Source organism: Sinohyriopsis cumingii, unplaced genomic scaffold (genome assembly GCF_028554795.1).
Source record: "Sinohyriopsis cumingii isolate HCF-2022 unplaced genomic scaffold, ASM2855479v2 utg002126l, whole genome shotgun sequence".
Classification (NCBI taxonomy): Eukaryota; Metazoa; Mollusca; class Bivalvia; order Unionida; family Unionidae; genus Sinohyriopsis; species Sinohyriopsis cumingii.
The window spans coordinates 29,188-317,545 of record NW_028316134.1 but is presented as its reverse complement, the minus strand read 5'-3'; the positions used below and the strand labels follow the sequence as shown (position 1 = coordinate 317,545).

At 36.2% G+C, this 288,358-nt stretch overlaps 2 protein-coding genes and 24 non-coding genes across 36 annotated transcripts; 1 reads left to right on the top strand and 25 right to left on the bottom strand.

Moving 5' to 3' along the window:
* Window positions 1–1,659: 1,659 nt before the first annotated feature.
* Trnai-uau (transfer RNA isoleucine (anticodon UAU)) lies at window positions 1,660–1,749 on the bottom strand. The gene is given in 2 exon segments: window positions 1,660–1,695; window positions 1,712–1,749. It is a non-coding gene; the product is annotated as a tRNA-Ile (tRNA).
* A 4,391-nt stretch (window positions 1,750–6,140) lies between these two features.
* Trnai-uau (transfer RNA isoleucine (anticodon UAU)) lies at window positions 6,141–6,230 on the bottom strand. Its single transcript is given in 2 exon segments — window positions 6,141–6,176; window positions 6,193–6,230. It is a non-coding gene; the product is annotated as a tRNA-Ile (tRNA).
* A 4,357-nt stretch (window positions 6,231–10,587) lies between these two features.
* Window positions 10,588–10,677, bottom strand: Trnai-uau (transfer RNA isoleucine (anticodon UAU)). Its single transcript is given in 2 exon segments — window positions 10,588–10,623; window positions 10,640–10,677. It is a non-coding gene; the product is annotated as a tRNA-Ile (tRNA).
* A 4,340-nt stretch (window positions 10,678–15,017) lies between these two features.
* On the bottom strand, window positions 15,018–15,107 carry Trnai-uau (transfer RNA isoleucine (anticodon UAU)). Its single transcript is given in 2 exon segments — window positions 15,018–15,053; window positions 15,070–15,107. It is a non-coding gene; the product is annotated as a tRNA-Ile (tRNA).
* Window positions 15,108–20,438: 5,331 nt separating this feature from the next.
* On the bottom strand, window positions 20,439–20,528 carry Trnai-uau (transfer RNA isoleucine (anticodon UAU)). Its single transcript is given in 2 exon segments — window positions 20,439–20,474; window positions 20,491–20,528. It is a non-coding gene; the product is annotated as a tRNA-Ile (tRNA).
* A 4,441-nt stretch (window positions 20,529–24,969) lies between these two features.
* Window positions 24,970–25,059, bottom strand: Trnai-uau (transfer RNA isoleucine (anticodon UAU)). Its single transcript is given in 2 exon segments — window positions 24,970–25,005; window positions 25,022–25,059. It is a non-coding gene; the product is annotated as a tRNA-Ile (tRNA).
* Window positions 25,060–27,858: 2,799 nt separating this feature from the next.
* On the bottom strand, window positions 27,859–27,948 carry Trnai-uau (transfer RNA isoleucine (anticodon UAU)). Its single transcript is given in 2 exon segments — window positions 27,859–27,894; window positions 27,911–27,948. It is a non-coding gene; the product is annotated as a tRNA-Ile (tRNA).
* Window positions 27,949–32,405: 4,457 nt separating this feature from the next.
* Window positions 32,406–32,495, bottom strand: Trnai-uau (transfer RNA isoleucine (anticodon UAU)). The gene is given in 2 exon segments: window positions 32,406–32,441; window positions 32,458–32,495. It is a non-coding gene; the product is annotated as a tRNA-Ile (tRNA).
* A 4,419-nt stretch (window positions 32,496–36,914) lies between these two features.
* Trnai-uau (transfer RNA isoleucine (anticodon UAU)) lies at window positions 36,915–37,004 on the bottom strand. The gene is given in 2 exon segments: window positions 36,915–36,950; window positions 36,967–37,004. It is a non-coding gene; the product is annotated as a tRNA-Ile (tRNA).
* Window positions 37,005–41,409: 4,405 nt separating this feature from the next.
* On the bottom strand, window positions 41,410–41,499 carry Trnai-uau (transfer RNA isoleucine (anticodon UAU)). The gene is given in 2 exon segments: window positions 41,410–41,445; window positions 41,462–41,499. It is a non-coding gene; the product is annotated as a tRNA-Ile (tRNA).
* Window positions 41,500–45,936: 4,437 nt separating this feature from the next.
* On the bottom strand, window positions 45,937–46,026 carry Trnai-uau (transfer RNA isoleucine (anticodon UAU)). The gene is given in 2 exon segments: window positions 45,937–45,972; window positions 45,989–46,026. It is a non-coding gene; the product is annotated as a tRNA-Ile (tRNA).
* Window positions 46,027–50,446: 4,420 nt separating this feature from the next.
* On the bottom strand, window positions 50,447–50,536 carry Trnai-uau (transfer RNA isoleucine (anticodon UAU)). The gene is given in 2 exon segments: window positions 50,447–50,482; window positions 50,499–50,536. It is a non-coding gene; the product is annotated as a tRNA-Ile (tRNA).
* A 7,742-nt stretch (window positions 50,537–58,278) lies between these two features.
* Trnai-uau (transfer RNA isoleucine (anticodon UAU)) lies at window positions 58,279–58,368 on the bottom strand. The gene is given in 2 exon segments: window positions 58,279–58,314; window positions 58,331–58,368. It is a non-coding gene; the product is annotated as a tRNA-Ile (tRNA).
* Window positions 58,369–62,687: 4,319 nt separating this feature from the next.
* Trnai-uau (transfer RNA isoleucine (anticodon UAU)) lies at window positions 62,688–62,777 on the bottom strand. The gene is given in 2 exon segments: window positions 62,688–62,723; window positions 62,740–62,777. It is a non-coding gene; the product is annotated as a tRNA-Ile (tRNA).
* Window positions 62,778–68,104: 5,327 nt separating this feature from the next.
* Window positions 68,105–68,194, bottom strand: Trnai-uau (transfer RNA isoleucine (anticodon UAU)). The gene is given in 2 exon segments: window positions 68,105–68,140; window positions 68,157–68,194. It is a non-coding gene; the product is annotated as a tRNA-Ile (tRNA).
* A 4,309-nt stretch (window positions 68,195–72,503) lies between these two features.
* Window positions 72,504–72,593, bottom strand: Trnai-uau (transfer RNA isoleucine (anticodon UAU)). The gene is given in 2 exon segments: window positions 72,504–72,539; window positions 72,556–72,593. It is a non-coding gene; the product is annotated as a tRNA-Ile (tRNA).
* A 5,328-nt stretch (window positions 72,594–77,921) lies between these two features.
* Trnai-uau (transfer RNA isoleucine (anticodon UAU)) lies at window positions 77,922–78,011 on the bottom strand. The gene is given in 2 exon segments: window positions 77,922–77,957; window positions 77,974–78,011. It is a non-coding gene; the product is annotated as a tRNA-Ile (tRNA).
* A 4,363-nt stretch (window positions 78,012–82,374) lies between these two features.
* Trnai-uau (transfer RNA isoleucine (anticodon UAU)) lies at window positions 82,375–82,464 on the bottom strand. The gene is given in 2 exon segments: window positions 82,375–82,410; window positions 82,427–82,464. It is a non-coding gene; the product is annotated as a tRNA-Ile (tRNA).
* A 2,812-nt stretch (window positions 82,465–85,276) lies between these two features.
* Trnai-uau (transfer RNA isoleucine (anticodon UAU)) lies at window positions 85,277–85,366 on the bottom strand. Its single transcript is given in 2 exon segments — window positions 85,277–85,312; window positions 85,329–85,366. It is a non-coding gene; the product is annotated as a tRNA-Ile (tRNA).
* A 4,355-nt stretch (window positions 85,367–89,721) lies between these two features.
* On the bottom strand, window positions 89,722–89,811 carry Trnai-uau (transfer RNA isoleucine (anticodon UAU)). The gene is given in 2 exon segments: window positions 89,722–89,757; window positions 89,774–89,811. It is a non-coding gene; the product is annotated as a tRNA-Ile (tRNA).
* A 5,215-nt stretch (window positions 89,812–95,026) lies between these two features.
* On the bottom strand, window positions 95,027–95,116 carry Trnai-uau (transfer RNA isoleucine (anticodon UAU)). The gene is given in 2 exon segments: window positions 95,027–95,062; window positions 95,079–95,116. It is a non-coding gene; the product is annotated as a tRNA-Ile (tRNA).
* Window positions 95,117–99,499: 4,383 nt separating this feature from the next.
* On the bottom strand, window positions 99,500–99,589 carry Trnai-uau (transfer RNA isoleucine (anticodon UAU)). Its single transcript is given in 2 exon segments — window positions 99,500–99,535; window positions 99,552–99,589. It is a non-coding gene; the product is annotated as a tRNA-Ile (tRNA).
* A 4,368-nt stretch (window positions 99,590–103,957) lies between these two features.
* On the bottom strand, window positions 103,958–104,047 carry Trnai-uau (transfer RNA isoleucine (anticodon UAU)). Its single transcript is given in 2 exon segments — window positions 103,958–103,993; window positions 104,010–104,047. It is a non-coding gene; the product is annotated as a tRNA-Ile (tRNA).
* Window positions 104,048–108,366: 4,319 nt separating this feature from the next.
* On the bottom strand, window positions 108,367–108,456 carry Trnai-uau (transfer RNA isoleucine (anticodon UAU)). The gene is given in 2 exon segments: window positions 108,367–108,402; window positions 108,419–108,456. It is a non-coding gene; the product is annotated as a tRNA-Ile (tRNA).
* Window positions 108,457–110,469: 2,013 nt separating this feature from the next.
* On the top strand, window positions 110,470–124,845 carry LOC149771074 (NADH dehydrogenase [ubiquinone] 1 alpha subcomplex assembly factor 4-like). The gene is made up of 3 exons (XM_089948860.1): window positions 110,470–110,727; window positions 114,080–114,177; window positions 123,585–124,845. Exons 1-3 carry the CDS (start codon window positions 110,562–110,564, stop codon window positions 124,005–124,007), a joined length of 687 nt encoding a protein of 228 aa, XP_089804986.1. The 5' UTR covers window positions 110,470–110,561; the 3' UTR covers window positions 124,008–124,845.
* A 4,813-nt stretch (window positions 124,846–129,658) lies between these two features.
* Window positions 129,659–286,709, bottom strand: LOC149771073 (phosphatidylinositol-binding clathrin assembly protein LAP-like). 11 transcript variants are annotated; one of them, XM_089948848.1, is made up of 22 exons: window positions 286,439–286,709; window positions 265,198–265,340; window positions 260,685–260,760; window positions 255,964–256,066; window positions 251,965–252,004; window positions 250,348–250,404; window positions 246,869–246,980; window positions 244,951–245,057; window positions 231,867–231,908; window positions 218,268–218,291; window positions 204,683–204,768; window positions 202,395–202,515; window positions 196,282–196,305; window positions 188,703–188,964; window positions 184,848–184,910; window positions 181,041–181,100; window positions 173,376–173,447; window positions 153,210–153,354; window positions 149,973–150,084; window positions 146,350–146,397; window positions 139,458–139,659; window positions 129,659–137,463 (listed from the first exon to the last, which is right to left on the bottom strand). In XM_089948848.1, exons 1-21 carry the CDS (start codon window positions 286,566–286,568, stop codon window positions 139,480–139,482), a joined length of 2,007 nt encoding a protein of 668 aa, XP_089804974.1. In that variant the 5' UTR covers window positions 286,569–286,709; the 3' UTR covers window positions 129,659–137,463; window positions 139,458–139,479. The 11 variants fall into 11 exon arrangements, with proteins under 11 accessions (XP_089804974.1, XP_089804981.1, XP_089804978.1 ...); XM_089948855.1 differs by lacking the exon at window positions 173,376–173,447; XM_089948852.1 differs by lacking the exon at window positions 181,041–181,100.
* Window positions 286,710–288,358: the final 1,649 nt, after the last annotated feature.

Genomic DNA, 288,358 nt, shown 5'->3' with positions numbered 1-288,358 from the left:
ACAATGGGTTTGGTGCATGGGGTGATGGTGTTTTATATATATATATATATATATATATATATATATATATATATATATATATATATATATATATAAACCCATTATGAACAGCAAATAATATTGCTATTTACAAACAGTATGCAGTGCAAAGACCAGCAATATTTTGTCAACCAGAAAATCCCTTCTATGCTGAGCCCAATACCATGCCGATATAAGCTATAAACCTAAAATGGTTTAGAAAATCATTGTCTTAATTAACAAACTTGGATGCATGACGAGAGAAACAAAAATGAAAGAAAAAGAAAATTTGACAGAAGAAAAGAAATTGAAACAATGTAAATAGATACTGCATATTGTGAATAATTAGAATCAGTATTTTGATCAATTCGTATACTATTTAGTTTGGATTTTACTCCATATTAAGTCATATTGTTGTATTGCTTTTTTAATTCTTGCTTGAATGGAAATTTTAAAGATATCAAATAATATCTGGAATATGTAAACAGTCTTAGAGTTTTTCTTTCTTTGAAATTCAGCATTTAAACCTCAACCCCTTCATAGTAAATATCGTAATAACCCTATTCTACTTTTATGAGCAAACAAAGTATTGTTTGTTATCCAACTTGGGACACACGACAATTCCGACAGTAAGGAAATAAAGGTTGATGAACACAGTCGTGGCAAGCGCAATTAGATACACAAACGTCCGGAATGCAAAATTATGTTTCTTTAGAACATTCAATTTGTGTGGTAATGTGTGGGATCGTTTGCCATGAGCGGTTGCAAAACGAAGAATGAACTTTTCCATAGTTGGATATCTTAAATCGTGGTCACATGCAAGTCACGATAGGCAGAACACTTTGTTTTCTTCATCCACTTAAATAACAGATCGTGGATTTCCAACCTCGAAGGTGTTTGACAACAACAACGTCTAGTCAGTAGACTCATCTTGCTACATTTCTTTCCATGAGTTTGGCAGGAATATGGTATGAAATGGGCGCAGAGAGTAAGGAGGTAGATCCATAAGAAGCACAGTTTTGCACAGCATTAAATTAATCCTCCAAAGAAGACGATGCATGTTGTTCATCGTCAGTCGGGACTAAACGTGTGAGCACCTTTCTCTTCTACGACAGAAATGCCTTAAATGCTTCACTGATGCGGGCCACCAGTTTCTCTTCGTGGCATGTACTGTTAGAGAACTTGCAACCATCCATATTGGAAGTGTTCGACGTATCGGAAGGCATCTGACTCTTTGGGGTAGGCGAGTGGCCTCGAACCTCAGAGACCTCTCGTTCCTGGCAGAAGAGTAAGACTACATTAGATGTATGCAGTTTTCAATATCTTTGCGAGCGTCCCTGCGCCTTCATTGTGCGTGTGTATTCAGGTTTATGTTTGATGTCTGAAACAAGTGTCAAAATGTGCAGTAGCCAACCTCATTTAACACATAGGAGGAATAGTAGCAATTTAAAATGACTAACTCAAATTAAAGGTTCAAAATGACTAGGTGATGCAAGGAAATTAAATGGAAAACACTCCTAATTAACCGATGCCTGTTGCCTTTCCCGATTACCCATGCAATATGCGAAATATATCAGAATATGTAAATATAATATATTGGCGTAATGATAGGTAATGGATTTTTTCATTAAAAATGATCGTTGCCCCGGGTGAGGATCGAACTCACAACCTCCGCATCGCCTAGGATACTGTCTATAAGTACGGCGCGCTAACCGATTGCGCCACCGGGGCTGACTGAATGATATTGCTTAACAAAATGTTACAGGAATAAATAAACATTGAAAAACAGGATCATCTCATTTGGATAGCTTACTATAGATTTTAACAACAATAGTTTCCTACCCCATCGCATCTTAGTGACAGTTATCCTGTCGTATTAAGCATATAGATGCCTTAAAGTTAAATATTTTATATAATAATTTCACTTATTGCTACGGTATGACGGATCATGGCATATCTCATGTAAATTGGATTTATGCACACAAAGAAATGACCTATAATATCCCATGAAAAAAGTCACTCTCAAATGTGAAACGAGCCCCAAAGAAGAAAAAGAGAAACAGTGTCAAGACCAGGTCACAGCCCCCCAAAAAGAAAAGCCCACAGAAAAAGAAAAAGAAAAGTCCCAAGAAAAGACCACAGAAAACAGCTACTACCTACAAGAGAGGTGCTTCGAACAGGACGTATCCTTACATTCGCAAACCACGACCTGCAGCGACTGTGACCGAGTCTCCAGTAACCTTAGGTTCTTCCACTTCTCCGTTGTTGGTGATGCCTGCCAAACCCAATTTGACACCCGTTCTTCCTCAGTTGATGAAACAATGGAAACCCGAGTCTCCAAGAACTTCTCCAACGGTGACACCCTTCTCCTCTTTAGCTGCAGTAGCAGCTTTTGACAAAGTACCTGCCCCCAAAATCAAAGTCCAAGAGAGATTTGGCATGTTACAGAGTTTACTGGATTTGTCCAAGCAAAGACTGTCCTGATTTATTCCGTTGCGAATCCCTCCACGACGCGTGATGACTGTCATCAAGTTGACATGACATAAAGAAAATCAGTGGCTAAGCGTTCCAGTACAAAAAAGACCTGAGGCAAAGAATGGGAATCATTGTTTTTGTGATCCTGAAAACCCATAGATGTCACCCCAAGAAGCCATCCCTCTTCTATCACCAAAGGAAAGAAAAGGAAAGTACTGACACCTCGTTTAGTCAAACATGGGGACATGTTGTCCGTCCTGTCCAAAGCTTCTCCACTCATGCGAAAGGATCTCATTCAAACCGCCTCCAAAGATTTCATCGATACCGTGTGCGAATGTTGTTTGAACGTCTTGAAAGATACGATACCTGTGTCTAAACACCAGAAGAATGCTTAGCCAAACATCGTCACGTTTGTCTCCAATTGGTCCAAAGAAAATATAAATTTATCAAAAGATGAAGATGTTGGTACAACGCGGAAGAATTTTGTCCCTCTTGTTAGGACCCTTGCTGAAAGGAGTATTGGGAACAATGCTGGGGGGACTGATGGGAGCAAGATAAAAAGGAACCAAGAAGATAAAAGGGACCTCTGGAGTCCAAAGATCTCAGACGAGACCGTTGAAATCGAGTGGAGGGACGAAAACAAGCTTTAGTGCCTTACGAAACGATGGATGGAATGCCATCGTTGGCAATTACAACGGACCCCATATTTGCCTCCCAATCATCCGAATTTGACCAAGACGTCCAAGTTACAACAGGAATTGCAATCGTTGATGGATCGTAACGATTTGTCTGAAACAGAAAAATCACTAAAGTACGGTCAACTCTTGCAACGAATACAACTCTTTCACCAGAAATCTTTAGACGAAACAGCTCTACCCACTCTGAAAGATTTTAAGACCTTGATGAATAATCCATCACCATCACCACCACCCACCACCACCCCAGTGGTCAAGACAGACGCAGCCCCACGAATGCCTGATGAAGAACAGGTACGAGAAGTTTTCAAGCACCGTCAGCAGCTCCCATTCCTAGCAAGATTGCAGCGTCCTTGTTGCCGCTTTCCCCCACACACCCCAACGAGAAGAACTGAAAGCTTGCATTAAAAAGATGATGTCCACTCCTCATTCGACAGAAGTGAAAAAGAATGAGGAGAAACCAGAAGTGAAAATGAAAAGAAGACCAAAGCCATCTCATTAGCACCTCCACTGCCACCACTACTACTGACTTCTAGGGTGTTTGTATCTGCTGTCAGGCTGCGAACTGACACATATTAGGCTTAATTTCTGTTGAATTACGACATGACGATATCTGACGTAATGAGAGAGATCATGAGGTTCGATCCCAGAGGAAAAAACTGCCAAATATCTACTTTGTCTCTTACTTATTTTAAAAGCAAAATATTTCCATACACCGATACAGTGAGCAAAGGAAGGAGACGGCCAGATTATGCTTGATGATCCGATAGAAGGCTGGGAGAGAGAGAGAGAGAGAGAGAGAGAGAGAGAGAGAGAGAGAGAGAGAGAGAGAGAGAGAGAGTCTGAGACAGAGTGAGAGAGAGTGAGAGAGAAAGAAAGGGAGAGAGAGAATATCTTTCTACTCTAACCTGTGACCGACGTTGAATTTGGAAGGACCGGCAAGCAACCAAGTTATGCAGGCATGCTAGGCGAGAAGAGATTTCTATTATTGGTATGAACAGAATGGTTAATTATATTTTTAAAAACTTAGTAATTATTTCTAAGAAAGTGTATCATTCAAATGTCATGTTCCATTTCCTTTTGCTTTTATAATTGATTATATTCTTTTATTCTGCATTCTGAGGCTTGTTTTGTTTTATTCTATATCTCTGCTCAGGTCTCAATTTATTCTATTTCGTTTTTTATTTTATTATTTACTCGATCCGCGCAGTATCTCCGTGGTCTATCATCCTCTTGATAACAATAACCAAACCAACATGTAACAATGGGTTTGGTGCATGGGGTGATGGTGTTATATATATATATATATATATATATATATATATATATATATATATATATATATATATATATATATATATATATATATATATATATATATATATAAACCCATTATGAACAGCAAATAATATTGCTATTTACAAACAGTATGCAGTGCAAAGACCAGCAATATTTTGTCAACCAGAAAATCCCTTCTATGCTGAGCCCAATACCATGCCGATATAAGCTATAAACCTAAAATGGTTTAGAAAATCATTGTCTTAATTAACAAACTTGGATGCATGACGAGAGAAACAAAAATGAAAGAAAAAGAAAATTTGACAGAAGAAAAGAAATTGAAACAATGTAAATAGATACTGCATATTGTGAATAATTAGAATCAGTATTTTGATCAATTCGTATACTATTTAGTTTGGATTTTACTCCATATTAAGTCATATTGTTGTATTGCTTTTTTAATTCTTGCTTGAATGGAAATTTTAAAGATATCAAATAATATCTGGAATATGTAAACAGTCTTAGAGTTTTTCTTTCTTTGAAATTCAGCATTTAAACCTCAACCCCTTCATAGTAAATATCGTAATAACCCTATTCTACTTTTATGAGCAAACAAAGTATTGTTTGTTATCCAACTTGGGACACACGACAATTCCGACAGTAAGGAAATAAAGGTTGATGAACACAGTCGTGGCAAGCGCAATTAGATACACAAACGTCCGGAATGCAAAATTATGTTTCTTTAGAACATTCAATTTGTGTGGTAATGTGTGGGATCGTTTGCCATGAGCGGTTGCAAAACGAAGAATGAACTTTTCCATAGTTGGATATCTTAAATCGTGGTCACATGCAAGTCACGATAGGCAGAACACTTTGTTTTCTTCATCCACTTAAATAACAGATCGTGGATTTCCAACCTCGAAGGTGTTTGACAACAACAACGTCTAGTCAGTAGACTCATCTTGCTACATTTCTTTCCATGAGTTTGGCAGGAATATGGTATGAAATGGGCGCAGAGAGTAAGGAGGTAGATCCATAAGAAGCACAGTTTTGCACAGCATTAAATTAATCCTCCAAAGAAGACGATGCATGTTGTTCATCGTCAGTCGGGACTAAACGTGTGAGCACCTTTCTCTTCTACGACAGAAATGCCTTAAATGCTTCACTGATGCGGGCCACCAGTTTCTCTTCGTGGCATGTACTGTTAGAGAACTTGCAACCATCCATATTGGAAGTGTTCGACGTATCGGAAGGCATCTGACTCTTTGGGGTAGGAGAGTGGCCTCGAACCTCAGAGACCTCTCGTTCCTGGCAGAAGAGTAAGACTACATTAGATGTATGCAGTTTTCAATATCTTTGCGAGCGTCCCTGCGCCTTCATTGTGCGTGTGTATTCAGGTTTATGTTTGATGTCTGAAACAAGTGTCAAAATGTGCAGTAGCCAACCTCATTTAACACATAGGAGGAATAGTAGCAATTTAAAATGACTAACTCAAATTAAAGGTTCAAAATGACTAGGTGATGCAAGGAAATTAAATGGAAAACACTCCTAATTAACCGATGCCTGTTGCCTTTCCCGATTACCCATGCAATATGCGAAATATATCAGAATATGTAAAAAAAAAATATATTGGCGTAATGATAGGTAATGGATTTTTTCATTAAAAATGATCGTTGCCCCGGGTGAGGATCGAACTCACAACCTCCGCATCGCCTAGGATACTGTCTATAAGTACGGCGCGCTAACCGATTGCGCCACCGGGGCTGACTGAATGATATTGCTTAACAAAATGTTACAGGAATAAATAAACATTGAAAAACAGGATCATCTCATTTGGATAGCTTACTATAGATTTTAACAACAATAGTTTCCTACCCCATCGCATCTTAGTGACAGTTATCCTGTCGTATTAAGCATATAGATGCCTTAAAGTTAAATATTTTATATAATAATTTCACTTATTGCTACGGTATGACGGATCATGGCATATCTCATGTAAATTGGATTTATGCACACAAAGAAATGACCTATAATATCCCATGAAAAAAGTCACTCTCAAATGTGAAACGAGCCCCAAAGAAGAAAAAGAGAAACAGTGTCAAGACCAGGTCACAGCCCCCCAAAAAGAAAAGCCCACAGAAAAAGAAAAAGAAAAGTCCCAAGAAAAGACCACAGAAAACAGCTACTACCTACAAGAGAGGTGCTTCGAACAGGACGTATCCTTACATTCGCAAACCACGACCTGCAGCGACTGTGACCGAGTCTCCAGTAACCTTAGGTTCTTCCACTTCTCCGTTGTTGGTGATGCCTGCCAAACCCAATTTGACACCCGTTCTTCCTCAGTTGATGAAACAATGGAAACCCGAGTCTCCAAGAACTTCTCCAACGGTGACACCCTTCTCCTCTTTAGCTGCAGTAGCAGCTTTTGACAAAGTACCTGCCCCCAAAATCAAAGTCCAAGAGAGATTTGGCATGTTACAGAGTTTACTGGATTTGTCCAAGCAAAGACTGTCCTGATTTATTCCGTTGCGAATCCCTCCACGACGCGTGATGACTGTCATCAAGTTGACATGACATAAAGAAAATCAGTGGCTAAGCGTTCCAGTACAAAAAAGACCTGAGGCAAAGAATGGGAATCATTGTTTTTGTGATCCTGAAAACCCATAGATGTCACCCCAAGAAGCCATCCCTCTTCTATCACCAAAGGAAAGAAAAGGAAAGTACTGACACCTCGTTTAGTCAAACATGGGGACATGTTGTCCGTCCTGTCCAAAGCTTCTCCACTCATGCGAAAGGATCTCATTCAAACCGCCTCCAAAGATTTCATCGATACCGTGTGCGAATGTTGTTTGAACGTCTTGAAAGATACGATACCTGTGTCTAAACACCAGAAGAATGCTTAGCCAAACATCGTCACGTTTGTCTCCAATTGGTCCAAAGAAAATATAAATTTATCAAAAGATGAAGATGTTGGTACAACGCGGAAGAATTTTGTCCCTCTTGTTAGGACCCTTGCTGAAAGGAGTATTGGGAACAATGCTGGGGGGACTGATGGGAGCAAGATAAAAAGGAACCAAGAAGATAAAAGGGACCTCTGGAGTCCAAAGATCTCAGACGAGACCGTTGAAATCGAGTGGAGGGACGAAAACAAGCTTTAGTGCCTTACGAAACGATGGATGGAATGCCATCGTTGGCAATTACAACGGACCCCATATTTGCCTCCCAATCATCCGAATTTGACCAAGACGTCCAAGTTACAACAGGAATTGCAATCGTTGATGGATCGTAACGATTTGTCTGAAACAGAAAAATCACTAAAGTACGGTCAACTCTTGCAACGAATACAACTCTTTCACCAGAAATCTTTAGACGAAACAGCTCTACCCACTCTGAAAGATTTTAAGACCTTGATGAATAATCCATCACCATCACCACCACCCACCACCACCCCAGTGGTCAAGACAGACGCAGCCCCACGAATGCCTGATGAAGAACAGGTACGAGAAGTTTTCAAGCACCGTCAGCAGCTCCCATTCCTAGCAAGATTGCAGCGTCCTTGTTGCCGCTTTCCCCCACACACCCCAACGAGAAGAACTGAAAGCTTGCATTAAAAAGATGATGTCCACTCCTCATTCGACAGAAGTGAAAAAGAATGAGGAGAAACCAGAAGTGAAAATGAAAAGAAGACCAAAGCCATCTCATTAGCACCTCCACTGCCACCACTACTACTGACTTCTAGGGTGTTTGTATCTGCTGTCAGGCTGCGAACTGACACATATTAGGCTTAATTTCTGTTGAATTACGACATGACGATATCTGACGTAATGAGAGAGATCATGAGGTTCGATCCCAGAGGAAAAAACTGCCAAATATCTACTTTGTCTCTTACTTATTTTAAAAGCAAAATATTTCCATACACCGATACAGTGAGCAAAGGAAGGAGACGGCCAGATTATGCTTGATGATCCGATAGAAGGCTGGGAGAGAGAGAGAGAGAGAGAGAGAGAGAGAGAGAGAGAGAGAGAGAGAGAGAGTCTGAGACAGAGTGAGAGAGAGTGAGAGAGAAAGAAAGGGAGAGAGAGAATATCTTTCTACTCTAACCTGTGACCGACGTTGAATTTGGAAGGACCGGCAAGCAACCAAGTTATGCAGGCATGCTAGGCGAGAAGAGATTTCTATTATTGGTATGAACAGAATGGTTAATTATATTTTTAAAAACTTAGTAATTATTTCTAAGAAAGTGTATCATTCAAATGTCATGTTCCATTTCCTTTTGCTTTTATAATTGATTATATTCTTTTATTCTGCATTCTGAGGCTTGTTTTGTTTTATTCTATATCTCTGCTCAGGTCTCAATTTATTCTATTTCGTTTTTTATTTTATTATTTACTCGATCCGCGCAGTATCTCCGTGGTCTATCATCCTCTTGATAACAATAACCAAACCAACATGTAACAATGGGTTTGGTGCATGGGGTGATGGTGTTATATATATATATATATATATATATATATATATATATATATATATATATATATATATATATATATATATATAAACCCATTATGAACAGCAAATAATATTGCTATTTACAAACAGTATGCAGTGCAAAGACCAGCAATATTTTGTCAACCAGAAAATCCCTTCTATGCTGAGCCCAATACCATGCCGATATAAGCTATAAACCTAAAATGGTTTAGAAAATCATTGTCTTAATTAACAAACTTGGATGCATGACGAGAGAAACAAAAATGAAAGAAAAAGAAAATTTGACAGAAGAAAAGAAATTGAAACAATGTAAATAGATACTGCATATTGTGAATAATTAGAATCAGTATTTTGATCAATTCGTATACTATTTAGTTTGGATTTTACTCCATATTAAGTCATATTGTTGTATTGCTTTTTTAATTCTTGCTTGAATGGAAATTTTAAAGATATCAAATAATATCTGGAATATGTAAACAGTCTTAGAGTTTTTCTTTCTTTGAAATTCAGCATTTAAACCTCAACCCCTTCATAGTAAATATCGTAATAACCCTATTCTACTTTTATGAGCAAACAAAGTATTGTTTGTTATCCAACTTGGGACACACGACAATTCCGACAGTAAGGAAATAAAGGTTGATGAACACAGTCGTGGCAAGCGCAATTAGATACACAAACGTCCGGAATGCAAAATTATGTTTCTTTAGAACATTCAATTTGTGTGGTAATGTGTGGGATCGTTTGCCATGAGCGGTTGCAAAACGAAGAATGAACTTTTCCATAGTTGGATATCTTAAATCGTGGTCACATGCAAGTCACGATAGGCAGAACACTTTGTTTTCTTCATCCACTTAAATAACAGATCGTGGATTTCCAACCTCGAAGGTGTTTGACAACAACAACGTCTAGTCAGTAGACTCATCTTGCTACATTTCTTTCCATGAGTTTGGCAGGAATATGGTATGAAATGGGCGCAGAGAGTAAGGAGGTAGATCCATAAGAAGCACAGTTTTGCACAGCATTAAATTAATCCTCCAAAGAAGACGATGCATGTTGTTCATCGTCAGTCGGGACTAAACGTGTGAGCACCTTTCTCTTCTACGACAGAAATGCCTTAAATGCTTCACTGATGCGGGCCACCAGTTTCTCTTCGTGGCATGTACTGTTAGAGAACTTGCAACCATCCATATTGGAAGTGTTCGACGTATCAGAAGGCATCTGACTCTTTGGGGTAGGCGAGTGGCCTCGAACCTCAGAGACCTCTCGTTCCTGGCAGAAGAGTAAGACTACATTAGATGTATGCAGTTTTCAATATCTTTGCGAGCGTCCCTGCGCCTTCATTGTGCGTGTGTATTCAGGTTTATGTTTGATGTCTGAAACAAGTGTCAAAATGTGCAGTAGCCAACCTCATTTAACACATAGGAGGAATAGTAGCAATTTAAAATGACTAACTCAAATTAAAGGTTCAAAATGACTAGGTGATGCAAGGAAATTAAATGGAAAACACTCCTAATTAACCGATGCCTGTTGCCTTTCCCGATTACCCATACAATATGCGAAATATATCAGAATATGTAAATATAATATATTGGCGTAATGATAGGTAATGGATTTTTTCATTAAAAATGATCGTTGCCCCGGGTGAGGATCGAACTCACAACCTCCGCATCGCCTAGGATACTGTCTATAAGTACGGCGCGCTAACCGATTGCGCCACCGGGGCTGACTGATTGGTATTTCTTAACAAAATGTTACAGGAATAAATAAACATTGAAAAACAGGATCATCTCATTTGGATAGCTTACTATAGATTTTAACAACAATAGTTTCCTACCCCATCGCATCTTAGTGGCAGTTATCCTGTCGTATTAAGCATATAGATGCCTTACAGTTAAATATTTTATATAATAATTTCACTTATTGCTACGGTATGACGGATCATGGCATATCTCATGTAAATTGGATTTATGCACACAAAGAAATGACCTATAATATCCCATGAAAAAAGTCACTCTCAAATGTGAAGCGAGCCCCAAAGAAGAAAAAGAGAAACAGTGTCAAGACCAGGTCACAGCCCCCCAAAAAGAAAAGCCCACAGAAAAAGAAAAAGAAAAGTCCCAAGAAAAGACCACAGAAAACAGCTACTACCTACAAGAGAGGTGCTTCGAACAGGACGTATCCTTACATTCGCAAACCACGACCTGCAGCGACTGTGACCGAGTCTCCAGTAACCTTAGGTTCTTCCACTTCTCCGTTGTTGGTGATGCCTGCCAAACCCAATTTGACACCCGTTCTTCCTCAGTTGATGAAACAATGGAAACCCGAGTCTCCAAGAACTTCTCCAACGGTGACACCCTTCTCCTCTTTAGCTGCAGTAGCAGCTTTTGACAAAGTACCTGCCCCCAAAATCAAAGTCCAAGAGAGATTTGGCATGTTACAGAGTTTACTGGATTTGTCCAAGCAAAGACTGTCCTGATTTATTCCGTTGCGAATCCCTCCACGACGCGTGATGACTGTCATCAAGTTGACATGACATAAAGAAAATCAGTGGCTAAGCGTTCCAGTACAAAAAAGACCTGAGGCAAAGAATGGGAATCATTGTTTTTGTGATCCTGAAAACCCATAGATGTCACCCAAAGAAGCCATCCCTCTTCTATCCCCAAAGGAAAGAAAAGGAAAGAACTGACACCTCGTTTAGTCAAACATGGGGGCATGTTGTCCGTCCTGTCCAAAGCTTCTCCACTCATGCGAAAGGATCTCATTCAAACCGCCTCCAAAGATTTCATCGATACCGTGTGCGAATGTTGTTTGAACGTCTTGAAAGATACGATACCTTTGTCTAACCACCAGAAGAATGCTTAGCCAAACATCGTCACGTTTGTCTCCAATTGGTCCAAAGAAAATATAAATTTATCAAAAGATGAAGATGTTGGTACAACGCGGAAGAATTTTGTCCCTCTTGTTAGGACCCTTGCTGAAAGGAGTATTGGGAACAATGCTGGGGGGACTGATGGGAGCAAGATAAAAAGGAACCAAGAAGATAAAAGGGACCTCTGGAGTCCAAAGATCTCAGACGAGACCGTTGAAATCGAGTGGAGGGACGAAAACAAGCTTTAGTGCCTTACGAAACGATGGATGGAATGCCATCGTTGGCAAGTACAACGGACCCCATATGTGCCTCCCAATCATCCGAATTTGACCAAGACGTCCAAGTTGCAACAGGAATTGCAATCGTTGATGGATCGTAACGATTTGTCTGAAACAGAAAAATCACTAAAGTACGGTCAACTCTTGCAACGAATACAACTCTTTCACCAGAAATCTTTAGACGAAACAGCTCTACCCACTCTGAAAGATTTTAAGACCTTGATGAATAATCCATCACCATCACCACCACCCACCACCCCCCCCCAGTGGTCAAGACAGACGCAGCCCCACGAATGCCTGATGAAGAACAGGTACGAGAAGTTTTCAAGCACCGTCAGCAGCTCCCATTCCTAGCAAGATTGCAGCGTCCTTGTTGCCGCTTTCCCCCACATACCCCAACGAGAAGAACTGAAAGCTTGCATTAAAAAGATGATGTCCACTCCTCATTCGACAGAAGTGAAAAAGAATGAGGAGAAACCAGAAGTGAAAATGAAAAGAAGACCAAAGCCATCTCATTAGCACCTCCACTGCCACCACTACTACTGACTTCTAGGGTGTTTGTATCTGCTGTCAGGCTGCGAACTGACACATATTAGGCTTAATTTCTGTTGAATTACGACATGACGCTATCTGACGTAATGAGAGAGATCATGAGGTTCGATCCCAGAGGAGAAAACTGCCAAATATCTACTTTGTCTCTTACTTATTTTAAAAGCAAAATATTTCCATACACCGATACAGTGAGCAAAGGAAGGAGACGGCCAGATTATGCTTGATGATCTGATAGAAGGCTCGGAGAGAGAGAGAGAGAGAGAGAGAGAGAGAGGGAGAGAGAGACAGAGACAGAGTGAGAGAGAGTGAGAGAGAAAGAAAGGGAGAGAGAGAATATCTTTCTACTCTAACCTGTGACCGACGTTGAATTTGGAAGGACCGGCAAGCAACCAAGTTATGCAGGCATACTAGGCGAGAAGAGATTATTATTGGTATGAACAGAATGGTTAATTATATTTTTGAAAACTTAGTAATTATTTCTAAGAAAGTGTATCATTCAAATGTCATGTTCGATTTCCTTTTGCTTTTATAATTGATTATATTCTTTTATTCTGCATTCTGAGGCTTGTTTTGTTTTATTCTATATCTCTGCTCAGGTCTCAATTTATTCTATTTCGTTTTTCATTTTATTATTTACTCGATCCGCGCAGTATCTCCGTGGTCTATCATCCTCTTGATAACAATAACCAAACCAACATGTAACAATGGGGTTGGTGCATGGGGTGATGGTGTTTTATATATATGTAAACCCATTATGAACAAGAAATAATATTGCTATTTACAAACAGTATGCAGTGCAAAGACCAGCAATATTTTGTCAACCAGAAAATTCCCTCTCTGTTGAGCCCAATACCATGCCGATATAAGCTATAAACCTAAAATGGTTTAGAAAATCATTGTCTTAATTAACAAACTTGGATGCATGACGAGAGAAACAAAAATGAAAGAAAAAGAAAATTTGACAGAAGAAAAGAAATTGAAACAATGTAAATAGATACTGCATATTGTGAATAATTAGAATCAGTATTTTGATCAATGTAAATAGGTACTGCATATTGTGAATAATTAGAATCAGTATTTTGATCAATTCGTATACTATTTAGTTTGGATTTTACTCCATATTAAGTCATATTGTTGTATTGCTTTTTTAATTCTTGTTTGAATGGAAATTTTAAAGATATCAAATAATATCTGGAATATGTAAATAGTCTTAGAGTTTTTCTTTCTTTGAAATTCAGCATTTAAACCTCAACCCCTTCATAGTAAATATTGTAATAACTCTATTCTACTTTTATGAGCAAACAAAGTATTGTTTGTTATCCAACTTGGGACACACTACAATTCCGACAGTAAGGAAATAAAGGTTGATGAATACAGTCGTGGCAAGCGCAATTAGATACACAAACGTTCGGAATGCAAAATTATGTTTCTTTAGAACATTCAATTTGTGTGGTAATGTGTGGGATCGTTTGCCATGAGCGGTTGCAAAACGAAGAATGAACTTTTCCATAGTTGGATATTTTAAATCGTGGTCACATGCAAGTCACGATAGGCAGAACACTTTGTTTTCTTCATCCACTTAAATAACAGATCGTGGATTTCCAACCTCGAAGGTGTTTGACAAGAACAACGTCTAGTCAGTAGACTCATCTTGTTACATTTCTTTCCATGAGTTTGGCAGGAATATGGTATGAAATGGGCGCAGAGAGTAAGGAGGTAGATCCATAAGAAGCACAGTTTTGCTCAGCATTAAATAATTCCTCCAAAGAAGACGATGCATGTTCTTCCTCGTCAGTCGGGACTAAACGTGTGAGCACCTTTCTCTTCTACGACAGAAATGCCTTAAATGCTTCACTGATGCGGGCCACCAGCTTCTCTTCGTGGCATGTACTGTCAGAGAATTTGCAACCATCCATATTGGAAGTGTTCGATTTATCGGAAGGCATCTGACTCTTTGGGGTCGGCGAGTGGCCTCGAACCTCAGAGACCTCTCGTTCCTGGCAGAATAGTAAGACTACATTCGATGTATGCAGTTTTCAATATCTTTGCGAGCGTCCCTGCGCCTTCATTGTGTGTGATGTATTCAGGTTTATGTTTGATGTCTGAAACAAGTGTCAAAATGTGCAGTAGCCAACCTCATTTAACACATAGGAGGAATAGTAGCAATTTAAAATGACTAACTGAAATTAAAGGTTCAAACTGACTAGGTGATGCAAGGAAATTAAATGGAAAACACTCCTAATTAACCGATGCCTGTTGCCTTTCCCGATTACCCATGCAATATGCGAAATATATCAGAATATGTAAAAAAAAAATATATTGGCGTAATGATAGGTAATGGATTTTTTCATTAAAAATGATCGTTGCCCCGGGTGAGGATCGAACTCACAACCTCCGCATCGCCTAGGATACTGTCTATAAGTACGGCGCGCTAACCGATTGCGCCACCGGGGCTGACTGATTGGTATTTCTTAACAAAATGTTACAGGAATAAATAAACTTTGAAAAACAGGATCATCTCATTTGGAGTGGGACTCTTACTTTCTTCAACAGTCGACTTCTCATACAGGGGACCCACAACTAAATTGTTGGAGAATTATTGAAACTGGCACTGAGAGTCAGTAGGAAGAAATATGGACATTAAACAACATGAATGATCTGTAATTAGGGTGAAACGTGTTTAATTAACTCTTTTTCCTTCGCCCTTTAATGAGTCTGGCTGGAATCCACAGCTAGATAGATGAAAATGATGAATTCTTACTGCTCATGACATGGAACAAAGCAAGATCGATGTTTGCGTTACATTATTAAAACACTTTGAATGTAAAATGACAGCTGGGTCTTGTGATCATTTCATTTATTAAACGCAAAAGGAAAAAACATAATTAATAATAATAATCAAGTTTAAACGATATTAACGAGTTACTAACTTCTCTTTCGGGCGTTTATCACCCTCGTCGCATTGAACAGTTTATGGCCATCAGATTTATCTGCCCTTTAAAATGTATAACTCGCGTGAAATAATTACAGAGAAAGGACCAGGTTTTGGCACAAACCTGTAGGATAAAATTTAAAAAATAGTTACAGAGCGCAAACCAGAAAGCTACCTTTTTATTACTTCATGAAAACTGGTTTACAAAAAAGTTTTATTTGATGGAAAATAGACAAGCGTAAAGATGGAAACGACCTGTCAATTTTCACAGGTCTTTGAAAGGCAGAAACCAAGGAACCAGCCTTTTACATTGTCCATGAAAATTGGTTTATAAATACATTTTTGGATTGACTCGGGCTATGATTTTTGTTGTTGGTGTTGTTGTTTTTTTTAAAATTGGGCTTTGAATTTGGAGGGAATTTAGAACAGATCCAATATGTTTCCATATCACTCATGTACTTAAAATTGCTTTATCAAAGAGCATACATGACTCATGAGTTAGATACAGTTTGTGTTTGCATTCATTGATAAAGACAACTATTCTTTAATATTGTTCATGTTAGTGTGATTAATGTTAAAATCATCAAACATGAGTAATCTTTACATTTTCTACTGGAGTCAAGTCTTCTGAGATAGGATATCTAAAATACAATGATCCGGGTTGTAGATAACTTCTGGGTGAGCTTATGTATCGAATTCATTTGTTATAGTTCTAACTTCATGTCTTATTGCATGTTTAGTTACACCTAACTCCCTACCAAAGATTGTGTATAATTATACATTATACATATATGGAAAAAATTCTTGTATACTCATAAATTAAAATTAAAAGAGGATCAAGAAGAAGAATAAAGTAGAATAATCAAAGAGCTATACGATAATCCTTCAATCACTAAAATTGTCAAATTACATCTGACAAAACTTATTAAGAAATTTATGTTATTATTGCGTTTAGAAATTTAACAATCAGAAAAACTAGACTATACTAACAACACTATAAATAGATACTACATATTGTGAACAATGAGAATCAGTATTTTGATCAATTCGTATACAATTTAGTTTGGATTTTACTCCATATTAAGTCATATTGTTGTATTGCTTTTTCAATTCTTGTTTGAATGGAAATTTTAAAGATATCAAATAATATCTGGAATATGTAAACAGTCTTAGAGTTTTTCTTTCTTTGAAATTCAGCATTTAAACCTCAACCCCTTCATAGTAAATATTGTAATAACTCTGTTCTACTTTTATGAGCAAACAAAGTATTGTTTGCCATCCAACTTGGGACACACTACAATTCCGACAGTAAGGAAATAAAGGTTGATGAATATAGTCGTGGCAAGCGCAATTAGATACACAAACGTTCGGAATGGAAAATTATCTTTCTTTAGAACATTCAATTTGTGTGGTAATGTGTGGGATCGTTTGCCATGAGCGGTTGCAAAACGAAGAATGAACTTTTCCATTGTTGGATATTTTAAATCGTGGTCACATGCAAGTCACGATAGGCAGAACACTTTGTTTTCTTCATCCACTTAAATAACAGATCGTGGATTTCCAACCTCGAAGGTGTTTGACAACAACAACGTCTAGTCAGTAGACTCATCTTGCTACATTTCTTTCCATGAGTTTGGCAGGAATTTGGTATGAAATGGGCGCAGAGAGTAAGGAGGTAGATGCATAAGAAGCACAGTTTTGCTCAGCATTAAATTAATCCTCCAAAGAAGACGATGCATGTTGTTCATCGTCAGTCGGGACTAAACGTGTGAGCACCTTTCTCTTCTACGACAGAAATGCCTTAAAGGAGACCAGAAACCAATGGAAATATAGAATAATAATAAAAGTACTATAGCAGAAAACCTTGTTCTGAAGTATCATGTGCGACCGTAATGCCAATATTAAAATATTGGCCTATCTTCTAGAAGCTGAATTTCCGTGACCTCGTATGGAAAATTTCCGTGCCTGTTCGGTTACTTTCGGGATGTGACGTCATAGTGGCGACTCCAGCAGCCCAAGTGGGAGTTGCCAGAGTAAAAGACAATACCGTTTTGCGTTGCTTACGGGTGTAATAGAACATTAAGAAAAGCCTGTGGAGAACATTTTTTTTTTCCCGAAAGATAAAGGCATAATGAGAGAATGGATACATCATTACAAACGAGTCGATTTCCAAGCAACACCATACAGCACTCTGTGCTCGTTACATTTCTCAAAAGACTGTTATGAGAGGGATTCTGAAAAAATGGCAGCTCAAAGATACGCAAATGCTAGGCCTAGACTAAAAGTTGGCGCTGTTCCAGACATAACGTTGAATAATAAAAGTGTTAAACGTGCAAGTTACTAAAATAGGCAGAAGGCCGAGTAAGTGACCACAAAATGCAACAATCAATTCACAGATCTTTTATCTACACCAGCAGTGCTAAAAATAAATCTGATAGCCCGACACCCTGGGCCCCTCTGGTTTTAGTTTCGGCCCATCCTGTATTCAAAGTGAGGTGCCCGTCAGGCTTGTCGAAACAAAAATTGTTTGCCTGAGGAAACTTTGATCGCGCTGGTGAAATTAGTAAATGTATTTTCAAAATGTTGACATACATGCCTTAACACGGCACAATCTAAATCAAATCACTACTGTCCAAGGTGAAATTTAGATTTGATTTTAATCAAATGGAGGCTTTGCCAAAAATAATATTCTAAACCTGTCGTGTTTCGAGAAAACACAATTTTCAGTAATCTTATAAAAATTACAAATTTAAAAAAAAAGTCATTGTATACATGTAGTATGTATAAACGGTAATCTGAAATGATTGGAACTGATATAAAACTATTCCTTGGGCAGTTTAAATAGCAGCGATTAAAAGAAAAGAGGTCAAAGTTTCACATTAAATGGCTGACAATAGAAACTGGGGGGGGGGGGGAGACTATTGACCCAACCCCCAACCCAATGTGCGAGCGCCCATGGGACGTACCTTTTCTCCATGTGATACGCCTCATTATTACCCCCGGACAAGCCCATTTTGCATATTCTGGTCAGCTCTGGCTAAATTGCAAAATAGCAAAAGTTTTGATTTAAGTACGCAAACAATAAAGCCGGTGTGACTAATGAACGTAACTCCTTATCCTTGCATTGATCTTGTGAAAAGGACTGACCTTCGGACATACTTCAAAGAAACCAAGTTCGACAGTGTGTGTATGTTTAAGCACCAGCAATTGATTGCCAAAATAAACGATGCCTATTTTGTTGTTACTTACGATGCCATGGACTTCACGTTTAAGTCTTAATGCATGTAACACTGTTTGCTGAACAATATACTGCATGGTATATTTTGTTTTATTCCTTGTAATTTAATCATGGTAATTAAACTTTACGTATACGGTAGAGGAATGTCAGGTGTTAACTGGCCGAGTTTCTTTGGCGGAAATGGAGATGCGATTTTGTTTGCAGAGAAAATTTCACAGTGATCATTCATTTAAGCTAATTGGTGACAATTTTATTCTTTTAATTTTTTTATACTATAGTACTGTTGTAGTTGTTTAAAAACATCTGAAATTTATTTGAATAATGTTTAATTTTCACGTTCTATTTACTAAAGAAGAAAAAAAGAAAAAAACTGTTGTATGATATTAATTATTTTGTCCAGTACCGGATTTAGACGTGTGTGCGTGTGATTTGAATTTTTAACGTAGCTTTAACAATTTTTCAGGCATATCACTACGATGTCTGCAGTGTGGCAGTTTAGACTGTGGATTGCATACGTTATATCTATTTATAAATGGTTTGGGGGTGGGTTTTTTTTCTTCTGACAAATGAAAACTGACAGACATAATGTAATAATCGGGACTTCGCTGCGAAAAATTTAGAGATATTACGAGATCGGGATGTAGATGAGGAAATACCCCCAAAATCGGGAGGTTTTTCTCCCGGCTTGAGAGTTGACAGGTATGAACTGTCCGGGCTTGTGGAATTTCAGTCAGGGCTTGAGTTTATTTAAGTCACCAGCCCGGGGCCTGTGCCTAAAAAATTTCTTTTAGCACTGACAAGTACAGTACATAAACTATTATATCAGACTGCAGATTCAAGTTTTGAATGTGCAACCCAAATGTGGTCTCCTTCCGTTTATATTTGTATTCGAGGACTGGCTAGTATTGCGTCACGGTACCACGTGATCTGTCGTCTCATTAAAACTCGGAAAAACTCGGCAATTTACGGAATCGTGGTATCCTCCATGCAATAAAATCACTACCCGCTTACGATATTTAATTTATAAACATGGCAGTCGAATTAAAATCTGTAGAGAATTACATACGTAGAAGGAAAATTTTGATTTCTAGTCTCCTTTAAATGCTTCACTGATGCGGGCCACCAGTTTCTCTTCGTGGCATGTACTGTTAGAGAACTTGCAACCATCCATACTGGAAGTGTTCGATGTATCGGAAGGCATCTGACTCTTTGGGGTGGGCGAGTGGCCTCGAACCTCAGAGACCTCTCGTTCCTGGAAGAATAGTAAGACTACATTCGATGTATGCAGTTTTCAATATCTTTGCGAGCTTCCCTGCGCCTTCATTGTGCGTGACGTATTCAGGTTTATGTTTGATGTCTGATTCAAGTGTCAAAATATGCAGTAGCCAACCTCATTTAACACAGGAGGAATAGTAGCAATTTAAAATGACTAACTGAAATTAAAGGTTCAAAATGACTAGGTGATGCAAGGAAATTAAATGGAAAACACTCCTAATTAACCGATGCCTGTTGCCTTTCCCGATTACCCATGCAATATGCGAAATATATCATAATATGTAAAAAAAATATATTGGCGGAATGATAGGTAATGGATTTTTTCATTAAAAATGATCGTTGCCCCGGGTGAGGATCGAACTCACAACCTCCGCATCGCCTAGGATACTGTCTATAAGTACGGCGCGCTAACCGATTGCGCCACCGGGGCTGACTGAATGATATTGCTTAACAAAATGTTACAGGAATAAATAAACATTGAAAAACAGGATCATCTCATTTGGATAGCTTACTATAGATTTTAACAACAATAGTTTCCTACCCCATCGCATCTTAGTGGCAGTTATCCTGTCGTATTAAGCATATAGATGCCTTAAAGTTAAATATTTTATATAATAATTTCACTTATTGCTACGGTATGACGGATCATGGCATATCTCATGTAAATTGGATTTATGCACACAAAGAAATGACCTATAATATCCCATGAAAAAAGTCACTCTCAAATGTGAAACGAGCCCCAAAGAAGAAAAAGAGAAACAGTGTCAAGACCAGGTCACAGCCCCCCAAAAAGAAAAGCCCACAGAAAAAGAAAAAGAAAAGTCCCAAGAAAAGACCACAGAAAACAGCTACTACCTACAAGAGAGGTGCTTCGAACAGGACGTATCCTTACATTCGCAAACCACGACCTGCAGCGACTGTGACCGAGTCTCCAGTAACCTTAGGTTCTTCCACTTCTCCGTTGTTGGTGATGCCTGCCAAACCCAATTTGACACCCGTTCTTCCTCAGTTGATGAAACAATGGAAACCCGAGTCTCCAAGAACTTCTCCAACGGTGACACCCTTCTCCTCTTTAGCTGCAGTAGCAGCTTTTGACAAAGTACCTGCCCCCAAAATCAAAGTCCAAGAGAGATTTGGCATGTTACAGAGTTTACTGGATTTGTCCAAGCAAAGACTGTCCTGATTTATTCCGTTGCGAATCCCTCCACGACGCGTGATGACTGTCATCAAGTTGACATGACATAAAGAAAATCAGTGGCTAAGCGTTCCAGTACAAAAAAGACCTGAGGCAAAGAATGGGAATCATTGTTTTTGTGATCCTGAAAACCCATAGATGTCACCCCAAGAAGCCATCCCTCTTCTATCACCAAAGGAAAGAAAAGGAAAGTACTGACACCTCGTTTAGTCAAACATGGGGACATGTTGTCCGTCCTGTCCAAAGCTTCTCCACTCATGCGAAAGGATCTCATTCAAACTGCCTCCAAAGATTTCATCGATACCGTGTGCGAATGTTGTTTGAACGTCTTGAAAGATACGATACCTTTGTCTAAACACCAGAAGAATGCTTAGCCAAACATCGTCACGTTTGTCTCCAATTGGTCCAAAGAAAATATAAATTTATCAAAAGATGAAGATGTTGGTACAACGCGGAAGAATTTTGTCCCTCTTGTTAGGACCCTTGCTGAAAGGAGTATTGGGAACAATGCTGGGGGGACTGATGGGAGCAAGATAAAAAGGAACCAAGAAGATAAAAGGGACCTCTGGAGTCCAAAGATCTCAGACGAGACCGTTGAAATCGAGTGGAAGGACGAAAACAAGCTTTAGTGCCTTACGAAACGATGGATGAAATGCCATCGTTGGCAATTACAACGGACCCCATATTTGCCTCCCAATCATCCGAATTTGACCAAGACGTCCAAGTTACAACAGGAATTGCAATCGTTGATGGATCGTAACGATTTGTCTGAAACAGAAAAATCACTAAAGTACGGTCAACTCTTGCAACGAATACAACTCTTTCACCAGAAATCTTTAGACGAAACAGCTCTACCCACTCTGAAAGATTTTAAGACCTTGATGAATAATCCATCACCATCACCACCACCCACCACCACCCCAGTGGTCAAGACAGACGCAGCCCCACGAATGCCTGATGAAGAACAGGTACGAGAAGTTTTCAAGCATCGTCAGCAGCTCCCATTCCTAGCAAGATTGCAGCGTCCTTGTTGCCGCTTTCCCCCACACACCCCAACGAGAAGAACTGAAAGCTTGCATTAAAAAGATGATGTCCACTCCTCATTCGACAGAAGTGAAAAAGAATGAGGAGAAACCAGAAGTGAAAATGAAAAGAAGACCAAAGCCATCTCATTAGCACCTCCACTGCCACCACTACTACTGACTTCTAGGGTGTTTGTATCTGCTGTCAGGCTGCGAACTGACACATATTAGGCTTAATTTCTGTTGAATTACGACATGACGATATCTGACGTAATGAGAGAGATCATGAGGTTCGATCCCAGAGGAAAAAACTGCCAAATATCTACTTTGTCTCTTACTTATTTTAAAAGCAAAATATTTCCATACACCGATACAGTGAGCAAAGGAAGGAGACGGCCAGATTATGCTTGATGATCCGATAGAAGGCTGGGAGAGAGAGAGAGAGAGAGAGAGAGAGAGAGAGAGAGAGAGAGAGAGATTCTGAGACAGAGTGAGAGAGAGTGAGAGAGAAAGAAAGGGAGAGAGAGAATATCTTTCTACTCTAACCTGTGACCGACGTTGAATTTGGAAGGACCGGCAAGCAACCTAGTTATGCAGGCATGCTAGGCGAGAAGAGATTTCTATTATTGGTATGAACAGAATGGTTAATTATATTTTTAAAAACTTAGTAATTATTTCTAAGAAAGTGTATCATTCAAATGTCATGTTCCATTTCCTTTTGCTTTTATAATTGATTATATTCTTTTATTCTGCATTCTGAGGCTTGTTTTGTTTTATTCTATATCTCTGCTCAGGTCTCAATTTATTCTATTTCGTTTTTTATTTTATTATTTACTCGATCCGCGCAGTATCTCCGTGGTCTATCATCCTCTTGATAACAATAACCAAACCAACATGTAACAATGGGTTTGGTGCATGGGGTGATGGTGTTATATATATATATATATATATATATATATATATATATATATATATATATATATATATATATATATATATATATATATATATATATATATATATATATATATATATATATATATATATATATATATATATATATATATATATATATATATATATATATATAAACCCATTATGAACAGCAAATAATATTGCTATTTACAAACAGTATGCAGTGCAAAGACCAGCAATATTTTGTCAACCAGAAAATCCCTTCTATGCTGAGCCCAATACCATGCCGATATAAGCTATAAACCTAAAATGGTTTAGAAAATCATTGTCTTAATTAACAAACTTGGATGCATGACGAGAGAAACAAAAATGAAAGAAAAAGAAAATTTGACAGAAGAAAAGAAATTGAAACAATGTAAATAGATACTGCATATTGTGAATAATTAGAATCAGTATTTTGATCAATTCGTATACTATTTAGTTTGGATTTTACTCCATATTAAGTCATATTGTTGTATTGCTTTTTTAATTCTTGTTTGAATGGAAATTTTAAAGATATCAAATAATATCTGGAATATGTAAACAGTCTTAGAGTTTTTCTTTCTTTGAAATTCAGCATTTAAACCTCAACCCCTTCATAGTAAATATCGTAATAACCCTATTCTACTTTTATGAGCAAACAAAGTATTGTTTGCCATCCACCTTGGGACACACTACAATTAAGACAGTAAGGAAATAAAGGTTGATGAATATAGTCGTGGCAAGCGCAATTAGATACACAAACGTCCGGAATGCAAAATTATGTTTCTTTAGAACATTCAGTTTGTGTGGTAATGTGTGGGATCGTTTGCCATGAGCGGTTGCAAAACGAAGAATGAACTTTTCCATAGTTGGATATCTTAAATCGTGGTCACATGCAAGTCACGATAGGCAGAACACTTTGTTTTCTTCATCCACTTAAATAACAGATCGTGGATTTCCAACCTCGAAGGTGTTTGACAACAACAACGTCTAGTCAGTAGACTCATCTTGCTACATTTCTTTCCATGAGTTTGGCAGGAATATGGTATGAAATGGGCGCAGAGAGTAAGGAGGTAGATCCATAAGAAGCACAGTTTTGCACAGCATTAAATTAATCCTCCAAAGAAGACGATGCATGTTGTTCATCGTCAGCCGGGACTAAACGTGTGAGCACCTTTCTCTTCTACGACAGAAATGCCTTAAATGCTTCACTGATGCGGGCCACCAGTTTCTCTTCGTGGCATGTACTGTTAGAGAACTTGCAACCATCCATATTGGAAGTGTTCGACGTATCGGAAGGCATCTGACTCTTTGGGGTAGGCGAGTGGCCTCGAACCTCAGAGACCTCTCGTTCCTGGCAGAATAGTAAGACTACATTAGATGTATGCAGTTTTCAATATCTTTGCGAGCGTCCCTGCGCCTTCATTGTGCGTGTGTATTCAGGTTTATGTTTGATGTCTGAAACAAGTGTCAAAATATGCAGTAGCCAACCTCATTTAACACATAGGAGGAATAGTAGCAATTTAAAATGACTAACTCAAATTAAAGGTTCAAAATGACTAGGTGATGCAAGGAAATTAAATGGAAAACACTCCTAATTAACCGATGCCTGTTGCCTTTCCCGATTACCCATGCAATATGCGAAATATATCAGAATATGTAAATATAATATATTGGCGTAATGACAGGTAATGGATTTTTTCATTAAAAATGATCGTTGCCCCGGGTGAGGATCGAACTCACAACCTCCGCATCGCCTAGGATACTGTCTATAAGTACGGCGCGCTAACCGATTGCGCCACCGGGGCTGACTGATTGGTATTTCTTAACAAAATGTTACAGGAATAAATAAACTTTGAAAAACAGGATCATCTCATTTGGAGTGGGACTCTTACTTTCTTCAACAGTCGACTTCTCATACAGGGGACCCACAACTAAATTGTTGGAGAATTATTGAAACTGGCACTGAGAGTCAGTAGGAAGAAATATGGACATTAAACAACATGAATGATCTGTAATTAGGGTGAAACGTGTTTAATTAACTCTTTTTCCTTCGCCCTTTAATGAGTCTGGCTGGAATCCACAGCTAGATAGATGAAAATGATGAATTCTTACTGCTCATGACATGGAACAAAGCAAGATCGATGTTTGCGTTACATTATTAAAACACTTTGAATGTAAAATGACAGCTGGGTCTTGTGATCATTTCATTTATTAAACGCAAAAGGAAAAAACATAATTAATAATAATAATCAAGTTTAAACGATATTAACGAGTTACTAACTTCTCTTTCGGGCGTTTATCACCCTCGTCGCATTGAACAGTTTATGGCCATCAGATTTATCTGCCCTTTAAAATGTATAACTCGCGTGAAATAATTACAGAGAAAGGACCAGGTTTTGGCACAAACCTGTAGGATAAAATTTAAAAAATAGTTACAGAGCGCAAACCAGAAAGCTACCTTTTTATTACTTCATGAAAACTGGTTTACAAAAAAGTTTTATTTGATGGAAAATAGACAAGCGTAAAGATGGAAACGACCTGTCAATTTTCACAGGTCTTTGAAAGGCAGAAACCAAGGAACCAGCCTTTTACATTGTCCATGAAAATTGGTTTATAAATACATTTTTGGATTGACTCGGGCTATGATTTTTGTTGTTGGTGTTGTTGTTTTTTTTAAAATTGGGCTTTGAATTTGGAGGGAATTTAGAACAGATCCAATATGTTTCCATATCACTCCTGTACTTAAAATTGCTTTATCAAAGAGCATACATGACTCATGAGTTAGATACAGTTTGTGTTTGCATTCATTGATAAAGACAACTATTCTTTAATATTGTTCATGTTAGTGTGATTAATGTTAAAATCATCAAACATGAGTAATCTTTACATTTTCTACTGGAGTCAAGTCTTCTGAGATAGGATATCTAAAATACAATGATCCGGGTTGTAGATAACTTCTGGGTGAGCTTATGTATCGAATTCATTTGTTATAGTTCTAACTTCATGTCTTATTGCATGTTTAGTTACACCTAACTCCCTACCAAAGATTGTGTATAATTATACATTATACATATATGGAAAAAATTCTTGTATACTCATAAATTAAAATTAAAAGAGGATCAAGAAGAAGAATAAAGTAGAATAATCAAAGAGCTATACGATAATCCTTCAATCACTAAAATTGTCAAATTACATCTGACAAAACTTATTAAGAAATTTATGTTATTATTGCGTTTAGAAATTTAACAATCAGAAAAACTAGACTATACTAACAACACTATAAATAGATACTACATATTGTGAACAATGAGAATCAGTATTTTGATCAATTCGTATACAATTTAGTTTGGATTTTACTCCATATTAAGTCATATTGTTGCATTGCTTTTTCAATTCTTGTTTGAATGGAAATTTTAAAGATATCAAATAATATCTGGAATATGTAAACAGTCTTAGAGTTTTTCTTTCTTTGAAATTCAGCATTTAAACCTCAACCCCTTCATAGTAAATATTGTAATAACTCTGTTCTACTTTTATGAGCAAACAAAGTATTGTTTGCCATCCAACTTGGGACACACTACAATTCCGACAGTAAGGAAATAAAGGTTGATGAATATAGTCGTGGCAAGCGCAATTAGATACACAAACGTTCGGAATGCAAAATTATCTTTCTTTAGAACATTCAATTTGTGTGGTAATGTGTGGGATCGTTTGCCATGAGCGGTTGCAAAACGAAGAATGAACTTTTCCATTGTTGGATATTTTAAATCGTGGTCACATGCAAGTCACGATAGGCAGAACACTTTGTTTTCTTCATCCACTTAAATAACAGATCGTGGATTTCCAACCTCGAAGGTGTTTGACAACAACAACGTCTAGTCAGTAGACTCATCTTGCTACATTTCTTTCCATGAGTTTGGCAGGAATTTGGTATGAAATGGGCGCAGAGAGTAAGGAGGTAGATCCATAAGAAGCACAGTTTTGCTCAGCATTAAATTAATCCTCCAAAGAAGACGATGCATGTTGTTCATCGTCAGTCGGGACTAAACGTGTGAGCACCTTTCTCTTCTACGACAGAAATGCCTTAAATGCTTCACTGATGCGGGCCACCAGTTTCTCTTCGTGGCATGTACTGTTAGAGAACTTGCAACCATCCATACTGGAAGTGTTCGATGTATCGGAAGGCATCTGACTCTTTGGGGTAGGCGAGTGGCCTCGAACCTCAGAGACCTCTCGTTCCTGGCAGAATAGTAAGACTACATTCGATGTATGCAGTTTTCAATATCTTTGCGAGCGTCCCTGCGCCTTCATTGTGCGTGATGTATTCAGGTTTATGTTTGATGTCTGAAACAAGTGTCAAAATATGCAGTAGCCAACCTCATTTAACACATAGGAGGAATAGTAGCAATTTAAAATGACTAACTCAAATTAAAGGTTCAAAATGACTAGGTGATGCAAGGAAATTAAATGGAAAACACTCCTAATTAACCGATGCCTGTTGCCTTTATCGATTACCCATACAATATGCGAAATATATCATAATATGTAAAAAAAATATATTGGCGTAATGATAGGTAATGGATTTTTTCATTAAAAATGATCGTTGCCCCGGGTGAGGATCGAACTCACAACCTCCGCATCGCCTAGGATACTGTCTATAAGTACGGCGCGCTAACCGATTGCGCCACCGGGGCTGACTGAATGATATTGCTTAACAAAATGTTACAGGAATAAATAAACATTGAAAAACAGGATCATCTCATTTGGATAGCTTACTATAGATTTTAACAACAATAGTTTCCTACCCCATCGCATCTTAGTGACAGTTATCCTGTCGTATTAAGCATATAGATGCCTTAAAGTTAAATATTTTATATAATAATTTCACTTATTGCTACGGTATGACGGATCATGGCATATCTCATGTAAATTGGATTTATGCACACAAAGAAATGACCTATAATATCCCATGAAAAAAGTCACTCTCAAATGTGAAACGAGCCCCAAAGAAGAAAAAGAGAAACAATGTCAAGACCAGGTCACAGCCCCCCAAAAAGAAAAGCCCACAGAAAAAGAAAAAGAAAAGTCCCAAGAAAAGACCACAGAAAACAGCTACTACCTACAAGAGAGGTGCTTCGAACAGGACGTATCCTTACATTCGCAAACCACGACCTGCAGCGACTGTGACCGAGTCTCCAGTAACCTTAAGTTCTTCCACTTCTCCGTTGTTGGTGATGCCTGCCAAACCCAATTTGACACCCGTTCTTCCTCAGTTGATGAAACAATGGAAACCCGAGTCTCCAAGAACTTCTCCAACGGTGACACCCTTCTCCTCTTTAGCTGCAGTAGCAGCTTTTGACAAAGTACCTGCCCCCAAAATCAAAGTCCAAGAGAGATTTGGCATGTTACAGAGTTTACTGGATTTGTCCAAGCAAAGACTGTCCTGATTTATTCCGTTGCGAATCCCTCCACGACGCGTGATGACTGTCATCAAGTTGACATGACATAAAGAAAATCAGTGGCTAAGCGTTCCAGTACAAAAAAGACCTGAGGCAAAGAATGGGAATCATTGTTTTTGTGATCCTGAAAACCCATAGATGTCACCCCAAGAAGCCATCCCTCTTCTATCACCAAAGGAAAGAAAAGGAAAGTACTGACACCTCGTTTAGTCAAACATGGGGACATGTTGTCCGTCCTGTCCAAAGCTTCTCCACTCATGCGAAAGGATCTCATTCAAACTGCCTCCAAAGATTTCATCGATACCGTGTGCGAATGTTGTTTGAACGTCTTGAAAGATACGATACCTGTGTCTAAACACCAGAAGAATGCTTAGCCAAACATCGTCACGTTTGTCTCCAATTGGTCCAAAGAAAATATAAATTTATCAAAAGATGAAGATGTTGGTACAACGCGGAAGAATTTTGTCCCTCTTGTTAGGACCCTTGCTGAAAGGAGTATTGGGAACAATGCTGGGGGGACTGATGGGAGCAAGATAAAAAGGAACCAAGAAGATAAAAGGGACCTCTGGAGTCCAAAGATCTCAGACGAGACCGTTGAAATCGAGTGGAGGGACGAAAACAAGCTTTAGTGCCTTACGAAACGATGGATGGAATGCCATCGTTGGCAATTACAACGGACCCCATATTTGCCTCCCAATCATCCGAATTTGACCAAGACGTCCAAGTTACAACAGGAATTGCAATCGTTGATGGATCGTAACGATTTGTCTGAAACAGAAAAATCACTAAAGTACGGTCAACTCTTGCAACGAATACAACTCTTTCACCAGAAATCTTTAGACGAAACAGCTCTACCCACTCTGAAAGATTTTAAGACCTTGATGAATAATCCATCACCATCACCACCACCCACCACCACCCCAGTGGTCAAGACAGACGCAGCCCCACGAATGCCTGATGAAGAACAGGTACGAGAAGTTTTCAAGCACCGTCAGCAGCTCCCATTCCTAGCAAGATTGCAGCGTCCTTGTTGCCGCTTTCCCCCACACACCCCAACGAGAAGAACTGAAAGCTTGCATTAAAAAGATGATGTCCACTCCTCATTCGACAGAAGTGAAAAAGAATGAGGAGAAACCAGAAGTGAAAATGAAAAGAAGACCAAAGCCATCTCATTAGCACCTCCACTGCCACCACTACTACTGACTTCTAGGGTGTTTGTATCTGCTGTCAGGCTGCGAACTGACACATATTAGGCTTAATTTCTGTTGAATTACGACATGACGATATCTGACGTAATGAGAGAGATCATGAGGTTCGATCCCAGAGGAAAAAACTGCCAAATATCTACTTTGTCTCTTACTTATTTTAAAAGCAAAATATTTCCATACACCGATACAGTGAGCAAAGGAAGGAGACGGCCAGATTATGCTTGATGATCCGATAGAAGGCTGGGAGAGAGAGAGAGAGAGAGAGAGAGAGAGAGAGAGAGAGAGAGAGAGAGAGTCTGAGACAGAGTGAGAGAGAGTGAGAGAGAAAGAAAGGGAGAGAGAGAATATCTTTCTACTCTAACCTGTGACCGACGTTGAATTTGGAAGGACCGGCAAGCAACCAAGTTATGCAGGCATGCTAGGCGAGAAGAGATTTCTATTATTGGTATGAACAGAATGGTTAATTATATTTTTAAAAACTTAGTAATTATTTCTAAGAAAGTGTATCATTCAAATGTCATGTTCCATTTCCTTTTGCTTTTATAATTGATTATATTCTTTTATTCTGCATTCTGAGGCTTGTTTTGTTTTATTCTATATCTCTGCTCAGGTCTCAATTTATTCTATTTCGTTTTTTATTTTATTATTTACTCGATCCGCGCAGTATCTCCGTGGTCTATCATCCTCTTGATAACAATAACCAAACCAACATGTAACAATGGGTTTGGTGCATGGGGTGATGGTGTTATATATATATATATATATATATATATATATATATATATATATATATATATATATATATATATATATATATATATATATATATATATATATATATATATATATATATATATATATATATATATATATATATATATATATATATATATATATATATATATATATATATATATATAAACCCATTATGAACAGCAAATAATATTGCTATTTACAAACAGTATGCAGTGCAAAGACCAGCAATATTTTGTCAACCAGAAAATCCCTTCTATGCTGAGCCCAATACCATGCCGATATAAGCTATAAACCTAAAATGGTTTAGAAAATCATTGTCTTAATTAACAAACTTGGATGCATGACGAGAGAAACAAAAATGAAAGAAAAAGAAAATTTGACAGAAGAAAAGAAATTGAAACAATGTAAATAGATACTGCATATTGTGAATAATTAGAATCAGTATTTTGATCAATTCGTATACTATTTAGTTTGGATTTTACTCCATATTAAGTCATATTGTTGTATTGCTTTTTTAATTCTTGCTTGAATGGAAATTTTAAAGATATCAAATAATATCTGGAATATGTAAACAGTCTTAGAGTTTTTCTTTCTTTGAAATTCAGCATTTAAACCTCAACCCCTTCATAGTAAATATCGTAATAACCCTATTCTACTTTTATGAGCAAACAAAGTATTGTTTGTTATCCAACTTGGGACACACGACAATTCCGACAGTAAGGAAATAAAGGTTGATGAACACAGTCGTGGCAAGCGCAATTAGATACACAAACGTCCGGAATGCAAAATTATGTTTCTTTAGAACATTCAATTTGTGTGGTAATGTGTGGGATCGTTTGCCATGAGCGGTTGCAAAACGAAGAATGAACTTTTCCATAGTTGGATATCTTAAATCGTGGTCACATGCAAGTCACGATAGGCAGAACACTTTGTTTTCTTCATCCACTTAAATAACAGATCGTGGATTTCCAACCTCGAAGGTGTTTGACAACAACAACGTCTAGTCAGTAGACTCATCTTGCTACATTTCTTTCCATGAGTTTGGCAGGAATATGGTATGAAATGGGCGCAGAGAGTAAGGAGGTAGATCCATAAGAAGCACAGTTTTGCACAGCATTAAATTAATCCTCCAAAGAAGACGATGCATGTTGTTCATCGTCAGTCGGGACTAAACGTGTGAGCACCTTTCTCTTCTACGACAGAAATGCCTTAAATGCTTCACTGATGCGGGCCACCAGTTTCTCTTCGTGGCATGTACTGTTAGAGAACTTGCAACCATCCATATTGGAAGTGTTCGACGTATCGGAAGGCATCTGACTCTTTAGGGTAGGAGAGTGGCCTCGAACCTCAGAGACCTCTCGTTCCTGGCAGAAGAGTAAGACTACATTAGATGTATGCAGTTTTCAATATCTTTGCGAGCGTCCCTGCGCCTTCATTGTGCGTGTGTATTCAGGTTTATGTTTGATGTCTGAAACAAGTGTCAAAATGTGCAGTAGCCAACCTCATTTAACACATAGGAGGAATAGTAGCAATTTAAAATGACTAACTCAAATTAAAGGTTCAAAATGACTAGGTGATGCAAGGAAATTAAATGGAAAACACTCCTAATTAACCGATGCCTGTTGCCTTTCCCGATTACCCATGCAATATGCGAAATATATCAGAATATGTAAATATAATATATTGGCGTAATGATAGGTAATGGATTTTTTCATTAAAAATGATCGTTGCCCCGGGTGAGGATCGAACTCACAACCTCCGCATCGCCTAGGATACTGTCTATAAGTACGGCGCGCTAACCGATTGCGCCACCGGGGCTGACTGAATGATATTGCTTAACAAAATGTTACAGGAATAAATAAACATTGAAAAACAGGATCATCTCATTTGGATAGCTTACTATAGATTTTAACAACAATAGTTTCCTACCCCATCGCATCTTAGTGACAGTTATCCTGTCGTATTAAGCATATAGATGCCTTAAAGTTAAATATTTTATATAATAATTTCACTTATTGCTACGGTATGACGGATCATGGCATATCTCATGTAAATTGGATTTATGCACACAAAGAAATGACCTATAATATCCCATGAAAAAAGTCACTCTCAAATGTGAAACGAGCCCCAAAGAAGAAAAAGAGAAACAGTGTCAAGACCAGGTCACAGCCCCCCAAAAAGAAAAGCCCACAGAAAAAGAAAAAGAAAAGTCCCAAGAAAAGACCACAGAAAACAGCTACTACCTACAAGAGAGGTGCTTCGAACAGGACGTATCCTTACATTCGCAAACCACGACCTGCAGCGACTGTGACCGAGTCTCCAGTAACCTTAGGTTCTTCCACTTCTCCGTTGTTGGTGATGCCTGCCAAACCCAATTTGACACCCGTTCTTCCTCAGTTGATGAAACAATGGAAACCCGAGTCTCCAAGAACTTCTCCAACGGTGACACCCTTCTCCTCTTTAGCTGCAGTAGCAGCTTTTGACAAAGTACCTGCCCCCAAAATCAAAGTCCAAGAGAGATTTGGCATGTTACAGAGTTTACTGGATTTGTCCAAGCAAAGACTGTCCTGATTTATTCCGTTGCGAATCCCTCCACGACGCGTGATGACTGTCATCAAGTTGACATGACATAAAGAAAATCAGTGGCTAAGCGTTCCAGTACAAAAAAGACCTGAGGCAAAGAATGGGAATCATTGTTTTTGTGATCCTGAAAACCCATAGATGTCACCCCAAGAAGCCATCCCTCTTCTATCACCAAAGGAAAGAAAAGGAAAGTACTGACACCTCGTTTAGTCAAACATGGGGACATGTTGTCCGTCCTGTCCAAAGCTTCTCCACTCATGCGAAAGGATCTCATTCAAACCGCCTCCAAAGATTTCATCGATACCGTGTGCGAATGTTGTTTGAACGTCTTGAAAGATACGATACCTGTGTCTAAACACCAGAAGAATGCTTAGCCAAACATCGTCACGTTTGTCTCCAATTGGTCCAAAGAAAATATAAATTTATCAAAAGATGAAGATGTTGGTACAACGCGGAAGAATTTTGTCCCTCTTGTTAGGACCCTTGCTGAAAGGAGTATTGGGAACAATGCTGGGGGGACTGATGGGAGCAAGATAAAAAGGAACCAAGAAGATAAAAGGGACCTCTGGAGTCCAAAGATCTCAGACGAGACCGTTGAAATCGAGTGGAGGGACGAAAACAAGCTTTAGTGCCTTACGAAACGATGGATGGAATGCCATCGTTGGCAATTACAACGGACCCCATATTTGCCTCCCAATCATCCGAATTTGACCAAGACGTCCAAGTTACAACAGGAATTGCAATCGTTGATGGATCGTAACGATTTGTCTGAAACAGAAAAATCACTAAAGTACGGTCAACTCTTGCAACGAATACAACTCTTTCACCAGAAATCTTTAGACGAAACAGCTCTACCCACTCTGAAAGATTTTAAGACCTTGATGAATAATCCATCACCATCACCACCACCCACCACCACCCCAGTGGTCAAGACAGACGCAGCCCCACGAATGCCTGATGAAGAACAGGTACGAGAAGTTTTCAAGCACCGTCAGCAGCTCCCATTCCTAGCAAGATTGCAGCGTCCTTGTTGCCGCTTTCCCCCACACACCCCAACGAGAAGAACTGAAAGCTTGCATTAAAAAGATGATGTCCACTCCTCATTCGACAGAAGTGAAAAAGAATGAGGAGAAACCAGAAGTGAAAATGAAAAGAAGACCAAAGCCATCTCATTAGCACCTCCACTGCCACCACTACTACTGACTTCTAGGGTGTTTGTATCTGCTGTCAGGCTGCGAACTGACACATATTAGGCTTAATTTCTGTTGAATTACGACATGACGATATCTGACGTAATGAGAGAGATCATGAGGTTCGATCCCAGAGGAAAAAACTGCCAAATATCTACTTTGTCTCTTACTTATTTTAAAAGCAAAATATTTCCATACACCGATACAGTGAGCAAAGGAAGGAGACGGCCAGATTATGCTTGATGATCCGATAGAAGGCTGGGAGAGAGAGAGAGAGAGAGAGAGAGAGAGAGAGAGAGAGAGAGAGAGAGAGAGTCTGAGACAGAGTGAGAGAGAGTGAGAGAGAAAGAAAGGGAGAGAGAGAATATCTTTCTACTCTAACCTGTGACCGACGTTGAATTTGGAAGGACCGGCAAGCAACCAAGTTATGCAGGCATGCTAGGCGAGAAGAGATTTCTATTATTGGTATGAACAGAATGGTTAATTATATTTTTAAAAACTTAGTAATTATTTCTAAGAAAGTGTATCATTCAAATGTCATGTTCCATTTCCTTTTGCTTTTATAATTGATTATATTCTTTTATTCTGCATTCTGAGGCTTGTTTTGTTTTATTCTATATCTCTGCTCAGGTCTCAATTTATTCTATTTCGTTTTTTATTTTATTATTTACTCGATCCGCGCAGTATCTCCGTGGTCTATCATCCTCTTGATAACAATAACCAAACCAACATGTAACAATGGGTTTGGTGCATGGGGTGATGGTGTTATATATATATATATATATATATATATATATATATATATATATATATATATATATATATATATATATATATATATATATATATATATATATATATATATATATATATATATATATATATATATATATATATATAAACCCATTATGAACAGCAAATAATATTGCTATTTACAAACAGTATGCAGTGCAAAGACCAGCAATATTTTGTCAACCAGAAAATCCCTTCTATGCTGAGCCCAATACCATGCCGATATAAGCTATAAACCTAAAATGGTTTAGAAAATCATTGTCTTAATTAACAAACTTGGATGCATGACGAGAGAAACAAAAATGAAAGAAAAAGAAAATTTGACAGAAGAAAAGAAATTGAAACAATGTAAATAGATACTGCATATTGTGAATAATTAGAATCAGTATTTTGATCAATTCGTATACTATTTAGTTTGGATTTTACTCCATATTAAGTCATATTGTTGTATTGCTTTTTTAATTCTTGCTTGAATGGAAATTTTAAAGATATCAAATAATATCTGGAATATGTAAACAGTCTTAGAGTTTTTCTTTCTTTGAAATTCAGCATTTAAACCTCAACCCCTTCATAGTAAATATCGTAATAACCCTATTCTACTTTTATGAGCAAACAAAGTATTGTTTGTTATCCAACTTGGGACACACGACAATTCCGACAGTAAGGAAATAAAGGTTGATGAACACAGTCGTGGCAAGCGCAATTAGATACACAAACGTCCGGAATGCAAAATTATGTTTCTTTAGAACATTCAATTTGTGTGGTAATGTGTGGGATCGTTTGCCATGAGCGGTTGCAAAACGAAGAATGAACTTTTCCATAGTTGGATATCTTAAATCGTGGTCACATGCAAGTCACGATAGGCAGAACACTTTGTTTTCTTCATCCACTTAAATAACAGATCGTGGATTTCCAACCTCGAAGGTGTTTGACAACAACAACGTCTAGTCAGTAGACTCATCTTGCTACATTTCTTTCCATGAGTTTGGCAGGAATATGGTATGAAATGGGCGCAGAGAGTAAGGAGGTAGATCCATAAGAAGCACAGTTTTGCACAGCATTAAATTAATCCTCCAAAGAAGACGATGCATGTTGTTCATCGTCAGTCGGGACTAAACGTGTGAGCACCTTTCTCTTCTACGACAGAAATGCCTTAAATGCTTCACTGATGCGGGCCACCAGTTTCTCTTCGTGGCATGTACTGTTAGAGAACTTGCAACCATCCATATTGGAAGTGTTCGACGTATCGGAAGGCATCTGACTCTTTGGGGTAGGCGAGTGGCCTCGAACCTCAGAGACCTCTCGTTCCTGGCAGAAGAGTAAGACTACATTAGATGTATGCAGTTTTCAATATCTTTGCGAGCGTCCCTGCGCCTTCATTGTGCGTGTGTATTCAGGTTTATGTTTGATGTCTGAAACAAGTGTCAAAATGTGCAGTAGCCAACCTCATTTAACACATAGGAGGAATAGTAGCAATTTAAAATGACTAACTCAAATTAAAGGTTCAAAATGACTAGGTGATGCAAGGAAATTAAATGGAAAACACTCCTAATTAACCGATGCCTGTTGCCTTTCCCGATTACCCATGCAATATGCGAAATATATCAGAATATGTAAATATAATATATTGGCGTAATGATAGGTAATGGATTTTTTCATTAAAAATGATCGTTGCCCCGGGTGAGGATCGAACTCACAACCTCCGCATCGCCTAGGATACTGTCTATAAGTACGGCGCGCTAACCGATTGCGCCACCGGGGCTGACTGAATGATATTGCTTAACAAAATGTTACAGGAATAAATAAACATTGAAAAACAGGATCATCTCATTTGGATAGCTTACTATAGATTTTAACAACAATAGTTTCCTACCCCATCGCATCTTAGTGACAGTTATCCTGTCGTATTAAGCATATAGATGCCTTAAAGTTAAATATTTTATATAATAATTTCACTTATTGCTACGGTATGACGGATCATGGCATATCTCATGTAAATTGGATTTATGCACACAAAGAAATGACCTATAATATCCCATGAAAAAAGTCACTCTCAAATGTGAAACGAGCCCCAAAGAAGAAAAAGAGAAACAGTGTCAAGACCAGGTCACAGCCCCCCAAAAAGAAAAGCCCACAGAAAAAGAAAAAGAAAAGTCCCAAGAAAAGACCACAGAAAACAGCTACTACCTACAAGAGAGGTGCTTCGAACAGGACGTATCCTTACATTCGCAAACCACGACCTGCAGCGACTGTGACCGAGTCTCCAGTAACCTTAGGTTCTTCCACTTCTCCGTTGTTGGTGATGCCTGCCAAACCCAATTTGACACCCGTTCTTCCTCAGTTGATGAAACAATGGAAACCCGAGTCTCCAAGAACTTCTCCAACGGTGACACCCTTCTCCTCTTTAGCTGCAGTAGCAGCTTTTGACAAAGTACCTGCCCCCAAAATCAAAGTCCAAGAGAGATTTGGCATGTTACAGAGTTTACTGGATTTGTCCAAGCAAAGACTGTCCTGATTTATTCCGTTGCGAATCCCTCCACGACGCGTGATGACTGTCATCAAGTTGACATGACATAAAGAAAATCAGTGGCTAAGCGTTCCAGTACAAAAAAGACCTGAGGCAAAGAATGGGAATCATTGTTTTTGTGATCCTGAAAACCCATAGATGTCACCCCAAGAAGCCATCCCTCTTCTATCACCAAAGGAAAGAAAAGGAAAGTACTGACACCTCGTTTAGTCAAACATGGGGACATGTTGTCCGTCCTGTCCAAAGCTTCTCCACTCATGCGAAAGGATCTCATTCAAACCGCCTCCAAAGATTTCATCGATACCGTGTGCGAATGTTGTTTGAACGTCTTGAAAGATACGATACCTGTGTCTAAACACCAGAAGAATGCTTAGCCAAACATCGTCACGTTTGTCTCCAATTGGTCCAAAGAAAATATAAATTTATCAAAAGATGAAGATGTTGGTACAACGCGGAAGAATTTTGTCCCTCTTGTTAGGACCCTTGCTGAAAGGAGTATTGGGAACAATGCTGGGGGGACTGATGGGAGCAAGATAAAAAGGAACCAAGAAGATAAAAGGGACCTCTGGAGTCCAAAGATCTCAGACGAGACCGTTGAAATCGAGTGGAGGGACGAAAACAAGCTTTAGTGCCTTACGAAACGATGGATGGAATGCCATCGTTGGCAATTACAACGGACCCCATATTTGCCTCCCAATCATCCGAATTTGACCAAGACGTCCAAGTTACAACAGGAATTGCAATCGTTGATGGATCGTAACGATTTGTCTGAAACAGAAAAATCACTAAAGTACGGTCAACTCTTGCAACGAATACAACTCTTTCACCAGAAATCTTTAGACGAAACAGCTCTACCCACTCTGAAAGATTTTAAGACCTTGATGAATAATCCATCACCATCACCACCACCCACCACCACCCCAGTGGTCAAGACAGACGCAGCCCCACGAATGCCTGATGAAGAACAGGTACGAGAAGTTTTCAAGCACCGTCAGCAGCTCCCATTCCTAGCAAGATTGCAGCGTCCTTGTTGCCGCTTTCCCCCACACACCCCAACGAGAAGAACTGAAAGCTTGCATTAAAAAGATGATGTCCACTCCTCATTCGACAGAAGTGAAAAAGAATGAGGAGAAACCAGAAGTGAAAATGAAAAGAAGACCAAAGCCATCTCATTAGCACCTCCACTGCCACCACTACTACTGACTTCTAGGGTGTTTGTATCTGCTGTCAGGCTGCGAACTGACACATATTAGGCTTAATTTCTGTTGAATTACGACATGACGATATCTGACGTAATGAGAGAGATCATGAGGTTCGATCCCAGAGGAAAAAACTGCCAAATATCTACTTTGTCTCTTACTTATTTTAAAAGCAAAATATTTCCATACACCGATACAGTGAGCAAAGGAAGGAGACGGCCAGATTATGCTTGATGATCCGATAGAAGGCTGGGAGAGAGAGAGAGAGAGAGAGAGAGAGAGAGAGAGAGAGAGAGAGAGAGAGAGAGAGAGAGAGAGAGAGTCTGAGACAGAGTGAGAGAGAGTGAGAGAGAAAGAAAGGGAGAGAGAGAATATCTTTCTACTCTAACCTGTGACCGACGTTGAATTTGGAAGGACCGGCAAGCAACCAAGTTATGCAGGCATGCTAGGCGAGAAGAGATTTCTATTATTGGTATGAACAGAATGGTTAATTATATTTTTAAAAACTTAGTAATTATTTCTAAGAAAGTGTATCATTCAAATGTCATGTTCCATTTCCTTTTGCTTTTATAATTGATTATATTCTTTTATTCTGCATTCTGAGGCTTGTTTTGTTTTATTCTATATCTCTGCTCAGGTCTCAATTTATTCTATTTCGTTTTTTATTTTATTATTTACTCGATCCGCGCAGTATCTCCGTGGTCTATCATCCTCTTGATAACAATAACCAAACCAACATGTAACAATGGGTTTGGTGCATGGGGTGATGGTGTTATATATATATATATATATATATATATATATATATATATATATATATATATATATATATATATATATATATATATATATATATATATATATATATATATATATAAACCCATTATGAACAGCAAATAATATTGCTATTTACAAACAGTATGCAGTGCAAAGACCAGCAATATTTTGTCAACCAGAAAATCCCTTCTATGCTGAGCCCAATACCATGCCGATATAAGCTATAAACCTAAAATGGTTTAGAAAATCATTGTCTTAATTAACAAACTTGGATGCATGACGAGAGAAACAAAAATGAAAGAAAAAGAAAATTTGACAGAAGAAAAGAAATTGAAACAATGTAAATAGATACTGCATATTGTGAATAATTAGAATCAGTATTTTGATCAATTCGTATACTATTTAGTTTGGATTTTACTCCATATTAAGTCATATTGTTGTATTGCTTTTTTAATTCTTGCTTGAATGGAAATTTTAAAGATATCAAATAATATCTGGAATATGTAAACAGTCTTAGAGTTTTTCTTTCTTTGAAATTCAGCATTTAAACCTCAACCCCTTCATAGTAAATATCGTAATAACCCTATTCTACTTTTATGAGCAAACAAAGTATTGTTTGTTATCCAACTTGGGACACACGACAATTCCGACAGTAAGGAAATAAAGGTTGATGAACACAGTCGTGGCAAGCGCAATTAGATACACAAACGTCCGGAATGCAAAATTATGTTTCTTTAGAACATTCAATTTGTGTGGTAATGTGTGGGATCGTTTGCCATGAGCGGTTGCAAAACGAAGAATGAACTTTTCCATAGTTGGATATCTTAAATCGTGGTCACATGCAAGTCACGATAGGCAGAACACTTTGTTTTCTTCATCCACTTAAATAACAGATCGTGGATTTCCAACCTCGAAGGTGTTTGACAACAACAACGTCTAGTCAGTAGACTCATCTTGCTACATTTCTTTCCATGAGTTTGGCAGGAATATGGTATGAAATGGGCGCAGAGAGTAAGGAGGTAGATCCATAAGAAGCACAGTTTTGCACAGCATTAAATTAATCCTCCAAAGAAGACGATGCATGTTGTTCATCGTCAGTCGGGACTAAACGTGTGAGCACCTTTCTCTTCTACGACAGAAATGCCTTAAATGCTTCACTGATGCGGGCCACCAGTTTCTCTTCGTGGCATGTACTGTTAGAGAACTTGCAACCATCCATATTGGAAGTGTTCGACGTATCGGAAGGCATCTGACTCTTTGGGGTAGGCGAGTGGCCTCGAACCTCAGAGACCTCTCGTTCCTGGCAGAAGAGTAAGACTACATTAGATGTATGCAGTTTTCAATATCTTTGCGAGCGTCCCTGCGCCTTCATTGTGCGTGTGTATTCAGGTTTATGTTTGATGTCTGAAACAAGTGTCAAAATGTGCAGTAGCCAACCTCATTTAACACATAGGAGGAATAGTAGCAATTTAAAATGACTAACTCAAATTAAAGGTTCAAAATGACTAGGTGATGCAAGGAAATTAAATGGAAAACACTCCTAATTAACCGATGCCTGTTGCCTTTCCCGATTACCCATGCAATATGCGAAATATATCAGAATATGTAAATATAATATATTGGCGTAATGATAGGTAATGGATTTTTTCATTAAAAATGATCGTTGCCCCGGGTGAGGATCGAACTCACAACCTCCGCATCGCCTAGGATACTGTCTATAAGTACGGCGCGCTAACCGATTGCGCCACCGGGGCTGACTGAATGATATTGCTTAACAAAATGTTACAGGAATAAATAAACATTGAAAAACAGGATCATCTCATTTGGATAGCTTACTATAGATTTTAACAACAATAGTTTCCTACCCCATCGCATCTTAGTGACAGTTATCCTGTCGTATTAAGCATATAGATGCCTTAAAGTTAAATATTTTATATAATAATTTCACTTATTGCTACGGTATGACGGATCATGGCATATCTCATGTAAATTGGATTTATGCACACAAAGAAATGACCTATAATATCCCATGAAAAAAGTCACTCTCAAATGTGAAACGAGCCCCAAAGAAGAAAAAGAGAAACAGTGTCAAGACCAGGTCACAGCCCCCCAAAAAGAAAAGCCCACAGAAAAAGAAAAAGAAAAGTCCCAAGAAAAGACCACAGAAAACAGCTACTACCTACAAGAGAGGTGCTTCGAACAGGACGTATCCTTACATTCGCAAACCACGACCTGCAGCGACTGTGACCGAGTCTCCAGTAACCTTAGGTTCTTCCACTTCTCCGTTGTTGGTGATGCCTGCCAAACCCAATTTGACACCCGTTCTTCCTCAGTTGATGAAACAATGGAAACCCGAGTCTCCAAGAACTTCTCCAACGGTGACACCCTTCTCCTCTTTAGCTGCAGTAGCAGCTTTTGACAAAGTACCTGCCCCCAAAATCAAAGTCCAAGAGAGATTTGGCATGTTACAGAGTTTACTGGATTTGTCCAAGCAAAGACTGTCCTGATTTATTCCGTTGCGAATCCCTCCACGACGCGTGATGACTGTCATCAAGTTGACATGACATAAAGAAAATCAGTGGCTAAGCGTTCCAGTACAAAAAAGACCTGAGGCAAAGAATGGGAATCATTGTTTTTGTGATCCTGAAAACCCATAGATGTCACCCCAAGAAGCCATCCCTCTTCTATCACCAAAGGAAAGAAAAGGAAAGTACTGACACCTCGTTTAGTCAAACATGGGGACATGTTGTCCGTCCTGTCCAAAGCTTCTCCACTCATGCGAAAGGATCTCATTCAAACCGCCTCCAAAGATTTCATCGATACCGTGTGCGAATGTTGTTTGAACGTCTTGAAAGATACGATACCTGTGTCTAAACACCAGAAGAATGCTTAGCCAAACATCGTCACGTTTGTCTCCAATTGGTCCAAAGAAAATATAAATTTATCAAAAGATGAAGATGTTGGTACAACGCGGAAGAATTTTGTCCCTCTTGTTAGGACCCTTGCTGAAAGGAGTATTGGGAACAATGCTGGGGGGACTGATGGGAGCAAGATAAAAAGGAACCAAGAAGATAAAAGGGACCTCTGGAGTCCAAAGATCTCAGACGAGACCGTTGAAATCGAGTGGAGGGACGAAAACAAGCTTTAGTGCCTTACGAAACGATGGATGGAATGCCATCGTTGGCAATTACAACGGACCCCATATTTGCCTCCCAATCATCCGAATTTGACCAAGACGTCCAAGTTACAACAGGAATTGCAATCGTTGATGGATCGTAACGATTTGTCTGAAACAGAAAAATCACTAAAGTACGGTCAACTCTTGCAACGAATACAACTCTTTCACCAGAAATCTTTAGACGAAACAGCTCTACCCACTCTGAAAGATTTTAAGACCTTGATGAATAATCCATCACCATCACCACCACCCACCACCACCCCAGTGGTCAAGACAGACGCAGCCCCACGAATGCCTGATGAAGAACAGGTACGAGAAGTTTTCAAGCACCGTCAGCAGCTCCCATTCCTAGCAAGATTGCAGCGTCCTTGTTGCCGCTTTCCCCCACACACCCCAACGAGAAGAACTGAAAGCTTGCATTAAAAAGATGATGTCCACTCCTCATTCGACAGAAGTGAAAAAGAATGAGGAGAAACCAGAAGTGAAAATGAAAAGAAGACCAAAGCCATCTCATTAGCACCTCCACTGCCACCACTACTACTGACTTCTAGGGTGTTTGTATCTGCTGTCAGGCTGCGAACTGACACATATTAGGCTTAATTTCTGTTGAATTACGACATGACGATATCTGACGTAATGAGAGAGATCATGAGGTTCGATCCCAGAGGAAAAAACTGCCAAATATCTACTTTGTCTCTTACTTATTTTAAAAGCAAAATATTTCCATACACCGATACAGTGAGCAAAGGAAGGAGACGGCCAGATTATGCTTGATGATCCGATAGAAGGCTGGGAGAGAGAGAGAGAGAGAGAGAGAGAGAGAGAGAGAGAGAGAGAGAGAGAGAGTCTGAGACAGAGTGAGAGAGAGTGAGAGAGAAAGAAAGGGAGAGAGAGAATATCTTTCTACTCTAACCTGTGACCGACGTTGAATTTGGAAGGACCGGCAAGCAACCAAGTTATGCAGGCATGCTAGGCGAGAAGAGATTTCTATTATTGGTATGAACAGAATGGTTAATTATATTTTTAAAAACTTAGTAATTATTTCTAAGAAAGTGTATCATTCAAATGTCATGTTCCATTTCCTTTTGCTTTTATAATTGATTATATTCTTTTATTCTGCATTCTGAGGCTTGTTTTGTTTTATTCTATATCTCTGCTCAGGTCTCAATTTATTCTATTTCGTTTTTTATTTTATTATTTACTCGATCCGCGCAGTATCTCCGTGGTCTATCATCCTCTTGATAACAATAACCAAACCAACATGTAACAATGGGTTTGGTGCATGGGGTGATGGTGTTATATATATATATATATATATATATATATATATATATATATATATATATATATATATATATATATATATATATATATATATATATATATATATATATATATATATATATATATATATATATATATATATATATATATATATATATATATATAAACCCATTATGAACAGCAAATAATATTGCTATTTACAAACAGTATGCAGTGCAAAGACCAGCAATATTTTGTCAACCAGAAAATCCCTTCTATGCTGAGCCCAATACCATGCCGATATAAGCTATAAACCTAAAATGGTTTAGAAAATCATTGTCTTAATTAACAAACTTGGATGCATGACGAGAGAAACAAAAATGAAAGAAAAAGAAAATTTGACACAAGAAAAGAAATTGAAACAATGTAAATAGATACTGCATATTGTGAATAATTAGAATCAGTATTTTGATCAATTCGTATACTATTTAGTTTGGATTTTACTCCATATTAAGTCATATTGTTGTATTGCTTTTTTAATTCTTGCTTGAATGGAAATTTTAAAGATATCAAATAATATCTGGAATATGTAAACAGTCTTAGAGTTTTTCTTTCTTTGAAATTCAGCATTTAAACCTCAACCCCTTCATAGTAAATATCGTAATAACCCTATTCTACTTTTATGAGCAAACAAAGTATTGTTTGTTATCCAACTTGGGACACACGACAATTCCGACAGTAAGGAAATAAAGGTTGATGAACACAGTCGTGGCAAGCGCAATTAGATACACAAACGTCCGGAATGCAAAATTATGTTTCTTTAGAACATTCAATTTGTGTGGTAATGTGTGGGATCGTTTGCCATGAGCGGTTGCAAAACGAAGAATGAACTTTTCCATAGTTGGATATCTTAAATCGTGGTCACATGCAAGTCACGATAGGCAGAACACTTTGTTTTCTTCATCCACTTAAATAACAGATCGTGGATTTCCAACCTCGAAGGTGTTTGACAACAACAACGTCTAGTCAGTAGACTCATCTTGCTACATTTCTTTCCATGAGTTTGGCAGGAATATGGTATGAAATGGGCGCAGAGAGTAAGGAGGTAGATCCATAAGAAGCACAGTTTTGCACAGCATTAAATTAATCCTCCAAAGAAGACGATGCATGTTGTTCATCGTCAGTCGGGACTAAACGTGTGAGCACCTTTCTCTTCTACGACAGAAATGCCTTAAATGCTTCACTGATGCGGGCCACCAGTTTCTCTTCGTGGCATGTACTGTTAGAGAACTTGCAACCATCCATATTGGAAGTGTTCGACGTATCGGAAGGCATCTGACTCTTTGGGGTAGGCGAGTGGCCTCGAACCTCAGAGACCTCTCGTTCCTGGCAGAAGAGTAAGACTACATTAGATGTATGCAGTTTTCAATATCTTTGCGAGCGTCCCTGCGCCTTCATTGTGCGTGTGTATTCAGGTTTATGTTTGATGTCTGAAACAAGTGTCAAAATGTGCAGTAGCCAACCTCATTTAACACATAGGAGGAATAGTAGCAATTTAAAATGACTAACTCAAATTAAAGGTTCAAAATGACTAGGTGATGCAAGGAAATTAAATGGAAAACACTCCTAATTAACCGATGCCTGTTGCCTTTCCCGATTACCCATGCAATATGCGAAATATATCAGAATATGTAAATATAATATATTGGCGTAATGATAGGTAATGGATTTTTTCATTAAAAATGATCGTTGCCCCGGGTGAGGATCGAACTCACAACCTCCGCATCGCCTAGGATGCTGTCTATAAGTACGGCGCGCTAACCGATTGCGCCACCGGGGCTGACTGAATGATATTGCTTAACAAAATGTTACAGGAATAAATAAACATTGAAAAACAGGATCATCTCATTTGGATAGCTTACTATAGATTTTAACAACAATAGTTTCCTACCCCATCGCATCTTAATGACAGTTATCCTGTCGTATTAAGCATATAGATGCCTTAAAGTTAAATATTTTATATAATAATTTCACTTATTGCTACGGTATGACGGATCATGGCATATCTCATGTAAATTGGATTTATGCACACAAAGAAATGACCTATAATATCCCATGAAAAAAGTCACTCTCAAATGTGAAACGAGCCCCAAAGAAGAAAAAGAGAAACAGTGTCAAGACCAGGTCACAGCCCCCCAAAAAGAAAAGCCCACAGAAAAAGAAAAAGAAAAGTCCCAAGAAAAGACCACAGAAAACAGCTACTACCTACAAGAGAGGTGCTTCGAACAGGACGTATCCTTACATTCGCAAACCACGACCTGCAGCGACTGTGACCGAGTCTCCAGTAACCTTAGGTTCTTCCACTTCTCCGTTGTTGGTGATGCCTGCCAAACCCAATTTGACACCCGTTCTTCCTCAGTTGATGAAACAATGGAAACCCGAGTCTCCAAGAACTTCTCCAACGGTGACACCCTTCTCCTCTTTAGCTGCAGTAGCAGCTTTTGACAAAGTACCTGCCCCCAAAATCAAAGTCCAAGAGAGATTTGGCATGTTACAGAGTTTACTGGATTTGTCCAAGCAAAGACTGTCCTGATTTATTCCGTTGCGAATCCCTCCACGACGCGTGATGACTGTCATCAAGTTGACATGACATAAAGAAAATCAGTGGCTAAGCGTTCCAGTACAAAAAAGACCTGAGGCAAAGAATGGGAATCATTGTTTTTGTGATCCTGAAAACCCATAGATGTCACCCCAAGAAGCCATCCCTCTTCTATCACCAAAGGAAAGAAAAGGAAAGTACTGACACCTCGTTTAGTCAAACATGGGGACATGTTGTCCGTCCTGTCCAAAGCTTCTCCACTCATGCGAAAGGATCTCATTCAAACCGCCTCCAAAGATTTCATCGATACCGTGTGCGAATGTTGTTTGAACGTCTTGAAAGATACGATACCTGTGTCTAAACACCAGAAGAATGCTTAGCCAAACATCGTCACGTTTGTCTCCAATTGGTCCAAAGAAAATATAAATTTATCAAAAGATGAAGATGTTGGTACAACGCGGAAGAATTTTGTCCCTCTTGTTAGGACCCTTGCTGAAAGGAGTATTGGGAACAATGCTGGGGGGACTGATGGGAGCAAGATAAAAAGGAACCAAGAAGATAAAAGGGACCTCTGGAGTCCAAAGATCTCAGACGAGACCGTTGAAATCGAGCGGAAGGACGAAAACAAGCTTTAGTGCCTTACGAAACGATGGATGGAATGCCATCGTTGGCAATTACAACGGACCCCATATTTGCCTCCCAATCATCCGAATTTGACCAAGACGTCCAAGTTACAACAGGAATTGCAATCGTTGATGGATCGTAACGATTTGTCTGAAACAGAAAAATCACTAAAGTACGGTCAACTCTTGCAACGAATACAACTCTTTCACCAGAAATCTTTAGACGAAACAGCTCTACCCACTCTGAAAGATTTTAAGACCTTGATGAATAATCCATCACCATCACCACCACCCACCACCACCCCAGTGGTCAAGACAGACGCAGCCCCACGAATGCCTGATGAAGAACAGGTACGAGAAGTTTTCAAGCACCGTCAGCAGCTCCCATTCCTAGCAAGATTGCAGCGTCCTTGTTGCCGCTTTCCCCCACACACCCCAACGAGAAGAACTGAAAGCTTGCATTAAAAAGATGATGTCCACTCCTCATTCGACAGAAGTGAAAAAGAATGAGGAGAAACCAGAAGTGAAAATGAAAAGAAGACCAAAGCCATCTCATTAGCACCTCCACTGCCACCACTACTACTGACTTCTAGGGTGTTTGTATCTGCTGTCAGGCTGCGAACTGACACATATTAGGCTTAATTTCTGTTGAATTACGACATGACGATATCTGACGTAATGAGCGAGATCATGAGGTTCGATCCCAGAGGAAAAAACTGCCAAATATCTACTTTGTCTCTTACTTATTTTAAAAGCAAAATATTTCCATACACCGATACAGTGAGCAAAGGAAGGAGACGGCCAGATTATGCTTGATGATCCGATAGAAGGCTGAGAGAGAGAGACAGAGAGAAAGAGAGAGAGAGAGAGAGAGAGACAGGGAGAGAGAGAGAGACAGAGACATAGTGAGAGAGAGTGAGAGAGAAAGAAACGGAGAGAGAGAATATCTTTCTACTCTAACCTGTGACCGACGTTGAATTTGGAAGGACCGGCAAGCAACCAAGTTATGCAGGCATACTAGGCGAGAAGAGATTTCTATTATTGGTATGAACAGAATGGTTAATTATATTTTTAAAAACTTAGCAATTATTTCTAAGAAAGTGTATCATTCAAATGTCATGTTCGATTTCCTTTTGCTTTTATAATTGATTATATTCTTTTATTCTGCATTCTGAGGCTTGTTTTGTTTTATTCTATATCTCTGCTCAGGTCTCAATTTATTCTATTTCGTTTTTTATTTTATTATTTACTCGATCCGCTCAGTATCTCCGTGGTCTATCATCCTCTTGATAACAATAACCAAACCAACATGTAACAATGGGTTTGGTGCATGGGGTGATGGTGTTATATATATATATATATATATATATATATATATATATATATATATATATATATATATATATATATATATATATATATATATATATATATATATATATATATATCTATATATATATATATAAATATAAACCCATTATGAACAGCAAATAATATTGCTATTTACAAACAGTATGCAGTGCAAAGACCAGCAATATTTTGTCAACCAGAAAATCCCTTCTATGCTGAGCCCAATACCATGCCGATATAAGCTATAAACCTAAAATGGTTTAGAAAATCATTGTCTTAATTAACAAACTTGGATGCATGACGAGAGAAACAAAAATGAAAGAAAAAGAAAATTTGACAGAAGAAAAGAAATTGAAACAATGTAAATAGATACTCCATATTGTGAATAATTAGAATCAGTATTTTGATCAATTCGTATACTATTTAGTTTGGATTTTACTCCATATTAAGTCATATTGTTGTATTGCTTTTTTAATTCTTGCTTGAATGGAAATTTTAAAGATATCAAATAATATCTGGAATATGTAAACAGTCTTAGAGTTTTTCTTTCTTTGAAATTCAGCATTTAAACCTCAACCCCTTCATAGTAAATATCGTAATAACCCTATTCTACTTTTATGAGCAAACAAAGTATTGTTTGTTATCCAACTTGGGACACACGACAATTCCGACAGTAAGGAAATAAAGGTTGATGAGCACAGTCGTGGCAAGCGCAATTAGATACACAAACGTCCGGAATGCAAAATTATGTTTCTTTAGAACATTCAATTTGTGTGGTAATGTGTGGGATCGTTTGCCATGAGCGGTTGCAAAACGAAGAATGAACTTTTCCATAGTTGGATATCTTAAATCGTGGTCACATGCAAGTCACGATAGGCAGAACACTTTGTTTTCTTCATCCACTTAAATAACAGATCGTGGATTTCCAACCTCGAAGGTGTTTGACAACAACAACGTCTAGTCAGTAGACTCATCTTGCTACATTTCTTTCCATGAGTTTGGCAGGAATATGGTATGAAATGGGCGCAGAGAGTAAGGAGGTAGATCCATAAGAAGCACAGTTTTGCACAGCATTAAATTAATCCTCCAAAGAAGACGATGCATGTTGTTCATCGTCAGTCGGGACTAAACGTGTGAGCACCTTTCTCTTCTACGACAGAAATGCCTTAAATGCTTCACTGATGCGGGCCACCAGCTTCTCTTCGTGGCATGTACTGTCAGAGAATTTGCAACCATCCATATTGGAAGTGTTCGATTTATCGGAAGGCATCTGACTCTTTGGGGTCGGCGAGTGGCCTCGAACCTCAGAGACCTCTCGTTCCTGGCAGAATAGTAAGACTACATTCGATGTATGCAGTTTTCAATATCTTTGCGAGCGTCCCTGCGCCTTCATTGTGTGTGATGTATTCAGGTTTATGTTTGATGTCTGAAACAAGTGTCAAAATGTGCAGTAGCCAACCTCATTTAACACATAGGAGGAATAGTAGCAATTTAAAATGACTAACTGAAATTAAAGGTTCAAACTGACTAGGTGATGCAAGGAAATTAAATGGAAAACACTCCTAATTAACCGATGCCTGTTGCCTTTCCCGATTACCCATGCAATATGCGAAATATATCAGAATATGTAAAAAAAAAATATATTGGCGTAATGATAGGTAATGGATTTTTTCATTAAAAATGATCGTTGCCCCGGGTGAGGATCGAACTCACAACCTCCGCATCGCCTAGGATACTGTCTATAAGTACGGCGCGCTAACCGATTGCGCCACCGGGGCTGACTGATTGGTATTTCTTAACAAAATGTTACAGGAATAAATAAACTTTGAAAAACAGGATCATCTCATTTGGAGTGGGACTCTTACTTTCTTCAACAGTCGACTTCTCATACAGGGGACCCACAACTAAATTGTTGGAGAATTATTGAAACTGGCACTGAGAGTCAGTAGGAAGAAATATGGACATTAAACAACATGAATGATCTGTAATTAGGGTGAAACGTGTTTAATTAACTCTTTTTCCTTCGCCCTTTAATGAGTCTGGCTGGAATCCACAGCTAGATAGATGAAAATGATGAATTCTTACTGCTCATGACATGGAACAAAGCAAGATCGATGTTTGTGTTACATTATAAAAACACTTTGAATGTAAAATGACAGCTGGGTCTTGTGATCATTTCATTTATTAAACGCAAAAGGAAAAAACATATATTAATAATAATAATCAAGTTTAAACGATATTAACGAGTTACTAACTTCTCTTTCGGGCGTTTATCACCCCCGTCGCATTGAACAGTTTATGGCCATCAGATTTATCTGCCCTTTAAAATGTATAACTCTTGTAAAATAATTACAGAGAAAGGACCAGGTTTTGGCACAAACCTGTAGGATAAAATTTAAAAAATAGTTACAGAGCGCAAACCAGAAAGCTACCTTTTTATTACTTCATGAAAACTGGTTTACAAAAAAGTTTTATTTGATGGAAAACACTGGACAACAAATTTTTACAAAAGTCACGTTACTGAAATAAAATTAGTCAATTCTTATCAATTTTTATGTGCTGAACACGAATATGACAGTCAAATTGCAAAATTGGCTCTAGTTTTTTTGTAATCTGCAAGAAATTAATGTTTACATAACGAAATGCATTCCAATAGTAAAAGGTCAACTGTAATAGCCTACCTATAAAAAATCAAGTCATTGACTACATCTTAGATTTCTTCGCCTGTCTCTTGTACAGCTGTTCGGGAGCATCTCTGAGGAGTGTCCAGCAGTAGTCAGCCAGCATTGTAGTGGACCATTTTCCCTGGTATCTTTGTTCCATTGTTGCGATATCTTGATGAAAACTTTCGCCGTGTTCATCACTAACAATACCACAGTTGCTAGGAAAGAAATCCAAATGGGAATGAAGGAAGTGAATCTTTAGAGACATATTGCAGCCAAGTTTCTTATACTTCATCAACATGTCTTCTACTAGTTCCTTATAGTTTTCTGCCCTAACATTTCCGAGGAAGTTTGTAGAAACTAGGCGAAAAGCATTCCATGCTTGTTTCGCGTCACCTTCCAGCAAGTTGTTGAACCGGTCATCTTTGAAAAGCTCTCGAATCTGAGGACCCACAAAAACTCCCTCTTTAATCTTTGCTTCGCTGAGTCGAGGGAATTTTTCATGCAGGTATCGGAATGCTGGCAAAGTCCGGTCAATGGCTTTCACGAAGTTCTTCATCAAACCTAGTTTGATGTGAAGGGGTGGTAGCAAGATTTTCTGAGCCTCAACCAGAGCTGGGTGTTGGATATTCTTCTCTCCAATGGCTACATTCTGCCTGTGAGTCCATTCCTTCCTCATGTAGTGCATTTCCCTTGCTCGGCTATCCCACTCGCATAAGAAACACATGTATTTTGTATATCCTTGCTGCAGTCCCATTAAAAGGGCAACTACCTTCAAATCACCACAGAGGTGCCAGCTGTACTTGTTATACTCAATGGAATTCAGTAGCTGCCTTAAGTTATCGTATGTCTCTTTCATGTGGACAGCATACGCTACTGGAATAGATGGAAGAATGTTTCCATTGTGCAAAAGCACAGCCTTGAGACTCAGTTTCGAAGAGTCCACAAATAGTCTCCATTCTTGTGGGTCATGAGTGATTTTTAAAGCATTCATGAGGCCCTCAATATCGGAACAGAATATCAGATTACTTTCCTTTCTGAAGAAAGGCTCCAATTGCTGGTGGCGCTTTCGATATGCAGTAATTGTGACATCTTCTTCTAGAAGATTCCATTGTTGGAGTCTTGATCCTAGCAATTCTGCCTTGTTCTTTGATAAGTCCAAATCACGAATCAGGTCATTTAGTTCTTCCTGTGTTATTCTGTGTGGGGTTGATGATGCACCACAGTGAAAATCTGGATCACTGCATGCTGATGGATCAGGAGAAGAACAGGTCGACTCACCTTTGTCTTCGTCAGATGAATCAAGAGAATATTCTGTTGGAGGTTCTGAAATAGGAAGTCCCTCACCATGTGGAACTGGTCTCAATGCAGACGGAATGTTTGGGTAGACTATTCTCGACTTCTTTCGCTTCGTTATTCCGCCGGAAAGAGGAGGAACCAAGCAGAAGTAACAGTCATTTAGGTGGTTGCTTGGCTCTCTCCACACAATTGGGACTGCAAACGGCATTGATGACCTTTTGCAATTCAACCACTGTGAAAGCTGTGTTGTACATGTAGCACAGCATATATGCGGAGCCCAAGGCTTGTCTTGGTCACCAACCTTGCATCCGAAGTAAAGATGATATGCCTTCTTCACTTGAGAATTGATACTTTTCTTCTGGTTGGCAAATGTCACTTCCCCACAAATATAGCAAAAATTGTCCGCGGTATTAACACACTTTTGAGGCATTACTGTTCTTTATTGTACGTAAATGGATAAAATAATAAGTTTTATGTAACAGTAGCTTGAACTGTCTCGCACAACGTCTAAAATATTTTAAATGCTGAACCTATCTGATTGGGCTTTATAGTACACTGCTTACGTCAGCTTCAGCAGCCGCCTGGCATTAGTATAATAGGCCTACACATGTATAGTACACTGCTGACGTCAACTTACTTCAGCAGCCGCATGGCATTAGTATTGCATTGCATCAGAAAATGATGCAATCAACTGTGGATGATGTGAGCATGATGGTATTATGCAATGTTACATCATTATTCCGGATGGTGCTGCAGTCCTACTGGAGAAATTTACACAGTGAAACATAGAAAATGAGGTATATGAATATCTTCAAAACGAGAGCCAATACAAATTTTTCACGGTTATATTCGTGTTCGGCACACCAAAATACTACTGATTAGGGCCTTTTCAAGTCAGTAATGATTTCACTGTTGACCAGTGAAATAGACAAGCGTAAAGATGGAAACGACCTGTCAATTTTCACAGGTCTTTGAAAGGCAGAAACCAAGGAACCAGCCTTTTACATTGTCCATGAAAATTGGTTTATAAATACATTTTTGGATTGACTCGGGCTATGATTTTTGTTGTTGTTGTTGTTTATTTTAAAATTGGGCTTTGAATTTGGAGGGAATTTAGAACAGATCCAATATGTTTCCATATCACTCATGTACTTAAAATTGCTTTATCAAAGAGCATACATGACTCATGAGTTAGATACAGTTTGTGTTTGCATTCATTGATAAAGACAACTATTCTTTAATATTGTTCATATTAGTGTGATTAATGTTAAAATCATCAAACATGAGTAATCTTTGGCATATTATTATCTACATTTTCTACTGGAGTCAAGTCTTCTGAGATAGGATATCTAAAATACAATGATCCGGGTTGTAGATAACTTCTGGGTGAGCTTATGTATCGAATTCATTTGTTATAGTTCTAACTTCATGTCTTATTGCATGTTTAGTTACACCTAACTCTCTACCAAAGATTGTGTATAATTATACATTATACATATATGGAAAAAATTCTTGTATACTCATAAATTAAAATTAAAAGAGGATCAAGAAGAAGAATAAAGTAGAATAATCAAAGAGCTATACGATAATCCTTCAATCACTAAAATTGTCAAATTACATCTGACAAGACTTATTAAGAAATTTATGTTATTATTACGTTTAGAAATTTAACAATCAGAAAAACTAGACTATACTAACAACACTATAAATAGATACTACATATTGTGAACAATGAGAATCAGTATTTTGATCAATTCGTATACAATTTAGTTTGGATTTTACTCCATATTAAGTCATATTGTTGTATTGCTTTTTCAATTCTTGTTTGAATGGAAATTTTAAAGATATCAAATAATATCTGGAATATGTAAACAGTCTTAGAGTTTTTCTTTCTTTGAAATTCAGCATTTAAACCTCAACCCCTTCATAGTAAATATTGTAATAACTCTGTTCTACTTTTATGAGCAAACAAAGTATTGTTTGCCATCCAACTTGGGACACACTACAATTCCGACAGTAAGGAAATAAAGGTTGATGAATATAGTCGTGGCAAGCGCAATTAGATACACAAACTTTCGGAATGCAAAATTATCTTTCTTTAGAACATTCAATTTGTGTGGTAATGTGTGGGATCGTTTGCCATGAGCGGTTGCAAAACGAAGAACGAACTTTTCCATTGTTGGATATTTTAAATCGTGGTCACATGCAAGTCACGATAGGCAGAACACTTTGTTTTCTTCATCCACTTAAATAACAGATCGTGGATTTCCAACCTCGAAGGTGTTTGACAACAACAACGTCTAGTCAGTAGACTCATCTTGCTACATTTCTTTCCATGAGTTTGGCAGGAATTTGGTATGAAATGGGCGCAGAGAGTAAGGAGGTAGATGCATAAGAAGCACAGTTTTGCTCAGCATTAAATTAATCCTCCAAAGAAGACGATGCATGTTGTTCATCGTCAGTCGGGACTAAACGTGTGAGCACCTTTCTCTTCTACGACAGAAATGCCTTAAAGGAGACCAGAAACCAATGGAAATATAGAATAATAATAAAAGTACTATAGCAGAAAACCTTGTTCTGAAGTATCATGTGCGACCGTAATGCCAATATTAAAATATTGGCCTATCTTCTAGAAGCTGAATTTCCGTGACCTCGTATGGAAAATTTCCGTGCCTGTTCGGTTACTTTCGGGATGTGACGTCATAGTGGCGACTCCAGCAGCCCAAGTGGGAGTTGCCAGAGTAAAAGACAATACCGTTTTGCGTTGCTTACGGGTGTAATAGAACATTAAGAAAAGCCTGTGGAGAACATTTTTTTTTCCCGAAAGATAAAGGCATAATGAGAGAATGGATACATCATTACAAACGAGTCGATTTCCAAGCAACACCATACAGCACTCTGTGCTCGTTACATTTCTCAAAAGACTGTTATGAGAGGGATTCTGAAAAAATGGCAGCTCAAAGATACGCAAATGCTAGGCCTAGACTAAAAGTTGGCGCTGTTCCAGACATAACGTTGAATAATAAAAGTGTTAAACGTGCAAGTTACTAAAATAGGCAGAAGGCCGAGTAAGTGACCACAAAATGCAACAATCAATTCACAGATCTTTTATCTACACCAGCAGTGCTAAAAATAAATCTGATAGCCCGACACCCTGGGCCCCTCTGGTTTTAGTTTCGGCCCATCCTGTATTCAAAGTGAGGTGCCCGTCAGGCTTGTCGAAACAAAAATTGTTTGCCTGAGGAAACTTTGATCGCGCTGGTGAAATTAGTAAATGTATTTTCAAAATGTTGACATACATGCCTTAACACGGCACAATCTAAATCAAATCACTACTGTCCAAGGTGAAATTTAGATTTGATTTTAATCAAATGGAGGCTTTGCCAAAAATAATATTCTAAACCTGTCGTGTTTCGAGAAAACACAATTTTCAGTAATCTTATAAAAATTACAAATTTAAAAAAAAAGTCATTGTATACATGTAGTATGTATAAACGGTAATCTGAAATGATTGGAACTGATATAAAACTATTCCTTGGGCAGTTTAAATAGCAGCGATTAAAAGAAAAGAGGTCAAAGTTTCACATTAAATGGCTGACAATAGAAACTGGGGGGGGGGGAGACTATTGACCCAACCCCCAACCCAATGTGCGAGCGCCCATGGGACGTACCTTTTCTCCATGTGATACGCCTCATTATTACCCCCGGACAAGCCCATTTTGCATATTCTGGTCAGCTCTGGCTAAATTGCAAAATAGCAAAAGTTTTGATTTAAGTACGCAAACAATAAAGCCGGTGTGACTAATGAACGTAACTCCTTATCCTTGCATTGATCTTGTGAAAAGGACTGACCTTCGGACATACTTCAAAGAAACCAAGTTCGACAGTGTGTGTATGTTTAAGCACCAGCAATTGATTGCCAAAATAAACGATGCCTATTTTGTTGTTACTTACGATGCCATGGACTTCACGTTTAAGTCTTAATGCATGTAACACTGTTTGCTGAACAATATACTGCATGGTATATTTTGTTTTATTCCTTGTAATTTAATCATGGTAATTAAACTTTACGTATACGGTAGAGGAATGTCAGGTGTTAACTGGCCGAGTTTCTTTGGCGGAAATGGAGATGCGATTTTGTTTGCAGAGAAAATTTCACAGTGATCATTCATTTAAGCTAATTGGTGACAATTTTATTCTTTTAATTTTTTTATACTATAGTACTGTTGTAGTTGTTTAAAAACATCTGAAATTTATTTGAATAATGTTTAATTTTCACGTTCTATTTACTAAAGAAGAAAAAAAGAAAAAAACTGTTGTATGATATTAATTATTTTGTCCAGTACCGGATTTAGACGTGTGTGCGTGTGATTTGAATTTTTAACGTAGCTTTAACAATTTTTCAGGCATATCACTACGATGTCTGCAGTGTGGCAGTTTAGACTGTGGATTGCATACGTTATATCTATTTATAAATGGTTTGGGGGTGGGTTTTTTTTCTTCTGACAAATGAAAACTGACAGACATAATGTAATAATCGGGACTTCGCTGCGAAAAATTTAGAGATATTACGAGATCGGGATGTAGATGAGGAAATACCCCCAAAATCGGGAGGTTTTTCTCCCGGCTTGAGAGTTGACAGGTATGAACTGTCCGGGCTTGTGGAATTTCAGTCAGGGCTTGAGTTTATTTAAGTCACCAGCCCGGGGCCTGTGCCTAAAAAATTTCTTTTAGCACTGACAAGTACAGTACATAAACTATTATATCAGACTGCAGATTCAAGTTTTGAATGTGCAACCCAAATGTGGTCTCCTTCCGTTTATGTTTGTATTCGAGGACTGGCTAGTATTGCGTCACGGTACCACGTGATCTGTCGTCTCATTAAAACTCGGAAAAACTCGGCAATTTACGGAATCGTGGTATCCTCCATGCAATAAAATCACTACCCGCTTACGATATTTAATTTATAAACATGGCAGTCGAATTAAAATCTGTAGAGAATTACATACGTAGAAGGAAAATTTTGATTTCTAGTCTCCTTTAAATGCTTCACTGATGCGGGCCACCAGTTTCTCTTCGTGGCATGTACTGTTAGAGAACTTGCAACCATCCATACTGGAAGTGTTCGATGTATCGGAAGGCATCTGACTCTTTGGGGTGGGCGAGTGGCCTCGAACCTCAGAGACCTCTCGTTCCTGGCAGAATAGTAAGACTACATTCGATGTATGCAGTTTTCAATATCTTTGCGAGCTTCCCTGCGCCTTCATTGTGCGTGATGTATTCAGGTTTATGTTTGATGTCTGATTCAAGTGTCAAAATATGCAGTAGCCAACCTCATTTAACACAGGAGGAATAGTAGCAATTTAAAATGACTAACTGAAATTAAAGGTTCAAAATGACTAGGTGATGCAAGGAAATTAAATGGAAAACACTCCTAATTAACCGATGCCTGTTGCCTTTCCCGATTACCCATACAATATGCGAAATATATCATAATATGTAAAAAAAATATATTGGCGGAATGATAGGTAATGGATTTTTTCATTAAAAATGATCGTTGCCCCGGGTGAGGATCGAACTCACAACCTCCGCATCGCCTAGGATACTGTCTATAAGTACGGCGCGCTAACCGATTGCGCCACCGGGGCTGACTGAATGATATTGCTTAACAAAATGTTACAGGAATAAATAAACATTGAAAAACAGGATCATCTCATTTGGATAGCTTACTATAGATTTTAACAACAATAGTTTCCTACCCCATCGCATCTTAGTGGCAGTTATCCTGTCGTATTAAGCATATAGATGCCTTAAAGTTAAATATTTTATATAATAATTTCACTTATTGCTACGGTATGACGGATCATGGCATATCTCATGTAAATTGGATTTATGCACACAAAGAAATGACCTATAATATCCCATGAAAAAAGTCACTCTCAAATGTGAAACGAGCCCCAAAGAAGAAAAAGAGAAACAGTGTCAAGACCAGGTCACAGCCCCCCCAAAAGAAAAGCCCACAGAAAAAGAAAAAGAAAAGTCCCAAGAAAAGACCACAGAAAACAGCTACTACCTACAAGAGAGGTGCTTCGAACAGGACGTATCCTTACATTCGCAAACCACGACCTGCAGCGACTGTGACCGAGTCTCCAGTAACCTTAGGTTCTTCCACTTCTCCGTTGTTGGTGATGCCTGCCAAACCCAATTTGACACCCGTTCTTCCTCAGTTGATGAAACAATGGAAACCCGAGTCTCCAAGAACTTCTCCAACGGTGACACCCTTCTCCTCTTTAGCTGCAGTAGCAGCTTTTGACAAAGTACCTGCCCCCAAAATCAAAGTCCAAGAGAGATTTGGCATGTTACAGAGTTTACTGGATTTGTCCAAGCAAAGACTGTCCTGATTTATTCCGTTGCGAATCCCTCCACGACGCGTGATGACTGTCATCAAGTTGACATGACATAAAGAAAATCAGTGGCTAAGCGTTCCAGCACAAAAAGACCTGAGGCAAAGAATGGGAATCATTGTTTTTGTGATCCTGAAAACCCATAGATGTCACCCCAAGAAGCCATCCCTCTTCTATCCCCAAAGGAAAGAAAAGGAAAGAACTGACACCTCGTTTAGTCAAACATGGGGGCATGTTGTCCGTCCTGTCCAAAGCTTCTCCACTCATGCGAAAGGATCTCATTCAAACCGCCTCCAAAGATTTCATCGATACCGTGTGCGAATGTTGTTTGAACGTCTTGAAAGATACGATACCTTTGTCTAAACACCAGAAGAATGCTTAGCCAAACATCGTCACGTTTGTCTCCAATTGGTCCAAAGAAAATATAAATTTATCAAAAGATGAAGATGTTGGTACAACGCGGAAGAATTTTGTCCCTCTTGTTAGGACCCTTGCTGAAAGGAGTATTGGGAACAATGCTGGGGGGACTGATGGGAGCAAGATAAAAAGGAACCAAGAAGATAAAAGGGACCTCTGGAGTCCAAAGATCTCAGACGAGACCGTTGAAATCGAGTGGAGGGACGAAAACAAGCTTTAGTGCCTTACGAAACGATGGATGGAATGCCATCGTTGGCAAGTACAACGGACCCCATATGTGCCTCCCAATCATCCGAATTTGACCAAGACGTCCAAGTTGCAACAGGAATTGCAATCGTTGATGGATCGTAACGATTTGTCTGAAACAGAAAAATCACTAAAGTACGGTCAACTCTTGCAACGAATACAACTCTTTCACCAGAAATCTTTAGACGAAACAGCTCTACCCACTCTGAAAGATTTTAAGACCTTGATGAATAATCCATCACCATCACCACCACCCACCACCCCCCCCCCCCAGTGGTCAAGACAGACGCAGCCCCACGAATGCCTGATGAAGAACAGGTACGAGAAGTTTTCAAGCACCGTCAGCAGCTCCCATTCCTAGCAAGATTGCAGCGTCCTTGTTGCCGCTTTCCCCCACATACCCCAACGAGAAGAACTGAAAGCTTGCATTAAAAAGATGATGTCCACTCCTCATTCGACCGAAGTGAAAAAGAATGAGGAGAAACCAGAAGTGAAAATGAAAAGAAGACCAAAGCCATCTCATTAGCACCTCCACTGCCACCACTACTACTGACTTCTAGGGTGTTTGTATCTGCTGTCAGGCTGCGAACTGACACATATTAGGCTTAATTTCTGTTGAATTACGACATGACGCTATCTGACGTAATGAGAGAGATCATGAGGTTCGATCCCAGAGGAGAAAACTGCCAAATATCTACTTTGTCTCTTACTTATTTTAAAAGCAAAATATTTCCATACACCGATACAGTGAGCAAAGGAAGGAGACGGCCAGATTATGCTTGATGATCTGATAGAAGGCTGGGAGAGAGAGAGAGAGAGAGAGAGAGAGAGAGAGAGAGAGAGAGAGAGAGAGAGAGAGGGAGAGAGAGAGACAGAGACAGAGTGAGAGAGAGTGAGAGAGAAAGAAAGGGAGAGAGAGAATATCTTTCTACTCTAACCTGTGACCGACGTTGAATTTGGAAGGACCGGCAAGCAACCAAGTTATGCAGGCATACTAGGCGAGAAGAGATTATTATTGGTATGAACAGAATGGTTAATTATATTTTTGAAAACTTAGTAATTATTTCTAAGAAAGTGTATCATTCAAATGTCATGTTCGATTTCCTTTTGCTTTTATAATTGATTATATTCTTTTATTCTGCATTCTGAGGCTTGTTTTGTTTTATTCTATATCTCTGCTCAGGTCTCAATTTATTCTATTTCGTTTTTTATTTTATTATTTACTCGATCCGCGCAGTATCTCCGTGGTCTATCATCCTCTTGATAACAATAACCAAACCAACATGTAACAATGGGGTTGGTGCATGGGGTGATGGTGTTTTATATATATGTAAACCCATTATGAACAGGAAATAATATTGCTATTTACAAACAGTATGCAGTGCAAAGACCAGCAATATTTTGTCAACCAGAAAATTCCCTCTCTGTTGAGCCCAATACCATGCCGATATAAGCTATAAACCTAAAATGGTTTAGAAAATCATTGTCTTAATTAACAAACTTGGATGCATGACGAGAGAAACAAAAATGAAAGAAAAAGAAAATTTGACAGAAGAAAAGAAATTGAAACAATGTAAATAGATACTGCATATTGTGAATAATTAGAATCAGTATTTTGATCAATTCGTATACTATTTAGTTTGGATTTTACTCCATATTAAGTCATATTGTTGTATTGCTTTTTTAATTCTTGTTTGAATGGAAATTTTAAAGATATCAAATAATATCTGGAATATGTAAACAGTCTTAGAGTTTTTCTTTCTTTGAAATTCAGCATTTAAACCTCAACCCCTTCATAGTAAATATTGTAATAACTCTATTCTACTTTTATGAGCAAACAAAGTATTGTTTGTTATCCAACTTGGGACACACTACAATTCCGACAGTAAGGAAATAAAGGTTGATGAATACAGTCGTGGCAAGCGCAATTAGATACACAAACGTTCGGAATGCAAAATTATCTTTCTTTAGAACATTCAATTTGTGTGGTAATGTGTGGGATCGTTTGCCATGAGCGGTTGCAAAACGAAGAATGAACTTTTCCATAGTTGGATATTTTAAATCGTGGTCACATTCAAGTCACGATAGGCAGAACACTTTGTTTTCTTCATCCACTTAAATAACAGATCGTGGATTTCCAACCTCGAAGGTGTTTGACAAGAACAACGTCTAGTCAGTAGACTCATCTTGTTACATTTCTTTCCATGAGTTTGGCAGGAATATGGTATGAAATGGGCGCAGAGAGTAAGGAGGTAGATGCATAAGAAGCACAGTTTTGCTCAGCATTAAATAATTCCTCCAAAGAAGACGATGCATGTTCTTCCTCGTCAGTCGGGACTAAACGTGTGAGCACCTTTCTCTTCTACGACAGAAATGCCTTAAATGCTTCACTGATGCGGGCCACCAGCTTCTCTTCGTGGCATGTACTGTCAGAGAATTTGCAACCATCCATATTGGAAGTGTTCGATTTATCGGAAGGCATCTGACTCTTTGGGGTCGGCGAGTGGCCTCGAACCTCAGAGACCTCTCGTTCCTGGCAGAATAGTAAGACTACATTCGATGTATGCAGTTTTCAATATCTTTGCGAGCGTCCCTGCGCCTTCATTGTGTGTGATGTATTCAGGTTTATGTTTGATGTCTGAAACAAGTGTCAAAATGTGCAGTAGCCAACCTCATTTAACACATAGGAGGAATAGTAGCAATTTAAAATGACTAACTGAAATTAAAGGTTCAAACTGACTAGGTGATGCAAGGAAATTAAATGGAAAACACTCCTAATTAACCGATGCCTGTTGCCTTTCCCGATTACCCATGCAATATGCGAAATATATCAGAATATGTAAAAAAAAAATATATTGGCGTAATGATAGGTAATGGATTTTTTCATTAAAAATGATCGTTGCCCCGGGTGAGGATCGAACTCACAACCTCCGCATCGCCTAGGATACTGTCTATAAGTACGGCGCGCTAACCGATTGCGCCACCGGGGCTGACTGATTGGTATTTCTTAACAAAATGTTACAGGAATAAATAAACTTTGAAAAACAGGATCATCTCATTTGGAGTGGGACTCTTACTTTCTTCAACAGTCGACTTCTCATACAGGGGACCCACAACTAAATTGTTGGAGAATTATTGAAACTGGCACTGAGAGTCAGTAGGAAGAAATATGGACATTAAACAACATGAATGATCTGTAATTAGGGTGAAACGTGTTTAATTAACTCTTTTTCCTTCGCCCTTTAATGAGTCTGGCTGGAATCCACAGCTAGATAGATGAAAATGATGAATTCTTACTGCTCATGACATGGAACAAAGCAAGATCGATGTTTGCGTTACATTATTAAAACACTTTGAATGTAAAATGACAGCTGGGTCTTGTGATCATTTCATTTATTAAACGCAAAAGGAAAAAACATAATTAATAATAATAATCAAGTTTAAACGATATTAACGAGTTACTAACTTCTCTTTCGGGCGTTTATCACCCTCGTCGCATTGAACAGTTTATGGCCATCAGATTTATCTGCCCTTTAAAATGTATAACTCGCGTGAAATAATTACAGAGAAAGGACCAGGTTTTGGCACAAACCTGTAGGATAAAATTTAAAAAATAGTTACAGAGCGCAAACCAGAAAGCTACCTTTTTATTACTTCATGAAAACTGGTTTACAAAAAAGTTTTATTTGATGGAAAATAGACAAGCGTAAAGATGGAAACGACCTGTCAATTTTCACAGGTCTTTGAAAGGCAGAAACCAAGGAACCAGCCTTTTACATTGTCCATGAAAATTGGTTTATAAATACATTTTTGGATTGACTCGGGCTATGATTTTTGTTGTTGGTGTTGTTGTTTTTTTTAAAATTGGGCTTTGAATTTGGAGGGAATTTAGAACAGATCCAATATGTTTCCATATCACTCATGTACTTAAAATTGCTTTATCAAAGAGCATACATGACTCATGAGTTAGATACAGTTTGTGTTTGCATTCATTGATAAAGACAACTATTCTTTAATATTGTTCATGTTAGTGTGATTAATGTTAAAATCATCAAACATGAGTAATCTTTACATTTTCTACTGGAGTCAAGTCTTCTGAGATAGGATATCTAAAATACAATGATCCGGGTTGTAGATAACTTCTGGGTGAGCTTATGTATCGAATTCATTTGTTATAGTTCTAACTTCATGTCTTATTGCATGTTTAGTTACACCTAACTCCCTACCAAAGATTGTGTATAATTATACATTATACATATATAGAAAAAATTCTTGTATACTCATAAATTAAAATTAAAAGAGGATCAAGAAGAAGAATAAAGTAGAATAATCAAAGAGCTATACGATAATCCTTCAATGACTAAAATTGTCAAATTACATCTGACAAAACTTATTAAGAAATTTATGTTATTATTGCGTTTAGAAATTTAACAATCAGAAAAACTAGACTATACTAACAACACTATAAATAGATACTACATATTGTGAACAATGAGAATCAGGATTTTGATCAATTCGTATACAATTTAGTTTGGATTTTACTCCATATTAAGTCATATTGTTGTATTGCTTTTTCAATTCTTGTTTGAATGGAAATTTTAAAGATATCAAATAATATCTGGAATATGTAAACAGTCTTAGAGTTTTTCTTTCTTTGAAATTCAGCATTTAAACCTCAACCCCTTCATAGTAAATATTGTAATAACTCTGTTCTACTTTTATGAGCAAACAAAGTATTGTTTGCCATCCAACTTGGGACACACTACAATTCCGACAGTAAGGAAATAAAGGTTGATGAATATAGTCGTGGCAAGCGCAATTAGATACACAAACGTTCGGAATGGAAAATTATCTTTCTTTAGAACATTCAATTTGTGTGGTAATGTGTGGGATCGTTTGCCATGAGCGGTTGCAAAACGAAGAATGAACTTTTCCATTGTTGGATATTTTAAATCGTGGTCACATGCAAGTCACGATAGGCAGAACACTTTGTTTTCTTCATCCACTTAAATAACAGATCGTGGATTTCCAACCTCGAAGGTGTTTGACAAGAACAACGTCTAGTCAGTAGACTCATCTTGCTACATTTCTTTCCATGAGTTTGGCAGGAATTTGGTATGAAATGGGCGCAGAGAGTAAGGAGGTAGATGCATAAGAAGCACAGTTTTGCTCAGCATTAAATTAATCCTCCAAAGAAGACGATGCATGTTGTTCATCGTCAGTCGGGACTAAACGTGTGAGCACCTTTCTCTTCTACGACAGAAATGCCTTAAAGGAGACCAGAAACCAATGGAAATATAGAATAATAATAAAAGTACTATAGCAGAAAACCTTGTTCTGAAGTATCATGTGCGACCGTAATGCCAATATTAAAATATTGGCCTATCTTCTAGAAGCTGAATTTCCGTGACCTCGTATGGAAAATTTCCGTGCCTGTTCGGTTACTTTCGGGATGTGACGTCATAGTGGCGACTCCAGCAGCCCAAGTGGGAGTTGCCAGAGTAAAAGACAATACCGTTTTGCGTTGCTTACGGGTGTAATAGAACATTAAGAAAAGCCTGTGGAGAACATTTTTTTTTTCCCGAAAGATAAAGGCATAATGAGAGAATGGATACATCATTACAAACGAGTCGATTTCCAAGCAACACCATACAGCACTCTGTGCTCGTTACATTTCTCAAAAGACTGTTATGAGAGGGATTCTGAAAAAATGGCAGCTCAAAGATACGCAAATGCTAGGCCTAGACTAAAAGTTGGCGCTGTTCCAGACATAACGTTGAATAATAAAAGTGTTAAACGTGCAAGTTACTAAAATAGGCAGAAGGCCGAGTAAGTGACCACAAAATGCAACAATCAATTCACAGATCTTTTATCTACACCAGCAGTGCTAAAAATAAATCTGATAGCCCGACACCCTGGGCCCCTCTGGTTTTAGTTTCGGCCCATCCTGTATTCAAAGTGAGGTGCCCGTCAGGCTTGTCGAAACAAAAATTGTTTGCCTGAGGAAACTTTGATCGCGCTGGTGAAATTAGTAAATGTATTTTCAAAATGTTGACATACATGCCTTAACACGGCACAATCTAAATCAAATCACTACTGTCCAAGGTGAAATTTAGATTTGATTTTAATCAAATGGAGGCTTTGCCAAAAATAATATTCTAAACCTGTCGTGTTTCGAGAAAACACAATTTTCAGTAATCTTATAAAAATTACAAATTTAAAAAAAAAGTCATTGTATACATGTAGTATGTATAAACGGTAATCTGAAATGATTGGAACTGATATAAAACTATTCCTTGGGCAGTTTAAATAGCAGCGATTAAAAGAAAAGAGGTCAAAGTTTCACATTAAATGGCTGACAATAGAAACTGGGGGGGGGAGACTATTGACCCAACCCCCAACCCAATGTGCGAGCGCCCATGGGACGTACCTTTTCTCCATGTGATACGCCTCATTATTACCCCCGGACAAGCCCATTTTGCATATTCTGGTCAGCTCTGGCTAAATTGCAAAATAGCAAAAGTTTTGATTTAAGTACGCAAACAATAAAGCCGGTGTGACTAATGAACGTAACTCCTTATCCTTGCATTGATCTTGTGAAAAGGACTGACCTTCGGACATACTTCAAAGAAACCAAGTTCGACAGTGTGTGTATGTTTAAGCACCAGCAATTGATTGCCAAAATAAACGATGCCTATTTTGTTGTTACTTACGATGCCATGGACTTCACGTTTAAGTCTTAATGCATGTAACACTGTTTGCTGAACAATATACTGCATGGTATATTTTGTTTTATTCCTTGTAATTTAATCATGGTAATTAAACTTTACGTATACGGTAGAGGAATGTCAGGTGTTAACTGGCCGAGTTTCTTTGGCGGAAATGGAGATGCGATTTTGTTTGCAGAGAAAATTTCACAGTGATCATTCATTTAAGCTAATTGGTGACAATTTTATTCTTTTAATTTTTTTATACTATAGTACTGTTGTAGTTGTTTAAAAACATCTGAAATTTATTTGAATAATGTTTAATTTTCACGTTCTATTTACTAAAGAAGAAAAAAAGAAAAAAACTGTTGTATGATATTAATTATTTTGTCCAGTACCGGATTTAGACGTGTGTGCGTGTGATTTGAATTTTTAACGTAGCTTTAACAATTTTTCAGGCATATCACTACGATGTCTGCAGTGTGGCAGTTTAGACTGTGGATTGCATACGTTATATCTATTTATAAATGGTTTGGGGGTGGGTTTTTTTTCTTCTGACAAATGAAAACTGACAGACATAATGTAATAATCGGGACTTCGCTGCGAAAAATTTAGAGATATTACGAGATCGGGATGTAGATGAGGAAATACCCCCAAAATCGGGAGGTTTTTCTCCCGGCTTGAGAGTTGACAGGTATGAACTGTCCGGGCTTGTGGAATTTCAGTCAGGGCTTGAGTTTATTTAAGTCACCAGCCCGGGGCCTGTGCCTAAAAAATTTCTTTTAGCACTGACAAGTACAGTACATAAACTATTATATCAGACTGCAGATTCAAGTTTTGAATGTGCAACCCAAATGTGGTCTCCTTCCGTTTATGTTTGTATTCGAGGACTGGCTAGTATTGCGTCACGGTACCACGTGATCTGTCGTCTCATTAAAACTCGGAAAAACTCGGCAATTTACGGAATCGTGGTATCCTCCATGCAATAAAATCACTACCCGCTTACGATATTTAATTTATAAACATGGCAGTCGAATTAAAATCTGTAGAGAATTACATACGTAGAAGGAAAATTTTGATTTCTAGTCTCCTTTAAATGCTTCACTGATGCGGGCCACCAGTTTCTCTTCGTGGCATGTACTGTTAGAGAACTTGCAACCATCCATACTGGAAGTGTTCGATGTATCGGAAGGCATCTGACTCTTTGGGGTGGGCGAGTGGCCTCGAACCTCAGAGACCTCTCGTTCCTGGCAGAATAGTAAGACTACATTCGATGTATGCAGTTTTCAATATCTTTGCGAGCTTCCCTGCGCCTTCATTGTGCGTGATGTATTCAGGTTTATGTTTGATGTCTGATTCAAGTGTCAAAATATGCAGTAGCCAACCTCATTTAACACAGGAGGAATAGTAGCAATTTAAAATGACTAACTGAAATTAAAGGTTCAAAATGACTAGGTGATGCAAGGAAATTAAATGGAAAACACTCCTAATTAACCGATGCCTGTTGCCTTTCCCGATTACCCATACAATATGCGAAATATATCATAATATGTAAAAAAAATATATTGGCGGAATGATAGGTAATGGATTTTTTCATTAAAAATGATCGTTGCCCCGGGTGAGGATCGAACTCACAACCTCCGCATCGCCTAGGATACTGTCTATAAGTACGGCGCGCTAACCGATTGCGCCACCGGGGCTGACTGAATGATATTGCTTAACAAAATGTTACAGGAATAAATAAACATTGAAAAACAGGATCATCTCATTTGGATAGCTTACTATAGATTTTAACAACAATAGTTTCCTACCCCATCGCATCTTAGTGGCAGTTATCCTGTCGTATTAAGCATATAGATGCCTTAAAGTTAAATATTTTATATAATAATTTCACTTATTGCTACGGTATGACGGATCATGGCATATCTCATGTAAATTGGATTTATGCACACAAAGAAATGACCTATAATATCCCATGAAAAAAGTCACTCTCAAATGTGAAACGAGCCCCAAAGAAGAAAAAGAGAAACAGTGTCAAGACCAGGTCACAGCCCCCCCAAAAGAAAAGCCCACAGAAAAAGAAAAAGAAAAGTCCCAAGAAAAGACCACAGAAAACAGCTACTACCTACAAGAGAGGTGCTTCGAACAGGACGTATCCTTACATTCGCAAACCACGACCTGCAGCGACTGTGACCGAGTCTCCAGTAACCTTAGGTTCTTCCACTTCTCCGTTGTTGGTGATGCCTGCCAAACCCAATTTGACACCCGTTCTTCCTCAGTTGATGAAACAATGGAAACCCGAGTCTCCAAGAACTTCTCCAACGGTGACACCCTTCTCCTCTTTAGCTGCAGTAGCAGCTTTTGACAAAGTACCTGCCCCCAAAATCAAAGTCCAAGAGAGATTTGGCATGTTACAGAGTTTACTGGATTTGTCCAAGCAAAGACTGTCCTGATTTATTCCGTTGCGAATCCCTCCACGACGCGTGATGACTGTCATCAAGTTGACATGACATAAAGAAAATCAGTGGCTAAGCGTTCCAGCACAAAAAGACCTGAGGCAAAGAATGGGAATCATTGTTTTTGTGATCCTGAAAACCCATAGATGTCACCCCAAGAAGCCATCCCTCTTCTATCCCCAAAGGAAAGAAAAGGAAAGAACTGACACCTCGTTTAGTCAAACATGGGGGCATGTTGTCCGTCCTGTCCAAAGCTTCTCCACTCATGCGAAAGGATCTCATTCAAACCGCCTCCAAAGATTTCATCGATACCGTGTGCGAATGTTGTTTGAACGTCTTGAAAGATACGATACCTTTGTCTAAACACCAGAAGAATGCTTAGCCAAACATCGTCACGTTTGTCTCCAATTGGTCCAAAGAAAATATAAATTTATCAAAAGATGAAGATGTTGGTACAACGCGGAAGAATTTTGTCCCTCTTGTTAGGACCCTTGCTGAAAGGAGTATTGGGAACAATGCTGGGGGGACTGATGGGAGCAAGATAAAAAGGAACCAAGAAGATAAAAGGGACCTCTGGAGTCCAAAGATCTCAGACGAGACCGTTGAAATCGAGTGGAGGGACGAAAACAAGCTTTAGTGCCTTACGAAACGATGGATGGAATGCCATCGTTGGCAAGTACAACGGACCCCATATGTGCCTCCCAATCATCCGAATTTGACCAAGACGTCCAAGTTGCAACAGGAATTGCAATCGTTGATGGATCGTAACGATTTGTCTGAAACAGAAAAATCACTAAAGTACGGTCAACTCTTGCAACGAATACAACTCTTTCACCAGAAATCTTTAGACGAAACAGCTCTACCCACTCTGAAAGATTTTAAGACCTTGATGAATAATCCATCACCATCACCACCACCCACCAACCCCCCCCCCCAGTGGTCAAGACAGACGCAGCCCCACGAATGCCTGATGAAGAACAGGTACGAGAAGTTTTCAAGCACCGTCAGCAGCTCCCATTCCTAGCAAGATTGCAGCGTCCTTGTTGCCGCTTTCCCCCACATACCCCAACGAGAAGAACTGAAAGCTTGCATTAAAAAGATGATGTCCACTCCTCATTCGACCGAAGTGAAAAAGAATGAGGAGAAACCAGAAGTGAAAATGAAAAGAAGACCAAAGCCATCTCATTAGCACCTCCACTGCCACCACTACTACTGACTTCTAGGGTGTTTGTATCTGCTGTCAGGCTGCGAACTGACACATATTAGGCTTAATTTCTGTTGAATTACGACATGACGCTATCTGACGTAATGAGAGAGATCATGAGGTTCGATCCCAGAGGAGAAAACTGCCAAATATCTACTTTGTCTCTTACTTATTTTAAAAGCAAAATATTTCCATACACCGATACAGTGAGCAAAGGAAGGAGACGGCCAGATTATGCTTGATGATCTGATAGAAGGCTGGGAGAGAGAGAGAGAGAGAGAGAGAGAGAGAGAGAGAGAGAGAGAGAGGGAGAGAGAGAGACAGAGACAGAGTGAGAGAGAGTGAGAGAGAAAGAAAGGGAGAGAGAGAATATCTTTCTACTCTAACCTGTGACCGACGTTGAATTTGGAAGGACCGGCAAGCAACCAAGTTATGCAGGCATACTAGGCGAGAAGAGATTATTATTGGTATGAACAGAATGGTTAATTATATTTTTGAAAACTTAGTAATTATTTCTAAGAAAGTGTATCATTCAAATGTCATGTTCGATTTCCTTTTGCTTTTATAATTGATTATATTCTTTTATTCTGCATTCTGAGGCTTGTTTTGTTTTATTCTATATCTCTGCTCAGGTCTCAATTTATTCTATTTCGTTTTTTATTTTATTATTTACTCGATCCGCGCAGTATCTCCGTGGTCTATCATCCTCTTGATAACAATAACCAAACCAACATGTAACAATGGGGTTGGTGCATGGGGTGATGGTGTTTTATATATATGTAAACCCATTATGAACAGGAAATAATATTGCTATTTACAAACAGTATGCAGTGCAAAGACCAGCAATATTTTGTCAACCAGAAAATTCCCTCTCTGTTGAGCCCAATACCATGCCGATATAAGCTATAAACCTAAAATGGTTTAGAAAATCATTGTCTTAATTAACAAACTTGGATGCATGACGAGAGAAACAAAAATGAAAGAAAAAGAAAATTTGACAGAAGAAAAGAAATTGAAACAATGTAAATAGATACTGCATATTGTGAATAATTAGAATCAGTATTTTGATCAATTCGTATACTATTTAGTTTGGATTTTACTCCATATTAAGTCATATTGTTGTATTGCTTTTTTAATTCTTGTTTGAATGGAAATTTTAAAGATATCAAATAATATCTGGAATATGTAAACAGTCTTAGAGTTTTTCTTTCTTTGAAATTCAGCATTTAAACCTCAACCCCTTCATAGTAAATATTGTAATAACTCTATTCTACTTTTATGAGCAAACAAAGTATTGTTTGTTATCCAACTTGGGACACACTACAATTCCGACAGTAAGGAAATAAAGGTTGATGAATACAGTCGTGGCAAGCGCAATTAGATACACAAACGTTCGGAATGCAAAATTATCTTTCTTTAGAACATTCAATTTGTGTGGTAATGTGTGGGATCGTTTGCCATGAGCGGTTGCAAAACGAAGAATGAACTTTTCCATAGTTGGATATTTTAAATCGTGGTCACATTCAAGTCACGATAGGCAGAACACTTTGTTTTCTTCATCCACTTAAATAACAGATCGTGGATTTCCAACCTCGAAGGTGTTTGACAAGAACAACGTCTAGTCAGTAGACTCATCTTGTTACATTTCTTTCCATGAGTTTGGCAGGAATATGGTATGAAATGGGCGCAGAGAGTAAGGAGGTAGATGCATAAGAAGCACAGTTTTGCTCAGCATTAAATAATTCCTCCAAAGAAGACGATGCATGTTCTTCCTCGTCAGTCGGGACTAAACGTGTGAGCACCTTTCTCTTCTACGACAGAAATGCCTTAAATGCTTCACTGATGCGGGCCACCAGCTTCTCTTCGTGGCATGTACTGTCAGAGAATTTGCAACCATCCATATTGGAAGTGTTCGATTTATCGGAAGGCATCTGACTCTTTGGGGTCGGCGAGTGGCCTCGAACCTCAGAGACCTCTCGTTCCTGGCAGAATAGTAAGACTACATTCGATGTATGCAGTTTTCAATATCTTTGCGAGCGTCCCTGCGCCTTCATTGTGTGTGATGTATTCAGGTTTATGTTTGATGTCTGAAACAAGTGTCAAAATGTGCAGTAGCCAACCTCATTTAACACATAGGAGGAATAGTAGCAATTTAAAATGACTAACTGAAATTAAAGGTTCAAACTGACTAGGTGATGCAAGGAAATTAAATGGAAAACACTCCTAATTAACCGATGCCTGTTGCCTTTCCCGATTACCCATGCAATATGCGAAATATATCAGAATATGTAAAAAAAAAATATATTGGCGTAATGATAGGTAATGGATTTTTTCATTAAAAATGATCGTTGCCCCGGGTGAGGATCGAACTCACAACCTCCGCATCGCCTAGGATACTGTCTATAAGTACGGCGCGCTAACCGATTGCGCCACCGGGGCTGACTGATTGGTATTTCTTAACAAAATGTTACAGGAATAAATAAACTTTGAAAAACAGGATCATCTCATTTGGAGTGGGACTCTTACTTTCTTCAACAGTCGACTTCTCATACAGGGGACCCACAACTAAATTGTTGGAGAATTATTGAAACTGGCACTGAGAGTCAGTAGGAAGAAATATGGACATTAAACAACATGAATGATCTGTAATTAGGGTGAAACGTGTTTAATTAACTCTTTTTCCTTCGCCCTTTAATGAGTCTGGCTGGAATCCACAGCTAGATAGATGAAAATGATGAATTCTTACTGCTCATGACATGGAACAAAGCAAGATCGATGTTTGCGTTACATTATTAAAACACTTTGAATGTAAAATGACAGCTGGGTCTTGTGATCATTTCATTTATTAAACGCAAAAGGAAAAAACATAATTAATAATAATAATCAAGTTTAAACGATATTAACGAGTTACTAACTTCTCTTTCGGGCGTTTATCACCCTCGTCGCATTGAACAGTTTATGGCCATCAGATTTATCTGCCCTTTAAAATGTATAACTCGCGTGAAATAATTACAGAGAAAGGACCAGGTTTTGGCACAAACCTGTAGGATAAAATTTAAAAAATAGTTACAGAGCGCAAACCAGAAAGCTACCTTTTTATTACTTCATGAAAACTGGTTTACAAAAAAGTTTTATTTGATGGAAAATAGACAAGCGTAAAGATGGAAACGACCTGTCAATTTTCACAGGTCTTTGAAAGGCAGAAACCAAGGAACCAGCCTTTTACATTGTCCATGAAAATTGGTTTATAAATACATTTTTGGATTGACTCGGGCTATGATTTTTGTTGTTGGTGTTGTTGTTTTTTTTAAAATTGGGCTTTGAATTTGGAGGGAATTTAGAACAGATCCAATATGTTTCCATATCACTCATGTACTTAAAATTGCTTTATCAAAGAGCATACATGACTCATGAGTTAGATACAGTTTGTGTTTGCATTCATTGATAAAGACAACTATTCTTTAATATTGTTCATGTTAGTGTGATTAATGTTAAAATCATCAAACATGAGTAATCTTTACATTTTCTACTGGAGTCAAGTCTTCTGAGATAGGATATCTAAAATACAATGATCCGGGTTGTAGATAACTTCTGGGTGAGCTTATGTATCGAATTCATTTGTTATAGTTCTAACTTCATGTCTTATTGCATGTTTAGTTACACCTAACTCCCTACCAAAGATTGTGTATAATTATACATTATACATATATGGAAAAAATTCTTGTATACTCATAAATTAAAATTAAAAGAGGATCAAGAAGAAGAATAAAGTAGAATAATCAAAGAGCTATACGATAATCCTTCAATCACTAAAATTGTCAAATTACATCTGACAAAACTTATTAAGAAATTTATGTTATTATTGCGTTTAGAAATTTAACAATCAGAAAAACTAGACTATACTAACAACACTATAAATAGATACTACATATTGTGAACAATGAGAATCAGTATTTTGATCAATTCGTATACAATTTAGTTTGGATTTTACTCCATATTAAGTCATATTGTTGTATTGCTTTTTCAATTCTTGTTTGAATGGAAATTTTAAAGATATCAAATAATATCTGGAATATGTAAACAGTCTTAGAGTTTTTCTTTCCTTGAAATTCAGCATTTAAACCTCAACCCCTTCATAGTAAATATTGTAATAACTTTATTCTACTTTTATGAGCAAACAAAGTATTGTTTGCCATCCAACTTGGGACACACTACAATTCCGACAGTAAGGAAATAAAGGTTGATGAATATAGTCGTGGCAAGCGCAATTAGATACACAAACGTTCGGAATGGAAAATTATCTTTCTTTAGAACATTCAATTTGTGTGGTAATGTGTGGGATCGTTTGCCATGAGCGGTTGCAAAACGAAGAATGAACTTTTCCATTGTTGGATATTTTAAATCGTGGTCACATGCAAGTCACGATAGGCAGAACACTTTGTTTTCTTCATCCACTTAAATAACAGATCGTGGATTTCCAACCTCGAAGGTGTTTGACAAGAACAACGTCTAGTCAGTAGACTCATCTTGCTACATTTCTTTCCATGAGTTTGGCAGGAATTTGGTATGAAATGGGCGCAGAGAGTAAGGAGGTAGATGCATAAGAAGCACAGTTTTGCTCAGCATTAAATTAATCCTCCAAAGAAGACGATGCATGTTGTTCATCGTCAGTCGGGACTAAACGTGTGAGCACCTTTCTCTTCTACGACAGAAATGCCTTAAAGGAGACCAGAAACCAATGGAAATATAGAATAATAATAAAAGTACTATAGCAGAAAACCTTGTTCTGAAGTATCATGTGCGACCGTAATGCCAATATTAAAATATTGGCCTATCTTCTAGAAGCTGAATTTCCGTGACCTCGTATGGAAAATTTCCGTGCCTGTTCGGTTACTTTCGGGATGTGACGTCATAGTGGCGACTCCAGCAGCCCAAGTGGGAGTTGCCAGAGTAAAAGACAATACCGTTTTGCGTTGCTTACGGGTGTAATAGAACATTAAGAAAAGCCTGTGGAGAACATTTTTTTTTTCCCGAAAGATAAAGGCATAATGAGAGAATGGATACATCATTACAAACGAGTCGATTTCCAAGCAACACCATACAGCACTCTGTGCTCGTTACATTTCTCAAAAGACTGTTATGAGAGGGATTCTGAAAAAATGGCAGCTCAAAGATACGCAAATGCTAGGCCTAGACTAAAAGTTGGCGCTGTTCCAGACATAACGTTGAATAATAAAAGTGTTAAACGTGCAAGTTACTAAAATAGGCAGAAGGCCGAGTAAGTGACCACAAAATGCAACAATCAATTCACAGATCTTTTATCTACACCAGCAGTGCTAAAAATAAATCTGATAGCCCGACACCCTGGGCCCCTCTGGTTTTAGTTTCGGCCCATCCTGTATTCAAAGTGAGGTGCCCGTCAGGCTTGTCGAAACAAAAATTGTTTGCCTGAGGAAACTTTGATCGCGCTGGTGAAATTAGTAAATGTATTTTCAAAATGTTGACATACATGCCTTAACACGGCACAATCTAAATCAAATCACTACTGTCCAAGGTGAAATTTAGATTTGATTTTAATCAAATGGAGGCTTTGCCAAAAATAATATTCTAAACCTGTCGTGTTTCGAGAAAACACAATTTTCAGTAATCTTATAAAAATTACAAATTTAAAAAAAAAGTCATTGTATACATGTAGTATGTATAAACGGTAATCTGAAATGATTGGAACTGATATAAAACTATTCCTTGGGCAGTTTAAATAGCAGCGATTAAAAGAAAAGAGGTCAAAGTTTCACATTAAATGGCTGACAATAGAAACTGGGGGGGGGGAGACTATTGACCCAACCCCCAACCCAATGTGCGAGCGCCCATGGGACGTACCTTTTCTCCATGTGATACGCCTCATTATTACCCCCGGACAAGCCCATTTTGCATATTCTGGTCAGCTCTGGCTAAATTGCAAAATAGCAAAAGTTTTGATTTAAGTACGCAAACAATAAAGCCGGTGTGACTAATGAACGTAACTCCTTATCCTTGCATTGATCTTGTGAAAAGGACTGACCTTCGGACATACTTCAAAGAAACCAAGTTCGACAGTGTGTGTATGTTTAAGCACCAGCAATTGATTGCCAAAATAAACGATGCCTATTTTGTTGTTACTTACGATGCCATGGACTTCACGTTTAAGTCTTAATGCATGTAACACTGTTTGCTGAACAATATACTGCATGGTATATTTTGTTTTATTCCTTGTAATTTAATGATGGTAATTAAACTTTACGTATACGGTAGAGGAATGTCAGGTGTTAACTGGCCGAGTTTCTTTGGCGGAAATGGAGATGCGATTTTGTTTGCAGAGAAAATTTCACAGTGATCATTCATTTAAGCTAATTGGTGACAATTTTATTCTTTTAATTTTTTTATACTATAGTACTGTTGTAGTTGTTTAAAAACATCTGAAATTTATTTGAATAATGTTTAATTTTCACGTTCTATTTACTAAAGAAGAAAAAAAGAAAAAAACTGTTGTATGATATTAATTATTTTGTCCAGTACCGGATTTAGACGTGTGTGCGTGTGATTTGAATTTTTAACGTAGCTTTAACAATTTTTCAGGCATATCACTACGATGTCTGCAGTGTGGCAGTTTAGACTGTGGATTGCATACGTTATATCTATTTATAAATGGTTTGGGGGTGGGTTTTTTTTCTTCTGACAAATGAAAACTGACAGACATAATGTAATAATCGGGACTTCGCTGCGAAAAATTTAGAGATATTACGAGATCGGGATGTAGATGAGGAAATACCCCCAAAATCGGGAGGTTTTTCTCCCGGCTTGAGAGTTGACAGGTATGAACTGTCCGGGCTTGTGGAATTTCAGTCAGGGCTTGAGTTTATTTAAGTCACCAGCCCGGGGCCTGTGCCTAAAAAATTTCTTTTAGCACTGACAAGTACAGTACATAAACTATTATATCAGACTGCAGATTCAAGTTTTGAATGTGCAACCCAAATGTGGTCTCCTTCCGTTTATGTTTGTATTCGAGGACTGGCTAGTATTGCGTCACGGTACCACGTGATCTGTCGTCTCATTAAAACTCGGAAAAACTCGGCAATTTACGGAATCGTGGTATCCTCCATGCAATAAAATCACTACCCGCTTACGATATTTAATTTATAAACATGGCAGTCGAATTAAAATCTGTAGAGAATTACATACGTAGAAGGAAAATTTTGATTTCTAGTCTCCTTTAAATGCTTCACTGATGCGGGCCACCAGTTTCTCTTCGTGGCATGTACTGTTAGAGAACTTGCAACCATCCATACTGGAAGTGTTCGATGTATCGGAAGGCATCTGACTCTTTGGGGTGGGCGAGTGGCCTCGAACCTCAGAGACCTCTCGTTCCTGGAAGAATAGTAAGACTACATTCGATGTATGCAGTTTTCAATATCTTTGCGAGCTTCCCTGCGCCTTCATTGTGCGTGATGTATTCAGGTTTATGTTTGATGTCTGATTCAAGTGTCAAAATATGCAGTAGCCAACATCATTTAACACAGGAGGAATAGTAGCAATTTAAAATGACTAACTGAAATTAAAGGTTCAAAATGACTAGGTGATGCAAGGAAATTAAATGGAAAACACTCCTAATTAACCGATGCCTGTTGCCTTTCCCGATTACCCATACAATATGCGAAATATATCATAATATGTAAAAAAAATATATTGGCGGAATGATAGGTAATGGATTTTTTCATTAAAAATGATCGTTGCCCCGGGTGAGGATCGAACTCACAACCTCCGCATCGCCTAGGATACTGTCTATAAGTACGGCGCGCTAACCGATTGCGCCACCGGGGCTGACTGAATGATATTGCTTAACAAAATGTTACAGGAATAAATAAACATTGAAAAACAGGATCATCTCATTTGGATAGCTTACTATAGATTTTAACAACAATAGTTTCCTACCCCATCGCATCTTAGTGGCAGTTATCCTGTCGTATTAAGCATATAGATGCCTTAAAGTTAAATATTTTATATAATAATTTCACTTATTGCTACGGTATGACGGATCATGGCATATCTCATGTAAATTGGATTTATGCACACAAAGAAATGACCTATAATATCCCATGAAAAAAGTCACTCTCAAATGTGAAACGAGCCCCAAAGAAGAAAAAGAGAAACAGTGTCAAGACCAGGTCACAGCCCCCCAAAAAGAAAAGCCCACAGAAAAAGAAAAAGAAAAGTCCCAAGAAAAGACCACAGAAAACAGCTACTACCTACAAGAGAGGTGCTTCGAACAGGACGTATCCTTACATTCGCAAACCACGACCTGCAGCGACTGTGACCGAGTCTCCAGTAACCTTAGGTTCTTCCACTTCTCCGTTGTTGGTGATGCCTGCCAAACCCAATTTGACACCCGTTCTTCCTCAGTTGATGAAACAATGGAAACCCGAGTCTCCAAGAACTTCTCCAACGGTGACACCCTTCTCCTCTTTAGCTGCAGTAGCAGCTTTTGACAAAGTACCTGCCCCCAAAATCAAAGTCCAAGAGAGATTTGGCATGTTACAGAGTTTACTGGATTTGTCCAAGCAAAGACTGTCCTGATTTATTCCGTTGCGAATCCCTCCACGACGCGTGATGACTGTCATCAAGTTGACATGACATAAAGAAAATCAGTGGCTAAGCGTTCCAGTACAAAAAAGACCTGAGGCAAAGAATGGGAATCATTGTTTTTGTGATCCTGAAAACCCATAGATGTCACCCCAAGAAGCCATCCCTCTTCTATCACCAAAGGAAAGAAAAGGAAAGTACTGACACCTCGTTTAGTCAAACATGGGGACATGTTGTCCGTCCTGTCCAAAGCTTCTCCACTCATGCGAAAGGATCTCATTCAAACTGCCTCCAAAGATTTCATCGATACCGTGTGCGAATGTTGTTTGAACGTCTTGAAAGATACGATACCTTTGTCTAAACACCAGAAGAATGCTTAGCCAAACATCGTCACGTTTGTCTCCAATTGGTCCAAAGAAAATATAAATTTATCAAAAGATGAAGATGTTGGTACAACGCGGAAGAATTTTGTCCCTCTTGTTAGGACCCTTGCTGAAAGGAGTATTGGGAACAATGCTGGGGGGACTGATGGGAGCAAGATAAAAAGGAACCAAGAAGATAAAAGGGACCTCTGGAGTCCAAAGATCTCAGACGAGACCGTTGAAATCGAGTGGAAGGACCAAAACAAGCTTTAGTGCCTTACGAAACGATGGATGGAATGCCATCGTTGGCAATTACAACGGACCCCATATTTGCCTCCCAATCATCCGAATTTGACCAAGACGTCCAAGTTACAACAGGAATTGCAATCGTTGATGGATCGTAACGATTTGTCTGAAACAGAAAAATCACTAAAGTACGGTCAACTCTTGCAACGAATACAACTCTTTCACCAGAAATCTTTAGACGAAACAGCTCTACCCACTCTGAAAGATTTTAAGACCTTGATGAATAATCCATCACCATCACCACCACCCACCACCACCCCAGTGGTCAAGACAGACGCAGCCCCACGAATGCCTGATGAAGAACAGGTACGAGAAGTTTTCAAGCACCGTCAGCAGCTCCCATTCCTAGCAAGATTGCAGCGTCCTTGTTGCCGCTTTCCCCCACACACCCCAACGAGAAGAACTGAAAGCTTGCATTAAAAAGATGATGTCCACTCCTCATTCCACAGAAGTGAAAAAGAATGAGGAGAAACCAGAAGTGAAAATGAAAAGAAGACCAAAGCCATCTCATTAGCACCTCCACTGCCACCACTACTACTGACTTCTAGGGTGTTTGTATCTGCTGTCAGGCTGCGAACTGACACATATTAGGCTTAATTTCTGTTGAATTACGACATGACGATATCTGACGTAATGAGAGAGATCATGAGGTTCGATCCCAGAGGAAAAAACTGCCAAATATCTACTTTGTCTCTTACTTATTTTAAAAGCAAAATATTTCCATACACCGATACAGTGAGCAAAGGAAGGAGACGGCCAGATTATGCTTGATGATCCGATAGAAGGCTGGGAGAGAGAGAGAGAGAGAGAGAGAGGGAGAGAGAGAGAGAGAGAGAGTCTGAGACAGAGTGAGAGAGAGTGAGAGAGAAAGAAAGGGAGAGAGAGAATATCTTTCTACTCTAACCTGTGACCGACGTTGAATTTGGAAGGACCGGCAAGCAACCAAGTTATGCAGGCATGCTAGGCGAGAAGAGATTTCTATTATTGGTATGAACAGAATGGTTAATTATATTTTTAAAAACTTAGTAATTATTTCTAAGAAAGTGTATCATTCAAATGTCATGTTCCATTTCCTTTTGCTTTTATAATTGATTATATTCTTTTATTCTGCATTCTGAGGCTTGTTTTGTTTTATTCTATATCTCTGCTCAGGTCTCAATTTATTCTATTTCGTTTTTTATTTTATTATTTACTCGATCCGCGCAGTATCTCCGTGGTCTATCATCCTCTTGATAACAATAACCAAACCAACATGTAACAATGGGGTTGGTGCATGGGGTGATGGTGTTATATATATATATATATATATATATATATATATATATATATATATATATATATATATATATATATATATATATATATATATATAAACCCATTATGAACAGCAAATAATATTGCTATTTACAAACAGTATGCAGTGCAAAGACCAGCAATATTTTGTCAACCAGAAAATCCCTTCTATGCTGAGCCCAATACCATGCCGATATAAGCTATAAACCTAAAATGGTTTAGAAAATCATTGTCTTAATTAACAAACTTGGATGCATGACGAGAGAAACAAAAATGAAAGAAAAAGAAAATTTGACACAAGAAAAGAAATTGAAACAATGTAAATAGATACTGCATATTGTGAATAATTAGAATCAGTATTTTGATCAATTCGTATACTATTTAGTTTGGATTTTACTCCATATTAAGTCATATTGTTGTATTGCTTTTTTAATTCTTGTTTGAATGGAAATTTTAAAGATATCAAATAATATCTGGAATATGTAGACAGTCTTAGAGTTTTTCTTTCTTTGAAATTCAGCATTTAAACCTCAACCCCTTCATAGTAAATATTGTAATAACTCTATTCTACTTTTATGAGCAAACAAAGTATTGTTTGTTATCCAACTTGGGACACACTACAATTCCGACAGTAAGGAAATAAAGGTTGATGAATATAGTCGTGGCAAGCGCAATTAGATACACAAACGTCCGGAATGCAAAATTATGTTTCTTTAGAACATTCAGTTTGTGTGGTAATGTGTGGGATCGTTTGCCATGAGCGGTTGCAAAACGAAGAATGAACTTTTCCATAGTTGGATATCTTAAATCGTGGTCACATGCAAGTCACGATAGGCAGAACACTTTGTTTTCTTCATCCACTTAAATAACAGATCGTGGATTTCCAACCTCGAAGGTGTTTGACAACAACAACGTCTAGTCAGTAGACTCATCTTGCTACATTTCTTTCCATGAGTTTGGCAGGAATATGGTATGAAATGGGCGCAGAGAGTAAGGAGGTAGATCCATAAGAAGCACAGTTTTGCACAGCATTAAATTAATCCTCCAAAGAAGACGATGCATGTTGTTCATCGTCAGCCGGGACTAAACGTGTGAGCACCTTTCTCTTCTACGACAGAAATGCCTTAAATGCTTCACTGATGCGGGCCACCAGTTTCTCTTCGTGGCATGTACTGTTAGAGAACTTGCAACCATCCATATTGGAAGTGTTCGACGTATCGGAAGGCATCTGACTCTTTGGGGTAGGCGAGTGGCCTCGAACCTCAGAGACCTCTCGTTCCTGGCAGAATAGTAAGACTACATTAGATGTATGCAGTTTTCAATATCTTTGCGAGCGTCCCTGCGCCTTCATTGTGCGTGTGTATTCAGGTTTATGTTTGATGTCTGAAACAAGTGTCAAAATATGCAGTAGCCAACCTCATTTAACACATAGGAGGAATAGTAGCAATTTAAAATGACTAACTCAAATTAAAGGTTCAAAATGACTAGGTGATGCAAGGAAATTAAATGGAAAACACTCCTAATTAACCGATGCCTGTTGCCTTTCCCGATTACCCATGCAATATGCGAAATATATCAGAATATGTAAATATAATATATTGGCGTAATGATAGGTAATGGATTTTTTCATTAAAAATGATCGTTGCCCCGGGTGAGGATCGAACTCACAACCTCCGCATCGCCTAGGATACTGTCTATAAGTACGGCGCGCTAACCGATTGCGCCACCGGGGCTGACTGATTGGTATTTCTTAACAAAATGTTACAGGAATAAATAAACTTTGAAAAACAGGATCATCTCATTTGGAGTGGGACTCTTACTTTCTTCAACAGTCGACTTCTCATACAGGGGACCCACAACTAAATTGTTGGAGAATTATTGAAACTGGCACTGAGAGTCAGTAGGAAGAAATATGGACATTAAACAACATGAATGATCTGTAATTAGGGTGAAACGTGTTTAATTAACTCTTTTTCCTTCGCCCTTTAATGAGTCTGGCTGGAATCCACAGCTAGATAGATGAAAATGATGAATTCTTACTGCTCATGACATGGAACAAAGCAAGATCGATGTTTGCGTTACATTATTAAAACACTTTGAATGTAAAATGACAGCTGGATCTTGTGATCATTTCATTTATTAAACGCAAAAGGAAAAAACATATATTAATAATAATAATCAAGTTTAAACGATATTAACGAGTTACTAACTTCTCTTTCGGGCGTTTATCACCCCCGTCGCATTGAACAGTTTATGGCCATCAGATTTATCTGCCCTTTAAAATGTATAACTCTTGTAAAATAATTAAAGAGAAAGGACCAGGTTTTGGCACAAACCTGTAGGATAAAATTTAAAAAATAGTTACAGAGCGCAAACCAGAAAGCTACCTTTTTATTACTTCATGAAAACTGGTTTACAAAAAAGTTTTATTTGATGGAAAATAGACAAGCGTAAACATGGAAACGACCTGTCAATTTTCACAGGTCTTTGAAAGGCAGAAACCAAGGAACCAGCCTTTTACATTGTCCATGAAAATTGGTTTATAAATACATTTTTGGATTGACTCGGGCTATGATTTTTGTTGTTGTTGTTATTTATTTTAAAATTGGGCTTTGAATTTGGAGGGAATTTAGAACAGATCCAATATGTTTACATATCACTCATGTACTTAAAATTGCTTTATCAAAGAGCATACATGACTCATGAGTTAGATACAGTTTGTGTTTGCATTCATTGATAAAGACAACTATTCTTTAATATTGTTCATATTAGTGTGATTAATGTTAAAATCATCAAACATGAGTAATCTTTGGCATATTATTATCTACATTTTCTACTGGAGTCAAGTCTTCTGAGATAGGATATCTAAAATACAATGATCCGGGTTGTAGATAACTTCTGGGTGAGCTTATGTATCGAATTCATTTGTTATAGTTCTAACTTCATGTCTTATTGCATGTTTAGTTACACCTAACTCTCTACCAAAGATTGTGTATAATTATACATTATACATATATGGAACAAATTCTTGTATACTCATAAATTAAAATTAAAAGAGGATCAAGAAGAAGAATAAAGTAGAATAATCAAAGAGCTATACGATAATCCTTCAATCACTAAAATTGTCAAATTACATCTGACAAAACTTATTAAGAAATTTATGTTATTATTGCGTTTAGAAATTTAACAATCAGAAAAACTAGACTATACTAACAACACTATAAATAGATACTACATATTGTGAACAATGAGAATCAGTATTTTGATCAATTCGTATACAATTTAGTTTGGATTTTACTCCATATTAAGTCATATTGTTGTATTGCTTTTTCAATTCTTGTTTGAATGGAAATTTTAAAGATATCAAATAATATCTGGAATATGTAAACAGTCTTAGAGTTTTTCTTTCTTTGAAATTCAGCATTTAAACCTCAACCCCTTCATAGTAAATATTGTAATAACTCTGTTCTACTTTTATGAGCAAACAAAGTATTGTTTGCCATCCAACTTGGGACACACTACAATTCCGACAGTAAGGAAATAAAGGTTGATGAATATAGTCGTGGCAAGCGCAATTAGATACACAAACGTTCGGAATGGAAAATTATCTTTCTTTAGAACATTCAATTTGTGTGGTAATGTGTGGGATCGTTTGCCATGAGCGGTTGCAAAACGAAGAATGAACTTTTCCATTGTTGGATATTTTAAATCGTGGTCACATGCAAGTCACGATAGGCAGAACACTTTGTTTTCTTCATCCACTTAAATAACAGATCGTGGATTTCCAACCTCGAAGGTGTTTGACAAGAACAACGTCTAGTCAGTAGACTCATCTTGCTACATTTCTTTCCATGAGTTTGGCAGGAATATGGTATGAAATGGGCGCAGAGAGTAAGGAGGTAGATCCATAAGAAGCACAGTTTTGCACAGCATTAAATTAATCCTCCAAAGAAGACGATGCATGTTGTTCATCGTCAGTCGGGACTAAACGTGTGAGCACCTTTCTCTTCTACGACAGAAATGCCTTAAATGCTTCACTGATGCGGGCCACCAGTTTCTCTTCGTGGCATGTACTGTTAGAGAACTTGCAACCATCCATACTGGAAGTGTTCGATGTATCGGAAGGCATCTGACTCTTTGGGGTAGGCGAGTGGCCTCGAACCTCAGAGACCTCTCGTTCCTGGAAGAATAGTAAGACTACATTCGATGTATGCAGTTTTCAATATCTTTGCGAGCGTCCCTGCGCCTTCATTGTGCGTGATGTATTCAGGTTTATGTTTGATGTCTGAAACAAGTGTCAAAATCTGCAGTAGCCAACCTCATTTAACACATAGGAGGAATAGTAGCAATTTAAAATGACTAACTGAAATTAAAGGTTCAAAATGACTAGGTGATGCAAGGAAATTAAATGGAAAACACTCCTAATTAACCGATGCCTGTTGCCTTTCCCGATTACCCATACAATATGCGAAATATATCATAATATGTAAAAAAAATATATTGGCGTAATGATAGGTAATGGATTTTTTCATTAAAAATGATCGTTGCCCCGGGTGAGGATCGAACTCACAACCTCCGCATCGCCTAGGATACTGTCTATAAGTACGGCGCGCTAACCGATTGCGCCACCGGGGCTGACTGAATGATATTGCTTAACAAAATGTTACAGGAATAAATAAACATTGAAAAACAGGATCATCTCATTTGGATAGCTTACTATAGATTTTAACAACAATAGTTTCCTACCCCATCGCATCTTAGTGACAGTTATCCTGTCGTATTAAGCATATAGATGCCTTAAAGTTAAATATTTTATATAATAATTTCACTTATTGCTACGGTATGACGGATCATGGCATATCTCATGTAAATTGGATTTATGCACACAAAGAAATGACCTATAATATCCCATGAAAAAAGTCACTCTCAAATGTGAAACGAGCCCCAAAGAAGAAAAAGAGAAACAGTGTCAAGACCAGGTCACAGCCCCCCAAAAAGAAAAGCCCACAGAAAAAGAAAAAGAAAAGTCCCAAGAAAAGACCACAGAAAACAGCTACTACCTACAAGAGAGGTGCTTCGAACAGGACGTATCCTTACATTCGCAAACCACGACCTGCAGCGACTGTGACCGAGTCTCCAGTAACCTTAGGTTCTTCCACTTCTCCGTTGTTGGTGATGCCTGCCAAACCCAATTTGACACCCGTTCTTCCTCAGTTGATGAAACAATGGAAACCCGAGTCTCCAAGAACTTCTCCAACGGTGACACCCTTCTCCTCTTTAGCTGCAGTAGCAGCTTTTGACAAAGTACCTGCCCCCAAAATCAAAGTCCAAGAGAGATTTGGCATGTTACAGAGTTTACTGGATTTGTCCAAGCAAAGACTGTCCTGATTTATTCCGTTGCGAATCCCTCCACGACGCGTGATGACTGTCATCAAGTTGACATGACATAAAGAAAATCAGTGGCTAAGCGTTCCAGTACAAAAAAGACCTGAGGCAAAGAATGGGAATCATTGTTTTTGTGATCCTGAAAACCCATAGATGTCACCCCAAGAAGCCATCCCTCTTCTATCACCAAAGGAAAGAAAAGGAAAGTACTGACACCTCGTTTAGTCAAACATGGGGACATGTTGTCCGTCCTGTCCAAAGCTTCTCCACTCATGCGAAAGGATCTCATTCAAACCGCCTCCAAAGATTTCATCGATACCGTGTGCGAATGTTGTTTGAACGTCTTGAAAGATACGATACCTGTGTCTAAACACCAGAAGAATGCTTAGCCAAACATCGTCACGTTTGTCTCCAATTGGTCCAAAGAAAATATAAATTTATCAAAAGATGAAGATGTTGGTACAACGCGGAAGAATTTTGTCCCTCTTGTTAGGACCCTTGCTGAAAGGAGTATTGGGAACAATGCTGGGGGGACTGATGGGAGCAAGATAAAAAGGAACCAAGAAGATAAAAGGGACCTCTGGAGTCCAAAGATCTCAGACGAGACCGTTGAAATCGAGTGGAAGGACGAAAACAAGCTTTAGTGCCTTACGAAACGATGGATGGAATGCCATCGTTGGCAATTACAACGGACCCCATATTTGCCTCCCAATCATCCGAATTTGACCAAGACGTCCAAGTTACAACAGGAATTGCAATCGTTGATGGATCGTAACGATTTGTCTGAAACAGAAAAATCACTAAAGTACGGTCAACTCTTGCAACGAATACAACTCTTTCACCAGAAATCTTTAGACGAAACAGCTCTACCCACTCTGAAAGATTTTAAGACCTTGATGAATAATCCATCACCATCACCACCACCCACCACCACCCCAGTGGTCAAGACAGACGCAGCCCCACGAATGCCTGATGAAGAACAGGTACGAGAAGTTTTCAAGCACCGTCAGCAGCTCCCATTCCTAGCAAGATTGCAGCGTCCTTGTTGCCGCTTTCCCCCACACACCCCAACGAGAAGAACTGAAAGCTTGCATTAAAAAGATGATGTCCACTCCTCATTCCACAGAAGTGAAAAAGAATGAGGAGAAACCAGAAGTGAAAATGAAAAGAAGACCAAAGCCATCTCATTAGCACCTCCACTGCCACCACTACTACTGACTTCTAGGGTGTTTGTATCTGCTGTCAGGCTGCGAACTGACACATATTAGGCTTAATTTCTGTTGAATTACGACATGACGATATCTGACGTAATGAGAGAGATCATGAGGTTCGATCCCAGAGGAAAAAACTGCCAAATATCTACTTTGTCTCTTACTTATTTTAAAAGCAAAATATTTCCATACACCGATACAGTGAGCAAAGGAAGGAGACGGCCAGATTATGCTTGATGATCCGATAGAAGGCTGGGAGAGAGAGAGAGAGAGAGAGAGAGAGAGAGAGAGAGAGTCTGAGACAGAGTGAGAGAGAGTGAGAGAGAAAGAAAGGGAGAGAGAGAATATCTTTCTACTCTAACCTGTGACCGACGTTGAATTTGGAAGGACCGGCAAGCAACCAAGTTATGCAGGCATGCTAGGCGAGAAGAGATTTCTATTATTGGTATGAACAGAATGGTTAATTATATTTTTAAAAACTTAGTAATTATTTCTAAGAAAGTGTATCATTCAAATGTCATGTTCCATTTCCTTTTGCTTTTATAATTGATTATATTCTTTTATTCTGCATTCTGAGGCTTGTTTTGTTTTATTCTATATCTCTGCTCAGGTCTCAATTTATTCTATTTCGTTTTTTATTTTATTATTTACTCGATCCGCGCAGTATCTCCGTGGTCTATCATCCTCTTGATAACAATAACCAAACCAACATGTAACAATGGGTTTGGTGCATGGGGTGATGGTGTTATATATATATATATATATATATATATATATATATATATATATATATATATATATATATATATATATATATATATATATATATAAACCCATTATGAACAGCAAATAATATTGCTATTTGCAAACAGCATGCAGTGCAAAGACCAGCAATATTTTGTCAACCAGAAAATCCCTTCTATGCTGAGCCCAATACCATGCCGATATAAGCTATAAACCTAAAATGGTTTAGAAAATCATTGTCTTAATTAACAAACTTGGATGCATGACGAGAGAAACAAAAATGAAAGAAAAAGAAAATTTGACAGAAGAAAAGAAATTGAAACAATGTAAATAGATACTGCATATTGTGAATAATTAGAATCAGTATTTTGATCAATTCGTATACTATTTAGTTTGGATTTTACTCCATATTAAGTCATATTGTTGTATTGCTTTTTTAATTCTTGCTTGAATGGAAATTTTAAAGATATCAAATAATATCTGGAATATGTAAACAGTCTTAGAGTTTTTCTTTCTTTGAAATTCAGCATTTAAACCTCAACCCCTTCATAGTAAATATCGTAATAACCCTATTCTACTTTTATGAGCAAACAAAGTATTGTTTGTTATCCAACTTGGGACACACGACAATTCCGACAGTAAGGAAATAAAGGTTGATGAACACAGTCGTGGCAAGCGCAATTAGATACACGAACGTCCGGAATGCAAAATTATGTTTCTTTAGAACATTCAATTTGTGTGGTAATGTGTGGGATCGTTTGCCATGAGCGGTTGCAAAACGAAGAATGAACTTTTCCATAGTTGGATATCTTAAATCGTGGTCACATGCAAGTCACGATAGGCAGAACACTTTGTTTTCTTCATCCACTTAAATAACAGATCGTGGATTTCCAACCTCGAAGGTGTTTGACAACAACAACGTCTAGTCAGTAGACTCATCTTGCTACATTTCTTTCCATGAGTTTGGCAGGAATATGGTATGAAATGGGCGCAGAGAGTAAGGAGGTAGATCCATAAGAAGCACAGTTTTGCACAGCATTAAATTAATCCTCCAAAGAAGACGATGCATGTTGTTCATCGTCAGTCGGGACTAAACGTGTGAGCACCTTTCTCTTCTACGACAGAAATGCCTTAAATGCTTCACTGATGCGGGCCACCAGTTTCTCTTCGTGGCATGTACTGTTAGAGAACTTGCAACCATCCATATTGGAAGTGTTCGACGTATCGGAAGGCATCTGACTCTTTGGGGTAGGCGAGTGGCCTCGAACCTCAGAGACCTCTCGTTCCTGGCAGAAGAGTAAGACTACATTAGATGTATGCAGTTTTCAATATCTTTGCGAGCGTCCCTGCGCCTTCATTGTGCGTGTGTATTCAGGTTTATGTTTGATGTCTGATTCAAGTGTCAAAATGTGCAGTAGCCAACCTCATTTAACACATAGGAGGAATAGTAGCAATTTAAAATGACTAACTGAAATTAAAGGTTCAAAATGACTAGGTGATGCAAGGAAATTAAATGGAAAACACTCCTAATTAACCGATGCCTGTTGCCTTTCCCGATTACCCATGCAATATGCGAAATATATCAGAATATGTAAATATAATATATTGGCGTAATGATAGGTAATGGATTTTTTCATTAAAAATGATCGTTGCCCCGGGTGAGGATCGAACTCACAACCTCCGCATCGCCTAGGATACTGTCTATAAGTACGGCGCGCTAACCGATTGCGCCACCGGGGCTGACTGATTGGTATTTCTTAACAAAATGTTACAGGAATAAATAAACTTTGAAAAACAGGATCATCTCATTTGGAGTGGGACTCTTACTTTCTTCAACAGTCGACTTCTCATACAGGGGACCCACAACTAAATTGTTGGAGAATTATTGAAACTGGCACTGAGAGTCAGTAGGAAGAAATATGGACATTAAACAACATGAATGATCTGTAATTAGGGTGAAACGTGTTTAATTAACTCTTTTTCCTTCGCCCTTTAATGAGTCTGGCTGGAATCCACAGCTAGATAGATGAAAATGATGAATTCTTACTGCTCATGACATGGAACAAAGCAAGATCGATGTTTGTGTTACATTATAAAAACACTTTGAATGTAAAATGACAGCTGGGTCTTGTGATCATTTCATTTATTAAACGCAAAAGGAAAAAACATATATTAATAATAATAATCAAGTTTAAACGATATTAACGAGTTACTAACTTCTCTTTCGGGCGTTTATCACCCCCGTCGCATTGAACAGTTTATGGCCATCAGATTTATCTGCCCTTTAAAATGTATAACTCTTGTAAAATAATTACAGAGAAAGGACCAGGTTTTGGCACAAACCTGTAGGATAAAATTTAAAAAATAGTTACAGAGCGCAAACCAGAAAGCTACCTTTTTATTACTTCATGAAAACTGGTTTACAAAAAAGTTTTATTTGATGGAAAACACTGGACAACAAATTTTTACAAAAGTCACGTTACTGAAATAAAATTAGTCAATTCTTATCAATTTTTATGTGCTGAACACGAATATGACAGTCAAATTGCAAAATTGGCTCTAGTTTTTTTGTAATCTGCAAGAAATTAATGTTTACATAACGAAATGCATTCCAATAGTAAAAGGTCAACTGTAATAGCCTACCTATAAAAAATCAAGTCATTGACTACATCTTAGATTTCTTCGCCTGTCTCTTGTACAGCTGTTCGGGAGCATCTCTGAGGAGTGTCCAGCAGTAGTCAGCCAGCATTGTAGTGGACCATTTTCCCTGGTATCTTTGTTCCATTGTTGCGATATCTTGATGAAAACTTTCGCCGTGTTCATCACTAACAATACCACAGTTGCTAGGAAAGAAATCCAAATGGGAATGAAGGAAGTGAATCTTTAGAGACATATTGCAGCCAAGTTTCTTATACTTCATCAACATGTCTTCTACTAGTTCCTTATAGTTTTCTGCCCTAACATTTCCGAGGAAGTTTGTAGAAACTAGGCGAAAAGCATTCCATGCTTGTTTCGCGTCACCTTCCAGCAAGTTGTTGAACCGGTCATCTTTGAAAAGCTCTCGAATCTGAGGACCCACAAAAACTCCCTCTTTAATCTTTGCTTCGCTGAGTCGAGGGAATTTTTCATGCAGGTATCGGAATGCTGGCAAAGTCCGGTCAATGGCTTTCACGAAGTTCTTCATCAAACCTAGTTTGATGTGAAGGGGTGGTAGCAAGATTTTCTGAGCCTCAACCAGAGCTGGGTGTTGGATATTCTTCTCTCCAATGGCTACATTCTGCCTGTGAGTCCATTCCTTCCTCATGTAGTGCATTTCCCTTGCTCGGCTATCCCACTCGCATAAGAAACACATGTATTTTGTATATCCTTGCTGCAGTCCCATTAAAAGGGCAACTACCTTCAAATCACCACAGAGGTGCCAGCTGTACTTGTTATACTCAATGGAATTCAGTAGCTGCCTTAAGTTATCGTATGTCTCTTTCATGTGGACAGCATACGCTACTGGAATAGATGGAAGAATGTTTCCATTGTGCAAAAGCACAGCCTTGAGACTCAGTTTCGAAGAGTCCACAAATAGTCTCCATTCTTGTGGGTCATGAGTGATTTTTAAAGCATTCATGAGGCCCTCAATATCGGAACAGAATATCAGATTACTTTCCTTTCTGAAGAAAGGCTCCAATTGCTGGTGGCGCTTTCGATATGCAGTAATTGTGACATCTTCTTCTAGAAGATTCCATTGTTGGAGTCTTGATCCTAGCAATTCTGCCTTGTTCTTTGATAAGTCCAAATCACGAATCAGGTCATTTAGTTCTTCCTGTGTTATTCTGTGTGGGGTTGATGATGCACCACAGTGAAAATCTGGATCACTGCATGCTGATGGACCAGGAGAAGAACAGGTCGACTCACCTTTGTCTTCGTCAGATGAATCAAGAGAATATTCTGTTGGAGGTTCTGGAATAGGAAGTCCCTCACCATGTGGAACTGGTCTCAATGCAGACGGAATGTTTGGGTAGACTATTCTCGACTTCTTTCGCTTCGTTATTCCGCCGGAAAGAGGAGGAACCAAGCAGAAGTAACAGTCATTTAGGTGGTTGCTTGGCTCTCTCCACACAATTGGGACTGCAAACGGCATTGATGACCTTTTGCAATTCAACCACTGTGAAAGCTGTGTTGTACATGTAGCACAGCATATATGCGGAGCCCAAGGCTTGTCTTGGTCACCAACCTTGCATCCGAAGTAAAGATGATATGCCTTCTTCACTTGAGAATTGATACTTTTCTTCTGGTTGGCAAATGTCACTTCCCCACAAATATAGCAAAAATTGTCCGCGGTATTAACACACTTTCGAGGCATTACTGTTCTTTATTGTACGTAAATGGATAAAATAATAAGTTTTATGTAACAGTAGCTTGAACTGTCTCGCACAACGTCTAAAATATTTTAAATGCTGAACCTATCTGATTGGGCTTTATATAGTACACTGCTTACGTCAGCTTCAGCAGCCGCCTGGCATTAGTATAATAGGCCTACACATGTATAGTACACTGCTGACGTCAACTTACTTCAGCAGCCGCATGGCATTAGTATTGCATTGCATCAGAAAATGATGCAATCAACTGTGGATGATGTGAGCATGATGGTATTATGCAATGTTACATCATTATTCCGGATGTTGCTGCAGTCCTACTGGAGAAATTTACACAGTGAAACATAGAAAATGAGGTATATGAATATCTTCAAAACGAGAGCCAATACAAATTTTTCACGGTTATATTCGTGTTCGGCACACCAAAATACTACAGATTAGGGCCTTTTCAAGTCAGTAATGATTTCACTGTTGACCAGTGAAATAGACAAGCGTAAAGATGGAAACGACCTGTCAATTTTCACAGGTCTTTGAAAGGCAGAAACCAAGGAACCAGCCTTTTACATTGTCCATGAAAATTGGTTTATAAATACATTTTTGGATTGACTCGGGCTATGATTTTTGTTGTTGTTGTTGTTTATTTTAAAATTGGGCTTTGAATTTGGAGGGAATTTAGAACAGATCCAATATGTTTCCATATCACTCATGTACTTAAAATTGCTTTATCAAAGAGCATACATGACTCATGAGTTAGATACAGTTTGTGTTTGCATTCATTGATAAAGACAACTATTCTTTAATATTGTTCATATTAGTGTGATTAATGTTAAAATCATCAAACATGAGTAATCTTTGGCATATTATTATCTACATTTTCTACTGGAGTCAAGTCTTCTGAGATAGGATATCTAAAATACAATGATCCGGGTTGTAGATAACTTCTGGGTGAGCTTATGTATCGAATTCATTTGTTATAGTTCTAACTTCATGTCTTATTGCATGTTTAGTTACACCTAACTCTCTACCAAAGATTGTGTATAATTATACATTATACATATATGGAAAAAATTCTTGTATACTCATAAATTAAAATTAAAAGAGGATCAAGAAGAAGAATAAAGTAGAATAATCAAAGAGTTATACGATAATCCTTCAATCACTAAAATTGTCAAATTACATCTGACAAAACTTATTAAGAAATTTATGTTATTATTGCGTTTAGAAATTTAACAATCAGAAAAACTAGACTATACTAACAACACTATAAATAGATACTACATATTGTGAACAATGAGAATCAGTATTTTGATCAATTCGTATACAATTTAGTTTGGATTTTACTCCATATTAAGTCATATTGTTGTATTGCTTTTTCAATTCTTGTTTGAATGGAAATTTTAAAGATATCAAATAATATCTGGAATATGTAAACAGTCTTAGAGTTTTTCTTTCTTTGAAATTCAGCATTTAAACCTCAACCCCTTCATAGTAAATATTGTAATAACTCTGTTCTACTTTTATGAGCAAACAAAGTATTGTTTGCCATCCAACTTGGGACACACTACAATTCCGACAGTAAGGAAATAAAGGTTGATGAATATAGTCGTGGCAAGCGCAATTAGATACACAAACGTTCGGAATGCAAAATTATGTTTCTTTAGAACATTCAATTTGTGTGGTAATGTGTGGGATCGTTTGCCATGAGCGGTTGCAAAACGAAGAATGAACTTTTCCATTGTTGGATATTTTAAATCGTGGTCACATGCAAGTCACGATAGGCAGAACACTTTGTTTTCTTCATCCACTTAAATAACAGATCGTGGATTTCCAACCTCGAAGGTGTTTGACAACAACAACGTCTAGTCAGTAGACTCATCTTGCTACATTTCTTTCCATGAGTTTGGCAGGAATTTGGTATGAAATGGGCGCAGAGAGTAAGGAGGTAGATGCATAAGAAGCACAGTTTTGCTCAGCATTAAATTAATCCTCCAAAGAAGACGATGCATGTTGTTCATCGTCAGTCGGGACTAAACGTGTGAGCACCTTTCTCTTCTACGACAGAAATGCCTTAAATGCTTCATTGATGCGGGCCACCAGTTTCTCTTCGTGGCATGTACTGTTAGAGAACTTGCAACCATCCATACTGGAAGTGTTCGATGTATCGGAAGGCATCTGACTCTTTGGGGTAGGCGAGTTGCCTCGAACCTCAGAGACCTCTCGTTCCTGGAAGAATAGTAAGACTACATTCGATGTATGCAGTTTTCAATATCTTTGCGAGCGTCCCTGCGCCTTCATTGTGCGTGATGTATTCAGGTTTATGTTTGATGTCTGATTCAAGTGTCAAAATATGCAGTAGCCAACCTCATTTAACACATAGGAGGAATAGTAGCAATTTAAAATGACTAACTGAAATTAAAGGTTCAAAATGACTAGGTGATGCAAGGAAATTAAATGGAAAACACTCCTAATTAACCGATGCCTGTTGCCTTTCCCGATTACCCATACAATATGCGAAATATATCATAATATGTAAAAAAAATATATTGGCGTAATGATAGGTAATGGATTTTTTCATTAAAAATGATCGTTGCCCCGGGTGAGGATCGAACTCACAACCTCCGCATCGCCTAGGATACTGTCTATAAGTACGGCGCGCTAACCGATTGCGCCACCGGGGCTGACTGATTGATATTGCTTAACAAAATGTTACAGGAATAAATAAACATTGAAAAACAGGATCATCTCATTTGGATAGCTTACTATAGATTTTAACAACAATAGTTTCCTACCCCATCGCATCTTAGTGGCAGTTATCCTGTCGTATTAAGCATATAGATGCCTTAAAGTTAAATATTTTATATAATAATTTCACTTATTGCTACGGTATGACGGATCATGGCATATCTCATGTAAATTGGATTTATGCACACAAAGAAATGACCTATAATATCCCATGAAAAAAGTCACTCAAATGTGAAACGAGCCCCAAAGAAGAAAAAGAGAAACAGTGTCAAGACCAGGTCACAGCCCCCCAAAAAGAAAAGCCCACAGAAAAAGAAAAAGAAAAGTCCCAAGAAAAGACCACAGAAAACAGCTACTACCTACAAGAGAGGTGCTTCGAACAGGACGTATCCTTACATTCGCAAACCACGACCTGCAGCGACTGTGACCGAGTCTCCAGTAACCTTAGGTTCTTCCACTTCTTCGTTGTTCGTGATGCCTGCCAAACCCAATTTGACACCCGTTCTTCCTCAGTTGATGAAACAATGGAAACCCGAGTCTCCAAGAACTTCTCCAACGGTGACACCCTTCTCCTCTTTAGCTGCAGTAGCAGCTTTTGACAAAGTACCTGCCCCCAAAATCAAAGTCCAAGAGAGATTTGGCATGTTACAGAGTTTACTGGATTTGTCCAAGCAAAGACTGTCCTGATTTATTCCGTTGCGAATCCCTCCACGACGCGTGATGACTGTCATCAAGTTGACATGACATAAAGAAAATCAGTGGCTAAGCGTTCCAGTACAAAAAAGACCTGAGGCAAAGAATGGGAATCATTGTTTTTGTGATCCTGAAAACCCATAGATGTCACCCCAAGAAGCCATCCCTCTTCTATCACCAAAGGAAAGAAAAGGAAAGTACTGACACCTCGTTTAGTCAAACATGGGGACATGTTGTCCGTCCTGTCCAAAGCTTCTCCACTCATGCGAAAGGATCTCATTCAAACCGCCTCCAAAGATTTCATCGATACCGTGTGCGAATGTTGTTTGAACGTCTTGAAAGATACGATACCTTTGTCTAAACACCAGAAGAATGCTTAGCCAAACATCGTCACGTTTGTCTCCAATTGGTCCAAAGAAAATATAAATTTATCAAAAGATGAAGATGTTGGTACAACGCGGAAGAATTTTGTCCCTCTTGTTAGGACCCTTGCTGAAAGGAGTATTGGGAACAATGCTGGGGGGACTGATGGGAGCAAGATAAAAAGGAACCAAGAAGATAAAAGGGACCTCTGGAGTCCAAAGATCTCAGACGAGACCGTTGAAATCGAGTGGAAGGACGAAAACAAGCTTTAGTGCCTTACGAAACGATGGATGGAATGCCATCGTTGGCAATTACAACGGACCCCATATTTGCCTCCCAATCATCCGAATTTGACCAAGACGTCCAAGTTACAACAGGAATTGCAATCGTTGATGGATCGTAACGATTTGTCTGAAACAGAAAAATCACTAAAGTACGGTCAACTCTTGCAACGAATACAACTCTTTCACCAGAAATCTTTAGACGAAACAGCTCTACCCACTCTGAAAGATTTTAAGACCTTGATGAATAATCCATCACCATCACCACCACCCACCACCACCCCAGTGGTCAAGACAGACGCAGCCCCACGAATGCCTGATGAAGAACAGGTACGAGAAGTTTTCAAGCACCGTCAGCAGCTCCCATTCCTAGCAAGATTGCAGCGTCCTTGTTGCCGCTTTCCCCCACACACCCCAACGAGAAGAACTGAAAGCTTGCATTAAAAAGATGATGTCCACTCCTCATTCGACCGAAGTGAAAAAGAATGAGGAGAAACCAGAAGTGAAAATGAAAAGAAGACCAAAGCCATCTCATTAGCACCTCCACTGCCACCACTACTACTGACTTCTAGGGTGTTTGTATCTGCTGTCAGGCTGCGAACTGACACATATTAGGCTTAATTTCTGTTGAATTACGACATGACGATATCTGACGTAATGAGAGAGATCATGAGGTTCGATCCCAGAGGAAAAAACTGCCAAATATCTACTTTGTCTCTTACTTATTTTAAAAGCAAAATATTTCCATACACCGATACAGTGAGCAAAGGAAGGAGACGGCCAGATTATGCTTGATGATCCGATAGAAGGCTGGGAGAGAGAGAGAGAGAGAAAGAGAGAGAGAGAGAGAGAGAGAGAGACAGGGAGAGAGAGAGAGACAGAGACATAGTGAGAGAGAGTGAGAGAGAAAGAAACGGAGAGAGAGAATATCTTTCTACTCTAACCTGTGACCGACGTTGAATTTGGAAGGACCGGCAAGCAACCAAGTTATGCAGGCATACTAGGCGAGAAGAGATTTCTATTATTGGTATGAACAGAATGGTTAATTATATTTTTAAAAACTTAGCAATTATTTCTAAGAAAGTGTATCATTCAAATGTCATGTTCGATTTCCTTTTGCTTTTATAATTGATTATATTCTTTTATTCTGCATTCTGAGGCTTGTTTTGTTTTATTCTGTATCTCTGCTCAGGTCTCAATTTATTCTATTTCGTTTTTTATTTTATTATTTACTCGATCCGCGCAGTATCTCCGTGGTCTATCATCCTCTTGATAACAATAACCAAACCAACATGTAACAATGGGGTTGGTGCATAGGGTGATGGTGTTATATATATATATATATATATATATATATATATATATATATATATATATATATATATATATATATATATATATATATATATATATATAAACCCATTATGAACAGCAAATAATATTGCTATTTACAAACAGTATGCAGTGCAAAGGCCAGCAATATTTTGTCAACCAGAAAATCCCTTCTATGCTGAGCCCAATACCATGCCGATGTAAGCTATAAACCTAAAATGGTTTAGAAAATCATTGTCTTAATTAACAAACTTGGATGCATGACGAGAGAAACAAAAATGAAAGAAAAAGAAAATTTGACACAAGAAAAGAAATTGAAACAATGTAAATAGATACTGCATATTGTGAGTAATTAGAATCAGTATTTTTATCAATTAATATACTATTTAGTTTGGATTTTACTCCATATTAAGTCATATTGTTGTATTGCTTTTTTAATTCTTGTTTGAATGGAAATTTTAAAGATATCAAATAATATCTGGAATATGTAAACAGTCTTAGAGTTTTTCTTTCTTTGAAATTCAGCATTTAAACCTCAACCCCTTCATAGTAAATATCGTAATAACCCTATTCTACTTTTATGAGCAAACAAAGTATTGTTTGTTATCCAACTTGGGACACACTACAATTCCGACAGTAAGGAAATAAAGGTTGATGAATACAGTCGTGGCACGCGCAATTAGATACACAAACGTCCGGAATGCAAAATTATGTTTCTTTAGAACATTCAATTTGTGTGGTAATGTGTGGGATCGTTTGCCATGAGCGGTTGCAAAACGAAGAATGAACTTTTCCATAGTTGGATATCTTAAATCGTGGTCACATGCAAGTCACGATAGGCAGAACACTTTGTTTTCTTCATCCACTTAAATAACAGATCGTGGATTTCCAACCTCGAAGGTGTTTGACAACAACAACGTCTAGTCAGTAGACTCATCTTGCTACATTTCTTTCCATGAGTTTGGCAGGAATATGGTATGAAATGGGCGCAGAGAGTAAGGAGGTAGATCCATAAGAAGCACAGTTTTGCACAGCATTAAATTAATCCTCCAAAGAAGACGATGCATGTTGTTCATCGTCAGTCGGGACTAAACGTGTGAGCACCTTTCTCTTCTACGACAGAAATGCCTTAAATGCTTCACTGATGCGGGCCACCAGTTTCTCTTCGTGGCATGTACTGTTAGAGAACTTGCAACCATCCATACTGGAAGTGTTCGATGTATCGGAAGGCATCTGACTCTTTGGGGTAGGCGAGTGGCCTCGAACCTCAGAGACCTCTCGTCCCTGGAAGAATAGTAAGACTACATTCGATGTATGCAGTTTTCAATATCTTTGCGAGCGTCCCTGCGCCTTCATTGTGCGTGATGTATTCAGGTTTATGTTTGATGTCTGATTCAAGTGTCAAAATATGCAGTAGCTAACCTCATTAAACACATACGAGGAATAGTAGCAATTTAAAATGACTAACTGAAATTAAAGGTTCAAAATGACTAGGTGATGCAAGGAAATTAAATGGAAAACACTCCTAATTAACCGATGCCTGTTGCCTTTCCCGATTACCCATGCAATATGCGAAATATATCATAATATGTAAAAAAAAATATATTGGCGTAATGATAGGTAATGGATTTTTTCATTAAAAATGATCGTTGCCCCGGGTGAGGATCGAACTCACAACCTCCGCATCGCCTAGGATACTGTCTATAAGTACGGCGCGCTAACCGATTGCGCCACCGGGGCTGACTGATTGATATTGCTTAACAAAATGTTACAGGAATAAATAAACATTGAAAAACAGGATCATCTCATTTGGATAGCTTACTATAGATTTTAACAACAATAGTTTCCTACCCCATCGCATCTTAGTGGCAGTTATCCTGTCGTATTAAGCATATAGATGCCTTACAGTTAAATATTTTATATAATAATTTCACTTATTGCTACGGTATGACGGATCATGGCATATCTCATGTAAATTGGATTTATGCACACAAAGAAATGACCTATAATAACACAGGAAAAAAGTCACTCCCAATATGTGAAACGAACCCCAAAGAAGAAAAAGAGAAACAGTGTCAAGACCAGGTCACAGCCCCACAAAATGAAAAGCCCACAGAAAAAGAAAAAGAAAAGTCCCAAGAAAAGACCACAGAAAACAGCTACTACCTACAAGAGAGGTGCTTCGAACAGGACGTATCCTTACATTCGCAAACCACGACCTGCAGCGACTGTGACCGAGTCTCCAGTAACCTCAGGTTCTTCCACTTCTCCGTTGTTGGTGATGCCTGCCAAACCCAATTTGACACCCGTTCTTCCTCAGTTGATGAAACAATGGAAACCCGAGTCTCCAAGAACTTCTCCAACGGTGACACCCTTCTCCTCTTTAGCTGCAGTAGCAGCTTTTGACAAAGTACCTGCCCCCAAAATCAAAGTCCAAGAGAGATTTGGCATGTTACAGAGTTTACTGGATTTGTCCAAGCAAAGACTGTCCTGATTTATTCCGTTGCGAATCCCTCCACGACGCGTGATGACTGTCATCAAGTTGACATGACATAAAGAAAATCAGTGGCTAAGCGTTCCAGTACAAAAAAGACCTGAGGCAAAGAATGGGAATCATTGTTTTTGTGATCCTGAAAACCCATAGATGTCACCCCAAGAAGCCATCCCTCTTCTATCCACAAAGGAAATAAAAGGAAAGTACTGACACCTCGTTTAGTCAAACATGGGGACATGTTGTCCGTCCTGTCCAAAGCTTCTCCACTCATGCGAAAGGATCTCATTCAAACCGCCTCCAAAGATTCCATCGATACCGTGTGCGAATGTTGTTTGAACGTCTTGAAAGATACGATACCTTTGTCTAAACACCAGAAGAATGCTTAGCCAAACATCGTCACGTTTGTCTCCAATTGGTCCAAAGAAAATATAAATTTATCAAAAGATGAAGATGTTGGTACAACGCGGAAGAATTTTGTCCCTCTTGTTAGGACCCTTGCTGAAAGGAGTATTGGGAACAATGCTGGGGGGACTGATGGGAGCAAGATAAAAAGGAACCAAGAAGATAAAAGGGACCTCTGGAGTCCAAAGATCTCAGACGAGACCGTTGAAATCGAGTGGAAGGACGAAAACAAGCTTTAGTGCCTTACGAAACGATGGATGGAATGCCATCGTTGGCAATTACAACGGACCCCATATTTGCCTCCCAATCATCCGAATTTGACCAAGACGTCCAAGTTACAACAGGAATTGCAATCGTTGATGGATCGTAACGATTTGTCTGAAACAGAAAAATCACTAAAGTACGGTCAACTCTTGCAACGAATACAACTCTTTCACCAGAAATCTTTAGACGAAACAGCTCTACCCACTCTGAAAGATTTTAAGACCTTGATGAATAATCCATCACCATCACCACCACCCACCACCACCCCAGTGGTCAAGACAGACGCAGCCCCACGAATGCCTGATGAAGAACAGGTACGAGAAGTTTTCAAGCACCGTCAGCAGCTCCCATTCCTAGCAAGATTGCAGCGTCCTTGTTGCCTCTTTCCCCCACACCCCAACGAGAAGAACTGAAAGCTTGCATTAAAAAGATGATGTCCACTCCTCATTCGACAGAAGTGAAAAAGAATGAGGAGAAACCAGAAGTGAAAATGAAAAGAAGACCAAAGCCATCTCATTAGCACCTTTCCTGCCACCACTACCACTGACTTCTAGGGTGTTTGTATCTGCTGTCAGGCTGCGAACTGACACATATTAGGCTTAATTTCTGTTGAATTACGACATGACGATATCTGACGTAATGAGAGAGATCATGAGGTTCGATCCCAGAGGAAAAAACTGCCAAATATCTACTTTGTCTCTTACTTATTTTAAAAGCAAAATATTTCCATACACCGATACAGTGAGCAAAGGAAGGAGACGGCCAGATTATGCTTGATGATCCGATAGAAGGCTGGGAGAGAGAGAGAGAGAGAAAGAGAGAGAGAGAGAGAGAGAGAGAGAGAGACAGGGAGAGAGAGAGAGACAGAGACATAGTGAGAGAGAGTGAGAGAGAAAGAAACGGAGAGAGAGAATATCTTTCTACTCTAACCTGTGACCGACGTTGAATTTGGAAGGACCGGCAAGCAACCAAGTTATGCAGGCATACTAGGCGAGAAGAGATTTCTATTATTGGTATGAACAGAATGGTTAATTATATTTTTAAAAACTTAGCAATTATTTCTAAGAAAGTGTATCATTCAAATGTCATGTTCGATTTCCTTTTGCTTTTATAATTGATTATATTCTTTTATTCTGCATTCTGAGGCTTGTTTTGTTTTATTCTATATCTCTGCTCAGGTCTCAATTTATTCTATTTCGTTTTTTATTTTATTATTTACTCGATCCGCGCAGTATCTCCGTGGTCTATCATCCTCTTGATAACAATAACCAAACCAACATGTAACAATGGGGTTGGTGCATAGGGTGATGATGTTATATATATATATATATATATATATATATATATATATATATATATATATATATATATATATATATATAAACCCATTATGAACAGCAAATAATATTGCTATTTACAAACAGTATGCAGTGCAAAGGCCAGCAATATTTTGTCAACCAGAAAATCCCTTCTATGCTGAGCCCAATACCATGCCGATGTAAGCTATAAACCTAAAATGGTTTAGAAAATCATTGTCTTAATTAACAAACTTGGATGCATGACGAGAGAAACAAAAATGAAAGAAAAAGAAAATTTGACACAAGAAAAGAAATTGAAACAATGTAAATAGATACTGCATATTGTGAGTAATTAGAATCAGTATTTTTATCAATTAATATACTATTTAGTTTGGATTTTACTCCATATTAAGTCATATTGTTGTATTGCTTTTTTAATTCTTGTTTGAATGGAAATTTTAAAGATATCAAATAATATCTGGAATATGTAAACAGTCTTAGAGTTTTTCTTTCTTTGAAATTCAGCATTTAAACCTCAACCCCTTCATAGTAAATATCGTAATAACCCTATTCTACTTTTATGAGCAAACAAAGTATTGTTTGTTATCCAACTTGGGACACACTACAATTCCGACAGTAAGGAAATAAAGGTTGATGAATACAGTCGTGGCACGCGCAATTAGATACACAAACGTCCGGAATGCAAAATTATGTTTCTTTAGAACATTCAATTTGTGTGGTAATGTGTGGGATCGTTTGCCATGAGCGGTTGCAAAACGAAGAATGAACTTTTCCATAGTTGGATATCTTAAATCGTGGTCACATGCAAGTCACGATAGGCAGAACACTTTGTTTTCTTCATCCACTTAAATAACAGATCGTGGATTTCCAACCTCGAAGGTGTTTGACAACAACAACGTCTAGTCAGTAGACTCATCTTGCTACATTTCTTTCCATGAGTTTGGCAGGAATATGGTATGAAATGGGCGCAGAGAGTAAGGAGGTAGATCCATAAGAAGCACAGTTTTGCACAGCATTAAATTAATCCTCCAAAGAAGACGATGCATGTTGTTCATCGTCAGTCGGGACTAAACGTGTGAGCACCTTTCTCTTCTACGACAGAAATGCCTTAAATGCTTCACTGATGCGGGCCACCAGTTTCTCTTCGTGGCATGTACTGTTAGAGAACTTGCAACCATCCATACTGGAAGTGTTCGATGTATCGGAAGGCATCTGACTCTTTGGGGTAGGCGAGTGGCCTCGAACCTCAGAGACCTCTCGTCCCTGGAAGAATAGTAAGACTACATTCGATGTATGCAGTTTTCAATATCTTTGCGAGCGTCCCTGCGCCTTCATTGTGCGTGATGTATTCAGGTTTATGTTTGATGTCTGATTCAAGTGTCAAAATATGCAGTAGCTAACCTCATTAAACACATACGAGGAATAGTAGCAATTTAAAATGACTAACTGAAATTAAAGGTTCAAAATGACTAGGTGATGCAAGGAAATTAAATGGAAAACACTCCTAATTAACCGATGCCTGTTGCCTTTCCCGATTACCCATGCAATATGCGAAATATATCATAATATGTAAAAAAAAATATATTGGCGTAATGATAGGTAATGGATTTTTTCATTAAAAATGATCGTTGCCCCGGGTGAGGATCGAACTCACAACCTCCGCATCGCCTAGGATACTGTCTATAAGTACGGCGCGCTAACCGATTGCGCCACCGGGGCTGACTGATTGATATTGCTTAACAAAATGTTACAGGAATAAATAAACATTGAAAAACAGGATCATCTCATTTGGATAGCTTACTATAGATTTTAACAACAATAGTTTCCTACCCCATCGCATCTTAGTGGCAGTTATCCTGTCGTATTAAGCATATAGATGCCTTACAGTTAAATATTTTATATAATAATTTCACTTATTGCTACGGTATGACGGATCATGGCATATCTCATGTAAATTGGATTTATGCACACAAAGAAATGACCTATAATAACACAGGAAAAAAGTCACTCCCAATATGTGAAACGAACCCCAAAGAAGAAAAAGAGAAACAGTGTCAAGACCAGGTCACAGCCCCACAAAATGAAAAGCCCACAGAAAAAGAAAAAGAAAAGTCCCAAGAAAAGACCACAGAAAACAGCTACTACCTACAAGAGAGGTGCTTCGAACAGGACGTATCCTTACATTCGCAAACCACGACCTGCAGCGACTGTGACCGAGTCTCCAGTAACCTCAGGTTCTTCCACTTCTCCGTTGTTGGTGATGCCTGCCAAACCCAATTTGACACCCGTTCTTCCTCAGTTGATGAAACAATGGAAACCCGAGTCTCCAAGAACTTCTCCAACGGTGACACCCTTCTCCTCTTTAGCTGCAGTAGCAGCTTTTGACAAAGTACCTGCCCCCAAAATCAAAGTCCAAGAGAGATTTGGCATGTTACAGAGTTTACTGGATTTGTCCAAGCAAAGACTGTCCTGATTTATTCCGTTGCGAATCCCTCCACGACGCGTGATGACTGTCATCAAGTTGACATGACATAAAGAAAATCAGTGGCTAAGCGTTCCAGTACAAAAAAGACCTGAGGCAAAGAATGGGAATCATTGTTTTTGTGATCCTGAAAACCCATAGATGTCACCCCAAGAAGCCATCCCTCTTCTATCCACAAAGGAAATAAAAGGAAAGTACTGACACCTCGTTTAGTCAAACATGGGGACATGTTGTCCGTCCTGTCCAAAGCTTCTCCACTCATGCGAAAGGATCTCATTCAAACCGCCTCCAAAGATTCCATCGATACCGTGTGCGAATGTTGTTTGAACGTCTTGAAAGATACGATACCTTTGTCTAAACACCAGAAGAATGCTTAGCCAAACATCGTCACGTTTGTCTCCAATTGGTCCAAAGAAAATATAAATTTATCAAAAGATGAAGATGTTGGTACAACGCGGAAGAATTTTGTCCCTCTTGTTAGGACCCTTGCTGAAAGGAGTATTGGGAACAATGCTGGGGGGACTGATGGGAGCAAGATAAAAAGGAACCAAGAAGATAAAAGGGACCTCTGGAGTCCAAAGATCTCAGACGAGACCGTTGAAATCGAGTGGAAGGACGAAAACAAGCTTTAGTGCCTTACGAAACGATGGATGGAATGCCATCGTTGGCAATTACAACGGACCCCATATTTGCCTCCCAATCATCCGAATTTGACCAAGACGTCCAAGTTACAACAGGAATTGCAATCGTTGATGGATCGTAACGATTTGTCTGAAACAGAAAAATCACTAAAGTACGGTCAACTCTTGCAACGAATACAACTCTTTCACCAGAAATCTTTAGACGAAACAGCTCTACCCACTCTGAAAGATTTTAAGACCTTGATGAATAATCCATCACCATCACCACCACCCACCACCACCCCAGTGGTCAAGACAGACGCAGCCCCACGAATGCCTGATGAAGAACAGGTACGAGAAGTTTTCAAGCACCGTCAGCAGCTCCCATTCCTAGCAAGATTGCAGCGTCCTTGTTGCCTCTTTCCCCCACACCCCAACGAGAAGAACTGAAAGCTTGCATTAAAAAGATGATGTCCACTCCTCATTCGACAGAAGTGAAAAAGAATGAGGAGAAACCAGAAGTGAAAATGAAAAGAAGACCAAAGCCATCTCATTAGCACCTTTCCTGCCACCACTACCACTGACTTCTAGGGTGTTTGTATCTGCTGTCAGGCTGCGAACTGACACATATTAGGCTTAATTTCTGTTGAATTACGACATGACGATATCTGACGTAATGAGAGAGATGATGAGGTTCGATCCCAGAGGAAAAAACTGCCAAATATTTACTTTGTCTCTTACTTATTTTAAAAGCAAAATATTCCATACACACATACAGTGAGCAAAGGAAGGAGACGGCCAGATTATGCTTCATGATCCGATAGAAGGCTGAGAGAGAGAGAGAGAGAGAGAGAGAGAGAGAGTGAGAGAATGAGAGAGAAAGAAAAGGAGAGAGAGAATATCTTTCTACTCTAACCTGTGACCGACGTTGAATTTGGAAGGACCGGCAAGCAACCAAGTTATGCAGGCATACTAGGCGAGAAGAGATTTGTCCTTTTGGTATGAACAGAATGGTTAATTATATTTTTAAAAACTTAGCAATTATTTCTAAGAAAGTGTATCATTCAAATGTCATGTTTGATTTCCTTTTGTTTTTATAATTGATTATATTCTTTTATTCTGCATTCTGAGGCTTGTTTTGTTTTATTCTATATCTCTGCTCAGGTCTCAATTTATTCTATTTCATTTTTTATTTTATTATTTACTCGATCCGCACAGTATCTCCGTGGTCTATCATCCTCTTGATAACAATAACCAAACCAACATGTAACAATGGGGTTGGTGCATGGGGTGATGGTGTTATATATATATATATATATATATATATATATATATATATATATATATATATATATATATATATATATATACCCATTATGAACAGCAAATAATATTGCTATTTACAAACAGTATGCAGTGCAAAGACCAGCAATATTTTGTCAACCAGAAAATCCCTTCTATGTTGAGCCCAATACCATGCCGATATAAGCTATAAACCTAAAATGGTTTAGAAAATCATTGTCTGAATTAACAAACTTGGATGCATGACGAGAGAAACAAAAATGAAAGAAAAAGAAAATTTGACAGAAGAAAAGAAATTGAAACAATGTAAATAGATACTGCATATTGTGAATAATTAGAATCAGTATTTTGATCAATTCGTATACTATTTAGTTTGAAATTTACTCCATATTAAGTCATATTGTTGTATTGCTTTTTTAGTTCTTGTTTGAATGGAAATTTTAAAGATATCAAATAATATCTGGAATATGTAAATGGTCTTAGAGTTTTTCTTTCTTTGAAATTCAGCATTTAAACCTCAACCCCTTCATAGTAAATATTGTAATAACTCTATTCTACTTTTATGAGCAAACAAAGTATTGTTTGTTATCCAACTTGGGACACACTACAATTCCGACAGTAAGGAAATAAAGGTTGATGAATACAGTCGTGGCAAGCGCCATTAGATACACAAATGTCCGGAATGCAAAATTATGTTTCTTTAGAACATTCAGTTTGTGTGGTAATGTGTGGGATCGTTTGCCATGAGCGGTTGCAAAACGAAGAATGAACTTTTCCATAGTTGGATATCTTAAATCGTGGTCACATGCAAGTCACGATAGGCAGAACACTTTGTTTTCTTCATCCACTTAAATAACAGATCGTGGATTTCCAACCTCGAAGGTGTTTGACAACAACAACGTCTAGTCAGTAGACTCATCTTGCTACATTTCTTTCCATGAGTTTGGCAGGAATTTGGTATGAAATGGGCGCAGAGAGTAAGGAGGTAGATCCATAAGAAGCACAGTTTTGCTCAGCATTAAATTAATCCTCCAAAGAAGACGATGCATGTTCTTCCTCCTCAGTCGGGACTAAACGTGTGAGCACCTTTCTCTTCTACGACAGAAATGCCTTAAATGCTTCACTGATGCGGGCCACCAGCTTCTCTTCGTGGCATGTACTGTCAGAGAATTTCCAACCATCCATATTGGAAGTGTTCGATGTATCGGAAGGCATCTGACTCTTTGGGGTAGGCTTGTGGTCTCGAACCTCAGAGACCTCTCGTTCCTGGCAGAATAGTAAGACTACATTCGATGTATGCAGTTTTCAATATCTTTGCGAGCGTCCCTGCGCCTTCATTGCGCGTGATGTATTCAGGTTTATGTTTGATGTCTGATTCAAGTGTCAAAATGTGCAGTAGCCAACCTCATTTAACACATAGGAGGAATAGTAGCAATTTAAAATGACTAACTGAAATTAAAGGTTCAAAATGACTAGGTGATGCAAGGAAATTAAATGGAAAACACTCCTAATTAACCGATGCCTGTTGCCTTTCCCGATTACCCATGCAATATGCATAATATATCAGAATATGTAAAAAAAAAAATATATTGGCGTAATGATAGGTAATGGATTTTTTCATTAAAAATGATCGTTGCCCCGGGTGAGGATCGAACTCACAACCTCCGCATCGCCTAGGATACTGTCTATAAGTACGGCGTGCTAACCGATTGCGCCACCGGGGCTGACTGTTTGGTATTGCTTAACAAAATGTTACAGGAATAAATAAACATTGAAAAACAGGATCATCTCATTTTGATAGCTTACTATAGATTTTAACAACAATAGTTTCCTACCCCATCACATCTTAGTGGCAGTTATCCTGTCGTATTAAGCATATAGATGCCTTACAGTTAAATATTTTATATAATAATTTCACTTATTGCTACGGTATGACGGATCATGGCATATCTCATGTAAATTGGATTTATGCACACAAAGAAATGATCTATAATATCACAGGAAACAAGTCAGTCCCAAAATGTGAAACGAGCCCCAAAGAAGAAAAAGAGAAACAGTGTCAAGACCAGGTCACAGCCCCCCAAAAAGAAAAGCCCACAGAAAAAGAAAAAGAAAAGTCCCAAGGAAAGACCACAGAAAACAGCTACTACCTACAAGAGAGGTGCTTCGAACAGGACGTATCCTTACATTCGCAAACCACGACCTGCAGCGACTGTGACCGAGTCTCCAGTAACCTCAGGTTCTTCCACTTCTCCGTTGTTGATGATGCGTGCCAAACCCAATTTGACACCCGTTCTTCCTCAGTTGATGAAACAATGGAAACCCGAGTCTCCAAGAACTTCTCCAACGGTGACACCCTTCTCCTCTTTAGCTGCAGTAGCAGCTTTTGACAAAGTACCTGCCCCCAAAATCAAAGTCCAAGAGAGATTTGGCATGTTACAGAGTTTACTGGATTTGTCCAAGCAAAGACTGTCCTGATTTATTCCGTTGCGAATCCCTCCACGACGCGTGATGACTGTCATCAAGTTGACATGACATAAAGACAATTAGTGGCTAAGCGTTCCAGTACAAAAAAAGACCTGAGGCAAAGAATGGGAATCATTGTTTTTGTGATCCTGAAAACCCATAGATGTCACCCCAAGAAGCCATCCCTCTTCTATCCCCAAAGGAAAGAAAAGGAAAGTACTGACACCTCGTTTAGTCAAACATGGGGACATGTTGTCCGTCCTGTCCAAAGCTTCTCCACTCATGCGAAAGGATCTCATTCAAACCGCCTCCAAAGACTTCATCCATACCGTGTGCGAATGTTGTTTGAACGTCTTGAAAGATACGATACCTTTGTCTAAACAGCAGAAGAATGCTTAGCCAAACATCGTCACGTTTGTCTCCAATTGGTCCAAAGAAAATATAAATTTATCAAAAGATGAAGATGTTGGTACAACGCGGAAGAATTTTGTCCCTCTTGTTAGGACCCTTGCTGAAAGGAGTATTGGGAACAATGCTGGGGGGACTGATGGGAGCAAGATAAAAAGGAACCAAGAAGATAAAAGGGACCTCTGGAGTCCAAAGATCTCAGACGAGACCGTTGAAATCGAGTGGAAGGACGAAAACAAGCTTTAGTGCCTTACGAAACGATGGATGGAATGCCATCGTTGGCAATTACAACGGACCCCATATTTGCCTCCCAATCATCCGAATTTGACCAAGACGTCCAAGTTACAACAGGAATTGCAATCGTTGATGGATCGTAACGATTTGTCTGAAACAGAAAAATCGCTTAAATTTGCAACATAATTTCGTTCTTAACAATGTCATACGCAGACCATTGTTGTAGGCGTATCAGTGTGCTTATACATAAGAGATCTATGATCACTTCTGTTTAAAATACTTTATTGTATATCTATATTTTAATTTAGATGTATGGACTACGTAGTCTGCAATAAAGAATTCCTAAGAAATTTTGTGTAGAAGCTCATTTTACGTAACATTTAATATATCGTGTTTAATATAAAGTGTTGAAAATGGGTCCTTTTCGCAAAAATGACTGACCATTTGCGAAAAGGACACAGTATGTATTAGGCTTTTTTTCTTCTTTCACAGATGGTAAGTCCTTCTCGCACTTTATGCTCACCGATATTGTCCACTGCATTTTTCCAAATATTGATGTGAAAGCCTCATACTGTTCAGAGCGGTATCCAGGTAAAGAACGGTAACTCTTTACACTTCCTGTTTATAATTTGCCCTCTGCATGTGCTTTGCGGTCACCTTAATACGTTACGTGACCGTCTATATTTAAGCAAGTTTATATTGCAAATAATCAGGTGACAGTATGGGCATCGCTTTCTTTAAGAACCTTACAAGAAAGGCTACCAAACCGATAAAAGATTTTAATATTGAAAATCGTCTGCAAAGGGAAATTGCCAGACAGCAACATATTCCCAAGGCTGCGCCAAGGCACAAGTCTACGGAACAGGCATTTGAACAATTAGCTGCAGGTTAAATTGAATTTACATAACTGGTTATATTTCATAATGATGGCTTCAAGTTATGATTCAGTATGCCACTTTGATCATTATGCCATTTTTTTTGTTGTTGGTCATACGACTTGAATAGACCTACATGTAAGACATAGACATGTTGATTTTGTTTGGGTACCATGTCTTATTATCCAAATCACGACCTTGTATAGTGTGTTCCGATGTCGTTGACATCGGAATGAGTAGTCAAAGTTTCAGGAATATCTCACATCTGGCAGCATATATCGACACTTTTCCACTAATTTATGTGTAATTAATATACTTACTGTGCTGTCTTTATCATGGCGGAATGGCCAACGAAACTTGAAAACAGGTCCATTTCTTTTGTGAGAATTTGAATTTATTAGAGAAAAGACATCAGAGTAAGTAAAGTCTGACTAAAACATTATTACCTTGCTTTGTAGAAAAGCGCAGTTATTTTAGTTGCCAGTTGTGCGAGATATTCCTGAAAATTTGACTTTTGTTATGATGTTAGTCTACATCAAAACACACTACACAGCGTTGTTAGTTAGGCAGTAAGACCCTGACGCCCAAGACATAAATATCAGCGTCAGGTCTTACATGTAGGACTAACGACTTGAAATGAGTACAATAAGAACTGTACATTGTTAATCCTACAATGTAAGACACATCACCCATTATTTTCTTTCTGGGGGGTGATGGGTCTTACTGCCTAAATAACGGCGCTGTATGGCGTGTTTTGATGTCAACTAACAGTGAAGTCAGATTTTCAGAAATATCGCAACTGGCAACCAATAACGACCCTTTCCTACAAAGTAAAGTTATAATGTTCTTGTCAGACGTTACTTACCCTGATGTCTTTCCGCTAATAAATTCAAGTTCTCACAAAAGAAATGGACCTGTTTTAAAGTTTCGTTGGCCTACATTTCTGTTGCCTGGAAAGCGATGAAAGAAAGTAATGCCGAAATCGGGTTAAGTTGAAATATTATTCTTTAATGAAACAAATAAAAATATATTATGCCTGTTGGAACTGTAAAGCAACATTTTGTTTTGTTCAAGAAATATATCCGCCACATGAACCTATTTAAACATACTTCGGCATACCTCAACTACCGTTGCATTGCAACAAGTTCAAATGTATGTCAACAGGACATGAAAATGCATCAATTTGATAGTGTCATATTTTCTTTCTGCCTGGATAAAGATACCACAGTAAGTAGCTTAGTGCTTGGAATAAGACCATTTCTTGGCCAGACATAATTCACTCTCACTTTAATGGACATACAAGAGCAATATGTCAGTGGTGTAAAGAAGCTAGAAAATTAAATTCAGTGGCAACCACTGGTTATACTCATCTGGAAATTTAGCCACTTCAGGTATACCCAATATACTTTTGGTAGGGGACTGCAAATTTTGCAGGTGAGAATACTGTTTTTCCAAAAATAGGAGTCCTGAACTCCTACTTTTAAAATCCTGGTGAGACCTCTGAACCAAATGAAATGCATATCAATTGAACATGAAAATGTGTCCATTTGTTTGTGTCAGATCTTGATTCCATCAGGATAAAGACAGCAAAGTAAGTGTATCAATTAGACTTAAAATTTGTGAAAGAGTGTCAATATGTTCTGTCAGGTGTATAAGATATTCCTGAAAATGTGACCTCTTTCCTGTCAGTCAGTTTGGGAACACGCAATACAAGACTGTTAGTTAGGCTGTAAGATGTAGCACCCCAGAACAAATATAAGGTGATACATTTTGCATGTGCATACTATGATTCATGTCATTATGAATGCATTTTGCTTCTGTAGTGTATGCAATGTATAGTTTGTGGTCCAAATATATACCCCAAACATTTAATAACACCTAGATATACAGATATATACCCCAAACATTTAATAACACCTAAAATAACACAGTTACAATTACTCTACTATATAATTGCATTTTTATGAAACAAGTTGGAACATGAAAATCTAGCCATATCACCAGCATCATAATTATCATTTAACATTTGATTGATGTTGTGCTTGCTTTCAGGTGTTTATTTTCATTGTAACATAAAAATATATTTTATTAATATAGTTATTAATGTACTTTAAATTTTGGCCTACAGAAACGATCAGAGAATGACAATTTCAAAATGTTGAAATGAATTACAAGTTATAAATTTAAAAAGCCGTGGTGGTTCTATGTGATTTTTATTTTCATTCTTACATATACAAATATTATTGTTATGATTATTATTGTTATTATTATTAGAAAGAAGTTCATGTTATTTGTAATAATTGTGGTATTTTCATACAGCAGACTGTGAAAGGGGTTTCTGAGCATAGAACACTATATACAGATAATGAATAGATTCAGCTTGAAACAGTATTCAGATTAATATTTATACAAATTAATATTATATATATATACAGATTAATAATTATATAGATTAACAGTCAACAGATTAATATTTATACAAATTAATATTATATATATATATATATATATATATATATATATATATATATATATATATATATATATATATACAGATTAATATTTATATAGATTAACAGTCAACAGATTAATATTTATACAACTAGAGGGGGGAATCTTGTGGTGATTTCATTTCTTGATTTGGAGCAGGAGGAAAGAGATATTTAGTGTTGGGTAAATAATGTATTATTTTCCCCCTTTTTTATACTACCCACTTATTTTTTAGGATAAACTCCTGGAGCGTCTCTTCAGCACATATTTGAATAATGTTATTTAGTATGAAGGCTTGTGAAATACACTTCCCATTCATGTGTCCATCAGTTGAATGTTGATATCTGATAACTGACAAGACCACGAATCTAGATATAACCACTAATTAGTAATTTTTCTACAATCAGATTTTTGTTTGTTAATTGTTTATGAGAGATTTTTGGTTCATAGTGAAAGATAACGAAAATTGGGTGAAAGGCAGTGAATATATAACAGTTTGAATTTGTTCTTGTTTAGTTGACAGACCTTGGTAATCATTGGTCATATTGATGAACCATGGTAACCATTGATCAGACTGATAGAATTTGTTAACCAATGGTCAAAACAATTGACTATATTAACCAGGTTACTTTATAGTCAGTCGATTTATATAACCCCTGATATTTTGTTACATGTAGATCAAGCATTAGAATGCTAACAGTACAATGCTTGACTAACAGCAGGTGTTATTTATGTACCAGTTGTCTGTACATTTAAGTTATCTATTAATGTATAGGTACATATATTTTATCTCATTATCATCTATCTGTATAATGAAAGAATTTGTTTCCCACTGCATCTAGGAAGAAAATGCATTTTTCTTCTTTTTTTTCAGAGCATCCAGAAATTATGCAAGAAATAAATCAAAAGAATGAAAAACTTCTAGACAACTTGAAGCAGTTAAAAGTTATTTCCCATGGACCACCACCTGAGGTTTGTGGAGCTCATTTTTGCTTTACATTTTTTTTCTTATTCTCAATAATCTTGAATTTTTTTACTTTCATCAGAGTTCTTAGCAGATTTAAAAACTGAATAGTCGTTTGACCCTTGATCACATAATCTCAGGAGTCTCAATAATCAAAATTATAATTGCCACAGTCAAAACTAAAATCTCCAGAGTCAAACCTTAACTTTTATTAGTCAAAACTGAAATGTCAATAGTCAAAACTAAAATCTTCAGAGTCAAACCTTAAATCTTATTAGTCAAAACTAAAAATGTCAGTAGTCAGAACTAAAACCATGATGCTCTCTAGTGTTTGACAGTCATGAGCTCATAGCTGGAAATCTTAGTTATTCATGGATCATACTAATGTTAAGCTGTAAAGTCGTGTTAAATGAAGAGAAACACTTGTACAGTATTTTATAAGACACTGAGACTGTCAAGGCCATTACTGATTTTTGTATAATCTAATTTTCTATGACTATATTTGGCAAATTAAACAAAAAAGGATTCTTTTATTCATTACCATATTATTAACTACTCTACACATTCAAGTTATATATGAATGTAGTATCTAGTTTCTATGTCACAGCCGGTTCAGTCTGATCATCATACAACAAGCAGCATGAACAAGACATATCCAGTATTATCAAACATCGAAATCATTGTCTTTGTATATTCTGAAGACAACAGAATATGCAAGTTAACTATTTCCTCCTATTTTAACTTTTTACAGACTTGGAAATTCACTCTTCCACTCATGAATTTCCTTACAGTTTAGAAGATTTATTCTCCTACTCGGAATAGTTACTTTCTTTATCTTTGGAGCCTGAGGGTTTAAATGATCATCACTGGTTGTTCATTTCTGAGATTGAAACATCTTTGAAACATTGTGATTTAAAACAGCTCACAAATATATCTGATATTGCAAATTATTTCAGTCTCCAAAGCATGCTCTCCTATATAATGTCTAGTAAATGGAATGATATGTTAATTAAAACACCCAAATTTGTGAATGTTTTGCAGGTTGAAGCAAATTAATTGCCAATAAAACAAAGTTTGTCCATTTTACAAATGACTTTGTTACCCGCCATATTTTCAACAGTTTTGTCTGACTGATTATAATTTGTTGGCAGTCAAACAAATGCTAGTATTTTATTAAAAAAATTATTTGATCAATTCAAAATTGATTAATATTGTATTGTTTTGAAACCAATTAAAGCAGTGTTCAAAGAAAGAATATTTTAGACACAGGCCCAGGGCTGGTGACTCTATAAAAGAAAATCACAAGCCCTGACTCAAATTCCACAAGCCCAGACTACCATTAAATACCTCTGTTCAGTACAGGTGGTAATACTTTATCAACACAAATCAGCTGTGCAAAAAACAAGCATGTGCTTATTGTTCTTTATCAATCAGTCTATTTCATGGCTAAACTTGTACTGAAAACTAAAAGCATAGGTCAGATAACTAATCAGAATGTTCAGTTCTGCGTGTCAAATATGTTGCATACAGGAGGTCTCCTATTTTGACAGACATGGTACACACAGAAATGATGTATGTTAATGTTGTTTGCTGTATGTGCCAGGTATTAAATGCTCCCCCCGGGGGCGGGGGGGCTGGCGTGCTTCACAAAGTAAAACTCTGTCAACCAAGAGTTCTTAAATATATTTTTGCTTGCTTTGCTTCCTAAATCACCTTAAAAAATTAATGACACTTGAACACTATTCAGACATATGAAATATTAGTGCTTTCTGTTTGATGGGGTAAACTCTGACTTCAAAAACTTGTCATTAATCTTTAATACAGATGGCTTAAGCATTCTCATTCAAGGCAGTGATATGTAAAAACTATTGTTCGGCTACATGCATTTTGCATATGTTTGAATTACCTATACTGGGTTGTTCCACTTCATGATTATCTTTTTTTTACCTATTAGCACAATAGACTCACCCACTGCAGTCTTCAGATGCACCAAATTAGCAGGGGTCAAGTTAGACTAGAATTTTAGGGAGAAGTGACTTCTCTTTATGGACAGAATAGGGAGAAGTGTGAACCAAAAGTTGAAAAATAAACATTATTTTTTATGTTTATTATAAATATATTTTGGACACTTATAAAATTATATTCATGTTCATCGAATTCCTACTTGAAAATGTGTATTTTGGCCATGTGACTTTAAAAAGCACATTGTTATTAATTTGAACTAATAGGAGAAATGAGATTGAGGTCTGGTATGTTGGTAAAATACTTAATAAACTAAAACTCATTTTTTAAAAAATTTTCTGAAATATCTGTGTAAAATAGCAGACAAATAGATTTGTAATTTAATTTGAAACAACCCCCTGTAATATGTACGTTGGGCAGAGACACATGTAACTTCATAACATACTGTTCATCCTGATTGCATTGTCGATTAAACATTACTCTTAACTAATCATAGACAACACAAGGAATCATTAATGTAGATATATGACCAAATCAACACAACCAAAAACATGCATGGTTCCATTCTTAACATGTGATTGCTTCTGTTTTTAGAAAGATGGATTTTCTTAATATCACTAACTTTCTAGCTTCATTACAACAATCCATTTATAGATTGCAAATGTATGGTTTTATCATTTGCCTACTTTCTTGCAGTAACATCATGCACTGGTTAAGTATTTGCATCACTGCTTTTTTATATTTCATAAAAATGAATTTCAGAAAACAACCTTGACCTGACAAAGTTGCAGCACTTTTCAAACTCCACAATATTGCATTTGTTTCTGACATACATTATTATATTATTAAGCTAAATCTTCTATCACATAATATTTAGACTTTGGTTTTTGTGAATTGTATATTTTCTTTAATCCAATTGCTGAATTATCTATGATAACAGTCTAATGAGGTAGAATTTCCTAGGCACGGTAATGTCTACCATTATATAACTGATTTTATAAGGAAAATAATGCAAGCATGGCAGTTAAAATCTTCATTTTAAAAATTTTAATTTGAAAGTGTTCTTCACCAATTATATTCTTAAAACACAAACTGCTTTTATGTATTTAATTTTACCACTCTGAACTGTGTCTGGTTAAACTAGCAGAGAACTCTTGTTGTCAGAAAAGTTTATGGCTTCCCATCCTAAATATTTTAAGCAGGGGTGCCAATGGAACTCTGGCCCAGCTTAAAACTCTTTTGCACCCAATTTTCGTGCAATTAGGTGACCAGGAGAGGCTTGGTCAGACTTAATGAACAATGCATGGATTTTTTCCCACAGTAATGTGCAGTAACAGCTTTGCTTCTGGGACTTTGCAACTCTTTCAGGGACCCCTAATATGGTTCCACAAGTCCCAGCTTTTATCCCTAAGGAAGAGGAGTTCATCCTTATAAGGAAGTGCACATTGGAGAGGATGATAGGCATCCAAACAAGAGTATTTTATTCCAGGATCTTTGTGTTTTAGACTCTATATTGATCTATCCCAATTTAGCGAGTTTCTTTTGGAAGAGCGTTTCAAGATCAAGACATCTGCCCTATTCAGGAATACGTTTAGATTGAATGACTGAGCAGTCCACATAGATCTCCAGCATGTCTGTCTTCATAATAGCATTGTCTATCTTCATAATACCATAGGCTGAATGACTGAGCAATCCTCATAAATCTCCAGCATACCTGTCTTCATAATACCATTAGGTTGAATGACTGGGCAGTCTTCATGCATCTCCAGCATTGCCTGTCTGCATAATACCATTAGGTTGAATGACTGAGCAGTCAGCATAGATCTCCAGCATTGCCTATCTTCTTAATACCATTAGATTGAATGACTGAGCAGTCCACATAGATCTCCAGCATTGCCTATCTTCATAATACCATTAGGTTGAATGACAGGGCAGTCAGCATAGAGCTCCAGCATTGCCTATCTTCTTAATACCATTAGATTGAATGACTGAGCAGTCCACATGGATCTCCAGCATGCCTATCTTCATAATACCATTAGGATGAATGACTGGGCAGTCTTCATGTATCTCCAGAATGCCTATATTCATAATACCATTAAGCTGAATGTCTGGGCAGTCCACATAGATCTCCAGCATGCCTATCTTCACATTACCATCTTCCCATACAACAGATATTGCTGCAGTTTTGAGTAAAGTGAAGTGACCAAGGCAGCTTACTGGGACTGGGTTGTTTTTGTTCTAGACCCCCCAATTACTAATTTGTATAAAACAACATTATAACACACAAAACCAGGTAACATTGTGTATAACTCATAACTAGATAATATTATGCATAAAACAATAGTGTAATACATAAATAGAGTAATATATAAATAGAAAATATATAAAACAGTAGTATAACAGAAAATTAACACATAACTAGATAATGGTGTGTATAAAACATGCAAGTAGATAATGCTGTGTAGAAATTCTGCATAATAGAGACATATGACATAATCCTGCAAAATGGGTGAAAAAAATCCACTAAAGTCTAAGTACAGGGGTCTTGAATTGCATCACTTGCTGCAAGTTTTCTAGTTTTGTCTAATTACACTGGCTGAACATGAGGGAAGAAAGATTACTGGCCAAAACTCCTCACCCTTTTGGTTATTTTCTGTTTGGTTGTACACATTTTCATTGCTCTCCCTTTCATTCAATCTTCTGGCTGATCTGATTTGTCACCCTTTAAAGTGGCAGAAGGATGAAAGTGTGGGGATGAGGAAACAAAGTCATGAAGATCTGATCAAGGAAAAGATATATAAAACTAATAATAAAACAGTAATTACAAAAGCAAACAGACTCATTATTGGTAACATAGATAAATTTAATGATAAATTAATGAGGTAACATGTCTAGATGTAAATTGCATATATAAAAGGTTATGTCTCTTCAGCAAGGGGTGACGATAATGAGAGGCTTTGATATCAAATTGCCACATGAGGTAGATTAGTGTAGGAATCCAAGTAGAAAGGGCACAACCCAATTAATGATGCACGACTCGAAAAAAAAGGGCAGAAACAAAATTAACCACCGTAGCACTGAGCTGAAAACATGTATTAACCAGCTGCATAGCACAGAAAACCCCAACCCCAACTTTTTGTAGTTTTTCAGTGAATCTTCAAAATGATGAAGAAACCAGCCTGAGGGCTTCAACATCTGATAGAAGGGTATTGGAAGCCCAATGAAATTCAAAATTAAATATCTTTAGACCTTGGGAATAGAAAGAATGCAAACCCAGATATTGAAATCAAGCCCAGTACATAGCTTAAAAATTTGAAGAAGAACCCCAATCGAAAATCTTTTCTCAAAAACTTTTTCTGAAGAATAAAAAGTCACACTAACCATGCGAATTGGAAGGGCAGTTACGTGCAGTGTTCCCTCTGCGTGTGTGCACGTCTGCACAGCTGCTCAGACATCCACGAGCATCTGAATTGTTCTCCATGCAGCAGATCAAAATTACCAAATGTTCAATCCAAAATTATCATGTTTATCTCACTTCAGATTTACTTTCAGGAAAATGTTTGATGCAGTTAACACTAAAACGTTATTATATATCCTTTAATAGTTATCAGCTCAGTGGGTATGGGTTTACACTGTAAATTCCAACTGAAGATGGCAGTCGGCTATCTAATCTAGTGTTACAGTCTCGATCCATACCCTCCGACAGATTTAGATCAGCTCATAGACTCGGCGTAATATAAAGTATTCTAGCAGCAGCAAAGGCTGAATGTTGTAGGCATGCCAGATAATCTGCGAGCCCTTCCTGTCCAGATGTTAATTATCTAGCCCCCCCCCCCCCCAATGACCAGCTACATGCTCCTAATCAGCCTCTCTTTTGACACGTACATATCTATGATATCAGTGGCTCATTACGTTTGTAGTTCAGACTCCAGGCACTCCATCAGTTGGGTAGATGTTCATTTCATTCAGTTTGGATACTTGCGTTGAATGATTGTTGCATTTTAATTGAACCAATTGATTTTTATTATATTTTTTACATCTTATTATAATGTCAAAACGGAAACATGAAGATGACGCAAACACAAAGCATAAAAAAGCGGCCACTGTTTTTAGATCAGCATGGTTGAAAGAACTTGTTGCAACCAAAACGGTAGAATAAAAAATTTCACAGCGTGTGGAATTAGGAAATAATTTTCATTTTTCTGAGGACGATGGTGTTGTTTGTAAAGCATGTGCCGAGGCTAAAGCGAGTGGTGATTTTGCGACTGGAAAAACTTGAAATAAGTGGTAATTTGATTATCTCAAGAGAAATATTACACAGAAAATCGATTTGGACTCAATAGTGAAGTTAAAAAGAACTCAAGCTGGAACTGGAATCAACTTCTTGCTGATGGAATCAGAGGATGATCAACCGATGCGAATCAAAGTGAATGATCGCCATCAAAGTAATGGTGAGCAGGTGAAGATTCTTATTCATAATGTCTTGTTGGTCCTCTCAATGAACGCTTTGATGCTGTCATTAATGGATATTCATGATCACATGGCTAAATATATGAAACTTCTTGATAGCTGGAGAAGTAAAAAATTATGCATTTGAGTTTGTTGAATGTATAGACTCAGTTGTCAAAGAGATATTTATGCAGGAAATTAGAGAGTCTAAATTCCATACACTTATTGTAGACAAAAGCACAGACATCTCTGTAACTAAAATGTTAATTATGTACATTAGATATCGTCCTGCAGGAATGAAGTGTCACTGAGCAGTTTTTGCTGGCATGGTAAAACTGACAGCCAACAACATTGGGTCTATTTGGTCTGCAATCAAGGAGTTTTATATGACGAACAATCTTGATTTTCAAAAGATGGTAATGTTTACGTCAGATGGGGCATCTGTTATGCTAGGAAGAAGAAATGGTGTGGCTGCACTGATCAGTGCCGAGGTTCCTCATCTGACTGAGCAGCATTGCATGGCACACAGGGAAGATCTAGGAATTGATGATATGTGGGGAAAAGTTTATCTTATGAAAAATATTGAGACTTCTCCAGACAGTCTACGCTGTTTTTAGCCGATAGAGTGTCAAAAAAAGCCGCATTTGAAGAGCTCACTAATGTCTTCGATGAAGATGTCACGTTTAGGCCACTGAATGAGAAGAGATCGATGTCTTGACATTTTGCTGTTAAAGCTTTGATGAAAACTTCACAATTCTAATAGAATACTTTCAGAAGCAGGTCGAGGAAGATAATGGTCCGATTGCATATTATTATTAAGAAAAAACCTCATGTTCATGTCGCTTTAACTGTCTTGAATGAAGTTTTAGCTGATATGTTGTTGTTGTTATTGTAGGGTTTAACGCCATTTTTCAGCACACGATAGGCTATATATGGCAGCCAGTATTAATGGTGGACGAAGAACCCGGGAAAACCCCCAGAAAAAACCACCGACCCTCAAGAAATATGAACATGTACTAGGCCTAGCTGGAGAAACGACATGCAAAGCTTCAATTGGAAAATAGTTTTCTAAAATTTATTTTAAAGGGAAAACTCCAATCTGGAACTTTAAAAACTTTCGCGGATGTTATTTACTTCGTGTTAACAGAGGAGAAGTTTTCAACCATGGCAACATTTGTGGATATAGGTAGTGTATTTCAAGCTTCGAGTGCTGATGCTGAATGGTTTTAGTCTGGTGAACAGTATCAAAACAAAACTGTAACAGACTTTACGTTGACCATTAGGACATGATTATGTGAATTCAGTTCTATCTAACAAGTGGACAAACCGTGGATCTTGATCAAGTTTACAAATATCGGAAGGGTTAAAAAAAAAACAGAAGAGAGCACACTATATAGACATTATAAGGGAGCTTGTTCTTACTCAATTTCTTTTCAAAGTACATAATACCAAGTAAGTACAAACTAAGAAAATTATATAAATTTATCATAAAATAATTGTTGATGTAATTTTTCTATTATAGTGTATTATGCATTATTATTTGCAATTTGTACAGATGTTTTATGATGATCTAAAAAAATTGCTCAGGTCACCTTAATGCTTGCACAATGCAGTGTGCCGATCGTGCACATCTACCATTTGCTTAGAGGGAATGTTGGTTACATGCACAGGCAAAAACCCTTTTACTTTCATGCTATGGTGGGATGATGCTTTCATAGACCTGCCAGGTTCTTTTAGCATGGTCCTGTAAGTGGCCAATAAAACCTCACCTTATTATAAGTGCACAACAAAACCAACTAAAATTTGACCTTTCCCTTAAAATGTTATTGTCATGTTAAAATATCAAACATTTTTTGTTTTTATGGTATTGTATAATCAAAATGCCATTAATCGTAACATATTTTAAATTTATTTTTTGTAGTTTTAGCTTTTAATATATCCCCTCTCCAACCGTTTCATTATGCTTTTTGCATGAAACACTCCCTAATGTAACAACAATAAATATCTGCACTGTCCAATTTTCCAGATGAGGATCCTTGAAATTATCAGTCCTTATCAAAGAATTAACCTCTTTCACATTCCCACACCACAAACCCCAACAAAATATATCTCAGGTTTTCTGAATGTTGTGATCTGATTATATTTTATGCCATTCTTAAGCAACAGTATTAGAGATCATGCTCATTATTAAAGATGTTTACTACTTCTCCCAGTATTTGCTAACACCTGCTTGATATTGACTGTTTTTTATTTATGACTCACAATGTTTCAACTAAATGATCCAAACTTTTCTGTCCACTCCACAGTTTCAGTTCATGCATGCCTTTGCTTTTGCAAACTTACACATGACTATAACCCAGGTGAGTGGTGTCAGGCCTATTTGGGCCTCTGCTTTTAGTGTGCGCATAGACTTGTTTCCATCATGGGGATAGGAATGAAATGTAGGAGAGCTATATGTATATTTAAAAGAGCAAATTGCTCTCCTTTCCTCTATTTTTTTAAGATGTTTTTTTGTGTTGCAGTTGTGTCCCTTGTTGTGTTCATTATAAATGATTTTTTAATATGCTCACATACAGACAAAGTGACTGCTTTTTTCTGTTTGCACCACTCATTCAACCAGAGAAGATTTGGGGGCATCATTGTTCTGTAAACATATTTCTGGTTGCATTGCAGCAACTCTCCAAATGGCATGGTAGAGAGTTGTCTGTAGTATTGACAGTGTTGGGTCCTTATTCTGCAATGAATTTCTTCAAACCAACCTATCAGTGTGGATGAAAGAGTTAGAATGAAACTTTATTTGCATGAGACTTCAGTGCGTAGAATTTTTTAAAATTTGTTTATTGTATGTAGTTTAATTACTTATCTATAACGTTTCTTTCAGATAAAGTCAAATAACCAGCTCAAATGGTAAAAAGTGGAGGTATCGATTGATGTCAAGTCTGTAATTTAATATTTTATATTCTGTTCCTGTAATTTATCTTTTTATCACTTGTATTTATTTCAGATGAAGTCCAAAGGAAAGCTTCCCCAGTATATGCACCATCAAAAGTCTCCAGAGTTTGGATTTCATGAACCTGAAAAGATCCCAGAGGGGAAAGTAACACTCCGCAGTGCATTGGACTTTATCACCCAACACAGCATAGACCCAAGTAGTGTTACAGCTGAAATGATTGCCAAGCAGTATAAAATTGATCGCATCCAGGCTCAAAATGTCCTCACATACTTCCATACTTTTAAGATTCATATCTCTGAAGACCTTTTGAAGAAGTATCCTAAAATATCAAAGGCATTGGAGCAAGGAAAATATGCTGACATGACACCCTTACAAAAACTGCTGAGCTCAGCTCAAACAAAATCTATGGAGACAGATGATACTTCTGAATCAAAGCCACAAGGTGGTAAGCCAGAGCCAGTTAAAAAGTGTTGACAAAGTGGTTAGCTAGAAATCTCTTCCATTTGAGCTGTTCCTAGTATACAGGTCATATCCAGCTTACCAGATAATGACATCAGGATTTAAATGCCTAGTAATTCTTTTGAGAACTGAAGACAATAATCAAAGGATGTACTGGTATAGAAGAAAATGGCCTAAGAGGTCAGAGTACTTGCTTGTTTAGGTAATGATTGGAAAATCAGCATTTTATATTTTCATCAATAAAGACCTATTTTGCTTGGGAAGGTTACATTATTTTGCATATTACGTAAAGGCTTAAATTAGAGAAAGCCGGGATATCATGATTCAACAAAACAAGTTGTGTCTCTACTCTCTTTAATTAAACGTAGTACAATATGAAAATTACTTGTGCGATATATCCTCAAGATTCCCCAGATTTTTTTAGTCAAAGAACCCAGACTTCATTAGCTAAGGGACATGGGACATTATTAATTTGGCTTGTAGTGAAATCAGAATGATTTCATTGATCATAAAAGTGAAGTAGACACAGTACAGCTCAGCTGAATTTTTATTTTTCTGTGCATCACAATTCGGGTGCAAAGGACTAAAGAAAAATCCATCCACCATGTACCAACATGTCCTGATGGAGTTACTACAGATTCTTGCAGAGAATACCGCCATAAACCATGCTTTCTCATAGAGTCCCATCAGACCACTATTATGGAGTGGACATAGTGTTGATGAAGTGGGCATGATTTACTGTTTTTTATCCTAGCTGTATGCGTAAAAGAGTTTCATTGAGAGAGATAGAGTACTTTGTGGTCTTGAGTTATTTATGTCATTGAACTTTATAAATTAACATTTACTTTTAAAATTTGTTTGTCTTTAATATAAAATGTTATATGACATCAACATAAAATTCTTTTGCGAGAGAGAAAGGAGAGATTGATAAGTGGTTTGTTTATGACTGCTGAAAACATAAATCCTTATTCATATTTTCATGATACATGCATTTTCCCTACCACTCCCCAAAAAATCTATGGAATGTCATATTTTCATGATACATGCATTTCCCTTACCCCTCCCAAAAAATATATGGAATGTCATATTTTCTTACACGCAATTCCCCTACCCCTCCCAAAAAAATCTATGGAATGTCATATTTTCATGATACATGCATTTCTCCTACCCCTCCCCCAAAAAATCGATGGAATGTCATATTTTCATGATACATGTATTTCCCTCACCCCTCCCCCAAAAATCTATGGAATGTCATATTTTCATGATACATACATTTCCCCTACCACTCCCCAAAAAATCAATGGAATGTCATATTTTCATACACGCAATTCCCCTACTTCTCTCCAGATATTATATTGATTTTCATATTTTTGATCAGGAAGTATCCTTTGTTGCAAGCATAATCATATATGTAAAACAATCTTTTCCTCACAAGCTGAAATTGACATGTTTGTTTAATGCTATTTTTGTCAATATTTTTTTTACAGCATTGACAATGGTATCTGCTTTGATTTAAGTAGAACATACGCTGACATTGAACCTTGGTACAGACCTAATGGGTGGTGGGGTGGATAAGGGAATGGAATTCTTTTTAATGGTCGGTTTCTTACCATATACATACATACAGTGGGCTGTATTGTATCATTGTCTAGCTGGCTCAAAGTTGTGTATATTCAACCTCATGGACATGTGCTGTTGTTGGCTGTGTGTGCCACAATTATTGTTTCAGGATGAAGCATGTGTTTAACATTTCACTGTGAATTCCATATTTTCTGTTCGTCTCTTTATTTGAAGTAGCATTGGTTATCATTTGGAATTTAACTGTCCATAGCTCAGAGGATTACTTTTCCTTTGTAACTACATAAATTTATGCTGTTCAAGGCATGCCAAAAGGTGTGTTTCTCATATAGTCAGTGTATACATTTTTTTCATATTTCTTTGATAAACATAAAAATCAAAAATTCCTTTAAGAGTCTCTAATCTACTTTCCTTAATCATGATGTAAACTTTTTGGGCTACATTGTTTACACTGAAGTGGGAATGAACATATATTTTTTAATATCAGTAATAAATGCAAGAAGAAGTACAATACACAGTCGACAATCAATCTTTTCAGAACACATATATATTAAATACACAAGGTTCTTTAAATGATACATAATTGACATAAAGATGACCGATTCTTCAAGTGGTATCTGACTGTAAATCACTTCGATGCTTCAGTCTTTCCAAGAGTGGTCTTCATACATTGGCTACTAAATGTTGGTCAGTAATGTCAAACATCCACCTCTGCAGTGGATGAGCACAAGTTGCAGTGGTGGTTTGTAAGTATTTACCCCACCACCAGAGAATAAGTGTGGAGGGGATTAAGTTGTGCACTGTAACAAATGGAGAAACGAAAAGCATGCGAGTTGCGCTCTAGGTTGCTGATCCATGCCCCCTTCTCTATTTAAGAATGGTATTAGATTTTTTTTATATTGAAGGATTAAATTGCAGGTGTTGGGCTGGTAGTTCAGTCTCATTACAGTCACAATTAAAGTCAAGAATGTTTTTCTTCACATCTCTGATGTAGTTTGGATAGTCTAGGCAAACTGCGTAAATAATACGAGTTAATAATTGTGCAGCATTCTTATTTTTTACAGATGAATTATTGGGTTTTTTAATTTGTGGATTTCAATAACAACAAACTCGAAGGAAATTTATACAGTACTCCACAGTTCTTCGCTGTAGTTGAGTGTCTTCTGTCAATTGATGGCAGAAAGTTTGAGTATTGTTATGGATAATGAGGTCTTGTGTATTCTGAACAGTATATTTCTTGCCATGTGTTTAGTAATGATGATGAATGTCTTGTGGATACCTATCGAGTATACTTCTGGTTTTGTGTATTCAAGATGAATATATTGATTGCTGTGTTAAGCCATGATGAATAATGAGATGTTTATTGTTGGATACAATAAATCTGTATTATGAAAAGAACTGTTGGCAGTACATTTCTGCTGTTTATTGAGTAGGGAACAGGTCTTGAATTTGAGGGCATTAAACGTCATTTATCTGGTGCAGATTAAATTTAATAATGATGCGGCTTGAGGACACATTTTTTATTGTAGGATTTGATTTTGGTGTATAGCTTAAAAGTTTAAATTACAACCATGTTAACAGTCCTTAATACATATGATGCATTTCTTCAGCCTTGCAAGCCCCTCCCACCCCCACCCACCCCCCCGGTCGGAGCATGAGTACCGGTAATTAGGATGCCTGTGTTATGAAGAAGAATTATCATTAGTACCAGTCTCCAGTGAGCCCCCTCCCCACTGTCCATTACTATAAAGTGGTGAAAAGTTCAGTTTTCAACATGTATGTTGCTTAGTCTGACATAGTAACCATTACTATACTAATAGATAGGAACGTGAAACTTGCCACAATTATTCGGGCGGTATCACTAACAAATTCTATGGCTTGATCAGGGCTGTAACAGATGTGTGTACAGGGTTCAAAGGTTGGCAAATTCTTCTGACATCAGCATATAGAAGCATGTGAAGCAGCTTTTCATTTGTTTCCTTAATTTTATAAACATAAATGAACAGAAAAGTTTTTACCTAGTCTTTCTTTAATTTAATATCTTGTACATTTAAATTGATTTTATTTGTGTCCTTGGACATTAAAGGTCCCCTTCAAGTAGTAAATTTACACACACAATACTGCCTCAGGTCCTGTGTGAAATATAACCAGCTAGACATAATAAACTTAATTTCATACACAGTTTTAGTAGTAATTTGCCATCTAATTCAGAAAATCACAAATGATAAGAAACCGGGAAAAGGAATTGTGCTATGTTTGAATTTATGAGGTTCAGCTCTTTTACACGAGGTTCAAAAGAAAAAGGTATCCCCAATTTTCCCCACTAGTAATCCTTGTCATGCAAAAAATATGTATCTTCTGGCAAAGGCGTAAAGAATGTACAATTTTCTTTATTTTACTGCCTTAATGGTGGGATTAATTTTGGTTTGAGAGTACTTAGCTAGGCCTTTTAATATGTATCTCAGAGAAGATTGCTAGCTAATCTTCTCTCTTCTGAGGTAATTCATATAAAAAACAATCCAGCAACTTTAAACAAAAATTATTTTAAAATTTAATAAGTGTATTTTTGTTAGTAATGCCCCTGTTGTGAAGATTTGCTTCTGTATATCAAGGATGGGCAAAATTGGTGTACTTTATTCCAAGTCCATTTCCCAAGCACACAGAAGCAGCAGTTTTCATCAGTATTCAAAACTGTCAGTTCTAGTGGGTGAAAGTCATGTATGTATGCTAAATTTCCATGCATAGTAAGAGTTATAAAGCAAAACACTTTATCCTGTGCCTACCCAGTTTTTAAAGGTGCTACCCCCACCTCCACTTGATAAAGCTTCAGTGTAGATTCATTTTGATACAAAATGGCCATAATTGGTGATAGCTTCAACATTTTTTTGGTTAATATATTGTACGAATTTGTTAATCAGTCCTCTTTTGAGAGATAGAGAGAAAATAAACATTATATTAAGGTTAATCCATTTAAACATACATGTTTTATCCAAAAGTCAAACTGTAAAAGCCAGTTTCACTTAATATCTGGTGCCATTTTCTTTAAAGGTACAGACTGGTCACCTAACATGTTTTTCAATATACTAATGAATCTGCGAGGCTAAATTTCAAATTAATGAAAAACCGGTATGTTTTCTTGGAAATGGGTCATATACAGTTGTTATAAATATATAGGAAAGTACATGTAGATCTAAGATGGAGCAATTAGCTCTTATGCTATTCTTAGGCAGTCTTTCTTAGAATATTCTACAAATTTTACTAGTGGAAGTAAAAAGATACTATAAATGACCAACACAACTTTTCATTTTTATTTTTTAATGTACTGGAAAAACTTAATCCATCTACAGGTGAGCATAAGTTGTTGTTGTTGTAGGGTTTAACGCCATTTTTCAGCACGCGATAGGCTATACATGGCAGCCAGTATTAATGGTGGAGGAAGAACCCGGGAAAACCCCAGAAAGAACCACCGACCCATGAGAAGCTACTGGCAAGCTTTCTCACATACCCACATCAGCCGAATCCGAGACTCGAACCCACGCAGACAGAGGTGAGATGGCAGTGATCCATAACGGAGAGCGCTTTAGACCACTCGGGGCCCCAGCATAAGAAGTAATTCAGTGAAAAAAGTGCAATGATTATGCTAAAATCATAATGGTTGTCATGTATGCAGAGTTAGGAATTTCTTAGAGATAAGGAACTAATTTCAGGAAAATGCAGGATGTTGTGATTTTTAATCCTTGATGCTTTGTTCAATGAGAAACTCTTTCCAATCCAAACCAAGCAGCAATATGTTTTAAAATCTCAATTTGAGGGGAAAAAAATCTGATGTTGAGTGAATCTGGACCCAGTTCTTGCTAACGATAGTACTTATTTCAGGTAATGTTAATATCTCTTGCAAATATCGTTAGAATATTTCATTGGAAACTTGCTTCTCTCTTGCTTCTATGGCAATAATCTGGTCTTAAGGAAAATATAACAAAAAAGTATTTTTTTGTAAATAGGTAATGAAAGTGACCAGTTAAAAAGAAAAATAGGTATGAAATAGATCAGTAAAAAATCAAGGTATGAAATAGATCAGGTAAAAACAATCTTGATTCATTGTTTTATTGAATTTTCTATGTTGTACAACAAAAATGACTTGTATATGTTAGGCAATGTTCTTCTGACAAATAACAATATTAATATGTACGAACACCGAAGTGTTAAGCTTGATGCAGTCGGCGGTGCATTACAAGTAATTCTACAGTGTAGTTAACAAGTCAATGCAGTGTAGTTAACAAGTCAATGCACCAAGAGCAAACCTGTGGGTACAAGCTTAAAAATCTGGTGAACAATGCTTAAAGTGTCAAATCAAATAGTATTCAATGCCATAAATTTAGTTCACTCTTGTATACATTTTCATTTCTACTTTACCAGTAATAAAGTCAAAACAGTTGAAAGCTGCATAACTGATTCATTGATGATGCTGTTGTAACAAAGCAGTAGACTAGAAAGATGCACATGAACATTCAATGCCTCGAAACTTCTGTTGCATAAACATGCTTCAACACACTGAATCTCTGATAGCGTAAAACAATGTTGAATAGTAATATCTGCAGTAAGATCTCTGTTACATTTTTAAGGATATCAAGAGTGGCTTCCTTCAGATTCATTTTACAATTGTCTTGACACCAAAGTAAAACTTTACAATTAAAATATTGTAAGACTGACTCGGTACTTGAAGTTGATTCCATGCTCCTTCACCGCAGAAGCTCAGTTTATCCACTCTGTCAACATCTTTCCTTTAACTAGTGTTTCTTAAATACTGACAAACTTTTGAGATATCTAACCTTACCAAAGAAACTTAATTCACAAAAGAACACAGAGAAGGTACAAATTCATCTAAAAAAAAAAGGTTCTTGGTTTTCCCCAGCACATGTTGTAACATAATAACTTTAAAGATGTTTAATCTGGTGAAAACTTGATTTGAATGGCTGCAATATGGAAGAAAACCAGTATGACTTTATGATTTTGTTAACAAAGAACTCGTGTGATTATCTCGTACTATACAGCAGGTGTGCATATTGTGGCAGAACACATAAATGGGGGTGTAAAGTTCACAGATTCAACGTGGATGTTCCTTGCAAAGCACCAATTTTTTTATTAAAAAATGTTATTATCTTGAACTTTTTGACTTCTTCTATTTAAAAAAACAAACAGCTAGATTAATTGGTTAGCTTTATGATTAACTCTTAATTTGGTGTAGTTTTTTCATGAATTTGCTCTATATAATTCATTCTGCCATCATATAACACACTTACTGTATCAAGCTGGAATGAGAAATAAGAATAGTTTACATGGTATTAAAATAATTACAGAAAACTTAATTTCCAGACTGACAAATAAGAACTGGGATAGCTACAGCAAATGATGCAATTTAATGAATCTGTCATTGGTGCATATGACATGACATAAATTGGACAAACATCAATGAACATGGAATGTTTGAAAACTTTGTCCTATACTGTGATTCAGCAATTCATTGGTTCATAATATGCTGGTGATTTGCATGTTTAACATTAGCTCTGGCAAATAAATAGTCATGTACCTGTACCATGTACTTTAAGTAATATGCAACACCTAACAAAATTTGCTGTATGCTTGTAACAAAGTAATTGACAATAAAAATGAATTTTCGATAGCATAAGTCATGCAAACTTATAAGAAACCCATTTATATGTATACTGGGTTTAATGACAACTGCACAATTTCAATCTAAAATCTACACATATACTGTAGCTTCAAACACATTTATAAAAGTCACCTTGGGGATTTGCAAAAGCTTGCTTCAATGCAGAGTTTGCAGGTGTAGATAGGTAAATCAATAAATACATGGAACTTTTTTTACTTCACCTTTATACACAGATGGTTCTTGTATGCATGTGGCTGTGAAAGCTGACTTTAAGTCACTTTCACACAGTTTAATAAAAAATTTAAATAAAGAGACTAACTTCATGAAATCAAGGAAAAGGTCAACCAGAGATATCTCATTTAAAAAATGATTACCTTGAGAACACTATGGGTTACTATGTCCAGCCTATGTGGAAAGCAAGCCAATACATAATCCATAATTTTATTATATGCAATCTCTTCCATTCAACCAATTGGAAACCAATATTTGGCTTGCATTCGACCAATCGGAAACCAGTACTAAGCTAGCATTTAACCAACTGGAAACCAGTAATTCTGAATAGGTGATTATTCTTAAGTCTTTGATTTCGGTATTGAATAAAATTCTTCATTAATGCCAATTTTCTCTGATGAGTGAACATTTATTGCAGATTACGTGATAACAGTTACTCTCTAGATGTATCAAGAATAACTGTTCGAAAAAATTCCAAGATGAGAAAATTGATCAATGATAAGAGCAAAACCAGTTTTTGATGTACTAAATGCTAGGCCTAGTCTGCTTTAGTTCATATGCAAACAATTGGAACAAGTAAATTATCACACAGTAAAAGACAGATGCAACACTATTGTTCAGGCTGGTAACTGAATCATGCAGGAGTATTTAAGTTAATTCTGTTTGTCATTGGGATTCTGTATTGTCATACTATTGACGTGCATAAAGTATGGTATTTATGGCAAATATACACTACTAATACACACATATGCTATGCATATTTACAGCTACAATGACCCCCATCTCATGCTCATCTTGTGGTCCTGGTTACTCAAGACTTCAAAACTCTTATACTTAGATTGTAACTATGTTTGTTCTGATCTAAAGTGTGCCCAACTGCTAACAATATGCTAGCTGATAAGTGTCTGTGCACTATTTGTTCAACACAAGATATTGTACAAGCTGTGTAAGCTCTTGACCAGCCAGTGCATAGTGCACTCAAACATCGGGGTTGTAACTGTTTGCAGTTGATGTGCAATATGCACCGACAAAGAGGATCGTAAATTTTCAATGAATGAATCCCATTCATATTTGCCTCTTTATGTCACATAATGGCCCTGACATAAATGGATCTCTTGTTTTCTTGCAAGTATGGCAGCAGAAATGTTGATACTAGTGCTTTTTAGGTTTAAAAAAATGGATCTGTATTCCTGAAAGTAATCATGCGTTAAAATTATCTGAACATATTTTTCCTTCAGGTAAGGGATGTTTTTGTATTTTTTAAAACAAAATCTAATCTTGACTGTACAAAATAAGCATTTTGGTTCTTGCAAGGGGCACTTACACCAAATTTTTTCATTTCTTTTCCTGTTAGCAACATTGTAACCAAAATGGTCACTCAATCTGAAAAAACTTTGCTCATATAACATCATTTTTGAACCTATATACTATATACACTGGCACTGAATGGAAAATTGCTTCTGAAACAAAAAATATTGTGATTTTAATTACCCTTGGTTCAGTATCTCAGGATCCCAGGTTTCCTGTTCAAAACAGTCGTCATGAATCACATGGCAGTGGTGGTGCAAAGTTCAGTTACAGTATGACATGATGTTATGGGAAAGTTTTTTTTTTATACAAAATGAATGTAACTTGGTTTAATGTATACTAGTAAGATAGAAGACACAAATCTACTTATGTACAACCTATTGGAAACTTCGACTCCACTTCAAAATGACTCTAATTTGGAAAAACAATATTGCTAACAGGAAGAAAACCATGGGTTACTAAATTTAATAAATGGACAAGTGAACTAGTAAGTACGATACAATTTTGTTTGTATGAATAACGGTAGCACATGAATTTTTTTTTTTCAAATATAAACTCTCAAAAACCATGAGTTGTTTATCTTAATCATTTTGGAATTGACAAATATTATTTATGTGTCATGTTAAAAAAAAAATCGTGAATTAAGAATTTACAAGTTTTGAGTGAACCAGACCAGCTCACAACACATCATACGTTGCCAAGCAATATTTTCACACCTGCACCATTACAACCAATTTACAATGTAATCATCATACTCTAGATTTTAAATAACACAAGACTGCTATGAAGGGACTGACACTCTACTGGGCAAAAAGAGAATTCCCAGGAATTATCAATAAGATCAGTTCTTCTGTTTAACTGCTGTGGAAGGCATGCTGCAAGTCAGAGTGGTATCCTTTTTATTTAGGACCAACCAGACATTCAAGAAATCTCCAGGTGAAAACCCCACTTAAATATAACTTAGTTCAGGGCTAGCAATAACAAAATGGTTGCTGAGCCTGACATGTTGAATCTCAGATCGGCACCATTTTCATTAAGGACCAACTAGACATCAAAAGTTCTTTAAGCGAAAACCCATGTTGATCTGACCATCCATTCAGAAGCTGAAATCAAAATGGCCACCATGGTGATCATATTACAAATCAGACTGACCCTATTTTTCATTTAGGACCAACCTAATGTCACATGAAATCTGGTTAAAACCCCCATGTCATTATGACTTTTCATTCAGCAATAACATTTTCAAGATTGCTGCCATAGTGGCCATATTGGATATCAGATTGGCACTATTTTCATTAAGGACCAACTTGACACTATGTAGTCTTTTAGTGAAAACTGTTAATTGATATAAGCATCCATTCAGGAGGAGCAGTAATGACTTTTCAATATGGCTTCTGAAATTGGCCATACAAAATGCCTGAGCTGCACTAGTTTATTAAGTCCAACTAGATTTATTGGGATGAATTACATGTAAAGTTTCATGGCATGCTTTAATAAGTTTAAGAGGAATAGCATTAACAAACTTTTGTTAATGGACAGAGAGATGATCCCATAAGCTCTACTAGTCTATGACCAGTGGAGCTATAAAAAAAACTTGATTACAAACAAAATTTAAAAAAAATAATCAAAAAAATACGTTATAATCTCTGTAATTTACAAATACACACTACATTACCAATACACACTATTTAAATACAACAGAATGTATGCAAAAAAAAAAACAAATTAACAAACATTTACCACTACTATATTCATTTACTCAATGAAGATTAATGCTTGAAAATTCCAATTCTGAAATTATAACCTTTTTTTTAAATGACAAGAAAGACCGAACTAGAAATTATTTTTGTGACTGATGTAATGAAATTGTTCTAGTAACAACTTAATTCATTGCAAAATCAATTATTAACACTTATACAATAGCAATTTTCAAACTTCTAAATTCTTTTTAATTTCCAACATAAATTAACCTACAGATGAATTTATCCATTTAGAAAAATGTTTTTTATTATTATTTAAATTTATGTAATAATAAATAGAGTTAAAAATACAATACAATAAAATATACACTATGAATAGGATGTATAATGCTATAGTTAGGGTTAGGGATATAATAAACATTGATTGTAGTTATTTATATATCAACACATTAATAAAAAACATAAGAACTTTCATCAACTCAAAATTTCCTGATCAAATGAAGAATTTATTTAACTTGTTTAGAGATGCTGTACACAATTCCTTTTCATTAATCATTCTGTTGATTACAAATTGCACATATTGGTCTATGCAGATACAATGTATCTAATCATCTTTATAACTAATAGATAAATGATACAAATACAAGATAAATATCCAAGAGGTGCTGTGCATACAAGAAATACCATCCAAGCACTTGCAAATACTGAATTGTTTATATATATATATATATATATATATATATATATACACACACACACACACACACCCATATATGCACAATACAGACCTTCCACTATAAAACAGTGCTCCCTCATTATAAGGCTTTTGTAGGGGACCATAAGTGGTGTTTTAAGTGATGGCACCTTGTACTGAGAGATGTTCTAATGATGCTGTGTTATCATAGTGCTTTAGCAATTTAATAACAGTACAGTATTGGCAAATTAACGATGTGAAATCACTATAATTTGGTTCTAATTAGCCATGAACAAAAATGAAGCAAGAAACTTCCAGTAAAGATTATGAAATTCAAAACATTTAATGGGATCTATGACTATACCTTCCGTAAAAAAGAGTGGCTGCATTGTGTTGACAGACTTTATAAAGAGGGAGCACTGAAGTCATTGACAGATAAGGTTCACCACAGTTTGTTGTACATGTGATTTTAGTACAGATAATCTGCTAGAACAATGGCAGATCTGAGACCAGACTTGACCCAGTTTGAAGTGCATAATACACAAGTCACTACCAAAAGTATTTGCAAATATTCAGGTTCTGTACAATTATGCATAAGCTGCAAGTATATGCGGACATTTCTATAATGAAATAACAGATTAAATATTATTGGAATATTGCACACACAATGAGTACTATCAACTTTCAACTATAAAGGTTTTCATCATGTAAGACAGACATGTCCTCCAGGGTACAGACCAGATGAGCAATTACTAAAGCCACACCCTATATTGCCGGCAAGTGCATAAAACCAGACTGCTGATCATAGTTTGCACATGCCTGATGTAAGATCATATCTTTCATAACAATAAGCTAATTTTAATAATGAATTTCCTCAAACGAACCAATTAATTTCAACCTAAGAATGTAAAACATTTAGAGAAGTAATGTCATTAACTTTAAAGCCGCATTCCTTCCATAAACATTTTTTTATACCTATCTTTAAAGCACCTAACAATGTAAAATGATGGTCTTGCCACCTAAATTGAAAGAGATTGTTCTGCTTGGTTAATTTAATTTTTGGGAAACCCTTGTTTTGTGGTGTCAAAGTACATCTACTTACATTCAGTGGTGTTTGGTTTTTGACAACAAAATTTGCTTTCCCTAAATTGTAAATATGCACTGTGCTTAGACAATAGTCTTGATTTTCAGTTGGATTTACTACACTTCCATAGGTAGACCATGCTGTAGATCTGACCAAAAGCATCTTACTGAGTCTTGATTTTCAAGTGAGTCTACTACACTTCCATAGGCAGACCAAGTTTTAGGTCAGACACATAGCATCTTATTATGAAACTTTGACAATGTAAGTATGATGTGCTTTATTTTGTCACCTATTGGTTAATTATGGGTAATCTGTGCTTAGTATGTGTAATCTTATAGCTGGTTTGTTGGCATTCCAATGCAAGTGTGACAAGCTATGTATATGGAAACACCCCGCCAAAAAATGCCAACCCATCTGCCTGATGTTATGTTCCTGCTCTGATTCCTCCTTATTTGACGATGATGTACCTTTATCCAAAATATTTTCACCACTATTTACTCAATAGCCACAAAATCAGGTCCAGTCGTTGGTTTTGATTCTTTTGTGAGGGAATGCAGCTTTACCATGAGCAAAGTTCTAGCAGTAAAAATGTTTCTTTCTTGAAGCAATCAAACAATTTTTAAAATCTGAAACTTGAATTAAGCCTACACAGGATATTTCTGGCAAGCTTTTCACTTTGAGATGTAACTTTTGCAAATAAAGAATTTCTGTTGTTTACTTGGTCATATCTTTGACACTCAAATGATCTCTGGATGCAACACTGATTTCTGGCAATAATAATGTTTATAGCTAAAGATCTGAAGACATTTAAAGTCTACAGATCGTACAATTTTTCCGAGTTTATTTCAACAATACTACCGACAAAGCGTTGATTGAATGTACTGTAAAATACCTGCATGTGTCATCGAGTTGTATTAACTGTATCTACACATGAAACGTGTGAAAACTGAATGCTGTTAGTTGATAGATACAAGTGTATGCCATATACCAACATGTAGGTCAACCTTGGTAAAAATATGATGCTAATGCGTGTGACCATTATGTGACAAGAGTTATTCCCCCTGATATTTATCCCAATACATTAAATGATTAGCTATACAATGACATAAATAATGTTCCAGTTGTCTGTTAGAGAAGCAACAGTTCTAAATGACTTAGAGTCCTTCAACCTGAGAATCTCCAACTATTCCTTAAAAAGGTGGATTCTGAAAAGTAAAGATAAAAATCTGTAATCAACAATACTAAACTGGACTGAACAAGCCATCTTAAAAAAACAACTAAACTGCATTCATATTTTGTTAAGTATATATTAAAAAGAAAGAACATAATATACATCTTAACATAATGATCAAATAAAAAACTATATAAAAAGACGTCAGATGCTGAATGAAATATGTAGAATATGGCCAACACAAACATTTGTGATTACCACTGGTGTCATGCAAGGTACACTTTGCATTATTGTATTTCATTTCTTTTCTAAGGTATACATTTTTACACTTTTGCAAAAAGAAACAACCTCAAAAGAACTTATATTAGTAGATTTGTGAAGGGATTTAAAAGTTTCTCACAGAAGCATCATTGTTCAATGGATTTTTACATTTATTAATTTGTGAAGGGATTGAACAGTTTCTTGCAGAAGTATCGTTTCTGAGTCTTAACATTTGTGGATTGTAAATAAGCCAAGTATGAATTACATATGATAAGTCCTGGTTTCCTGATGAATCTGTAAACATGATATTTCTCTGAAACTTCATGCATTTTGATTAATCAAGTATATGTATCATGGAAGAAGTGATCCAGGCAATCAAACTAAAAATTTAAATCCAATGGAAGATAAATGTGCCATGTCATGATATTAACAGAACAAATGCATATGAACCTTATGGGTATTGAAGGTGAAAAGCCTAAAAACTATTGTATATGCTGTGCTAATTACAATGCAGGCCAAAGTTGTTTACTTTCCATTTGGAAGCAAGTCTGTCTTCCACAGGCTACATCTAGTGCAAGTTTCCATTATACAGAGGTGAAAGCCTAAGCATGCTGGATTACTAAAAATAATAACGTTCACAATGTTACGATCATATTCATTTAAGGACTGGCTATTTATTTATTAAATTCAACAGAATAAATAGTTAAATAAACTCTTTATGACATTCATTTATTTAATAATATTGTGAATTTCATTCAATAAGGCACAACAATACAGAACAGTGAATTTCATGATATACATGCAGCCAATCAGAGAAAATCTCACCAGCTGATGTCAATACACAACTTTGAAGATGCTAATGTGTATTATGCAAGTCTAATTTGTTTCATAATAAGCAGCCAATTGTTAAATGAAAGTGTTTACATGAACTCTGTAAACAGACTATACTGGCTTTTAACAGTATCTAATACTACATCCATCCAAAGGCTACCACAGCTCACTTGGTAATAATGCCAAAGTCATGGGTTCAATCCCCTGTGGCCACATTATTTTCTCTTTTCTTCTCTATTTTATTTTATCCTACAGAACAAATTTCAAATTTCCATATTGTAATGGTATACAGATTTCATATTATACATTAATACATACACAGCAAGATATGTAACACAATGTTTATTTATCCATTTAAAGTGTATTTTCCTGGTAACATCAGCAAAAATATTTCATTTATTTGGAAGAAAAGGGCCAGTATTTGGTTCAAAATTAAAATCTTACATAAGAAGTCTGGGTTTGAGTGATCCTGTATTCTAAATATAGTCCTCATTCAATGAGTATATGACCAGGAAAGTAGTGCAGGTGGGCATGGATTACAAAAATGAGTTCATATGGATATGAAACCAATAAAATCAGAAGGGCCTGGCCAATCAGACTGCTGTAAATCGTAAAGAGAAATAAAAACTTCATCATTATGGAATGACTCCAAAAGCTGTTAAGCAGGCACCTAAATTGTACTGATTCTTCATCGTACAACCTTTAATAATTCCAACATATTTTAATTAAATGTCATCGAAATTCTGAGAAATTCTATTCACATGTACACACAGAGATATATTAAAAATAGAGGCCTTTCTGCTACAGCAATCAGGCTAACAAAGCATCCTAAGTATTATGGACATTTTATTAACCTGAGTGAGTAGGAAAAGTCTGGATAATTAATTTAAGAGATATATGATTGTTACAAAATATTAATCTACTACCAGTACTTGCCTTTTTAGCTATGCAGCATGTCTCACAAAGCCCCAAATGGGTCATTAGGTTGAGGGTGTGGGGGTCTGGGCTGAGCCATTCCCATAGGAGGCATACCAGGTCGAACGGCTCCATACATCACTGGCTGGGCCATACCCATTCCCATAACTCCCATTGGGGCCATACCCATCGCAGGCATACCCATTGGCTGGCTGACTCGGACCTGGAAAACAAGCAAAGCAACATCAGTTGATGATGCAATAACAAGCTACAAGTTCTTCTGAGCAATATGTCCTTATGTGAACAATGTTATGATGTCTATCACACAATCTTACCGACAGTTATAGTGGGATTGAGACTCGAAAAGTGGGTTTTGCGGTCATTTATAAAACTTCCAATGAATCAGGTTGTTCCACATCCTATAATCTACCTGTGCTAATTAGCTTCATAGGCTCTAACACTGCAATGCACAGAGGACTCGCAACACAAATCACTCCAGTGATTGTTATTTAATCTAAACCACTTAAATGTGGTTGGCTGGTTGCCATTACCTTTGAATCAACGTTATGACAAATAATTGTCTGAACTGTCCAGGGATGACAGTATTCCACAAGCATGAAGTGTGAAGCTATGGAAACCATGACAGGTTCCTAGCACATTTTGCAGTATCAAGAAAGGTTGTTGTCTAACTCAGTTTATTATAAATTGTGTTTTTATCAACAGAATTGTCACTCTGGGGTTTGGGATCTGAAAATCACGTTTTCTGTGTGATGTGCAGTGACATGGTTGGTACTGTATATTAAGATTTAAGAAACTTTCACATAATATTGCTGACAATGCTGATGGGAAAGCGATATTAATGCCAGCACAGACATTGATGAAGCAATAAACATGAAACATACATGGGCCTGACATCAGTCACCTGACTAACCATCTGCCCAATAGCCAAATGCAAGTGCAGTTGACCTTAACAGAGGAAATAAACATGCGACACAATTGGACCCGAGACAGCCACTTAACTAACATAAACCCAATGCATGAGCACCTGCCCAAGAAATCTGGTACCTTAAGATGCCTTCAGTTGAAATAACATGAAATATTCATTGTTGTTCCAAACTTTAATACTAATACTATAGTTTAACCAAAGTCTATTAAATCCTGATCGTTGAATGCCCTGTACCTTAAATGTCATACAGAAAACTTCCAGATAAAAGTTATTAATTGCTAAGGATTTTTACAATGGTGGTCAGGTTCTAAAATGGGTAGAGAAAAGAGGATGTCAGGTCCATCAAAGCAATAAACAAAAGTTAATAATTTCCATTTAATGGTATGTGTAATCACATTCTAAAAAATGACACGCATTACTGAAATCGTTGGTACTGAATGCCTATATGACCTGTAAAACTTGTATTATAATGCTGCTGAGTCATGAAAATAATCATTTCAGGGTTACAAGGCTTTTTAAAAAAATCTTTATCCATATTTGATGCCAGAATAGTGAATGGCCTCTTTGTCAGGATAGCTTCAGTCCAAATCTGGTCAATGGGTTTTGTTTAATCAAGTTGTCTACATGTTTACTTAACTGCAGCCGTATTTGATGGCAGAAAGGAATCTTTGCACGAACCTAAAAACTCCTCATGCCACATGCTCTCGAATTTGGTCAAATTTTACTTTGTGGTTTTTTGAATTTTCTAATTTGGTGGCAATGTTTGAAGGTAGAACTTTTCTATCTCTGATGATGGTTCACCCATCACTGAATCACAGCTGTGTTTCACATTCTGCCTTCATAAATTAATTGTCCTTCCACACTATTCCAATAAATGAAATAATATATGGCTTAAACATTATCATTCAAGGTAGCAAAGAGTAATAATTTTTGTTTGTTTCTTCAACATGCATCTCTCTGATTGACCTAAATACAAATGAATTGGCTTGTTCCATATTGTGCACTTTACCTATGTAAATTAGCTTAATGAGTTCTTCCAAATAAAAAAAAACAACATCACTGTAGCTATTGTCGGTCAATTAAGTCATCTGGAACTTTTAATCACCTCTATGAGAATCAACTGTAGAAACTGCCCTTCTGATGAGACTTTTCATAAACACAGAGCATGACAATTTACTCTTTATACAGGTTATGAGCATATATCATGGTGTAAAAAAAAAGGTCTTTAATTGTATAAATATTAATTTCTGTAAATTGGTTAAATATTATCAAAGAAACATGAAAAAGTGGTTTCTTCTTAAAATAAAATAGCTGATCATAATATCTAAGAATTGGAAAGAAGCGGCAGAAAATACTTCTCTTTACACTGGAGAGACCATCTTCGGTCCCCTATGATATGTGAGACAGCTTCTAGATAATCTGACTTGAGAATATACTCCATATCTCATTTTCCCTCTCTCAAATCTAGCAGCAGCTGTGAAGCCACATCCTTAAAGACGCTGTCAAGTAACCCAGAAAGGTAAACTGATGCACCATGGCTATAGGTCTCACCAGACTTGAGTTAAGCCTTTCAGGATGAAAGATCTCCGAGATAAAAGCTGGAGAAAGTGAACTTGGGTATCCTTTCCATGCCACGGATAAAGTCATTTAGAGAACAGTTTCGCTTGAATGCAATGCTTGTGGCAGCTGACCTAACTTAATGAAATGAGACGCAAAGTAAATTATTTTATTTGATTTTATTTCCTAATAAGAGAACAAATAACCCATGTTATTCAGGACAAAAGTGTTCATGCATATACATTGTCCTTTTCGTGTGTTGGATATGTATTGTGATTTGGATTTTAAATACAACTTTGACAATTTTCCAGTCATATTGCTACGATGTCTGCGGTGTGTCAGTTTATAGCATTGTCTAGCACTGGGACATCATGCTGCAGACGTAGCATCATGTCCCACTATGTCACATTACCCTGACACCAGGCTGACCAGTCCTAACACTAACCTTTGAAGCACCAAGCAAGGTATCTGCTAGTAGCATTCTTATGCTGAGGTTCAAACCACATTTGAGTCAGATGCTCTAACCATTTAGGCAACCGGAGTGGTCTTAGTCCCTTCCCTCCTTGACGGGCAACAAGAGGCGTGATCTCCCTTGACACAATGGCTCAGTCCTTCTTAAGTACCACTTCAAAGTTCACAACGGATCCTGTAGATGGAATTTAATTACAAAAGTCTGATTCCCCATGAATGGGAGTGTTTGGATGAGTGGAATCAAAATTGGAGAGAAGATTGTATAGGGCTTTGTTTTATTTGATATCCTCTCTTACATAATGATAAAGGGTGACCAAGCTCATGGAACAGTAGCTTTTGATTGTGATTGGTGTTGTGTCCCATCAAAGGGCCATAATAGGAAGTTAGATACTTTGATGTATCGAAATCTGCAGTGGTATGTGTTCTTGGGCAAATTCCTTCAAAAGATTTGAAAGTGGGAAGGCCTTCTTGAGTGATTTCTTGACTACTGGTCATGAGGACTGTTTGTTCCTGATGGCTTGTTTAATATGATCCAGATGTACAGGTTCAGCAACTCTGGGGTGCGATGAAACATCTGCCATCATGGGTGCTTGAGTCGATGCTGGAATATCTAAATTTCCTTTGAATTTCTGTTGCGAGATTGATGAGGTCATTGATCAACAATTGTTCTCATTTGAATGGAACAACCAGGATGAGGCAACACTTTCTTTCTGTATAACCTTCGGTATCAGAGATGATGGAGGGTAAGCATTGGCATCCAGACCATTCCAATCTATTGAAAGAGCAATGAATGACCAGACTTTTGGATCCAAGATTGGTTAGACAAAAGTTGGAAGTTTAAAATTCCACCTTGTTGCAAATAGGTCCACCACTGGTTGATCCCACTGGGCACATATTTGAGTGAAAAGTGATGGAGACTATTCCATCTGTATTAGTTAGTTCTTCACTAATACATTTAGTCAGCCTGGAATAAGATGATCTTGGACACAAGCCTGTGACTGAAGACACTTTGGAACATCCCAAACAAGAACGCGAAGATCTGGGGACATGGTTTCACCGTGCAGTTTGAGAAAGGTCACCACAGTGGAGTTGTCAGACAAAATGAGAACTCCCATCCCATGTAGATCCTCTTACCATCAATGAAAAGCTTTCAAAACGGTTTTTATCTAGAGACTTTTGATAAAAAATGACAATCACAAGGGGAACACAATCAACCAGCTTGCATCCATACAGACTGATATCTGGAGGTGTACCCAACATGAGCCAAGTGAGATGGTCTCATCTTGAGATGGAACCTCATACTGTGTAGACTGAGCGAAGTTGGTCCAATGGGAAAAGTTTTGGTCTCTATTTAGACAACATAATCATCTGTACAGAGAGTTAGGAACAAGAGGTCTGCTGCTACACTGAGCAAACCCAGCACGCAATGGAATTCTTGTGCTGGTAGACTGTCCTGTATAAACAAAGAAGCCACCATGTTACTGATTTTCTATGCCTATTTCTGAGTGAGATGTACTCTGTTTACACGAGTTTTGAACCTCATGTCTAGATGAGTAAAATGGTGAGATGATACAATGTCAAACTGACCCTTGTTGACAAGGAAACCAAGGTTGAGAAGGAAAGTAACAAAGGATATCATGTCTTGCTCCAATATATAATTCACCTACATTTTTGTAGAAGGTAGTCCAGGTAGTTGATGTTGCCACCATGGAGCTGGTTTAGACATATGCAGTTACCTGGTCCATCGATCCAGTGACAATACAGGGAATGATGTTGAGTCCAAGTGGGAGAGCCCCTAACTGGTAAATGGTGTCTTTGTAGGCAAATCACAGAAACTTCCTGTAAGACATGTGAATGAGGATGTGAAGATCCACATCTGGCAAGTCCACAATGTGTAGTCTCCCTAACGGAAAGCAATTTCAACCTGCCATGGTATTTGCATTGTGAACCAAGTGACACAAATGAACACAAATGAACCGACTGTGCTTAGGTTGATGACATACACAAGAGTGCCATGTCTGTAGCTGGACAAAGGAGAAGGTGATATAAAGTCCCTCAGAAACTCCTCTTAGGGTCCACAGGTCATCGTGGCAAATCAATCTTGTCACATTCAGTAGTGAAGAATTTGAGCCTTCCACCTCAAGGAATATTTGATAAGGGTGGCATGAAGATGTCATATTTGTTTAGACAGGAGGGCTCTCATGGAGAGAAATGCTGGTGAAAACTATCGCCCTATCTCTGCCTCTTGTCCACTTTTGTCCACAGTTGTCGGTGTGGTAGACTGCTCCCCACTGGCTTGTGTTCTAGGGGTGTCCCTGCAATCTTTTGGTTTAACTGAGGCTGTAAGGAAGGGAAATTATTTTCCATGATGGTTTGTTTGCAGATTTTGTCAACCTGACCATTAAGAAGGAAATCTGATGATAAAGGTTGCAAGCATAATCTGGTCTTATGATGGTCTTTAACAAAGGTTGAGAGAGAGAGAGAGCACTGCATATTGTTCTGCCAGTTTAAGTTCATAGCTGCTGTTATGGCAATGGCCTCAGTATGTTGGGCAGCTCTGTTAAAGAAGTGACCATTATGGAAACAGACTCCCACGCATGTCCTGTGGGATTCCGGGTGGAAAAAGAATAGATGTTTTCTTCCTATTGAAAGATTGTCATAGATACCAGATTCAACATAGAGCCCACAACTACACCATTGTGCATCGTCTGCTCTGGATCATTAAATGCATACAGTGGACAACTTTGTCATCCCCAGAGTTACGATATCTTGGTCGACTGATAGGGTATCCAAATGGTGAAACAGGCATGTGGGATTTGTAGAAATGTAAATTTTCAAAGACACTTGGATCTTGTAATTGACAATGTAAGCAGCCCAGAACGTCAGAAACTCCGTCTAACTGAAGTAATCTGAAAATAGATTCTTTCTTTTTAGTAAATACTCAACTGATGCTGGAACTTTAGACCAGACAGTTGTTGTTGAGGGAGGATGATTACAGAGCTCCAATTGCAGTAAGTGGAAAACTTCAACTGAAGCCCATAAGGCTGTGTCTTCACACATCAAAGACCTAATAACAACATGGGGACTTCTGAACATGTTTCCCCATCTTTGAAAAAAGGTGGTTTAGCCAGTGTCCCTTGTGCTACCTGTGAAGTAGCTGGAGAAGAATGTTAAGGATGGTGGCTCACTACATTCACAGAACGTCCAGTGCTGGATATATTGACTTTCAAGCTGTCACCAAGTACAAGCTTCCTTTGCGGCAAAAGCTTGAGAACTAACGACTCAAGGTGTGCTTCTGCACCTTCCCCATGATCCCACAGTACTGCAACCCATTGACTTCTGTCCATAATATGCAAGTCTGATTAAGCCACATATGTAGAGTGGCTGTTAGTCTGGTCTTGCGCATGGTCTACTGCTGAAGGTAAAATAGGACAATATGTACAGGTGTAGTGCAGCATTCATCCTGTTTTATACATAGCTACACACAAAGACAATTACATGTAAAAGGGCATATGTAGCCACCTGTACAGGTAGAGTATTAGAACATTGCTATTAATACTGATGAAGTGAATGCAAAACTATGAATTCTAATTAAGTCAGCTGTAGGAATGGCCACTGACTGCCTACAGAAGTAAATATCACTGAATCACTGGAATGTGTTTAGGATTATCTGTAATTGACACTCAATACTATGCACACTCTTAGATCTAAATAAGATCAAAAAGTAATCAATATATAATGAGCAGTGTCAGGTGTAACATATAATTAGCAGTGACAGGTGTAACATTATACAGTGACAGGTGTAGTATTCTATAATGAGCATTGATAGGTGTAATGAATGAACAGTGACAAGTGTAACATTATATAATGAGAAGTCACAGGTGTAACATTTCAAAGAAAAAACAAATTACAGAGAAGACAAATATTTTGACTAATTACCATTGGCTGTGGCACTTGCATAGGTGCTGACATCATACCTCCAACCACCTGGAATACAATTAAGAGATTTTTCAGCTTGTTTGAGCCCATAAATATTTACCCCTTTTTGCCACTGCCCCATTTTCAGTTAAAAATATAAATGTATATACTACATACATCATAGCTATAGCTATCTGCCACAACTGGTTGGTATGTACTCTACTTCATATAATTTTTTTGTACATGAATAAATATATATTCTTTCAAAGTATGAAAAATTATGTGGAAAAAATAATTATCATATCTGAGAAGAAACTTCATATAAAAAACAAAAAAAAGCCAACATTGTGAAGGGATCCACAGTATCTACAAGATCATCAATATTAAATTGAGGTGTATCAGAGGTAATTGTGCAAAAACAACATGTACTAGTACAATCTTTTGTTCATGATTACATACATGTGTGTGTACTGAAATAGACAAGTTTGAAAACAAATAACATGACTTGAATGTAACTATTCCATGACAAATACCCCATGATAAATATAAAATATGCCCTGATATAAGACAGATAAAACCCCATGATCAGTATCAAATATGCCTTGATATGAGATACAGAAAACCCCATGACCATTATAAAATATGCCCTATGATACAGAAAACCACATAATCAAAATAAAATATGCCCTGATATGAGATACAGATGTAAGCTCTTTTTGATGCATTTTGCTGAATATACCTTACTGCCTACATTTCGTCAAAGCTTTTGTCAAAGAGAAAATGTAATAAAACGGTACATAGAAATTATAACAAAATATACACCATAATTATGCCATCAGTTTCAAAGACAAGTATTTTATATTTTAAATATTCACAATATTTATACTGATATAAACTCCATTTAGTTTAAAGCTCAAGAATGATCATTTAGCATGCTGCATTTTTTTCTCTGCAAGTAAAATAGTACAATGACCTTTTCATTCCCAGCAAAGTAGATCGCCCTTTATCAGTAAGTACATGTATACTTTCTGTAGTTTGGTGGCATTTGGTTTAATCTTTACTTACGCTAGTTGTTACTCTGAATGCAAAACTCTGAGGCTTCTATTAGCAAGAACAAAACAGTGACTGGTTGAGAAACAAGTCAATGCCTGACATCACCTGTCATTACACAGTACCACATACATTAAGAAACAGAAAGCTCTTAAATGAAAGATTGAACATATGTACATAGGAGCACATGTCTAAGAACTAATTCAAAATAAATATGTTGATTAGTAAACTAGTGTGTATTGCTTAAATGAACAACAGTGGGGTAAAATGTGAACTCTATATAAAAGATTAACTCTTTGCATTACTCTAAGTACATGTATGGTAGTCAAAAATCTTGAGACTGCAGATGTAAACTGTTGCCATAATAAATTCACACAAGAATTGCATACTGATATTCAAATATCACCAAGCAGAATATATACTACTTCATAGCAGACCTGTCAACTCAAACAACCCTCATTAGGGCAGTTGATTTTTTTTTATAAGTATGAGTAGTTTTCAGTAAGGTGTAACAAAATATCATGCACAGCTACTGCCAAGCTGGAAAACATGTAATTAAAAAGTTCGGTATTCCAAAGTGATACATTGACAGTAAACATTATGTACATCTGAAACATTTGTAAAATACACATCAACTTTATTTACTTCTAGCACAGACTTAAGTTCCAAACCCTATGCAGCCCAATGGCATGTTGCTATCTCTCAATCTGACATAATTCTTGGGACATTTTTTATTCATTTTATGATGAGAGCAATAACTCTTGTTGTCATATGGCACACTCAAATCAACATGTGAAGTCCAATAAACATAACTGTGTACATTTCCTGCTTTTATTCAGAACAATCTGGATATTCCTTTTCATTCTTCTGTACTGATTATTGCAACTTTTTAAGAGGCTTATTTTCCTCCTTTCTCCTTTAACATCTATCTGTACCTGGAGCCATTTTTAAAAATAATCTATATTCAACAGTTCGATATGCAAACACTTTGCATGAAAAAAGTAATGTATCTCATATGCTCCTTGGTCAAAGGGAATGTGAAGTCTGACAAACATATATGAGATATAGCCATTTCCAAGCCTTAATGTGAAAAGCATTACAATGAAAAACTTCTGTTTTCACCACTGTTGGCTTATTTCCTAAAATTTACTGCATGAAGTAATTATTAATTATTGAAGCATTATTTGAAAAGCTTTAGAACATGTGTAGGATATTTCATGACCAAGCGTAAAGAAAAAAATTACAATAAAAAGAGGCTCAGGACTGCCTAAGATTGCTGATTTGGCTGATATGCAAGAGTAGTTAGTCAAGATTTCTTGGTCAGTAGCTTGCTATCTGTAGAAATTCTATTATATACTGTTAAATGCATATGTTATGAAAACATTTGTTTCAAGGTTCACCTAGTTCATGTTGGCAGATTAGCACCATTTCTCCGATAATGAAAGGCCTTTATGAAAAGATGCTTTCTGTAAAACTCTGATGAGTGTTCCTCTGACAAATGTGCTTAATGTATTTTGTTTTGTTTTCTTAACAGCACACATATTTAATCATAGATCAGCATGACCTGTAAAAATCTTAAAGGCCTTTAAGCTAGAATGCTTTCTGTCCAAATTAGACACTTTCAAGTAGATTTAAAACTGTTAAATAGCAGCTATAAATAGAACAGTAAGCTTACTGTTATTTTTTGTAAAATTTAGTTTAGCAGTCTTCAAGAACAAATTTTAATGTTTTCTAGATTTTAGTAACAGTAGCCATATACAATGGTGAACCAGCATGACTTTTAAATTTGAAAGGTCATCATGCCATAATGCTGTCAAAATTTGGTTAAATTTCATTGAGTGGTTTTTTAAAAGTTATTTAAATGTATTTTTTTAAAATAGATTTTTATTAATGATGGCATCTGATACAAAACTGGCATCATTTGACAAAACTGGCATCATTTGAATAAACTTAAAAGCCTTTCCAGTAAGAATACTTTCTGTCAAATTCTGTTTAGCTGCTTTTTTTCAGAAGTTGTTTCAAATTTTTATATTTTGAGTAATCGGGACATATTTGATGAGATCAGCATCATTGGTATAAACTTGAAAGCCCTTCATGCTATGATGCTGTCAGATTGGTAAAATGTTTTAGAAATTGTTGTTTATAGGGTGTTGTACTTTTAGTAATGGCAGCTATAACTGATGGTGGATAATCATCAATTTTGCACACTTAAAAGCCATCTAGGCCAGGATGCACACTTGAAAACCATCTAGGCCATGATGCACACTTGAAAGCCATCTAGGCCAAGATGCACACTTGAAAGCCATCTAGGCATGATGCACACCTGAAAGCCATCTAGGCCATGATGCACATCTGAAAGCCATCTAGGCCATGATGCACACTTGAAAGCCATTTACGCCAGGATGCACACTTGAAAGCCATCTAGGCCAGAATGCTCCAACAAGTTTGGTTGCAAATGGTCCAAAAGTCTTTTTGAGGAGATTTAACATTGCAAATGTTGCTGACTGGCTGATAATGCACAATGACAACAGCAGATTTGGGGCCCATACCAAAAGCTCACCTGACCCTAATTGTCAGGTGAACTAGAAACTTACAGGTTGCTGTGGGTATCCCATGGACCATGTACTGCTTGCCATAGGCTGAGCTGTCCATTTCTCCCCACCTGTCTTCTTCTGTTCACCTTTAGGCTGCCACTCATATTGCTTACTGGAATGCCAAGAACAAAATAAAATTTAAAAAAAGGATAACAGAAACTACAATGAATATGAGTTTCTTGTTATTTTAACAAAGTAAAACCTGTTTTTGCAATAAATCCATACAATGGCTATGTGATCATAAAGAATACTAGATACAAACCCACTGTCTTAATTTCCACAAATTTCTAACCTCTTTGTGTAGCCCTCTGGACTATCTTATGTAGTCCTCTTTATCTAGTCCTTTATGCTCCATTTGCACTGTACCTGAACACGACTTATAGCTGACTAAATCCAGTTATAAAATAAGCAGGGTTAATAACTGATTTTCCATTATCACTCTAGTTTTAAGCATTGATGAGAGATAAATTAAGGTTATATAAATGGAAATGGACTGTAATGTCAATGATAGAAATAGTCAGACCCAAAAATCAATAAATAAGTTGCCGATACATGGAAGGCCTACCAATGTGCCTGAAAAAGGGCCACCTCCACCTATATTAACTTTTAATGGATGGACAGATGTGATGCTGGTTGAATAGATATATAGATGGGCAGAAAGACACACTAACACTCTATGCCTAATACTATCAACTTGGAACATAAACAAGAGTCCAATGAAGAGCCTGATGCTCGACTGATTTTAAAGAATTTCCAGGAATCCAAGAAAATTTTAATTCCTCATTTTAACTACGAAGTTTGAAATCATTCCAGAGAAACTACAACCTAACAAACAATAATGAAAACATTTTCTTATGTATACAAGATATCTGTAAATGAAGTATAAATTACTTTGACATGTCCTTTGACTTTACAACTGATACAGTGAAATCTTGTTATAACATGCTTATTATAACACATATGAGCACTTGGTCATTTGTTAAATGAATGAAAATGTTAAAAGAAAAAGTTTCTATTTGTGAGCAAATTGCAAATCTTTTAATAGTTCATCACTGCACTTTTTGTTAGATTATTAGCTTTGTCGGCTCTAAAAAAACCAACTGACAACCATTCATCTAATTTGTATTGAACCATTAACAGTAATCCTAATAATTATTCTTTATGTTTGTCTTCAATGCACTGCATACCTGCCATATCACAATGTGTGAAGCTAACAACAAGACTATTTTAACTCCCAACATTTATGACAATCATGTTTGGAAAACATGATTTTCAATCAATTGTTTTAAAAATATTAAAACATTTCACCACCTTAATATATGCCTGTAACATGTAGTGTGTATATATGGTAAACAGTCTTGTATAAATAGTAAACAGTCTTGCTACGGACCATAATCTGCCATGTTCAGTTGCAGATCATTTTTGGGACCTGTGCAAGGAAAGTTCCCCGATAACAATATTGCAAAGAAATCTTGTTGAACAATGGCAAAAAATATAAATAATGCAACTGCAATGGTTAGTCATATACCTTCTGGAATACCAGGATTTGATGAACTGGCTACAGTGACTACTGCATGGTCAACTCTCCCATCACTACAGATGCAGAAAGATTATATTTTATGCTCAGAAAAATTCAACAAGGTCTTAAGGAAGGCTGGACAACAGTACCATCCAATCTCTAATGAATGCAAAGATGAACACAAATTACACTAAGACTGGCTTCAAACCCTTTAATGAATTATTGAGAGCAGCAGAGTGTATCTTATTGAGACTATATTCCATTGTCAAAAGGACTTTAAAGCCAGAAATTATTTACTGTATTGTTTTATGTAATGTCTGTTTTGTTGGGATTATGTGTGTGCACGTCTTCATGTGTAGTGATGATACTTGGCAGTGGCAAGTTTACCAACTATATTTTGTTTGCATGTGTATTAAATGATTTGAAGAAAACCAATATTTCCCTTGATTCACCTTCAAATTTCCTGTCATTTTCAGAGGCTCATATGAAAAGATAGGTTATTCTCAACTGGATAGCATTGTTTTTGGGTGTTGTGTGCACCAACTCCCCCCTCCACACATAAACTTGGGGCATCAATGCACAGATATGAAGTCTTAAAACCCCTCCAACACTGGGAAGATGGCTTATATATATTAGCTGTTCCGGTTCTTGACTGGCAGCACTAAAAAAATTCCAGCTAAAATGACAGGCTCATAGAGTCTAAAAGAAGACGTAACGGTCGATTGTGGCATTCTGTGCAGAAACCAAATTTCTTCTTTCAGTCACTGGACCTTTTTACATGTGAGCTCTCGAGTCAAAAATTGATCTATTCTTCTTTTCCCCAGGTGCATCCTTCTACAAGGTTTGGTACCTGTAGATGGTGGAGAACTCGAATTATTGTGTCAAAACCATACTACTTATTCAGTTTTGGTGACCCCGACATTTGAGCCCTAAATTTAGAGGGTTCTTCACTCCCCAAAATTAAGCCAAATGCAAACTTTGATGATTGTAAATGGTGTATATCTCAAGCTACACTGTAGAAATGAAATTTGTTAACAGACGGATGGATGAATAAAATCACAAGATCATATGCTCCGCCTTATGCTAGGCATTTAAGAACTCATCAATAAGATACAATATTACTTTGTAAATATGAACAGGATTTGCTCAAATAAAACTTATCCAAACATTTGCTTATTTACCAAGCCTGACTGAATAGGATCAGAAATACCAATTCCCAAATTCCACCATTCAGAAGCAAGATCTGCTTAGAATAAATCTTGATGGTTATCCTGATGATACGAGTCCATCTACCAAAGTTTATAAAAATCTAATCAGAAATAAAATTTCTAAATAGCAAACAAATTCACAGATGCAAGATCACCTCATTCATATGCATGGAATTTGTGTACAATTGCTCTTATAAGAGATCTTGATGATTCAAGTATCTTTATCAAATTTCTTTTAAATCTGGATTAGAAATTGTCTCTAGAATGTTCACATACTCTTCCAGCCATATTCAGTGATCTCACTCCTAATAAAACTTGTCCAAGCTCCTGATTATGTATTGCCATATTGCAAGTCTACTCAACACTGATTAAAACCAAGTTTAACTGAAATTTGTCCTCCAGCTTTGAAACAAGCAACTGCTGATGGCCACAAGGTCATACATTAAACCCACTTGAACAAGTGGCCAGGTGAGTTAAAAAGAGTTTTTAGTGTTTCCTATGAAGACCTACTTTTTGGCTTCCTTTACACTGAGGCTACCAGCCAGTTGGACAAGACTGGAGTCCAAGTCATCGGTGATGGGTTTAGTTTTCTTCTGCTCAGCTGGCTTACCAGACTGTGAAATGGGCTGTAACACTTCACCGAATACATCAAAAGCTGCAAAGAAACCAATTTTTGTTATATTTAAGCATTCCAAAAATGTACACACTCTAATACTGAAAATAAACTGTACAAAAGGGATACCACTGAAATAACTCTGAATGAAGCATATTAGTTTTTGTTTAGCTCCTTCAAATTTATATCATTTACTACTACACTACCACTCAGTGTACTGTATTAAACATACTGTGGTTTACAGTAATACGGAACTTAGGGCCTGCTAGTACTCAAGATGCCAGCTATTTAACATATACACACTTGCACACACACAAAAACATATTTTTTAAAAATGTACCTTGTTTATCCTAAAACTATTAATATTCCAAAGCCATAAATCATGATATTTAAATCTTCTATGAAGCAAATATTCTGATAGAAGTATTACATCAGCACCCCAAAACAATTCTTTCTAAATACAGGACTACTGAACTAATATTCAAAGCAAAAGCAAAACAACTCAAAAATTGCAATCATGACAGTGAAGGACAGAAGAAAGCAGAAAACAAGATTTAACCCATTTCTACCAGTTATACAGGTTTTCACTTTCTAGGGTTAAAAAATATATCACACGTGAACAAAACAAATATGCTTTTAAAATATTAATCTAAAAGTGAACAAGATTCTCTTGAAAGGAATGATTTTCTACTGGATAAAAAAAGAATATGTAGGAATTCACAAGAAATTTGTTTCTTTCTTCCTTTTATCTCTTTAAACTGAAGAGTCTCAAAATAACCTTGAGTGTTCTTGAGAAACACCAAGATAACAAATCTGGAAACAAAAATATCTTCTTATATGTTCAAGCTAATATGTTAACAGATATTTAAGCATTTGTCACAACCATTTTTTAAACCTTAAACTTGATGTGATGGACAGAAGATCAATGAACCGGTCACTGATTCTGTTAATATATATATATATATATATATATATATATATATATATACACACACACACACACACATGCTATTTTGGTTTAATCCATAACTGATATTCATTGGAAAATCAATGCATGCTATGAACCAGCATCATTCAAGGTCTTCTGATATATTCAAAAACTGGGCTTGACAAAAATGCATTCACATTTGTGTTACCATGACCACTTAGTCATCACAGATAAAACATTGAGTTCTCACCTCCGACTCTAAAATATCAATGTCCATGTTAACTGACATCCCAACAGTGCAATGACAGCAAATAAACTAATGCATCAAAATTCCAAAAGCAGCCATTTTGTAAGTCAGATCAGCATCATTTTAAAAAAGGACCCACTAGATATTGTACAAGTGTTTCAATGAAAAAGAAAATATGCTGATACAACCAGTATGTATACAGGTTATATTTAGTCATGAGCTAAATGCAAAACTTGTCAATAAAATGTGAAATATAGATTACAGAGAGCTTCTTTTATCTTATGGGGTTATCCAGTTTGAAGACTTGGAGGAGCAACGCTTAAGAAATAACTTCAAAACCCAAAACTGAACCCAGGTCAATGAAGCAGGAAATATAGGCAGCAGTGATCTATGTTTGTGATGAGGGTGTACCATGTGTCCCCTTGCCAAATTTTATGATTCCACATATAACAGCATTATAAAGCCATAATGCATAGTCACGTGGTCAAATACAAAATTTTAACCCAAGCCATCAAAACATCAAATATAAGTGATAGTGACCTTTATTTGAAGCGTGTGGTACCAATAGCTTGATGATTCCAGCATGATCAGAGCTTAAGGAATAAACTTAAAAACAAAATTTAACCAGAGTGTGAAATATGGATCAGTGACCTACTTCTGTGATGAATGAGCAGCAGTCACCTAGTTTCATGATTCCAGGTATAACAATATGAATAAATACAAAAAAAACCATAGTTAATACTTAACTTAACCACGAATATTCAAATAGTGTATTTCTATATACAATGTTATCTCCTGTTCCAAGGGGTAGATGCTTTGAGAACTACTCTGAACTGTTTTCTAGTACATAAGAAGAAAGAATGGTTGAGATGCCATGATGCAATACAGATGTACATGCTTTTATATATGCTGATCCTTACACCAGACAGAACAATAGCTCCCCACTGTTATAAAAAAAAATGTCTTTTAACGAACACCAAACGTTTATATGATCATGCACTCAAGATAAGCAAAGACAAGATTTCAAGATGGCCAACATGGCTGCCATTTAAGATTTCAGATTGTCATTTTCATTAGTTAAAACCCCATGTCAATGACACATTCCACTAGAGAGGGGTAATAATAACAAGCCTTTAAGATAGCCATCTTTGATTTCAGATCTGCACCTTTTTCATTTAGGACCAACTAGACATCATAAAAAGATAAAAACCCTATGAAGATACAGTGCAAAAAATAAAATTGTCAGGATGGTTACAATGGCAAATATGTTGGAAGTCGGACTCTGAAAACCCCATGATGACCAGGCTGCATGTCAGATTGGCACTATTTTCATTTAGAACTAACAACACATTATAGGAAGCCTTTAGTGAATACCCATGTTGATATGATTATTTGTTCAGGAGAAGCTTTTTTCCAAATAGTTTAGGAACAGTGACAATTTGTGTTAACTCATGGATGAACATCCAACAACAAGCTATCACGCAAGCTCTCTTGGTCTTTGGCCAGTAAAGCTAAGAATATAATTTACTTTTATTTAAAAAAATCACAACACAAAATAAATTATACAAAACTTGAAAGAAAACTTGTGAATAAAACATGGTGTTCATTTTCAGATTTAAGACTTCAAATACAAAGAAAAGTAAACATTGTATATTGTAACCCGAAAAGAAAATAAACTTGACAAATAATCAATAATAAGATTCTATGCTGAAAGAATAATCGATTGTTATGTGACAGGAGGCTCAGAATGTTAACACTATGGTAAAGGCATGACCTGAATAGCAATAACATCATATCAGCTCTTTGTAATATGCCAGCAATGTCAACCCAGATATGCCATCATATAAATGAGGAATACTTTCAAATAAATAAGAAATACTTAAAAAGCCAATCTGTGTACAGAGCAGCAATTAAAAGCCTTATTTGAAATGAATTGATTGAATCTATGAAACCTAAATTTAATGCAAATTAACTGATCATGTCATATTTTTTTCAATGACTGGTTCATAACAGATTTGTCAGGACTTTGTGATGGGATGTGATTTTGGCTTTTAAACGTAGCTTTTAAAAAAATTCAGTCACATTGCAACGATGTCTGCAATGTGGCGGTTTATAGCGATGTCTAGCACTAGGGCATCATGTCGCAGACATGTAGCATGATGTCCCACCCAGTCATATTATCCTGACACCAGGCCGACCAGTTCTAACACTAACCTCTTGATGCTGAATGCCCAGCGAGGCAGCTGTTAGTACCATTTTTGTAAGTCTTTGGTATGACTGAGATGGGGATCTAACCCACGACCTCCCGCATCTGAGGTGGATGCTCTAACCAATAGGCCACCAGAGCGGTCAGGACTGTAAAATACCCCATATACTTGCTTTTAAGTCAAGTCAAATTGTAAACAACAAAGATCATGAACTCCATAGAACAATACACCTGCAGATCAGGGCCTATGTTGTTTATTCTCTTGATTGCGCCTAAGAAATTGAAGACCCAGATCTGCTAGTGCATTATGCAATGGCAGATCAGGGTCTCTGCAGTTTGTACTTGGACTTATAAGCAAGTATATATGGTTTGTACATGCTGCAAAATCGGAAGTGGGAGAAAAAAATGCACTTCCATCATAAGGCACATATACCTTATTATCTCTTGGAAATAAATATGGTTGCATCTGGTAAAGATTAGGGTAACATGGTCATATGAAGGGTTCTCAAGAACTTGAGGTCCAGCATCAAATAAATGCAAGATTTTCAGCAGACACTCATTTCTGGTCTGTGCATGTCTGTGATGCACCTCAGAATCCCCACTGCACACCCTTTTGGTTCATCTGTATTTGCTAATGAATAGTGAACCAGGATAGTATGAAGATATGCAGGATGACCCCTATCCAAATAAATTTGTTGATATCTTGCTGGAATGGTCATCTGACCTAAAGGCAGTATGGTGTGGTGTGATGATAATGTGACAGGCCTTGTCATAGAACACGTGTATGATTATATATACAGGGACAAATGTTAAGAGAACAGGAGAGATTACTAAATCTTGTGATACCATTTTTATTTTATGGTCATTTATCATCTGTAAGACACTGCTAATCCACATACAACATGTTCGGTGAGTGGGTGTAGTTGTTTTCTTGCTGTAACTAGTTTAAACTGAGCCCTAAAATCCAATAAGCAGTACATTATATTACGTTTCATTTATAATACTTTAAGTTTAACACTGCTATATTAGAAAATCACAAAAGCTATACATGTATATTACTTTACATTTTAATGCTATTTACATGTAGATTTGTTAGGTATACATGCAAAACTATTGCTACTGAGTTTATTTTCTCAATATAACTGATTAACATATATTAGTAGAGATATCTCCTATGAAGATGTACTATGCATGTGCTTAGCAAGGGAATAACTTATGTGAATAAAATTCTTGTTATGAGAAGGGAATCACTTGCACCCATGATAATTGAAGTATTTGTTGCAATCTATTTTTGAAATGGTTATATTCATGTTTAAAAGATCTGTTGTTTTTCAAGACAATGAAGTAAGAACTCAACATTATTAATCAAATTATTCTTAAATTATTAACACTTGTGGTTTTCCTTTTAAAAGGTTTTTCTATTTTAAGTAACAATGGCTATAAAAGATGGCATCACTGAAAACCCTCTGTGGCAGAATGTTTGCTGTCAATTTGGTCAATTTTGTCAAGATGATTTTTGAGAAGGCATTTAAAGTGTTTTTGTAGTTTTAATAAAGATGGCAGATGGGCAACATTTCCATAAATTTGAAAGGCCCTCAGGCCAAATTACTGTCAGATTTGGTCAAGTGGTTTCTGAAAAGTTGTAAATGGCAACTGTTGATGGATGAATGACATAGATTCACATCAGATGCAGGGCTCACTTGGCCATAGCTTCAAAAGCGTACATTAAAGATATAATATGTCATGGAACAAAAACATACCAACTTCTTGCTCACCCTAAAGAGCCTCCTGTCACATGACAGTTAAAGCTAAAGCAAACTACCATGGATGTAATTACAAGCTATACTCAAATACGATCTATATGATATTTTGTGGTACTTCATGCTTTAAGTGTACAAACATATATGGAGACAAAACCTGTGGCCCCAGATGTCAGTCCTGGGGAGGGACTACGGCCAAGGGATCCAACCATTGCTGCATGTCATGTAGAACATGAGATAAAAATTATTATTAAGAAAAGTAGAGATCATACAGTACTTCAGACCATCCATTATATTAATTAGTTGATTTATTTAAACCATATGGGAATCGGGCATCATGCTCAAGTGTATATAGCAATAAGAATTTAGCAATATGTAAATATCTTAAGCTCCATTCATTACTGATTCTTCTCATTTAATATGATTTTTTTCTGGAGGAAAAAAAAGAGTTTTTAAAGGACTGTAATACTAATAATGAAAATAGTTTTTATGATCGCTCTTCACACATTAATCAACTTACAGTACAACAAAGCCATAGTCTGAACAAGTGCCTCATACAGAAATGTCTTTCATAATATTTTTAATAGCTTGAAACCATTTGGCTCCTGATAAAAAGTTTACTTGGTACTATTTATCTGTCAATATCTTTTATTTCATTCCAAAATATGGGAATGATTTAATAATGCACATTCAAAGACTGTATCCATTTATCACATAATTGCCTTTTTCTTAACTTTTATCTGCACTCCAATCTGTCAGATAAACAAGACACAAATGGCTCTGATATTGCTCATCTGGGTAACTGAAATACTAGAAGCTGGTGTGACCCATCTTCCTTTTTGACCATATATATATATATATATATATATATATATATATATATATTAATGACCTTATAATTCAGAGGTTGCAGGTTCAATACCAACCCTGATCAACCTATCTCCTTGGTATTAAGAAACCAATAATGCATTAAATTGCCTTTAAACCATCCAACCAACCAACAATCATTGTCACTGGATCTCTCCCTGCACCATTGGGAACCCTGGTTCATAACTTTGAAACTATTCATAACACCACACAGAAACTATATACACTCACATGGATGTAGAAGAGAGAGGGTTAATTTGAGCAGTCAGTTTGGATTCCTTGGTCTATCCTTACTCCCTGTGGATTGCCTTAGGAATTGTAACTTGTAAATGATCAAAATCCCCAACTTAGGGAGCCATAGTGATTCAGTGTGTATGATACGGATTTTTAACATAGCTTGAATTTTTCAGTCATATCGCTACAATGTCTGCAGTGTGACAGTTTATATTGATTCAGTGGTTAAGGTGTAAGGTATGTGATCACACTGAATCATCTACAGATTTTCTCAAGATTTTTTAAAAAAAAGTTGTTCTTAGTAATTCAATTTCTAAGTACTTCAACATGAAAGCATATTGGTTTGGGTTTTCCTTTTTAATACTATAAGCTAAAAATGCCAAAAATACACTTAAAATAATTTATAATTCCATTGTATATATGAAGTACCATAAAACAGTACACAATATATGTAACATTATATAATGAAAAATATTTCACACAATGTAATATTGCAACACTAGCTCTCTGTCAAACTAAATTTAATCAAACAAATCAGATTTGCAACAAAATATTCAAGAATTTCAAATGTGGTCAAGGTTTCAGCAATATTTCCCAACTAATACTTTATAAACTTGAACGTAACATTTACATCAAATGTGCTGTTATTAAAGCAAAATCTTCTTGTTCCACGTGATTAATTATGCAAAGAAATTCTTAAATTTACCGGTGTGCATCTGAGACACATATTGCAAGTTTGGTTTGGTTAACTCAGTCTCAATATTTTGCCTACCGGTTACAATGCGTTTTTAGACAATTACCTCTACCGACACCCCAGGATTTTTAAAAAAATGTCCCTAACCTCATCATCACAGATTGTACACCTTGGCATTTACAACCTGGTCTTGTACAGATAATTATCAAATTATTATCAACTAAGAGTCACTTGTTACATTGCAACTGCATACTTCTTTCAGTTTAAATTAGAAATCTCTTAATAAATAATTCCTGACATATTATTTTTGTACATGTTCTTTTTAAATTTGTGCTCCTTCTATTCTAAAATTACTTCATATTATTTTGCTGTAAACTTTTCTGCAAGAATTCTGTGTCAATCAGAACATATGATTCTACACAGTACTCACTGTAGGCTACTTTCTTTTTCTCATACATAAATAAGTAACTACAGTCGCTGTACCATGTGTATAAGTAGTTTTAATAAGAAATTACTAGAATGGAATCTTCCGACAGTCCACAAATGATATGAACTAAAATTAACTCATCAGAGATTCTTATAATATAAACTTACATACCAAATCCGATCAAAATCTGATATATTTTTAAAAGTCCTCTACATAGGTACAAGTATGGCATTGTTAATGTTGAGATTATTGATCAAGGCATCTTGGTGACCTCAACCTTTGGTCAAGGTAATTCAGTCATAACTAAACTTAATATGCAGGGCTATGACCTGTGACATTTTTACTCCAAAATCAATGGGTTTCTTTACTACCATAAGTGCAAGCTATCTACAGTTTGGTAAATGGAACTTGTTATAGAACAAAAGTTATTCTCCAAAACCCAGTTTTCTTTGAGTCACAATGGCTTACACCTTTTGTCCCCCAAATCAATTGACCTTCTCCATATCTGATGGCAAACCGTCCACAAACTGTAGTAACAATGCTAAGCCATAATGCAAAATGCATTTCTCTCCTTCAGTCAGAAACCTTGACCTTTTACCTCTTGATCCCAAAATTAACAGATTTCTGTGTTACCAAATGAGTAAGTCATTTACAATCTATAGTGAAGGTACATGGCTGAAAACCAAACTTATGAGTGCACATTTTCTTCACTCAGTCACATACTGACATTGAATCTTTTGACTTGAAAGTTAATGGGGCCCTTCCTAATTCAAGTCCAAGTAATGTTTTCTCCATGTCCATAGCACAGAATATTAATGTGTGGACACCAATTCTTCCAGTCACAAAGACCTTAACCTCTGACCTTTGGGCCCCTAAATCAATCCACTTTTTCCAAGTGAAACTCATCCACAAAGTTTTGTAACTGTAAATGCTAGGAAAAAAATTACTGTGCAGAAACCATTTTTCAGAAACCATTTTCCTTCTTTCAGTCACAGTAACTTTAAACTCTATCTTTTAATCTGAAAGTAACAGAATTCTTCCTTACCCAAAGTGCAAGCCATTAAGAATGTTTGGTATTAGCAGTTGGTGGCCAACATGAGTAAATTTGTGAAAAATGGAAATGGTAACAGTCAGGAAGAAGGGATATCAAAACAACAAGAAAAAAAAAACAGTAAAAATCCCTAACATTTAACGTCACTTTTAGACTGTGCTGGAGGGCACACTGGGCAGTTTCTATTTGTTCTGATTGTGTGGGGTAATAGAAAAGCAAACATCTGACAGTGACAATAAATGCATAGCAAACATTTATAACCACACTACTACTACTAGAAGCATTTTTGATAATTCTTGTCCAAACATGATTGCACACAATAACCTAGAGTGTGAAAATAAGCCATGCAATAGATCATCTCTGCATCACTGTGTACAAAAACATTTCCATCAATGTAAATGGCTATTCAACAATTACAACGGCACTGACTTCCACATTCAGCAGAATAGTTATTATTATAACTTTAAAATCAAGCACTAACAATTTGTAAATTCATAATGTGACCAACAACCTTAATCAATTCTTTTCTCAAGCAAGGTAGTGGCAACTTGAGAACTTTCTGTCAAATTTTTTAATTGTTTCTTTGCATCTTTGGATTTATATAAAATGGACAAGAAAATACAAAAAAAAAGGAAGAATAAAGGTACATCACTCCATCTATAATTCATTAATTGATAACTCTGCAAACCTGCTCATAATGTGGGTCAGGTGTAGATACAAGTTTTGATTCTAAAGTAGAAAATACCAAAACACTGGGCCCTGTTTTGCTGAACATAAAGAAAAGAGCAATCAAAATTGGTACATGAAACCTTGACACATAGTGCTTATTTTATCATCAAAATCTGTGGCTAGTACCCAGACATTTTAATCAATATAAATTAACAACTTTTAATAAGTCATATATTTTGTTACATTTTCATTCCAAACAACATTCTCAGTACACTATAAATCCCAATTTTCAATGAAATTTCAAAGAAAATGTCATCAGCGCTTACTGGTGGCAACATATAAATACCAATGAAAAAATATGTTGATTTAATTCTATCTTTTAATTCAGTTTCAATGTAATCATCATAAATGCAATATGCTCTCTTGCATTCAAATGTGAAAAATGTAAAACTACCATCACAGTGACGTCCGCGAGAGCACATCTGTGACAACCTAATTAAATGCAGACCATTTATTGATCTCCCACTTGTTGACATATTTGTTGTAATGTTACACTCAATCATATACAGACCTGCTCACTTTAATTACACCTTTTGTATCAAATAAAGGGGGTGGAATAAAGACAAAGTTAAAAGGCATGCAAATCCTACCTGTGCCAGTGCTCGCAATCATGGTCGTGTGTCAGATCAACTTGTTTCGACTGATCAATCGAACACTGTTATAATCATGTAAGTAATATACTGAAAACTTGGTATATGCATTCACAAATATAATAAAAGATAGCAAGGCAACCAAGCAAAATGAGTTCTTGATGAATAAAATGCTGTTTCACAGTAATGGTTCTTTATGGAGAAGTGAGTTCCAGAGTCTTTAGTGAAAAGTTTCACTATTACTCACAATGAATAATGGCATAAATATTTTACCAACAGATTAATGAAAACAAAGACTGAGTTTCAGTGTTGACAGTTGTTTCCCGAAATAAATGTCCACTGCTTTTGAAAAAAAGGGAATCTTGTTTTGTTGTGAATGAACAACAACAAAAAGCAATGACATAATACACATTGTTTTCTTGTATATGTGATGGTTGTTGAAACCTGTTGGAAAATGTGAACAATCTTTCAGAGGTTGGGAATCTAGAAAATAAAGGTAATTTATACAAAATGGCACACAACCAGGAAAATCTCTTTACTGACAATTATTCCCAAGGTGGTTATAAAACCAGTATTCAGCCATCAAACAGCAGTCATGCTCCCCAATATGTCAAGCAAGGATTACAGCCCCTTAATTTGTCTGAGGTTCCTAGGTATCTTGTGCTATCTTAAAGTGCAGTCTATGTTTCTAGGCCCCAAGGTGCACAAGTTATTGAGATCTATTTACAGGTAGGATATTCTGATCCACAAATGATTTTTCTTTTACATATGATGGAGTATATGTTATGGGTGATAATGTTTTTAATATTTTATTCATGCCCTTGCATCATGCAGGAGAGGGTGGGTTATTTCTTAATAATCATAGAGCTCAACCTAAAAATATAGTGTAAATTTGTTTAGTTCCCAAGTTTTATGACAAGGACCATTTTTTAAAATGTGTCCCAAGATGTTTGGTAATTACAGTACATGTAATATATGGCGATGTTTCCAAAACTGAATTTGTTGGAGATCTTGACGATATGAGATTCCACAAATCAAATCAAAATCAGAAGAAAAAATATGGCCTCTATATATAATACTCAGAGAATCAGCTAAACAGATGCAGAACCACTGCAATAGTGTGTAGATGACATTCATAATCAGTTTAAACTCCTCAGAAAGTTCTTGACGATGCAAGCTTACATACAAATCTCATCAAAAGTTTATCAGAATTGAAGCGTCCAGAGTGTACACAAGCAAGTGTTGATGGATGGTCAGATAATGGTTCATAGAAGAATCCTGATAGATGACAGATACAGGGCCATACCATAATCTCACTTAGCTTTTGTTTAAGTGAGCTAATGAGATTACATTTAACTTGAAAATTGTGAGTAAACTATTTGTGTCCAATGCAATGACCTGCAATTTTAACATAAGCTCACTTTAATTATGGCACAAAGCTTTAAAAAAATCAACCAACAAATTTAAATTTTTTCATATATTCACCTTCCTCTAGGAAACTTTTAAGTACAGTATAGAATTTCTTACAGACCATTTTTTGAAACAGCAACCTAGAAACTGATGGCTACCTTGATCTGGGGTTGGTGTACCAGACCAGCTTCTGGGCTTCAAAACTGGAAAATCAAACCATTACTTCTGCTAAAGTAATCAATAAAACATGCAACTGACAAATGATGACCACACAAAAGAGTGATTATTGTTACAGTATTTAACAGGTTAAGGAATCTGCCTTGAAACCAAAAGAACAGTTGGCCAAGAAATCTGGGACAGAAGGATGCTAGCAGTTAAAGTCTCTCCGTTACTCTTGATTCCACATCATAAGAACAAATATTTCAAGGATTTAAAAAAAAAAATCTTCATAAGTATTTGATTGCATACCAGTATTATTTGTCTAATACTGAAAGGGTCCAATCTAGGATACTTTGTCAATGTTTGTCAAATTTTGTTCAGTACATCATTTTTGATAAAGTTGCATAAATGTTTTCTACATTTAGTAATTACACCATATTTGATGCTGTAACAGCATCTTTTCTATAAATCTGAAAGGTGTTCAGGCTAGGACATTTTCTCTCAAACTTGGTAAAATTCTATTCAGGTTTGTTTTAGAAGTTTTAGCATTGAGGTAAGTGAAGGTTTTCAATTTTTAATAGCAGCAGGCATTTGATGGCAGATAAGCTTAAAATGTGCAAACATTAAGGTTTTATGCCAGGATTCTTTAAAGTTTGGTTAAATTCTATTATGTGGTCTTAAGGCAAGGTCATTTATTTTTAGTAAAATTGGTTATATTTGATGACCGAGTAATTATTTATAAAACTCAGGTTTTCATGTCAGGATACTTTCTGTAATGTTTAGTAAAATTCTATTCAGTGGTTTTGAAGACCTTTAAATGTTTTTCTATTTTCTGTAACAGTGGCCATATTTTAATGCCAAATTGCAAACATGTCACAGTGTGAAAGGTCTTCATTTAAGTTTTTGGTTAAATTCTATTTGACAGTTTTGGAAAAGTCATTTAAAGTATTGATAACAGCATTTATGTTCAACGGCAGATCAGCATCACTTGTTAAAACCTGAAAGGTCTTCATGCTAGGAAACTTTCTGTTAAGTTTAGTGAAATGTCATTAAGTGACTGGAGAAAAAGTCACAAAAAAGTTTAAACATGTACAACTTTTAAAAATGGGTTGGCCCTTTTTTTTTTAAATTTGAAAGACCTTCATATAAAGATACTTTCTGTCACATTGAAACAAAATATTTTCAGCAGTTGTGGTGAAGTCATTAAAAACAATTCAATTTTTAGTAACAGTGTTCACATCTGAATGGCCACAATGCTTAGTACCAAGTCTGGTTGATATTGGTCTGGTGATTTCTAAGAAGTTTGAAATTGCAATTGTTGATGGGCATCTTATAACCAAGCCAGCTAAAAATTTAAAATGAAAAGTGCATCTGAAAATGTAGCAGACTGGTTTGTTGAAATGAAGCTTTAGGCAACAAAACTCGTGTCCTTAAAATTGGGTCAAAGTGACACATCACCCCTCTCCAAAGAGATCTTGCATGAGAAGTTACCAGCAATGGGTAGGTATTATCTGTCTCCTGGTAAGTGCAAAAATTAACACAGTACTTCTTAAATCTGAAACGTCATACTATCACATAAAGGCAATACTGTGCTAAAATGTCTTTAACTGCAGGATAAACAATGATAAAGTGCCAAGTTCTTCAAGCTATTCATTCCAAAAAATATGAAAAAGGTGTATTAAATAGGTGATTAAAATATTGTGATGTAAATTTTTTGTGTGATCTAAATGAAATAAAATGAGAAGTAGGGGTTACAGCTATTTCTTAATGTTTCCCTTCACCCATTAAAGATGTGACTGTGATGATATCTTCAAGTCCCAGGTATGGGAAGCACTGAGACAGCAATTCTAATTAGCATAATTTTCTGCCTATTTATTTCCAAAGCAAAAAAAATAAATGGAGTCATTAGAATCACCATGAAAACAGTTACAGCAAAATAAATAAAGTGAAATGACAATATAAGATAACATCATCCAAAGGAGAAAGTCTTTCTTTTATACAGTGATCATGACTAAGTGACCTTAATGGGACTGACTCCTCAATTACCATGGGAATGAGCAGTGAAAGAATGCGACTGGTTCCTCCATTACAAGATGAAATTATCAGTGAGATAATAATGTGGGAATCATTTTCTTAATTTAACAGAATATGAATGGCCATTGGTTTGCTTGACAAAATGCCTGCAAGAATAATATTTATTTCGCTTACATATAAATTTGTTTTAAAAATATTTAAAAAGCATTAGCACATTTACCCTATTTTTCAGAACTGATGTCCGGCAATCTGATTCATTTAGCTAAAGAGAAAAATGTTCTTAGACAAAATGCCTGTGAAACAAAATTCTTTCTTTTGGAAAGGTTATATGCACTAGCATTTTTTCCCTCCTACTCTAAGTGACTGAATACACATTAATTTAAAGCACAAATTTCAACGCACCTGGGCTGGATGGAAGATGCAGGTCACCAAAGCCTTCAGATGGGTTGCAAAATAAATAGGAAAATTGACAAAGAAAAAAAGTTAGGAAAGAATTTGATAAAGAATGAAGAATACTCTGAAATGGAAGAAAAATGTGAAAGGTTCATACCAGATGTCAATGTATAGGTTCCAATAAAAAAGGACATGAACACTTATTTTACATAATGCACTATTATCACAAATTCTGTGCACTTCCAGAACACTAAAGCATGCATTATTTGCAGCATTGCTATATCAAGGTAAATGGATCTGAAAACCAATGACAGTTTATTCAAGCAAGCTGTTGTTTTCCCTGAAGAAATTGATTCCTTGTTTCAAAAGATTAATTATATAATATTTTACAGTTTTCATGTTAAGCTGAATTTGTCTTTTCAATAATGAAACAACTGCTCATATTCCAACCAGTCTTAAGAATTAGAAGTAAAGATATCCTGCTTCTATCATTAACCTGAAAACAAATTACATATACATTCAAATTTTGTATCAAGCAACAAGTAACAGTAGCTTCTGATTTTTTTTACATGTATTTAAAAAAAATGGCTTAATGCCACCCACCCGATGTCGATGGTTAAAAAAACAACATGCAAATTTAGCATGGAGACAACGCATAGTCTTTAAATTAACTAATTTCCAGATCAACACAACAAATTGGAAGTGACCAATGTGTCATACATTTTCAAGTTGAATCAAAAGAACCCTGTACTTTGTCACTCAATTTGCTGCATGCTTGTAACTACATGTATTTCTTGTTATGTGAATAACTTAATAACTTTAACACAGTGAGATTTCTACAATACAATTAACAAAATCTGTGGCTGACATGCAAAGATCTAATGAACCTGCAGCATACAATTTGAGATGAAACAAACAATCTTGTCCAATAAATGTCCAGAATGGGTACATCTCCACAGAATCATCACAGGCAAAAATCTCTAGTGATTTTAATTTACATAATCATAAAATAGAATCAGATATATACTAATATTACACATAAAAAAAGAAAAGTATGTAATCTCCAATGGAAGATTAATAAAAAATTTCAATTTTTTTATCCATGCACATGATGTATTTTGTACCATCAAAACACAAATAAATTCTCAGAGTCCAACTACATTCTCTATAAATAATTTATTCAAGATCTAAGTACAAATTTTATAAAGTATCATCAGTTGTTCAGTTATATGAAGTCAAGTTCTTATCAACTATCGACAGCTGTTCAGTTATATGAAGTCGAGTTCTGTATCAACTATCAACAGCTGTTCAGTTATATGAAGTTCAGTTCTCTATTTTTTTAAGTTGCACACTGCGATAACCAGCCAATTGTAAGCGAAAGTAGTTAACAAACCTGTTTCAAATTATGTTCATTTCTGCAGCTGTCATATCTGATACTGTTGCCCTAGGTTACTCAAAACTGAACTTTATTAGGATCTAAAATTGTAAGCTGGGTCATTATGATGTTCTTCTAAATTGGTTACCAATTTCATCATACAACTGAAGTCTGTTGTACATAATTTGATTTTGTGTATTACCACGTGTCAGACAGTACTTTATTGAAGCTGAAATGTTTTAGGCAGTGTTTTTTTATGTCTAACAATATATAAAAACACTTCCCGTACATTTATAATGAGGCTGTTGTAGTTGATTTTCTAATTGCTAATTATATGTCCTTCTTACTCGGTGGAGTAACCGTGTTGATGTTCATTAGCATCTGAAACATTTCTTGCTAAATACAGTTTCTCTTTAAACTTTTTGTGTAGTTCAAATGTGCTTTTTATTATATTCCAGTGTTATCACACTAGTGTAAGTGGGAGCAAGATAGAGCTCAATTATTATTCATTAAACATAAAACATCTTGAACAATGCAATAGCATTTTTTTAAAAAACCATTCTAAAAAATCAAAGTATGAGGTTTTGCCAAGAGCATTTTTCTTGACAGTCTTTCCTTTATATCTCAACTCCACCAAAGGATGGAGGATTTTTAATCAAAGACATCATGACCACATTTGATCCTTTGATTACTTATAATAACTCAAAAAAACATCCTGCATTTGGGCTAAACTCTCCAGGTTACAACATTTAAGTACTCAGTTAATAGCCTGGTGTGTACAGAAGCTAGCCTTAATCCCACTACTCTGCCATGCATCACTGCAGTCATAGCAATAATTGCTTGAACAGTTCAGGTACCCACTACACTGGTTGTGACTGGTGTCTGTACTGCACGTAAATATCCAAAATGGTATTTGGCCTGACCTCTAGTTGTTGTATGCTTTAACACCATTTTTCAGCGCATGATAGGCTATACATGGCAGCCAGTATAACTGGTAGAGGAAGAACCCTGGAAAACCTTGGGAAAAACCATCGACCCACTACTGGCAAGCTTTCTCACATACCCACATTCACCAAGCCCGAGACTGGAACCCACACAGAGGTGAGATGGCAGCGATCCGGAACAGTGAATAATTTGCTACTCTTTTAACATTTTGAAAATTAATTTATGCATTTCATTAATGATGATCAAAGCTTTCTCATGCAAATTAGATATTATTTTGACAAGCACAACAGGTTATCTCACTTAGAATGCCCGAGTGGTCTAAAGCGCTCTCCTTTACGGATCACTGCCATCTCACCTCTGTCTGCGTGGGTTCAAGTCTAGGATTCGGCCAATGTGGGTATGTGAGAAAGCTTGCCAGTAGCTTCTCGTGGGTCGGTGGTTCTTCCCGGGGTTTTCCCCGGGTTCTTCCTCCACCATTAATACTGGCCGCCATACATAGCCTATCTTGTGCTGAAAAATGGCATTAAACCCCACAACAACAACAACAACAACCACCACTTAGAATGCAGAAGTGGACCAATATGAAATTAGAATTACCCTGGGCATCCTGCTCAGATTTTTTAGCACTGGGTAGGGGGAACATTGCGCACTGGAACAAATATATTTGTATTCTGTCTAACTGTATTTTTTGTTTTTTCACTCCATCCATTCTGGAGACCCATTTCATACAAAATACGAAAAAAATGCATGTTCATGCATAATCTTGACAATAAATGTCTCAAAACTGATATCCCTGATCGGTGCAGTAATAAAACTGTGCTATATATGATAAACAAGCACCTCACACACTGTTTGATTTGCAGTTATTGTACTCTCTCACATAAAATTCACAGAAATATATAGAATTATTACCATGAAGCAGGTTTTACCCCTGAACAATGCATAAACAAAACAGCTTTCACAACTGACATTTTTAATTCTTTTCTATATACATTATCAACATTTGAATATTATTAATGTGCAAAGTATGCAAAAAAATGATACAAAAATACATAAATTACCTTTATTGAGTAACTCGTGCGTGGTTTCGACAGCAAGTCAGGGCCAAAATTAAACGTGCGAAACATTTTAAATGAAAGTGAGAATAGGTGTCAGAGGTAATCAGCCGAACCTATGGTAATAAACACATTTAAATATTGTTTCAAAACAAAAAATGTTTGTAAGTCTTATCATAAGGCATAATGTGTGCAAAGAACCTAAGATATATCTTTCGGCAATAAACTGATAGCAACATTTTGGCCAACTATAATCAACAATTATTGGCATCACAACAGAGAAGAAAACCAAGATAGGAGCTTTTTAGCCAACACAACTTTAATCTATGAATGTGAGAAGAAAACCCATTGTCTATTTAATGATTAATTTCCTTTATTAAAAGCAGTTCTTGGATGAAAATTAAATGCATATTTAAGGAAGTGAAAGGGACATATTTTATCACAAGTTTCATCAGGATATTATTAGGGACCAGAATTTACAGTACCTACCCTTTGGTTGAATCCAATAATAATTAGGGAGTTAATATACAGAAATGAATGTTAGATGGATGGATGGAAGCTACCATAGAAGTACAGATAACATATGGACAGGTGGTGCGAAAGGTGGAGGACAATAAATCTTGTATATTCTGATGTGGTATATTTTTCCCAAACTAAGATTTTTTTAAAAATTATATTTTAAAATTGGCTATAAAAACCACTTCCAGCAAAACTGAACCATGTAAACCCGTATAAAAAAAATGAACAATTTCATTCTTCAAAACAAAATATCTAGGTCACTCTAACAGAAACTAAACTAGGTGCTATTTATGAATAAATGTGAAGCAAAAAAATATTGTCAACTCCATGCATACTAATTTGAAAGACCTTGTATATTTAAACTTATTTTTAGTGTTGCTTTGTGCCCATGGTTTGAAAATGTGTCAGGGCTGCCAACTTTTAAACTGGGAATATAAAAACAAAAAATCCATTTTTAAGCAAATGGACTTGAGCAATCTACAATAAGTTGTTACCTTTTTCTGTTCTTAATATAAATATTCAGACACACAATACCTAGAATAAGATCCTATTACATGTACATGTATTTAACTGCACCAGTAACTGAACATACCAAAAACGTTAATCTCCAAGTTCCATTTTCTTCACCTGACACAAAGGTAATTACCATTTAAGAAATATTAGTGAGACTCTACATAAAAATGTACAATATACAAGATCCTTCAATTTAACACTCAGCCCACCTTGTGCTGGAGCTGACCCCACAACCGAGTCCCCAAACACATTGTCAACTCCCTCTCTAGGGCCCCAAGTGGCAAAGTCATTGGGAGGGAAACTTTTTATATCCTTAGTCCCTCCAGTGCCAAAGTCACTGAGGGGGTATAGAAAATCAAAACCTGACTCCTTTTCTGCGGGTGCTTGGATAAAAACATTGCAAAAAAGAGAAAGCCAATTAGAATTTACTTTAACATACATGGAATAATGAGTCTGAAATAAAAATGGTAATTCTTACCAAGAAAGTATAAGATCATGAAAAATATAAGTCTGGTTCATATTCATGACACAACAAAATGCACATGTTAAGTTCATCTTGTCTATTTGATTACAGTAAAACCTGTCTTAAAGACCACTCGTATGAGAAACCACCTGCTTTAAAAGACCAGATCATAAATGCATAGACTTAAAGATTATATAATGTTTTGGCCTGTCATAAGACCACACATCGTGAGACTATACCTTTCTGGCAGATGGGGTGGTCTTTCAAGACAGGTTTTACAGTAAAAATACACTAATACCCAAAACACCTTGAACAACAAAATATTCTAATTTACAGAGACCTAATTATTTCAAACTGAGCATTTTGAATATTTAAGTACATTAAAATCTACTTTTCTAAAACAAGATTTCCCATTTTTGTTCAGTCTCCTTTATTTGATTAAGTAAAATACTTCAAAATTGCATCTAATCTAAATATTATCACTGAGGATAAGCTTGGGTGTGTATGGATGTAAAGACATGCACACTGATGCCAAAATGATCAGCATGTCAAACATCTGCCACAGCAAACAAAACAAAAATCTAGACATGGTCTTCTCAAGCAATAACTGCAGGCAATTATAAACAGATATAACACAATAAACCTGACAAAAGCACATCAATGAAATTTGAATAATTTTATCCAAATCAAATTAAGTGTTTAAAATTACCCCATCCCCCAAGCATAATAAATGGTATATTTTCATATGCTTCCCCACAGTAGAAGGGAATGTACCTTGACTATATTTGGGACTGAATATAGGTCTAGTTCATAATCATACAATGCTCTGATGGATGTGTGCATTACTCATTTTGACCTACTGATTCTCAGCATAAAGAAAAAGATGTCACTTAAATCACTCATCAATTATGAACTCTCTTGGATCTTAATCTGACATTCATATTTATACTAATGATGTTGTACCCCACATAAAGACATAGGAAATACTTTCAACTTATCTTGCAAGCATTTTCCTAATTCCTATGGCCTCTCACTTTCATCAAAGGCAGGTAAATCAATGGCATGAGAAATAAGAGTACAGTGGTAAGCATATACAGATTTTACACACAACCATGAACATTGTTATGTCCATTGACAATATAAATATCCTTGGTATTAATCATTTCACTTTTTTCCTATTCACTTTCTGAACAGTCAAAAATGTTCTAGCGAAATACAACTTGCTAAAAACATATCTAAGGTCCCAAAATATAAAATTATTAACAAAATACTAATAATGCTAAACTTTTGTAATCAACCATTGCCTTGTGTCACTTATTATAGTGGATTACTGAAACTTGTTTCCTCTCTAATAAAGAGTGGCATATTAAAGAGAAAGCAGATGCATATGTGCTTTTCTGGCTGCAAGAAAACAAAGTTGCATGTGCACTTGCACTGTACAGATTGTACTGTAGCTATTACTACCTGATGGTACAGTAGATGACTTGGGTTGGTGCTGAGCAGGAGTCAAACCAGTGGAGACATCAAGCGCAGCAACTGTTAGAGAGGAAATATGTAAGCCCAAACATGCAGACATTGCAAACCGAACAAGCTAGTGGTTAGTAAGGATACATGACAAAGAAGATGGGACATTTTCCAGAACATATAACAGTTGTCCTCTTACTGAATTTGATGCCACTTATCATTTAGCTACCTACTACTACTTAACAAATATGCAGCACCTACCAACTACCATCTGCACAGACCCTGGTCTGCCAGTGCATTATGGGATGGCAGCTCTGGCCTGGAAATCATAAAACTCTGAGCTTTAATCTCAGCCTAGCCTATCATAAATGAGCTTTCAAAAGTAATATTTCAGATTGCATAAAACAAAATCCCAAGGTTGGTTGTATAATTACTAAGTCAGATGGTTGCCTTTCCCAACTTTCTCTGAACACTTCAAGACCCCCCAACTCTGGAAACTAGTAGGCATGTGAAGTGGCCCATATTCTGTTTCAAGATAAATACTCAACATATGACAGTAATTGATTCTCTTAGTGCCCTAAAGGTTGTTTCCATTTCTATCATGGGAATTAGCTCCCCCAAAGAAAAACAGACATTAATGAAATATTATGATGTTTTGATTTCAACAAAGGCTTATATTTTACAACCTATCAAACAAACCTGTTTAATAATAATAATAATAATAATAATAATAATAATAATAATTATTGATTTATTTAATGATGATAGCTCAGTTATACACATGTATCTAGTTTTTCTTTATGACCCGAACTAATCTATGTATCAAAGTTTTAGTTTAAGAACAGAAAATTGCATATTGATAAGTTAAAATTTGATCCCACGCAATGAATCAGAAAAAAAGCATCACCCAGGTTAAACAAATGAAAAAGTAAGAGATGGTTACAACTGTACATGTACAAAAAAGAAGCAAATAACAACACACAAGCATGAAAATGCATAGTTCAAATACGCAAGATATTTTTCTTTAAAAGTTGCAACAGATATTGCCTCTTTAACACGAAAAGGCAATGAGTTCCATATCAATGTTCCAGAATATTTCAAATACAACATAACAGTTCTGGCTTCTTGCAGGTTCAGGTAACCTTACAAGGATGATGATCATCATCTATCTAAGTTATGCCCCTCAAATCTGACAATAATCACAATTGTACATGGACGTGTACGAGGTCAAAACAGTGCTTTTTACAGGTTAAAATTGCAGGTTAAAAACATTAACACAAGGTTTATGACATTAAAGACTGAAAATGACCATCTCCAGTGATTCCAATGTGGGATGGCTATTCATTTTTTCAGGAAATCTGTTCCACATGATCACAGATGTTCTTGTAAATGGTGAAAACTGTTTGAAACTGATAGTATTTCATACTGTACCATCTAGTCCTAAATGAAGTAGTTGCTAAGTATGATTGAGCAGGTATGTCAACTAGGTGGTTCACTACAGCTTAGTCACTCCCGACTTAACCCCACATTTTTCAGAAATGAAACCTCTAAAGTGTTCACAATTAAAGGTTGACAGATGGATGGATGAAGCATGCAGGGCCGTACCATAAGCTCACTTGGCCTGTGATCCATAAATCTAAAAATGACGTGTCATTAGTTTCATCTATCCAAATAGTATGGGAACATGTATCAATGATTATTTGCATAGATGTTATAAGTGGCAGACTGCATCCATAATAAGACACACATTAGTGATGTTAGCTACTTAATTCATGAATCTGTGGGTGGGCAGCAGGAAATCTATGGTCAATTTTCAATTTATCTCATTTAATAAGCAAAGAATCATGAAATAGAATATACATCTTTGTGCTATATGGGGCAAACCTGGCAGTCATATTTTGTTTGTTTTCTTGTTCACAAGATGTAATTTTTAAGGAATGGCTTATAGTATCCTACTGATCTTAATGTCTGGGTTTTTGGCATGATACGGGCAAACAACACAAACACATGACATGATATGGGCAAATAATGAGACATGACATGAACAAACAATGACATGGCACTGATAAACAATGAGACATGATATTGACAAATACTATGAGACATGATATGAGAAAACTATACAAGACATGACATAGGCAAACAATGAGACATGGCATAGGCAAACAGCAATTGGTTCATTCTTGTCAAGAGAAAGCTGAAGTTCTACAGAAAATACCAAACCCTTAAAATACAGGTTAGTTCTTTAGCGTGATTTCTTAAAGACAAGTTTCTGTTATCTGCAACACAATGTAAGTAAGCCAAGTGAGATGAAAATTTTAACAAACAGATATTTGAATCTCCCAGCTAGGATGGTTTTCCTCCATAAATTAGAGGTGTTGACAATCCCTCCCATCACTCACTGAAATCCTCTGGATAATCGAAGTTACTAAAGATGAGGATGGCAGGGCTGATCAAATTTTCTTTCTTTCATCCACTTGTCCAGGACTGGTGGTTGCATAAAATTCATCTGTCCCATCTACATTTTCACCTGTCCCAAAATTGTTATAACTTACCTAGATTCGGTGAGACGTATACACTTTAACCCACAGAAAGAACAAAAGAAATAATGCACAACATATTCGTTTCATAAATGGGATTAATTTGTCATTTTCTGACTGTCATGGTATCTTGTATATACTATATCTTGCTATGATACAATGCTATGTGATTAAGATTTTTAACGAAGTCCGGGAAACCAGGCTATGGGATTTGATCAGCCTTGGGACTGCCAGATATCATCCAGGCAGTGAGAAGAGAGGCTAAAAATGCTTGTGTTACAGGTAAGGACAGAATGAAAGGCAAGAAGTTACTGTGAACAGATGGATGGGATGAGATGATGTGCAAATTTCAATGCAGTAAACAGAAATTTGTTTTGTTCTCACTTTTGTCCATCTGCATAATAAAAATCAGGCCAATGAAAATCCTCCTGATTTGAAGTTAAAGCTAATGAAAAAATGGCCAATTTCCTAAACTGTCCTAAACTGACCTTTCTGTTCTGTCACATGTATGAACAAAGTATGCATATCAATAAAGCAGCTGAAACAATGATGGTGTTTTTTGTTTTTTTTGCATACATGATTAGCGTGATACCAAAGAATAGGACTTTTGTCTCAATGTAACGAAAAAAATTTAAAATTAATAAAGCACCCAATACCCACCCCCAGAACAGCAATTATGACACAAATTAGAATCTAACATGTTCATTTTGTTCAATAGTTAGAAAAATACAACAATGTACTCACTAATTATAACGCTTACTAGGCAAAACTTTATAAGTCTCCTACAGCCCCTGTATGCTCAATTTATCATGAAAAAAATACAAATTCAGACAAAAGTATCATGACCTATAAAACACTTATTCCTTGGACAGAGTACGAAAGATATAAACAATAAAAACAGCAATCTTATTTTCTATATCAATAGTGAAGTACTATCATGAAATGACAAAAACTAGAGAAAATCTGCTTTATTATTGTCAACTGTAGAAGCCACATATAACTGGGCAGAAGTCAGGTCAAATCACAAGCTTTGGGCATCCTGAGAGTGACAAAAGTTCATGCATCAGAAATTGTTTGATTAACCACAACAGCTGAGGCCTTACACAAAATGCATGCAGTCCATAGGTCTTTTTCACAATTCAGCTGTATTTATTTCAAAATTAAGCAACTAGCACAAACAAATGACAGTAGCAGTTTGTAGCGGTTGGGTACCAATGTGCACAAATGATTCAAGATAAAACACAAAGAAATTGTCATTTTAAAGCTCCTTCTAAACATGTGTGTGTGTGTGTGTGTGTGTATATATATATATATATATATATATATATATATATATATATATATATATATATGCATCCATATACAATGCTTATACACAAATGAACAAAAATGAGCATGTCTCTAAATAGTTACTTTCATTTCAAAACTGAATTTTCAGAAATCCATTCAACAAATGCCTTCAAAACGTCATGAAAGTGTTATCAATTTAATCAACTCTAATCAAGACATCTATAATGATCCTTTTTAAAAATTAAAAGGCTTTATGCCTTGCATGATGAAAGTGTATTTATTCTTTGCTACAAAGTACAAAGCCATACAAATTATATCAACTACAGCAGTGTATAATTAATTGAAATTATTGGGTTGGTGTTAAATTGTTAAATTGAGTGATTTAGTTCCATATTTATGTCTAAATATATTAGTTTTAGTGGAATCAGGTAAATGACCCATGTTACTAAAGGATACATTTAAATTTTTAAAAAGTCTCTACACACTTTCCCAACAAAGACATAGCTCTATGATTCCAATGGTAATTATTTCATAGTCCAGTCCATATAAATATTTTCATTATCTGATTCACAAATAAATTCCCATGAATATGGGATAATTACCTAAAACTGTCCAAGTCTGACAGTAGCAAGCGAAGTAAATAAAGTTTGTTTTCTTGTCTTAACTTGTTCATCATCAGTAAAAAAAAGACTCTGAAGTTTCCCCCTGAACAGTTATGTAAATGCTTATTCAATTTTCACAATTTTTTATTTTCTGCTCTTTTGTGCTGATGATATATTCTGATTCTTGTATTTAGTTCATCTTTTGAAATGCCAACAGTCTACCAACAGTTAAGACTTCATGTTTCAACTATATCTATGTATAAATCACATTATAAATTACAATTTATGTCCTTGTTATCTTTATCTTATTTAAATATCTTATCATTATTAAATTTAACCAAGTTTTCTTAAACTGGCTCATGTACTACTGTCTGGAAAGGCTTTCCAGGAATTCAGAATAAAACCATTTCTGTCTTTTAACTGCTGAGTGTTGAAAGCATCTCTGATATTCTTCAGCAATAATATGACTGTCAAATTAACTGCTATGGTGGACATACTGTACATCAGATTGGTTCCATTTTCATTCAGGTTCAATAAGTCATCATTACAGAACCACAAGACATCACAAGAAGTTTTCTGATGAAGACTCAATGTTGATATGATTTTCCATTTATTCTGGAGTAAAGACTTTGAAGATGGCTACCATTGTGGCTGTAGTGGATATCAGACTGGCACCATTTCCATTTCTATCATAAAAAGTCTTATGGTGAAAGCACAATATCAATACAACCAACCAGCTATATATAGCCAAAACTAGATTTTCAAGATGATCACTGTAGTGGCCACACTTGAAGTCAGATCATCACCTCTTTCATTTAGATTCTTAAATTCTTTTAATAAAAACCTCATATTGATATGACAATCCATTCAAGAGAAGCAGGATTAACATTATTTTCATGAAGGCTGCCGTGGTGGCAATAATGGATGCACAAGCAGCACCATTTTCACTAGGACCAATAACACATCATAAGACATCTTCTGGTCAAAACCCTGTGGCAATATTACTTTTCTTTCAGGAAGAGAAGCAACAGTAAGATTTTCAAGGTGGCCAATGAGATCAGATCTACATAATTTTCATTTTTAAGCTAACACCCCAATTTGAAATGAGCATCCAATCAGGAAGATAGGTGACAATATTTTCAAAATGGTCACCAGGGGCCATACTGGACATCAAATCAGCAGTTTTCATTTAGGACAAAGAAGATATTGCAAGAAGTCTTCTGGTGAACACCAGCATGATTTTCTGGACAGATGCTGTGGCGGTCATGCTGGACAACAGGTCAGCAACATTTTCATTTAGGACCAATTAAGCATCACGAGAAGTATTTTAGTAAAAAACCCATGTTGACATGACCAGCCATTCTGTAGTAGTAACAAGAACAATATTTTTAAAAGGACCTGTGTGGCAGCCATGTTGGACATTAGGTCATCACCACTGTCATTTAGGACCTAACCAAAGTCAGTGAAGCATGAAATATAATAATGACCTCCAATGAGGGAGTAGTACTCATTATGATGCATCCCCTCACCAAGTTTCATTATTCTAGATGGTATAGTATGTACACTGCATAAAGAAACAAGAGGCCCAAACAAGCCTGAAATAGCACATATGGCTGATATCTGCCTAACAGACAAATGCAAGATCAAGAATGCTTTCTTTGAATGGTGTTGATTGCACGAAAGCAACTGCATCAAGGTTTCTAAAAAAAAATCCATCTTCATCCGTATTTTATGGCAGAGCAGCATAATGCACAGCTCCGTACCCAAAGTTCTGATGTTATGAAACCTAGTCCAAAACTGCACTGAGGAAAAAGGAATAGTTGGGATGCAATGCGGCAATATATATGCATATGATTTTATATATGTGGATGTAGAGGTGACCTAATGAAGAATTTCAAGGAGTAGAATATAATATCTAACACTAAAAAATCTACAATCAGGCATTAACTATTTTGAAAAGGATCAAGCTACATGGCTCAAGGCAAAGCCACATCAGAATTTAATAGCAACTGCAACAATTAAAGAAAATATTATGGTGAGAATAAATTGTCAATATGAATGTCCAAACATTCAAACAAATTAGTGAGTTATTCAAAATCTCAGTTCTTATGTTTGCTCCTTATTTTCAATTGGTAAACAAGTCATACTTGTGAATTTACCTAAGTATCACATAATATCATTAGGCCAATATTTACATCATTTTGATGATAATGCAAAAATAATGTGTAATTTTTTAAACAATGCAATATCAATGACTGCAAAGTCCAGGACAGCACTGGAAAAACTTCATCATATAAAAAATACCATAAATGGCGCCCTATACTGTATTTAATAGTCATATGTGTAGTTAACTTTAATTTTGCACAGAAACCATTTTCAGTGACATTGACCTTTAAGCTTCCAGCCACAAAATCAATAGCCTTCTTCTGTACCTCAATGGCATGTCACAGAAAGTCTGGTCCTGGTATGTTATTTAAATCTAATGTTGTGTGGAAATTTTTTATTCTTTCTGTGATCTTGACCTTTGATAGATTGGTTCCCAAACAGATGGGTGTCTTTTTCACTAAATGCAAGCCCTTTACAGTTTGGTTAACTGTAGATGGCAGAGAACTTGAGCTATTGTGCAGAAATCATTTGTCTAGATTTACAGTGCCTTTGACCATTTGATCCCAAAGTCAAAAGAGTTCTTCCTTAACTCAAGTACAAGCCATCCACTAAGTTTAGTAATCAGACAATGAATAACCTGAGTTATGGTAGGAAACCCTTTTTCTTCCTCCAGTCATAATGATCTTGACCTCTAAGCTTTTGATTGTGGAAAAGATAGGGTTCTTCTTTACTCCAAGTACAAGCTAATCTCAAGGTTTAGTAACAGTAGATGGTGGACAGCTTTAGTTATGTGGAAATTAACTTGGAAACAGCAGACAAATAGATTTATAACATAATACAGTGCGCTTTATGGAGGGTGTATATAAAGGTACATGAAAAGATTCAATTTATGCCCAGTGATGACATCAACAAAATTATCCCTGTTTTACTTGCACAAAATGCATTTAGAAGGATTCAGAATTCTCAGGTAATAATATATTGCCAGCAAATTAGTGAGAAAAAACCCTGGCCAAAATAGAAACAAGGAGCAAATTTAAGAGCTTTGTTCATGTTTCATTTTGTTAGTGTGTACAGTTATGACAGAAGGGTATAAAAATCAACATGCTAACATATTACCAATACAGTACCTTTAGCTCCCAATGTGTTATTGAAAACTTTATCAAAATCTGCATCTGAAGTAAAACCCGCTGCAGCAGTAAAAGAAGGGAACACATGAAACATCTATCAACAGATGTTACCACCTTTTTTATTAAAGCAGACAGAATGCATTTAAAAAGGAAATTTGTTTTAACCATCATTTAGATCCAAACAATGGCTTGTTCTTTTGGCACTTTTGGAGATTACTTTTTTGTGTGTGCAAAAAGACTGGAACAGAAGTGCACAAAAATGTATGATTTCAGAATAAAATTTAACCAGTATTGATAAATTAATATTACTGGCATTTTATCTTTTAGTCATTACTGTCAAATAACCATTTCAAGTAATATTGTTACTGTGTTAGAGATTCTGTGCCAGAAGTGTGAAATAGATAGGACTAATATGAGACTCTGATACCATAAGTTATGCTCACCTATGATATTAGGAATCTGAAACAGCACCATCAGAAGTCATGATCTAATGACCCTTATCATCAGTTAGTTTTCAGATTTTCCAAAAAATGAAAAATTACCCCATTTTTATACACCATATAGATTTAGATATTTTCAGAAGGTTTGGGATCTCTTCACTGAACGTGAGCAAGCTTAGTTTAATAGTCTAACTGATAGTCAAATCTTGAATGAGTTATTCAAACGGTCACTTAGACATGACCTCTAATGAAACTGTTTCACATCCTTACTCACAGTGTAGATTATCAGAGTATAAGGATATGATTTCAATAAGATTTCATATACAAGTTCTCAAAGTTCTTCAGGCTTCCTCTGGTGATCATTGCAGAAGGACTCTTCTGCAACTGAAACCACAATCTGTACTTGGGAAGTCACCTCACTGAATTTCTTTTTAATTCCCCCAGTGACCATAAAATGAATGAACAATGGGGATAAAAAATGCTGATTTTCATATCTTTTCGTCAGTGAATGCAGTCTCAATAGAAATTAAATTTTTTCCAATGAAATGTTACAAGTATTTCCCTACAACTGAATAAATTTTCCCTTCTTTTAGAGATGAATCATTCACATAGCAGACTTTCACTGTAAGCTTTCAAGCCATTACTTATATATATTAAAAATACCAATATAAGATGCATATACATAATATTTAGATAAAAGTAAACCCCATGTCCATCAGTATATATATTTTCTGACATCATGAATCTTGGGGTTACACTTTGACTTCCAGCTCAAAAATGTCAAATTTCGAAAAGAAAAACAACTTGAGACACTTCATATCTTCTTCCCTATGTGTATTGTGTGCCAAAATTTCAAACCTGGATAAAAGAAGGTAATAATTTCTAGCTGCTAGTTAGTTCAGAAGCAAGCATGCTAAACTAGAGACTAATAATTTTAATAGAAAAATGCCAATTAACATACAGTATAGATTCAGATGTGTAACATGATGAAGACTGAATAAAATTCACCCAAATTATTTTGATTTTTGGAGAATAATTTTCAATACTAGTCTAACACAAGTTTTCTTCCAGCTGAATACTATGTCTTATAAACTCCACAGAAAAAAGCAGAGCTTTAGGCAACAATAAAATAGGTATCAAGGAAATTAGGATTTAGCATATTAGTGGTCATTTGGACTCGACAGTGAATACTGGCTTTAGCCCAGGTCATATTTTGCTTGTGTAAACCAACCTGTTACCAATAACTATATATTTTTGTCATACAAGCCATTCTCACAAATTTAAAAGCATTGGATAAGGCTTTTTGAATTTTAGAAAAAAATATTCCAACTAAAATCCAAATTTCTATTAAGCAAAAGAGATGAAAGTGTGGGTGGATATAATTTTTTGTTGTCATTGTTATAGGGTTTAACGCCATTTTTCAGCACAAGATAGGCTATATATGGCTGCCAATATTAATGGTGGAGGAAGAAGCCCGGGAAAACCCCAGAAAGAACCACTGACCCACGAGAAGCTACCGGCAAGCTTTCTCAGATATCCACATTTGCCGAGCCTGAGACTCGAACCCACGCAGACAGAGGTAAGATGGCAGTGATCCGTGACGGAGAGCGCTTTAGACCACTCGGGGCCGCCGGGTGGATAGAATACTTATCTCAATATCAACTCCTAACATCAACATCCTAAAATTTATCTTAAGGAATGACACGTATCTGACCATCTTAAGGCCTAGTCAGCTCAATTTTATGCAATGTCACATCACTGACAATTTTAAGGCCTAGTCAGCTCAATTTTATGCAATGTCACATCACTGACAATTTTAAGCACTAGTCAGCTCAATTTTATTTTAAGCAATATCACATCTCTGACCATTAGAAGGCCCAGTGAGCTCAATTTTACTTAAAGGAATGTCACATCTCTGATCACTTGAAGGGCCAGACAGCTCAATTTATGTCAAGGCCAATTTGGCGCAAATTAAGAAATGACACATCCGTGACCAATTGATGACCCAGTCAGCTCAATTTTATGTCAAGGAATATAAATCTCTGACACAAGAAGGCCCAGTCAGCTAAATTTTATTTTAAAGAATGACATATCTCTGACCAATTGAAGGCCATGCCAGCTCAATTGTATCTTAAGGAATGAAATATCTCTGACCACCAGAAGGCCCTGTCAGCTCAATTTACGTCAAGACATAACAGCCATATTCCCAAACAATGTATGGAGGATTCTGAAGGCAAAGAAAGTATATATTTTTAAGTCCCAAGGAAACACAAAATGTACCACGTTTCTGTCATTAAAATCCAATGAACAGTGGAATATTTTCTTAATTAGATCCTGTCATTGCTGCCCTCAATAGACTGGGGGAAGGGTAATACAAGTTTCATTTGTGTTCATCTTTGCACTGATCAGAGACTAGATGTTTTTGTTCCAATTTCCTTGAAAAGTTTGTTAAATTTTTCTCAGCACAGAAAATGATCATTCTGCATCTGCATTGCTGTGAAAGAGTATTAAATATGCAGGGTTATGTTGCAATGTCCATGTATGTTGTACACTCCAAGAAGACTGACTGCAGTGCACGCAAATACATAAATTAGTTTTGTTGGGCTTTCCTCGCTTTGCTGATGGTTTATCCTTTATTGAATCACAGCTGCATTTCAACATTTTACCGTAAAAAAATTAATCACGCTTGTGGACTATTCTATCAAAATAATTGGGTTTTGTGTTTTATATATGGAGTGCAATCAAAGTTCGAAGAAACTTCACCTATCATGAACTTGTTGATAATCTTTAAGAAAGATGGGTTAAATATTCTCATTCAAGACAAAGGAATTAATGTGGCTTTACCCTAGCTATTCTCAGCCAATTTAACAATCTGTGAAATGGTAGTTGGTTATGTATGACCACCTTACCTTTTAATTGCCACTTTAATAATCAGCCATTTAACTGCCCTGAGGTTATTCTGATGTACGACCAATTTAATATTTCTACAGGTTATATCCTTGGCACACAAACAGTGGTGGCTAAACTATTTATCTCTGCTTAGTTTGTACTTTTTGTCTAAAACTACTGAAAATCATGTTTGTCGAAAAACAAGTGTCATGTTATATTAGGTAGGTCATATCTGACCATTTGAAGGCTTTGTCAGCTGTCAGCTAATTTTATGTTCAGGAATCACATACTTCTGACCACTTTAAGGTCCAGTCAGCCAAAGTTTTGAAATCTGAATCACAACCATCTGCTACTGGCAATTTCCATATAAATGTAACTGACTATACTGAGTAATACAAAAAAGATTAGTTTTTTGAGGAGAGAAGATATGAGATAGGTCGTCACCACAAACAAGTGTTAAGAATTGCAAATAAATTACCACGTGATTGTTGCTGTTGTTGTTGAATATAACCATATGGATACATTGGTTGCGTGGGGAGAACTGAAACAAGATTTACATGCACAAGTTACAAAACTCCATTTGGAACTAGATTTGTGCTTGTAAAAACAGCTATGCCCACAATGTACACTATATAGTCTGAGACAAAAAATGTTTTTTTTTTTGGTTTTTTTTTAAATTTTTTTTTGTAATGGCAAGAAAATCTAATCAGGTTTATCTATATATGTGTACAAACATGCCTACCAAGTTCGAATGCACAATTTTGCTAATGAGTTTGTTGAGAACAGAGATAGGAATGGATCAAATCAAGAAAGAAGGGGCATAAAAATACCATCAATTTTCATTCTACTATAAACAATGTTCAGAACAAGCCAGCAGATTGTTTTTCTTGATGGTGACAAGTGTCCAACTGCAAACAGTGCAGACTCCAATCTGCCACTGTGTGAACAGCTCATAGATCAGAGTTTACACTGACTGATTATTCTATCAAAGACTTCAAATGAGCAGTGTAGACTCTGATCTGACATTAGTGAAATGAGCTTAAGATCAGAACTCACTAACAATACTATCAAAGAATTTAAGTGAACAGTGTAGACTCTGATCTAACATTAATGAAATGAGCTGAAAGATCAGAGTTCATGCTAACAATTCTATCAAAGAATTCAAGTGAACCGTGTAAACTCTGATACGATAATGTGTAACAAAGTGAAGATCAGCATTTACACAGAGTTCTTATCAAAGACTTCAAGTGAACAGAGTAGACTTTAATAAGATTTTACACGAACAGTTCTCTCAAAGACTTTAAATGAATAGCGTCGCCTAAATGATTATTTTATGTAACAAAGTGAAAGATCAGAGTTTACACTGATAGTTCGATCAAGGGCTTCAAGTGAACAGAGTAGACCCTAATTTACCATTCCATGACAAGCTGATAGATCAGAGTTTACAATTATTGTTCCATCAAAATCTTCAAGCGAACAAAATAGATCCTGATCTGCCAGTAAATTATGATAATGCAGATCAAGATCTACAGGTAAATATATCAGGACAAAATGTAATATTAGTGAATTTATTCTGCATTTGTTATGTTTTTTTTATTAAACTTGCAATGCTTAGATCTGCAGTTTCACAAACCAATTTTTATCATATACACTGATGCAGAATGTTTATCAACTAAAGATCTGAGATCAAATTAGATGGGGGAAAAAAGAGTGTAAACTACACTAGTGCAGTACCATGCATTACTCCTCTTACACATCAAAAAGAGGGGTTCTGATTGCATTTGTGCACGGGTTTGGTTTCTTGCAATTGTAGACTGTTCAACACTTCATGTTTAATATTTTCTTACCAAACTATTCTAAAGCCTTTTACCAGATTGGTGTATAATACCCATACAACTGTAAAAAGAACTGACCTAAATCTGGTGGTGTATAATACACCAGCAGATACAGGTCATGTTGTTCATTCTATGTATGATTTTAAGTGAAAAATGTAGACCCTGCACTGCCAATACTTAATGTAAAAAATACTGTATGCATACAAGTAGCCTTGTGACAAATATGCTATGCACATTGGCAGCCATGAAGCAAATATGGCAGCTATTAGATTAATTGCCCACTGGCAGCTTTGATGAAAATATTGTATGCCCAATGGCAGCCAAGGGGCAAATGTGACTGCTATTAGATTCACTGCCCATCAGTAACCTAGAGACAAATATATCGTATGCCAAGTGGCAAATATGTCTGCAACAGTCAAACCCACTTATCTCTACCTCAGTTATCTTGAGCTATTTGGTCCGGTCCTGAAATAATCCTTCCTTGTTATGCTAAATTTTCCCTGCTTATCTCGGCCCTGTTAAGCTGATAAACCAGTTATGTGAGGCACATGTTTTGGTCCAAGATAACAAGTGGACCACTTAATTCAACTAAGTGCAACTTTTTATGTCCATCTCTGATTTTTTTATTACAAGAAATGATCTAGCATTTCTGCTATTACCGAGACCTTGTAACGGCAAGGATGGAAAAACACTACAAGACCAAATTTTACCAATACAAAAGCTAATCAACCAATCTCATCAACACATGGTTTATCATTTGCATAGAGTGGAGAAAAATAATGTTGTAAACAATACTTTAGAGTAAGAAAATGAAACTGATGTGTTTCTAACCTTAATAGGAAATGCATTCAAAATGGGCAGTGTCACAAATCAACACCATGACAGTATAGTTCATTTCACACAATATATTTCAAACAAATTAGGTACTTTTAGCTACATTTAATGGCACTGACCTAAAAACTTAGAGTTACAGACTGGATAAAATTCACAATGCTGTATGGAACAAACCCTGCTGTAATCCCATTCAAATATCATCACTGTCAATTACCAACATAATCCATACACAATTGGTTTCAGAGTTTACTTATAAATAAAAACACCAGCAGTATTTTTTAAAAATCCATAGCATTCTGATTTTTAAACAAAATTAACATGATAGTTGTGCCAGGATTACATAAACTTGAACGCAGATGGAATGAAGCAGAAAGTGACTGCTAGGATTAACATCTATGAGACTGAAAAGAGAGCTTTCATTTGTATTATCTTAGATCAAATATCATAGCGCTGCAATCCACAAAAGTTATTTGCCGACTCTCCTTCTTGTGCGGTGTTGTTGCCAATGTTCACCGATCAAAGTCTGCTGGAATATGGTTTTACAACTGTATGAATAGAACAAGTTGGCTTCTTATGATGATGAGACATTAACTTAAGACTTACATGTTTTACAGTTTGTCAGTACTTGAATACCAACAGCCTCACCTTTTTTAGGTACAGAGGCAAATTTTATTGGTAAAAACCAGCATATACTGATGTAACAGAACCTATGATGCTCAGCAAAAACGACTGATTTTCATGCACAATTATGGTCGGTTATGTTTTGCTACTTGTCACAAGTCAACACTAACAAAAAAAATACTTCAAAAATAGTACAGTCCAACATGTACATGTACTTAAATTGACCTCGATTTTGGTCAGCATGAGAACCACTGACACTGTTGCAGTAACTTAAGTGCTGTAAATATTTTTGACTTGTTACTTAATCTCATTTAAAAGACCTCCAATCCTCTTTTTTTTTCCTGCAAGCTGCCATGCCTGAATTATTATTTTTGTTGTGCATTAGAAATGCCATTTGGTTTTTAAAAAAAAAAAAAACATTCCTCATTTTTGGTAATTCATATGCATATCGTTTTTCTGTAGTGGATTTGTCAGCTAAACCCTGATGTGTTGGGACTCGGTTAGGCCGATGAATTCTGGACACCCCCAATGTATTAGAGATAAATGGGTTTGACTGTATTGGATTCATTGCCCAACAATAGCCTAGAGGCAAATATGGTATGTCCAATGGCAATTTTGAGTCAAATACAGCAGGTATCATACACATTGCCCACCAGAAGCCTAAAGGCAAGTATGGTATGCCCAATGCCAATTTAAATGCAAATACAACAGCTATCAGACCCATTGCCCACCTGTAGCCATGAGGCAAATATGGCAGCTATCAGATTGATCATTTAGGTAAATCTGTTTTTTCACGAGCTTGGATTTGGACCACTGTGGTGACCCACATTTCAAGCTAACATCTGAACAGGAAAAATCAGCCAACAAGGCTGCCTACTGGTACATAACTAAGTTCTATATTTGCTGTGAAACTTCTTTGAACCTATAGGTAGTCTCTTTCTATTACCAGCTTTGGGCAAGTGTTTATAGATACCAGTAACAATTATTTGTGCACAATTTGTTTCCTTAATTTAAAATAATCAAGCTGGCCAAGGTATACTAACATGATGTCTGTGCTCCCCATACAGGGGCTCCAAAGGGATTTGGTGCATGCATGGTGTTCATGGTGGGCTGTGCATTCATGATGCTTTGCACACTCTCCACAAATGGATTTCCTGTCAAGTTCAACAGGTCATCACTAGGCTTAGATTGGACTGGTGCTGGTGGAGGCTGTGTGGAGGCAGCAAAAGGATTGCTGGATGCTGCCACTGTTTGAGACTGTGGTGTTGAGACCGGTGACTGTTTAGTTTCCTTCAATTTCTGTTCCTACAAAAGAGACAAAGCTAGGATTATCTAAATCGATGGATTTCAGCTCCTACAAAGCAGCACAGTCCTAATCATCATAATCCTTCTTATTATGCACAGAGTATTTGTCCCTAACATTTTTAATCTAACATTAAAAACCTAGCATAGAAGACCATCTATAAAAAAAATGCAGGTGGACACTTTAATTATGTTTTTCAAACTAATTGTTCCTATAAAATTATTTTTAAAATTCAAAATTGCAAATAATTACTAAATCATGTTTTTCTTGGAGTATTACTTGTTAGTTAATAAAATGAATATTTCTCTTGAAAGTGAATTAACAAAATCATAACATTTTTTAGAAAAGTATATACTAAATGATTTTATTTTTAGATACAAATACTTTAATAACATATCTAGTGATGTCTTCTCGCAACAGCATATTTAGTAGTCTCTTCTTGCAATAGCATATCAATTAATCTCTTGCAATACCATACCAACTGATCTCTTCTTGTAATAGCACATCTAATGATCTCTTGTAACAGCATACTAGTGATCTCTGGTAATACATTAGTGATTTCTTGTAATAGCATATCTAGTGATCTCTTGTAACAGCATACAAGTGATCTCTTGTAATACATTAGTGATTTCTTGTAATAGCATATCAAGTGATCTCTTCTTGCATTAGCATATCTAGATATCTTGTAATATCATATCTAGTATTTTCTTCTTGTAATAGCATATCAAGTGATCTCTTGTAACAGCATACTAGTGATCTCTTATAATACATTAGTGATTTCTTGTAATAGCATATCAAGTGATCTCTTCTTGCATTAGCATATCTGGTGATCTTGCAATATCATATCCAGTATTCTCTTCTTGAAATAGCATATCTAGTAATCACTTTATGTAATAGCATATATATTATTTTCTTCTTGAAATAGCATATCTAGTGATCACTTCTTGTAATATATTTAGTGACGTCTTCTTGTAATAGTATATCTAGTGATGTCTTCTTGTAAAAGCATATCTAGTGATCTTTTCTTTAATAAAATCTAAGTAAATATACAAACTGCACTAGGCAAGTAAATTAAATAAAATAACTACAATAACTTGTTAAGTATCTGAACCATGTCAAATAATAGGTAATTTGTGGCCTAGAATAAGATACATATTGTTAAATAAAGCAAAATAGTGTAAAAGGATTCAGCACTGATTCTAGAATATATGTTGGCACTTTTTCTAGCCAATAGTAATCTTAGAGATAATCTTTCAGACCTGTACAGACTACAGAAAGAAGTCAGAACTTTCCGAATAAAGCCATTTTGCAGAAAATTAATCATCCTATCTAAATATCTGGCTGAAGAAAGAAAAAAAATCAGTGGCCACTGATGTATCTTACTACAACTTCACTGGATGGATAAATTTCAACAATAAGCACAAATGTTGTGGATAAATCAAAATGCATATGTACCAGGATTCAAAAACACCGTGTTTTGTCTTTTATGGGTTATGACACAATCAGTTAATATAATGACTCAAATTCAAATAGAGAATTAGCTTTTTTGTTTACTTTGTGATCAAACCCTGGGTTTGAATTCGATATTGTAAAGTACCTGCCCAATGGAAAAGCAAAGTTTAAAAGGTACTTGTCAAGCCCCAACACCACATCTGAAATGTTTATCTTTCAAAAATATTCATTAAAAGGGATGGCATGAGGCCCAAGATGAGCCTGCTCACCTTCTTGAAATATATATACATAAAAACCAAATTCACAGGCAATTGGCCAAGAAATCTAGGTTAGTATGATGGCAGTTCACACTTTTGAAATTATTTTACTAATGGCAGCAATATTGGACAGATCAGCATCGTGTTTAACTTGACAGCTTGATGCCAGTAAGCTTTCAGAGATATTTGGTTAGTTTCTGTGGACTGTTTTGTTTTAGAATTCCTCTTTAGTTTTGTTTTTAACATTTTATTAACATGGCCATATTTTATTCATAACAGCATCATCTGTATAAATTTGAAAGAATTTCCTGTTGGGATGCTTTTTGTCAAATTCTCTTTTGCAGTCTGATAAATTTAGTAATGGTAGTCATATTTAATGGTGGATCAGCATCAACTAAAGAAAGCAGACGCATCATCTGGATAAACTTGAAAGGCTTTCATGAAAAAAAAAAGCTTATGGTCAAGTTTGGTCAAATTCTACAAAACAGTTTTTGCAAAGAAGCCATTCAAGGTGTTTTATACATTTTAGTAACAACAGCAATATTTGATGGTGGATTGGATCATTTCTACAAAAGTGAAAGGCCTTTATGACAGGATGCATTTTGTCAGAACTGGTCATGTACTTTTCATCCGTTTTCAACAATTTGTTGAAAGATACTTCCAGTTTCAGTATTTGGGCATATTTGATGGTGGATCATTTGTACCTCAGTGTTAATGTTTTCCACTGCCAGTGGACACTGGCAGGCCACATGTTTTGGTTCATCCTTCAGGAGGTACATGTGAATCAGGTATGTGGACCCAATATGTTACTGGCTCTTATAGACTTTTCATTCCATACATTTTGCCAAGTATGACACACATGATGATTTATACAGCACCAAAAGCCTGAATATGGGATCCTCCATTTGGAAACCGGTTACTGCAGGGCATCTCTGGCTGCATTATCTGCTTGTCACTGCCCTTTGTGCCAATGTATCTAGGCAGCCAATAGTACAAAATACTTTCCAAGATTGTACGAGAACATCATGTGGTTCTCAGATCTATGATTCTCTAAGTTTTTCAGTCTGGAAAGGGAATCTAAAAAGATGATGCAATTTTATTTCTAAGTGGTTTCAATGTAGTTCAATGCTTTAAGTATTGCAGTAATTTCTTCAGTACAAAATTTAGGCTTTATCAGGTAACAGGCTCGACATGGTGCCATGAGCGTTGCAATGGCAGCTCCAAATATGTCTGCATCTTTTAAATCATTTAACCACAGGGTTGCATAGCTACCATACAAGGCTCTGATAAATATTGAATTTAGTCTGAAAAATGAGAGGATTTACAGAGGACTTTAGGGGCCCCGAGTGGCCGAGTGGTCTAAAGCACTCTTCATTACGGATCACTGCCATCTCACCTCTGTCTGCGTGGGTTCGAGTCTAGGATTCGGCCAATGTGGGTATGTGAGAAAGCTTGCCAGTAGCTTCTCGTAGGTCAGTGGTTCTTCCCGAGGTTTTCCCGGGTTCTTCCTCCACCATTAATACTAGCCGCCATGCACAGCCTATCGTGTGCTGAAAATGGTGTTAAGCCCCATAACAACAACAACAACAACAACAACAAGAGGACTTTATGAATTTGCAAAAGTCAAATATTATTTTAATAGGTTTTGACAAGTGATGATTTGGGAATATAGAATTTTGCAATATTTCAATACCAATTTGTATTGATTCCAAGCAAAACTTAAGAATCCTTATGCCCAAAGGTGCAATTAAAGTTTGCTTCAGAGCATACAAGGTTTGACATTGGGGCTTGAACACTATATCCTATGCAGGGTTACATGGATTGGAAGAAAGCTGGAAAGACTACATTTCCTTTGACAAAGCTATTTGTAATTGTTGAGTGAATAACCCTAATAACTTGACCAAGAAAAACTAAAAGGACCAAGTCACCAAAATATATAATTCAGAATATTTATCTAGGCTGCAAATGAATGAAAAAAGGGGATATAGAATGTGACCAAGAGTATTCAAAACACTATAATAAGCTAAAGTGATGCAACTATGAATTGAACTGTTCTCTGTTGCTGTTGTTTTTCCAAAGCATATTTGACTGAAAATTTGTGTGCCATGACATTTATTTTATCAAAACCTAAGGACATTTTCTGTGTGGTTAAAACAAGAAACAAAAACGAAAAAGACCCAAGTAAATTATTGCAGAACCATTCCATTTGTTACTGTATTGGAGTAATCAACGTTAAAACAACAATCTTTAAATAGAATTTGCTCATTACCTATCAATAAGCATTATTTACATGTTAAATTTTTCATTTATGATGAAGAAAAAAATCGTTTTATGGGCAACCGGTTAATAGTGTCAAAGAAGCATCCTCACTTGCAAGATTCATATATACTCGAATCCAACTGCAAACAAAAAGAACCTGATCTGCTGTCACATCCAGCACTGGCAAATCATGGTCTGTTCTATATTGTTTGTTCAACTGATTACTCCTAATAAACTGCACTGACATAAATTTGCAAGTGCATTCTGAACAGCAGATCTGGGTCTATGCAGTTTTCAGTTGGACTTGCAAGTGTGTATGTTGGGTATGCGAAAAAGTTCCTTTTTTTGGACGCTTAAATTCAAAGCCAAGACAAACTAGAATAATTTCATTGTTTCATAAATGACCCCCTCGGCCAAGAGTGGTATCTGTCAGTTAACTAGCACATAATTATAATCCAAACAGACTGCTCAAAAATTCAGCTGCAAGCTAGGTGTGAATTGTTGTATAACTGGGAAATTGGACAAAGGCTTGTCCAACCAATTAGGGCAAATAAAACTAATTTTTAAAAAATAAAATTCATGTACTCAAACCATTAGATCCGTTTAGATTTTTTAACCATTTTCATTAAATTTTTCCATTTACTTACAAGTCTTGCTTCAATCTCTAGGATTTTTTAAAATGTGATCAATGCCAATTTGAAGAAAAAAAACCACCCAAATATGATGATGAATAGGTGGTGCATTCTACAAGGGGTCAATTTCATTACGATAGTATAGAGTATAAAATTAATTTTCATTATCAATGAAAATTAACAATATCATATAGACTAATAAATCGAGTCCAACTGCAATTAGTTTATCAGCAATAATATGTAGAACAAACATAGACCTTGATCTGCTGGCATATTATGTGAAGGCAGATCATGGTCTATAATGTTTGCACTGTTACAAGTGAGTATATAAGGTAAGTTTTATGTTCACCTTAATTAAAGAGGAATTCCAAATTCAAATCTTTCACTTTTATTAAAGCCTGGAAATTGTTACTGATACAGAAAGTAATTTTTCATCCTAAGATTTGAGTTATATTCACCAAAATAAATGTTAGCATTGTCAAATTTATGAAAATAGGACACCCAAAATACAAGTTTTTCACAGTACAGTATGTGTTACACATATGCATTACCTCATTTTGGTGTTGGTCTTTTTAATGAGGTCAAACTGTTATGGAGATTTATTTAGAAAAACTTTCACCAAAACAGATTCTTCTTCTAAGCTGTCTCAAAGAAATCTGAAATGACTTCTCTCCAGTATATACAGTGGTCTCTTAGCATCGTCCTTGATATCACATAATCATCATTATGGCAACAATTGTACTCAGGCATTTTTTTTTAAAACTGATCATTTTCCTATTTTTTGCACATCTTTGAACAGTTTATGAACACACCAAGATTTTGCCAAAATAATTTGTTAATGCCTTGTAATTTAGGACATCATCAAACAAGAATTTAATTTATGCACTAATGTTTTTGTACTCAAAAATAAAAATATCTCAGAGATAGACTAGTACCATTTTTAGGAAGTGGAGGAAATAGTCATGACAAGTTACATGTACAACTCGCATAGCTGAAAACTGACAGAACCATCTTTCACTCTTCACTAGCACACTGGCACCAATATAAAAAATAGCATTTATAAGCATTGCTCACCTGTAGTGAGCAAAACATCTCAAATGTAAAAAGATTATAAGGACATGTCACACTTTGTTAGAAGAGAACACCATTAAAGCCAAAACCCATGTCTTGAAAGCCTAATATCATACGCTAGATTTAGTTGCTTTCATTCGCTTGCTTTTGAACAATGAATGAAATATTTTGTTTATATTTTAAGACAGAGAAAAAAATTACCACTCCATACAGAAAATATGGTAAAAAACATAACTGAAAATAATTTATTTCACTAAAATTTAAGCTTTTGGCTTATAATTCTTCTTAATCTGCTTTCATGTTAAATATTCTGTATCATATAATGTTGTTTTCTTTGCAGCATACCCATAATAACTTTGCCTGCTTTTGAAATGTACCCCATTAATAAGGTGACCTCGCCTATAACAAAATACACTTTACATGTATTGAAATGTATCATATCATAGGCTGTATATGGTGATATGCATTGATACATGGTACAGGTGTCATTTCACCCTGGAGGTGTAGGGTTTTGTCATTTCAGTGTTAATTGCTATTTTTATCTCACTATAGATGAGTACCATTGGAGCATTAGATATTTATATAAGAATACACAAGAGCATGCAAATATTTAGGTAAACAGTAAGGATTAACTTTCTCATCTGAAAAAACTGATAATGTAATAATGAATTCCTTTCTGTTTGAGAACTACATATACAATTAAGTACTGGGCAAAACTGGCTAAAGTACCTAGGAGGAAAAAAGTACTTCTGCCCCAAAATGTGCATGAGAAACTTGTATGGTCAGTTACCTGAAACACACATACTTTCTTTTTTGGCCAAGTATTTTTTTTTTCATTGTAAGAATGCCATATCAATTTATAGTGGATTCACATTTGTAGAGAATGGCATTATTAGAAGAAACGTCTTTTGGGCCAGGATGCTGACGACTAATGAATTAAGTTAAATTCTTCTGAGCAGTTATTTTTTTTTTGAAATTGTTATTTCTTTTTTTAGTAATGGTGGCCATATTTTATGATAAATCAACATTATTAGTACAAATTTAAAAAACCCTCAAGCAAGAATACTTTAACTTCGGTCAAATTCTTTTCATCAATTTTTTAGAAGTCATTTATAGATTGTTCTGTTTTCTGTTTATGGCAGATATTTTGTATGGTGGTTGGATGCACTGGTTTAAATAAAGAAGTCGTATATGCTAAAATGGTTTGGTCAAATTTTGTGGGGCAGTTTTAAGAATGGCCATTTAAAAAAATTTCCAGTTTTAATAACAGTAGCCATGTTTGATGGTGGATCAAAATAATTTGTATTTTTCAGAAAAACTAACATTTTGGTATGCCTGCATGTCAGTATGAAAATGTCAGCATGCAAAGAAATCATTTTCATATATTATGAAGTTTACAGCTGATGCAAACAGATTTATGGACAACACAAAGTTTATCTATTTTTCCCTTTTCTGCTAATTATTGCATCCCTCACCCTACACCCCCATAAATCTGGTGGCAAAAAAGAAACTGCCTCTGCACTACTATCTAAAACTGCACATGAGAGTACATTATCAATTTTTTTCAGATGAGGGAAATCAACAGAACAAGTAACCAGTCAGCAATGTTAAATCTTGTGTATTTTTCAAAATGTACAGCCATACATACCAAACTGAGGCCCGAGGATGCAATCTGAATGTACATATATCTATGACAGTAAGTTCACAACAAAATGCAGCTACTGTTTTACATCGATGACAAAATATAACAAAATAACAAGTTCAGAAATATATGGACCAATACAGGTACGATTCATAATCAGAACATGTGCAGGTCAAAATGTATTCAAGTGATCCAGATCGACCTTACTGTTTATCTCTACACCAGCAACATTTGGCTGATTGTCTAAAATCTGCTTCCAAAACTAGCTACAAAAAGCTGCATTGAGAATCACATTCCATTGCAAGGATGGCCTGTGTACTGTTCCTGCTCATATCAATCATATATATCAGGTCTCAAAACTCTGCAATATGCAGCCAGGTATCTCAAAGGCGGTTGTTTTAGGAAGAAGGGGGGACATCTGTTGATAACACTGGTCAACAGTGAAATCATTACTGACTTGAAAAGGCCCTAATCTGTAGTATTTTGGTGTGCCGAACACGAATATAACCGTGAAAAATTTGTATTGGCTCTCGTTTTGAAGATATTCATATACCTCATTTTCTATGTTTCACTGTGTAAATTTCTCCAGTAGGACTGCAGCAACATCCGGAATAATGATGTAACATTGCATAATACCATCATGCTCACATCATCCACAGTTGATTGCATCATTTTCTGATGCAATGCAATACTAATGCCATGCGGCTGCTGAAGTAAGTTGACGTCAGCAGTGTACTATACATGTGTAGGCCTATTATACTAATGCCAGGCGGCTGCTGAAGCTGACGTAAGCAGTGTACTATATAAAGCCCAATCAGATAGGTTCAGCATTTAAAATATTTTAGACGTTGTGTGAGACAGTTCAAGCTACTGTTACATAAAACTTATTATTTTATCCATTTACATACAATAAAGAACAGTAATGCCTCGAAAGTGTGTTAATACCGCGAACAATTTTTGCTATATTTGTGGGGAAGTGACATTTGCCAACCAGAAGAAAAGTATCAATTCTCAAGTGAAGAAGGCATATCATCTTTACTTCGGATGCAAGGTTGGTGACCAAGACAAGCCTTGGGCTCCGCATATATGCTGTGCTACATCTACAACACAGCTTTCACAGTGGTTGAATTGCAAAAGGTCATCAGTGCCGTTTGCAGTCCCAATGGTGTGGAGAGAGCCAAGCAACCACCTAAATGACTGTTACTTCTGCTTGGTTCCTCCTCTTTCCGGCAGAATAACGAAGCGAAAGAAGTCGAGAATAGTCTACCCAAACATTCCGTCTGCATTGAGACCAGTTCCACATGGTGAGGGACTTCCTATTCCAGAACCTCCAGCAGAATATTCTCTTGATTCATCTGACGAAGACAAAGGTGAGTCGACCTGTTCTTCTCCTGGTCCATCAGCATGCAGTGATCCAGATTTTCACTGTGGTGCATCATCAACCCCACACAGAATAACACAGGAAGAACTAAATGACCTGATTCGTGATTTGGACTTATCAAAGAACAAGGCAGAATTGCTAGGATCAAGACTCCAACAATGGAATCTTCTAGAAGAAGATGTCACAATTACTGCATATCGAAAGCGCCACCAGCAATTGGAGCCTTTCTTCAGAAAGGAAAGTAATCTGATATTCTGTTCCGATATTGAGGGCCTCATGAATGCTTTAAAAATCACTCATGACCCACAAGAATGGAGACTATTTGTGGACTCTTCGAAACTGAGTCTCAAGGCTGTGCTTTTGCACAATGGAAACATTCTTCCATCTATTCCAGTAGCGTATGCTGTCCACATGAAAGAGACATACGATAACTTAAGGCAGCTACTGAATTCCATTGAGTATAACAAGTACAGCTGGCACCTCTGTGGTGATTTGAAGGTAGTTGCCCTTTTAATGGGACTGCAACAAGGATATACAAAATACATGTGTTTCTTATGCGAGTGGGATAGCCGAGCAAGGGAAATGCACTACATGAGGAAGGAATGGACTCACAGGCAGAATGTAGCCATTGGAGAGAAGAATATCCAACACCCAGCTCTGGTTGAGGCTCAGAAAATCTTGCTACCACCCCTTCACATCAAACTAGGTTTGATGAAGAACTTCGTGAAAGCCATTGACCGGACTTTGCCAGCATTCCGATACCTGCATGAAAAATTCCCTCGACTCAGCGAAGCAAAGATTAAAGAGGGAGTTTTTGTGGGTCCTCAGATTTGAGAGCTTTTCAAAGATGACCGGTTCAACAACTTGCTGGAAGGTGACGCGAAACAAGCATGGAATGCTTTTCGCCTAGTTTCTACAAACTTCCTCGGAAATGTTAGGGCAGAAAACTATAAGGAACTAGTAGAAGACATGTTGATGAAGTATAAGAAACTTGGCTGCAATATGTCTCTAAAGATTCACTTCCTTCATTCCCATTTGGATTTCTTTCCTAGCAACTGTGGTATTGTTAGTGATGAACACGGCGAACGTTTTCATCAAGATATCGCAACAATGGAACAAAGATACCAGGGAAAATGGTCCACTACAATGCTGGCTGACTACTGCTGGACACTCCTCAGAGATGCTCCCGAACAGCTGTACAAGAGACAGGCGAAGAAATCTAAGATGTAGTCAATGACTTGATTTTTTATAGGTAGGCTATTACAGTTGACCTTTTACTATTGGAATGCATTTCGTTATGTAAACATTAATTTCTTGCAGATTACAAAAAAACTAGAGCCAATTTTGCAATTTGACTGTCATATTCCTGTTCAGCACATAAAAATTGATAAGAATTGACTAATTTTATTTCAGTAACATGACTTTTGTAAAAATTTGTTGTCCAGTGTAATATTAAAGTTTCCAGTGACTGACAAAATCAAATATAATTACAATCGTTTCAATCCATAATGAAACCAAATAGTATTTATAAACAATTATCTAATATCATATATTGACTGGAAAAGTTGGAAGCTAAGGACGCTGCATTTACAGGAATGTGACCCTTTTTATATAAATAAGTTTGGAAAAAGATTAAATACCAGCTATTTTTCAGTATAAATTTACAGTACAGATTAAAGGTATTTCATGTTTCTTTTAAAAAATATCTTTGCTTATTATGCATGAAAGTTCAGACTGATGTGCTTCAGCTATGTGATGTATATTTTCTCTAGAATGCTGAGCTTTGGGCACCTGATACTATCAGTGATTTGAACTAAAAATGAACACAGAAAAGGTACATTTTTCATATGCACTTCAAAAATATTGTTGTCACAGCTTCATCTGCTTCATCAGACACTTTGTCTAACATAGCAACAAAAGTGTTCCTTTGCCATAGGAATGTGCATGTTCCTTACATCTCTGCATGGTTGACATTGGTTTACTTTCACAAATTCCAAACACATGCACTGACAAAATTGTTCTTGTGCTTGAAATACATACATGGTGACTCTTCCCTCATCTCATGATCAGTTTTGGGCACTGTGAACCTTGTTCTCTCTGAAATTTGCTTCACTCAACACATGCATGATAAGATTTGCCAATTATTGCTAATTGGAGAAATGAATTCAAGTATAAATTTTGTAACCCCAAAATTGTCACAATGGTACAAGGTTGCAAACAGTGCAAGTCCAAGGAAAATCATGCAGATTAGATGAAGCAAATCAATTCTAAAGAAAATGACTTTAAAGAATCATATGTCTCATCTGTCAACTGCTCTATGGCAGTATGGTATAGGACTGACTAGTAAAAATAAAAACAAGGAAAAGCAAGGTCTAAGTGATCCTGAGATCAATAACTTGGCAGACATCTATCTTACAGCCAAATGCAAAAAAAGTTATCCGAGAAATCTAGGTCAGAAGGGAGTTTCTTTAAATATAAAATCTGTCCACTGCGGTTGTTTGCATATGTTATGAAAACAACATTGTTAAGGTTTCTCAGTTTTTCGGTCCTACTTTATATTTGGCACATGAGCATCATTTACCCAAGGCTCAAGGTCTCAATGCCAAAATGTTTTCTGCCTAAGTTGTCTAATTCTGGTAAGCATTTTTTTTCTCTCAAAAACAAAAACACAAAAAAGAAGTTTATACATGTACGTGTTTGTTTTTTTTAGAAATGGCAGCCATATCTGATTGTGGATTGGCTCCAGTTGCATAAAACTGAAGGTCTTCAGGCTAGGATGATGTTAAATTTGGTCAAATCGTCAGTGATTTTTGAACTTATTAAAGGTTTTCTGTTTTTATGATGGATCGGTGTCATATCTATAAAACTTAAACCCTTCATGATAGGATGCTGTTGTCAAAGTTGGTCAAATTATGGTGAGTGGCTTTTGAGAAGGAGATCCATGGTAACTAAGCTGGAAGAACACTAAATTCTTAATCCAAGAGTCACAGGTTTGATAATGTTCAGGCCTGCACATGTCGGCTGCCTTCGTTGCCTCTGGTAAATGCACTTGGCTCATATTTCATTTGCATGATATAACCCATAATGTGATAAAAGTGCTGTTAAAACAAACAAACAACAAAAAAGCTTTTAAGAAGAGTCATTTAAAAGATTTGTACATACAGTAAGCCATCATGCCAGAATGCTTGCCATTTTTTTTCTGCTAAGCTGTTTCTAAGAAATCATTGTAGTCCTTTTTTATATATAGTAATGACAGATTTTTCCATTTTTAGTAATGGTGACCATATTTGATGGTGGATCAACATTATTTGTACAACCTTGAAAGACCTTGAAGCTGGGTTGCTATCTTGATGGTTTTCTAAAAGAAGCTAAAAATAACAATTGTGTCAAACACAGGACCATACTATATAAGCACTTGATCTTGAAGGCCAGGTGAACTAAAAACCAGAAATGTGTTCACAACACAGACACCCCATCATAGTCTGAAAAATGACCAAAAGCAAACCTCCAATAAGATGTGACAGATGCACAGATGGATGAAGGTGGTGGGGCATAGATTAAAGTATTTAAAATGCTGATGGCTTGGAGGGTTCAAGTGATACTAATTTACATAAAATCAGAACAGTGATAATGCTATATACTGTCCTTAATACTAACACAGACTGCTCTAAACATAATATTATTTGACCCTTTCCTTTCTCTATATGTCGCTAGAGAATTTATAGTAACATGTTAAATATTACATGATGAATTAACAAGGTGATTGCCTTTGAAAGTACTGCCTATTATGGTTCTAAGTGTTTCCATCAGTGGAACAGGAGCTACTGGTAATAATTTACTTAAATTTAAGCTACCTTCCTTAACATATAAAATAACTAAAAGGCCAATGAACCTATACTTTGTTACTAATTGTAGTAAGGCCATATAGCTTATTACTAAGTTAGTAATAAAAAGTATATTTTGTAAAAGAAAATGTATACCATGCCAGATAAAAAGCGACTGAATACCCTCCAAACCAAAAACAAAACTTTTAACATGAATCTAAATACACATGACTGAGAAATATGTTTAATGTCAGAAAGAGACAGCAGTGTTTTGCTATCTGTAAAAGCAGATAGGACAACAAAAAACAACAATATTACAATAATGTTATAGCTTCATTTTCTACAACAGGCTCTAGCATTTCAAAGTTGTGTTGCTACTCCAGTCAGAAAAATGCCATCATAGCATCTCTACTAATAGAAAAATCCTTCTCTAGTAAATGAATTAGGGTGAAGCAAGTTGAAACCATTTTCTGTTATCACTGGACCAAACCTCCATCTATACTGGATCAAACATGGTTAGGGTTTTTAAGATTGCAATAACTACTATATTTTTCGCTGCATGAGAAGCAACTTAATAATGAATAAAATTAGGCCCAGACTTAAGGTAAATTTTCTTTTGCCAAGCCATGGAAAGACAACTTGCCTATTCAAAAAATGTTTCAACCATTCATTAATGCAAACAGTAACAAAAATAATAAATTAACTGACATGTTCTGCTGTATAAAAACAATCATGCTTAAGTTTAGCATTCAATAACTCACAATACCATTATGAAGAAATTTAAGTGAAAATCATTTGCATGTGCCTGGATGTAACAAGCTTTTTTTATTGCACATGATGGTGTATCTTAAGGACCTCATGTAGAAATGATGAAGGAGATGGGGATGAGTAAAAATGATGGAATGATCCTTTACCTTAAGTTGCTGAAGCGTCTTGTTCTCCTCATCCAGTATTTTCTTCTTTTCTTCCTCTGATATATCCATGTTATTGCTGTTACTCTGCATTGTGTTGATGGCTGAGGTGAAGCCCGCTGGCCTTCAAGAAAGAAAAATTCTCAGTGATTATCCTTGCTTATATGTCGGGTCAAACTGCAAACAATAAAGATCCAGTTCTGCCATTGCATAATGCACCTACAGATCAGGGTCTATGTTGTTTGTGTTACTGATTACTCCAAACAAACTGCGCAGACCAAGATCTGCTGTCGCACCATGCGATGGCATATCTGGGTCTGTGCAATTTGCATCTGGACTTGTCTTATAAGGGAGTATATAGACTTGTCTTATGAGTATGTAGACTTGTCTTATAAGTGGGTATGTAGACTTGTCGTATAAGTGAGTATGTAGACTTGTCTTATAAGTGAGTATGTAGACTTGTCTTATAAGCGAGTATGTATGGTATGTAGCTTGTTCATATCAGAATATTTTGAACTGACTTGAAATTTATTCCTGGAACATGAATGTCCTGACATAGTGATAATACCACATGCCCCTTCCACACTGAAGGCTGGGCATAAGCAAAGAAGTTAAATCTTTTCTTTAAAAAAGAGAAAATATTTGACATAACAAATTAGGATGAGATATATTTTCAGGTATTTTAAGTTTATCCAGTTCTTTTATACAACATATGACAACTGTTAAAGTTTGAATTTCACCAAAAGGACAGGAGTCTAATGTTAACATTTCATAAAAAGCTATCAGAAATTAGAATAACATACAATATCCAAAATAAAGTTTGACTCAACTAATATCCTAAAATCTATAAATTTAGGTCTAATGAAAGGCAGGTCAGATAACATCCAGATGCTTCAACAAGTATCATTTACCCATATTAAAACAATTTTTCAATTATCGCTCTCTTTCTTCCAGTATTTTACTCTTGTCTGAAGATAACCCATCTTTCAGACATGTTGGGGCCAGGTTTTCTCTTGCCATTTTTGTGGTTAATATTTGTGTGTGTGTGTGTGTGTGTGTGTGTGTGGGTGCGTGTGTGCATGCGTGCGTGTGTGTGATATCTGGATTTTTAACATAGCTTTAACGATTTTTCAGTCATGTCGCTACGATGTCTGCAGTGTGACAGTTTATAGTGATGTCTAACACTGGGGCATCATGCTACAGACATGTAGCATGATGTCCCACCCAGTCACATTATCCTGACACCAGGCCAACCAATCCTAACACTAACCTCTTAATTCTGAGCACCAAGCGAGGCAGCTGTTAGTACCATTTTTGTAAGTCTTTGGTATGACTCGGCCGGGGATCGAACCCACGATCTACTGCATCCGAGGTGGACGCTCTAACCACTAGGCCACCAGAGTGGTTTTTGTGGATGTAAGTTATTTATTTTCCTGATGACGAGCTTGATTAGCTCCAAACATTGGGTAACTTTTTTCTAGCTGTTCCATTGTAAGTATATATGTGTGTGTACACACACACACACACACACATTTTGCCAGACATATCCAGTAGGTTCAAGTTTTTACAGGTACATACTCATAGCAATCTTATAACAACTACAAGATTATGTTCAACCAAAAGCTCTCTACAACAGACTTCATCCTCAATGGCCACGAGTTCATTTTATGGCACTACTACATGTCAATATCCCACAGAAATCAATGACTCATAAATACATTTCAATGCAACATAATTTTTAGATTTTTGGAATTTACATGGTGGTGACCATCCTCTCGCCCACTATGGGCAATGCTCAAGCTGACATGACATAGTATGCAATAAATTTAATGGTTGCCTTCCTTTCATTTTTCTAAGAATCACCAAGTATCTGAATAATATTCTTTACATCTGTACACCCACTGATTCAACTTTCTTCTCCATCTTCAACAAATGTTTTGTGTCTCTAGATGTTCTGACAAATGGACAATAAAACAAAAGCAAAATCTTGATCACCTGGGCATTTTGCGCCAACATATATCACTTAAAATAAGGCAACCATATTTAGCTTGTCTTGTTCCCTGACATATTTCATTGATTCTAACATGACATCCTAGATACAGAGAGTCTAATATAAAATTTATGTCCATACTGAACCATAAAAAGTCAATATCCAGAACTGACCACAATTATCATATGTTCACATGTATTTGCTATTATTGTGCAAGTCTGACATTTTGGGGTCATTTCAGGAAGACTAAAGGCAAAATCAAAATGGTTGGCAAGTCTGCTAACTAAAATATGGTACTCACTTTGTAGTGGGAGTTGTTGCTATCCCCTTCTTGCTATCCAAGGACTGAAGATGCTGCTCCAAAGCATCCAGTAAGCTGGCAGGGGCCTGCAAACAAATTAAGACCTAGTGAGGACTTCAAAATACCATTGGACATTCACTAATTAAATATTCTGAAACTAGTTCTTGAGACAATAACCATATAAAGGATGACAAAAGAGCATTGATTATCAAGATACCCTTCGCATGAACTATTGGATAATCCAGATTTTTTTAACACAAGTGGTTTTCTTAAATGGAAAAAAGTTTGACTGACCTACAATAACTTGATGACCGTTAACCATATAGATGATACAGAAACAGACTAACAATACCAAAATGCATATCTATCCAACAAATTATTAATTATAAATAAGATAATGCAAACATTTAACACAACACTAAAAAATGAGTAGTTTTACTGTCTTGAAAGATGAGAGAGAAAAAACATGGCTGAAACATCATATATATATATATATATATATATATATATATATATATATATATATAATGTGACATACTCAAAACAAGTCAAATAAACTGGTGGTTTTCAACATTTTATAATTTGTTATCATCTGACTAAAGGAAAGGTGAATGGCACATCATGCACCCATTGTTGTCTATGGAGGCAACTAGTAGGACCTGGTAGACTTACTATAGGCTCTTAATGGCTTAGACTGATCAAGGTATGCAGTCTTGAACTAAATTTACTGTGTAGAAACTACTGTTTTCTTAGCCAGTAGCTTCTCGTGGGTTGGTGGTTCTTTCCTGGGTTTTCCAGGGTTCTTCCTCCACCAGTTATACTGGCCGCCATGTATAGCATATAGTGTGCTGAAAAATGGCGTTAAACCCTAGAACAAAAACAACAACAACTGTTTTCTTACCTGACCCTGATCTTTGACCTTAAGAGCCATAAATCAATAGGCCTCTTTCTTTCCTTATGTGCAAACTCTCAACCAACTGTGATTAGGGCGTTTTATAACTCGAGTTATTATGGGTTTTTTTAATTAAATTTTTTTATTTAAATTCCACTGGCCTTGACCTTTGTACTCTAAAATCAATAGGCTTCTTTCTCACTCAAATTGTAAGCCATCCACAAACTTTAGTTAAGAAACCTGATTTACAACTGTAATATCTGTGCAGAAACCGTTTTCCATTTTTGAGCCACAGTGACAATGAATTTTTTTTTAACCTTACGATTCTTTTGCTTCTTTCTAACTGTAAGTGCATGACATCCACAAAGTGTGATCAAGGTCCATGTATGCACTAAATGGCACTTCAGCACAAAAGGCACTATGTGGTGCCAATTAAAAGTAAGGATCTAAAACTGTAAACTGAGGTACTGCACACAAACATTTGGAAGATACTACATTCCAAATAAATGTGAACATGAAGAACAAACAAGATAAATATACACAGAAATGTTAAAATTCTGTACAAGGTATGTAGAAGAAAAGTAAAACGTGTACAATTCATAAAATGCATGGTCAAAATCAGTTAAATACAGCAGATTGCATTCCCTCTAAACGTCCAAGACTGTCTCAGGTGGTACACCTGTCTTGGATGGAAGTCAACACACTAAACAAAATCATGTTCCAATGTTAGTAATGTTATCTATTGTGTGAAAACTATATGTTTCATCTTTCACTCACAGACATCTTCAACCTTTTGATCCCAAAATCAATAGGGATCTTAATTATCCCGAGTGCAAGACATAGTACAATAAAGACAGATAGTGTAAAACTAAAGTTGTGTGGAAACAAAACAGATAGATGGATAGACATTCATCATAATAATATACCCTCTGCCATTCTTTTTGGTGAGTATCATGGCTGCCACCACAACATTAGTGTCAGGATATTAAGGCTTGAAAATGTTTCAAATTACAATGTGTCAAATTATTATAAACTTCAGGATTGGCAGTTTGTCTTTATGAATGGTAGTTTGTATTAATTATTTCCTGAGGCATGTAGCAATAAACACAAAGATTATGAACATCTATATTCCCTTCACACCATCTAGATACAAGATATTAAACTGAACTGTTGAGAAACGGGTGTATTGCATGAGATGTGAAATGATAGCTTGTCTTTCTACCTGCAATTCCAAATGCTGAAATAAATTTTCAAGGAGAATTCACCATTTAATAGCTCCAAAATGCAACTAACATTTTCTACTTACCCTCATTTATAAAGGTGAGCAAAACAAAGAATCAGTTTATTTAACAAACACAAGCTATAGCAATAGAAGCAAGAGGAAACGGGATGGAAAACAATTGGGCAAGAAGGTGAGTACATGTACTAATATTTTGTATTACTTTTTTTTAAATCAAGCTCATGTTAGTTCATGTCTCTGTTTCTGATCTAATTTTACTGGTATGCAGGTGAAAAATTGGGCATATAGATGGTACTGATAATTTTTTTGGATAAAAAATGATAGCATATGATACATACTTAATGGGTCAGAGCCATTAACTCATTAACCCCTTGAGGTTTTTGTTGTTTTGGCCTGAAATGCGAGTAGGAAACACATGTGTGGGCTATTTCCGAATACATCCTAATACATCAACTTCCAGGTGATTTTCCAATAACCTAATGCCTAGTTGTGTTAGAAACATCATTTTTCATTGCCTATTTCGCTCGTGCATGGGCGGATGGGTAAAAATTGGGGTTTTTTGCTTAACAGACCCACCATCTTTGTATTAAGACCACTCTTTATTCCACGTGTCCATTTTATCCTATTTTTTGCAAAGGTTCATCTCTCTGTTTGTAGTTCATACAGGTCTGCCTTAGATCTGAGACCAAAAAGTCTAAAATCTGGACACAAAATCGGATTCCAAACACAGGCAAATTTTGGGTGGAAAAAATTTGGGTCCAAAAAATTGTTTTTCCCTCTGTATTTTGTAGTGCAGCTAGAACTTCCAGATTATTTGGTATCATTGTAGAGCTACCTCTGTCTACCTTTCTATAATACCACCCACTTTAGTGTATCATACATGACCTTGATGAAACAGAGCTCGGCAGTAGGCTACTACCTCCTGCCACATAAACTCAGCGCCAGGGGTTAATGAGTTAAAACAGTAGGTCAGGTTACTGGAAACATGCATTTGTGTTTGAGTGTGTGTGCCTGATTTGATAAAGCACAAATACTACATTGTTTCTTTAATCAATAAAGCCAAGCCATCGCAACCAAAGCAGCATGAATGTTTTAAATTTAAATCTACATAGTCCATGTGATTCCTGTAATTACCTAATCTTTCAAATTTTATCAAATCCATTTATTTTAACAAACCTAACACAAATTTTCTCAGTAATTGCCACTGTCAAACATAACCAACCAAGAATTTTTATATATTTTATTTCACCATTTATTTAGCAAGAAGACCAAAGCATGCTTGTGTCAAAGAATACTGTCTTCACTTTATAATGATTCACCCCATGACTGAAAAACATTTAATCAAAACCTTGATGCAAATTTTCTATGCTGGAGACCATGATCCCCAAGTCAAAGGAGCAAGCCAGGATGTTGCAGAATGAATTTTCTTAGAGTCATAATGATTCATCCAAAGTATAAAGAAAATCCATCAAGGTGTCTGGGAAATACAAATAAATGAAAAAACTTATATCAAATCCTTATCATAAATTTTCTTTGCAATCTTGGTCCCAAAGTAAAAGAGGCAAGCAAGTTTGTCAATGAATTAATTAGCTTAATAATGATTCAGTCTTTGAGAATCTGTCAAAGGGTAATGAAATACATGCAAGTTAAAATTTCCAACAAAACGTCAACAAATTTAACATTGCAACTGCCAAGGGAAAACTGAATGGTCTGTCTTGCTTCTCATTAACATAGGCTCAACAAGAAGTTCCCTTATTACCAATAATTGGCTTTGTAATTTTGTACCTTCCCATCACACAAGCCATGTCAACACCTCCCAAGTCAATTTTAACCTCATGTTAGCAGGTACATGGCTTGCTCTATGGTAAGCTGAGTAAATGAGAATACAATAGAAGACCATAAATTACCCTGTGAATACTGTGTTAAGATCACTATAGTAAATATTGATTCTCAACTAAAATTTCTTATGTTACATTTTAGGCTCGAATAAACAGTAACAAAAGAAAGAGTGAAAACAACAAGCTTTGAAAAATTAAAATAATTTACTTCCCTGAAAAAAAAACACTGTAAAAATGAAAAAAATAAGAACTTGCAGGTTTAAGAATTAAATCCAAAAATAACCCAAGAATATTCCATGAATAAAATTTTAGAAGTCCTAATAATGAAATGTTCCAATAAATTCAAGTTTGATTCCTGACGAAGAATCCAAGATGGAAGGTGATGTATGCTGTATCCTGTACAGTTTTTTTGTCTACAGTTCCTTGTAGAACACATGAAATAACACTCCGGTGTTGGAAATCTGATCAAAATTTTTTAAGACATGTCTTTGTTCAATAATTCTGTATAAGCGCACATATATTTCCAGGAAAAAAGAATTAATCCTTTTGAATCCAAATCATTTTAATAAACGTTAAAATAACTCCAAACTGATACAACAAAAGAACACTTTGACATCAAGTGTTTTAAGCCCAGTCTGAGATTATTTCTCTAAAACAAAGGTTATACAATAATTCTGAGATGCAGAATAGGTACCCATATGAGGGTCATGTGATCATGTTTACATCATGTACTCTCAACATGGCCCAGACATAAACCAATCATTTTACTCTAAGATTAAAATTTTAAAAAGTTGTTTACTTCACAACAACTATTTACAAGCCTAGGGTCATGTATCCAATACAGCCTCGATCTCACCCTTATTACTCCCTCAGTAAAAATAAATATATATATTAAAAGAAACTTAATCACATGGCTGTTACTAATTTTGAATTAAGGTTGGGAACTAGGTCAGCTTTAAGTGTTTACAAATGAACAGTCAAGGTCAAACTATTTTCTGAAAAAATGTTCCAGATCGCGTAAACAAGATTATATTATAATAGCATGTAAAAGAATCTAAAAAATTTAAAGCTGACAAACAAACAATAAAATTAAAATAAATAAAACTTAAATCAGATATACATAGCAATTTCAACAGCTACATATCAAAGACCTGTCAGAAAAACATCCACTAATATAAAGATAATGATCCACAAGCTGCATTAATACATCAAAATTTCAATGATGGGCCTTTGGTAGCAAACAAAATTCTGACAAAAGCATAGCTGCCAACCCCAGGGTAAAAAATTACTGACTGCGTATGATAAAAATACTGATTTTCAGGAACAAATACTGATTATTAAAACTTTAATGCATATGTTAACTATTTATAACATCTACTACCATCAGCAAAGTAGGACTTAATAATTTAATGTCAAAGATGCATGTATTGTACTCTTGCACCTTCCGAGTAAGTCATCAGACACAGGCTGTTTATAGAAGCCTTTTCCACATCTCGTTTTTATCACTCATCAATTCCAATGTAACATCTTTCAATGATGATCTGAATTATGTGCAATTTTTTTAGTGAACCAGAAAACTCTAATCAGCATATGAGTGTAATAAAGAAAGAAGTTCTAACATAACTCAGAAGAGTGTAAAGAAAGTCTCCACATGCATTTTTTTATCTTTGACATCAGAATCCATTGTCCATCAACAATACAGTTATAGTTGTCATTTGCCAGCTTATCAATGATAGCCACTGTTTGTTGCCAGCTCATCAATGAGGGCCACTGTTTTTGTTCTAGCACAAGTGTGCAAAATAAACCACTAGCATCACTAGCAATTGAAAGAGGAAGGTTCCTTTCTAAAAGAAATTTAGTAAAATCATCTTCTGAAGCAATTACATCAAGGTTCTCTATGGTTTTTATAAACATCTGAAGTTCAGGCTGTGCTGTTGACAATGAAACAGCAGGATGATGTTTTATATCCTGGGCACCTCCATGCCCAATAGTGAAATCACCTTCATACACTTTGCAATATGCAAAGTTTTCTCCTTTACTTGATGGTTTCACAAATTTAAACATGGCATAATTGTTCCGCCGGTTCTTTTTTCTTTTCTTTGCTGAAGAAAACTCTGAATCTTCTGTTTTCCTTTTTGACATGACTAGAAGTTGAATATTACAAAGATAAGATGCTGTGATAGCGACAAATGCTTTGTTTAATTCAATATCGTGGTTAAAGACTGCATAGCACAGTAGCTTCGACTGATAACTTTGCAAAATGGAAAATTGTTGTACATAAACCATTTTCTTTTATCAATCAGTGACCTCTAACCATTGACCTTATGGCCCAAAAATCATTATTTTTCCATACCCTAAGTGTAAACGGTCTATTTTACTTGCAAGATTATTTAGGATCAATTAGCTATCCTAAGAAGTCTTTAACAGCCTGCTTCTGCAAAGCTCTTCAAATTGACTAAAAAGTTTATCCCTCTAACAAGCATTGGTAAACATGCTTTTGGTTTGGTTTCTGTTTTATGGTATAGCAACACACGAAGATTTAGCGCCAGGTAATTTTGAGTACAGTGCCTTGCCCTAGATGACACCATCATAGCTGGCCTGGGCTGATATAATGGTAGATTGAAACCTGCACCCTTTCAGTTGCAAGTCCAGTAAGCTTACTACTGGGTCACTATAGTCTATGAATAATGCATGGAAAGTGCAGAGAAACAAATTTGCTTTCTGTTCTTATTAGAAATTCAACATTCTATAATGATGTAAATGTATGCTCTACCCAATAAAACCCTTACTGTTTTCAAGTGGTTTGTGCTTTTGAAGGTTAAATGCCATTTTTCAGCACATGGTGTGCTATACATGGTGACAGAATATCAGGAGAAAGAACCCAGGAAGACCCAGGGATCTCCAAGTACCTCTCAAGTCAAGGCTCCAATTCACACTTAGAAACTGTTAACACATTAACACCTGGAGGTTTTTGTCACTTTCACCTCAAATTCGAGTAGAAAACACATTCTGAAAGCTATTTCTGAATACATCCTAACACATCAACTTGCAGGTGATTTTCAAATAACCTAATGCCTAGTTGTGTTTTCATTGGCTATTTGGCTCACCCATGAGCAAAAGGGTAAAAGTTGGGATTTTTTTTCTTCTGGTGCTTAATGGACCCAGTGTTTTCATATCAAGACCACACTTTATTCCAAATGCCCATCTTATCCTACTTTTTGCAAAGGATCATCTGTCTGTCTGCAGTTCATACTGGTCTGCCTTAGATCTGAGACCAAAAAGTCTGATTCCGACCACAGGCGAACTTTTGGTGGAAAAAAATTGGGTCTGTATTTTGTAGTGCAACTAGAACTTCCAGATTATTTGGTATCATTTTAGAGCTACATCTGTCTACCCTTCCTTAAAACAACCCACTTTAGTGTATCATACATGACCTTGATACTACAGATCTCAGCAGTAGGCTACTACCTCCTGCCATGTGAACTCAGCGGCAAGGGTTAATGTGTTAACAGCCCCATCATTAAAGTAATAACACTTACTTGTCATTACAAGAGGTAATCTGAGCAGTCAGCATAGATATCTGGGTCTCTCCTTACACCCCTAGGGCTCTGCCCTGGAGTAATAACTTGGAAACCATTTATATCCAACTGAGGGGTTGGGATTTGGTTTGAAGTGACTCAGTGGTTACAGCATTGGACTTTTAAGCAGAAGGTTGCAGGCTGAATTCCTAGTGTCTTATCAACCTGGATCCTTATTAATAGGTGCAGATCTTGGTTATAACTGAATTCATCTGAGATCTTGACAATACAAGTTCATATAACAAGTCTGATCAAAACCTGATTTAATATATGTCCTCTAGAGTGTTGACAAGTACAGCCAATCAGATGCAAGATTACCTTGTTAATATGCATTGGTGTGACTCACAATAAAACTCAGAGATCATAACAATATATACATTCAGACCAAATGTGGTCAAAATTTGTTGACAGTGTTGACAAATACAGCCAATCAGATGCAAGATTACCTTGTTAATATGCATTGGTGTGACTCACAATAAAACTCCGAGATCATAACAATATATACATTCAGACCAAATGTGGTCAAAATTTGAAAAGAAATATGACCTCTAAAGTACTTACAAGCTTTGCTAATCAGAATCAAGATTTGCTTGATTAATAGGCATGGATGCTGCTAAAAAAATGAGCTTATCCCAGATCATGATATATACTTAAATACCAAATCTGATCAGAAATCGGGTCTGTATAGTGTTCACAAGCTTAGCCAATCAGATGTAAGATCGCCTCATTAATATGCACGGGTGTTGCTCATAACAATTCTTCTGAGGTTTTGATGCTGCTTACATACAAATCTGATCAAAATCTAATCAGAAATGAAATCTTAATTCAAAATCAAATGATGTGATGTGATTTGGATTTTTTTAACGTAGCTTTAACAAGTTTTCAGTCATACTGCTACGAGGTCTGCAGTTTGGCAGTTTATAGTGATGTCTAGCACTGCAGCATCATGCCACAGACATGTAGCATGATGTCCCACCCAGTCACATCATCCTGACACCAGGTCAACCAGTCCTAACACTAATCTCTTAATGCCAAGCGCCAAGCGAGGCAGATGTTAGTACCATTTTTGTAAGTCTTTGGTATGACTCGGCCGGGGATTGAACCCACAACCTCCCGCATCAGAGGCGGATGCTCTAACCACTAGGCTACCGGAGTGGTCATAAAAAAATCAAAATGATGACAGATGGACAAACAATGGATTGGCCATACCAAAAGCTCACTTGGCCTTTGGCAGGGTGAGCTATCAAATCATGATAAAAAATTCCACTTAATATTCAGATATCATGTATCATATTTGCAAACTCCACCTTTGTCTAATTCATAAAATTTCCCATACATTTTGAAAATAACAATCTCCCACATTTTGAAACAGCTAAGTTTATTTCTGTCTAAACTGTCAGTCCCATAATACTGCATGGTTTTCAAATTCTGATACTGAGGAACCAGCTGACTATTATTCCAAGTTTGTAAATTAGAAAAACTATTCATCAAAGGTGTACAAAACAGTAATGTATACAGTTATACAATATGTTAAACACAGTGCAACATTTAAATAATGAAGAGTAAGAAATATACCCAGATGGCTTATTAGTAATTACTGCCAGAGTAAAATGCATGCTACATACATGAGTTAGAACTCAGCTAACACAAGGATCTTCTCTATGACATCTTGAAGGTCATGTAACTTATTCCACTAATTTTGAAGATACAATCTGCAATTTGTTGATCTTGTTGGTTTAAACAGTACTTTTAACACATTAATGGCTGTATCTTGCAATTTGTTCATCTTTTATGCAAAAACAAGACAACATAGCAGATATTATTTTTGTAGCCACCAGTTGTGCCAACTAATCGGCATTACATCATCTAGCAAGAAAACAAAAATATCAAGCAAGTATAAACCAACTTCACTAGGTTCAGCCACATTAAATCAAAACATCTTCAACAATATACATACAATTTTCTGTGCAAGACTAATTGCAGCTCTAATTCCGTCCCCAAATGAATTGTTATTGCCCTACAATAACATAATCAAACTGTCATTAACATCTATGAAGCGAATGGAAGTGTTAGCAAACTGCAGCTACTCCTCCAACCACCATACACACAGAGAAATGAACCATAACCCATGGGCCCTAACCCAAAATCTGTTACATATATTTTGTCTTTCTATAAATGCATGTACACAGAGGTCAAGTATAAAATGTGCCAATATGCCACTAAGCCCAACTCTCCCTATGGGATGAAGAGTGTGTGTGTGTGTATGTGTGTGTGTGTGTGCGTGACTTAGATTTTTAACATAGGTTTAATATTTCCTGGATATCCTCCCACCCCTGTCCAGTTTATCACATTGCACAGGATGTTCATGTAACATAATTAAAATTTATTGAATTCATCCTTTAGATAAAACTGAAACAAGTTTATATCAAGTAAACAGCTAAAACAAAATTTTTAAAACAAAATAAATTTCAGTGATGCATGGCAATAATAATGTTTGCAAAATGAAGATAAACTCAAAGGATAATAATTATGACCGCAAGCAATTACATATGAATGTTATAGTATTTATAACATACATACATACACCATAAGGAAGAACAAAGGATATAATAACATGTCCAAATTCTTTCAACTTATCTGGGATGAATAACAAAGCATCAATACTGACAAAATACAAATGAAAAGATATGCATGCTTTGCAAAAAAATGTTTTCTGTAACTTATCTATAAAGTTAGAAAATGAATAATTACTTGAGAGCATGACAATTTTTATATGTACAGAATTCATCTACATTGTGGAAAACACTGTTCAATCGTTCATGTAATCAATGAAATGATTTTCATGCAAGATCACTCTGGGCATCACTTGCATTATGAACCTACCATCAAGCACCAGCGGACAAGTCACAGTCCATCTTTTAAGATTGCCATTATGCTTGTTCAGGTGTTGATCTTTAACATTAATTTTACCACCAATGTTTCAAACCAAACATTGCCTTGTTAATGAAAATGTTGCTTGTAGTCACACATATAGCCCAGTTCGCTAACATTATTTACCTCCCTTAAAGAAAAACGGCAGAGTTAACATTCTTGCAATGAGCATACATTCCGGGTAGCATTGTAACAATAGATCAAATTTTTGTTATTACAACTGTTTTAGTCGTAAACCAGTGACATTACAAATTTATGTATTTGGATTCTGTTCTCTTTGGGAGTTGTTCTTAGGTCGGAACAATTTTAATATTTGGTTGGGAAATGGTTTGGAGAAGGTCATAATCTTTTTAAATTTGTGGCAGGAAGCCTGAGCACAGTAGGTCCTGGAGGTTCAGGTTATGTATGTGATCTTGTCTTCAGTAATCTGCATTAATATTTACAGTTATAGCTTAAAAAATTTCAAGTTCTGTAGTTGAGCTGACATCCCTTGTTCCAGGCTTTTATTTTTTCCTAAATTATTCTACCTATATGCAAGTAAATAAGGTAATTTCAGTAATTTGACACTGATGTATTAATCGCTTCACCTGGTCTAAATGCATGTTGTACATGTTTCACACTGTCTAAATGCACATGCTACATGCTCTATGGCAACAAACTGTTTTATTATATTCGTGCCAACTTCTTAACAAAGTAGTAACTGAACTGATAATAAAACAATCGGAAACAGTTCTGCAGTATGTCATGTTGACTGAAAGAATGTACTTTACCAAAGACAGCTGTATCTGATACTAATATGAACATAAATTTTAACTCTATAGAAAATATTTAGTGTTCATTCTTTAACATCAATTTCACCTGTCCAACCACAGGTATATTTGTTTCAACTGTTGGTAAACAATACAACAGCATGTACTCAGTAGTCACAGTAGCATAACAACAGTGGGGTGGATGGAGTGGATGCCCCAGGCACCAAAGGTCTTGGGGGTGCCAGATGACTTGGGTGCAAAAACCACTTTGGGCCATCATTATTGCCCTGGGCACCATTTACCCTTAATATGCCACTAAGAGTCTCTGTATAAACAATAGGTCTAAGGCAAAGGTCAACACATGTATAGTTCTTGAGGAACATGTGTTGCACGTGTATTTGGTATGCAAGTATCACAAGCATTCAATCTTACATATTGCTTCCATCTTTACTTTCTTCTCATATGGACCTGCAAGTACGTGCCTGTGATCTCTCTCTTTCACGGACTAAGGTTATTAAAATCAATGTTATCAATAAACTCGATATATATTTAGCGAGGTAGTTAAATAATCCCATGGGATTCTTTGCTTGGAATTGCATCTTTTATCTCAGATATTCCTTATGATGAAGCAAATATTTTTTTAGAACTGTAATGAATTGAATATATGCAGATCTTGTTCAAAGTTGAAGTGGAGATCTTGAAGATTTATATTTACCAATGTTACGCAAAATTAGATTTAGAAGAAAATAAAAACTCATTCAAGTGGTAACAAGTTCAACTCATCAGATGCATAATCAACTCAGTAATATGTGTGAATATAGCTCATTATTAAACTCATGTAATACTCAGCTAATCAGATGCAAGATCATCTTATTATCAATGGATCACATTCAAAATCCATGAGCTCGATGATATATGCCCATATTCCAGATCTGACCAAGATTGGATCAGAAATGTAGCCTCCAGAATGGTAAAAAGCTCAGCCAATCAGATGCAAGATCATCTCATTATCAATGGATCACATTCAAAATCCATGAGCTCGATGATATATGCCCATATTCCAGATCTGACCAAGACTGGATCAGAAATGTTGCTTCCAGAACGGTAACAAGCTCAGCCAATCAGAAGATCATCTCATTAATAAATGCACATTTCACTCATATTTGAACTCAAAGATACTGATGACACTAAACCTATATTCAAACTGTATCAAAAACATTGCTGGAGTGGCAACAAGCAGATGTTGATGTAAAGTCCATGGACAACGGAGACTCTTAGCTATAGAACAAGATCACTAGGCCCTAAAACAAGATGAGCTATTTATTTTTTATTCCAGAAAACTATACAACAGAATTTCACCAACAACAGCATTTTAATCCATTATATTGCTTTTAAAAATTAATTATATACTGACAACAAGCAGATTTATTACCTTGAAAATACATAACACTTGATTGATGATGGATATTGCTGGTTTTCTCACAGTAAAGATTTAATCTGGTGCATAAGTTAAGGCAAAATTGTCAAAGCAAATAAAATTATGTTTTGTTTCATTATACCACTACTACAACAACAACAACTATCTTTTTTTCTTCTCAGACAAGCCTTGGAGTATGATAATAAAAGTTAGCAGTCAATGCTAGTGTCTTTTTTTTTTTTATTCAGGGCCTAGGCTACACATATTTTATTCTAAAAGTCTGTTATGTTTTCCATATACTTAAGAATCACACTGCAAATAATAAAGATCCAGATCTGCCACATCATAATGCATCTGCAGAGAAGGGTCTATGTTGTTTGTTGTACTGATTACTCCTAACAAAGTGCACTGATCCAAATCTGCCAGTGCATTATATGAGGGCAGATCTGGGTCTGTGTAGTTTGCAGATGGTCTCATCTTATATGCATGTATATAAGGTACTAAACAGTATGAAGTCTATGGTACAAACCCAGAGGCACTCTTTAAATTAAATGGTTCTGGCAAGTCCAGGTGTCAAGGTCTCACAACTATATTGTCTTGTGCTTTGTGTCTATAATGTTGTCACACTTGCAAAAAGTATTTACCAAACAAACACACAATATAATTAGGTATACCTAATGTCAAATGTCAGACATTTCAACTTTGCAAATGGTCATTGGATCTCATTTGTTAATTGGAATTTGGAATCTGGTGTATACATGTGTTTTTGTATAATCATGTAGTTATGTAAATATCTGTGTATGTGAAATTAGTAATGTTTGCAATTAGTGTCTAATGAATGAAGTGTGATCTGAGTCATGTAAGAAAAGAAGAACAGGAAAAACTAACTAATAGGGCAATATACAGGAAAAACAAACTGACAAAGGCCTTGAGAACTTACTGAGCTTGAATTTGTCTTCATGTTCTAAAGGAAGGAAATAAAAAGTAAACTCAGGCTTATAACAAAGTTGAAACTGCTGACCAAACAGAAGCTCTAAACAGATGACTCAACAGATACATTTTTAACCTTCATTATTGTTTTGGATGGGTGTTTTCTTCTTTGTCTTTTGGCAAGTTGTTGCAGTTAAATAAGAATTTTAAAAGCAAGTAATAGCTATTTCATTTTAAAAAGATATTTTATGGATTACTTTTATTCTTCACTCAAAGCATAACTTTGGGGAAATAATCTGCTGCAATATTCTCCATAAATCGTTTCTATCTATATACTCGAACCAGTTGGCAGTGCTCATCTACAGTGCTTAATAACGATCAATAACGATCAATATCTGAACTTGCAACTAATTAAGTCCATCCATCCATCCATACATTTGATGGTTTACCTAGCAACTTTATTATATGCATCAAGTGAGTGGGATGATCATATATGGCATCATTTTTCATTAGAATGAGTTCACTGCACTGACATTTAGATCCTGGATGCAGCCTAAGATATTAAGAGTGAGGGATAAAGTTTACATTTTCATAATACAGAATCTTCCTTGTAAACAGAACTTCATCTACATTAACTGAAAGGGGTGAGTGGAAATCTAGTAGTTTTTTGGGTGGTAAAACTAATTTTAATGATGTAATACTGACCTGTCACTATTGCTTGGCTTAACTTTTCAAAGAAGAACAGAATTTTCCCTTATCCCTATGAAAAAAATAGGTCAGAACTAGAAAGACCACAAACCCAATCTGTTCCCCATGTCAAATGCCTCCTCTTTCTTAGGAACTCTGACTACTTGTGTGAGATCAGAGTGGGATGGGAGAGGGGAATCTGGCAATAGTGACAGGTAAGTACTACATCATTAAAATTAGTTTTACCCCTTCAAATAGGCTACACTGTAATATCATTAATATGTTTCCTCGTGCTACTGCATTACTGAATTTGCATTTACCTCATGCTATTACATTCCTGATGTGGAGGGAGGCCGATGGCCTAAAAAAAAACAGGCATAAAAAAAGGATAAACTCATCTTTATAGTAGGGAAATCCACTACTTGGTATTTGCTTGGGCCATAAATAAAATATGTCTTTGCACTTGAGTGCCAAAGACTGAGTGTAAACAGCGAAGGTAGCATGTGACTGCCAAAATGTAGCTTTCACAACATCCTCCAATTATGAACAAGTTGGCCAGTCCCACAAGGCAGCAATGGCTCAAACCTCATGGGCTTTGATCTTCACGAATGAAAGGTCGATCTTGGAAAAAGGACTGATATGCCCCTTGATTGTCTGGACCATCCATCTAGAAACAGTGGATGATGCAAAATCAGGAGAGTCCTTTACAGGAACAAAATCGTGCTGCTATCCTACCTTCTCTCTCTAAAAGAGGCCAAAACAGAACTGGGGAAAAAAAGTCTTGATCATTACAAGCACTCTCCGTCATGGATCACTGCCACCTCACCTCTGTCTGGGTAGGTTCCAGTCTCGGGCTCAGCCAATGTGGATATGAGAGAAAGTTTGCCGGTAGCTTCTCGTGGGTCAGTGGATCTTACCGGGGTTTTCCCAGGTTCTTCCTCCACCATTAATACTGGCTGCCATGTATAGCCTATCTTGTGCTGAAAAATGGCATTAAACCCTATAACAACAACAACAAGCACAGAAATGACTGAAACTAGGGAACTCTAAATATAGAGAAGCTAGTTTTCTACAATTAAAAAAAAAAACGTGGTTGGTATGGCAGAGAAACTGACTCGCAACTGCTGTTCAACCATAAACAATCTTTTAGTCAGAGCCTGAAGCCAACTTCTTTATCTTGTAGATGTTAAGGAGAGCAGAAAAACAGTCTTAATTAAAGTTAAGGTTCTTGATAGAAACTTCACCCACATCAGTTAAGTAAAGAAACAACATGAATGAGAGATTCTACCCTGGCATTTATGAGTGATACACCAGTCTCTGCAGCTCAAAATACATGACATGGTCGGAAATAGGAGGATACGAAACAATGGATATGCGTTTTGAAAATTTTCATACGTTAGTAGTAGAAGCTGAACATTCTCTTCAAAAAGGAATAGAAAAAAAAATCATCCACTGTTATCATAGCAGTACAGTTAGGATGAGAGAAATCCGATTACACAAATTGCAAAAGAGTCTCCACTTGGCATTGAAGACCGTGGATGTGGAGCATCTCCTGACCTGAACAATGCATTTTCCTCAAAAACTTGTCCTGGATAAATATATCACTTGAGATGAGCCAAGCATGGAGGTGGATAATCTGTCAGCTGTTGAGCAGTGGAGGTCCAGACTTTGTGGAACTCTTGCAGAACCATCCTGAATGGTGGGAAGCACAAGCCAGAAAATCCAACATCGGGCTGAAGGCATTCACTGCCCAGGCCCTCTGATCTGGAACTGGAGAAATGTACAAGGGGATAATATTGTTCAGGTTTGTTGTATAAAACGAAGGGTCTACCCCACAGGTTTACCTGTAATTTGTACATTTTTTTTCCATTTCCATCAGTGTATGGCCGTACAACTGTTTTGTACGGTTTTTTTTACATAATTATTTTTATACATTTTTTACAAAAAAATTGTTTGCATCCAGGACTCTGAAAAGAGGGTAAGTTGAGCACCTATAGGAAGGAAGAAAGCAGGTATCTAAATCTGGGCCATACACCACCCTGAAATACTGAAGAATCCAGGATGTTCATGAAATGAGGAAGGAGGTCCTTTCCTCTTCCCCTTATAAGTGCAAGGTCCCAGACCTTGTCTGAATAGAAACAGTAGGTAGGACAGCTGTTTGCTGACAATATGTACAAGTAAGAATGAAAGAAACAGTAGATAGGAAGCTGTTTGCTGAAAATATGTACAAGTAAGACCGATGCGATGTGTATCCCATGGGTTTTTTCTATGGCCCTATTTTCCCCTCTCTGCACTGACATAGCTGCAAACTGAAAATCGGGAAACAATGAACAATAATAAAAAACATTTATATTATCAATGTATGAGCAAGACTTGAAGTCAAATGCTATCTAATATTAGCTGACATAACCTTATCTGACTTGACTTTACCTGCCATATGTATTGAAAACAATGAAGATTGGTGCAAGACCTGTCAAACACAATGCAAGATCAACACTTAACCTCAGCCAGAGTATTGATGACAATGAATGTTGCAAAACCATAGAAAACACAATCTTATTATAATGAATAAAAAAGAGGGAGCCATGCTAACACAATAGACAGCCTTTACAGTGAATCCTTAAAAAACATCTCCATTTATATGAAATCCCTGAGAAGATGATGAATGTTATCTGCAAGGTCCCCCTCCCAAGATTCAGTAAAACAACAGGGGTCAACCAAGACTATCCTGTCACCATTTCTTTCTGTGGTGCCAGATTGGCTTATGAAAGAAACAATAACAGACAACAGAAGAGGTATATGAAGGTCCCTCACCTAATGTTTAGAAGATCTGGATAACACTGATTAAATCAGCCTGCTTTCAAGTCCTCAGATGTACAAGAAATGACAGCCAGACTGACTGAGACAGCTAAAAAGCTTGGACTGGACGTGAACATCAGCAAGTCAAAGTTGATGAAAATTAATCAGAAAACAAATAATAACCCCTATGTCATAAACAACACTCCAACAGATAAAGTAGACAAGTCCACCTACCTAGCAAGCAGCATGGCAACAGATGGAGACAGAGAGAGAAGCAAATTCAAGACGAGTATTCCAATTAGGAACTGTTATACAACGCACATCATGTACAAACAAGCTGTCAAATGATTACCTTATCATTGTAATCTGGAGAGTTCAAGGACTAATGTAGGATAATTACTGAGGTGTTACAAGCAATAAAGGTATCAAAGGCAGTCCATGATAGCTTCACAGTTCTTGATTAAAAACTGGCATACCGTTGCTGAAGGTGAGATAAAATGGAGACGAATCCAAAGCATATTTCAACAGAAACACTTGCACAAGTATGTCAAATGTTTCCTTGACTGTTATAGCATTTGTGAAGATGTTTTAAGAGGAATATTTAAAGGAAGCTCTTTCATCTTATTTCAATTCAATTCAATTTCAATTTATGTCAAAAATACCAAAAATCCAGGATCAAATTCATGTTCAAAACATGATGTTGTCTTGCTATCCATTTGGAGAGAAGAGGTTTTATTATCAAGATGTGATATTCCGTTCAGGAGGAGTTGCAATAATAAGATTTAAATGTCAGAGTGGCACCATTTTCAGTTAAGACCAACTAGATATCATAAGAATGTGACTTTCTGTTCAAGTAGAATTGTGATAAGATTTTTAAGATGGTGGTCATATCAGATGCCACATCAGCATCATTTTTAACCAGTACACGCTAGACATCATAAGAAGTCTTTTAGTGAAAATTTTATGTTGATATGAACATCCATTCTTAAGGAGCAGTGACAATAAGATTTTCAAGATGATACTGAATGTCAATGCAGCATCGTTTTCATTTAGGACCAACAAGACCTTGAAATGAATGTGTGACATTTCAAACCAATCCTTCAAGTAGTTTAGGAGGAATAATGATAACAAAAACAAGAAAAGCTTGGTATTGCTTCAAAGTGCATTCAGTGATAAGTTAGGGTCCAAGCTGAACCTAAATACCTGGACAAAATTACATATCATGCCCAAATAGATGAAATTGGCAAACATGGTGAAGTGAGTACAGAAAGTTCAAAACAGTTGCTTTGGACTAGTGTATTTGCATATTTTCATGTCAGATTATTAAAATGATGAAGAAATATTACTAAAGGTTAAAACCTTTCATGTAGAACATAAATCACAAACTTGAAAACAGATTAGTCAAAAATCAGCAACAGATGCCATAGTAGACATTGTCATTTCATATGTTTATATGTTGAAATATTGTATAAAATGATTAATTTAATTAGTAATGGTCCTGGATATGTCCACTAAGCAAAAACTTGCTTCAGATTGGGCAAGAAAAATTAAATTCTTCAATTTTTGGCACGAATTCCATACATAGCAATGTAATTTCTGATATTTATGATCATCAAATTAACACCAAAATTGACTCAAAAAGAAGACTTTTTCTATCTTTCCACCTTTCTCTATGAAGGGAAAATTGACGCAAAAGTCAAGGTCTTACTTTGACTAATGGGGTGGGGGTAATGTCATGAAATCAATGCAAGGCAAAGTGAACTCTTGCCTTTTGGGCCTGTTTAGAAGGCTAGAAGGTGACTATTGCACCTGAATCACCCTCCAGCATGGAACCTGTATGTATTGGGCACATTATCTAAAGCTGACAAGAGCAGACAACTCCCCATTTTCAGATATGTATTCTATCCACAATTATAAACTTGTTGTTGACTAGCTGTTTGGATAGTTCACAGCACACACTGGTAATGGCTGATACACGTAGTCTGTGCTCTGAATTGCTTTATATTTAACACATAGCCTGAGATTCACCTCCTAAGGTATCAAGTGTGTATGCTAAACAACTTCAGTTACATCTAATGAACCAACTGATGTTTTTATTACATTCTGCTTCATATTTATTTAAATAAAAAAATGAAAATCGGATTTAGTTTTAAATAATTTTTGCATTCCAGATTGTTAGCTTGTGTCTGTTTGGTAAAAATGCTACAAAGATTCCTATCCTTTAAAACAGACAACTTTAATTCAAAAGCATAAATATGTGTTAAAAATTCCCCCAAATATGTTTTACACAGAAAAATTCCATTTCTAGGAATGGGGGTTTCCAAGATTTAATTGTCTGAATCATTCCTGCATAAAAGTGTTCAAATTACTTAAAAGTTATATGAAATCATGGACAACGGTACAAAATATAACATTCTTAAAGTACTGGGTCAGCTTTTTTATAATATATTCTGTTCATTTAGTGTACATCATGATGAAGGTTCTTAATTTAGTTTACATTTAAAACATTGTGAAAATCAATAAACTGAACAAGAAAATAGTCCAATTACAAAGGGTTAACTATTGTTAATAAAAACTTTGACCTGACAGAAATTATAAACATGCAGAGAGAACCATTTATAAAAGGAGTATTTAGCATTTTCAAGACAAATAGCCTACAGTTCAAAGAGGCTACACATTGAAGTCTTTCTTGTGTGTTCTTCCACAAATATGGATTACATCTGTCCAATCAATTAAGTTTTGTATTTAGGCCAATTTGTAGTGGCATTTGCATGCCATATCTAGTTGTAGGAAATAATATTTTAGTGTTTGTACAACAAATATCCCTGTGCTACCCCACTGTCTGTCTGTCCACCAACTCGTGCCCAATGAAACTTTCAGCTATATATCTGAACTTGCTTTCACAGGCCAAGTACATGTAAGCATATATTTAGATATAAGATGGTGTTCTCAATAGTTTAAAGTTATAATCCCAAGGTCACAACCCCATCTCCTGGGGCTGGATCAAACTTCTAAGACTATTATACAAATATATAGATCACAACAGTCACATTCCAAGGTTTCAAATGTCTATCCTTAGTGGCATTAAGGACAGTTCTGTGACAATAATATATACAATTATACTGATGTAACATAAACAATTACCACTTGCTTCCATCCCCAACTAATGGATAACAATTCTAAAACTGTTAAGCACATCAACACTTTAACCACAACCATATAACAAGGTTTCAAGTTTCTATCTCAAGCAGTGTAGAAGTTTGTTGCGAGGCATAATGCATTGACACATGCATGTTACGACAGGCAGTATCACATCATCTCCATTTTTTCATTAAAGAGCTGGAGGATGATAATCAGATACCCAAATCAACTAAAACTGCTTATTAGCCAGCTGCCTGTCGCTGGCCCTATTCTTACAAATGATGATAAAAAAGTCTGATGTAGAGTAGAAGTTAGCTGATATATAACAAAAAGAATTTCAACGAATTTAACACAAGACCGTTTCTTTCTTTTAACTACTGAGTTCTGAAACCATCTCTGATATTCTTAAGTGACAAGATTTTCACATTAGCTGCTGTGGCAGCCATACTGAATGCAAGATCAGAACCATTTTATTTGGAACAAAACTGGCAGTGTTTAAGACTTCTGATGATAATCCATTTCAATATACCATCCATTCAAGAGAATTAGTGAGATTTTCATTATGTTCATTGTGGCAACCAAATTTGAGGTTGTGGGGCAAACTTTTAATTTGGGACCAGATCGATACTATAAAAAGTCTTTTTGGTGAAATCCTGAAAATCCCATGTCGACATGACTTTCCATTCAGCAGATATAGAGATAACAAGATTTTAGGATCACTACTGTGGTGGCCATAATGGATGTCTGATTAGAATCTTTTTCACTCAGGACTAACTTAAGCATAAGAAGTCTTTTGGTGATAATCCCATGTCGATAAGACTTTCCATTCAGCAGATGTAGCAATAAAATTTTCAGGATGATGGCTGTAGTGGCCATAAATGGATGTCTGAGCAGCACCATTTTCATTTAGCACCAAATTGACTTTGGGATGAATGTATGCATGTAAAGTTTCATGTCAATCCTCCATGTAGTTTTGGATGAGTAGTGATAACAAACATGTGCTAACAGATGGATGGATGATGTGTGCAAAACACAAACACCCTGCCATCTAATGTTAAAATATACGTGTATCACCCACCAAAGTGACTTAAACTGTAAAAATATATGAATGACAATACAAAAAATACATGACTGTGACAACATTTTACAGGACAGTGTTATACAAACCAAGACACATCCACAAATGAATGTGCTTTACCTTTTGGTCAACCGAGCAAATGTGCTGAACAAAAAACTTGACCATACTCAATATTACATTAAAGCTATGTCACACTGACCTGTTGTATTCACCAACACATGTCCATAAAAAGTTATACTGCTGTCAAAAATGCACAAGAATCTTTGTGAACGCAAAATTAAACCAGTCCCATTAGTATGAAAGGCCATATTAACCTAGTTTTGAAAAAATTGTGTTGTGCTTAACAAATGACCATGTAACCAATAATAATGGACAGATGGAAGGATGGATGGATGAAAGAACAAAGATGGTTTAGTTTGGTTTTAGTGTTTATGGTACTGCAACATATTGCAGGTTATATCATGCCAAAGCAAGTAGGCTGAAGGAAAAAAAGAAACACTTCCACATTTGCAGTGGGGCATAAAAAGGCTATGTATCAAAACAAGTCAGCAAACTTTATGTTAGCCAAGTTGAGGTTACTGTTGATAGCTTCTGTGGACAATCTGATTAACTTGGAAAAATAATTATGGTAACAGCAAAAGAGAAGATGGTGTATAACAATACATGAGAAAATAATCTGGACAACACTTACGGGATTCTACATGGATTTGGTTTACATATGAAAAAGAAAGGAAAATATAAGACCAAGTAAAATAAACTCTGTAATTCTTGTAACATGCTTGACAACAGCTGGGTCAGTATGTAGGCTTTTTATAAAAGAAAATGTGGTCTAATATACAAATACATAAAGTCACACTCTCAAGCTAATAGCTACAGGGTACTCAAAACAAAATACCAGATATGACAAAACAAGTCTGGAACAAATCAGATGTGAAAATTTCCAAAATGATGTTTGCTCAAAATATGTCAGACAAAAATGAAATCAGTGTGATTTTAGAAAGGTCAGTTGCGTTACAGTAAACACAGAATTTTTTTTACTTGGCCAAAGATGTATATTCCATAGCATTGTTAACCATTTAAGACTTATGTAAAATGTATAAATAACAGGAAACGTGTCTCTGTTTTCTTTGTTTCTATCATATATCTCTAATCAAAACTTGTGAAAACTAAGATATCTGCAAAGTTTGGCATACATAGCTCCTCAGTTTCAAATCATGCTTTTCCTTAATGTACAGTTTGTATCCCAAAAATAAATCTGCCATAGTAAAGTACAAAACTTTCCCATCACTTGCGGTAAACTGTATTGCTTATGTAATGACCCCAATCTTCTATCGCACCATTCATGCACCAGTAAATCAGAGCCAACACTGTTAACTTGAAATTGTAATATTACCATCAACAATGTAGATCCTGATCAACCAGAAGAAGAAAAAAATGCTTCATTTTTCAGTGATAACAACTTTGTTCTTTGACCCTAAAATAAATAGCTACTTCCCAACATCAGGTGCAAGCTATCCTAATGTTTGGTCCAGATCAATGATGTTGAACTAATGTTATTAAGTTGAAATCATATTTTTTCTGTCAAACACAGCAATCTTAACCTTTGACTCCCAAATCAACCGATTCCCTCCTTGCTCAAGGTGGAAGTCAGACAAAACGTCTGATAAAAACAGATGGTGTAAAACTAAAGCTGTTCTGGGGAAACTAAACATGTAAGAGATGGATTGACAGAGATACTGATGGACAGTCATGTAAAAAGGTGACTTCTCAGCCCCAAAAGTGATTCTAGTCACTCTTCTGCCTGCTTGTTTGAGCCCTGGAGTTGCAAGTGAACATATTAAAAGTATGTCAACAATTTACTGACTTTAAAAGACAGTAATAGCTTGCATCCATATATATCAAAATCCATTACTGTTATTTGTATCGGACAATGGAAATGAAAACACTCATGCATCAAACAAAAATTGTGTCGCACACCTCCACAGCTCCTCAAGAGTTATCCTGGGACAAATGCAGTAGCAAGCACTTTAAGAAAAACTGAAATGAACAATTTCAAAAACTATACTGGACATGCAATTGCATTGTGCAGAAGACACAAAATTTAACATCACCCCAAACCCAAATATCTATATACAGTGCAACTTCTCTTCTTTTGTATCATATGGGAAGAAATGAATTCTGGCTGCCTTAGGAAGGTGGTTATTTAAGGGACGCAAGAAAAATATGGAACATAATAGCTGGGAAAATCAGTCATTGGTCGGGTAAAAGAGAAGACTGTTTAAGGGATGTGAATATTAAGAGAGGCAGAGGTTGCACTGTACCATATTTAAATGTACAAGACGTAAAAAAATATGTACACAAATAGAACAAAAAGTCCTAGACCTAAATAATTGCATATACATTAAAACTGACAATATCGATGAAGTCATTAAAGGTAATTTATCAACTTTTGCAACAAAACTGGATATGAAATGCCAGATATTCTGGTTAACTGAAGTAAAGGGGAAAATGTGAAGATGGACAAGGGGTAGTGATCAGGATCTGTATTCCCAAAACTGTTTGAAAAATAGAATTCTAACAAAATTTATTTAAAGTCAACTTAATTGCCTCACCCACTCCTCCAATCCCATTTTTCAAATATACCTTGGAAACTTGCCAAGTATTAAGGGCAAATGGCTAAAAAATGTTGGAAGACAAAATGATGCCAGGTTTGTCATGTAGATATATGCCTTCATGATAAAGGCTGAATATAAGCCCTTTAAGATAGAAAAAAAAAAAATGAGTATTGTGAATGGCAAAGTATATACCTGCCCAGTGTTTAACCCTTTACCTCATACAAGCGTCTTTGAACGCCTCTACTCCATTCGCATGAAAGCGCCTTTTGACGCCTCTACAAGATTCGCATAGAAGTGCCTTTTGACACCTGCTGTAAACATCAGCCATTTTGTGCTAGTTTTCGTAGCGCCACCTTCGGGGAAAACCCCCCATTACATACTACATTCATTTCTGCGAATGACAATTACGTCAGATCACGTGGTCGCTATTCATGCACTGGTCGATATCTGCTATTTAAAGTAACTGGGTCGTAATCTCCAGTCTCCAAAATGGCAGCTGCGGATTTCATTCAGTACGTACGAAGTTTTCACGATTAGAATAACAACCAGGAAAGATTCAATAAATTAGGTAAAGTCTCTGATATTGATGTAGGCAGCAATTACTTTTTATAAATTATCAAATTCAGATGACTTAGTGATATAGACGCACACGAAAACCTTGTAAATTTCGAGTATCGGAAATGGCAGCTACGGTTGGTCACGCGGCCTCACGGACATGACAGTGAACGAGTTCTTTAAAGATTTTGAAGCACAAAACAAAATTCTTCTGTGAAAAATAATTACACAGCTATAACAATCGGACTTTACTCTTAAAGTTTTCCACATATAATATGTGTGTACCAAAAATGTAAAATGGTTAAAATTGTTGTTAAACGTAACATACACTAAATTGTTTAACAGTTCACAGGCAGGATTTCATTCAGTACTTACGAAGTTTTCACGATTAGAATCACAACCACGAAAGATTCAATAACTTTGGTAAAGGCTCTGATATTTATGTAAGCAGCAATTAGTTTTTATTGATTATCAAATTCAGATGACTTGGTGATGTAGACGCAGACAAAAAACGTGTAAATTTCGAGTATGGGAAATGGCAGCTACGGTCGGTCACACGGCCTCACTGACATGACGGTGAACGAGTTCTCTCTCGATTTTAAAGCACATAAAATATTCTTCTGTGAAAAATAATTACACAGCATTAAAAATCGGACTTTACTCTTCAATTTTTCCACATATAATAGATGTCTACCTAAAGTGTAAAATGGCTAAAACTGCTGTTAAACGTAACACCACTACATTGTTTAACAATTCACAGGCATGTCTATGCGGATGCGGTCGGCTAGGTAACATGTGTTCTATTTATAGCGTACTGCACTTTGTCACTATGCTCTATGAGGTAAAGGGTTAATAGTCCCTTATGCAGGCAATAGTAGGATATGGTTGACTAAGACTACTGACCAATGGGTCTCAATAACTTCAAACTTTGGTCAAGGTATGCAGTCTTAAGTAAACTTAATATGCAAAAACCATAATTTGCTTTTTAGACTTTCCATGACCTTGATTGCCAACTTTTAGATCACAGGATCTTGCGATTTCTGTTAGACTATGTGCATGCCATCCACAATGTCTGGCCATGAATTTACTCACTGAATAATAGTTAAAATTCAAATCCATTTTTCTTTGAGCCTCAATGACCTTGACCTTTGACCTATAAAATCATTAGTCCTCTTCAATACCTTAAAGGCTGACCTGATTGCTACATAACACATACAGGGATCTTAATTATTGGACATTTCATACGCAATGTGAAAACCTGACACATTTATTCACTGGATAAGGAGATTTAATTATGACCAAAATGCGACCTCTACTGAAACAGCTCAGCAACTTTTTAACAGCAGTCCAATATGCATACATGGGCTTGTGATGTCAGTGAGGGAACCATGTACAATACTGGTAAAATTTGTTTGTGGTTTTGCAACATTGTTTAAAGATGTGCACATTTTTATTCAGCACAGGTGAATACCTCTGACACCCATTTTGGCTTTCATTAAAACATCTTATGTTTAGTACTGACTTGCACATTATAATCTTGTCAGAATCACCGAAAAAAGGATGATTTATGTTTCTTAATCACTTTCTTCACAAAACAGACAAGTAAACCCTTTGTTAAACAGTATTAGCTGGAGAGCAATTTATGCTAGTGTGTTTGCACCTCTTTGTGTGCATGCATGTGTGTAGACATAAACATACCCAAGCAAAAGAAAAGAGAGAGACAGATGAACCATTGCACATCAAATTCTGATGAGATAATAATGTAAGATTTATAAACCTAGTCCCACTGTACCAATTCTGGGATACTCATCAGGTAAGTTTTTACCAAATAGTTGATACATTTTTTTTTTTAAATTGGTGACAAATGTTGTATCTGTCTCTTCTGCTTACACTCAATCCAACATTATGTCACTCTGAATTAGCATCCTTTGTTCTTTTGGAAAAACAATTTGTAGTATTTTTTTATCTTTTATTAATTCAGCAATGTTTTCAATGCTGAAAAAAGTCATTTTCAGTGCTGTAAGGTTTAAATTACACCTGCCTACCATAGTCAAAAGAAACAAAAATGGCATAATTTTCTCTTCCAATTTACTTTACCCATGATGCTTTGCAATTTTCTGATAAGGTCTGCTTCAAATCAATGAAAGTAGCCTTAGCCATGGACACTACACAAAACAGTTCCCCAAATGCTTATCTGAAGTAAAATTTTCATAATTGACAGTACAAAATTACCCAACTTTTCCTCTACTTTTCAATAAAATTTCATTTTTCTGTAGCTTATCATAAATTTCTATGGTTTAACCAAAAACTGAAACTTCCCCCATTTTTACTGACTTGAGGCAACCCTATCAGTTAAAATGTAAAGATCCCTATAAAATAATGTTAAACAACTAACAATCAATTAATCTTCATATAATTTGCCTACATTTTTTGCTAAAATGGATATTTAAACAAAAACAGGCTGAATCATTGGAGATTGGAACTGGATTTTGACCAAAATTCATAATGGAATCTGTTAAGAATTTGAACTAATGGATTTTTCAAGTTTTGGTTCTCCTCTCCACTAGCAAAACTGTAATGACATTGATCAACTCCAGTTACATCATCTAATTCAAGAGATTTTAGCTTCAGTTTTACGTTGCATGAACAAACAGTTTTGAGAACATGAGGCAAAATGCATGCAACAAACAAGCCCAATTTAAGAGGAACTGTTGGGTCATGAATATCTGCCTACCTTAGCTAAATCTGGGATATCCCCTTTGTCAATTCCTACATTCTGAAATGAAAAGAAATAACATTGAGAAAATGAACGATGCACACAATTATTTACATTGGATAATACTTCATCAAGCTGGTTCATCAATGAAGATTAAGATGGTATTCTTACTTTCTGAAATTGACAATGTGGTACATTCCCACTGAAAATCTGCAATTTAAGAAATTAACGTGACATCATCCATGTAAAAAAAATAGTATACATATATATATATATATATTTAGAACTCTAGATAATGATTTAATAAACTGGGTATTTCACTTTTTTTTATTGGAAATACACTTTCAATGCAGTTTTTATTTAACAATACAAAAGTCACTTTTTCTGAATGCATCAAATAGCATAACGATCAAGACTAATTCAAGGTGTATTTGATTACCTGAGAATTTTCATAGTGATAATTTACTATTATTCTGAATGTGAACAAAAATTCAGATCTTGTAGCATAGTTTTCATTGGTCCATGTTCTATTATACAATATAGACTAAGCTGTTCTAGCTGGAACACCATATGTTGACAACTTTGGACCAAATGATTAAAAATGAAGATGCTTTGGAAAATTGTGCAGTTTGAATACATGTAAATAGGTACATCTTTTTAATCATTTGGTCTGCATAAAATACACAAAGATACTGCCATCTTGAGCTTTGTACATTCAAGTGAAAATGGAAATGTAAACTCACTGAAAAGAAGAAATTGAATTTCTATAAATTTAGGAAAAGATACGCTGATATATACGGTCGAGTCTTTAGAATTAAAGTTTTGTTAGTAGTGACAAGCTGATGGCATTGTAAAAGCATCCTTTCCAAACTACCTGAAACATTTGATACCTGTCATAAAAGCAGTCCCTAATGAATAGCTTATTCTCTACAAAACAAGAATGTCCAAAAAACAAACTGGAAATCACATATAGCACAAATAAAGACAATATTAGTGTATATATAATACATGTAACAGAATGGGTGTGGAAGAAAAATTCCAACATCATTTACAGAATTGCTTGGAATAATCTACAACTGCATGCATGAACTCCATTTTGAAGAAACACTATATGTGCTGAATTCAAGTTACATGTTCAAAGATTTTGGCTTGATTCTAAACATGTTCTCCTTTCTAAAAAAAACATCCACATCAAATACCTTAGTTGTTCCAAGTACTTAAGGATGACTGTTTCTGAATTGTTGAAGTATTCTTTTTTTTTTTTTAAAGGACACTTTTACATAGCTAAAGGTCAAAACAATCATAGAGTATGAATAGTGATTTTATGTATGTATTAGCATTATTGGCCCCTCTGTACACGAATGACCATGTGGTACCAGCTAGAAGTAAAGTTCTACAAAAGCACTACTTGAAGTTGAAAATCAATCCCCAAATAAGGACCATCAGACAGAAAAGTATGGGAATAAGGTAGCCTGTCACTAATTGCCTATAAAATAATTGACCAAGTATTTCAAAATTCATGAAATCTGTATAGGTTGATTATCACAGACCCTCTAAGGAAATACCCATAGAAATGGGTATGAAAAGAAAGATCAAAGACCAAGCCTGCCAACTTTTCAAAAGCCAAGTAGGAAAATTAAATTAAATGATAGGGAGATTGGGACCAAAATTTGGGAGGTTTATCATGGTATTTTTTAAGCCTCGTTTTCACTAAATATTGACTGATATTGTGGATCCAATACATGTGAAATTCTCAAACTGATTCTCCCTGTGATGCGCCTTATTTTCCTCCAGGAAGTGCCCTCTTTTGATTTTCTGGTCAGCTGTGGCCAAAGTGCACAATAGCTAAAGGTTAGTATTAAGTAAACAAATATGAAAGCCATTGTGACTAAATAACAGTTATTCCTTATCATCGCAATTATCTTATGAAATGGAGTGGCCCTCTGTCATAATTAAAAGAAACCATGTTCTATAGAGTGTGCTATGTAAACACCACCAATTGATTGGCAAATAAATGATGCCCTGTTTTGTTGTAAATACACAGTCTCATGCTGCATTACATGTGGTAACTAAATTGACTTGAATAATGCTTAAACTTAAGGAAAAATTCCTTGTAGTGGGATAATTATTTCATCACAGTAATATTCACAGCTTATAAAACAGAACATGGCTTCTGTGGAATGCATAAGTTGTATCTATTTATGTAGGATTTTATTTTAGGAGACATGAAAATCAACAGACTGTAATAATCGGGAGTTCTCAACAAAAATCGGGAGATATTATGAAATCAGAAGGTAGGCTTGGATCAAGTCCAAATATTGAGAGCTTTTTCTCCTGGTGTGAGAGTTGACAGGTAGGTCATAGACCCACTAATGAAATACACATAGAAAAGAGTAATCAGGGAAAGACCAAGGACCTTCTAATGAAATACACAAAGAAATGTGTATGTTGATGAGCTCACAGACTCTCTAAGGAAATATACTTCGAAAAGAATCTGTAAAGATTACAGACCCTCTAATGAAATACACATAGAAAAGGTTATGTAAGCAAAAATCACACTCTCAAATGAAATACACACAGAAAAGGTTACGTAAGCAAGGATCACACTTTCTAATGAAATATACATAGAAAAGGGTATGCTGGTGAAGCTCCGAGTCCCTAAAATAAAATAACAAACAGAAACGGGTACCGTATTTTCCGTATAAGTTGTGACACCGTATTTGTTCGGACACCATAAATTAATTTTTAAAGTAATTTCTTTGTATGCTGTATGTTCTGGGACACATTGTTTTTTTTCAAGTCGTAAGTTGTGGGATACTTTAAAAATCATTTTATTTTAAAAATGATAAAACTGTGTGCTTGAGATAAACTCTTTAATCCAATGCAGCATCATCTCATCAAACCAACCCTTCTCCTGCATATGTACGATCCATTCTTTTGGTGCATTAACATTCTTTAGCTTTTTCATGCCATGACAAATTATTGTTTGAGGCAACACATCTCCTGATTCAGAAATTACAAAGACTAAATCCAGATTTTTGAAAATCTGCACCAGTCATGCAAGTTCTCTCACTTTTAACCCTCATGTTATTAGTACTCCATCCAGGAATGAGATCAAAGAACACTGGAATTTCATCCATGTTAATGATCATATTGTTGGCAAAATCCCCTTCTTCTCTTCTGGACTTCATGAATTCATCAAATGATTTCATTATCTCCAAATCTTCATGGCGATGCCGGGTCATCAATATCCATGCATGAAGCACTATATTATGTCACTTTAAAAATGTTGAAATTTATTTTCAAATTCCCATGAATACAGGTGAAAAGTTAACTTCTTTATGTCTGATGATTTAGTGTATTTAAAATAAAATAGGCACACTTCAAAAGAATCCAAAGTCAGCTAGATGTGTAATAACAATAACTTTTGTATTGATATCCTTTCTTAAACAAATCTTAAAGGTATCCCAAAGTCAGCTTCCAAGGTCAGCTTGCTTTGTAATAAAAATAACCTTCGTCTTTCATATCCTGTCGGTATGTTCAAACAATGAATTTACTGCTTACTGCCAGTTGTGTTTATTTTATTCACCACCAGGGCTTCTATTTGCTTGGCATCTGCAGTCATAATTAACACAAGTTGGCATTGTTGTCTGCAGGTAAATAGCATACAAAACAATAACTTGCTTTAATAATACTTTTTGTAACCCATCCTAGTGAAAAGCGAATGTACTTTCAAATAATGATTTTTATTTGCAAGATACTGTCATATAGTTGACCTGGATATAACACAATCCTCGCTATTTTGCACTTAACACTGTGTCATGTGTGAATGGCAGATGCCTGCAAGCAATCGGTTGAATATTTCCCTCTCATTTGCAATTTTGTTAGATCTAGTTTTCAGCTGGATAACAGATTCAAACCTTTGTGTACAACCAAACACAATTTGTTTCTCTATGTTCACATCAATGAACAATGTGTTGTGTGTTATCTAACATAAGCGATACATGCTACTGCATGGATGCCTACGTTACATATACAGAGTTTGTGGATATATTTGTTCTTTAATGCTCATTATGAAGAAAAAAAGATCAATAAATGATAACAATACAAGGTTAGTTTCTTCCATTTTATTATCAAAAATGCATTAATCTATTTTATTGCAACATGCGAGGGGGAGGGGAAAGGGTCAAAGTCAACACAAATTTATTTTCTTTCTTAAGTCGTGGGACATATGACCTAGCTGGAAAAAAAGCTTCACTATAAGTTCTTGAACATGACAAAAAATAATTTATATTTCTTGTGTCCCAATATATACAGTAAATACAAAGTCAATTAAGATCACAGACTCTCTAATGAATGAATTCTCGTACACTGACGAAAAAGGAAAAAGCCGTACAGTATCCAAAATCTGTGTCATAACAAAACATGTTATAACAAAGTTTCAATGTAATGTCAATGTCAAAGTCATTCCTGTCAGTTGCACTCAGTTAATATATTCTGAACAAGTTCAGCTCCATACAACATGTCACTGGACTTGATTAAAAGAATGAAAAAAGTTATCATGGGTAGGAATAAAATTAATACAAATTGTACAGTTTGACAACTGTAGAACCAATAGAACAAGAAAATGATCTAAGCGCAAAATACATTATAATCATTGATCCATGCACACTAAATTTCACTTTTACAAGCCATGGATAGTGCTACCTAATGTGACATGCACCTTTCAAACTTCACGACAATAAATAAACCAGACTTTATTTTTCGTAGTCCTGACAAACAAAGCTAAGTGCAAAAACTTTATACTAATACCCATCATTGCAACAACATTAAAAACACAAACAACCACAACAATTACAACACTAACAAAGTCAGAGAAGTGAAACCTATGAATTGTATATGCACATGGCTAGTGTACTATGTCATAATTATGATAGGGCCAAATAATTTCAGGTTAAGTTTTGCCACTTAATTTCAAGGCAAATGCATGCATCTGATTTCATCATTTTCACACATCTGGAATAGGATTGTGAGTCAAGTACCTGGTGAGCTGTGTGGAATCGGCATGTATTAATCCTGTTACCAAAGAATATTTGGTTATTGCAACCGAAATTGTCACTGCACAAATGTTCAGGAAAAAAGCAACATTCTTTTGAAAAAACCTAATACTTCCAGGTTCCTTGAATTTCCTCAGGTGCTTAAGTCATGGTCCTATTCATGATTTGTAGAATACATGGAAACCAGAAGCATAAGCTTACCCTGAAATTACGTGACAGCTATCCTGGTCACATTGTAGTATTCCAGCCATGTATGCAGACAAAAAAAAAAAAAATAAAGAAGACAAAAGCAGTAGAGAAAGGGTAAAGAAAACTCTTGAAACCACAGCATCTTACCCTTCGAGTGGTGGCTGACTGAAAATTTTAATTAATTCTCTCTCAATTATACTTAATTTAGTATAGAAACAAAGTTTATTCCAGAGTTAAACATGTATGAACAGAAGGATTTGAGTAAAATACTTAATTAAAACAAGCTAGTGAAACTAGCAATACAAAATCTGACAATTTTCCAAATTCATCTTTCCACAACTTGGCAAGAACTGGGGGGGGGGGGGGGCTTTTTTAACACTTCCATTCATGAATCTTTCTTTAATGGCTTTGATTAACAGTGCCTGCGAAATACCATGATTAAGGGTTAAACACAGACATGAACTCTTAATGAAACTTGCCCAAAACCCTTAATAGAACAGGTTGTTAGAAAATTATTACTTCTTTATAAGTTTACCTACTTTAATCTTTGTTAAATTTGTTTAATGTTATTGTTATTGTTATTGTTGGGTTTAACGCCATTTTTTAGCACACGATAGGTTATTCATGGCGGCCAGTATTAATGGTGGATGAAGAACCTGGGAAAACCCCCTGAAAGAACCACTGACCCACGAGAAGCTACTGGCAAGCTTTCTCAACATACCCACATTGGCTGAATCCTAGATTTGAACACACGCAGACAAAGGTGAGATGGCAGTGATTCGTAACGGAGAGTGCTTTAGACCACTCGGCCTCTCGGGGCCCCAAATTTGTTTAAGGAAAACAACAGAATGAAAGTGAATTAATACTGAACAAAAGTCCACTGAAGGGACAGATACTCAACTGGCCAAATTTGCAGGAATTCCCATGAATTCTATTTGTTTCCTCATTTAATTGAAATTAGTTTCTGAGTATTTAAACCATATCATTCATGAAATTTTCCAACATACCAAATCTGGTTAAAAATAAAAATATTTTCATATATGCTAGAGTTAAAATGTTCAAAAGAAAAGTAAAGAACAAAAATCTTTAACATTGTTTTGACCTTTAAACCCCTATAACCAAACTCATCTTAGATATTATCAAGGTCTCAAATAATGTCTAAATATATCAACTTGCTAAATTAAGTTAAATCTGTAATCTTTTTCCTTTTTTTGGTAAAGACTCAAAGTTACAAGGCTGACATCATTCATGGTATTCTTCAGGTATATCCGGAAATTAAGTCAGGTTTAAAAAAAATATTTTATTCATAATTGCTTGTGTTACCATGCTCATGAATCATTACAGATAAAAACAAGCAATTGTTGGGGACAGGCCCATACCATAAGCTCACTTGGCTTTGTAGCAAATTGAGCTAATTAGAATCAAGACCTTTAACCTTGAAATCAATATCAGAGTACTGACCATCAACTTGTTTATTACAAAAGAACTAAATGCTTTATCTTGTGAAAAATCATTTTTATATGTAGAAATGTGTTTATAAGCTCAGTGTAATACAAAAAAGCAAGCTGTGAATTTGTATTGACCCCAAGGTCAGATCAGCACCATTTTCATTCAGGAACAATTACATATTGAATGAAAATCCAAAGCCACTGCTACCATTTGTTCCACAGGAGAACAATTAAAAACCAATTATGAGACAGCTATTAATGTTGCCATGTTGCAGTCAGATCAGCAGCATTTTCATTTGGAAAACCAACTAAATACTGCCATAGTCTTAAAGTAAAGACCCATCTATATCAACCATCTTTCCAGAAGTAGTAGTCATCCATTTTTGAAGGTTAGATTAGGATCATTTTAACTCGTTCGGAGCCAGAGGTTGTTGTCATTTTCGCCTGAAATGCGAGTAGGAAAGACATTTTTGGGGCTATTTCTGAATACATCATAATACATCTGCGTTCAACAGATTTTCCATGAGACTAATGCCTAGTAGTATTAGAAACATCGTTGTCCATTGGTTGTTTTGCTTGTGCATGAGCAGAAGGGTAAAAGTTGAGTTATGTTAAAAAAAAAAATTTTGTTGTTTAATGGACCCATCATTTTCATATGGAAACCGCTCGTTATTTTAAATGCCCACCTTATGCTAGTTTTTGCAAAGGTTCACCTGTCTGTGTGCAGTTCAGACCGGTCTGCCTTAAATCTGAGGCCAAAAGGTCTAACATCCAGACACAAAATCACATTCTGACCACGAGCAAATTTTGGGTGAAAAAAAAGCGGGTCCAAAAAATGAGGTTTTTCTTTCTGTATTTTGTAGTGCAACTAGAACTTCCAGATTATTTGGTATCATTGTAGAGCTATATCTGCCTGCTTTTTTGTAATACCACCCACATTGGTGTATCTTAAATGGCCTTGATGCTGCAGAGCTTGGAAATAGGGTACAGCCTCATCACACCTACAGACAGGATTGGGGCCGAATGAGTTAATATAAGATCAACTACAAATAATAATAAATGTTGAAATGAAACCACATGTAGCATGTAGATATGACCATCATTCAGGAGAAGTAGCCGTAAGAGTTTCACACTGGTCACTGTGGCATCTATTATGGAAGGTAATGTTGCACATTTCTTTCAGGACTGAATACTCATTGCAAGAAGTGTTTAAGTGAAAATTCCATGTCAATGTGACCATCAGTTCAGTAGGAGAAGCAATACAGATTTTTCAGATAGGAAGAGAAAAATGTGTTTCTGGTCAGCCGATGATCCCTATTTTTTGTTGCCTAGCAGTCTCCCTCTCCCCCAAGCAAAGAAAAAAACTTCAAAAAATAAAAACAAAAACCAAAAATCTCAACAACAAAAATCCCAAAATGTATTTGTACATCTAACTGAGCTTGTTTAGCCCAGTACCTTAAGTGCTTAGTACATCATTTATACTAATCACTATAATATATATAAAAAAATTTATTTCATAAGAACTACCAACCTACCCTAATTTTAAAACCAGTGCAACAGGAAATGTGCATATCTGTTTTTTGCCTTAGTGGCAGATATTTTGTGAAGTTGGATCAATCACATTTTAACTCTAGAAACTATGTGTCATATGTAATGTTTCTGTGGAAACCCCATTTTGATAAAATCCATGTTTATAAAAATTATCCACTACAGCCACTGGAGTGGTCAAAACATCATTTCAAAGATACCTAAGATACACAAGTCTGTTTTAAATAATGAGGGTAACAGTTGAGAAAAACCTGGGAAATTCTTTTTCTTTAAAGATCCAACTCTATGCAAAGTGCAAAACTATAGAGCAGAAACAATAGGACTAACTACATGCAGTAAGAATATATAAGAGAAAATGCCATATTCTTACAGCCAACATAAAGAATTTTGTGACAGTAGCCATAGCTGTCATGTAAATGGTCAGATTGTTACCATTTGTATCTAGGAACAACTAAATAAAACAATCAATTCAGGTGAAAACACCATGATGTCACCTTAAAGGTCAGATTGTTACCAATTTTATCTAAGAACAACTAAATAAAACAATCCATTCAGGTGAAAACACCATGCTGATAAGACAATCCATTCAGGTGAAAACACCTAGCTGGCAAGACAATCCATTCAGGGGAAAAACCACACTGACAAGACATTCAGGGGAAAACACCATGCTGACAAGACATTCAGGGGAAAACATCACGCTAACAAGACATTCAGGTGAAGAAGTGATTAGAAGAATTTCCAAACTGCCTTGATGTTTAAGAGGTTGGATATGTCAAAACTATTTTCTTTCAGAACCAATTAAATAGCACAAAAAGTGTTTAAGTGAAAATCCCATTTCTAAATGACCATCCCATCAGGAGTAAAATGATTCAAATTGGCAGAGTTTACATTTAGTACCATCTACATATCAATAGAAGTCTTTTAGTGAAAACATCAAGTTGACACCATTTTCAACTTGATCTCATAAAATTCATCCCATCTGCTGGAATAGTCAAGTCATTCCTGGTCCATAAACAGTTTTGTTGTCCATCTGAGAAAGGTTCTGGCTGATGCATCAGTTCAACTCATCACCATGTCTTACTGGTGTAAGATTTATATGCCTCCAAGCAGCCAGTGCAGCAATCTTTTGGGTCAGAGCAATTTTTGTTGTTGTTGTTGTTGGGTTTAACGCCATTTTTCAGCACACGATAGGCTATACATGGCGGCCAGTATTAATGGTGGAGGAAGAACCCGGGAAAACCCGGAAAGAACCACCAACCCATGAGAAGCTACTGGCAAGCTTTCTCACATACCCCCACCGGCTGAATCCGATTATTATTATTATTACAGATATCATAAGAAATCTTTTAACTGAAACCCTGTGGAGTGACAAAAGTTTCAAGATAGCAACCATGGTGGATATCAGATTGGCACCATTTTCATTTAGTTTGGTCTTGTGTTGATGCAGCAACATGAAGGTTATATGCCAAGGTAAGTAGAGTCAAGTGCTTTAGCCCAAAGACACCATAATAGCCGATCTGGACTGATCCATTTGTAGGAATCAAACCTGCACCCTTCTGGTCACAAGTCCAGTACCATAACCAGTGAGACACTGTGGTTCTCATGATTTTCAACAGGACTATCTATGTATCATTGAGAAAAATAAACCATGATGATATGACCATCCTGGAGTAGCAGTAACAAGATTTTAAAGACGACTGTTGTGGTGGCCATACTGAAATTGAGAGAAGTGCCATTTTCATTTATAACCAACTAGGCCAGCAGTACACAACTCAAATGGTTACATAGGCCAGATTCAGCTTTATTCGGAACAATGCAGGTTACACTGGTGAAGTTTTGTGCCTATGATAAAAGCATAAATACACAACATTAATAACACAGGCTAATAGTTACACAAAGTGTGCTGGCGGAACAATGCCAATGACTATGCTATAACTAGGTGGGACATAAAGACCAATGCCAATGCCTATGCTAAAAACAAGTGGGATACAAAGACCAATACCAATGCCTATGCTATAGCAAGTGAGATACAAAAGCCAATGCCTTTGCTATAACCAAGTGGGACACAAAGGTCAATGCCAATGCCTATGCTAAAAACAAGTGGGATACAAAGACCAATGCCAATGCTATAGCAAGTATGATACAAAAGCCAATGCCTTTGCTATAACCAAGTGGGGCACAAAGGTCAATGCCAATGCATATGCTAAAAACAAGTGGGATACAAAGACCAATGACAATGCCTATGCTATAACAAGTGGGATACAAAGGCCAACGCCAATGCCTGTGCTATAACCAAGTGGGACACAAAAGTTCAATGCCTATGCTAAAAACAAGTGGGATACAAAGACCAATGCCAATACCTATGCTATAACAGGTGGAATATAAAAGCCAATGCCTATGCTATAACCAGGTGGGACACAAAGGCCAATGCCTATGCTAAAAACAAGTGGGATACAAAGACCAATGCCAATACCTATGCTATAACAAGTGGAATACAAAAGCCAATGCCTATGCTATAACCAAGTGGGACACAGGCAAATGTCAATGCATGTGCTAAAAACAAGTGGGACACAAGGCCAATGCCAATGCCTATGCTATAACCAAGTGAGACACAAAGGCCAATACCAATGCCTATGCTAAAAACAAGTGGAACACAAATGCCAATGCCTATGTTATAACCAAATGGGACACAGACCAATGCCAATGCCAATGCCTATGCCATGACTTTATAAGCTCTCTCTGTTCTTCCAATAGCCAAGTGATGTGGAAAAGAATTGCTAAAGCTGGAAAATTGCCAGTATCTAGTTTTCGCAGTCAAATTTGCATCATCTCTTTAATTACACTCTCCTTCGACTGTTCTTTATTTATCCTAGGTTTATGGCAGGAAAAAATGTTAAAAGAAAATGCTGTACTTTTTTAATACAACAATACATAAACTTCTAATACTTGTCCTGCCAGATGGTGACACAGTCACCACAAAAAATATTTCCAACATGTTTTAATTTCCATTTTAAATTTTTAATCTTTTCTATGAATTATAGTATTTACGAAATTTATCCAAAATACATATATCTTTTTGATATGTTACAATGCTTCAAAACTGTAAATTAAGAGAGATAGAATGAATAGAATTATAATGCTGTACACAGCTTTATCTGAGCAGCCACCTTTCGATATGGGTTAACAAAAAGTAAGAACAGGTGGCTGCCTAACAAACTATTTCAAAAACTGCTGGACAATACTACAAGTATTTTGTGGTTGTTCAAAGCCACGAGTTTAGATACCCAACACACAATGATTCCTATGTGAAAATAAATAGGACCTCCTTCCCAATCCATGATAGGAGCGCAGACCTGCCACCTTGAGTGGAATGAAAATTATGAAGCCAAAGGAATAAAAAAATATCAGGATTTGGAGAGAAAATAAAAACTGGATCAGTGTTTGCAACTATACATTACAAAATCTTTACAACTGACACCTCTGCTGTCTTATGCTATTAACTTAATATGAAAAATGTATGCTACACTCATACTGTGAAAATAATTTTTATATTTGCATCTTTTATGCGGAAATTTAGTGTAAATTCAATTAACACTAAACATCAGCATAAAAGCTGAAAATGGAAAAATGATTTTTATGATATGACGTGTTTTCCTCATGGTATTTATTGGTAACTAGTGTTCTCTTTGAAGGAGATATAGCCAGCATGAATCAAAATTGTATTGTGTGATTTATAAAAAAAAAAACAGGAGTTTGGATTTCTTTTAAAAAATCAGAAAACTCTTCTTTTTATACAAAACTTCAGGATGATCATGAGTAAATCAAGGTAAGTGGCAGGTCTGGGACTTCCTCCCCAATCCACAAAATTAAGTACAGATGAAAATGTGTTTCACAAAACCACAAACACAAATCAATTCAGAGTACTCTATCAGTATGTAATGCACTCCCAACTGTGATTAGCACTGAACCAGATCTGCCATCAAACAATGTGCCAGCTGATGAGTGTCTATACCGTTTGTTTAAACTTTTATTGATGACTGCTTGTTAAATGCTGAAGTTCTAAATGTTTTTTTTTATTTTTTTTAAATTTCTACATGATTATGGGTCAATGCAATCCAAAATAAAAATGTACCAGTTGGTGTGCATTCCCTGCTGTTACTCTATTCACAAGAAATATCGAATATTTACAAAGGTGGGACAAACTACTCATCACTAATTACCAATAAATAGCTGGATTAGAATTAAAAATTCATCAAATTTACACAGTTTAAAGATCAAACACTCCTCTAATCAACCAAACAAAGTGTGTGTTGGGGGAAAAATAATTTTCAGTAAGACAATTATTTTGATCACATAAATTTTCTGCAACATAAAGCCTGAATGGTTAATTTACAGCCAGTCGTAGTTCAAAAAAATTCTAAAGTGCTCATAAGCTTTTCATTGATTCTCATTTTCTTTCAAAAAGACTATTTCTAATGTTTTTGAAAAAATAGGATTCTCTTTTCCAGCATGATATAAGTTATAAGTAAGACAGAGATGCAAACATATCATTTTACATCAAGTCGCTCTCCAAGTTCATAGCACTGTGATTCACCTTGATAACAAGTGATGTCATATGAATGATGTTAATATTGTAATGATCTTTACAAGCAATGCAGCAAAAACTGAAGTTACAAAACTGGACTACCATTAAGTACAACAAACCATCTGCCAATGAATTAAGTGAGAAGATTAGATCTGCACTATCAGCAATGATGTGTGTGCCTCACACATCAGCAAATATAGTAACTTTATGAACAAGATTTCAATGCAGGTGGAAACTGAATTAGTAAGCTGATAACCAAGTTCGACTAAACATACCTCAGCTACTTTCAGGAACTCGGATACTTTGTCCATCCGTACCAGAAACTTTTTGTAGATATCTAGAGCTTCTTTACACTGCTTTTTGTTCATGTCAAAATATTTTTCTGAAAAAAATAACACCTAATGAGCATGAATTCCTAATGTGTAGACTGAAATGTAAAAAAAAACTAACTGGTATTTCAAAGACTAACTAAAACTGAACATGCAATCTTAACATTGTTGTTGATGCAATCTTTACCAGAACAGTGGCACATGTTATTACTGACAAAAAGATTACCAGAATATTGTCATGTTGCAGACACAATCATTAACAGAACAGTAACATCTCTATTGTTTTTACTGACATAATCACTAGCTACAGTGTATGTTGATGTGACCATGTAGGTGTATTTACTCATCTTAAATTAAAGACTTGTCGTTCTAAAATTTAATACCAATATAGCTTAAGTGAAGTCGATTCAGTCCTGATTAGAGAAATGAGCTGCACTTCAACCCTTATCAAGAAATTTCCAGACAAATATTATTATTGTTGTTGTTGTATGGTTTAACGCCCTTTTTCAGCACAAGATAGGCTATACATGGCAGCCAGTATAATTGGTGGAGGAAGAACCCAGGAAAACCCCGGGAAGAACCACCGACCCACGAGAAGCTACTGGCAGGCTTTCTCACGTACCCACGTTAGCCGAGCCTCAGACTCGAACTCACGCAGACAGAGGTGAGATGGCAGTGATCCATAACGGTGATCGCTTTAGACCACTCAGCCACTCAGGCGCCCCCCCCCCCAAAAAAATATTATTGACGGTTATAGACTTTGACCAAACACAAAAATGGGTCAAGAAAAGAGTATATCACATCTAATCATCACAATGTAGGGTAGTACACATTTTTCAACATGCGTAGCTTTCGCTGTGATGTCACAGTATACAACATTCAATCTAATTTGTACTAGATCACACCTATAGGTTGACCTTGTTCAAAAATGTCCACGTACTTTAACATGGAGTTTTGCCTTATGAGATTGTTGGAGCATGTAAATAATGACCTTCCAAAAGAATACGGATGCACGAAGATCCAAACAAAGTGAAAAATCACCATCTCAAGGAAATCGTCATCAAATTCTAAACAAACTACACTTGTTACTGAAAAAGTCAGTACTGAATGCATACATCATCCGTACGACTTTTACTATAGTGATATCTATTAATGTTGCTGACACAATCAAATACCAGAATAGTGACATCACTGTTGCTGCTGCTGATACAATTATTACCAGAATGGTGACATCTATGCTGATGCTGTTGACAATCATTACTAGCATAGTGACATCTATGTTTCTGTTGCAAGGACAATTATTACCAGAACAGTGACCTCTATGTTGATGCTATTTACAAAAATTACCAGATTATTGACATCAATATCTCATTACTATCTGCTACCATACTGATTTCAAGTTTTGGTTTTGTTTTGGTGATTTATGGCACTGCAAAACCATGATGGTTATATTGTACAAAGTCAAGAAGACCAGTGCATTGCCCAAGGGCACACCGTGGTAACCAGCTGAGGATGATATGATGATGGGAAACAAACCAGCACCCTTTTGGGCACAATTTAGACCTTTTAACCACTGGACCATCATGGCTACAAGCAAGATAATAGAACTGATCAAAAAGTTTCCACTAGGTGTTGTGATGCTGCTCTATACATTAAAACCATCAATAAATGACTTGTGCTTAAATATGTTTTGATTACACCAAATAACATAGATTACAGAAGCAGGAAATGATCAATGCTTTCAGTCTTAAGTGTGGACTTCGAAAATAAAACGAATCACTGATGCATATGCATATCTATACTCCTCTCTTTGTGTTTTCTTCTCTGAAAATAAGGTTGAATATGAATGACTTGCACAACTTACCTAGTAAATTAATAATACCATCATTATAACAGGCAAATAGTCTAATAAGATCTTTAAACATCAGCATAAAACTGGCATTTATCACTCCGTTTGTAAGATCATTAGGTGTGCACTGAAAAGAAAAGAACAATAACAAGAATATAACATGCAGCAACTATTGCCTTGTGCATATGGACTCTTTCCTTCAAAATGATGGAGGAATTTAAAATATGTTCATGTAACAAAAATGCCCACCACAGCGACATAACACAAAACATAAATGACCTCAAGGATTGACAGGCAGGAGTAATACTATATACACTTTCCACAGGCAGGGTTAATACTACATGGGCAGGCCTAAAACAGTAATTCCTTTCCACAGGCAGGGGCAATACTATATGGGCAGGGCTAACATGGTATTTCTTTTCCACAGGCAGGGTTTATACTATATGGGCATGGTTAACACAGTATTCCCATTCCACATGCAGTGGTAATAGTTTATGGACAGGGGTAACAATGCATGTCCTTTACACAGGCAGGGGTAACACTGGAATGCTCTTTCAACAGGCAGGATTAATGCTGTATAGACAGGGGAAACACAGGATTCCCTTTCCACAGGCAGGGGAATAGTATATGGACAGGGGGGTAACACAGATTGCCCTTTCCAAAGGCAGGGGACACAACCAATGCCCCTTTCACAGGCAGGTGTAATACTATATTGGTGGGGGTAACACTTTATCCTTTACACAGGTAGCAATAATACTGCATGCTCTTTCCACAGGTAGAGGTAATAATATATGAAAAGGGGTGACAAAGTATGTCCTTTCCCCAGGCACAGGTAATACTATATGCCCTTTACACGTTCATGGTGGGGCATAATAAAACAATACATAATGTGACATGAAGACTGTACAACTAAATCATATGCTTAACTGAATATTCTTCTGCAAGAATAACTCTCTCTCTATCTGGAGGAATGTTTGGTCATAAAGTTTAGCACAAAATATCTTGTTTGAGCATGCTAATGGTGCCAACATTGAAGTGCTGCAATGTGACCGTAGGAATCAAACTTGCAACAATAAAAGATCAAATGTTCAAAGTCAAACATGGGCCATAACTACATAACATTGAAAATCATATATAACATAAGTCTTCTTAATGAAAAGCTTCATACCAAATTTGAGTTCCATTCCCTAAGTCTTTCAAAAGTCACTGAGTGGAAATATAATTGAAGCTGAAAGTTCTAAGTAAAACAGGAGCCAAAATCCTGTAAAAATTGTGCCAGATGTGATAGGAAAATCAAAACATGACCTACGTCTTTTTAGTGTAAAGCCTTATACAAAATCTGATTTCAATTCCTAAAGTCCTTCATATGACATTGAGCAGAAAACAAAATTAAGAGAAAAGGTCCCTCAAAAGTTACACCGCAAAAACAACACCAAAGAAAAAAATTCAAAGTCGAACAGGTCAAATAGGGAACACTATGTACTCCCTCAACCGATGGTGGTGGCATAAAAATAATAAAAAATTATTCCTTTAACTGTAGAGTGTTGAAACCTTCTCTTATATTCATCGTCAATAATAAAATTCTTAAATTAGTTGCTGTGGAGGACATACTGGATGTCAGTAGTAGTATTATAGAACTAGTCTAAGACAATGATGAGATAAGCTTACATACCAAGTTGGAACTAAATCCATGAAAACCTTGGTCTGCATAGTAGTTACAAGCTCAGCCAATGAGATACAAAATCACTTCATAAATATGTAAATATCTTGCACATGATCAAATAAGTCCATTTATCAATCTTGAACAAAATCTGATCTCAAATATTGTATCTACAGTGTTAACAAGCATAGCCAATCAGATGCAAGACACTGTCACTACTATGCATAAATGTCTCTACCGATCATTCTTATCCAAGATCTTGATGATAAAAGCCAACAACTGAGTTTGAATTAAATCTGGTCAGAAGTAGCCTTGAATGGTAAGAAATTAAATGCAGGACCATCTCATTTATATGTGTAGATCTCACAAAGTGTAATAATTTAAATGCAAGACCATCTCATTAATATATGTAGATCTCACTCAATGGTAAGAAATTTTATACAAGACCACCTCACTAATGTGTAAATCTCACTCATAATAAAACTCCTTGAATATCCTGATATATCCTTATTTAATAAGTTTGATGAAAATGTATCAAAAATAGAACTGACAAGCTCGGCCAATCAAACTTAAGACCACTAAAAACATTGTTATATGAAGGTCTCAGCCACAACTGTACTCATTTAATATTTTGATGTTTTAAATCTATTAACCACATTTGATAACAATAGATCGGTCATACAGCCTATAGAATGGGCAGAAGCTTGGTCAATTAGATCAAGATCATCTCCACGCTATGCATGGATCATACTCAAATTAAAATGCTTGTAAGATCTGAATCATTTAAGCCAATATTCCAAGTTTATGAAAATCAGATCATAACTATGGATTCAAGAGCGGTAACAAGCTCTGCCCGTCAGAGGCATGTGCTCAATAATATACATGGATCATGCCAGTAGTTACTGAACTCTTCAGAGATCTTAAACCTACATTCTAAGTTTGATCAAAATTGTATTAGAAATGTGGTCTCAAGAATGGTAGCATGCAATTATTAATGGACATCACACAACTGTACACAGAGTCCTATCATAAGTTTAGCAGGTCATAACAAGTCTATGAAGTTGGTCAGTCCTGTACAGGTAATGATCAACTAATGTTGTCTTTTACTGTAATAAAATATATTTGGAAGAATTAATTTACATAACATTTTTCCAGCCATGATAGCCAATTTTTGATGACTTGACCATCCAAAATTCAACTTTTGGGTTTTTATAATCCAGTCTTAGGTTTAATTAAATAAGCCCCATTTTAAGTTGCAATTAGATAGTCAATAAATAAGATTTTAAGGAATACCAACTGCTATAAAAGTAATGTCATATTCCAAATACATTTGAATTGTAATAAAACTCTAAAAGTATCAATCTGACAAAACCAAATCTTGTATGGAACAGACCTGTCATGACATAAATGCATACCAAGTTTCCTAGATATATCTCAAATGGTTCAGGAGATATTTACATCACATGTGAAGGATGGGTGGAGAACATTTTATTTTATTTGAATTTGGGGACAACTCTTAAATGCAGATCAGTCATACTCATTTTTTAAAGATTAAAAAACCTAGTCATGATAAAAAGCAATTTTCATGACATTATCTCAAAGATGTCAAGTCAAAACATGTGATAGACAGGGACAGAAGCAGATCCCAGTGCATCACACCCACTCCAACTTCATTCGCTGGGGTAGGTGGTATAATTATAATTAAATTTTGTCGTTCTGAAGATAGCTGATTTCTAGAAAAAGGTCTTTAGTACAGGTGTGACAATACACAAGTATTCATCAAACAAAATGCTGCTGCATTTTAAAATCAATCTGTAACACATGTCCTACTTACATCAAACTCTAACAAAACATCTATCTGTTGTTGTAAAACTGGCAGGGCCTTCAGCAGCTAAAAAGAAAAATAGCAAATGTCAATAACAAGCAAAGTTGATATTATAAACGATTGTACATGCTCCATGACTTAAAAAAAATACAGAAAATTTGAAAATTATTATTATTAAGACATTTTTGTCACTGCCCTCACCAATACTGTTGTCAGAAAAAAAGATGTGTATGTTCTGTTGTCTTCTAACATAGGTCAGGGTTTCAACTTAAGTCTATGGCAGGAATTTTTTAACATTTTTTTAAACAGAAAATGCCACCTAGAGAGATGCCAAGAGAATTTTTTCTAAAGGATAGTCTCCACCTTTGGTACAAAAAAAAGGCAGAAGTAGAACAAAAATGTGGGGGAAGGGAGAAACTGCCATAATTCATTATTTAACCACTACTTAAATATTCATCACTCTTTCTTCCTGCTCCACTCTGTTAGGGCTCTATTGAAATCAAAATCCTCATAACATGCCCCCTCTAGCTGTATATGCATTTTAACTTAGAACCAAATAGATATTTTATAAAATCTGGTATTAAATGTCAAATCGCCATCTTTTCCATTTAAGTCTGATAAAATGTTACAAAAGAAGTTTTCTGTGAAAAGCCCAAGGTGATTTGACCATCCATCTAGGATGAATGACAAAATGATTTCCAAGATGGCAACTATGTTGACAACATTAGAAATCATATGACAATCATTTTCAATTGGGACCAACTAGGAGTGAAAACCCTGTCAATATAGTTTTCCATTCAAAAGGAGTAACAAAAACTAGATTTCATGATGGCTGCCATTGTTGCCATCTTGGTTTTCAAATCTGCACCATTTTTATTTAGAACCAACTGGACATCTAAAAAATTCTTGTGAAAACCCCAATGTTGATATGACTTTCCATTCATTAAAAGTAGCACTAACATTTTCACGATGCAGCATACTGGATGCCTGATCGGCATCATTTTCATTTAGCACCAACTAAAGAAATGAAAAAGTCTTGCCATGAAAACCTGATGCTGACATGACCATCCATTCAGTAGGAGTAGCAATAAAGAGATTTTCAAAATGGCAGTTGTGTGGCCATACTGGAGTGACTGGCAACATTTTTGTTTAGAAGCAACCAGACATCATAAGAAGTCTTTTGATGACATGGAATAACATTAGCAATAACAAAACTTTGAAGATGGTCATTTGATTATGGTGGCCATATTGGAGGTCTGATCAAGAGTTTTCATTCAGGATCTACTAGACATTAGGATGCATGTGTGTGTCAAGTATGATGGCAATCCTCAAAGAAGCGTGGCAGAAATGTCAAAACTTGTGCTAACAAACAGACAGATGATGAAAAAGCCTTGAGCATGTCAAGTTTCATGGCAATCCTCCAAGTAGTTTAGGAAAAACAGCAGTAACAAATCTTGTGCTAACAAACATGATGAACAAGCCAATGAGCTAAAAATGGTTCAGAATATGAGCAATTTTCTCCGGCGTCATCCAATAAATAAAACAAAATCTCAAAATGTCAAATAAAACGGAATAACAGTAATGCGAACTGTGAAGGTACAATATCATTTATAGAAGTACATGTACCTTGTCTGTGTTCATTGTTCTTAACAGTCCATCATCTTTCCTGGAAAAATATAAAATATCACAATCAATATTTAATCTAATTGATCAATCTATATACTGGTCAAGCTATCTACCAATTCCTTAAGTCTATCTGTTGAGGTACATGTCCATCTAAAACATCCATGATTTCATGAAGAAAGGTTTTACTTCTTGTTGGGCCAATCACTCTGTGACTAAATGTAAAGTGAATCTATTAAAGTTTTTCAAACTGCAAGCTATAACATTATGGTGAGATGTTTACTGGTTTATTTGAAAAATAATTAAAGCCTCAGGGGATAAACACAGCCTCTCCATTAATTCACAATTTTAATGAAAGACTGCAGCATACGAATACAGTTCTGGCAATAATTTATTTCAGGTGAATCATCTGCATAAAGGGCCAATTGATTAATTACAGCACTTATGTATGCAGGGCATATTAACAAGCTCTGCTTCATATTTAATGCCTGTAGTCCTCTAGCAAGGCATCAATAGGGTACAGCAGTCTATGGAGATTATTAACTGACGGGTTTTGATGACCTTGGCCAGATACTTTGATACAGTTTAAGCAGCCATTTCATCAAGAAATTCAAGTACTTTCCAAGGACAAAATGTCCATTTTTGAGTGAATTAATGATTGATTATGGTATGTCGAAACCACAAAATATCAGAATTAAGTATTTCATTCTTAAACAATAACTAAGATATGTTGTTTTAAACTAGGCTTAAATATAGACACAACTCAACTGACTTTGGGGATTTGGATTTGGATTTTTAACATAGCTTTAACAATTTTTCAGTCATATCGCTACGATGTCTGCAATGTGGCAGTTTATAGTGATGTCTAGCACTGGGGCATCATGCCGCAGACATGTAGCATGATGTCCCACCCAGTCACATTATCCTGACACCGGGCCAACCAGTCCTAACACTAACCTCTTAATGCTGAGCGCCAAGCGAGGCAGCTGTTAGTACCGTTTTTGTAAGTCTTTGATATGACTCGGCCGGGGATCGAACCCACGACCTCCCGCATCCGAGGCGGACGCTCTAACCACTAGGCCACCGGAGCGGACTTTGGGGAATGGGGCAGAGGTGCAGTCATCTCATTGGCATCAGTTTGGAAGCTCATACTCCTAATTTCCGGTGTTTATAACATCCTGACTTTTTCTTAGTTAAGCAAAATATATTCCAATTTGATTCCTACAGTCAACATTTAATTTCTGCATGTTATTCACACCTGCCACGAGATTTCGAATCTCTTTTATTATCTATGTTATGTGTTTAGACTCGTATAAACAGTAACACAAGAAAGAGTGAAAACAACAAGCTTTGATAAATACAATAATTTATTTCCGACGAAGAATCCAAGATGGAAGATGATGATGTATGCTATCTGTAGTGCTGAAGTCTACAGTTCCTTGTAGAAACAAGAAATATCACTCCAGTTTTGGAAATCTGAATACATTTTTTTATAAGAGCTGTCTTTGTTTAAGAATCTCACATGAGCATACATATTTTGCAGGAAAAAAGAATTAATCCTTCTGAATCCAAGTAATCTGAAATAACTCCAAACAGCACAACAGTCACTTTCCAGTGCAATAGCCCAAATGTAAAGTGAATCTATTAAAGTTTTGGAAATCTGAATAACTTTTTAGAAGAGCTGTCTTTGTTCAAGAATATCCCATGAGCACATACATTTTCCATGAAAAAAAGAATTAATCCTTTTGAATCCAAGTAATTTGAAATAACTTCAAACAGCACAACATACAACTTCCAGTGTAAGAGGCCAACTACTACTGAGAATGTCTCCAAAACAAAGGTTATATCATATTCTAAAATGCAAAAAGGGGGTCACATGATCATGTTCCAGAAGCTAGTCAAAATCATTTACTTGTTAAAATACACGAACACCCAATGCAGCCATGACAAAAACCGATTATTTTACTCTAAGAAAAAAGAATTTTAATAAAATTGTTTACATCTTAAACACGTAGTCCCATCATGACCTTAACAACAACGAATCATTTTAAAATAAAAATTGAACTTGTTTACATGGTTGCTACTAATTCTGAATCAAGGTCAGGATCTAGATCAATACTTGATGTTTACAAAACGAACAGTCAAGATCAAACTATTTTTTGAAAAGGTATCATTACTAGTGAATAAATTTACATTAAAATAGCATGTAATGAAAAGTGAAAAAATAAAAAATTGAAAACATATATATTAGATCAGATATAACTAAATCAAATGTACATATATCTAATCTTGCTAAGGTTACTGTAACTCAAAAAATCCCAAGTTGTAGTCTAACTCTGCAAGTCCCTAGTTACACTGATGGTGGAGAGTCCCTAGTTACACTGACGGTGGAGACTGTAGCTCTCCAAGTCTCAATCTCTACTTTTTACAAGCCCCAACTTATACTGATGGTGGGGATTTTGACAGTAAAGTTAAGTGTAGCTACATTTTCAGGTGCCAGATCCAGGCAATATTTGTACTTGGAGCTAGTCCTTTAGTATTTCTTCATCAATTTTAACTAAATAAAAAATAGTTCTGCATCCTATTATCAATTTTCTACTGTTTCAAAAAACTTATGTGCAACAAGGCCAGAAACATTTAATTTTAAGACATTGCTTTTTAATTACTGTGATCAGTATGTAAATGTTCCAGCTATAAATATGATACACAGTGACCACATTACTGCTGATGCAAAGTGTTTTGACAGACAAAACATAGTTCTTTTTTTTATCACATGGCCTTGATCATATATATTCAGGGTCTATAGTGCTTATAGTGGTTGTTTTTGAAAATTAGCTTTCTATCACAAAGCACCTGACCAACTTTTTATTGGCCTTCGCTCCAGTGGCCTTGTGGTCAGAGAGTCTGCCTCAGATGCAGAAGGTCGCAGGCTCAAACCCCAGCCAAGTCATAATAAATACTTATAAAAATGGTATTAAGTACTCAGCATTAAGAGGTTTGTGTTAGGACTGGTCAGCCATGTGTCAGGATAATGTGACCAGGTGGGACATGCACACAGCTCCCATCCATATTAACAAACTAAATTGAAATTATCATGCTGAATTTTGATATTATGTTTGTTGTATATATAAGTATTAAAAAAAGTTTGAAGAAAATGAATTGTCAGAATTGTGTGAAAATAAGAGAATGTGTCCCTTTTTCTAAAACGAAATAATCTGCATGCCAATCGTTCAGTTAAAATAATTTTATTGGCAAGAATATAGCTTAGAATTTAAAACTTTTCTTTACTAAAATTTGCCACTTTAGGTCAATCAACTTCATTAATAAGCCAATGCATGATAAGATTTCGTCAATATGAAACACACCTAAAATGTATTTTTCATGATGGTATGGTTTAGTTTTAGTGAGCTCAGGTCAGAGCCGCTTAAGTGTCACTGGGGCCAAATAGTCTCTATTCAAATCGAATTGTGTGGGTTGACTGTGTGACTCCATGTGCAGTATTTATAACAGAGACTGGTAAATCGTACAATGGAATGATTGAGACAGGACTGTTCCGTTATCTGGAGATGCCTTTTATTCTTGCTATGATATTAAATATGCTGTAGAGTTACAGGGACAATGAAGCTTAAAATCATGATTTGACTGACTTGAGGTAGCATAGGAAAAATAGTTCCCAGTATTTGGTGTTTGAGTTGTGACTTGTATTTTACGGTAGTTAAGTACCGGTGCTACATTACAGAAACGTAATTTCTGTGATGGTATTGTGAAGAATCCATTTTCTTTCAGCCAGCCAGAATGACCTTGACAGCTAACATTTTAAGTGCAGTCATGGTGTGGAGGACAAATTTATATGGTGTCATGTTCTGATCCTTATAAAGGCAATACTGTTTGATAAGTATTAGACCACACCCATAACCTCTGATTGTTCAGATTTAATTAAGGGCTTTAAAAGTGATTTAAATAACTTCAACACTGTCAGGATGTTAATATGGTTCAACTTACCCTCTTTTTACTTTGCAGAAATCATATGCCATTGCTCTGTAGGAAACAGCTTTCTCATTTAAGTATTTTGCATATCTTCTGATAAATGTTGACATGTCATATCCTGAAAAAGTGAAGAACAGATATAATTATTATGTAAACTATAATATATATATATATTATGAATGTATACTTCTGAAAGGAATACAACACTCATATTTACTTAATTTTTAGAAAGACCCAAATGGAAACGGCACAAACCCATTCTGATCTCCAAATGCACTCTCATCATAAATAAAACATTTATCATTGCATGCATAAAATTATCCTACTAGACAAATGGTCTCTAAGAAAACTGTACTTTTTAAAGGGTTGGGGGATGGGAATAAACTCATTTTTAATTATGTAATACTTACCGGTACCTGTTGCTACTGCACTGCTGACCTTTTCCAGAATGCCAAGTTCCCAGTCCAAGCTAACTACTTCCTTCTCCAATAAGAAATTGGAGGCTGAGAATTTAAGGAACATTATCCCAGTCTGATTCCATAGTCATGGTCAACATGCAGAATATCTTCCTCTTTTGACTTGGACCGAGATTACAGGACATCAGAGAGGGTTGTTGGGAGACAATTATTTCAATAGTGCTATAGACACTACAATAAACTACATTTTAACAGCAGTATTACATTACCTGCTACAAAAGTTTTTCCTCTGTTCATCCAAGTACATGCTGTACCTACTGTAAGCACTGCCTGCATTTATAAGCATTTTTGGTCTTGTATCAATTTGGCAAATTCCACCACCATTTCTTACACTGCCAATACTCACTCTCCCTGCAACCAGTACTTTCCTTCATATTTACATCTTCACACTCTTTACTGATAGGAAATACCCTTTACAGGACCCCCATTCAATAATTCCAACTATGCAAATGAGATCCGAATAGCAATATACTTTTTAAAGTGAAACCCTGCAGTAAACCTGTCTGAAACCAACCTATGAATATTAAATTCATGAGAAAAGATCTAAATGTGGAATCCTGTGCTGAAGCCTCTTTATTTATACCCACCCCCATAAAAAAGATATTTGTTTTCTATATTATCACTTATTTAAAACCTGCATGTCGATATTGTAAACTATTTCATATTAGATATATTAATATTTCTCTCAGCTTAGCTGTATTCTATATTTTCAGATTTATCTTGCTCAGTGCAATTATTGTCTGTCCTATTTCCATTCAATCCAAACAAAAAGATCCAGATCGAATAAATTTCATAATTAAGACTACATACAGTTTCTATTTTAAAACTTGAAGCTTCATGTTCGCAGATGTACTGCTTTCATCAAAAACAACTTCATGCTTTAGGCTTCTTTTTATTTTGCTGTATTAGCCACAATTACATAATTTACAAGAGCTAGGATGTTTTTTGTTCCCAGCTGCATGTGACCGCAGAGCACTCTCTCCCACTGCATGCAAATCAATAGCCATCTGGCATAATTTGCATTTTGCAAAAGCTGTCTGCGAAAGATCTCATAATCTAAACATTATATTTTTCCTTGTCTAGCCACTGCAGTTGGATTCGACAGACAGCCATTTTGAAACTTACAAATGATGCAAATTTAAACCGCAGATACATCCGGAAGTACAAAACATACATCACAGTGGCCAGTTGTGGAAATTTCCGTTCCTGAACAAACTTAGTGAGAGATCATTTTTTTAAAAATATTTAAATCTGCAAAACAAACTATTTATTAATTCTTTTCGGTTTCAATAAAATCAAGGCTTTTTAAGGTATCCAAACAAAATTTTGATTTTTCATGGTGTTTTCAAGGCCTTGAAGGAAAAACTCATTTTTCAAGGCTTTTCAAGGTCCCCTACAGACCCTGAAATCTGATCCTGGGGAATCTGAGCTGAGGTAAAGACCAAAACCAAAGTATTGGCCACAAGACCAAGTGAGTATCAGAACCTGCACAATCCTGTCTGGTGGGATGAATACCCTCCCTTAATTGGTGAGGAATTCATTCCCACATACATGAATTACAAGATTCCCTGAGAAGGGATGAAATCCAACTTCTTTAGGACGAGGATGCAATCTGGATGTGTCACCATCAACCATCAAAAGGACAGGTCCTTCAGAGTAACCCATAAAAACCTGAAGAAGGGTGCTATTACCCCATCACGCTGGCAAAGGCTCTGAACGAATGAGGCAAGGCCATAGAGAAGAGCCCAAAATGGAAATATCTCCTGGCAGAGATAAGAGCGACAACTTAATGGGTGAGAAGAATTTCCAGGAATTCAAGACCATTTCTTCTTTATAAGTGTCTAGTGTTGAAACCCTTTCATATATTCTTCAAAATAACTTCTATGGTCCACATACTGGATGTCAGCTTGGCACCATTTTCATTTAGAACAAATCTGACATCAGAAATGGGGAGAAGTGGCAGTTATCATGTTAGCTGTCAGATGGGCACCATTTCATTTAGTACCAACTAGACATCATATAAAGTCTATAGTGATAACTCAATGCTGATACAACCATGTATTCAGGAACAAGATTCTAAAGATGGCCATAAATGAATGTCAGATCAGCACCATATATATTATAACCAACTAGACATGATAATGAGTCTTTTGGTGGAAACCCAATGTAGATATGACCATCTATTCCAAATATGTAGTGACAAGATTTTCATTATGTCCATAATATCAGCATTACTGACCAAAATGCAATGAACTGGCACCATTTCTGATTTAGGACCAACAAGATATCACATTCTTTTAGTCAACCCACCCCACCCCTACTGCTATGACCCTCTGCTAAAGAGGAATTTGGATAACTCTCATGAACAGATTGTCATATCAACATCGTTTTTTATATGAATGTCACTGTGGCTACATTAGATCAGCACCATTTTCATTTAGGACAAAATAGACATAACATGCATTTTAGTTTAAAAAAACCTGAAGGTGAAGTAGCAATAATAAGATTTTCAAGGTGGCAACCATGGTGACCATAATGGATATCTGAGGGCCACCATTATAATTCAAGACCAATTAGACCTCATTAAAAGTCTTTTAATGCAAACGCCATATGAATACAACCATCCATTCCTAAGTACACATCTCCCTCAATAACTTGCATGTAGATAACCCATAAACCCAATTAACATGGTGTCTGTCATGGATCCCATTTTTTATGCTTCAAGAAAATCAGAAAAAAAATTGAACCCCAGTTGTTGAACATGCAGAAAACTGCAATAAAAATTAGCAAATTAAACTTTGATATATTGCTCGTTCATCATCGATAACGGTGGTTAGTGCCAAGATATCTGATTCAACATCATGACATTCACAACTTTTAATAAAAAGTAACATATTCTGTTCAGCTTTCCAAACAAATTATCAGTGCACTGTAAATAACAATATTCAACAATATTTTGATGCACAAAAATGTCTTTTATGCCTACTGGTGGCAATGAAATAAGTTTTGTTAACAGAAATTTATATTTTATTTCAATCTTTTAATTCTGTTTCAGTGTAATCATCACATATACTTTTATGCACTCTTGAATTAAAATGTGAAAAGTGTCATCAACTGGTTTACAAACAGAACAATATTTTTTACATTGTTTTGATGAAAACAACATTTATAAAATTAAATGTCTAAAAAATTTTAGAAATGTAAAATTCGTTTTATTGTAAATCAATAATAACACTCTAATATAACCATATTCACATTTTAAAAAAGCAGCGTCTTAGCACACAATGTTTTCCATGTGCAGGTGACGAGTCTTGAAACCTCTTGGAATAATGCTTTTAATGATCTATCAAGATGGGTTATCTTGAAAATAAATGCAATTTTTACTGAAAAGCCAACGACTTCATTAGAAAAGCAATTATTCCCAACACAAATATAAAGCAGGTATAATATGATTTAACAGGCCCCCACTCCCATCTTCTCACTGTCCATGTCAAGCCTTGAAGGCATCCCCTTCTTAAATTTTCAGAGGTCCCTCGGTAACTTGCCTTTGCTTAATCTAAGGTCTTTGGACTATTTTATGCGCAAAGTTATCAAGGAATAGGTGTAGTAGCAATTATAAGATTCTCAAGATCACCTCTGTGACACCCATATAGTCAGATTAGAACCAACCAGACACAACAAGATCTTTTAGTGGAAACATGATGTCAATATGACCACCCATCTAGGAGGAGTAGCTATTGAATTTTTGAAGACGGCTGTTGTGGCAGTCATATTGGTTTGGTTTTGAGGGTTTAAGACCATTTTCCACCACATGCTAGGCTATGTCTAGTGGATATATATATTTGGTGGAGGAAGAACCCAGGAAGATCCCACGAAAATCACTGACTTAAGGGAAGCTACCCGCAAGCTTTCTTGCGTACCTATGCTGGCCAAGCCGAGAATTGAACCCATGCAGTCAAAGGTCAGATGTGAGCAAGTGCCTTAGATCACTTGGCCACAGGGGCAATATTTCATAGTGGATATATAGGGAAACTATTTTAATTTTAGACAAACAAAACCATTGGTTGTCTGTGTTTGTAACATTCTTTGTCAATCCTCACCACAGTTTAGGAGGAGTAGCTATAAATTTGTGCTTATGGATACAAGCTTGACGTGAGCTTTCTGATCTGTGTGACCAGTAAAACTAACAAACTGACAACAGAGATTAATAGCTCAAATAATAATTATTGTAGTGTCATTGCAGCTTGAAATGAGATTTACCTTGGACTCCTCCTTTGTCCAGAAAACTGCCCAAATTGAAGGAACAGTTATTAGATGCAAGGTATTGTGTGAATCTCTGGAAAAATAAGAAAAGAAAAATTATTAAAAAATAAGCTAATAATGTTTTTATTAAAAACAAATGCCCTCCCTATCCACGCTGCCCCAGTTATGACACGAATATCTAACACTGCTCACATACATTAAGGTAAATAATAAATTTAGCTCAATTAATTTAACTTCACAATTTTCAAAATGCAACAATACATTTTAAGTTCATATTTAATACCAGAAATAAGAAACTATGTCTGTCCCAAATACTTTTAAGCAGAAGCAAACTTCTGAGTTCAGTATGTAATAAAACTGATGCATTTTATGCAAGCTGGATGAGAAATTATGCACACTGTAAAATTTAAGTAAAAAGAAAGACTATTTATTTTCTTCATTTCTTTAATTTTTCCAGCACCATTGATTTCTATAATTTATTCACATTTTGAAATGGGATTTCTAACTTCTATATGAAAATCAAAGGGTGATCTGAAGGCTTGTCACACGAAGCCATATGTAGTCTTCAACTACCTTTACAATATGCTTTCTCTTTTATTAGTCTGTCTTTTAAAATCTAAACTTGTACAATTTCATTTAATTAATATTTAAACAACCCATGTTTATTTCTGATCTTGATCAACAAGAACATGCAACAAAATTCAACTAGAAAGAAGCAAAATAACAGAATTAATATTATGTTTTAAATTGCTGATTTCAACCTTCTGGGTTGTTTTAGTTAAAATTGTGTCTTCTCTCATCGTGTTAATATAGTTTATTCTTAAATATATACTTTGTCAATGGAAAAATTAAATAGTGCATGATGTGTTGTGTGAAAACTCCATGTCAATGTCACTAATTAAACATTAAGAGTGGTGACAAAATGGTACTTTCAAACATTATTGGCTATATCATGCTATGGAAATGGAAGCTAAATGCCTTTCCAGAGGGCATACTAAGACAGCTGGATATCCGATTAGCCTGATTTTTATTTAGGACACTATAAGAAGTCTTACTGAAATATCATGCCATGGAAATGGAAGCTAAATACCTTTCCAGAGGGCATACTAAGACAGCTGGATATCTGATTAGCCTAATTTTTATTTAGGACACTATAAGAAGTCTTGCTGAAATATCAAGTGGGTGGCCTTTTCATTTAGGATCAACCAGACATGTTCAAAAGTCTTAGTTAAAGTTTCATGCTGATAAAATCATTCATTCAAGAAGAGTGGTATTAACAAGATGTTCAAGAAGGCTGCTAGGGTGGCCATTAGTATTTTGATTGAAATAATTTTAATTTAGATCCAGTTAAACAAATCTAAATGAGTTCAAAACAAAATCATAGGACTACTATCTCAAAAGGCAGTTTCTGTTGTAAATACTAAAATACGTGCTCTCCAATTTATTCTATTAATGCATTTGTACTTTTATACTTAGTATTAACCAAGCTTTACTAATTTCTTTTTTCTCTTTATTTTTTTCCTTGTATATTATTCAACAGTTTGTTCATCCTGAAAGCCTCAGGCGCAATTAGTATATTATAAACAAGTTACCCTAATTAAACAAAGTATTACAGAAAAGTAGACAGATGTCGCTCTACCTAATAATCTCGACTTTTTACTCACATTACAAACTACAGAGAGAAAAAAAAATATTGAGACCTGATTTTATAAAACCAAAAATTGGCCCATTGTCAGAATCAGATTTTGTGTCCGTATTTTAGACTTTTTGGCCTCATATCTAAAGGATAAGTTGGGGATTTCAAGTAAAAAGTGGCCAGGACATAAAATTGATGGGTCTAATAAACATAAAAAAAAACTCCAACTTTTACCCTTCTGCACATGCACAAGCAACATAGCCTAAGAAAACCTGATGTTTCTAACACATCTAGGCACCAGGCTGAATGGAAATCTCTCGCAAACAGATTTATTTGGATGTATTCAGAAGCAGCCCCCAAAATGTGTTTCCTATTCACATTTCATGCAAAAATGACACAATTCTCTAAATGTGCATGTGTGAAAAAAAAAGAACGTAGGCATTTTCTTTAAGATCTCCACATTTACTCTAGATGTTAGCGATGAATAACTTTGTTCATCAACTTAATAAATGCAGTACGAATTACATCTGTTTGCTAGCAAATGCATTGAAATGAATGTCAATATAATTGTTTATAGAGACATACACATAGGTTTATTCTGGAAATGACAGATCCATGAAATTCAGTAACCTCAAATATGTACCTTTGACCTGAACCACGAAAACTGAAAACCACAAAAATAAAATGTTTCACAGTACACTTTTCCCTCGATAACTCACGCACAACGGGATCCACAAACATAGACCGCACTATAAGCTAGGCATGAGTTACCAAGGGACCTACGAAAATTGAAGAAAAAAATCGCTTTGCAAAGAGAAAATCATGGGAGGGGGAGAGGCATTAGGGAACAGGGCTGTTTAATGACTGAATCCTCATTTTAAAATCATGTCATTAATAATTTTTAACAACACACTTTTTCTAATGAAGTTGTTTGTTATTCTGTTTAAATAACATTTATTTTCAAAATGTCCAACATATGAAAGATCCTTCCAGCCAGTTTCAACAACCATCATATGTATGTGAAAAATCTGTGTATTATGTCACTGCTTTTTCTTTTCTTGATGAGCCTGATTCCCATAGTGGTGTTTAATAGTATCCTGCCAAATCGAGAGTCCACAGAGCAGTGCATTAGACTAACTGTTGATACACCACCAAAACAAGATTCCTTTTTTCAAATACACGCGACATTTTTTCATGAGACAATCGTCTTCTTCGAAACTCCATTTTTGTATTGTTCAGTTATTACAATACTGATGTGGTGATTTCACTGAACTAATAATGAAATTTCTTATCATCCTTGAGGATATCTCTAGGTTCCAGTTCAAGAATTCTCTGAAACTCGCTTGCCCACAATGGTCCATATCTGTGAAATCAAGCTCTTTATTTTATGAAGTATTCATTTTGCTTGGCTGCCTTGTTATCTTTGATCACAGTCATAAAGAGTCAGCTAATTTAAGGTAGTTTATGTTACATACACAATAACATTTTTAACAGTGTCTGATTGATCAAATGAAGTGAATTCACCCAACATACAACCAGGGCCACTAGATTTGAAGTTTGTAGGATTTTCGTGCCTTTTAATTTTTCTTTTATTCCACCTCCTTTATTTGATTCAAAAGACATAATTAACGTGATAATACAAAGGAGGCCAGCTTTTAATTCAGTGCAACAATACAACAAATACTTCCACAAGTCAGTTATTAAAACACGGCCAGCACTTAATTACGTTCTCAGAGAAACACTTGCAAACATAGCTGTTACAGAAGATTGACACATACATTTAATTACAAGAGGACACATTACATTTATGATGATTACACTTAAAAGGAACTACAAGATAGAACTAGGACACAAATTTCAATTGATAAAAAAATTATTTAATTTGTATTTATATATTAAAGTACTGCCTCCACTCAGTGTGAGTGACATTTTCATTTCATTAATCAAAATTTCCTTACATATCATTAATTGCAGTGTACTAAAAATGTTGTTTGGAAAGAAAATATAAAAAACTATATGACCTATTTTTAAATTTAATATTTCATAGTGCTGATTAAAATTCCAGGTACTATCTACCGTTTTCAATGATAAAACAAGCAATACATCAGAGTTTCTGTTACCAATTTTGATTGCGACTTTTTTCAAGTTCAACAAATAGGGATACAATTTTGTGGTATATTCGGGTTAAAGAATGGGATCCACGCCTGACCCCATGTTATAAGTGGGTTCATGAGTTATCGGGGCACAAGTTATCAAGGGAGTCGTGTAGCTCAGTTAGTAGAACATCCAACTCATAGATGGTGAATCACAAGTTCAAACCTCACTGCCACTGTGCTGTTTAGTTGTTGTTGTAGGGTTTAACGCCATTTTTCGGCACACGATAGGCTATACATGGCGGCCAGTATTAATGGTGGAGGAAGAACCCGGGAAAATCCCAGAAAGAACCACCAACACACGAGAAGCTACTGGCAAGCTTTCTCACATAATACCCACATTGGCCGAATCGGAGTCTCAAACCCATGCAGACAGAGGTGAGATGGCAGTGATCCGTAATGGAAAGCGCTTTAGACCACTTGGCCACTCGGGGCCCCATGCTGTTTAGTACCCATGAGAAAAGCACTCTGCCTTGGCTCAGTTTGTCAGAACTGTTTTTGTTATGGCAAAAATAGCAAATAACAGCTAATATTCTTGTGAACAGAAATGTCACATGAAATAAAGATTACACATTTTGTTACATATTATTATGATCTTTGGCAAAACTTCTGCACGTTTAATTTTTTAAATCATTAATTTGCCAAATTTAAACTTTGCAGAATTGTTCCCCTACATGATAATGCATGTATTGTACATGATGTAAACAAAGCTAATACTAACTTCATTTCCATAGTTCATGAGATTATGAATTGTGATAAGGGATTTGAAGACCACCACCCAGTTGAGGTACTGTGTCCTCTCTATCAACAGGTCAGCCATCTGTGGAATTGAAACATTCGGCTCATTTGTACACAGTATTAAATCTGAAAGAGAATACAAATATCTTTAAATTGTGTTCTAAATATCCTTGTACTTATTTCAGAAGACAGTACTGATCCAATAGATGTAACATGTTTTACTGGTTTCCTGTCTTATGTTACATGTTTTGTCTCTAATAAACAGTATTTAAGAAAAGAGTGAAAACAACAAGCTTTGAAAAATTTAACAAATAATTTATTTCCCTGGAAAAATAATGTAAAAATGAAAAAAGAATTTAGTTTTAAGAAATCAAATCCAAAAATAATCCAAGAATAATCCATGAATTACATTTTAGAAATCCTAGTAATGAAATGAAGTAAAGTTCTAGTCCTGACTAAAATTCCAAAATGGAAGGCAATGATGTATACTGTAGTCAGTATAGCGCTGATGTGTTTACAGTTCTTTGTGAACCAAAGAAAATAATATTCCAGTGTTGAATTCCAAATAAAATTTAAAGAAATGTCTTTGTCCAAGAATTCTGTATGAGCACTCAAATATTTCCAGGAAAAATAATTAATCTTTCAGAATCCAAATAATTTTTAAAAAAATTAAAATGCAACTCCAAACTGGTCACAAACAAACACTTTCCAGTATAAAAACCCAAGAAATCTCTCTAAACATCACTATTAAATCTATCTACTGCACAATTTTGGGGAAACCCAGAATTGTGAAATAGAGGCTGTTTACATATCTAAAATCATGTGCTCCCAGTATGACCTTAATAATAAAAAAAACGATCACTTTATTCCAAGAACAAAATAATAGAAAGTTGTTTACTTGTCTCAGTGATTTATGAATCAAGGTTGGGAACTAAGTAAAAAAAAATAGAAACATTAGAAACAATGTTTCTATTACTAGGTGTTTATGAAAAGAGTCAGGTCAAACCAAATTTTCTGAAAAAAATGCCAAATCAAGTAAACAAGATTACATTATTATTATTATTATTATTACCAAGTTCTAATGCTGATATATTCTAATGCTATACAGAGAGGATATTCTCCATTCTTTGCAATATACAAAGTTATTTAAGAGAACTATTAACAACCTGTCAAGTGCGAGCATAATAATCACAATGAATGCCATTAGTGGTCACCAGACAGTAATACTGTTAAGAAAACTAAAATGTTATTGAATTTCACATAAACAAAATTTGCAGTGACCTACGACACAAATAACTTTCTTTTTTATTAACTGACACTGTCACGACTCACAATAATCACATTTCTGTACCATTTTTCATCAGATCCCAAATCTAATTCATCTTGAATCTTGCAGTATTATTACAGCATGGGGATAGAATACATAGTAAAATAAAAGATGCTACCCTAATGGTTTAGAAACCAATCAACAGATACAAATTTGTAAATCTACTATTTTGTAATCCTGGTTCTGTCACATTTTTGCAGACACAAATACAAGCACAGAAAAATAGAATGCTTACAGGTTCACAAAAATACAAAGAAATATTAATGAATTGACAATATGTACAACCATTCACAGATGTAACAATGATGCAAATTAATTCTGTTAGGATCTATATGCTTAGTTTTTGCAGGAAAATTTGACTCAACTGAAAATAAATCTTGAGTGTTGCTAATTGCAAGCACTTCTTTATGTTGCAAGATACATAATTGATTGCACTAATGTAGTCTGAAATGTTTGCATAATTGATTACCCTACTAATAAGTTAGCGGAGTAACTTGTCTATTGATAGATTCTTTATGCTTCTTTATTTATTATTGATTTGCAAAGGTACTATTTTAATCTTGAATACCACCAGCCTCCATTTCTCTCCAACAACAGCAGTAAGAAACAAGTTATGGAGTTTAATCAAGTTGAATAATAACTACATGTATGATCATTAGTATTTTCCGATACACAGAACATAATATCTTACAAATTTGAATATTTCTGCAGTATCACACTGCCTTCATCTAGGGGCTTTACCACCTATCTACATGTTTCCTTGTGGTGTAGATGTGTGGTACAGTGGTCCCCCTCCATTTTCCCACTGCTGCTGAATAACCTCCTTATCGGTTATGACGTTTATTCAAGTCTCTTCAAAATAAAATTGTTTTATTCAAGTCTTTTCTACATAAAACTGTTCAGCAACTCCCCCTCCCCCGATGTCGTAGAGTAGAACAGACTTTCTTCTAAAATAATATGTCTCCTTTGTAATCATCAAAAAGAAGAACTTGACAGATGTGTGAAGCCCAAAACTCTATCATAACACTGTCGAGCCCATTTCCTATAAGCATCCAGTTTTATAGACAATAATATTAATCTTAGTGTTACATGTACTTTAGTCAACACTTCTTTCAGTAATGGAAACTTGACACTGGGAGACATGCATTGATGATAGAGAAAATCTGATTACTTACGTCACAATATGAATTAATTATTGGTTCTGGACACATTTTGAAATAAAAAGTGGATGCTTGTGAGGGGAACATTTTATATTTTTGCCGAAAATTTTGAATTCTTAACATTTATGTGCTGAGTAAGTGAAATTACTAACTATCATGAATTATCCAGAGCAAAGAAGCGTCCTTTTCAGCTGAACTAGACGCATGATTAGAGGACTACTTGATGTCAAACATTCAACAGGAGAGGATCGTATGTATTCGGCAGTGATTATAGGTTTCTGTCTTAGCAATGATGCATGAATGACACTGTAAAACACAAAACTACATGGCCTGATTACTTTATTTATGCTGCTGTCATGTGGGAATGGGAAGAAGCAGGAAATTGAGCTGTCAGACGAATGCAAAAGCTGGCATGTATACATATATGCAGTATGTACAGAATGTACTGACTATATTTCAAATGTGTTGCAGTTGAGTGTAATCCAGTGAACTACATCTGTGATACCGACAGGGTTCTGGTCACTGTTCTCAGAATAAATATGTTGAGAATTAAATGTGCATTATATTTATTTACAAATATTAAGTGACTTCTACATATGTCCAAATTCTATGTACAACTTTGGAAATTTCTTTATTGTCAATATCACATTATTATATGACCTCTGATGTAATTGACATGAAGGTTGTGATTTTTGTAGTCATGTGACTTGGAATGCAAATGGCCAGATCTAGGTCAAATTTCAGCAACAACGTTCTTTCGTCTCATCTGTCAGTGGATTAAAAAAATGTTGAATGCTATGCTCACGATTTTTGAGCAAATAAATCATATTCCTATCGACTTCATGCAAGTATATCTCAATGAAAGGTTGTTGAAGTTTGCTGGGCCCGCTATTAAGCAGCTACCCCATGCTGACACCAAATGGTGTTGGCAAATTCCAACTTTTCAATAGGGAATGGACTCTGACCCTACACCCCAACACAAATGTCCAAATATTAAAAATGGTGTTAACAAGGGTCAGAGGAAACTCGGACTAATCAGATGGTTGACTGCCTCATTAATATCTCACTCATTACCAAACCGAGATCTTGATGATATACATATAAGCCTATGTTCCAAGTTTGCTGATTACAAAAGATGTATGGCAAGACATGGAGGGATGGTTTGAAAAGCTATTTACATTTGAGCTCTAACATCATTATACAGGGTCTTCAATGTTTAAAGACACAGCAAAGGATTAATTTATGTGTGCACTAAGCCTGTAACATCTTGAAACCAATTCCCAGCAAACAAATCCAACTCAAAAACATGCTGTGGTTTGGCACAGGATAAGCAACCACTAAATGCCACTGACATGAAAAGAAATATTAATGTATACAAGAAAACTAATCAAAGTCCCATTTCAAGAAACATGATCTGTAATAATATAGGCAACAATACTTAATCCATTCACTACACTTGCACGCTGATCAATAGCTGTATTTCCTCAATGTATTGGCAGGCAAATTGTGCTGCTGCTGTGGCTTTTGGCTGTCGATATAACTAGATGAGACAGAAGCCACTGAAATGTTCCGATGTTTCCTTGATATAGTTCATTAAAGTGACATGGGTTTCATTAGGAGGAATGGGAAGAAGTCCAAACTTTCAGAAAATTATTGCTGTACTTTCTGACTTTTCCTTATCTCATCTGTTGTGCTCATTAAGGTGCGCAGTTTGAGAGATCTATAGAATATCTGTTAAAAAAGTGAGAATGGTTGAAATTCAGAACATTCTAGAAATAAGAAATAGGCCCATGTGGGTGTGTTATTGCTCACCTGCGGAGTTGATATATATAAGTTTGTGAATGCAAATTCACACAGACTGAAACTGTAGATGGGAAAGAGCTTGAAGCACATATCTACAACATAGTCTATTAATTTAACGTGAGCATAATTTATTTTCTTTCCTTTTCTTGTGGGATTTCTTTCTTGGCATAAAAAGGACAAAGCATTCTACTCACGTATCTCTCCCTTGCCTAGGAAATGAAGCCCTGACTCATAACTTTGGAAATGTTCATAGCCCCACTCTAGAAATAAATACATTTTGTTGGCATTATAACGGGGGTTGGTCTGTGCAGTCAGGGGGCTCTCACCAGTTATTATGTACTTTTGAGAGAGGGATATACGTACGGTGAAGTTGTTTGCATTTAAAACATGCACAGTGGTGAGAATGTTGGCATACCTCTATGCTACTTTAATGTCATGTGGCTGACATTTCTTTGGAAATTGTACTTTTGGAAATTGTAAATGATCTAAACAAACATCTAACTAATATGCTCCCTTTGCTCCAAAAATCAGTCTGAATTAGGCTGAAGTACACTATCCATAGTAGCTATTTAAATAGGGAAAATGAATTTTGCCAGACTAGACCAGCTTCTGAAAGTGCAATGAATGAATTACCAAATATATAAAATGCAATAAAAGTTACCGGCTCTTTTTTATACAATTTACCTCTAAAGTTCAGGAAGTGAAAATGACCAAGTGGAGCTAGCACTTTTTTTGAAAGGTGCACATCTGGAGTAAGGCCAAGCTGTATACTCTATAACCCACATTTTTTACACCCATCAATTATACACTAAAATAAAGGGAATTAAAGGTTCTTTGAGCTATATCTATGACATACCAGGTCTTATTTAAATAGCCAGTATAACCAGTGATGAAAGCCAGGGAAATTCATTTTCTTTAAAATTTGAACCCTACGCAAAATAGGAAACTGTAGAGCACCACCTCAGCATGGGTTTCTGAATCTATCTTTACCACCACCCACCCCACCCCGATATTCCAACTCTGCAGTCAAAATTGAAAACCATGGAGATCCCCAACCAAGGAATCTGTGGTAGCTAGTTGGCTAAGGCACTGGAATCATGTCCTGAACACACAAAAACCTACAATTATCAACAGGGGACCTTGGATGCATGAAATGGAATTTTATGCATACAAAAATCATATTTCAATTATAAAATGGTAACTGTGGTAGATAGCCTTAAGCACTGTAATTTTGTCCTGTCACCGGTAGAATCGCATACATTTTAAAACTTTAAAATCATGTAAACACTTGGCAATCTATTCTCCATTCAAATGTCACATGTTTTGCTTTGTACACAAAGTTTACAGCTTTAAACAAAAGAACACAGACATCTTCACAAGAGTATGATATATATATATATATATATATATATATATATATATATATATATCATCAGGACTCATGATGGGAGTCTCAGTACTGAAATCCAGAGAAAAAACATTGTTAATGTTCACAATTAGAACAAGATTAGGTCAAAAAAAGTTTTGAAAGACTGACTCTTTGAAGATAATGACTGGTTACCTAATTCTTAGAGGTCAAATCAAACAAAGAATTCCCAGGATCAATCCTGCCTAGGTCAAAGTTATGTGCATGCAATGCTATATCGATGAGGATAGGAAGGTCAATTATGTTATTTGCTGTTTTTATTGAGTGATGGCTCCCACTACATCCCAAAATCAATAGAACAAAATGTGGTTCACACCATAATGCAAATCCTTTAGCATGTTACTGTGTAACAGGTACTTTGTTATTTTCTGTGAAAATTGCAGTAACAATGGATGATGCAATTTTTAAGTGTTTATAGTTTTTGACTAAAGAGGCAGTTGATTGCTGTGAATGTTTACAGAATTATCTGTAAGTTAAGTGCATAAAACAGCACTTAAACTAAAGTAAATTCCATGGCTTGCCATGGAAAATCTTTGGTCTTTATCACATGTCCCCTACCCCCATAATCAGACCCTTGTCAATGAACTGTGACAGGGTTGTGAACCAAAATCTGTTCAATATATATGCTTTCCAACAAATGCACCAAATATGGATTTTTATTTAAATATAGAAATGTCACTGTAATTGCAATTTTTATATATCTGAACCACTGAACCACCCCACCCACCTATTGCCCATTCACTGGTAATAAAGAGGGAGCCAAACAGGTTTACACCTCTCATAGATGGTTACTAGATGGGCAAAGTAGGTACAAGCATGGTAAATTTTCAAGGCTTGTTTACCATACTTAAACAAAAAAAAACTTCAAATTGAAATTTGGTCTTAAGAATGGTAAGAGGTTCAGCCAATCAGATATAAAATTACCTCATTTATGTGTAGAAATTCATTCATATGATTCGATCAGCATTGGGACCAAAATACAGTTTTTTAGGTATACCACAAGGATTGTTTTTTAGTTGAAATCTACCACTTTTGAACAGTACCATATTTACCATATATCTTGGGACACCGTATTTGTTTGGACACCATAAGTTAATTTTAAAAGTAATTTTCTTCTGCACTGTACGTTCTAAGACACATTGTTTTTTCGACTCATAAGTTGTGGAAAACTTTTTTAATCACTCGAAAATTACATGTAAACAAATACACTCCAACTGAAATTTTATTTAAAAAAATATAAAACTGTGTACTTGAGATAAAAGACTTTAATTCACTGCAGCATTATCTCATCAACACAACCCTTCTCCTGCACAAGTACGATCCATTATTTCGGTACATGAATATACATTTTTTTAGCCTTCTCATACCGTGACAAATTATCACTAGAGGCAACACATCACCTGAAGCGGAAACTTCAAGGACTAAAGTCTGGGGTTTTTTTTCAAATCTTCACCAATTGTGCTAATTTTCACACTTTTTACCATCTTACTGTCAGTCCATCCAGGACTGAGATCAAAAGACACTCGAATTTCATCCATGTCAATGATCATATTGTCAGTGAAATCATCTGCTTCTCTTCTGGCCTTCACAAATTCATCAAATGATTTTATTTTCTCCATTTCTTCTAGGCGAAAGTGGGTCATCAATGTATATGCATGAAGCGATATATTGTGTCACTTTAAAAATTGTTCAATTGTTTCAATTTATATCAAAATTCCCATGAATACCAGTGAAAAGGTAGCTTCCATATCTCGACCATCTTTGTATATATAAAAAAAATCTGCACACTTAAAAAAATCCAGTCAGCTTCCAAGGTTGGTTTGCTTCGCAACAAAAATAACCATCTCTGATGTCCTGTCGGTAAGTACAAAGAATTGAGTTTACTGCTTGCTGCTAGTTGTGCTCATTCACCACCCGAGCTTCTATGTGCTTGGCGTCTGTAGTTATAATTAATATAAAGGGGCATTGATTTCTGCTGGTAAATAGTATACACAGCAATAACTTGCTTTAATAATACTTTTGTAACCCATGCTAGCAAAAAGATTGTCACTTTGCACTCAAGTGAATTTGTTTTCAAATAATGACTTTTATTTGCGAGATACTGTCATATAGCTGACCTGGATATAATTCAATCTTGGTTATTTTGCACCTAACACAGTGACATGCATGAATGACTGCTGTCTTCAAGATATTAGTTGATTATTTTCCTCTCATTTGCGATTCTGTTGGATCCAGTTTCCACTTAGATAACGTACTCAAAGATCTGAGCACAACCAAACAATTTGTTTCTCAATGTTCTCAGTGTCAGTGAACAACGTGTCACATGTTATGGGATACGAACGATAGACGCTACAGTATGGAAGCCTATGCTATGTATACAGAGTTTGCGGATGTATTTTATTCTTTGATGCTCATGATGGAAAAACAGGAATCAATGATAACAATACAAGGTTAGTTCTTTCTTTTTATTATCAAATGAGCTTTTTCTTTATCTAATTCATAACAACATGCATGGTGGGGGGCACAAATTCAATACAAATTTATTTTGTTTCTTAAGTCTGGGGACATAATGACCTAGGTGAAAAAAGTTTCACCATAAGTTCTGGGGCAGGAAAAAAAATAATTATTCTATTGTGTCCCAATATAAATATGGTAAATACTGTAAATATGTTTTAACCCTTTACCTCATAGAGTGCATGACTTTTTAGCCCTTCTATATACAAAGTTACCCAGTGCAGTGCGCTAAAAATAGAACACCTGTTACCTATTTGACTCCATACACATAGGCCTGCCTGTTAACTGTTAAGCAGTGTAGTGTATGTTACGTTTAACAGTAATTTTAACTATTTTACACTTTTGGTATACATATATTATGCATGGAAAGATTCAAGTGTAAAATCCGATCTTTATAGCTGTATAATTATTTTTCATGGAAGAATTTTTTATGTGCTTTAAATTCTTGAGAGAACTCATTCACCATCAAGTCAGTGAAGCCGCATGACCAACCGTAACTGCCATTTCACATGCTCAAAATTTACAAGTTCTTTGCGTCTACATCACTAAATCATCTGAATTTGATAATTTATAAAAAAACTAATTGCTGCCTACGTCAATATCAGAGCCTTTACTTAAGTTATTGAAGCTTTCATAGTTTGATTCTAATCATGAAAACTCAATGAAATATCTACGACCTCCATGAGAATGGAGTAGAGGCGTCAAAAGGCACTGTATGTGAATGGAGTTGAGGCGTCCAAAGGTGCTTGCATGGGGTAAAGGGTTAAAATTAAAATTTAGAAGAAAAATTGTATTTTTACACATTCTATTCATACCAAACAGAAGCCCGTCAGAACCCCTCTATTGGGGGACTGGAATGGTCTTGCACCAGTACACAAAATGGCACAATGATAGGTCTAAGTAATCTGATTAAAAATTGTTACTCATTGGTCAACATATATATAGTACATGTGGTAAACAGATTCCCTTATTCTTGTAATAAAGACCTAAGACTGGACATTCACTGAGGTGTTATAAGTAATAAAGAAATCAAAGGTTGCACATAAAGGCCTCATGGTAGATTAGTTCAATAACTAATTGAGTTACCTTCTTTAAATAAAGTCTTTATTATTATTATTATGGCTCACAAGTCTTTGATTAAAACTTGGCGACTCTTTGGCAGATGTGAGATAAACAAGAGAGACCTATAGCAGATACAAAATTTGTCAACATATAATGAACAGCCAGTTCCTCGATAAAGGCAATTCTCACTACTGTCCATTTTTATCTTATGTGATGAGGGTATAGTAAGGTAACTTTCTACAAAATTGAGGTATTCAAGGTTTTTGCATAGTGCCAATTATCGTGCGCTTATCTTGTATACACTGGATGACCATAAGTTACTAGAACTGTATCACCGGTTTTATTTTGGAAAATGTCGGAACACAGAAGAGTACACTATTTTAAAAGTGCACCCATGAATTTCTATTTTTCAAAACATGGACATACCCGATGTTCTCAAGTAAAATCTGTCTTGTTAGAAGCAATATCACTGTAACGAATAGGTTAACCAGGTCTGTCATTTGATAACGTCAAATGATTTTATGGATCAATCAGATCACACGATTACCATATTTGTCGAGAAGTAAGAGATCGAATCTATGGTAGGTAATAAAACCAAAATATGAAGGATGTTAATATTGTTGTTTTCTGGTGACTTTCACAATTGACAGCAGTGCTCAAAGAAAACTATTTTAGACACAGACCCTGGGCTGATAACTTAAAAAACTCACAAGCCCTGATGGAAATTCCACATGCCCTGACTCCAATACTACAATTTCCACATGCCCAAAATTTGCCTTTTTAATACTGGCACACAACATTGTAATAGCTACAATCTGAATATAAATTCAATAGGGTTCAAAGAGGTTTGAAGGTAATGCAAGTCTCATTAGTGTTCATCGCTATGCCAGCATGCTTCACAAAGTAAAACTCCGTCAACCAAGATTTTGAAAATTATTTTTGTTTGGCTCAGTTGATAGCTAATCTAAATCGGCTTCAAAAATAAATTACACTTGAACACTATTCCGAGAGCTGAAATGATCATGCTTTGCAGTCTATATATGCAGTAAAATCTAACTTCAAAGAAACATGTCAAAAATATAATTCATATGGCTTAAACATTCTCATTCAAGCCAATAATGTGTAATATCTTTGGTTCTTGTACACACATTTATCATCTCTTTGATTTACCTATCATGGGTTGTTCCACTTCCCGATCCTACCTAAATCAGCACAATAGGCTCACCGATTACAGCCTTCAGACACATCTCACTAGCTAATGTCAGCCAATTAAGTAATATGTGAAATGATATGTGAATATGTGGGGCGGTTTAAACCCCACCTCTTTGTCTTTAATTGCTGCTATTTAAACTGCCCCAGGGATAGTTTTACATCAGCTCCAATCACGACTGTTTACCATTTATATGCCCTACATGTAATGGACATATAGTGAAAGTGGTTATTGGGGGGGGGGGGGGGGTAAAGATTACTGAAAATTGTTTTCTCTAAGCACGACCGTCAGGGGGTATGGGAGTATAAAATCACAATTTTAGTATGACACGTCATGCTTCAATCTGATTAAAATCAGATTTCAATTTCACGTGAGACAGGGGTGGTCTTATTTAGATTGCACCGTGTTATGGCAGGTATGTCAACATCCTGAAAATACATTAACACATTTCATCAGCGCGATCCATGTTTCTTCAGGCAAATTGACATTTGTTTTTCCAACAAGCCCGACAAGCACCTCACGTAGAATACAGGATGGGCCCAATCTAAAATTAAAGGGGCCATGGGTGTCAGGCTATTTGATATTTTAAGCACCAAGTTTTGTTTAGAATGTCAGTGGTTGACATGTACTTAATACTCATGCTGGTATGCCCACTAAAACCGACAATCCTGAAGCCACTATCATAACTTTTTTATGCTGACATATTAAATTTTGTGTTTGCTGTTCATTTCTTAGACACTATTAATGCTAGGATCATAAAATTGAGAGTGATGTCCATCTTTATTAGCACCACGCTGGTAAAACGAAACAAAAAAGCTCAATATACTCTAATATACACACTAATGTAAAAAGTGTCTATTATTCAGGATACACCCTGTAATCAAGTTTTATTACACTATGTATAACAGTGTACATGTATGTACAGGGTGCAAAGAATCAATCTGGTCATGAGCTAAGTACAAATACTTGACCTAAATCAGTAACAGGTGAAATGCAGTTCAGTGATCATTTGTTGCAAGGGTGTGGTACTAATGGACATGCATACAATCATTTAGCTTGACGATTTTAGTATGAAAATAACTTTTAAATACTAAATGTAACCTAAGCAAGTGTGAAATATGGGCCACTCTGACCTACTTTTGTGAGAGGGTATGGTACTCACGAAGCTCAATCTTCTCACCATATTTCAGGACTCCAGGTACAACAGTATGCATACAGTGTGCTACACACCTGAGCAACTGTAAATGCAAACACTTAATAAAGAATGTACAACTAATAAACAAAATTAACCCCCTTATCCCCTACCACAGATGGCATGTGCTAAGAAATGTGCTCCAAATGGTTTCCTGGAAGCTAAAAAGAAAAATAAGATTCAGATCTACAAAGGTTGTAGCCTGTATGTATGTGTATGTTTTATCTGTGCTGATGCTGACACAGATGCCAATGCCTCCACTTTGTAATGGTAAGCAAGAGAGAGAAAAAAAGCAACCCAAAATATTCAGCAGAGTAGTATTATCTCCACACTCTCTACCTCCTCCCCCCAGTATTATGCTAGAAGATAAATTTAAATTTGTATACAGTTATAGGAGACATTACTCGTACATACAAGCATGTCTGGATATGCAGGATCACTCCCCCACACCATCTCCTCTTCAAAAAGGATGTGGATAATAATGACTGATTAGGACTAGGACAAAGGTGAATGCACATGGTAATAATCTATGATATTGTATTATAGAAATGTAACATGCAGACTGATCTATTTAGTAGTGTTTATATCAGTCTATCTTTCTGAAGTAAATATCTAAACCAGTATTACCTGGTTTATTATCAATCTTGCGTCATTTGCCAAGACAAAGTTCAGAGGATACAATCGATAAGGTGATACTAAAACTTAATTTAATCAAAATATGAAATCAAGTGACCCTGACCCAAAGGCTAATCAAAATGGGAGAGCACATAACATGGACATTCCATGTACATGAATGTATATATTATAACCCAAATTAACCATAAACTCCAGATTTTTCATTTCCTGTAACATTTAGTTTTGAAGAAATTTTTTAAAATATTGGGAGTTTATTGTTGAAATTTACTGCTAAAAGATTTTTTCACCCCAGATGAATAGGGCCAAGCTCGCCAAGAGTATACACTGCTGTTTGTCTGATACTGGAGATAAACCGCAAAGTAATTAGAAACTTTTCCTTTCGGGACAGGTATAATACAGTTAAACCTATCTAATATTCATCTCAGAGAAGACAGGCACCTTTTCTGACAGACATTTTCCAAAACCCAACATAATACTTTTATGTAGTATCAACATACTGTACCTATAAAAGTCAATATACCAGTGCCCCAGATAACTTTTGGACCTATTTGGTATTTCACTAAAATTACAATTGAGTGAAATTAGATTTTTACTAAACTAATTTGGAATTTTTCAATTTTAAATGATAATTACAATAGGAACACAGTTTTTGCAACCTTTTCTCTGTATCACTTGCATATACATCAATTACTTCCAAGCATGGTAATGATCAACTCCATAAAGCACATGATTCTTATGAAAACTTGTTCCATCACAATTTTGATTTATACAGTTTGATTCAAGAAATTTATCAATTTTATCTAAAAGAAAGTTTCCCGCTACTGATATTGATGATGGACTTCTCATTTGGCTGTGAAAAGCTAAGAATTTTTCAATAGAATTTTATTCAATGCAGATTTTCTCCTTCAATATCCCTGACATTGTTAGCATGGAGTTTCAAATCAAATGGAGTTTCATTAGTAACAAGGTCGCCAATTGCATGGGCAAATCAATGTTTTCAAGTATTAGATGTGATGGAGTTCATATCCTTGATAATCTCAACAAGTCCATAAATTGTGTGTGTGTGTGATTTTGATTTTTAACAATGCTTTAACAATTTTTCAGTCATATCACTATGTTGTCTGTAGTGTGGCAGTTTACAGTGGTGCCTAGCACTGAGGCATCACGTCACAGATATGTAGCGTGATGTCCCACCCAGTCACATCATCATGACACCAGGCCGTCCAGTTCTAACCCTAACCTGTTAATGCTGAGTGCCAAGCGAGGCAGATGTTAGTACCATTTTTGTAAGTCTTTGGTATGACTCGGGGACCAAACCCACAACCTCCCGCTTCTGAATCAGATGCTCTAACCACTAAACCACTGGAGCGGTAGTAAGATTTAAGATTAGAAATTCCCAAATGCTAAATTAAGTAAGAAATTAATTTCAAAGTATTTGTTTATAAGCTAATTAATCAAAATTACACAACAAATATTAAACTCTGTTTTATGCACTTTACACCTACTTAAAAAGCTACGAAATTGGCAACAAATGACAACAAATCTAAATGTTTGGCTATAATATTATGGTTACTGTATATCATGCAAACTCCACCATTAAAGAGTGTCCCCTGTATATAAAGAAAACCTTTAATCATTGAGATAGGGGAGCTAGATACTACTAATGATTTTCTTAACCTCTTAATGACCTTCAACATTCCACTGTACCAAGAAATAGCAGTTACAGCAACACTACCCTTTATGTAGAGTGCATGGAAATAAAATATCTTATCAATTTAATTAATTGGTGGAATAAGTTCAAGAGCTGAGGTCCAATTGATTGGAAACACCTTTTCATTTGGCTGGGAACAGAAAGCTAGGCCTCCTGTGATAAATGAAAGCCTTCTAGATCAGTATATGATATATACCTACATGTAAAATAATCTCTGCATATATATATATATATATATATATATATATATATATATATACACACACACACACATGCATATATAACCCCAATCTGCACATTGCATTAAAAAAAAATCAGGGGTTACAAGAATATAAAGATACACTGCATCAAGCCAGATCTGCCATCACATATTGCACCAAACAATCATAGTCTATGCATAGGACAATTAGAGCCTATGCACAGGAATATCAGTCTATGCACTGAACCTTAATCTATGCATAGGATGATCATTCAATGCACCAAACAATCAGAGTTTATGCAGCACAAGTTCAGAGCCTATGAAACTGACAATCACAATCTATGCACATGAGTAGAGACCAATTTTCAGGTGCAATATGCTATGATCTATACCAGTCTATTTTGGTCACTATTGTTCACGAATAAATGTTAGTACTGAGCTAAATGAATAATATAGGTTATATGTGGCCGGCCAGTATGTGGTGGAAGAATTGAGGAAGAACCCTGTAAATTCCTGGGAAGAACCAGCAGAACTTCTTTTTCAAAACAATTATTTAGAGAAACAATAACATCAAAATGCAGTTTGGGTGAGGGTTACGCATTATTATTGTACAGCTTTTACTTTTCATGTTGAAGAAAACTCTGCCATCAAAGTGATTTCCTCCTCCCCCAGAGTGGAAAATTGTCAAAAAGACATGGTCCAGTCATGGACCACACATGCTCATGAACATAAAAGTTATCTTTTTCCTTGCAGATGATTGTGCCAGGACACAGGTAAGTACTGCATAATAAAAAGTTAAATAGCAGCAATATCATGCCTTTTGCTCTTGTAAAGCTGAATTTGTCAGGTGGATAGGTTGATGTGGTAAACTGACTAAACACAGAAAAATTAAATGCAATCACCACATGAGGGAGAGATCAAAATTGCAGAATGTTTTATGAGGGAGAGATCAAAATTGCAGAATGTTTTTGCCTCTCTGGGTCACAAGCTGTGCCATACCTAAAAGTTCCAGAGAAAAAATGTAAGTGTGTTATGTAAGTGTGCTGTGCAAATGAATGGAAGTAAAAGGTAGTGTGGAATCGTCAAAATGCCATCATGACATCCTCCAACGAAGAATGATTAAGACAGACCCGTGAGGCAGCAACAGCTCGAACCTGGTGGGCTTTTAGTTTCATAAGAGAAAGTCTCTATCAGCAAGTGACTGAAAATTCATGATTACACATTGAATGCTGAATATTAATGGACCCCTTAAGGGAAAAGAAAGGATGTTTTCTACCATGTGTGTGCATAAAGAGTTATTCTAAGGAAACCAGACTGACGTTAGCAAGCAAGGTAATCAATAGTGATACATATAGGTGATCAGACAATGCACCTGTCACATCTAGAAGTGCCATGATTCAATCTATGTGATCCCATGAGACCCAGACTAAGTTCTGGTTCATGAGGAGGTTCATTCCCACATTTACAAAGTCCAAAGATGCAATGAACTCCAACTTTTTGAAGTTAGGTATGAAACCCAACCAGTTAAAGTAGATTAACAAGAGAATTCATCCTTAAGGAAGGACTGAACCCGAACATTGTGGTATCAGTAATTGGAGGTAAGATGCAACTACTCCCATAACTAGTGAATCTAAGATTTTGAGTTCAGAAGCAATTCTGAATGGCAGAACCTGGAATTGAAAAACTCCTTGGTCCAAGCAAACCTTGATACACTGAAAATGTAAAGAAAAAATTGAGAAGTGCAAATTGGTATCCAGAAAGTCAATGGAGACCACCCAATCTGACAGACATTGTGTTCCAGATTGAGAAGGTCTTCTCCATATCTGAAAGTTACTCCAGAAGAATTTGTTTAAATGGGGTAGATTCGATAAGAATAGGAGCACTATGTACCATTTCCTGTACTTCTCTTCATGGTGAGATGTGGCCCTATGTATTCTTGAGATTCTGTTGACCGGTCAACTATTTTGTCTCCTCTTGATAGGTCACCAGTGACTGGTCTGGCAAGACATATGTCAGAGCCTGGTTTGTTATCAAACATTAAGGCGCAGTACTGCTCCTCCCACTTGAAAGGGTGCGACAGTACCCTGGGATGAGCAGTTCCCTTCCACCTTCGCAGAAGGCAGCAAAATCCTATCTTGAGCGAGTAGTGCACTTCCTTCCCAACATAAAGTAGCATCACACTGTGAATGCTAGGAAGTGTTCAACTTCTTACTATCAAGTAGTGTCAAAATACTCAACTCAAACATTCATTCCTTCTTACATCGCCTTACCCGTCTTCAAAGAGGCTGGTCCCATAAGCTCCTAGTATCTGGGAGTATTCTTCAGAGGTGAATAACTAATCCTCTTACAGTCAGTTTCTTTGGTCTCTGTAGGCGAAACACCTACAAATTCAGATGCGAGACTGACATTTCCTCTGCCATCTATACAAACATCTGGAATAGGCTCGATTCCAGATTTAATTAGTCCATATTGTTCAGAAGTATAGTCACTTTTAGGTATATACTTTGAACATTAAAGATGCCAACTGGTATCCTGGTACCTGGTACCCAAATGTTGATAATAACCTGGGTAATAAAATGAGCCATAGGGCACCCAATTACCATGTATAAATTTTCTGCAAGTGCTTGTAAAAGACGGCACTCATTTTAATTTTCAAGTAAACAATCCTTTTGACTGAGCTGCAAATACACCTACTTTTTCAGTGCCAAGCACATGTCCGTCTCTTCCAGGAACTAATTTACCTTAATCCCAATGCTGTTTTCTCACGTGACAAGTCTCTGATTGAGCCATGTTATACAATGGCAAGTAATAGAAGGTGGTTATTTGATCTTGCCACACAACTGACATACGTGTTTAGTTGCAACATTCAATAGATTTCACCAATTGTATGATCAAAGTGTTAGTTACAAAGCTCAAGCTCAGTCTCTAAATAAGCGTCCACAAATAACAGGGTGGCCAAGGAAAGGGGAAAGGGAGTCGAAAAATATTTATTACTAGGCCTTGACAATTTACTAGAACATTTCAACTTTATCAGAAAATGAGGACGAATCCTTGAACTTTGTAACAGATGACATTAGATAGTGATATTTATATGACACTGAATGAAAAAAATTTTTTGACTTAACTTCAGGTTTTAACTGCAACTTAACTGCAATTTCCCTTTAAACAGGTACCAAATGGTTAGGACTTACGTGTACCTGGTACAAGTTTTCTACAATTTTTACAGCTTTATTAGGCAGTCTGTGTGAGTGCCCCATGGACCCTTCTTGTAGCCACTTTCCCCTAACCTGTCTTGACATTGTTCTTTGAAAAAAAGTTATCTCAAGGAAGATAATAATGATGGCACTCCCTCTACAGATACTGTGTACTTCTGTGACAATGACAAGTTTAAGGCAATGTTTACATTTGCAACATGCAAAATGGAGACAATGCTGGCATACCGCTATGATACTTTCATGTACTGTGGCTGAAATGCCTTTGGATGTTGTACTTCTCAAAACTGTACCTGATTTAAGTGCACAGCTAACCAAAATGGCTGGTCCCATGTGCTAACAAAAACCAGCCTGAATTATTCAACAGTACTCTTCAGTAGTTCTTAAAATCTGAAAAAAGAATTTTACCAGACTAGGCTATAAAAACTTTAGAAATTGGAATGAGGGAATTACCAAATATTTAAAAAGTAAAAAAAAGTTATCAGCTCTTTTTGGGTTGTTTTTATTATTAAATTAACAATCACCTTTGAAGTCCAGAAAGTGAAAATGACCGAGCTGGTAGTTTTTGTATAAGGTGCACATCTTAAGTAAGGTCAAGCTGTATACTCTATAACCCAAAGTAAGGTCAAGCTGTATACTCTATAACCCAAATATCGCCCTCAATCATACACAAATATAAAGGGAATTAGGCATTCTTTCAACTCATTAACCCTGCATGCCACATTTACATGTCATGAGGATGTACCTAACTTACAAGCATAGTGGATTAGCATTAATTTTGAGCCCTGAAAACAACATTCATGTGAACCTTGAGACAAAGATGGTCTCTCCTGTCGCTTATTGAAATCTCCTACATACTTCAAATTATTTTTTCCTTTTTAATTCCAAAAAAAAGAGACTTTTACCATGGTTTTATTAAATCATGATCCTTTAATTTTTAATTTGACAGACGATAACCTAACATTAATCACTGGATTATAATATGTGTGATCATTAATAATTTTTAAAGGGTTAAAGACATTAACCCATATAGTGCTAGTTGCGACAATTATCACGTGTTTCTGGTCGATGTCTTGTAGTACTTGTCGCAACTTAGGTCGTTTTCCAGGTAAGCAACAATGTACGCATCCTATTACTTCAACTAGCCATGACTGCTTGTAAAACTACATTTAACTGGTTTATAGAGGCCCGGAACAAGCATTCTGTTGTACTTTACATTGCATTTAGCAAAGAAGTTTTACAAATACTCGCTTTTGAGCACGTGGTACCTGGAAAAAATTTTAATGGCTGACAGTGAATACGATGGTGATTTGTTGCAACAAATACTGGCTTCTGACAGTGATGATGCCAATGATTTTGAAGGATTTGAGGAGGATGAAATTACTGGAGCTGGCGAAGTGTTGTTGGAAATACACAGGAGTGATTTTAAGCCAGGATTTGACGTGGAACTGGAGTCTGATATATATGCTGGCTGGAGGAGAAAAGATGGCATGCCTGTCAACCCCCATTCACTGGTAATTCAAAATTAACTGTTGAGATGGCGAATACTGAACCTATGGACTATTTAAGACTTTTTTTGTTGACAAGTTAATGCATCTGATAGTAGATCAAACAAATCATTATGCAGATCAAAGAGTTCATGGGGTAGACTTGAAGGAGAACAGTCGCATGAAGAAATAGCAGCCTGTCACACCTGAGCAGTCAAAACTTGTTCGCACTGATTATAGCAATGGGTTTGGTACATAAATCTGATCTCGATTCCTACTGGGTTACTGATGATGTGATATCAACCCCATAATTCAGCACAAAAAAATGAGTATGGGATAGATTTCTACTATTCTAAGCAATTTACACCTGGCAGACAACGGACAACAAGAACTATCAAGGTGACCCTTTACACAAGATCTGCCCAATGATTAAAAAAAAAAATTAAGCATTTGCTGAGGTTTATTCACCATATATGAACCTCAGTTTTGATGTTATTAGAATAAATAACAAGTTCAAAATTTTCATGAACATTTATTACTAACTCTGGGGGTCTAAACTTACCTCTGACATTCATAGAGTGGATGTTTACAAAACTTACCTTTTCTTTACCTTTAATTTTCACAATTTAGATATAACATTGTGACAGATATTACATGTACATGGTTGAACTACTAAAGAATATAATATTTCTTAGATATATTTGAACTTTTCCATCAAAAAACAAACAAAAATACAGATGAAATATAATTATAGCTTGTCTATTTGCCTGTATTTGCACCTGTACATGCAAATGTGTTATACTTACACATGTGCCTTGATGCTAATCTTAACGTTTAGACATCAGCCATCATTTTTCATATAAGGTTTGTTTATCAATTGGGTATATTTGTTTAAATACATGCAATTTAAAACTGTGCAGTTTTCTTTTTTTTTCTCAAACAATTCAGCACTGAGGGATCTTGTACTACAAACAATATAGCACCTTAAGGGTTAATAGATTATGGTTAACAGATCATTTTTTATCAGTGTTTAACATGTGTCAATATCTAGATATCCATGATCTCCCAATAATACAACTCTCAAACCTAAATAAGCAATGAAAACTGGAATTTCAATGGCGAGAATCAAGTCCAAAGGGACATCAATATACATTCTGACATGCCTATAAAGTCTATTTTAAGCGGGACTTCACAAATTTGACCTAGCTAGCACCCATCCTCAGAAGTTCTGACAGGCGGTTCTTCAACCTCAATCACAGACAGGAAATAAATTTCTGATAGATTCTGTAGAATTGCATTAATATTGTCCCATTCCAATGCAGTCATTGACAGGACAGTTTTCATTCCATGGAAAATTCTGGATAACTTCTGAGGAAAACTGGATCCAGGAACAATATATCTCCTTCATGATAACATGGAGAATGATGAGGACTGCCACAAACATAATCCAGACAATGACCTCTTAGAAGAGGCTACAAATGATTGTGGTATATACAAGGAAAGTATGAAAGACAACAAGATACTTTAAAGAACTTATGTGATGACATGTACATGTTTTAACATTTCAAAAATGAACACTTATTCAGTACTTGTAACTTTTGTCCATTTGCATTCTAACTATCGGGTCAATGAAAATCCTCCCTCTTCTGAAATTAAAGCTCCTGGTCGAATTTTGCAAATCTGCATTGTTACGAACATGACTGGAGGTGCTGGAAAAAAACAGCTACTCCAATGACAGATAAAGGATCAACTGTACAATATAATAGTAATATCAATGTTTTATTTCATAAGCACATTATAAACAAGAGACACTTTTTGCTGAGTATGTCATTTATTTGGATAGAATGTAAAACACTCTGACACAATTTAATCTAAACAAAAATTGAACAATTCCTTTAACAGAGGGTGGGAACGGACGAACGGATGGACATAGCAAACGCCGAAGTAAACGCTATATAGAGGATCCTGCACGGCTGGCTCTGTATAAAATAACAATCAGAGCGTACAATTCTTTGAACACCAAGAAAACCATCCAAAAATTATACGCGACAGGACCAACTATATTTTGTCCACGTGTAAAGAATTATTTATATGTGCTGTCAGGGGAAGACAACCATAGACTACTGTCAATCTCAATACACAATTTGAACCGTCCCACTTTGCCACTCCGGACTTTGAAATAATTTCATACAATAACTGATCTCAATATGACAAAATACCATGCAAGTAAACAATAAATTACAGACTCATTATGACAATTTTAAACAATAAGTATATATACGTACAATCTAAGTGCTTCTTTTTTGGTCCCATGACTTCTTCTGTCGTAGCTTTACACACAGACTTCGCCAGACCCTGGCCGGCGATACTATGTTTCGCCGCTGTTACGCGGTCCATAATACTTTGTCCCGACATTTTACCTTCTGAAAGTCACTCTCATAAAAGTGAAGTCTGTCTACAGGGCCTTAAGACCCCCACTCATTCGTAAACGAAGCTGTCAAATGTTAAAGGAAGGGGTGGATGTCTCGCCGATAGCTAAAATGGCGAACTGAAGGACAAAATTATGAATCACGTGATCTAGGGATCCTTCATTAATTTGGTACTGTAAATGAGCAACTATAAATATAATAAATTATTATTATTATTATTATTATTATTATGTTCTGAGTCAGTCGTGCAACATATATTTTAAAATCTGCAAACAATTTATTGTGCAAATATTTGTAACAAGGAAATGTACATGATCAGGTGGGTATAGGTGGTATTATCTAATAGTATTAAGTATAATATCCACGTGTCATGATGATTGATATCTAAAAGTATATTTCATATATAGTAAGTGAAGCCCGTTCTTTTATTTCGCAAAGCAAATTTTGTCACCTTGATTCGAAAGAAGACTTCATTAACAATATTGTATATGTATAGTTATATTTATATCTCACTGTGATATATAATCCAAATAACAAATTCAGCCTTTGTATTCACGGACTTATAAAATATACATGCGATATGATTTCACGAAGTTTAAATAAATGTTTGTTTTTTTGACATTTTCTAAAGCATTCGTCAGAAGATCAAAACAAGCAGCGAACGAGCTAGCAATAAGGCCGATTAAAAAGGTCCGAATATGATTTTCCTGGGTTAAAATCAAGACGAATATGAAAATTAAATGCATTATCCATCAACCAGTAATTATTAAATAAAAATGTCACATTAAATTATTATAATTAAAAAAAATGAAGAGAATTGTCATATTTTAAATCTGAGGGGGAGGCGTTTGGTGTTTTACTGCACAGTGCACTTTGAATGTTGTATTGTGCCACATGTATGAAGAATACATATTCTGGGCCAGCTTTTGAAATATTATTTCAAGTTTTATCTTTTTTATATTTTATTTTGCTACCCTCGATCAGTCGCTCCGCGGCTTGCTCTTCCGCAGCTGTTCAACCTATTTGCTTCGTAAACGTTATGTCATACAAATGAACCTCAATATACTCCATACAACAAGGAGGAAGAAAAGTAAATGTATAAGTTTAGCAATCAAACGGAAGAGAAAACAATGTTTGGCATGTATTTTGAGGATATTTGGCAGATTACATAAGTTATCCATGCAGTTGTGATATAACCGTGTAAATGTGTTCTAACAGTTCATGTAACTACCAACGTGGTGTATAAAAAATAAAAAAAATCGGGAGGGGGTATTACAGCTGCTGATTAACAGGATGCAACAATTTTACAAAAGACAGACGAAGAAGGAGAAGATGTGAACGTTAGTAATAATTATATATTCAAGAAGGACAATTGTGGTGAAAGTCTATTACTCCGGACGACAGGAAATAAGTGTAATGATTCAACAGATATATGTTGTTGTTGTTGTTGTTATAGGGTTTAACGCCATTTTTCAGCACACGATAGGCTATACATGGCGGCCAGTATTAATGGTGGAGGAAGAACCTGGGAAAACCTAGGAAAGAATCACTGACCCATGAGAAGTTACTGGCAAGCTTTCTCACATACCCACATTGGCTGAATCCGAGACTCGAACCCACGCAGACAGAGGTGAGATGGCAGTGATCCGTAACGGAGAGCGCTGTAGACCACTCGGCCACTCGGGGACCCTCAACAGATATAGAGCGTAGGTACTGATACACAAGCTTTTATAAAAACACTTATGGTTGAAAACACTGTGTAATTTACCTTTTTAA

Excerpts from the sequence above, each read along its gene's own strand:
- LOC149771073 (XM_089948848.1), bottom strand. The coding sequence starts at position 286,568 with ATGTCGGGACAAAGTATTATGGACCGCGTAACAGCGGCGAAACATAGT. Across the intron at positions 231,909-244,950 it reads AGTTCCTGAAAGTAGCTGAG|AATGTAGGAATTGACAAAGG; the intron begins GTATGTTTAGTC and ends TTTTCATTTCAG. Across the intron at positions 204,769-218,267 it reads TGAAGACAAATTCAAGCTCA|GCCCCTGCCAGCTTACTGGA; the intron begins GTAAGTTCTCAA and ends ATTTGTTTGCAG.
- LOC149771074 (XM_089948860.1), top strand. The coding sequence starts at position 110,562 with ATGGGCATCGCTTTCTTTAAGAACCTTACAAGAAAGGCTACCAAACCG. Across the intron at positions 110,728-114,079 it reads ATTTGAACAATTAGCTGCAG|AGCATCCAGAAATTATGCAA; the intron begins GTTAAATTGAAT and ends CTTTTTTTTCAG. Across the intron at positions 114,178-123,584 it reads CCCATGGACCACCACCTGAG|ATGAAGTCCAAAGGAAAGCT; the intron begins GTTTGTGGAGCT and ends TATTTATTTCAG.